At 43.7% G+C, this 285,340-nt stretch overlaps 3 protein-coding genes and 1 long non-coding RNA gene across 10 annotated transcripts; 2 read left to right on the top strand and 2 right to left on the bottom strand.

Moving 5' to 3' along the window:
- Window positions 1-51,752: 51,752 nt before the first annotated feature.
- SMAD5 (SMAD family member 5) lies at window positions 51,753-106,627 on the top strand. 3 transcript variants are annotated; one of them, XM_072728547.1, is made up of 8 exons: window positions 51,769-51,924; window positions 52,297-52,808; window positions 74,039-74,610; window positions 80,053-80,304; window positions 84,120-84,239; window positions 97,492-97,713; window positions 99,754-100,010; window positions 101,593-106,627. In XM_072728547.1, exons 3-8 carry the CDS (start codon window positions 74,208-74,210, stop codon window positions 101,734-101,736), a joined length of 1,398 nt encoding a protein of 465 aa, XP_072584648.1. In that variant the 5' UTR covers window positions 51,769-51,924; window positions 52,297-52,808; window positions 74,039-74,207; the 3' UTR covers window positions 101,737-106,627. The 3 variants fall into 3 exon arrangements, with proteins under 3 accessions (XP_072584647.1, XP_072584648.1, XP_072584646.1); XM_072728545.1 differs by having other exon boundaries at window positions 51,792-51,924; window positions 52,590-52,808; XM_072728546.1 differs by lacking the exon at window positions 52,297-52,808 and having other exon boundaries at window positions 51,753-51,924.
- Window positions 106,628-115,667: 9,040 nt separating this feature from the next.
- Window positions 115,668-116,887, bottom strand: SMIM32 (small integral membrane protein 32). The gene has a single exon (XM_072728544.1). The coding sequence runs from the start codon at window positions 116,511-116,513 to the stop codon at window positions 116,202-116,204; it is 312 nt and encodes a 103-aa protein (XP_072584645.1). The 5' UTR covers window positions 116,514-116,887; the 3' UTR covers window positions 115,668-116,201.
- Window positions 116,888-125,919: 9,032 nt separating this feature from the next.
- On the top strand, window positions 125,920-137,165 carry LOC140594580 (uncharacterized). The gene is made up of 3 exons (XR_011995570.1): window positions 125,920-130,433; window positions 136,492-136,593; window positions 136,979-137,165. It is a non-coding gene; the product is annotated as an uncharacterized lncRNA (long non-coding RNA).
- TRPC7 (transient receptor potential cation channel subfamily C member 7) lies at window positions 137,084-280,670 on the bottom strand. Of its 5 annotated transcripts, none has more exons than XM_072728538.1 (12): window positions 280,240-280,670; window positions 271,690-272,518; window positions 231,772-231,954; window positions 193,001-193,165; window positions 184,677-184,893; window positions 172,690-172,923; window positions 168,434-168,698; window positions 153,690-153,885; window positions 147,795-148,016; window positions 147,045-147,125; window positions 140,157-140,232; window positions 137,084-137,994 (listed from the first exon to the last, which is right to left on the bottom strand). In XM_072728538.1, coding segments are annotated over exons 1-12 (2,640 nt in total). In that variant the 5' UTR covers window positions 280,242-280,670; the 3' UTR covers window positions 137,084-137,824. The 5 variants fall into 5 exon arrangements, with proteins under 5 accessions (XP_072584639.1, XP_072584640.1, XP_072584643.1 ...); XM_072728539.1 differs by having other exon boundaries at window positions 271,741-272,518; window positions 280,240-280,499; XM_072728542.1 differs by lacking the exon at window positions 231,772-231,954 and having other exon boundaries at window positions 147,045-147,122; window positions 271,741-272,518; window positions 280,240-280,384.
- Between the last annotated feature and the right edge of the window lie 4,670 nt (window positions 280,671-285,340).

Below are 285,340 nucleotides of genomic sequence, written 5' to 3'. Positions count from 1 at the left end.
CTGCCTGGTGAAGAGAGAAACACATCCCCTCTGTGGGATCCTGTGGCCAGATCCTGGCCTGAGGTGGTTCTGCACACACAAGTGCTCACATGCTCACATACACACTCTCACAGGGTCACACATGCACACACACACACACAGGTTCACAGATGCACGCATGCACACACACGTACACTCTCACGGGGTCACGTCACACACGCACACACATGCACACACTCTCGCAGGGTCACACATGCACACACATGCACATACTCTCACGGGGTCACACATGCACACACACTCACAGGTTCACAGATGCACGCGCGCACACACACGCACACACTCTCGCAGGGTCACACATGCACACACATACTCTCACAGGGTCACACATGCACACACATGCACACACTCTCACATACTCACTCACATGCCCCATGCCCCTCTGCAGGCCTAAAAGGCCCCAGGCAGAGCCTCGGGCACAGGTGTCTTCTGGTGGGGAGAGAACTCTGGGACCTGGGGGAGCAGGCAGGGCCGTGAGCCCTGTACAGGATCGCGCTGGCTGTGGCCTCGGCTTGCTGGAGGCAGGCCATCCGGGCCACCCACACCGGGCCGCCATCCCCAAGCTCGCCATCGCCATCAGTGGGAGAGGTGGTGGAGGGCCTGAAGAATGCAGGGGTGGGGTCGGGTGCCTGTGGGCGGGCAGAGCAAACGCCCCCCTTCCCCCAGAGAGTTGCTACCGACCGACTGCCTGGAGGCCCCGTGAGATGTTCAGGAGCTCTCCTTGGGACAATGAGAAGCCACTGGAAGGTTTACTTGGGGGAGAGGGCTGAGGAGGGGTGTGCCCTGAGCGGATTTCCACTGTGGTAAAATGCACATAGCATGGAATTTAACTTTTTCATCATTTTTTAAAGATTTATTTATTGGAGAGGGAGAGAGAGAGAGAGAGGAAGTGCAGGTAAGTGAGGAGGAAAGGTAGAGGGAGAGAATCTCAAGCAGACTCCATGCTGAGTGGGGAGCCCGAGGCGGGCTTGATCCCATGGCCTGTGAGATCGAGATCGTGACCTAAGCCTTGAGTGGAGAACCCAGAGCCGGACATCCCGCTGAGTCACCCAGGCACTGCTCTTTCAACCATTTTAAGTGTATAGTTCAGCAGCACTAAGTACCTTCACACTGTTGTGCCACCATATCCAGGATGCTTTTCCTGTCGTTGGGCAAAACTGAAACTGTAGTACCCACTAACCAGAGCTCTGCATCCTCACCCCTGCCCCTCCCCGGCTCTCCTGGCCCTTGGTCACCACTCTTCAACTTCCTAGGCCTATGGATTTGGCCACTCTAGGTTCTTCATATCAATGGAATCATACAGTATTTTTCCTTTTGTGACTGACTTGTTTCCTCTAATATGCCTTCTGGGTTCATCCATGTGATAGCATGTGTCAGAATGTCCTTCTTTCTCAAGGTTGAGGAATATTCTATTGCACAAGTGCCACATTTTGTTTATTGATTTATCCACCAATGGAGGATGGGTTGCTCCCACATTCACACTACTGTGAGTAATGCTGTTAGGAAGTGGGTGTACAAATATTTGAGTCCATTTTCAATTATTTTGGGTATATACCCCAAAATGGGATTTGCTGGATCATATGGTGATCTTTCATTTTTTGAGGAAATGAGGCACCTGGGTGGCTCAGTCAATTGAGTGTCTGAATCTTGATTTGGACTCAGGTCGTGATCTTAGGGTCCTGGCTTGGAGGCCCCGAGTTGGACTCAGCGCTCAGCAGGGAGTCTGCTTATCCCTTTCCCCCTGGCCCTCCACCTGCTCCCATTTTCTTTCTCTCTCAAATAAATAAATAAAATGTTTAAGTTTTTGAGGAACTGCTATACCACTTCTTCAGCGGCTATGCTATTTTACATTCCCATCAACAATGCACAAGTGTCCGGTGTCTCCACGTCTTTGCCTTGTGGTTTTTCTGTGATTTTTAACGTATGTGGTTCTGATTTCATTTCATTTCCTAGTGATGTGCACCGTTGAGGATCTTTTCATGTGCTTATCAGCCATTTGTATGTCTTTGGAAAAATATCTATTCAAGTCTTTGCCCATTTTTGAATTAGGTTGTTGGGCTTCTTGAATGTTATAGGAGTTCTTTGTATATTCTGGATTTTCATCTCTCATTAAATATATGATTTGCAAACATTTTCTCCCTTTCTGTGGGTTGCCTTTTCTACTTTGTTGATAGTGCCCTTTGATGAATTAAAATGTTTAGTTTTTATTAAGTCCAATTTATCTGTTTTTCTTTTGTTCCCTGTACTTCTGATGTCATATGCAAGAGATCACTGCCAAATCCAATGTCGTAAATCTGTTTTCTTCTAAGAGTTTTATAGTCTTCACTTTTATGTTTAGATCTTTGATTCATTTTGAGTTAGTTATTGTGTATGGTTTAAGGTTCTAACTTCAATCATTTCAAGCAGACACCCAGTTTTCTCAGTAACATTTGTTGGAAAGACTGTCCCTTTCCTGTTGAATGGATCCTGCCACTATTGTTGCAAATTATTTAGCCATACATGCAAGGTTTTATGCCTGCACTCTGTTTCTCTTGGTCTATATGTCTGTTTTTATGTCAAAATCACAGTGTTTTCGTTGGGCTCCCTGCATGGAGCCTGCTTATCCCTCTGCCTTTGTCTCTGCCTCTCTCTCTCTCTCTCTCTCTCTCTCTCTGTCTCTCTGTCTCTCTCATGAATAAATAAATAAAATCTTAAAAAAAAAGAATCACGGTGTTTTGATCACTGTAGCATTGTAATGAGTTTTGAAATCAAGAATATGAGTTTTCTGACTGTTCTTTTTCAGGATTTTTTTTGGCTATGCAGAGTCTCTTGAGATTCCATATGAATTTTAGGATGGATTTTTTATTTCTGCAATAAGACATCACTGGGATTTTGGTAGCAATTTCACTGAATCTGTAGATCACTTTGCATAATATTGACATCTTTGCAATATGAAGTCTTCCAACCCACAAACACAGGATGTCTTAGGTTTGTTTTTGTCTTCTTTAATTTCTTTCAATAGTGTTTTGTCCTTTTCCATGTGTAAGTCTTTCATAGAACCTTGGTTAAATTAATTCCTGAGTGTTCAATTTTTTTATGCCACTGTAAATGGCATTATTTTCTTAATTTCCCAGTTTGTGTTTAGAAGATTGTTTTGGCTACAGGGTAGAAGAAAGGAGTGGAAGCTGGGAAACCAGTCAGGAGGCTGTTACACTTGTGCAGGCAAGAGATGATGGAGGACTAGGGTGGTCTCACTAAAGACGGAAGGACATGGATGGATAAGGTCTATCCTGCAAGTGGGACAGATGGAACTTGGAACTGGGTTGGGGGACTAGTGGGAAAGAAAAGGGGAATTCAAGATGCTGACGCTTCCACCTCAAACAGCTGGCTCAAAGATGGTACCCGTTTTTCTAAAATGCAGCACAGTGAGGGAGAAGTTCAGGAGGAGAAAATTAATGGCTCTACTTTGGATATTTGCAGTTAGGGAAGCCAGTTAAATATCCAAAGTGAGATGTCAAAGAGGCTTTTCTCTATCCAAGCCTAGAGCTCAGAGAAGAGACTATGTTGAGGTGTCTGGGAATCATCGCATACAAGGATTATTCACACACAGGGCCTAGGTGAGAGCACCTAGCAAGAGCACACAAAGAAGAGTGCCTTGGGTTTCTCCAGCATCCACAGGCCTGGCAGAGGAAGAGAGAGCTGCAGAAAGACCGAGAATTTGTATGTGGAGCCCTGGATGCAAAGCAGGAGAGCCTTACGAGAGGGATGGAGCATCAGCCATGTTGTTATTGGTATGGCCCCCGGATCTGGCCACACAAATGTCATCAGTAGCCTCGGCAAGAGCATGGTCAATGGAGGCCAGAGGACTGCATCTGGAGTGAGAGGGAACAAAGATAAGTTGGCTGCATTTTGTGGTTTGAGTGTGTGAATAGATGCCATTTTCAGGGAATGAGAACCCTGTAGGTAAAAGAAAAACTGGAAATCGTCTCCTCATTCAGTCACCTCCTTCACACCTGGCTCAGAACCCCGTTACACCATCCCCTGTGGATCCATTATCATAGCCTCAATAACTAAATCGGAGTAATTTTCCACTTCCTTTCTGGCTTCCCCTCCTAAAGTGTGTGCTGCTCCCTGTCCCACCACTCTGTCCCAGGGCCTGGCACAAAGGAAGTGTCCAAAAGGAGTTACCCCAGAGCCTGGTTTCCAGACAGACAATGGCCCATTTGTTCAATAAGTGATCTCTTACCCTGTCGCTCTGTGAAAAGGAAGAGGAGGCTTCCCAGACACTTAGGGCATCTTTCTGGAAGGCAGTTATGCACGCAGATTGGAGGAAGCCCGCATGCGGTGCTCTCCTCGGGGCTCTCCCGGGAAAGCAGAAGGTGGCCTGCTTGGCTCTGCTTCAGTCCACTCTGGCTAAGAGGCCTCCCTGACTGAGGGGGGCACCCGTGGGCCAGCAGGGCCCCGGAGAAGGAGAACGTCTGGTCCAGGGAACAGACAAATGGTGGGTTAATCACACCACAAAGCAGGTGACCTCATCTGGAGCAGGTGATCTGACCCTCTAACTCCCCTGGGGAGGAAATTTCAAGCTTAGGTAGTCTTCCCCGTTTCTCGGATCCTCTACCCTCAGTTGTACTGAAGGAAGGAGGTCTGAGGTGTGGGAGCAGCAGAGACAGAGGGGAAGGACTTTTGATTAAATATCCTCATTTGGGCGGAAATGAGTTTTTGAGTGAACAGATGGAAAAACCACTCTCTCCCCTGTCAGTGGGGCCAGTGAGTCCCTATGGCTTCCTGGCAACAGCCCATAAATAATTCCAGCTCAAGGAAGCCATCTGCATGTGGGGACATTTCCCTGATGACAGCTCTTGCTCTGGCTCCCAGAAGTGGAGGGCGAGGGAGACAGCCCTGGGGGTGGCCTGGTCACGACAGGGTCAGGGCAGGGAGCACCTTGGAGCTAGGGTACGGGTGCACGTGAGCACACACACACACACACACACACACACACACACGTTTCCTCGGTTCTTCCACCATACAGGAACAGCTCCTCAGAACTTGTCTGAGAGCAAAGCAAGACCAGTCTCTGAACAGCCTAGATGCAGCCTCAAATCCCAGCCCTACCCTGACAGGAAACTCCACATTCAGATCCTACTAACTTCCAGCCTCGAGCAGGGGTTCCCGATCTTCCTGGAGCCCAGAGCTCCGGCTACATGCTGGGCCCCTCTCCTGGGACGTGGGTACCTACAGCAGTTTCGATGACCGCTCCTCCTTGGCCCGCTCTGAACACCCTGCCCACCGGCCTGGATTCCCCAGGCTCAGGAGTGTGGGAGGACCTCCGCTCGGACCTCAAAACGCTTCCCACATGAGAGAATCCACGCTGATGGGAACCCCTGGGCCCTGGAGTAACAGGGAAACACTTTTGTCTGTGGTTTATAATTCACACACCTGTGGCAGTTCCACCAGGAAGATCAGCCTGTCCAGAAAGTAAATCTTTGAAGGGGTTTCTCAGTGGCATATACCTTTTTTTTGGAAATCACGGAATTTACACCAGTAAGTGTCTAAAAATAAAAGCCCTTTGGTCATCTTTCCAGCCCTATTTTTAGCTGTAGAAAAGTCTCACATGTGAATTTAGTTTTATTTCTTGACAGACCCTTCATTTTCTGGTTAATGTTTAAATTCGATTTGAATTTGAGTTACTGTTAGACGAGAATTCAGGGTCTTCAGGTATAAGGTCACCTCTCAATTTTTATCCCACCACCAGGAATTCAACAGTCACTTCCTCCCTGGTTATATCGTTTTGCCTTTTCCAAAATGCATTTGATTCTTACTCTTATCAGCTTGTGTCTCAGGGCTGTATTTTCTCATTTTCTGTCCCTTTGATCTACGTTATCTGTGCTGGTGTCTGTACCACATCCCTTAAAATGGTGTTAATTTAATGTCTTTTATCATCTCAAGGCAGATTCCTCTGCTTTTGAAGATAACTTTTTTTCTTTTTGCAAAATTAACACTTTCTCCTTGTAAAAGTTTTAGAAAACAGAAGCAGAAAAGAAAAGATCACCTATAACTCTACCAACCAGGGACAACCTTTGCTAGATTACTGGAGCACATTCTTTCACATTTTGTTTTTGAAGCAAATGTGAGCATAGGTAACATATCACAACCTTCCTTTGCTGTGCTAAAATAAGTTATTAACAAGTTTCAAAATAAAAGCAAAACAGGTTTTGTGGTAGACAGAATTTTGGAGGCGCCTCCATGACCTTGGCTCTCTAGTATGACTGCCTGGTTGGCAAGAGAGATGATCCAGGTGGGTCCAGGCTAATCACACAGCTCTTTAAAAGCGGAATTTTCTGCAGCTGGTGGTAGAAGGGAAAGTCAGGCACAGTGTTTGAGGAGGGCTGGATGCAGGGTTGTTCTTTGAAGTTTGAGCCCATCAGGTGGGATACAAAGCAGGCAGCCTTTAGGAGAGCACATATTCCCCGTGAGACCAGCAAGGAAACGAGGACCTTGCACCTACAACCCCAAAGAACTAAACCCTACCACCCACCTAAAGGACCTGGGAAATGGATTCTTCTCCGGAGCTTCCAGGTAAGAGCCCACCAACGCCCCAGCATCAGCCTAGGAGACTCTGAGCCGAGAACCCAGTCAAGCCCACCCAGAATTTTCATGTGCCTGGGAAGCACTTGGTGGTGTTGTAAGTCACTAAGTTTGTGACAACCTCTTCCATGGCCAAAGAAATTAATTTAGACCTTTAGTGAACAACTAAAAAGAAAAACACATTTATTTTCTAACTATATTTTCAATACTATGGAAATCACTTTGGAGAATGACCCTGTGAATTTAGTTTTATTTTTTCCACTTAGCATCTGTAGTGGCCTCTCAACTGTCCTGGTTCCAAGGAAAGTCTGTGTCAAGAGGGGTCTCTGGGGCTGGGATTCAAGCCAGGCCTCTGTATGAGGCCCACCTGCTCCCGAAAGCAGAGGATCTTCCCTCCTTAAAATTCTGCCAGACTTATAAAAAATGTGCTCTGAGTGGGAGGGTTGCTAGGCACATCCCTGGGGAGCTAGCTCAGCCCAGGGCATGGGCATCCACTGGGCCTCTGTATTTGACAAATGATGATGCGCATCAGCTGAACCAGGGAGCATGCATAGGGTCTTCTGGAAACAGATGCCCACTTCTGTATCTTCACACACTTAAAAGCCTGCGAGTTTCTGTCCAGTAGCAGCTAAGGGTGGCTGTAGGGCCGGCTGGTGAGAGACAAGTTGAATCACAAAGACCCTGGAGCTCCACCCATCCTACCCTCTGGAGCCAGTCATAAAAATCAGAGACCTCTCTTACTGAAGTCCTAACTGTACAAAGCTTTACGCCATGTATGTTAGACTCACGTTCCCTTTTATCATCTTAGTGTTTTAGTTTACAGAGAAAGAAATGGAGGGTCAGAGAGGTTGTGTAATTTACTCAAGGAAGCATCATTGATGATGAAATCAGCGTTCTGACCTGACTCTGACTACACTCTTGTGGCCACTACCTTGGGTACCCAAGGGAAAGGTATGCATACAGCAACAACCCACAGAACAGTGGTTCTTTTTTTTTTTTTTTTTTTAAGATTTTTATTTTATTTATTTATTTATTTATTTATTTATTTATTTATTTATTTATTTTTGTTCTTGTAAGATTTTATTTATTTAGAGAGTGTACAAGTGAGGGTAGGAGCAATGGGAGAGGGAGAGAAGCTTCAGCAGACTCTGCACTGAGCCAGACACAGGGCTTGATCCCAGGACCCTGAGATGCTGACCTGAGCTGAAACCAGGAGGAGTCCAAGGCTGCACGGACTGAGCCATCCAGGAGCCCCAAAAGCAATGGTCTTTAATCCTGCTGCAGGTTAGATTATTGAGCAACTTTCTAAAATCTCTAGGCCTGGACCTCAATAGCTATTTGGACATTAATTGGTTTTAAGGGAATCTACCTCAACAGTTCAAAAGCCCTCCTGGTGATTTTAAAGTGCAGAGCAGAGGTTCTCCACAGCTGTCATGCAAAAGAACTCCCGGATCTTCCTCCCCAGCCTTGTTACACATGCAGATTCTGGAGCCTGCCCTCTGAGGTTGTTTCACTTGGGAAGGGGTAAAGACCAGGACTTAGCATATTTAACTCACAGCCCAGGATGTTTAACACACTATTCAATAAGCCTGAGAACCCCAGATTCTGCATTTCAAACAAGCTTCTAGCTGACAGGAGTGGTACTGGTCCAGAGGCTACATTTTAAATGGCAAATGTCCCAGCTGACTAGTAAGAACTGCCCTAGACCAGTGTTTCTCCAAGTGTAGTGTGGGGACCAGGAGCATCATGTGGGAACTTAGAAGGGGAAATTGGAAAGCCCTACCTCAACTTTACTGGATTAGAAATTATGGGGCTGGAACTAGCATTTTGAATAAGCCTTCCAGGTGATTCTGGTGCAGGGTACAGTTGGAGCACCTCTGTTTGAGAAACTGGCCACATCTGGGTTAGCAGCTCTGGGCTGGCAGAGAAGGGGTGTCAGCTTTCTCTGTTGATTCTGCTTTGGGCTCCAAAGGCAAAGCTTTGTTTCCCCAGGAGGCCGGGTCAGGCACAGCAGGAAGCAGACTAGGCTCCCGGCAGCCAAATGGGAACCCAGCAAGAATTCCCTAGTTCCCGACAAGATCTGGGTCTGCCAGGTAGGTATCATTATGCAAATAGGAAAATTGAACATTCCTGAAGGGAAAGCTATTGACTTGATGATTTTAGTGAGATCTGGCTCAGCCCTCTCTCCAGATGTTTATTGGTTCACCAACAGCTGCCAGGGGATGCAGTATACTGTGTTGCGTTGAGGTTTTTTTCCAATGCATCAGTTTCTGGAGCCTAACATCCTTACCTGGAAAACAATGGGATGTCCCTAGCCTGAGGAGATAGGGAAAGTTAGCAGGGCTCTGAAAGGAGGGGGTGGGATTATCCTTCTTAACATTCATGTGTTCTTCTTTCAGTAAATATGTATTGAATGCCTGTTGTGTACCAAGCACTCTGCTTGGGAGTAGGGGAGAAATGGAAGTACCATTTATTGAGTGGAGAGACCCTTCCTACCAGCCCCATGCCTACCCGAGATAGGTGCCAGGATCCCCTTCCCTGCAGGACACCAGGTAATCTTTACAAGGACACAATCCTGCGTCCCAGGAACTTCTGATTTCAAAACAGGGGTCTTTGCCGGCATTCTAATTGGTCCCCTTTTTCTAAAAGCAGAGTCCAGAATAGGTATGTTGCCCTGAGCTGGAGATCTGGGCCCGGAAAAGAGGGATCAGTTACAGCTGAAAGCAGGAGTGGGAGAGAACTAGGGCCCTGGGCCACTGAGGGCCCTTCTGTCCAGGAGAACAAGTTCACCCTCCAGCTCCCTACTCCCTGAGCTGGGGTGGTCACATGAGGTTCCCCTTTCAAAGCCCTGCTCCTTCTGCCGACCTTGCATGGAAGTTTTTTAAAAACGAGGACACTGACAAGATGGGCCAAACCAGATGGCAGAGTGCAGCCCTACTTGTAGGTTTCCGGAGAGCTGAGGGATGAGAGCTGCTCGCAGAGAAGAGAAGCCGTGTTCCTGTGATGCAATTTCAGGTCTGAGATAAAGGGAGCATGGAGGGCAGAGCAGAGGAGCACGTTGTCTGCACTTGACCCTCGACCAAAGCCATGGATTTTTAACCCTCCTATGTGCCTCCAGCCCCACCCCAGCTTTTGCATTAAGGATGGGAGGGTGTCTCCAGCTATCCTACCAGATTCCGTTTCAGGGATCCCAATGGGGTCATGTCCCATCTCTCTGCCCCTCTGGAGCAGCTAGCTTCTATAGCCTTCTAAAAGGACCCCAGTAGGAACACCTGGGTGGGTCAGTGGTTAAGCAGCTGCCTTTGGCTCAGAGCGTGATCCCGGGGTCCTGGGATCGAGTCCTATATCGGGCTTCCCCATGGGGAGCCTGCTTTTCCCCTGCCTGTGTCTCTGCCTCTCTGTGTGTCTCTCATGAATAAATAAATAAAACCTTTAAAAAAAAAAAAAAGTAAAAGAATCCTGGTGGGGATTTACCCCAAAGATACAGATGCAGTGAAACACCGGGATACCTGCACCCCAACGTTTATAGCAGCAATGTCCACAATAGCAAAACTGTGGAAGGAGCCTCGGTGTCCACTGAAAGATGAATGGATAGAGAAGATGTGGTCTATGTATACAATGGAATATTACTCAGCCATTAGAAACGACAAATACCCACCATTTGCTTCAACGTGGATGGAACTGGAGAGTATTATGCTGAGTGAAGTCAATCGGAGAAGGACAAACATAATATGGTTTCATTCATTTGGGGAATATAAAAAATAGTGAAAGGGAATAAAAGGGGAAAGGAGAGAAAATGAGTGAAAACATCAGTGAGGGAGACAGAACATGAAAGACTCCTACTCTGGGAAACGAATAAGGTGTGGTGGACGGGGAGGCGGGCAGGGAGTTGGGGTGACTGGGTGATGGGCACTGAGGGGGGCACTTGACGAGATAAGCACCGGGTGATATGCTATATGTTGGCAAATTGAACTCCAATTAAAAAATTAATTAAAAAAATAATTATCAACGTATTTAATAGTGAAACACAATTGGCTTTCTTAATAAAATCAGAAATACATGAAGGATTCTTGATCATACCATTGTTACTAAACCATGTTCTTGAAAATGCAAGTGGTATAATAAAGATATATCTTATTATTTAAAAAAAAAGAAGAAGAACCCTGGTAGCTTTGAGCATTTCCTTGATTTTTTTTTTTTCATGATAAATTACCAGGTGAGTCTGCCCCGTGGAGGATCAAATGGAAGGTGCCAAAACAAAGCAGGGAGCCCAGGTGGCTGCTGTCAAGGAGTTGAGGTGGACCATGGTAGAGTCAGGACCCTTGAAGCAGCAGAGATGAGAAGTTAGAGAGTTAAGGATTTTAGAAGTAAAATCACAAGGACTGTTCACGGATTGAACTGGGGGAGAATGAGGAAAATCAAAATAGCATCAAAATTTCTGATTGAAGCAACCAAGTGGATAGAGCTGCCATTTCCTGGTAGGATGGGGTCAGGGAACCTGTTGAGGTGGGAGCAGAGAGGGGATGGAGAGTGTGGGTTCAAGTTTGAAATGGCAGAGGTACATCAGGGAAGCAATTGGATATTAAAATTGGAAGGTCAAAAAGGACCTAGGCTTGAGGGATCTGTGTTGGGAAATCATCCGCATACCGTCAGCTGAATGGCTGGAGGCCGACTGAGGTGACAGGGAGAGGAGAGGGAAAGGAGAGTCACAGAGAAAGTGATGGAGTCCTGGGACCTCTAAGCCTCGGGGTCCACAGAGCAGGAGCCAGCAAAGGAGGCCAGGGAAGGCCAGTGGTCTCTGCACCCCGCCTCCCCGGGGTGGGGGCTGGGGTTGCGGTGCCTTCGTCCCGTCCCTTCCGACCACACCCCCGGCAGGGGGACGGAGAGGAGCCCTGTGTCTGGCGGCTTGGAGGAGGAAGTCACCGAAATTGAGGGAGTGGAACAGGTGAGGAAGGAGAATGGAGGTTGAGTTTGGCCCAAAGACACTCGGATAAAAGCCAGTGCCTGGTGGAGGGAAAGCCCTTGGGGGTGAGTTGGAGAGGACAGAGACGAAGGTGCTTGGCCAAGGAGGGGCAGAAACCGGGAATGTCGTCATCTGACTTTTGTTTTTGGACAGGGTGGACCGGGCCCAGGCCAGCCGGTAGGGGGATCCCGGGCCCACCCCGCTCCTCCCGCGGCGCCGGGGCTTGCCACCCCGCGTGCCACCGCCTGGGGGTGCTCGTCGTGGGCCGTCGGCCTCGCCCGGGCCCCTTCAGGACCCCGCGCGGGTCCGGGCCAGGTGCGGGGAGCAGAGAGGCTGCGCGGAGGCCTGGTCCCGGGGAGCCCCGCCGGGGTGCGGTCGGAGGGCGCCGTGCCCCCCCACCCCCGGAGGCGGCGTGCAGAGGCCGTGGGGGGAGCCTGCGCGGGCCCGCGGTGGAACAGCACCGGGAGAAGGCTCGGAAGCAGGCGCCACCCAGCGCGATCCGCGGGCGGTGTGGGCGGCAAGGGGGGACCCCGGAGGACCAGGCCGACGCCGCCTTCCCGGCCCGGGAAGCCGTGTCGTGTGCGTTACCTCGGTGGCACCTAGATCGGGCTAGGGGCCGGGTGCGGCGGGCCCCACCCTGCCCGCGAGCCGTTTACATTCTAGGGCGAGCCTCCGGTTACACGAAGTGCCCGACCGTGTCGAGGACTTGTGCACGCGCCGCCGGGAGCGAGGCCGGCAAGGGGTGGGGGGAGGCAAAAGGAGAGATTGCCTTGTGATTGGGAGGCAGGCTTGGGGCAGTGCAGCCACAGCCTGCGAGGGAAGGCCTCTGGGGTGTCTCAGGCCTTAAGGAAAAATCCGGGGCGAGCGAGGAGGGGGAGGTCTCACTAGCTGCTTTATCCAGCAGGTCCTTGCAAAGCTTCGTATATGCAAACAAAATAGTCTGTAAGGGTAAAATAACAATAGATGGCGCTGATCCTTACTAAAGTTTGGGAGGCACTCCCTACTGGAAATCCGTAATCCACACCGCAGCGTTCTGATCTTCACCTCCACAGGGATTCCCTTGCGGGGGGCTTCCCGTTCAAGGGCTACCCCTCCCCCAGGTATCCGACTAAGTAGCCGGCGCTAAGGCTAATCAGCCCGTCGTGCAGGGTAAGTCTGACTCTGGGCTCAGGAGCGATGCCCTTCGTATTCTCCCACAAGCCCTTAAAGATACCACAGTGTAGTAGCAACAGATAAATAATGGGGCAGATGAAGAGTGGCAGAGGACGGAAGTTTAAAAATCTCAAAGAGAGAGAATTCTATGCGATCGGAGGACAAAAGGGTCAGAAAGCGCCCGCGGGTCTCGAACCCCCGCAAGGGGGTTGTTAGTCCGAAGACAAGATGCGAAGTAACCGCTCGAGCTAAAGCTGACCCGGGAGCGGCCGGCGGAATTTCAGCTTCTGAGCAGTCGGGCCGTGACGCGGGGGGCGGGGCCGCGCGCTCTCCCCGCCCCCGGGGCGGCCCCCGCCCGGCCCGCGCGCTCCCCGCGCCGCTGAGCCCGCCCCCGGCCTCCGGGCCCTCCTCCCGCAGAGCCGAGGACCCGAGGAGGGCGCCGGGCAGCGGGGAGGGCGGGGAGCCACCCACGGGCTGGAACTAGCCGCCCGGCTTCCGAGAAGTCCTTGCCTAGAAAACTTTCAAGGTGTCCCTGAGCAGACCCAGCAGCCCACGTCTCCGTAAAAATCTCCCACTCCAGCCTGTGATGTCACCCAGGGCTGAGAACCGCTCCTTTCATCCCCGTGCCAGGCCCTGAGCGGCCCCTGGGTGACAAAGTTGGTGATGTGCAGGTGCTTTTGGGATGGGGGGTGGGGCGTGAGTGAATGAATGATGGGTTTTCCCCGTACTGAGCCTCAACATAAAGCCGAGGATTGAACTTGGAAGGCGAAAACTTTAAAGCCTCGGGCCTTATTAAAAAAAAAAAAAAAAAAAGAAAAGAAATCTCTCTGAAGGATAAAGGAGAGTGAATTGTCCTGCCTTTTCCCCCAAAAGCACCCTCTTGTCTATGCGTCTTTCCTCTTGGGTCATTCAAGAGCTGGATAGAGATCTAATGTGGACAATTGCTAACAAAGGTACTGGAACCTCAAGGATCATAATGTCCCCATCAACTGAGCACACATCACCCTGCCAAGCCCAGGGTTCAGCTTCTGTCTCATTTATAAACTTGTTAGTAGTGTTGCCCCATTTTGTAGATGAATCTACAGAGACTCAGACACGAAGTAACTGAAATGGTAAAAATTGAAAAAGTGGTGCCATGATTCAGTGACTCAACCAAAGTTTGAACCCTCAGGGAAGGGGAAGAGTTACCTGTAGGGTCTGTGTGCCTGTCTTGCTTTAAAATGTCTCAGACAACTAGTAAGTTCCACTGGCCAGAGATCCAGCACAGTGCATGCTCCACAGTAGATAGCTAATGATCATGAGTGAGTGGGTGACTAGGAAAAGTGGGCCTGCTTTGTGCCAGCAACTGCACATGCCCCTCCGACCTACGTTGAATGCCAGCTCCCCAACTTCCCAGCTCTGTAACTTCAAGCTCAAATGTTTGTTTTTTTATTTTGTATGAAACAAAAAACACATGACCACTTAAAGCCGGTACACGTAATGAAAGCCACCCTTGACCTAATTTGTGTGGCTCATCCTAACCCTTCCCCAGAGAAAAGAGCTATTTTTTAAAAAGGTTGTTGTGCCTCCCTCCTAGTCCTCTTTCTATAAATTGACATAGTAAAGTAAATAAAAATAACTTTATTTTCCTTATGTCTATGTTTCGTTTGATAGGCTGGGGCTGCTGTGCGCCAGTTTTGTGGGAAACTCCACTGTGTCTGGGAAATGATCCCACAGCAGTGTCTGGAGATCTCTCATTATTTATAATAGCTCCCCAAGAGTACATGAACCATGATTTATGTTGCCATTCCCCTGGTAGGACTGGACCCTGAAGTCATTTCTGGGCAGTTCTGTTTTGTTTCGTTTTTTAACCAGTTTACAAATAGCGCTCCCGTGAATATCTTTGCATAAGCCTCTTCATGGAACTAGACAAGTATTTCTCGAGGATGAATCCCAGCATTGGGATTGCTCAGCAGTAACACACACATTTGAAATTGTAATTGCCAAATGGCCACCCAAAAATGGAGCTATGGGTAGTATTGTGCCTGATAGAGACCTGGGAGGTTGTGTGGGGGACAACGTGCCTCGTTCAGGCCAGGTGTGCAGGACTCCATAAGCGATGAGCCCACTATACTGCCAACAACCTTTTCTCTCCTATCAGTTCCCAGCTCCTGGTCTAAGGAAGCTGGTGCTTTGGGGCCTGGGGCCTAGGTGTAGGAATAAGTAAACGGGCCTAGTGGAAAGGGGTGACTCAGCCCGATCGAACCAGGTGCTCCCCCTGGTGGGCAGCTGTCCCTTGACAGTGAGGAAATCCCCCACCTGGAAACCCTAAAGCAAATCCTATCCCTTCCTACTCAGAACCCTGAGGGAAGGCCTGGTTCTTAGAGTCCAGGTGGAACTCTGATCCCTGGATGATTTGGTGCTTCCCTACCTTTCTGATGGTACTGGATGTCCCTCTCTCCTGCCCTGGTTTGATTGCTACCGCATCGCCATCCCTATCCCTCTAGCATGCCCCTTCTAGCTGCTCCCGCTTCTCAGAAATCTCTCTACCCTCTGATCTCATTGTTTATTGCTCAGCCCCTTTGAGGGCCCCTCCTTGAATACTCTGTCTGAAGGGCCTCGTCTCTACCATCTACCTCACTTCTTTGTCTCAGAAGCCAGTGTTTTTCTTCCCTTAGCAAGCATACGCCTAGATCAACTCAGACATTTCCCAGTGCTTGGGGGTGCAGCGTCAGGAGGGCAGACACTCTGTCTTACGTATGGTCCTGGTCTCTCGGCTGCCAGGGCACCTGGCAACAGCAAGCATCTGTTCCATGAGTGGATGGATGAATACATAAATGGCACGATTAGAAACACAAGCAGGGGGCAGGCAGGACATACCTTCCAAAGTTTTGGCTCCTTTTCCCTCCCTGGGTTAAGAAATTTTTCCCCGAGATATCTTTTGATCAGACGTGTTGTTCTGAGTGCCCTAGGGAACACAGAGGGGGATAGAAGGCAGGGGACATTTCCACACCTCAGCCTCAGTAATCCTCCCCCTTGTCTGTAAGGTTGACCATATTTTTTGCTGGTTGAGCAAACTCAGGTCAAAGAGGTAGAGTACGAGGCACAACTCGCATCAGGCTCAATACCTTCCTCTTGCACAAAAGAACACACAGCCCCAAACGAGGACCACCTCACACTTGGCATGTGGTGGCCTTTCTCAGGGGAGAAATCTACACTGGCCATGACTGGGGAGTGGACTTATCCGGACAGCACACCCTAAAGATCATCTGTGTGCCAGGCCTGTCAAAGATGATGAAGAGGTGAATTCAGCATTTAAAAGCTTTACAGGGGGATCCCCAGGTGGCTCAGTGGTTTGGCGCCTGCCTTCGGCCCAGGGCATGATCCTGGAGGCCTGGGATCGAGCTCACATCAGGCTTCCTGCATGGGGCCTGCTTCTCCCTCTGCCTCTCTCTCTCTCTCTCTCTCTCTCTCTCTGTTTCTCATTAATAAATAAATAAAATCTTTTATAAATAAATAAATAAATACGTACGTACATACATACATACTTTACAACCTAGAGACCATTGCTGTGAAGGGTGTCAAGTGGTATGTTTGGAGTGTGTAGAAGCAGGAAAGTCACAGAATGGCTAGGTTGTACATAACTCAAATCTGGGCTCTGCCCTGCAGAATGAACCCAGTGCAAACAGTGCTGTCTTTAGTCAGCCTGTGCACTATCTGAACAAACGTGTGAAGATGGGGTACGTCACTTGGAATTAGGGCATCAGTCTAAGGAGTAAGAATAGGAGAAAGAAGAGATATCAGGGGAACATCAGTATGTTTGATGTCTGCAGAAGACACAAAGCCAGTGATAGAGAAGAAGGACTGGCTGTTACAGAAGTTAACAGAAGATGAACCAAGGCACAGATACAGCCAGCAGTGCCCGAGGGTGTGAATGGTGAAGCAGAGAAGGGCTCCCAAGTGATTGGCAACAAGGAGTTTGTTGGTGACCTTGGCAAGAGTGGTAAGGATGAGAGTCACATTTCTGTTTGTGGAATGGGATGTGGGGACAGAGTGAGGGTGTTCCGTTCTTCCTGAAAGTTGGGCTGTGAAAGAGAAAGAGCAAGGGTAGTGAGGGTCTTCAGGGCTGGAGATAGCTTTGGTTTTTTTATTGGTTTTAAGAGAAGAGCCTTGACCCTGTCTAAAAGCTGTTGGGAAGGTGGTAGTAGCCAAAGAAGTTAAAAACTCACTAGAGAGTGTTTTCACCAGGATGATTCACACAGCAGGCTTCTAGAAAGGAAAGAGGTTAGCTTCATACTGAGCAAAGACTGCAGACGATGGCTAGGCCTTCCAGAAGGCCGTCTGGTGGTAGTGTGCCTTAGTTCTGGGCACCAGGGGCCCCACCTTATGTCTGGTGTTTTAAAGAGCATTGCCTGCAGTGCTCTCCACAGTACAGTAAGGAAATAGCAGAGGAACCATATGCAGAACTCTTCTAGATCATATTCCAGGTAACACTGAAGTCACCTGCCAGAATGGCCCTGAGGGTCTTCCGGGGTCTCTATAAGCTTTTTCTTTGGGGCATCCTCCCAAGAATAGACCATACCCAGGGGGATGCCAACTCATTTGATGAGGTTAACATTACTCTAATTCCACACCAGAAAAACTCTTTGGAAGAAGACAACAGACTGATACCCCTTGTAAATGTAGATGCAAAAATTCTAAACAAAATTTTAGTGAGTAGAAATCCAACAATCCATAAAAAGGCACTATATCATGACCAAGTAGGGTTTATCACAGAAATGGAAGGTCGGTTTAACATTTGAAAATCAACATAGTTCACTATATTAACAAGCACCAAAACATATCCTAGATGCAGAAAAGATACTTAAGAATCCAGTACCCACTCCTGTTAAAACCAAAAAAAAAAAAAAAAAAAAAACAGCTGTCAGCAACCCAGGAATGTGGAGAACTTCCTCAAGCTGATAGTGGGCATCGATAAGATGTCTACATCTAACATCTTAACTAAGTATAAAAGACTAGTGGACTTTCCCCTATAAGATCAAACAGTGGTGTCTGCTCTTAGAATTTTCATTTAACATTTTGCTGAAGGTTGTCATCAGTGCAATAAATCAAGAAAAAGAAATGAGTTACCCAAACCAGAAAGAGAGAAGTAAAAATGTTGTTACTAGCCAAAGACATAATCATTTATGCAGGAAATCTAATGGGATCTAGGAAAAACTACCTGGGCTAATAAACAACTTTAGCAAGGTTGAGGGATACAAGATCAGCATACAAAAACCAATTGTATTTCCATTTATAGCAATAAAATCTGAAATGAAATTTATTTTTTTAATTTATTCATGAGAGATACAGAGAGAGAAAGGCAGAGACACAGGCAAAGGAAGAAGCAGGCTCCCTGCAGGAAGCCCAATGCAGGACTCGATTCCAGGACCCCGGGATCATGACCTGAGCCTAAAGCAGATTGTGTGGATCACGGCTGAACATCTGCCATCGGCTCAGGTTGTGATCTAGGGGTCCCAGAATCAAGTCCCCCATCGGTTTTCCCTCGAGGTGCCTCCTCCTCCCTCTGCCTGTGTCTCTGCCTCTCTCTGTATGTGTCTCTTGAATAAATAATAAAATCTTTAAAAATCAATCAATCAATCCCTGGTTTCTCACCCTTTAAGAAAAAAATACTGTTTACTATAACACCAGAAATTATCAAATACTTAGGGATGAAAGTGACAAATGATGTGCAAGATCCATAGACTGACAACTATACTTTGCTGAGACACATTTTAAAAACCTAAATAAATAGAGAAAACATAGTGTGTTCACGGGTCAGAAGATTCAGTATTGTTGTCAGTTCTCATCAAATTCTATAATTTATTATACAGCCTATCAAAATCCCATCTGGCTTTCTTTTAAGTTAAATACTGATGAGTCATGCTAAAATTCATATTATTTTTTCTAAAATTCATATTAAAAGTAATAGACCTGTATTAGCCCAAACAACTTTGAAAAAGAAGAATAAAATAGGAAGGCTAATACTACCTGAATGGAAAACTACACTAATCAAGACAGTGATACTGACCTAGAGATAGACAAATAGATCAATGGAACACAATGGAGATTACAAAAATAGACATTGATTCTTGACAAATTTGCAAAGGCAATTTGGTGAAGAAGCCTATTCTTTTCTACAAATTGGGCTGACACAATTGGTAATCCAAATGCAGAAAGAAGTTTAAGCCATACTTCCCACCATATGAAAAATGGAATCATAAAAAATTTTTTTTTAAAGAAACAATAGAAGGGCACCTGGGTGGCTCAGTTGGTTGAGCCTCCAACTCTTGATTTCAGTTCAGGTCATAATCTTCAGGGTCATGGGATCAAGCCCCATGTCAGGCTCAGTGCTGCACATGGAGTCTGCTTGTCCTTCTCTCTCTGCTCCTCCCCCTGCTTGTGCTCTCTCTCTCTCTCCCTCAAATGGATAAATAAAATCTTTAAAAATAAGGAAAAAAAGCTAACAGATCATAGACCTAAATGTGAAACCCAAAACCCATAAAGCTTCTCAGAGAAAATCTTTCTGACCTTGAGCTAGGCAAAAATTTCTTAGGTACCAGATCAAAAAGCATGATTCATAAAAGAAAAAAAATTATTTGAATTTAATTGGGGTTTAAAACTCTGCTCTTTGAAAGATCCTGTTAAGAGAATAAATAGACAAGCCATGGACTGAGAGAAAAATCTTTGCAAATCATACACCTGATAAAGTGTCCAGAATATACAGACTAGAAAAACTCCCAAAACTCCTTATCAAGAAAACAAAGAGCTCATTTTTCATTAAAGGGCCAAAGGTTTGAACAGACATATCACCAAAGCAGATACATGGATGACAAATAAGCACATGATAAAAAGTTCTCAGCATCATTATTCTTGAGGGAAATGCAAATTAAAATCGCAATAAGATTTCCACTGCACATTTGTCAGAATGGCTAGAATGGAAAAGACCATTCCAAGTGTCAGTCACGCCCAAGGGTGGGAAGGAAGTGGAATGCTTTCATGCACTGCTGGTGGGAGTGGAAAGGGTACAGCCCCACATAAGGAAATGTTAGTTCCTTAAAAAGCACATAACATACCCAGCCACTCCACTACTAGGTGTTCCCTCAGGAGAAAAGAAAGCATATACAGAAGCCAAATCTTGTACATGAATATTCCTAGCACCTTATTTGTGATAGCCCCAAATAGTACACAAATAGTCAAAAACTAGTCATTGGATAAATAGTCTGTGATACATCTATGCAATGGAATGCTACCCAGCAATAAAGCAAGTGAAATATTGGTATCTGCATCAACATGGGTGAGTCTCAAAATAATGATGCTGAGATGCAGAAGCCAAATGAAAGGAATACATACTCTACGGATCCAGTCACATAAAATTCTAAAACATGCAGATTGATTCCTTTTGACAGAAAGCAGAACAGTGGTTGCTGGGTGGTGGTAGAGGTGGGGTGGGAGGTAAGGCAGGGTGGAATTACACCAGGGGGAGGGTCTTTGGGGAGTGTTACACATGTTCACTATCTGCTTGCAGTGATTGTTTCCTGGGTGTATACCCATGTTGCACCTGTCGTGTACAGTTTACCATGTGTCAGTCACACCTCAGTAAAGTTGTTGAGCATGTAGTCTCCCAGTAGGTCAGCCTCCCGGTTATTCGGTTCCACAGATGTTAGGAACATGCGCAGTGATGGGACATTAGTAAGAGTCAAACATTAAGAAAAAGCAAACAGACCCTTCTGAGTATATGAATGAATGTGTTGTTTGTGAGATGCAAAAAGAAAAGATCTGCTTGTCAAATTCCCAAATATCTGGAGCTTTCAAAAAGTCACCACGTAGTATGATTAACAGCAAGTATTTATTTACCAACCAAGCTGACCCCCTCCATGAGTCAGATTCTTGATTATATATGTATATGCGCTAATCCTTGTGACCCTTCCAACAGATTCATAGTATTGTGACAGTTTCAAAAAGGAGTCTCAGAGGCATCAGACAATCAGCTATCCAGAAGTGCACAGCGGAGAAGTGGGAGGGCCTGGACGTGCATGGCCTCTGGTAGCTGCACTTGGTCCCTGGTTGTGGACACCTCCCTGCACACGGATCCCAGCTGGGTGTGGGCCTTTGGCTGCACGTGGGCGGGTGTTGAAACAATAGGTCCACCCTGTCCAAGTGTCCAGCCCTCCAAGGTTAGCTGTTGTGCATGGAGCTATATATAGCTGACTTTAGGAAAGAAAGAGAAAATAAGATCGACTCTTTGGAGGCTCAGACGAGCAAAGCAACGTGAAAGGTCCCAAAGGCCTTTGCAGACCAGGACTGAAATGTCATTGGCGAAGCACAGTTGGAGTGTGGTTTCTTGGCAAGGGAGGAGGTGTCCTGGCCCAGGGAGGTGTGACACGTTCCTCTGCTCAAAATAGAGACTGGCCATTTCCTGAGTGGGAGTCAGCTGGGGGTGGGAAGGCCCACCCAGCCCTTGAGTGTCTGACCATTGGAGGGTCTGGCAGCCCTGCTGGAGAGCAGGAAAGGCAGCAAAGGTTCAGGGGGTGGGAAGCAAGGGGACCGTGGGCTGAGGCCGATCCTTGCAAAGTACAGCCTGGGAGGTGTTGAGGCTGCAAGTCTGTGGGCATGGACAGAGGTCACGGTTCCTGTGCAGGAAGTCGCTGAAGAAGAACAGTCCAAAGAGGCAGCTGAGGCCTGACAATGCCCCGTTGGCGTGTGTGAGCTCTGAGGGGTGATTTTCTAACTGGGTGGGAGCCAGCCGTGCCCCTGTGTTCAGATCCTGTGCATGCTCTAGCTCAGCACCTGCTCCTGGCTGACATGACCTGGTGCGGCCACCCCAGGGGTGTGGGGGTCACTGCAGAACCACTTCCATCCTGGCTGGTAAGTAGCCCCTGCCCAGACCCCCAAAATGACTCTTCCCTATCACAGCCATCCCTGCAATCCCTCCTTTCTGGGTCCCATTGTACCCACTCCTCAGCAGAAATCCAACCACCCAAAGGTCAATGACTATCTTCCCTCTAACTGGCTTGTGCCACAGTCAGTAAATATTGGAACATCACCTATGCTGGACCCAAAGAGTAGCACTAGCTCATTGATATTTGCTATGTGCCAGTCAGCCCCATTCTAGATGCTTTGCTTGTATCTATGACAATAGCAATATCAATCAGACAACAGTAGCTAAGAGCAGTAGCTGACAAGGTACCAGGCGTGGTGCTGTGTGCTTTGCATTGATTATACCACCTTCATGCCCACCCGCTCTCTAGAACCCTATGTGGGAGGTTCTGATATTATCCTCCATTTTCAGAAGAAAAAACTCCAGAGCCCAGAGAGGTTAAGCAACTTGCTTTGGATTGCACAGCTAGTAAAGTAGCAGGGCACGATTAAAACCTAGGTCTTGCTAACTCCAAAGCCTTTGCCTGGTGTTGCTCTATACTGTGAGGAATAAGACAGAATAATACAAAAGTGCTCATAAAATTTAAAAATATGATGATATTTCCTCCACAGTCAGGCCTCCTTCTGACTGTGTTCCAGGAACTGTCCAGAGTCTGCAAGGCTGGTCGAGAACATGCACTCACACTCGGCAACTATCTAAGGAGGGCCATCCATGGGTCAGGCACTCTGCACTCTTCTAGATACTGAGGAGGAAGTTGTGGATAAAATGGACCCTGATCCTGCCTTCGTGGGGCTGGTCGTCTAGGGAAAGAAAGATATTTGACACCCAGCTGGAGAAATGACGCAGCCAACTGTGTAATTAAGCTTTATGATAAATGCCAAGAAAGAACAGCAAAGACTAAAGCGAAAGCTGATATCAGATCTTAGATGTGACTGTCAAAGAAGTAGGAAGAAGGATTAAGGATGAGGACACCCAAGCGGCTCAGTCGGTTAAGTGTCTGCATTCAGCTCAGGTCATGATCTCAGGGTCCTTGGATCAAGCCCTGCATCGGCTTCCCAGCTCAGTAGGAATCTGCTTCTCACTCTGTCTGTCATTCCCCCTGCGTGTGTTTTCTGTCTCTCTGACAAATAAGTAAAATCTTAAAAAAAAAAAAAAAAAAAAAAGGAATAAGTACTATCCCTGCTGACTCACGAAGAGGCAGCCAAGTGAAGGAAGGAGAGGGTCTCAGCAGAAAATTGCAGGTGGGAGGGGATGACACGGGGATAGGCCTGGGGTTGGGTGACTGCTTGGCATTTTTGAGGTCATGAAAGAAAGAAAGCACCTTGTCTGGAGTTTAGTGAAAAGAGGGAGGGTGAACGGGGATAAGGCTGGATGGTGGGAGTGGGCCAAATTTTGTAGGAATGAGGGTCTCTATTCAGCAAAGGTAGATAAGGGTCTAGGGCAGAGGGAGGGCTAAGAACCATACTAAAACAATACCCTTTGGAAGAACAGACAGATCACTTGATAATAGCGAGAGAAGGCCCCCAAAGCTCTCTTTATTTGTGAGGCAGTGGCTTTCACAGAAAAATTTATCCTGGGTTAAAATCACGTCCTACTGGTGGAGGAAAGCATTCTTGATGAAAGTAAGCCCAGACAGCCTGTGTTCATAAATGTGTCCTGAACACTTGAGGGCCGAGATTTTGCCTTAGGATTCTCATTGTTATCAGGGACAGAAACCAACTCAAATCAGCTTAGGCGAGGACAAGATGTGTATTGATTCAAACAATAAGGTGTCAACTGGCAGGAAGGAGAGGCTCCGACTTGTCATCTCTTGTCTCTCTCTTTTGGTCTTTCCAGCTCTGTTCTCTGTTTCCTTCTCTGTATTGACTTACTCTGATGTGGCTTCATTCTGGGACAGGCAAAGATGACGCCATGCTATTTTAGATGAAAGGGCTAGATTGTTATCTCAAGTCTGAGTCTCACTTTGTATCCTACACCCACCTGCGAGCAGATAGCCAGGAGGGCAAGCCGTCGGACAGGAGAGCAGGGAATTCCGGAGGGGTCACTCCCCAGAGGGCTACTGACATACCAGAACAGACCCCTAATACCTCTTGGGTATCAAACTTATCCCACTTCCACACGTAGAATTTTATTGCTCCATTGTTTTTATGAATTAAAAAAAGTTATTCATAAGGCTATCATTGTAGTGTTGGTGTTCACTGCATAACCTGTTAATCATACACACACTTATACACACATAGATATGTATTTTGTAGGCTTTTTTTTTTTTTGGTAGTCATTTGGTAGAGGAATTTAACTCCAATAGTATTTTAAATTTTTTCCAAAGAAACAGAAATCTTTATTCCTCTGATCAGTGATGTCCCAAATGAAACATGTGTTAATGCTTCTCTGTTTGAACTTCACTTTGCTCCTTCACCTCTTTCTTAATATGAAACACTGATGTCAGCGTCCCTGGCACATTCTTATCATTGGATTTAGGTCCAGACATAAATGTTAAAACACTCCAAGTGTATCTGGAATGAAGGGACAGGGTTGAGGGGCCCTGATCCATTTCTTGCTTTTTTACTTATAGATGTTGGACTCAAGCTCTATCCTGAAGTCCTACCGTGTATCCCACTGAAATGTCCATTTGGTCAAATGACAGTGCATCCCTACAACATAACACAATGCAGCACTTAGCAGTACTGCTACCCATTTCCATGGACCCACGTGAAAAATGTCCAAAATGTGCTGAAAGTAAAAATCAAATTGCAAAGGAGGGTCATAGTTTCATTTCACAAACCGCTATTTCGGTAACTATTTAGTGAATGTGTACTACCTGCCGGGCTTTCATTGTCCTACTGGGAAATCCAACAGATGACATTTCTACCAATCACGTTTTACTTGAGAAATGACTTCTCTTCCAAAAGTACTCAAAGGAAGTGAGAAAAGTAGGATTCAGAGTGGCTTTTGAAAACTGCTTAGAGATAATAGTTTGAATAACTTACAGATGCACCTTCTCCCATTTATTTTCATAGAAGAACTCATTGGAAGAAGAACATTATACATGAACATGCAAGTGTGCTTGCATGCATGTATGTGGTATTCTGACCCTTAAAAAAAACAGGATCACCTCTTCCCTTCTGCACTGTTTGAATTGTTACTCTGAGGGTGAATTACTTTTAGAACATGAAAAAGTGGTGGCAGCCTTGGTGGCACAGTGGTTCAGCACTGCCTGCATCCTGGGGTGTGATCCTGGGGACCTGGGATCAAGTCCCATGTCAGGCTCCATGCATGGACCCTGCTTCTCTCTCTCTCTCTCTCTCTCTCTCTCTCTCTCTCTCTGTCTCTATGAATAAATAAATGAAAACTTTTAAAAAACATGAAAAAGCACTCATTCATTAAAAATTTCAGACACACATACACGTGCGCAACACACATACATGGTTCTTCTCCCTGGCAAGTGTCTCTCATGAGGGACTTACTACTCTTAGGAAGACTTGCCCCTTGTCACTGCCTGGTGCATCTGTGATCTCCTCTGAACTACCTGCCCTTCTGGGGCAGAGGGCCATATTCAATCGTCCTGTTGTACCTGTTTCCTTTTTCCAGCAACTTAACACTCAGGTCTTTTCTAAAGGTATTCACGGAAGATGAGGAAGAATGCTAGGGAGTGTTTTAGAACCACTCAGAGTTCATAGTTTGAATACCTTAATAAAAGTTTTAAGAAGTCTTTTTTCACAGAAGACTTAGGTGAATAAAAGTAATACTGTGTAATATTTTCCCTGAGCCCCACCCTGTGCATGAGTGGCTTAAAGCATTGCTCATTGTAAAGCAATTGGTTATTCTGACTCCTTCGCAAATTAATTGACCTCAGGAAGCCACATCCCTCCATAAAGGGGAGGGGGAAACAATGGGGTCTTTTACATTCTCAGTAATATGGTGCTCATTAGCTAAATGCCGACTTTGTTGGGCTCTGGAACAGAGTAAGACATCCTAAAGCAAGGTCAAAGCTGTAGCAAACTGGAAAGAAAGGGGACCCTCACACCTGCGCCTGAGCCCTGGGTGGGGAAGGGGCATGCTGCCCAGGTGGCCTCCTCCCCCTCTCCTGGGGTCTGGGCCCAGAGGGAAGGATGAAGGAGGGCCGGAGGGTAGCACTTAAACCTCTTGGGCTAGAGGTGCCAGAGGATTTTCCACCCGCCCCTAGTACCACATGTTCTATATCCATTAAAAGACTTCGAATCACAGAACAGAGGAGGCAGGGAGTTTGGGGGTAGGCAAGAGAAAAATAGATGAAATGGAGTGTTTCAAAGTGCTGAGGACCCAAGGTCAATCCTTGGACAATAAGGAAGAGAGAAGAGGTCTTTATGAATTGCACCTGATGAGGGTTTGTGTTTCTCGTTTATTCCATCAATTCAATGCATCAGATCCTGGGAAGGAGGAGAAAATCCATCTGAGGATGAGGGAGACCTTCGACAGAATAGCAGTGTGGGCCTTTATCCTTTGCTTCAGTCAAGCTTTTTATGATTTGAGAGTTTTTATTTTATTTTTTTTAAACATTTTTTTATTATTTATTTATTTATGATAGTCACACAGAGAGAGAGAGAGGCAGAGACACAGGCAGAGGGAGAAGCAGGCTCCATGCACCGGGAGCCTGACGTGGGACTCAATCCTGGGTCTCCAGGATCGTGCCCTGGGCCAAAGGCAGGCACCAAACCGCTGCGCCACCCAGGGATCCCGATTTGAGAGTTTTTATATTGGAATTCCAAGTGAGGGGATCCCTGGGTGGCGCAGCGGTTTGGTGCCTGCCTTTGGCCCAGGGCGCGATCCTGGAGACCCGGGCTCGAATCCCACGTCGGGCTCCCGGTGCATGGAGCCTGCTTCTCCCTCTGCCTGTGTCTCTGCCTCTCTCTCTCTCTGTGTGACTATCATAAATAAATAAAAATTAAAAAAAAAAAAACAAATCTGGAATTCCAAGTGAGAATTTTTACTGAAAAAGGGTTCTGCTGAAAACCATAGTAATTACTCCTACTGGGCGTTGGGAATTGGGTCATGAGCTGTCACAGCCACCTGCTGTACTTCTGAATTCGGAGAAGTGGAGTTAGGCAAAACACCCACACAACTGCCCTGTAGCTAGTTCCCCCTTTGTGCAGAACCAAGTCAAGAAGAAGGAACCTGACAAGGGACAACTCAAACCCTCATGAAAAATACCAGAGTAGAGATAACATCTCACAAACTTACAGGAAGAATGTAATGATGGAAATAACGTATGGCAGCATCCAGAAGAGTTTAAAAAACTTTTGGGCCTCTTTGGTAAATATAGCTTCCATTAATACAAGTAGAAAATGATGAAGAAAAAAACAAGATGAAAAAAGATATCAAGAAGGCAAGGAAACTCATGTATTAGTGGCAAGATTAAAATTATCAAGATAGGAGGCTCTTAAGAACTAAATGCACAGAAAATTAAATCACTAACACAGAGTTTGAACTTCAGCAGTCTTTACAAGATGCAGAGGAAATGGGAAAAGCAATAAAGATGATGAGAAAGGAAATGATCTACTTGAAGGATAAATAATAGAGATTAATTCTAACAAGAATCAAAATGAGTAGGTGTAGAACCAATAAAACATAACTGAAACAATGCAGGGAATTTAAAAATATCTTGCGAGTATATAAATCAAAAATAAAACCATCAAAAAGGAAGACAATATAGGTGAGTATCTGATGTTGGGGCGGGGCAAGAACTCTTAACAGACAAAGAACACAACAGCAAATATATTTCTCAAAATACTAATGCACCTGCATATATACTTGAAGTTTGAAGATTATCACACAATTGAGATAAATTACAGATTTGGAAAACTGTCTATGATAAATAGTAATATACTTAATATGTAAAGAACCTTTAAAAACAAGTAAGAAAAAAAAAAAAAAAACAAGTAAGAAGGGGCACCCAGGTGGCTCGGTTCATTAAGTGTCTGCCTTCAGCTCAGTCCTGATCCCAGAGTCCTGGGATCAAGCCCCACATCCGGTTCCCTGCTCAGCGGGAGTTTGCTTTTCCCTCTGCTCCCAACCCCTTCCCCCCACCCGCTCCTGCTCTCTCACTCTTTGTCTGAAGTAAATAAATAAAATCTTAAATACAGTTCCCCTTCAATAACAAACTTAGGCAAAGGTCATTAAAAAAAGACTCAAATGACCAATAAATATTTGAAAACATTCAACGTCATTAATAATCAAAGGTAGGCAAATAAAAACACTACTAAAGTATAAATGCTTTTCACGTTTGTAGTCTTTGAAAGTTACCATATACACTGTAGTTGGTTTTGAAAAGCACCATTGGAATAGTCCTGGCTTTATCCCACTTGAAGGATTCCTCCTAGCCTTTAGGTTTCAGTTTCACCTCTTCTCCATCCAAGTTCTTCCTGACTTGTCCCCCCAAGTTAGGTTACGGCGGCCTGTCATTATCATTTCCATTGCACCTTGTGCTTTGGGGCACTCATCTCAACCATGTTGTGACAATTTGTGTAATTTGTTGACTCAGTACTTGGCACCTCGCTGAGACTATAGTGATAACCGAGGTTTCTATGGAGAATTTACTTTGTGCTATGAAATGTTTAAGTGCTTTTACATATTTTATTTCATTTGATCCTCCCAATAACCTTATGAGACAGAGTTTTTAAATTGTGCTTGTTTTCTTTTTTAAAGATTTTATTTGTGTGTGTGTGTTTGTAAGAGAGAGAGAGAGAGGAGAGAGAGCATGAGTGGGGGTGGGGGTGGGGGGGGAGAAGTAGGCTAAAAAAAGCAAAGTAGGCTTTGGGATCCCAGGACCCAGGACCCGAAAGGCAGATGCTTAATGGATGGACCGAGCCACCCAGGCACCCTAATTGTGCTTATTTTATACAGGAAGCCAATGAAGTTGAGAGGTTTAACATCTGGTGCTGCATGTTGGGGCTGGTACCTGCCCGCACTGGCTATATACTGCCCCTGGTCTATGAGTTGCAGGCTTCTCTTCTATGCAGATGGATTATCCAGAGGCCATGCTCCCTCTTTCCCTTCATCTCTTTCTCCCTCTCTCCCTTCCTCCAGGAAGGGACTAGGACTTTGATCTTCTGAGCCTCAGGCAGCACTACAGCACCTCTTCTGAGAGGACACCAGCAGAGCAAGGCTGCATTTCAGATACAAAGCAAGTGTTTTTATTAGAAAATACTAAATATTCACCTTCGTTTTTTTTTCCTCAGTAAGCAAAACTTTTACCCATAACAAACATCTCCATATTTCAAAATGTCACATTTCACCATAAAGATACAAAGCAAAACTGGAGCCCTTGAGGAATTCACAACTCAATTGTCCAAATCCTTTCTTGGATCCAAAGGAAAATATATTTTCACTTTCATATGCTCCTTTGTAAATGTCAAAGAGATAGCAAGATAAACAACCTTTTTTGAGGATACAGGACACATAGGGATTATTAAATCAAGAACAGAGGGTTATGGCCCTTTGTTTGCAAGGATTAGGCCCACGAGTTCTTGGGCAGGGTGAGCTGGTGCTAAGAGCTTCAGGTCTAGGGCAGAGGAGGGGGGCGGGCTGCTGGTGGAGAGAGGAGGTTTGCTAATTAACATCTGTAACCAGCAGGGAGCAGGAAAGAATTGTTGAAGGCATGCTGATTTGTAGAATGGAGACACTTCTATGAACCTCGAATCTGCCACAGCCCCCTTAGTGCAGGATTCACACCAAAAACCAGGCAGCTCAGGGCACTGGCTTCAGAACCTGAACTTGGGTGTTAGACGGGACTGCCTCTGAGTCTGCGCCCTGTAGCTTGCCCGCGTGTAAGTTTCTTAATCTTATGAGCCCAACTCTCCCATAAATTTGGGATAATAGGAGGGTTGTAACAAGAGCTACATGAGATGAGTAAGCAAGATGCTCAGCATAGAACCTGCCATGTTACTGCTTTCAGTGTCTGTTAAGCATTATTCCTTCATAGCGGCAACTCGACCTGCCAGTGAAAATGATCCCGTCCTTTGTATCTTAACTATTTTTCTTTAGACTTTCATTATTTTTTATGGAAGCATTCTACATTGAAGTGCATATTCTCCAGCCTTACTAAATAGAATATTCTAAGAACAGTGAATTTCTTTGCTTTTGCTGGGCTTTTGTTATGCTTTATACACCTCGCTAAACAAACATAAACGGTGAAGGGGTCTATAAAAGTCAAAACTGGAAGTCTGCCCAGTGTGCTCCTATTCTCTAGGTAACCACTCTTAGAGTTCATGGCATGCTCTTCCCGACTTGGAATTTCCCCTAAAGTGTCATTAAATGCTGTGATGCCAGGATGCTGTCATCTAGAGCTACTTGTGGTGCATTTTGGTGCATTTTGTCCTTAGGGTAAATGACCCCAGGCCCCAATGCCTTGGAGCTCCCAGCCTGCTCCTCAGTCTTTCTACCTCTCCCTTGATGTCAGATGCTGGCCTTCCCTCCTGCTTCTTCCCATGTCAGTTGGAGTTTCTAGTCTCCTTTGTTGAAGAAACAAAACACCAAGTTAATTATAAGAGTCAGCTCTTAGGATCTCAGATAGGTCAGAAATATATATTTCATATATTTCTGAGCTTATGGTTATACCATAGAAAGAGGGAAAGGTATCTCAGAAAGAGTCCCAGATAAGAAATCCAAAGATCTGATTTCTCGTGCTGGCCCTACCATTTAATACCTGCATGAACCTGGAAAAGTCACTGAGGCTTGCTAAGCTTCAGTTGCCCCATCTGTAAAATGAGACCCATTAATTAATTCATCAGACTCCTACTTACTGAGTGCTTCTTATGGGCCAGGCATATTTCTAGATGCTCTGCACATAACAGTGAACGAGATAGGTATCCTCAAGCAGGAATATCCCATTTCTAGAAGTGGGAAAAGAGATGAGAAAATACACTCACTAGCTAATATCCTCTATAAGATGATAGTGCTCCCAGAAAGTGCCATGATGACAATCAAGCAGGGTGGTAGTACGATTGAACACGATAGGTTGCCAGGCCTTCAATTAAGTTTCATCAAAGGGTTTTGTAAACTATAAAACATGATGATACAAAATACAATTCTAAGAAAACACCCATAGATTTTAATACCAAACACCCAAGATTCTGTGATTCTCAAAGATGTGTTGGGGGCCCCACAGAGAGAGGCATCCAGATAGCCAAAAGTTGAGAAATACTGCTTGACGGTAAGTTGAAGAGTTGTCTGTATTTATTTCCACCTGTTCCCTAAGTTTTAAAAGTCTCTTAAATATGTGGCAGGGATAAGAGAATAGGAAGGAATCTCTTTTTTATATACAAAGGCCATCCTTGTCTATTACTTAGGCTAGACTCTGCCATTAGCACTGGAACGATACATGGGAGGGTGAAGTGGTGCTGGACCAAAGCTCTGCAGCATCCTTTTGCAGTCCCAAACTCTTAAGTGTGTGTTTCCAGATCATTTAATACTCCCCTGGTGGGAGAAAGTCAAAGCAAGGAAGACCTGTGAGACATCACGATTAAGCTGATCTGGTAATGTGATAAAGACATATTTGTATGTCTCGGTTGAGAATTTTCATCTTTGTCTCAAACACCCATTGAGGCTGGTCTCACTTCCTGTACTTTACAAATGAGAAAACTGAGGTTCCCAGTGAAAATATGCTCCCCATTATGTTGCTGAATCGACTTCTTGGATGAGCAGCTGCCTCTGAAGCTCCCCCAGGAGCTTAGGCCATACTGGGTTTCTTCTCAAGTTCATCAGCCCTTCATGCCCCAGGCCATCTGGGGGCCCTTTTATGCCCTCCCTTTGCCCATCCTCCTCTCCCTCCTGGTCTTCGGCCTCCTTTCCCATCTTAAATACACATCCTCCTGTTCATTTTTCTTTACCATAGTACCTCCTTACCTTCTAGGCACATATGAAGAGATATCCTCATATTTTCAAGCATGTTTTTCTTTTTCTAAAGATTTTATTTATTCATGAGAGACACATCGAGAGAGAGGCAGAGACATAGGCAGAGGGAGAAGCAGGGTTCTCGCAGGGAGCCTGATGTAGGACTGGATCCCAGGACTCCGGGATCACGCCCTGAGCTGAAGGCAGATGCTCAACCACTGAGCCACCCAGGCGCCCCTCAAACATGTTAATTTGTGTATTGTCAATCCTCCCCACGATGAAGTCAAAGTCAGTGCCTGCCCAGTTCTCTGCTATATTCTCAACACTGGCGTGGTACTCATTAAATATCTGTGGAATGATGGAGGAAAGGCAAGCAGGCCAACTCATCACGTTTATTTGAAGGGTCACACATAAAATAAAAACTATTTTCCCTGATACTCTATCACAAAAATGTTGAAACATCTAGAAAGGTGAAAGAGTTGTGTAGTATTGATTCAACAATTGCTAATGTCAATTAAGATCTACCGATGGAAATTCATGTGAAGGAAAACTGAATTTAAAGTTGAGTTGGTTGGTTGTGACATACGAGGCATTGGACCAGTACTCACTGCCAACTGCTCTGGGAGTTCTCAGTTATCAAGAACCCGTTCTACACTCCATGGCCCAGAAGCAGCACCTTGAACAAAAAGCTACAGGTACCCACATGCAGAGCAGAGGTTTCCTCACGGTGCCTCATGACATAGGGTGTTGGGGGGACAAGGACACATCTGGGCCTGAAGGGTCTCATCAAGGCCTCCTGAGACTTTGTGGTGTGGGTCACATTAGCTCTCCTTTCTCATCTGATTTCTTCTTCTATGAAATGGGGATTAATATCCCAGGCCTGACCCCCTCATGGCTCACCAGGATGGGATGATGGGAATCAGATGTAGGCCACTGTCCCTTGTAAAAATACAAAGTACAAAGTGCTGTCTAAATATAAGGGCTGATTGCAGCCAAGGGCATACACAGAGCATCCGGGTATCTGTTTATTCTCCGTCTCATTAATTTGCTCTGTTAATGAAGAATTCCAGGTTGCCTCCCAGCCTCTGTTATCTGGCAGGACTTTGGATCACAGCCGTGCGGCTCTCCGTGCGGCTCTTCCTGAAAACATGTAGCTGAGCCAAAGGCGAACCTGTAAGGGCTTCTTAGATACTGCTCACTCCCCGGAAGCTGGATTGCTTTGAATCTTTTGCCAAATCTCCTTCCCACTCTTGGAAGAAGATCGGAGCGGCAAGAATACAGGATCAGTTGTTTTTGTGTGCCTCTTCCCCCTCCCCCGGCTACGGGATTTCTGTCTCACGTCTACCCTCCTACTCCTTTTCTTCTCCTCCCACCCAGATCCAAACTTGTAAGGGACCTTTTGCCCTGATTTTCAGCAGGAAACACAACCAGCAACCAGATGTCTGACTTTTTCACCCCCTTGGCAAGGATTAGCCATCTTCCCTGTAAACTTCCGGCCTTTCCTCTCCCTTAGATCTTTCAGCTTCTTCACGCTCCATCTCCTCCAGCTCATACACATGAACACCCTCCAGAGGAGAAACAAAAGGTAGCCTGCAAACTGCTGCAGACGTGCGGGGGATTTCTATCCCCTCTCAGTGAGTGGAGCGGGTGGGTGCTGCGGCGGGTGGGGTGGGGAGGGGAGCTGTTCAGCTCTTGGATCCACCGCTCTGTTGCTAAATTCAGATCCCATAACTTCAGAATAGGTGTCCTTAATCAAAGATAGAGATAAACAAGCTCACAACTTAAAAGGACACACAAAGGGGCCCAAATGCAAAGTCTGTTGCCAGTAAAGTAAACTGGGTCTGAAAAAATAATAGGTAAGGCAGCTTTGTCAGCTTTTGGAGTAGTGAGACCCGGATCCTCTCGGAGGGGCAGCAGAGGACTCCAGAACTAGGGATCGCCTCAGAAGGCATGTTATCCTGTTCCTTAGCTTTCCAGGGAGAGAAACTGAGGCTCTGCATTGGTGGGAAGGACTCATCCCGGTTCCCTTGGTTGATAGCACAGTGAGGCTTCCCAGCTCCGGGGCCCACTCTCGGGTGTACTTACAACTTCCCCTGAGATGGTTCTGGAAAAGCAGGGTGGCAGTCCCAGGTGTTCACGTGGCCTGCCTACTTGCTTTGCCTCCCATCTTTCTGCTCTCGGAACGGTAGGCTAGGTCTCCTTACGGGCCACTCTGATCTACAAGTCCTGGATAGCAGGGACTAGTAATCACTGGGGAGGAGAAGCAGAAGCCTTTTTTTAAAAAAAACTTAAGAGGAAACACCCCCAAAAGATCCTGGTCTTCCAGTCACCCCTCTTGGTCTATCTGGAGGGCAATAAGGACCAAGAGATTCCCAAAGAATCGAGTGGAAAGTAGGTGGGTCATCACAGGAAACTTTTTAAAAGAGATTTTAAAGACGCATCACTTATTTGCATAGAGTCCTGTACCCCTCCCATCCCCCACACTCACTTTCTCCACACTTGCCCCTGTTTGCTGGTATAAACCCAGCTCTCCCACTCCTAGATGTATGGCTTTGGTCAGGTCACCATCCCTCTCTGGACCCTAGGTTCTTTACCTATAAAAGGAGGTTACCAGTTCTCATTTGGGGATTACGTGAAATGAAGGCAATCATACTTTGCATGTTGTAGGTGTTTAATCACCTTCTGTTCTCTTCAATGTTCTTCTGCAGTGGAAGATGTGAACGCCTCACAGGGTGGAAGAGTGCATTCCTCAAACTCCATAGCCCTTTGACTCCTCACCCACCTCCATCTTCATCCTGAAGCCTCACCCGCCTCCAAGAAGAAAGACTGATCCTGGGCTTGAAAGATATGTCCAATTTGTCTCATCTAAGTGACCAGGGCACCTCAGCCTGGCAGTGCCACTGTGGGAAATGTGTGCCCCTTGTGTCCCAGACCCACAACCAGGGCCTCTACCGCTGATGTTTCTAATTGTTCACTTCACAAAACCTGAATTTTTCTTCTAAAAAAAAAAAAAAGAAAGAAACCAGGGCCCCAACATTAATGTAAATGAATCCCAAGGGGGGCCGTTAGCTTGGACTCAGAACAATGAGTTAATTGAAAGTGGTAATGAGAAAAAGCAGCTGACACTCATAAACCCATGGGCCAATGAGCAGTTCAATTCCTGGGCAGCAAGTGAGAGCCGGCTCGCGAGCCAACCACGATGTCAATGGCTTCTGAAAATAATTGCCCGAGGAATACCAGGCTACGGGCAGGAACTGAGCTTGTCTGCAGATCCTGTCACCTGGCTGGGAGCCACCTGGGCTGGCTTAGTGCCCAGTGCTTTGAGCCCTGAGAACACCCTGTGCTTTGAAGAAATACCTGGAATCCAAGGACAGACACTCAACTGAGGTGTCACGTGAGACATTGTAACATCAAGGTACTTGGTTCACATTCCAGCATGGGGGTGGGCTCTGAAACAAAGCACATTTCCAGGCCTCAGTTTTCCCACCTGTCAAATGAGTACATTAATACTGCCCTCCCAACCCCAGCCTCTCAGCACTGTTTTTTGAATATCAGATGATACTTGCTTTGGCAGCACATATACTGAACATGAGATGAGATAGGTCTGGAATGCTCTATAAAATAAGACACATACATGTGTGGATAGAAAAGATCTGCATCAAGCTGACGGGTCAGACTGCCTACTGAATTCGGGTTAGACTCCGAAAATAATTACTTGCATCATAAGATTGATGAGAGAAAGATATATATGACATATAATACTAGACACTATTTGGAATGATGGCGGGTATATGGTAAGGCACTGAATAAATGTCAACTATTACTTCTGGTGAGTTGTTTTCAGGGCTGCCTTGTCTTGTAGTGGCTAATCCAAGCTTATGGTCAGAGATTCCATTTGGGCTTGTACTTTGCTTCTTTCTCCAACCATTTCTGGTCACAAAGATCCAATGCCCCTTCTTCCCCCAGCAGCCCTGCATCATACAAAGAGAAGCAGACTGAGTAGACAGCAATGAGAAATTGGAAAGACAAGATGATTCATAACACAGCTGAGATCCAACCAGTTAAAATGCCATTTCTTCCCAGAGCCTCACAATCCCACTGCACTGTGAGCTCATTGCATGCCTGTCCACCTGCCCAGTCAAGCAGGGATGTAATGAAATCTTCAGTGAGCCTTGTACCATTTATGTAGACAATTGATGGAGTCCAGGATACAGGAAACTGGGAAACATGATTGTGTGTGTCTGTGGGTGGGGGGAGCTGCAGAGCATCCTGTAAGAAAAAATGATGGGCTTCTTGGATAAGAATGGAGACATGGGCATCTCCCTAGCTATCTTTGCACCTCCCTTCTGCCTCTTTCTATCTCAGACCTTCTCAGAAGTTTCCTTGCACCTTCTTATTACTCACATGCTGCCTTAAGTGGAATTTTATGGCAGGTTGAGTGGTGCCACCCATACGATACTGAGCGTGAATCCCATGGCAAGTGCAGGAACACAATCCATGTGGCCGTGCCTTAGTATGTTCTTCCTTAAAGAACAGCATTAACACACAACCAAGTGATTCACACATTACCAATAGGAGCAAAAATTGGCACAACCTTTTTAGAGCACAGTTTGACACTCTTTCTCAAAACTACCCTTTCACCCAGCTTTGACTTCGAGAAATCTGTCCCACAAAAACATGCATGCACAGAGGTAGAGGCACAAACCTATTTACTGTGACAGGCCAGTACCCAGGTGCCTGTCTAAATGCACAAAGATGCAAAGATGCTCACTGCACCAAGCCTCTAATCCCAAGGAAAAAAAGAGAGAGACCATAAAAATTCCATTTATATGAAGTGTTTAAAATATTGAGGGGACTACAGTGACATGGAAAGTTTCCAAATATTTAAACAGAAAAGGTAGATTGCAAAATATTAAATGTAGTGAAATCCTTTTCATCAGCGTGTGTGCAGAAAAAAGATCCAGATGAAGAGACAGGACTGTTGACCTAATTGTTACCTTGATTGGGGTCGGGGGTTGGGGTGGGGGTGGGGAGAACACAGGAAATTTGCAATTTCTACATTTTTTATTTCTATAGTGCTGGACTTCTTCACAAGGAAGGTGTATCAAGTTTGTAAAAAAAAAAAAAAAAAAAAAAGGCAAGCAGTAAAGGGGCACCCAGGTGGTTCAGTCGGTTAAGCGTCGGCCTTTGGCTCAGGTCATGATCTCAGGGTCCTGGGATCAAGTCCCACTTTGGACTCCTTGCTCAGTGGGGAGCCTGCTTCTCCTTCCCCCTCTCCCTCTGCCCCGCCCCCCTGCTTAGGTTCACTTGCTCTCTCTTTCTTTCTGTCTCAAATAAACAAATACAATCCTTTTTTTTAAGGCAGTAAAGATGATTAAGAAAATGCACATAAACAAACATGAAGTTAATTTAGCCTAAGGGGCTGAACTACATGCTTGTCCTTCAGGGCATTTCAGTATGTTGGAGAACACTTTCAAGGATCCAGAGAAGTGGTTCGATTTGGGCTCTTTTGTGAGATCTTTGGTAGGCAGCGGTCAAGTTGGACCCGTAGCACAGGCAACTCAAGGATCTGTTTCCCTACTGAGGGCAGCAAATGCCAACTGGCTTCAGAGCAGAGGAGCAGTTGGTCTGGCTGCACAGATGCTCCTGTGGAGCTGGGACACAGAGAAACTATGGTCAGAGCTGGTTCCCTCTTGGGAGCAGATCCAGGTCTGAGTCAGACCCAGAAGAAGGGTTTCCTTAGGCCCTATCCATCCCACAGGCTGGGAACTCCACAGCAGGTCTTCCCTCTCCCTTTCCTCCCAGAGGCCCAGAAAAACCTTCATGTTTTCCCTCGTGACCCTGTCATTCTTAAAATTTTGGTTCCAGGTGAGCTAGACAAGAAAAATCTGACCACACACAGGAGACTGTCCATCCTGGGCACAAGGTGTCTGGGCAGCCTCTCTGTGTAGCTTCTCAAGATCTGCTCATTCTAATCACTGATCTAATCCTCCCCAGCAAGCCACGGTGGACAGCTCTAGAACCACAGCTTCCTGGGTTGGAGGAACAGAACACATGCCTCTCCTGATTTGGCAAAATCAACCAGACCTATTGAAAAGCAGATGTGGAGTGGGGAGTCTTTGGTCCCCTTAATTTTGCCTCATCTGAGAGCTTCTACCCTTTTAATGTTATTCATGCACAAAGGCAGGAACCCCCTTTTGAGCCTTTTTGCCTTTGAGAAGGTTTACAGGGGAATCATGTGAACTCCCTTTTATTAGCAAAGTCACCCCATGGAAAAGACATCTGACCCATTCTATGGGTTTCCAGAGCGCTTACTTCCCTATCAATAGTGGGTGGGAGTTATGGAGGAAGAGAAGTGGGGGGACACCTGCTGTGTATGCTAGTGAGCTTCCAGGGGTAAACATCAACAGACATGTCTAACTTCATAGAGATTACAGCCTAGTGAGAGAGGTGACCTTCAATCAAATAATTACCATCCTAGTATATAATAACAAAGGAAGATGGTGCTCAAAAAATCAAGCAAGTTTCCACAAAAACCTAGAATGAAGGAACCACTCTAGACTGGGAGCTTGAGGAAGGCTGTCTGAGAGAACAATGCTGAGATCTGAGAGGTGAGATGTGGACAGGGGTGGAGGGGGTGGAGAGCGATCACCTTCATGGACCCTCCACACAGAGAATGGCTGTGAACTGGAGGGGCAGCGGAGGACATGGAGAGAGTGGACAGGGATGACAAGGGGCCAGTGAAGGAGACAGGTGCAACGATGGTTTTTATGGAGCTAGAGATAGACATGACCGCAGCCACCACTCCTCCCTCCACATGCACACACACAGCCTTGAACTCTCTTACTGGGAAACAGATGGAGGTTGAACTCACCAAAACCGAAGGATTCCTCACAGGCCTGGATCCCTGTGTTTACTGACCACTCATTCCTTTACTGAGAGTCGCAAAGGACGAAACTGACTCAACTACCTGCTAATCAAGAAATGATGAGGATGGAGAGGATCTGAAATGAGCATGATGAAAGCAAACACTCAACTGTCTAGTTTTATTCCCTGTCTTTCTTTTACTGGACAGGAATCAAAAATGCCAGACCGTCTGGTTCAACACCATGCACTCCTCGTCCGGACTCCTGGGCCTTCTTCCTTCCTCAGGAAACCCAGGCCATCGCCTGCAGGCACGGACTCCCGGTCCACTTCCCTCTCTGGCCCAAAGAGCTCCCAACCCACAGCCTAGACATTTCTTTCTGTGCCAGGGAACCCAGCCCTACTCTCTCCCTGGCAGACTCGGTTCCTTTTCCTCACTCAAGTCCTATCGACCTCCAGCCTCCTCTGTGCTGCACACACTCCTCCTGACACTCTGGTCTTATGAACCCCTACCTCCTCTCCCCTTACCCCTTCCTGGCTCGATGCTTACTCTATTTTATTTTCTCCGTCCCAGATCAAACTTGAAGGTCTGCCTGACCAGACTTCCAAGGCCGGAGGCTGGGAGTAATGGAGGCAAAAGGGAAGGGCCCTCTCAGGACCCCAGGCTCTCCACTACCCACCCACATCTTCCTCCTTTGTCTTCACCTCTTTCTCAGTAGCTAAGCTCCAATTGGAACAAGATCTGAAGGGTCACCTGGGGCAGGCAAGGGTGCTGCTAGGATCTGAAAAACTCTCTGGAACTAGAATCTTGGAGCTGTGTGGCCCAAGGAGAAGCACAAGGCAGAAGGCCTGGTGTGGGGGCTAGAAAGCACCTCACAGTGAGTTCAACTTCAAAGGAACAAACATCCTCTGGGGAGCTTCACTTTCCAGTCCCACAGGAACTACCGCTGTCACCTTTTCTCATGGATGCACTGGGCCACTGTGTGTCACCTGTCCTTGGAGGGCTTCTGAGATTATCAGATGAGAATGAGGCCAGGGTCATCTGGGTTTCTGCAAGAGATACCCAAATCCCACTTCCCCACACCAGAGAGCATGAGGGAAACCTAACCTCATCTGGGGTCCAGTCCCTAGATCCTGACTACAGGGAAAGAGTGAATGAATGACCATCTTTTTTTTTCTCTCTCTCTCTCTCTCTCTTAGGGATAGCCTCAGTACAGTGGGCCCCTCCTCTCTACTGTCATTTAAAGTAGGACTCCTGAGCAAGATTTTTCCAGGTCTGGAGGTAAACATAATACTATTCCTAGTGCTTTCATAAGGGAAAGTCTACCGAATTCACCACATGGCCTTGAAATAATCTGCTGACTCCTGGCTGGTCAGCCAGATGCAGGACCTTCCTTCCTAGGTCACTGCAGAAGAGAGGACCCCTAAGTGCGTGCACACACACACACACATAAACACACATGCACAGGAAGGCCAGGAGACCTGTCTCTAGAGTGAAAATTTGTCTGGGCTCCAACCTTTGCTGGAACACTGACCTGGGCAAAAATAAATGAAGTCTCCACAATTAAACAAAATCAGTGTCTTATAAGATAATGAGAGCAAAGTCTACAGAAGCCCTGGTTTGATTGAAGACTTCTTCACCCATTTAAAACATTTATAACATGCTTATCCACTTCAAAGGACAAGAAATGGGATCGTTTTCCCTATTAATTTGGGGTGTCCTAGATTTTCTCCCTCAAGGTAATAAGGGAAAAAATGAAATTAGCTTTTGTATGTTTTGCACTGGAATTTAGGTAGCAAACATTTACTGTGGATCTGCCATGGACCACTATGTATCATGCATGACAGCCAAGAACTTGACAGACATGTCCCTACCGCTTCCCTACCTCACAGAAATAAGTCTGGGTGTGATGAGTCTTCCCACAGTCACTCCATCCAGGATGTTGTGTCATCTAGGAGTCATGGAAGCATGCCCCCTGCTCTCCCCTAGGAGGAAGGGTCTTTTCCCATCTCCTGGAAGGGTGAAAGTAACATGGGGGCTCAGTCCCCCATGGAGCCTGTTTGCCCCATACATGCCTTCTCAGCTACTCCAACTTTCCAGTTCACTCCTGCTCTTCCCTCCCCAGCAGCAGAAAGGCAGCTGGGTGACCTGGTCCCTATAGTCATAGAGCCATGGTGCAACAAGCAAGTGGTACAAGACCTGGGGTGTGAGATGGATCTGGAGTGGCAAGGTCCTGGGCTGGCCTTGGATATAAATCACAGGGGAGATGAGTGGTAGGCTCCTGAGATGCTGGCAGAGAGCTTGTCCTTTGAGTAACCCCGTCTTCCTCTGTACCCCTCTCTCTTCCCTGCTACCACCAGCCTTCCTCCTTACCAGGAAAGTGACAGTCTGAGGGCCGGCTCTGACATGTGATGCACAGTTAGGATAATGCCAAACACTAGCGGTGGCCTACAAAGCCCTTGGTTGTCCCGTCCTCCTCTCCAGGCCCCTCTGTGCTTGCTTACTCCTTGGTTTCCCCGCCATGGGGTCTTCCCACTTGCCTTGAAGGCTTTCCTCACCCTCCACCCCACCCAAACTTCACCTCCATTGAAGGACTCCTGTGCATCTTCAGGTTGAAGCTCAAACCCCTCTGTCAGGACAGGTCTCCCTACCCCCTGGTTCTGACTCATATTCCTTTTTATACTGTGCAGTCGCTTGATTAATACTTGTCTTTCCTATGAGGTTGTATAATTTGTGTGGGCAAAGGGCTAGGCCTGTTGTGTCAGCTCTCTGTTGTGTCTGGCATCTGTCACAGAGCCTGCAAGGGGGTAAGCTATTAGTAAAAGTATGACAAATTCTTGGATGGATAAACAAATCAATTTATGCCTTGCATGGAGGAAACTATCCGTACTGAGCAGATTCCCAGGCTCTCACTTTGTGGGCTGGGTTGGAGTGCTGGAATCCAGAAAGCACAGGGTATCCACCATGTCCACAGCAAACTTCTCGGGAATGCCACCCAACTGGCCTCATTCCTGGAGAAGTGGTTTTGACCTGTGCCTTGTGGTTTGAGAGGACACAACCCTATAGCTCTGGTCACCATCACCCAAAAGAGGAGACTGAAGTCCAGTAGCATTCATTTTTTTTTTCAGTAGCATTCATTTTGGATGGTGGCAAACTCAAAAGTGTTTCTTGCGAAGTCTATTCGCCACAAATTCTGGAAAAGTGAAAAAAGAGGAGGGTCACTCAAGGGCTGACTGAATCCCTAATTGCACTCAGAGTATTGTTCTGGAAGCCTATTGGACAACCCAGTCTTGGTAGCCCTGGGGCCAACACGACTTCCTAGCCAACGAAACCACGTTCTTTTGCCAGATATGCTTGCCTCCTCACTCGATAGCTCCTGTTCATCTCTTTCTTCCAATTTCAAGGAGTAAGAATAACCCAAGTGTGAGGATGAGGGATGGGTTTGTCACTGTGTTTGTTTTCATGATGTGCTGTACAGAAAAAAAAAATTGACTTTTAAACATTTTCTCTTAAGGCTGCTAAGAGTTTCTAAAGGTAGTCGCTAGAAACCATTCAGTACAAAGACTTATGTCTAGTGTCTGTTTTCCTGATAGGGCCATGTCGCTGTGGGGTATTAACCTACCGACGAAATGGTCCCTGGCACCCTAGCAGCTCTGGAATTGTTCGGTCCTTTACATTCAGTCCGGCAGCCCGGTGAAGACCTGGCCTGTCTGTGAATCAGCGGTAGTTTCTGGCATTGCTAACTCCCTTGGGAGGCAAAGCAGGTGTGACTGCTTGGGTGTCTGTGGGCCTTTGGTTACCTCCAATTTGTTTTTTGGTTCTGTCCATGTTGCAAAAACAACGAAAGCAAGCGAGGCATGAGTATGTCTCTTTCCTCGAGGTTGCTTGTAGACCTCAAATCTAATTTCCAGCCATGTGCAGATGAGATGAATAGAGGAAGGGGGGAAAAGCTGTGGAGTTTAAAAAGTGGAGCTCAGCCAATGCTGATCAAAAGAAAAAAAGCAGGCGTTTGGGGATCACTGTAAGTATGCCGATTCTAGATGGAGAATTTACGTCTGTCTTCCTGACTTGACTGCTCTCCCTGTGAGCAGCATGCCTGCCTGGTTTTGCATTGTTAGGCATTCCCAGCCTGGAGCCCAAGACCTGATACAGAGCAAGCACTCAACAAATGATCGCTGAGTGAATAAATGAATCGGACTTTGGTCAGGAAGCCAGAGATCGGAATTGAGACCCGACTGCAAGAAGAGATGGGGAGAGAGTTTCGAGGAGAGAGGTGGGTGTTCTTTTCCATGGACATCTGTCTCTTTGAGTATCCCTCACCTCCAAGGGTAAATAAGGAATGCAAACTAGAAATGAGTAAATGAAATGTCCTTACCATTGTGGTGCCTGGCTGATAACAGAAACTCAGCCAGCATTCGTAAGCAAGTAAAATAAATACCTTAACCTATGTGAGGTTCTTTCCTGTCGTCCTGAAAACCAGTAGCAGTCCCCGGGTGGTTTTTGCTAAGACCTCAGAGACATCACAGCCAGAACTCATGCTGGAGCTCAGACCTCATCTAAATTCTCATTTCTGACAGCTTGATCTGGCAGGGGGGCTCCTACTACTCCAGCTGGGACACGTTTGGGGCAGGCGACTCTGTTGACCTCTTACTTTGTGTTTGAAATGTTTGAACTCTGGTTTTTGGAGCATCGTGTGATACCGCTCTTATGAAAACAGGCTTCTAGAGGCAATACAGATGAGACCAGCACCCCTGGCTGCCTCTCTCCAATGGAAACAGCACACCGCCTGACCTGGGTAGCCAGAGTTGACTTAGAGGAACTTAACTGATTTGATTCATCAGTTCAAATCACCTTTAATGTGGCACATTAGTAATGCCATCATATTGTAAATGATACATCCACAGAGGCATTAGTCATTACACAAATAGAATGAATAGGTTTCACTACACTTCAAGATAAACATGTTGGAACAGTAACCCCATTCATTCAGGGCCTTTTGAGCTTGCTCAGGGTCCTTACCTGACTGTTAGAATAAATACAAAGTTTTATGGCCTGCTTGCTCTGTGTGACTTCACCATCTTCGAATCACACGCGTCGGCTTTAGAAATGGCACTTGTGTGCCTTGACACGTTCATTCACTTGTTCCTTCCCCTACTCAGTAATCTATTGTTTTTCTAGCTCAGTTCGCTGAATGTTGTGGTTCCCTGACTGTTGTGATGGGATTCATGAGAACCGTTTTGTTGGGATACTGGAGTTGAGAATTGTCTCAGGACAATGTGCAGAGTGGTTAGAGCAGGAGTTTGGGCACTAAACTTACTGGATTTCACTTCTAGTTCCATCACCAATGGTCTGTATATTCTCAGGAACTGATTTCACTTCTCTTGAGCCTCTACTTCCTTATCCCTAAAATGCCTGTGAAACCCATCCTCCTCCCCATCTCTATATTGCATATCTCTTTTTCTCCATCTTCTTTTAAAAAAGATTTTATTTATCTATTTGTCAGAGAGAGAGAGCGAGAGCACTAGCAAGGGGAGTGGCAGACAGAGGGAGAGGGAGAAGGGGATGTGTGGCTTGATCCCAGAACTCTGATCCCAGGACCCCGGGATCATGACCTAAGCTGAAGTGAGACACTTAACCGACCAAGCCACCCAGGCACCCCTCTCTTTTCCTTCTTATGCTCCTTCCACGATGCCATGCGTCCAGGAAAGATCCTTGAAGTCTGGGCAGACTGGGGAAAGAAAGATGGGATAGGCTGCAGGAGGGGACATTCCTACAGAGGTTCTGTGAAAGCAGAGGTGTATTGATGGAGTGGGATGGCAGGTTGGGAAGGAACAGCAAAAAGACCAATTCACTGACAGGGGTAACAAGAGCCATGTAGTGGGTGGTGGGAGAAGACGGAAGAGAGTGGGTTGTAGAGAGCAGAGAATGCAAGATTTTATGGAATGCATGATGTGAGGGATGGGCTGAGTGTACAGGATATTTTAAACATGCCCTGTGATATCCTTCCATGATCAGCAAAGCAATTGTGAACACTGCTTCTTAAATAAAGGCAGTTAGAATGTTAGGAACATTTCTGGGCACTGTGAGCCCAAGCAGTCTGTAGAAATACAAGCACCTACATCCTTAGTTTCTCCATTTATAGAAAAGATGATCATAAAGTTAGCAATGGTAACTCCATTGTGAGGTTACTGTAGTGTTAAATAAATTATGTAAAGCATATTGCTCTGTACCTAGCATAATGTACATACTTGATCTATAATAGCTATTATTATACACATGGAAAGCTGTCTGGCAAGATGTTATATCAACTTATTAACCATGGTTATTTTTCTTTGTGTGATTTCAAGTAATTTTTATTCTTTTTTTGGACTTTTCTCTATAATTTGATTTTTTCCAATAAACATGCTTTATTTTTATAAAACTGTAAGCTATTTTTAATTCATACTTAGAAATGAAACATCTCAGGAAATACAGCCTGAAAGAACATAGCTCTTCCTGTGACAGCCTTTCCAATGAGTATACTGAATAGTTTAAATGTTAGTGCTAAATACTCCTTTTCAGAAAATAATCTTTGTTTGACATTGGCATAATTGGTCTATTACGTGTGGGAGCTTTCTATAAAACGAAGGACTCCTCAAAGGTCTGAAGAGTGTCCTCCCCTGAGAATCCTTGGGCTTACACCTTTGAAGTGACAGATTTTGCTTTTCTAGGTTCTGACTCTCCCATCAAGTGTTCAAGGATCTTTAAAGACAGAAAAGAAGCATCTTTTTTCCCAAACATCTCCCATGGAGACTGTGAACTTCAACAAGGCAGTCATCTTTGTAGCCCAGTACTGAACACACTGTCAGGCACAAAGTAGGTACTACATAAATATTAGTTAAGTGCAGAAGCAAATGGACACATGTTAAATCTAAGAGCTGAGTTTCTGAGACGCCTGGGTGGCCCAGGCGTTGGGGATCTGCTTTCAGCTCAGGTCATGATCCCGGAGTCCTGGGATCGAGTCCCACATCGGGCTCCCTGCTTCTCCTTCTGCCTCTCTCTGTGTGTCTCTCATGAATAAATAAATAAAATCTTTTAAAATATATATATTAGACATGGAGAGAAATGGAGGGTTTTTAGGTACGATTTGAAGGTAGAAATGATAAGACTTTACACTGGATTGGAAGTGGAAGGGCAACCCTATTTAACCCTGACTATGTGATCAACACAGCAGTGATCATCCCTCCTCCTCCTGGAACCTGTTCTGTCCCCCTACTTATGATTTTACTTTTTTACCAGGTAGTTATTACCAGGTGAAATACTCAATTTTCTTTCTTATACTTTAAACAAATACCTGTTTATTCCATTAAAGCTCGGGTTTTCATCTGTTTTGCTTAATGTCTTTTCCCTGATGCCCAAAGTATGCTTGATACATAGTAGGTGCTCCATAAATATTTGTCACACTATTGAGTGAGGAAGAGAATAAGTGAAAAAATAACTGAGGATAAGAGATAAGGGTAAGTGAAGAATGTTTTAGTTGGCCATTGCTGCCTAACAAACAGTCCCAGGTCTCAGTGGAATAAGACAGCAAACAGGTACAGGTAGATCAAGGGATTTGGCGTCTCCTCTGTATCTCCAGCTGTGGTCTACTCTCTTGGCTTCATGGCCAAGCAAACTCCTTCTACATGATGGCTAGATGGGCTGTGGCAGCCTCAGACTCATCCTTAGCTTAGTATCAACAGTAAGGATGAGGATTTCGCTCTCTTTCAACATCCATACATCAGTCTAAGAGATAATACATGTTACTTTCTTTGGGTCATATACCCATCTATGAACAAATCATGGTGGCCCAGCTAGTGGGAAACTATAATAACCTTCCTGGGTGTTGTGCGCATCTCTGGGGTGGGGTGTCTGCTAATACCGAGCAGGAACGGCACCACAAAGGAAGTGGGAGAAAGGCGGTTTAGGGAGTATGGCAGGCAGACAAAATCCACAATTACTACAATCCAGTAGAGACAAGAGAGGGGAGTTCAAGGACTTGGAGTTTGTTAGCCAAGTCCAAGATGGAAATGGAAATTTGGGAGTTGTTTGCAATAGATGGCACTGTAGGCTTGAGGGGGAATGAGCTCACTTATTAAAGTAAGAAGAGAAGAGGGTATATTAGGTAAAATGCATGCACATTTTTTTTTTTTTAGATTTTATTTATTTATTTGAGAGAGGGAGAGTGAGAGAGAAAGAGAGAGAGAAGCAGACTCCTTGCTGAGCAAGGAGCCCAATGTGGGGCTCGATCCCATGAGATCTTGACCTGAGCCGAAGGCAGACACTTAACTGACTGAGCCACTCAGGTGCCCCAATGCATGTACATTTTACATAACAAAAATGAATTTGCTAAGACTGTTTTAGAGGCTGCTGGTGTATTGGGGAAAACACATGCCTTCTACTGTATTTACTGTGTGCCTATCAAGTTTCTATTTAAGCCTTACAGTAATTCCATTAATTGGATACTACTGTTATCCCCATTTTACAGATGAGGGCACTTGTGCAAGGTCACACAGGGAGCAAGGGAGACAGTTGATATTCACAACAGGAAGGCTGGCTTCAGAGTTCTGGTGACCAAGATTTTCTGCACGTAAAAGGCATTCTAGAGAATGTGAACTTCTGTCTCCTTCCCCTTTCTCCAGTTCCATAGCATTCCCAGATTTTCACCTGCTGCTCTGGATTTGTGGCAGAGTGCACATGTGGTTTGGCTCATCTGAGACTATGTCTCGGAGCATGAAAATTGAGAATATAGAACTGTGGAGTTCAGTTGAGTTAACTTGGAGGGTGTTTGCCGTCAGGAGGAACAGATGCTGTTTAAGTCAGGAAGAAATGAGTGTTCACTTCAAGCCCTGCTTTAGAAAGCCTCTTTGTTTTATGACTCTGGGTGCAAGCAACCCTTTTAATTTTGTGTTTTGGATTCCAGCCATAGGAGGCCTTCTTTAATGTAGCAGATGGCTGGAGACAGGCAAGCCAGGTTCCTACACTCTGCATCAAGCAGCCCTCCCTAGAGAGGAATCTCCCAATTACATTGCTCTGAAAAAGAGAAGAGAACTTAAAATGGACACATTAAATTTACACCACCCGTAAGTCACCACTACTTTAAGCATCTGCAAACATTTGGGGGTCAGGCAAGCCTTTGAGCCACTGATGAAAGCTATTGTTTTTTTTTTTTTTCTGCAGAGAATGTGTACAAAGGTATATATACAAAAAAGTGCATATTCATTCAGGTGGGGGCAGGGGAGGCCATCACAGAGTCTCTCATATCTGTCCCTGAAGCTTCAAGGGGTCCATGGCCTGGAGATTCCTGGGCTTCCAGAAGAGGCAGCTGTCATTCTTTTATTTTCCTTTTCTTTTTTTTTTTTTTTTCTCAATACATTAAGATTCTCGACATCTAGAGTTAGGAAAATAAAGGATCTGTGGACTATTAAGAGATCATTTCACACCAGAACACTCAAATTTTACTGGAATAAACCCCTTTCAAATGTTGAATAAAATCACGTTAGTGTATTCTCTGGTTCACACAGAAACATGTGGCTTATTCTGTTCAACAGCAACATGAAGTTTCTTTGGAAAATTTTAGCATGATTTTATTTTCTCTCGGATTTTTAAAAAAAGATTTATTTAATTTATTTGAGAGAGAGAGATAGGGGACTCCACGTTGAGTGCAGAGCCCCATGCGGGGCTCAATCCACAACCCATGAGATCATGACTTGAGCTGAAATCAAGAGTCACATACTTGACTGACTGAGCCACCCAGGCACCTCTTGCATTTTTGTAGACCATTTCTTTGGGATCTCACTCTTGTCACACTTTTCTTTGTTTAGCTTGGCCTCCTGTACTCCAATATTAAGATTGGAGGTGGGGCTAGTCTGTCAACTGAAGAACATACACAGAACGTTTAGAACTTGAAAAAGCAGCTTTATTGTTTCCAGGACCCTGTCCAGAGGAGTCACTCAAGCTCAGACATTTCTTCCTCTTGTGTCCACTTGCCACGACTGTCTGACAAAGTGGGAGTCTGAGGTGGCTACTAGGTAGGACCATTTGCAGATCTCTGTGATCATTTGCCGATCCTGCTACAGTGGGTAGCTCCTCCAGACATCATCATGTTCTTCCAGTTCTACTGGGTGTACAATGGTTCTCAAGAGAGAATATTCTGAGCTATAGCAAAGGATGGAATTGACATATTAAGAATACTGATGCCAAAACCAATTTGCCTTGATTACCCTAAGTTTTCAAATTAAAAAGTAAAAATATAGAAAGACTGAGTTAATTATTCTAGTCTTTCAAGTTCCATATATGGTCCCACCTTTCCTGCAAATTACCTTCTTTTTAGTTCTGGAAAAATTCAAGGTGGGAGTATGTTATGGGCTAAACATTAAGGCTTATTTGTTATTTTTATGTATTTTTTGAAAAGTTCAAAGAAAAGGCCCATTTTTTCCCCCCTAAGCAGAAACTCAATTAAAGAAAACCTATTTGGGACTTTTTTTTTTTTTAAAAAAGATTGTATTTATTTATTCATGAGAGACCCAAAGAGAGAGAGAGAGAGAGAGAGAGAGAGAGGCAGAGACACAGGCAGAGGGAGAAGCAGGCTCCATGCAGGGAGCCCAATGTGGGAGTCCTGCATCACGCCCCAGGCCAAAGGCAGGTACTAAACCACTGAGCCACCCAGGCATCCCCTATTTAGGACTTAAGACAGGGTTTCTCAGCCTTAGCACAATTGACATTTGGGGCTGGATAAATCTTGGTAGAAAGAGGCTGTCCTGTATATTGTGGAGTATTTAGCAGCTTCTCTGGCCTCTGCCCAGTAGATGCTATTAGCAGCACCCTCCTAGATGTGACAGTCATGATTTTTTTTTTCTTTCAAATATTGCCAAATGTTCCCTGGGTGGGGGTGGGAGTGGGGAGGACACAGTCACACTGGTTGAGAAGCACTGACTTAAATTACCCAGAAATAAAGTAAGATTGAATAAAAGCTGGTTTTATCTGAACTCATGGAGGAATGCTAGACTGAAAAATCAGTTTATCTATTTTCAAGCTCCACCAAGACTATATCTACCTGTTCAGATCATCCCATTCTACATTTGTTTTTAGAATCTATTTGTCAAAATCAGGAACTTCCTTACTCCATTCCTATGGCTCTAGCACACCTGTTCATTCGCTGATATAATCTTTTCAACTATCTGCACGTTTAGTGTTCTGATTTTCTATATTCTTGGAGTCTGGGTAATTTCTCCATCCTTTGGGAGGCATTTCTTGTGCTCTTCAAGTTTCTATTCCTCCTTCTATGTTATCATCTCTTCCAACTTCAGACCTAAGCTGAGCCCACATAGCAACTTGGAGAGGTTGGAGTCTCTGGCTGCTTTGATCAGTATGTGAACACATAGTTCAGGAAACAAATCTGTTGGCTTTAAGATTACAAATGTGAGCATTCATAGGATCCTGCAATCACAAATTGTTCCTTGCATAATATGCAGTGACTGCAAGATAGCAAACATTTGGGGGCGGATTTTACTAGCTGCTTGAAGTGAGGAATGGCTCTAGTGTACAAAATATTTAAACCAAATTGTTATGTCTTATAATGCTCAACAAAACACTCTGCAAACATTAGTTCTGGAAAAAAAAAAATAAGGCACCCTCCAAGGCAGGGTTATAGCCACTTCTGGGAGTTGTAAACCCATGCAGGCTCCAGAAATATGTGCCCTCCAAGGACTGGAAACTTCTGAATTACCAACAAATAATCAGTGAGTGTGACAAAGAGTTAAAGTACACAGACTTTACTTTCACAAAATTTATGATGTAGTAAAGAGGTTTAAGATGTAGACCTGAGACTACAAACCAATGGTCAATAGGCTAAATCGGGACCACGGATTTGTTTTGCTTGGCTTGTATAGGATTGGCCTCCTGAATTTCTGAGAAAGGGAGAAGAAGTGAGAAAGAATGAAAGAAGTGGCTAAACATATAAAAGTGAGATTTTTTTTTTTTTTTGCATTAACATCCAGATTTCCAGCTGTTTTTGAACAATCAGAAGATCTGCCAGCACTGGCTCTTATTGCATCTCCCCATGGTGGCAGTTGGCTAGAGTGGAGGAGCAGCTGCCCCTTTGATCAGAATAGGCACTGTCTGGTTCCCTACCCTGGCCCACTGCACTTCCTCACCAGGCCCCGGTCCCATTCAATGGCCACCCCTCATGCAGAGACTTCTGCAATATTTGCTTTGTCTTTTCACTGTAGCAACACACTGCTGGAGCCCTGAGCAACATAGCAGCTGCCCATGTGTGTGAGAGGATGCTGCCCCAGGCCACCGAGGTGATAATAGAAGCGGTGAGAAATCAGATTTGGCATATATTTTGAAGGTAGAGTTCATAAGAGTGCATGATGGATTGGATTAAGCTATGAGGGAGAAGATCTGGAAATGACTCCGATTTTTATTTTCACCTAGATTAATCTACTTAAAAAAGGAAACCTACGGTGGAGTACTGGAAAAAACCAGCATTGAACTTTTAAAATAAGAACATTATTGAAAAGCTTTTCTTCACTCGAACTTTTCAAACTGGTTCCCCAGGTGGTGCCACTATCCTAGTCTGGGAAATTCTGACGCTTTGGGGGAATTTTGAGGGAAAGAGCAAATGAGAAGAGCCCCCCAGTCACTAAGGAAGACGCTTAAAGGGTTCTCTGCCCCAGGAGGCAGAGTGGAGGGATGCCAGAGTGGAGGGATGCCAACCTCCGGGCACCGCAGTGGCCTCACCGGTGCAGAAGGGCGTGCGTATCTTCAACTATTGGGGTTGACGTTGCAATACACGGACAGTCCTAATGTGGGGAACTGCAGACTCCCCAGGGTTTCCACGGAGGGGGGGTTAGGGTTGCATCTAGTAAGCAGCTGCTCACAGGTTTCTTTTGAAGCCAGTTTTCACAGAAAGAGGATTCTCTTCACATAGACTCATAGTTACAAAATGAGTAAGTGGGGATGCCCGGGTGGGGTGGCTCAGCGGTTTAGCGCCTCCTTCGGCCCAGGGCGTGATCCTGGAGACCCGAGATCGAGTCTTGCATCGGGCTCCCTGCGTGGAGCCTGCTTCTCTCTCTCTCTCGTGAATAAATAAAATCTTTAAGAAGAAAATCAGTAAATGCGGCAAACTTGTCTCTAAAGAATTTTCTGCAGTTTTTACATGCCCGAGAAAATGTGCAATAGTCCGAGGGCACTAGTTGTATTCGGGCTGCTGTGGCCAGGGGACCGCTGGCTGCGGCGGCGGGGGCGGCGGGGACTGAGCGACCGACTCCCCCCCCCCGCCCCCTCCCCGGGGCCGCCCCGCTGCAGCTCGAGCCGCGCGCGGATCGCAGCGGAGCCCAGCGCCCGGGCTCCCCCCTCCCGCGCCGCCGCGGTCAGTTGGCGTCTGGCGCGCATGCGCGGACCCCAGCGGCGTCCTCCCGGCTCCTTCCCTCCCTCATCCGGGTCCTGGGCGAGCGGGCGCCGTGCGCGTGTCCCGCGGCCGAGCTGCTAATAAAGTTGCGCGGAGGGGAAGCGCAGCGACGGCGCCGGGGGAGCGCGTCCAGCCGGCGGGTGAGCGGGGCCGGGGGCCGCAGCTCCGTCCGGGGCCCGGCTCGCCCATCAGGCCGCGGTGGCTGGAGTCGGGCCGAGGCGGGGGCGTTGGGCCGCGGGCGGAACGGAAACCGCCGGGGCCTGCGGGGCGGGGAGGTAGGCCGAGCCCCGGCCTGCGGAGGGAGGGGGAGGGGGAGGGGGTGGGGGCGGGGAGCCCCGGGCCGCGGCGGCCTGCGGGGGGCGGGGAGCCCCGGGCCGGCGTGGGGCGTCGGCGGGAGCGGTCGGCCGTCCCCGGGCCGCAGGCCGCCGCGCGCTGGGGCCGTCCGCCCGCCGCCCGCCGCCCGCGGAGCTGTCTCCCCGGGCTCGGTGACTCGCCGTCGCCTTGCGTTTCAGAGAGGAGGATCGCGCTTATCGGTGGGAATCACGCTCCGCGCCCTGGGGACCTGCCGCCGCGCTCAGCCGCTCGCTAGACCTGGTTTCTGCCGCTTGCCGTGCCGGTGTCCCCCCTGCAAACATTTCTTCTTCTCCCTCGCGTGTGAACTTCTGCATCGGTGCAAAAGGAGCAATGCCAAGCGGCGCCCGCTTGCCTTCATCATAGTCGGTCTCCGCCGGGTCTTTCACTTGAGGATCAGTGCTCAAATTCATATTCCCGTCTCCCCCCCCCTCCCCTATCTTCCCCCTTTCAGCTGCTGTTATTACGTGGAGTTTGGAGCCTAAGCGTTGAAAACTCCCATGTGGCGCCTGTCTTAAATCGGAGCATGCTCAGTAGCCAGAAAAGCAGATTTTTGGTTGCAAAAAAGAACTGGGGCGAGGATAGTCCGGGTATCTTGGACGCGTGCCCGATTCCTAACAAAATGTTCCAATTCTGGTTTTGATGGAGCATGGAGCTGTAGGCCATCCTGGAGGTGAGGAATGCCCGAACACCCTGGGCCAGATCACTATCTTGATTGCAGAGACATTGTTTCCTGACCAGCTGGAGGTCTAGAAGGGGGGGGCGGGGGTGGGGGTGGGGGGGCGGAGAAACATTCCTGGCTGCCTGTGCCTTTCAATGGGTGTGGTGCTAAGTATATCTTGTTTACCTTATCTTTCTGTGGAAAAAGTTTTGAAGTCTGGTTGGGTTTGTCACATCGTGCGTGTTGCCTAGCACCTACCAAAAGTGTCCTTATCTAGCAGCCGGGGCTGAATAGGTGGAGGTCGTGGCTTGGCTTCGCCAGCGGACGGGAGAGGGTGCTGGACCTGGCTGTTTTAAGAATTATTTAAGTTCTTAAAAACTAGAGTAGTTCCGTATCCCTCGAGGACCCGAATTGCCCAGAGTGAATTTTCGATTTCAAATTTGAAACCCGATAAGGCTCCAGGACTTTAGGAGATTTAGTGACATTGCAAAGTAGTTCAGAATTCCTGCTAGATGTCAGCGTGGTGGTTGGTGGCTGTTGAAAGGAAAACCAATACCTTGACACAGTGTGACAGTTTCATGTGTATTGAGCAGAGTACTGTTAGGAAATTAGTGTGTTCCACATTCAGTCTGTAAGGGATTATTTACATATGTGTACACATTCTTTTTTTCTTTTACTCTTTTTTTTTGGTAGCTGTTTTTTCCCTCTACTTTCTTTGGTGGCTGTTTTTTTCCTTCTGCGGAGAGCCCCAAGATTATAAGAATGCGAAACATGTATAACATAAGAGACAGTTTAACAAAATTTAACCTTCACAAAGGTGGTACATAATACGTTTTAGATTTTTAAAATTTAGCTTTTGTTTTGATTGCATGATTGCAGTCCTCCTTTCCACCTATATTGTGGATCCCTCAGTAAGTGTGCTTTTTTTTCATGTGGCTGTTTTTATTGCGTGTTACTGTGTATCTTTTTTTTTTTTTTAAGAGATTTTATTCATCTATTTATGAGAGACAGAGAGAGAAGCAGAGGGAGAAGCAGGCTCCATGCAGGGAGCCCGATGCGGGACTCGATCCCGGGACTCCAGGATCACGCCCTGGGCTGAAGGCAGGCGCTAAATCGCTGAGCCACCCAGGGATTCCCCCGTGTACCTTTGTTAAAAAAATTTCCTCCTCATTTACCCTTCCATTCCTTTTATATCTGAAATAGCTAACATAGGCAGCAAAAGTTAGGTGTACCTCTTCAACTTGCTTTCCTCTTAGATTTAAATGCACCCACATGATACGGTCTGGTAAAAGGGAGGAAAGCTGGCAGTGAACTGAGGAAAAGAGAAGAATAAAATATTTTTCATAGATTCTGTGCAAATTTGGTGGTATTATCCACTTGTCTGGTTGTCCTAGGTAGGCGCCACAGAAATGGGTAGATTGGTAAGTGTTGCATTTCTTTCCCCTCTGGCAAAGTCAGCTATTAATTTCAGTGGGAGACTGTGGCAGAATGTTGTTACTAATGAGGTTTGAATCAGATTGTTGTTTACTGTTGGTTATGTAACATGTTGCTGGAAGTATTATTAAAATTTGCCTTCTGCAGCAAGGTAGAGGCAAGTAAATTCTGCTTACTCTTCACTGGGTTTTAATTCTTGGCTGAACCTGAAGGCACATTACACTATAACCGTAATTATACCTGGGCAGCCTGTCTGTTTCCTGTTTTCATCATGAACCCAAACATTATGATTTGCAGTGATGATCTTTTTTGTCCTTTGCGTTAAACAGAGGCAGTATGTTTTCTCTGTCTACTGAAAACAGATTTGTAACTTGGTCAAATCAAAGATACTGGCTTCTTAGTGTTTTAAAGACGAGGCAGTAAAATACCAGTTTTTCATTTCTTAGTAATTTGAATTACTAATACTATCTAAAATCCGTCTCACACCTATTGTTTGATAGTGTTTTGTGTAAATTTTAACGTTACCAGTAGTTTGTAGAGTTTTTGAATTAAGAAAGCCCTTTTTGTTTATGACTTATCAGTGTTTATTATTACCAGATGTATATGTTGGTTTAGGCAATGAGCCACACATTTGGGTGAATTTCAGAGCCTGCTTGAGTATACTTTAGGATATAGCCACCTTTATTCCTTTGGTTTATCATTCTTCCCTGTTTGCTCCTGGAGGGTCTGTGTTCCCTGTCTTCTCTCTTTGTGTGTGTGTGTGTGTGTGTGTGTGTGTGTGTGTGTGTGTGTTTCCTACTAACCTAATCACAAAGAAGAAGACAAAATAGTTTATTTCTTTAGATGTTACCAGCACCTTACATCCAGTGGGTTTGACAGTCTACTCATAAGGTCAAGGACATTGAAGAAAATTGCCTTTTATATAAAAAGGACAGTCATAGCCTGAGGGATGATTCTTACCTCTCCCAGTCGGAATATTTTGAAGAAGAGAGTTAATCTGGAAGAGTAGGACCCAGGAAGGCTGCACAGAGATAGGGTGCTTTCCACCAAAAAAAAAAAAAAAAAAAAAAAAAAAAAAAAAAGAGATACACAACCCCAGGAAGCCTATCCATGTCTTCTCACATCTTGTTTTTATACTTCCAAAGGTAGCAGAATTGAAATTTTTAATGCTAGATTATCTAGTGTATTGCCGTTGTCTAGAACTGTGAGTCTGAGAGAGCTGTTTAGTAGTTGCAATTCTTTTTATTATTTATTTATTTATTTATTTATTTATTTATTTATTATTATTTTTTTAGTTGCAATTCTTTTTAAAGAATTGTTAAGATTTAGATTGTTGTTAGGACATTTCCCATTTTCATATGTCACCTTCATGTTCTAACATTTTAATTGTTTTACAACTTGGAGAAGATGGGATAATGGCAGAGGTTTTTCATAAATAACCATCTAGTTCCTAGCTTTTTAGTTTTGGTGGGTTTTTTGGTTTGTTATGTTTTGTTTTAGTTTGGGCAGCTAGGTGAAGTTTTTGGCCCTGTCATAGCAGAGTGGTGGTTTCAGTGACTTTTCTTCCTGCTTTTCTTGTAATATTCCTAACTTGGTTGTGATAATTATTTTAGGTGAAAGAATTCTGTATTAGAGAATTTTCTATGGACCGTCCTATAATTGTAATTGACTTTTGGAAGCTAGTTGTTAAAGTACATTTTGTAAACAGGTTTTGCTCTTAAATTCTTTGGTATGCTAGTCTTGCCTGTAACATATATACAAATTATAGACTAGTATACTGCATGAAAATTTGAGAGTGGTTAGATGTGCTGTGAGATTCTAACTAGATTTTTCCTTTTGGTTTACTTTGATGTTATTTTGTTATTGCTGAAAATAACAGTAAGAGAAAAACTGGTGTCACCATCCCACCTTTCTCTGAGCATAGCACCTGGAGTCCTGAGAAGTGTCTTACACTTTTCCAATTTAACTATGAGCTCAGAATATGGCTGGTGCTTTAAAGACAAGTTTTGTTTTGTTCAGTTCTGTTTTCATGATGTGTTAGGATCTGCCTTGCATCCTATCTGGAAGGCTGTATAACTTGAGATCTAGTTATTCTGGTTTTATGTTCCCAGGAAAAAGGGGGTATTGCTGAAATATTTCAAAGCTAGTCTTCTGTTTTCTTTCTCTTTATTCACATTTCTGTGCTTTGTTAAGCGAGTGCCTACATAACTCACTGACCAACTCTTTGGGGTTGAAAGTATAAGTTAAATGAATGACGACAGGAGCTCAGAAGGTACCCAGAGTCATATTTGTTCCCTCTTCTATGTGACTTGAACTCTGGGTTGCATATGAGGTATCTGGAGAGCATCTTCCTAAAGCATTGTGGATATAGGTTAGTGCTTTGTGCTTCTGAGACACTTTATAATGTAATGATTTGGTATCTGCCCTTGATGATTTTGTAATTTAAAGGAAAACACTATAATGATTGACCAACTCTGTGTCTATTCCTGTGCCTACATGCCTGGACAAGTATACTTGAACACATCTGGTAGTAATATAGGAAATCTTGTAGGCTCTCTGTGGGGGTGAGTGTACATCTAGATCAGGCTCTGCTTAATTAGAGGACTTAGAGGAGCAGGTGAAGTTTAGAGTGATTAAAAACTGGGAAACAAAACTCTGGATGTGGGAGATAAGGTAGAGACTTGTGTGGGCACAGAGAGAGACTATATAAGATTAATCTGTGAGAAGTGTCAGGGAACATGAGTTCAGCTCATGTGTGGCTTTGAAATCCACTATGAAAACTTTTGATGTCTTTGGAAATTGACAGCTACAATTCAGAAAAGTGGTAATTTAAGTGTTTCTCTAGGAGAGTTATTTTGGTGCTCACGTGATTGTATCCCCTCTTCCTTGTAGATGTTCCCATAAATAATAGGATTTCTGAATCTAGGAAAGCTTGTAGGCAAACTTACTCTTGGTTTGTTTTTCTTCCTTGCTGCTGCCATAGATAATATGGCTGTGTGTTTTAGTAATTGTATATCTGGATCTGGGATTGGCTTGACACTCACTAGTGGTGCTGATACTTGGTGACTACTATTGCTATTAGAACCATAGGGTAAGATATTTTTAAAGCCTTACCCGCATGAACCACAAAAAAGTTACTCTTGCATATACTTTCTTCCATTGCAGGGGATCCTAAGGGCCTTGCTTCTCAAACCTGCTGCAGATCTGGGATTCTTGTTAAAATGGTGGGAAGTAGAGCGCTAATCTCAAACCTAACGAATCTGAATTTTGTTGATGGTTATGATAAATTTGTTTCCCCATCTGTAATTCTTTTCTACAGGTTTGGCTGAGGTTTTAGTGGGTTGTGACCCATGTGGGCATTTGTTTGCATGGGTTGATGTGCTTAGCAGGTTCTGTTTTGGATTGGTTGCTTGCCTTTTATTTTGGATTGAAACAGAGATGTTGGAACAGAAAGTGAGGGAACTGTTTCTGTGAATTGTTTTGTCAAGTCTGGGCATGAGCTGTGTGCATGTGTGCGTGTGTTTGGGGATGAGAGTGAAGGGTGGCTTGTATATGCCTTTCTAGGAGTTGGCCAAGAGATCCTACTTCAAGTAGCTTGAGGCAAGAACAGGATCTTTGGGGTTTTTTGATATTAATATGAATTTATTTGAAATGGAAGCCTGGTGAAGCTTAGTCACATTTCATTCATACATTTATTGTATGTAAAGTATAAGTCCTGATCTTCGTTTAGCTTTGCTATCAGCCTTCCCCCCAAATCAGTTGATGGGAAATCCTGTTCTAGTAGTTGGGACTGACACCTTGGAATCATTGTTGACTCTTTTCTCACAGTCCCCATATCTCTTCCATCAGGAAACTTACTAGTAGTTCCTGATACGTATGTGAAGTTGTCTACTTAACCATCCAACTGCCATCACTCTGGTCCAAGCCATTATCATCTCTTACCTAGCTGACTGCAACTCCGAACTGGGTCTCCCACTTTTACCCTTGCTGTTTATTCTCAACACATCAGCCAGAGTAATTCTTTAATAATGTTGGTCAGAAAATGTCATGTCTCCACTCAGAGCTCTCAAATGTGCCCTCATTGGACTTAGAGTTAAAGCCAGTGTCTTTATTTGCAGGTCTCTTACCTGTTTAACTCCATTTCTTATTTCCCCCTCCTTGTTCACTTTATTCTCAGGTTACACTGGTCTTGCAGTTCCCAGGGTATGCCAGACATGCTCCCACCCTGGGACCTTTACATTGCCTGTTGCCTTTGCCTGCAGTGATTTTCCAGGATATCTACCTGGCTTGCTTCTACCTATTTGCTTAAAGTTTTGACTCAGTTGGTGCCTACTCACTTGAGGCCCAGCTCAGCCACTCTCTTTAAAATCACATCTCTCTTACCTTCCTCTGCTTAATTTTTCTCCATAACACTTTCCACCTGACAAACTATAATGATCACTTAATTACTGTCTTTTGTCTGTCTCCCTCCCCTGGAGTATAATGCTACATGAGGACAAAGGTTTTGGTCCCCTTTATATTCATGTGTATATTCCCACAATACTACCTCAAAAAATACACTTTTGAATGAATTACTAAATAAATTTAACAGTTTTCTTAAAGATTACATTCTAGTGGGAGAGAGAAAAAAATCAAGTCCATTCGTAATTACACATTGGTTCAGAGAGTGAAAGAAATGAACATGGTATTGGATTAGAGATTGGGGGAAACCTACTTTATATAGGATTATGGGGTGATCAGGGAGGGTCTCTGGGATGATAGCTGAAGCCAAAGCCCAAATGCTAAGAGAGCTTGGAAATTAGCGGTTGGGGCTTGAGGAAAGTGATTCAGGCAGAGAATGGCATTTGTAGAATCTCTGAGGTACAAAAGACATTCCAGTATAGGAAGATAAATGCTTTTGAAAGATTAATTCTTAATAATATTTATCGGGAGTAGAAGGTATTTGCCCCTAGTTTCTTACCGATTTTTCTTAAATTTCAAGCCTCCAAATTTGTGTAATACCAGATAGAGTGGAAAGAGTTCTTTTGAAATATGAATGTCTCTTGAAATGTAAATCCTCTCCTTAGTATGGATTTTAATATGGCTGAAGTGCAGTTGCACTTTGGTTTGAAATTTGTTTTTTCCCCTGACCGTATATAAAGTATGTTTGTTTTAAAAGGTACAGAATTGTATGAGGCTGAAAGTGAGACATACCCCAGTCCTTTAGCTAAGGTCCTTTCAGTAGCTTTTTATGCACATTACATTTCACTCATTAAAACAAATATTTCTTGAGCATATGTATCATGGAGCCTACAGTGATGAGTGAAAATAGCTATGGTTCCTCTCATTTTTATTCTTGCAGGTTTACAGTTTTGTGGGTGGACAATTAAATGTAAAAATACAGGTATGTTAAGTGCTACAAAGTAGAGGTATGTGATGCTTGCCATGAGAATGTATAATAGGGAAATTTCTCCTACCCAGCAGGGGCTAGGGAGGCTTCCCTGAAGAAGGGATGCTGGAGCTGAACTAGAGTTAATATGTGTGTGTGTGTTTTGTAACGTGTTAGATTCTTTTGTAATGCATGATGTTTTTAAAATTTACCATGTTTTCATTTATAGCTGAGATACCACTGCTTTTCTTTGTGTTTCTGAAGTACTCTGCATTATTACCTAAGTGTGCAGTTTTATGGAAGAATTTCAGGGAACTTAACACACAGGAATTTCTTAATCTTATCGTTATCCTTGTTTTCTTTCTAGCTCGGAAGTCATTTCTCCGAGAAATGACAAAACAGTTTAATGGAAGGGTTATATAGTCGGATCTTCATAAACCAGAGGTAGATTATAAAAGGCCAAGGTGAGGGATCCCTGGGTGGCGCAGCGGTTTGGCGCCTGCCTTTGGCCCAGGGCGCGATCCTGGAGATCCGGGATCGAATCCCACGTCGGGCTTCCGGTGCATGGAGCCTGCTTCTCCCTCTGCCTGTGTCTCTGCCTCTCTCTCTCTCTCTCTCTCTCTCTCTATCATAAATAAATTAAAAAAAATTAAAAAAAAAAAAGGCCAAGGTGATAGCAGATAATCTGTTTATAGTTACATTCTTAAGTACCTCCAGGTTTTGATATAAGAAGTAACACACATTCCTGCCTGCTCAGATACTGACCTTCTGTGCTTGCTGTACATCTATTTTACTCTTTTATTTTTTTATTATGAGAGAGTGAGGGCACACATGTGAGTAGGGTGGGGGCAGGGCACAGTGTGATGCAGAGGGAGAGAGAATCTGAAGCCCAGCGTGGAGCCCAACACAGAGTTTGAATTCACCACCCTGAGCCAGAATCAAGAGTCAGATGCTTAACTGGCTAAGCCACCCAGGTGCCCCCCTTTTTTGCTTTATTTTAATGCCCTGTCTTTGTTGGTTATCCTATGGAAACAAATCTGGAAGAAAATTTAGTGGTATGCTAACCAGCTTAGGAAGTTCTTCACAGCATCTTCTCTTTTTTCCATTACTCTTTAAGATCTTTGAGATTATGGATAGTGTTTTTTCAGCCTCAGTTCCTGGCTTATTAGACCCAGTAAATTGTGAATAAATGAAACCTCTACTCTCATAGGTACAACTCACTTCTATTCATATGATCTTTCAAATCTACAGAGTCCTTCTCTCTTGAGCTCTAATTTCACATCTGCTTGGAGGTACATCAGTGCTTTCTCCCTTAGAGCCAGCCCTCCACCAATACTTTGTTGCCTCGCCTTGGCTGTAACTAGAATTGCCCTTTTTAGATTTCTTTACTTTATAGCTTTTAAACCATCACCTTTATTGCTTGCCATTGTTTCTCTTATAGGTGGTCACCAAGTCCTCTTGTTTATTTGTAATGCCTGTCACATCTTCCTTTTCTGTCTCTATCTACTGCCATTGCTGTCCTGGTCTGGGTATCCCTGAGCTGGAGTGTCATTGTATCATAGTTGAATTTCTACCATATTTTCTCTCTACCTTCTCTGCCCCCTTAATTCTCTTGGTCATTTTTAACTTTTCGAACATTTCTTTCTGCTTAGAACTCAGCCCTGTGCATAAGGTTCTTTCCAACAACCTGACGCTAGCCTCATATTCATTCTTCCCTGTTTAGTATCCATTCTATGGTGGTGCCTTTCCCTTTTGCTTCACAAACTGGGCAGTTGTCCTCTTCCTGCCTCATTTGGCTTAATGATACTTGATTTTCCTTATTTTTGTCCTTCATTACCAACTATATTAGAATTATAGATTTTCATATTCCTATTTTGATCTTGTGATAATTATTCCCAAAATTTATGCAAATATGTGCATTTATCTACATCTCATCCTTAAGGCTTTTCTTCACTTTGGTGCAGTGTGTGTGATTGGGGGTGAGGGAGGGACCTGGAGATAGGCAGAGCTTTTTGTACACTGGCTAAGCCTTCCACTTTCTCACTAGCCATTTGCAGCCCAGTGATTTTTTTCTTCAGTCTTACTCAGAAGTATATGATCTTTTTACCTTTCACCACTGCCCGCCATTTCCAGTTATATTGAGATAATTCCTCTTCCTATCATTTTTATTTATGATCCTTCTAAAAAGATCTTAGTTTTAAAGTGTTTGATCACTAGATTTAATTATATTCACTCAAACTGTAATATTGATGAGAATTAACTGGCTCAGCTTTGTATCTATTTGTAAATAGATACTAAAATGTTAAATAAATGTTAAATGTTATAAGTGAAATTGCTTCGTAGGGATGTTTATTGCAAAAGAAAATAATGCCAAAATTTAAGTTCCTTGAAGCATCCTTGTTTTCTTAGGAAGTAAATATATCACCTTTAAAAAATAATAAATATGTATTCTTCCCAGTGGTATACTTTAGGGTAGGTTCACTGGGTTAAATAGCCTAGGATGAGGATGGCAGAGGCATGGATAGAATCTGCTCACAAGCCAGGTTTTCATGTAGAGTACCGTCTCACATATCTGGGCTGTCAAATGCATTTTCCTTTCTACTTAGAGGAGAGCACAGAGGTAAGCAGTAAGGAATCTGGGAAGAGCTATGAGGAATGAAGAAAGAAGAGTCAAAGGAATGAGAACAAAAGAGAAAGGAGAGCAACAGATACTGGTGGGAAGTGATGGGAAACATGAGAAGACATTGGGAGGACAAAAAGAAAAAGCTGCATTGTTTCCTTATTTCTTCTAATGTGTAGTTACATTTTTTTTTCACCCAGTATACATCTCTGAAATTGGGATGTGTCTTAACATTTGATGGTATTTGCATGTTGGCTTTGGCCAGGTGATACTTGTGGTGTAGTTGTCATTGTGTGGGCATAATCTTTGCCTTTCTGTTTATGTTGTCATTTCTTCCATTTAACACCCTTTGGGAAGATGAAGCAAACACCAGTTTCAGAACTTGTGCAGATGAGTGTCAGTGGCTTGTATGACAGTACTGGAGTAATACTGGAGTACTCTTCAGACTTACATTCTTGAGGGCAGAAGGATGATAGTGTGAAGAAAAATTTAATTTAATTTCTTACGAAAGCACTGTGTGAGAGTTTAATTTGCATCTTGTTCTTCCCTCAAGGTTAATACAGTAATGGTACCTTTTAAGTAGATGGCTTTGTATATTTGTTGAAATAAAGTAGCTCAGCTATATTTTTAAAATCCTCAGCCTGTTACCAAAGTGTTCATCATTATTACAACAATAGTAAGTACAGTACTGAGTATGCACCATGCCAGGCACTGAATTTTTATCTCATTTAATTCTCAGAACTGGTATTTCTTAAATAAAATAGAAAAAATAGAGGTTTAGTTGTAAATGTTAGATGCAGAATTTGAACCCAAGTTGATTAGAATTCAAATTTGGTTTTTACAACGCATATATATTTTTAAAAACGATTTTATATATTCATGAGAGAGAGAAAGAGAGAGAGGCGCAGAGGCAGAGACACAGGCAGAGGGAGAAGCAGGCTCCATGCAGGGAGCCTGATGTGGGATTCGATCCCAGGCCTCCAGGATCATGCCCTGGGCTGAAGGCAGGTGCTAAACCGCTGAGCCACCGAGGGATCCCCCAACGCATATATTACAGATTAACTTTATTGTATATTCCTAGTCACTTTAATTCTACCAGCTATGTTTTAGCAAACTGTATTTAGTATTTACTCATCATAGTAGATAAAAAAAATCAGATTTTGTAGATTTTTACCCACAATCGCTTTTATGCCTATGATAAAGCTACTTCATGCTTCTTGTCTTTCCACTTCCCCCATTCCAAAAAGGGCCATTCCCTGAATTTCTTTTTATTAAAAAAAATTTTTTTCCCCCTGAATTTCTTTTAGTGCTCTATACACCCTTAGGGCATCTGCCATTCTCCATTGTGTATTGTAGCTAGGTATGGGCATATTTTATTTATTTATTTTTAAGATTTTATTTATTTATTCATGAGATACAGAGAGGCAGAGACATAGGCAGAGGGTGAAGCAGGCTCCCTACAGGGAGCCGGATGCGGGGACTCGATCCCAGAACCCCGGGATCCCCCCTGAGCCAAAGGCAGACACACTCAACCACTGAGCCACCTAGGTGCCCTGATATGGGCATATTTTAATTACCAATTTGTAATTCTTTTAGTTTGGGCCTGGAACTGATTGATCTTTTAGCCTTTTAGCTTCTGGCTTAGTGGTTTGCCCTTTTTTTAGATGCACTCAGTAAATGTGTGTTGTATAAGTAAGACTCTAAGTCTGACATTTAAGTTTAGCACTGGTTATAATTGTACCTCAGTAGTTTCTGAAAGCATTGTAGAAAGGGAGCATAGAGCACCAGATTAAACTGCCCAGCAATATATAACCTCTCAAGACTAAAGTTACAAATATAGCCTTTAGGGACTTTTTTCTATTACTGGGATAAGTTTAGAGATACTATGGGAAAGAATTATGAATGGTTACACAGTCAGCTGACTGAACTGAGAATGGGTGTCTTAGTGTTTCTAAATTCGTTTTATATAGTGAAAGGCAAAAGGGTTATGAAAATTGAACCAACTTTTCGATAAGAGATTCAAAATGAAACCCTTTGGTCCCTTAAAAAACCTAATCATACACTGATTTTCCAGAGGTATTGCATGTTTTCTTAGAGTTCACGTAACATGCTAATACACGCAAACTAGAAAAAGTATAGTATTTTAATCTATCTTTTTGTGGACGTATTGAGAAAAATCTTTCATGACCAAGGACTTAAGTGAATATAGTGAAATGAATCTATTGCTGTGTCCCATGCACTATGATACCCTTACTTCAGTGTGGATCAAGGTGTTATTTTGAATCTGATATATTCTCCAGGAAAGTTTACAGGAGAATATTGATCATATGGGTATAATAAAACAGTTTTAATCCCAGTATAACAATTTTATTTAGAAATCTAAATATTACATATTAGGAAGTGGATGAGTGAAATAGAGTTGAGCGTGTGTAATTGTGTGTGGTGTATACATATATGTGTATACAGACATATACACACATACTGTGTTCTAGTGTTTAGTGTGGCAGAAATGTCCTAATGAATGTTGAAAGGCTTTGGAGTAAGACTACCATAATAAATGTAAATTTTTTTTACGATAGTAGTAAACAATCTTTCATACCTATTGACTTAGCTCAGTTGAGAGAAGAGAGGATTAAAGTAGATGAAGAAGTTGATAAGATAGGTTGAGTAGTATAAAAAATCAGTTTGAAAATCAGCATATTGACAGGATTATTCTTAGTCTCTGAAACTGTATAATCTTTTGATAACAATGATTTGAATGTTTTGTTGAAACAAAAAATATGGAGAACAATAGAAAAGATCTTTAAGAGAAAGATATTCCTTGGTGAGAAGCTTTCTTTCTAGGAGGTACTGTGTACAATGTTTAGGAGTGTGGGTTCTGGAGCTGGACTGCTAGGATTCAATTCCTGCCTCTATTTCTTATCTATAGAAATAAGTCATATTTAATTTCCCCTTGTCTGTTCTCTCATCTGTAAAATGAGAATAATGGAATTTACCTGATATGACTCTTTTGAGATTTTAATGATTTTTGGTCTCTCAGTGTAAGTCCTTAACGGTGCTTGACATAGTGTTCAATAAATGGTAGTAGTTTATTATTATTACTGTCATTATTATTATCATCATCATCAAAGGAGCTGATTTTGAAAGGAAGCTGTTGGAATCCTTGAAATAGCTACAGTCTTTTAAGAAAGCCAAATGTCCAAAATTCTATCTCTATAAGTAACTTTTTAAGATCATTCATGTGCTTTTGTCTGTTTAGTCAGTAGCAACGCAGCCCATGTCCTGTGCTTTTTACAGAGAATTTCCAGCACAGTACAGCAGCAGAGAGGTTCATAAGGATAACTAAGTCATCAGGAAAAGCTCATGTTATGTGTAGGTTTTCCTGAAATAATGATAATTGGTTCTAAAAAGCGCATTTAAAATGAAACTATTTAAAATTGGATCAGGGGGATCCCTGTGTGGTGCAGTGGTTTGGCGCCTGCCTTTGGCCCAGGGCGTGATCCTGGAGACCCAGGATCAAATCCCACGTCGGGCTCCAGGTGCATGGAGCCTGCTTCTCCCTCTGCCTGTGTCTCTGCCTCTCTCTCTCTGTGTGACTATCATAAATAAATAAAGAAAAAAATTTAAAAAAATAAAATTTGATCAGTATCTTAAACTGAACTATGAATAAAAGGTCTGGGACTTTATTTTCAAAGATTAAAATTTTAGAAAAATATTAGGTTATAACTGTAAACATGTATTCTTACAGTGAATAAAGCATGAATCAAGTTTGATGGATAGGTTTATTTAAAAAAATTTTTTTGGTGGGGATTCCTGGGTGGCTCAGTGGTTGAGCATCTGTCTGCCTTCAGCTCAGGTCGTAATCTCGGGGTCCTGGGATTGAGTTTCACACTGCTCCTTGCAGGGAGTCTGCTTCTCCCTCTGCCTGTGTCTCTGCCTCTCTCTGTGTGTCTCTCATGGATGGATAAATAAAATCTTTAAAAAAAAATTTTTTTTTTTTTTTTTTTTAAGAGCATGGTGGGGAGGGGAGTGGCAAGACAGAAGGAGAATACTAAAGCAGGCAGGCTCCATGCACAGTGCAGACCGATGCGGGGCTCTATCTCAGGACCTCAAGATTATGACCTGAGCCAAAATCAAGAGCCAGATGCTCAACCGCCTGAGCCACCCAGGCATCCTATTATGTGTAATTTTTCTCACAATAACTTATTAGTGTGATAGGGCATTCTTTATATTTGTCATTTATGCTACATAAAGAGCATTTACATTTTTTTTTACAAGAATATCCATTAACAAAATACACATTGATTTTATTTACTAAGGACAACTTTTAATCCTTTGATAGTGAAGCTATTCTCTTTCCACAAAGAGAGGCTTGCTTGATGTAACTGTAAAATCGTCAGTTTCCCAGGCTAAATGTTCCTCATCAGTGCAAACTCACCGCAGGAGTACTGTCCTTCTTGGCCATATTACATCACTCCCATGGGTCTCTTGGAGGCAAAGGCAACAGCACATCTGATGCTTATGCTGCTTGTTGTGCGGTGAGTGATAAAAGTCCTTTGTCTCTGGCTCAGGAGTTTCCTGGCCTTTGTCAGCCTTCCTGAAACAGTTAACATTAATTTATTTGGTTGTGGGGCTGGTAGGGTAAAATTAAATCCCATGCCCTACATTGTTAGGCATTATTTTAAAAAACTTTTTGAAATCTCATATTTTGCAAACTTTGCACTTTCACTGGTGGTTTATTAGCCATTATGGTAAGGGAGATGGTAGTGAATGGGAACCAGTTTTCTAAATGATTAGTTCACTAACAAATTTTTTAAATACTTTTTTTGGTAAATCTTATGTGCATAGCTCAGTGAAATTTTACATATGTTTGCATCTGTATCATCATCATCCAAATCAAGTTGTAGAATATTTCTTTATCCCCAGAACTCTCTCTTACCCTCACTTAGTAGCCGCCTTGTCTCTGATGACATAGGTTAGTTTTTCCTGTTTTTGAGAAGAAATGATATAATGTGTGATCTTTCATATCTGACTTCTTCATTATATCTATGTGATATCATGTCTGTGTGATTCATCCATGTTTTTCATATGTTAGTTCTTTGTCATTGCTGTGAAGTATTCTATTTGAATTTGTTGCTATGATTTATTGGCCCACTCCACCGTTGGTGGATATTTGGGGCTAGTAAAAATAAAGTTGCTTTGAACATGTACTTGACTTTTGGCAGCAATAGCATTTGTTTTTGTTGGATATATACCTAGGGATGAAATTGCTGGGTCATAGGGATTTATGTATAATATGGCGTGATATTTCACTGGTTTCTTAAAATTTTTTTTTCTGATAACTAATGTTGAGGCCATTTTACCATCTAATGGCCATTGTGATATTTTCTTATGTGAAATGCTCTATCAATGCTTGTTCATCAGTAAATTTTTGGAATGAATTTCGCTCCCTTTTTTTAACTTTGTAAGGTAAGACTTAGATAACGAGTCCTCAGATTACTTGCACATACAACTTACTTAGTTTGCAAAGTTGTAAAATACTTTTGGAGAGAGTATCATGAGAGGTTTCTAAAATTTCTAATCATTCAATATTTAAAGAGTTGAGTATGTGGTTTGTCCCTACTCCTTTCCCAGTACTAGATTTAACTAATACTTAATATTGACTCTTAGGTTTTTGGAATCTGACACCTAATCTTTTTTCTGAAACCAGTCTCTTGGAGTTGGACTAATGACATCCTCATTAACCAGTCATTGGCCTTTTCTTTGTTCACATTATTTTTAAACTTTATCTTGTGTTTGAAATTCTGCAGTACCATTGCATCTAATCCTAAACTCCTCCTTTTAACAATACTTCACTGGTAACTTCTTCCTTTTCCCTACCAGTGTTCCCTAATGCACAGCTGTTAACATACCAGCCTTCTCTTTCTGCTGAAAACCTATTTTTTTATTACTGTTTCAGCTCTTTGTGCGAAATCTTAAATCTTTCTCATTTTTTCCTTGCTAAACCTGTGTCTCCAGTCATGACCCTTTTCCAGTAGAGTTAACCGTCTTCCCTACTGACTAAACTGCTTTCTGAGTGACCTGAATTCTGCTAATGGAGTTATTATCTTAGTCACCTGGGTTAAAATTTGAAGTTATCTTTAATTTCAAGGTACAGTTGATAGAAAAATCAATGGCTGTTCATTAAACATTCTTTTAGTATGTGGTAGAATGCATGGAGTGGTGCCAGGTGCTGAAGGCTTCCTCCTGGAAGGATTTTGTATTCCTTTTGGGAAGTTAAGATCTGTTCTTATCACTGTCTTATTAATTTTTATGATACTCAATGATCATAGCCTCTTTAGAGTTGGGTGGTGAAGGAATTATTCACCAAATGAATTGGCCTTGAGCTTTTCCTTAAGGATGACTGAGATTTCTCTAGGAAGACCCAGATGGGCAGAAGTATAGGAATTTGGGTTGGACCAGAAAGTGTGTATAAGTGGTATAGTGATGGGTATGTTAGGTTGGTACTAGATCCAGCCTTTTTGTTTTGTTTTGTTTTGTTTTTGTTTTTAAGAGAGCGATTGGTGGGAAGTAGAGGGAGTAGGGGAGAGAATCTTTTTTTTTTTTCAAAGTTTATTTTTAAAGATTTTTTATTTATTTATTCATGAGAGACACACACAGAGAGGCAGAGAGACCCAGGCAGAGGGAGAAGCAGGCTCCATGCAGGGAGCCTGATGTGGGACTCTATCCCGGGTCTCCAGGATCACGCCCTGGGCTGAGGGTGGCGCTAAACTGCTGAGCCACCTGGGCTGCCCCAGGAGAGAGAGAATCTTAAGTAGGTTCCAAGGCCAGCCTAGAGCCCAGTGTAGGGCTTGATGCCACAACCCTGAGATCAGGATGTGAGCCAAAGTCCAGAATTGGACGTTTAACTGACCCACCTAGGTGCTAAATCCAGCCATATTTTGAGTCTTGATTCTTCTTCCCTTCATTTTTTTTTTTTAAATTTTTATTTATTTATGATAGTCACAGAGAGAGAGAGGCAGAGACACAGGCAGAGAGGCAGAGAAGCAGGCTCCATGCACCGGGAGCCCGACGTGGGACTCCATCCGGGGTCTCCAGGATCGCGCCCCGGGCCAAAGGCAGGCGCCAAACCGCTGCGCCACCCAGGGATCCCTTTCCCTTCATTTTTAAAAAAATTTTTTTCTTTTTTTCCTTCTTCCCTTCAATACTAATGATCATAATTAATGTTCAAATAGCACTTTTTAGGGCGGCCCGGGTGGCTCAGCGGTTTAGCACCACCTTCAGTCCAGGGCGTGATCCTGGAGACCCAGGATCCAGTCCGATGTCGGGCTCCCTGCATGGAGCCTGCTTCTCCCTCTGCCTGTGTCTCTGCCTCTCTCTGTTTCTCATTAATAAATAAATAAAAATCTTTAAAAAAAAAAAAAAGCACTTTTTAGTGTATAAAGCATATATTATGTGTGTGTACACATGTGCATGCATATTTTATTGTTTTTAAAGGTTTTATTTATTTTAGAGTGCACACACATGCAAGCAAGCAGTGGGAGAGGTGCAGAGGGAGAGGGAGAGAGAATAAGCAGGCTGCATGCTCAGCGCAGACCCCAACACAGAGATCTGTCCCATGATCCTAAGATTATGACCTGAGCGAAAACCAAGAGTTGATTGCTTAACTGATTGAGCCACCCAGGTGTCCCAAAATATTTTATTACTTCAACATTTCAGTCACTTAGGAACCATCATCCCTTTTTTTTGGAAGAGTTGGTAGACTTAGAAACAGTGATACCTGGTTCATGGTCTTATAAAGGACAGAATCTGATCATATTCTGTTTTCATCATATACTTTTTAAAAATTAAAAATTTTGAATATTTTGGGTTATGAAATATTTTAACAGAGTAGAGTATATCTAATATCTATATCTATATCTATATATCTATATCTATATCTATATAGATATATATATATCTATATAGAGTAATATCTAATGACTTGCTAAATCTTTTTAAAATCTGGTTTTAAAAGAAACACAGCTGAAGCTTTTCCATTCTTCATACTTCTTTCCTTTTAGCAGTGGCAACTAGTATTCATTGTCCTGAGATTGGTGTATCATTTTTATTTATGCTTTTATTCTCTTACCAAATCTGTGCATACCCGTAAGTACAAGATTTTGTTTTAACTTTTATACAGTTGCTCTGATAAAAAGGGATGTATATTTTTCCAGCTTGTTTTTCTTTAGCTCACTACTTGCTTGCTCACTTAATAAATAGGCACTGTTTTCAGTCCAGGGGAATTTGATGAGGGATAAGGAACATGAAGCTACCTGCCTACTAATGTTTCACTGAGAAGACATATAATAAGTAAATAACATTGATGGGTTGATCAGGTTAGGATAAATACCATGAAAGAAAAGTAAATAGGATCAGGCAGTAGAGAATGATGATGGGAGTGTGATGGTGATATGCTATTTTAGATAAAATGGCCAGGGAAGTCCTTTTTCAAGAAGTGACATTTGAGCAGTTGAATTAATTGAAAGAGTAAGCATGTTAAATAAGATCAGAGAGAATCAGGGGAGGAAAACATCAAGTGCAGAGGCCTTGGGGTAGAAATGACCTGGGAGCACTTGAGAAATGGAAGGAAGTCAAGACTGGTTAAGTGCAAAGTTAGGTAGGAGAATGGTCAAAAATGACTTTGGAGGAAAGACCAAAGACCAGATCATATAGGCCCTATAAAGTGACGTTAAGGAATTTGGATACCGAGTATATTGGGAAGCCACTGAATAACTTTTCAGCAGAGGAATGACATAGTTTGACATACTTTTAAGATTACTTTTATACTAGAATTCTGTACAGTAGAAAAGAATCCATGGAAGCACTTTCTATATTGGAATGGGAAGATCTTGAAGATACACTGTTTATATGTTTGTACCTTTTTCTTTTTAGAATACCTTTTTCTTTTTAGAATACCTTTTTCTTTTAGAATACCACTGTTTGTTTCTTATTTTTAAAGATTTTATTTATTTATTCATGAGAGACACAGAGAGAGGCAGAGACACAGGCAGAGGGAGAAGCAGGCTCCATGCAGGGAGCCCGATGTGGGACTCGATCCCGGGACTCCAGGATTACACCGTTGGCCGAAGGCAGGGGCTCAACTGCTGAGTCACCCAGGAGCCCCTAGAATACTACTGTTTATGTAAAAAAAAAAAAAAAAAAGCTTTACTATATATTTGTGTTAAATTTCTCTGTAAGGACATGAAAGACAATTGCAAAGATTACCTGTGAGAAGGGGAATTGATTGATAATGGGGAGAAAAATGGGAAAGGAAACTGAGTACTCTATACTTCTTTATATGTCCAGAAAAATTTTAAAAATCGTACAGAAGTGTGTATACATCTTAGGTTTCCCACCAGCTGAATTTTCACAAACTGGGCTCACCCATATAATCACCCATAGGAGAAGCAGAACTTTGCCAGAATGGCAGAAACTCAGGGTTCCTTCTAGTTGATATCCTTCCTTTCAAAGGGAAATCACCATCCTAACCTCTAACATAGCATGCGTTAGTTTTGCCTCTGTATCATACCAGCACTTGTAAGTGTTTTACTTACCACAATTTTAGATTTACTATTTTTATTTTGTATTATGCAAGTAATGCATTAGTAGATTCCCTTTGTGAAAAGGTTAAAACAATACAGAAATATATAAAAGAAAGCACAAGGACCCCTTTCTCCTGCCATTTCCCTATTCCATGCCTCTTCCCAAAGGTAACTGCAATGGTTAATTTAGGGTATCCTTTCTAGTCCTTGTTTGTTTACTTGCACAAATAATTTTTCCCTTTTTTTGATTAATACATAATATGGTTAGTACTTGATGATGATGGTAGTGAGACTAGTAATTAACATTTATTAAACACTGTCTAGTAGTTAACTACAGTCTAGTGTTTGGTCTTCAAGCTTCTCTCCTCATGATGTTTCCTTCCTCAACTTAATCTCCCTGTTATTCATATATTCTCTCTCCCACATATCTGCACTACCCCCCTCTGGCCTCCGTTCAGTTCCAGTGTTACTAAGTAAGGATTAGCCAGACCTGTCTACTTTCTATTTTAGGAAATGGCTGTGTTCATATCTATCCACACATTTTATTGTTTGTTTGTTTGTGTCCCTATGCCTTTGAAATTTCTCCTCTTAGACAGTGGAGGATATTTTGGTTTACTTTGTTACCTTTACTGGCTGGCCCAGATGGCTTTTATCCTATACCCTTGATGTAGCTACAGCTGAGTTCAGCCCTTCTTAAAGTTTGTTTATAACATTTTATAGTTTGTGACCTGTTACTGACAAGCTTTCAGTCTTTCCTTGAATTTCTTTAGTTTAATGTGGCTAATTTTGCCTACCTGGCAGAAATTATCCCATGTAGGATTGAGGAAGTCCGTCCACACAGGAGGAATATTCCTTTACTTCTGTGCACCTTTGCCCCCATGGTTCTAAGTTCTAGCCATGGTTCATAGTAATCTGGATAGACAGCTGGTTGATCAGCATCTAGAACAATGCTTGGCGCTTACTACAGCTCAGTTAAGTATATATTGAATGAATGAATCAATTGGCTCTTAAGATGAAACATAACTTGGTGTGACTTTTTTTTTAGCACTGTCATGGCAGTTCACAGTGTATGGCACATAACAAGCAATCAGTTATTTATTTTTTTTGCAATCAGTTATTATTTCTTGAATTTAACTCAGTTTTATTTTATGTTTACCTGGGTTTTAACTGAACACATGCATTCTTCTCTGAGAAGATGGTCTTTGATGCTACAGTTTGCTAGAACTTGTCAAAGGCAGAGCTGCAGCATTATTTGCAATAGGCACAAGAAAGGAAACCTCTTTTGTTACTGGCATCCTTTTCCCAAACATTACTCCTGCTAAATATTTCACTAGCTGCTTATTGTCTATCGTTGGCTGTGTAGTGACCACAGGGAATTGTACCCACTCCTATCAGTGCAGTGCCACTGCATATCATTCCCTCTTATCATCTCCAAGAGTTTCGCAAGGGTGCAGAGGGGTGGTCTGCCTAGAGAAGATTCCTTAACTTAACGTGCATAGGCAGTAAGAATTATAAAATTATAAACTCCTTTTCTGGGTTAAACTTTGAATTTATTCTCTTTAAATCTATTCGGCATTCTTAGTTTTAAACATAGATAGTTCCCGTTTTTCTGGCAATTACGTGTGTTACAGTTTATTTGAGGATTTGTTACCTCTTATGAAAAAAATAATATAAAATTTGATAAAATTTGCATCTAATAATGGGATTTCAATAGTACTATGGCTCTTGCCCAAACATTACAAGTCTGTGAAACACTTTACAGAGGATAGTGACCTTAGGGAAGAGTTAGATTTTCTGAAGACTTTTGTTGACATTAGAACACACTGTGTTTAAAATTGACATGGCATGTGACATGGGTTTTAGTGAAGAGAAGTACTTCAGAATCAAACCTTAGAAAGGCGTTTGGGGGCTTTATGATCTAAGGAAAGGAAATGAAAGTCTAGAGGTTTATTTGTTTGGATAGTATATAGGATGTAGAGCAATCTGTTTTTGCTTTTGGTTATTGTTTGGCATTGCCTGTGAGATACTTGTTCCTATTATGAAGAAAAGAAGTGAGTGGTCACAGGACTTTAGGGAAAATTTCTCTTTCTAGACTTAGGTTTTTTTTGTTTTATTTTGTAATGTTTTTCTGCTCTTATTTAAAAATAACATACTTTTCATTTAGATTGACTTTGCTCTATGTTAATTACAATCCTCGACGTAAGGGATCTTACCCTTTTCCCTCTTTCTCTTTCAGGACTTGAACCAATGAAAGAATCTTATGGCACTTATGAAGATAAATGTCACTCCTCCCTTTTTAATTGGAACTTCTGCTTAGAACCTGTATGTGACTTTTCATCCGTGAGCTTTTCTTTGAGTGGCCACTGACTTTGAGTTGCAGGAAGGTCTCTGAAGAGTTATATCAAATGACGTCAATGGCCAGCTTGTTTTCCTTTACTAGTCCAGCAGTAAAGCGATTGTTGGGCTGGAAGCAAGGTGATGAAGAGGAGAAATGGGCGGAAAAGGCAGTTGATGCTTTGGTGAAAAAGCTCAAAAAGAAAAAGGGTGCCATGGAAGAACTGGAGAAAGCCTTGAGCAGTCCAGGACAGCCGAGCAAATGTGTCACTATTCCCAGATCTTTAGATGGACGCCTGCAGGTTTCCCACAGAAAAGGCTTACCCCATGTTATATATTGTCGTGTTTGGCGCTGGCCTGATTTGCAGAGTCATCATGAGCTCAAGCCATTGGATATTTGTGAATTTCCTTTTGGATCTAAGCAGAAAGAAGTTTGTATCAACCCATACCACTATAAGAGAGTGGAGAGTCCAGGTAGGTTTTACCTTGAGAAGAATTACAAAAACTTGTCTCCTTCTGATTTACATTTCAGTGGACTTAGTAATTAAAAGGCTGTATTAGCCTTGGGTTTCCTTCAAGATTTTAATCTTGGAAGAAGTAGTGGATTTTGAGTTTAGCTCTTTATATATAAATACAATAGCTCCCAAGTAGTTAGTTCTAATTCATGTTTGATGTAAACAGTCAGTCATGTGTACATGAGTCAGAGTCCATCATACATGTGCTCTGCCTTCCTGTGGATGATGTGTCTGTCTTTTGTCTGAAACCTAAGCTCCATGTGTGTATTACATCCCACTCCTTTTTGTCTACTCAGGAAGTCTGTTCATACAGGTGTCACCCTTCTCCCCAGTATTACATTTTCCCTCTCTATTTGATTATTTCTGTCAGCACATGAGCATGTCATGCTTCTGCCCATCCTAAAACAGAAGTTAAAAAAGAGTTCTAGTTTCGACTCCATTGTTTTTATCTTCACGTTACTTTCCTCCCGTTCTTTCTGGACACCTTCCACTTGGTCTCTCTCTCCTAGCATTTGACTTGTCAAGGTCACTGATGACTGCCTCCTTCTAGAGGAGGGGTCATTCTCAGCCCTCATCTTACTTGCCTTCTCAATGTCATTTGAGATACTCGCTCTCCTTCCCTCCTACTCACAACTTTTTCTTTATTGGCTTCTGAAACGCAACACTCTTCTGGTTCTCCTTCTTCACTGGCTGTTTTTGTTTAGCCTCTATTGGCTTATTTTCCTGTTTTCACATTACTCCGTCCCTAAACCTTTTCTACATCCATAGTTTTCCTCTATGGGTGCTCATACTGTCACATGTCCTAAAACTGTAAGCTTGTGCTCACATTTTGAACTCCAGAGTGAACTTCCCCTTTGAGTTTTAGACTTCTGTATTCCCAGATTCAGTTGCCCACATGACATCTCTACTTGAATGTCTCATAAACATGTCAGATTTAATATGTCTAAGTAGGACTTTTGATTCCTCCCCCAGTCCTTTTTTCCTCTAGTTTTCCCTGTTGAAGTAAATGGCACCAGCATTCATGTAATTGCTACCTAGAAGTCATCTTTTATTTCTCTCTTTGAAGTCCTGATTTGAGCTATGAGCAAATGCTGCTTGCTCTGCCTTCAAAATGTATCTTGATGTTCCCTTTTACCATCTCTGACACAACTATTCTAGTATAGACCGTCATCATCTTTCATCTTAAATAGTGCCCTGATTGGTCTCTCTGCCTCTTCTCTTTCCTGCCAACCCATTCTGTTTTCTGCACAGCAGCCAGAGTGGTCTTTAGAGAGTATCAAATCATGGGTGCGCCTGGGTGGCTTAGTTGGTTAAACATCTGATGCTTGGTTTCGGCTCAGGTCATGGTCTTAGGGTTGTGAAATTGAGCCCCCATATTGGGCTCCATGCTCAGCAGGGAGTCTGCTTGAGATTCTCTCTGTCCAAAATAAATAAGCCTTTAAAAAAAAAAAAAAAGAACATAGCAAATCACATCTGTGCCTGCTCAAAACATTTGTCACACTTAGATTTCCACAAGACCCTACATAACCTCTCTTCAAACTTCCTCTTTTCCATAGACTTGCCCTACTACTGCATCTAGATTTTTTTCTCTCTCTCTCAATTCTGCTTACTCTCCTGCCTGATCTTGTCATGGCATATTTTCTCACTCCTTTAGTCCTTGCTCAAATACCCCCATCTACTTGATGCTAGATATGATGTGTTAGATATTTATTTATTAATTGGTATAAGCAGAAACTTTGTCTCATTGTACTGCATCACCAGTGCCTAGAATAGTAGTATTACCTGGCTCTTAGTATATGGTGCACAGTATATATATTTTTTAATTTTTATTTTATTTTATTTTTTTAAGATTTATTTATTTATTCATGATAGAGAGAGAGGCAGAGACACAGGCAAAGGGAGAAGCACGCTCCCTGCCGGAGCCCGATGTGGGACTCAACCCCGGGACTCCAGGATCGCGCCCTGGGCCAAAGGCAGGCGCCAAACCGCTGAGCCACCCAGGGATCCCCTAAATATATATATACATATATATATTTAAAGATTTTATTTATTCATGAGAGAGAGAGAGAGAGAGGCAGAGACACAGGCAGAGGGAGAAGCAGGCTTCATGCAGGGAGCCCGACGCGGGACCCGATCCCCGGTCTCCAGGATCAGGTCCCGGGCTGCAGGCGGCGCTAAACTGCTGTGCCACCGGGGCTGCCCCCTAAATATATTTTTTTAATGAATGAATCGTATAAGTGGAGATACTAATTGGATGCATTAGCTATCTTTTGTTGCATAACAGGTTAACTAAGTGGCTTAATACACATTTATTATCTCACAGTTTCTGTGAGCCAGGAGTCCAGACATGGCTTAACTTGAGTCCTTTGCTAGGCTATATTTAAGATGTTGGTCAGGGCTTAGGTCTCATATAAGGCTCAGCTGAGGAAGGATCTGCTTCCCACCTCATGTGATTATTGATGGGGTTCAGTTCCTTGTGGGACTCTTCTTGATGGTTGTTGACTAGTGGCTGCTTTTATTTGTGTGACACCTTTTTCATAGGTAGCTCACATTCATGGCGGGCTTACTTCTTTAAAGACGGTAAGAAGAGAGAGGGTCTTGGCAGAAGGGCATTCATTATATTCTTTTACCATGTCATCACATACATCCTATCAACTTTGCCATATTCTGTCGGTTAGTAGCAAATCAGAGATAATAACATAAAGGATGAGGATTATGCAAGGGTGAATATCAAGAGTTGGGAATCATGGTGGCCACAGAGGATGTCTACCATGCTGGATTTCACATGGAGATAATAAGCCTGGTATGGTTAAAAAAAAAAAAAAAGCTCTGGAAATAACATTAAGTATGGAAACTAGGTAAGGGAACAGCAGTGATGGTGCTGTTAGGGATAAAAGACCTATGCATGAAATTTTAGTATATCACGGTTAAAAAAAGATTCTGAAAGCTCCCAGAGAGAAAAAAAAACAGGACATATACAAAGGACTGGAAGTGAAGAACATTGGCTTTCTCAAAGCAGTTCTGGATTCTAGAAGACAATGAAGCAGTACCCCTAAAATTCAGAAAAAGTTGTTTATGCTGGAATCTGTCTGCAGACCAAAGACAAGATATTTTCATATATGCAAGGACTAAAAATTTATCTTCCTTTTACCCTTCTTAAGAAATAGCACATTAAAAAAAAAAAAGAAAAAATAAATAGCACATTGGGTCAAGGAAATGGGGTCCAACAGGAGAGAAGAGAAAGGAAGTCTAAGGACTTGAGATCCGTAGGAGACTTAAGGAGTACCAGTCTAGATCATAGAAGGATGAAGAGGTCAGAAAATGAGTTAATAGATAATTTGTTTATTTGTGGCATGTGGAAAATAGTATTGATAGAAACTTAACAGATCTTTTAGACTTCTAGAAATATTAGTTGTATGTACTTAAGATTAAGCATATGAAGCAACAAGTCAATAATCAGCCTTATTTAAAGCACTGTTCAAAAAAAATAATCATAGTACATATTTGGCTTAGGAATGAATAATATTTGTACATATAATAAACACCAGCTGTTGATTTAGCCAACATTTTTTATGTAGCTTTATTGAGGGGAATGGGAATGGGAGTGGTAGAATGATATAAGGAAAAAATTACTTCATTTGCCACAATAGCAAATTGGCAAATGATGCCTTGTCAAATTAATAACAACAACATAAGCATATTATTTAGCATTGCGCAAAGTAAATGTTCGAAGAGATGGCTAAGAGTTTAAATTTGTTTCTGGAAGCAGTATGAGAGGAGCCTTAGATTGCTGTATTTGCTCTCTCTTACAGCATGTCTTTTTAAACTGTATTTTGGAGGAAAATATTGTTAAAGTGAATATAAACAATAGAGGAGAGAAGTCAGTGATTTTAGCTCTGCTTCTAAAAAGTAAAGGAATCCTTACTGGATTGAATTCCTCAGTAGTTATTTCACTAAGTCTTTCAGATTGCTAGCCAGCTAAACATAGAAATTCTTGCTGTCTAATGTCCTACTCTCTAATGGCAGCTGTCCCATCATTCTGTAAAGGGAACAGCAGTTAGTAATATACAGTAGAATGAAACAATTGTAATCAAATGTTAACCACATAATTACAACACAGATTCACTACAGAGGAAAGAGGCAAAAACCAGTATGAATACTGACTTTTACAGAGCCTCTCATTACTCAGGTATATCCCTAGTTCTGGGAGGGGAAGTATGACCTAGTTAGCTTAAAAACAGTTTGATTTAGTTGCTGCTGAATGATGTCAAAATGAGATTTTTGGAAGCAAAATTAAATTGACAAATATGGGAAAGTTTTGAAAAAAATGAACTGATACAGTAAGAGTTTAAAGAAATCAGGTTTGTTTGGATTTTATAGGGAAAAGTAGTCCGACATTTCTGTGATGGGTCATTTGGGTCTTCAGAGAACGTGAATAGTTGAATAAGAACCTTTTAAAAAAATATATCTCAAAATATTTAGGCTTTGTTAGATGCATTTCCATTATCATGTTTATAAAACTGATTGTTTTTTAAAGATTTTATTTATTTATTTATTTATTCATGAGAGACACAAGGAGAGAGAGAGGCAGAGACACAGGCAGAGGGAGAAACAGGCTCCATGCAGGGAGCCAGATGTGGGACTCGATCCCTGGTCTCCAGGACCACACCCTGGGCTGAAGGCGGCGCTAAACTGCTAAGCCACCCAGACTGCCCTAAAACTGATTTTGAATGGAAGACTTCTATGTAGGAAATGTTACTACTTTCACTAGGGAAAACTGAACTTGAACAAGAAAACTTGTTCTTCTTTATGAAGAACATAAAATGTGAAATCTCTCAAACTAAGAAAGGTGAAATGTTCAAAATTGGAAACACAGAGGCCTTCAGGAATCTTTATAGCTGACCTCAGTATCACACTTTGATCTTAGCTCCTAGGTCAGTGCTCAGTCCAAGCAACTATGCTTTCTTCTCTTCCTCCTAGAGTCTCCCCAGTTTCTTCTCTACTATCCCTGCACCTGGCACTCCCTGTTCTTTAATGGTAATCGGATGTTACCTTTTCCACAGCATTTTGTGTGATTCTTGCTAGCTGGAAATGCTCACCTTTGTTGAACTCTCACTACATATGATCGTTTTTAAATATGCCTTCTTTCCTATAGAACAGGAATGGTATCTTTTCTGGATTTTCTCTTTTCCTGAGCTCATTATACAGGCCTAAATCCTTAGCTTTTGGTGTAGTTATTATGTAAATACACATTCAGGGTTCTACAAAGCAGTTCTTCCTAAAAGTAAATTGTTTCAGTGGGTTTGCAGTTTTACTGAATCCTTTCCATCTACCCTTTAATTTGCATGAGATATTTGCTTTTGTCTTTGCTGACGGATGACTTTTGGTTTTTCTCTTTCAGTCTTACCTCCAGTATTAGTGCCTCGTCACAATGAATTCAATCCACAACACAGCCTTTTGGTTCAGTTTAGAAACCTGAGCCACAACGAGCCGCACATGCCACAGAATGCAACGTTTCCAGATTCCTTCCACCAGCCCAACAACACTCCTTTTCCCTTATCTCCAAATAGCCCTTATCCCCCTTCCCCTGCTAGCAGCACATATCCCAATTCCCCAGCAAGTTCTGGACCAGGAAGTCCATTTCAGCTCCCAGGTAAGAATTTATTTTATTGATTTAAAAAAAAAAAAAAAAAAGACACCTGAAAATCAGCAGTTGTTCTTATACTGCTGGTCGTTTGGGTGAATTGTTATATGCTAAGAGGTAGCTGTTTTTGACTCTGTGTTCTTTGGTAATTACTTGATTTCTAGAGTTTTGGATTGTATTTTGCCATGTACTGTATGTTTTTTAAAAATGGAAGTAGCTTTATTTTTCCTAGCAATAGAAAAAACAGTCCTAAAATTTTTATACAACCATTAAAAGATCCAAGAATAGCCAAAGCAATCTTGAGAAAGAAGAATCAATCTGGAGGTATCACACTGCCTGATTTCAAACTATATTACAAAGCTATGGTAATTTTTTAAACAAATTTTTAAAAGTTGAAATATAATTAACTTACAATTTTAAAGATAACTATAATTAAAACAGTATAGTATTAACATTAAAATAGACATATAGATCAATAGAGCAGAAGACAGAGCCCAGAAATAAACCCACACTTAGACGGACAGTTAATTTATGACAAAGGAGGTGAGACTATACAATGGAGAAAGGACAGTCTATCTAATAAATGATGTTGGGAAAATGGACAGCCACATGCAAAAGAATGAAACTGGACCACTGTCTGATACTGTATGCAAAAAAAAAAAAAATTAAAAGTTATTTAAATACTTTAACATGTGACTTAAAACCATAAAACTCCTAGAAGAAGACCTACGCAGGCAGTTCTTTGACATTGATCTTGGTGCTGAGTTTTTGAATTGATAAGAAAAGCAAAAAATAACAGAAGCAAAAAATAAACAAATGGGACCACATCAAACAAAAAGCTTATGCACAGCAAAGGAAACCATTAATAAATTGAAAGGGCAACCTACTGAATGGAGAAAATATTTGAAAATCCTGTCTGATGAGAGGATAGTATGTGAAATGTATAAGGAAGTCCTTCAACTCAATAGCACAAAAACAAACATTCCAGTTAAGAAATGGGTAGAGGACCTGAATAGCCCTTCTTCCCATGAAGACATACACATGACCAACAGGTACATGAAAATGTGCTCTACATCATTAGTCACCAGGGAAATACAAATCAAAACCACAATGAGTGGTTTACCTGTTAGAGGGGCTATTATCAGAAAGGCAAGAAATAACAAATGTTGGCAAAGATGTGGAGAAAACAGGCACTATTGGTGGGAATGCAGATTGGTACAGCCACTGTGAAAAACAGTATGGAGTTTCCTCAAAAAATTAAAGATAAAAAAAAATTAAAGATAAAAGTGCCACATAATCCAGTAATATCTTGGTACTTAACCTGAAGAAAACAAAAACACTAATTTCAAAACATTTACACCCTTGGGTTTGTTGCAGTATTATTTATAATAGTCAAGATGTGGAAACAACCTAAGGGTTCATCAATGGATAAATGGATAAAGAAATTGTGGTATATTCAGCCATAAAAAAGAATGAGATCTTGTCGTTTGTGACAACATAGCTGGACCTTGAGGGTATTATGCTAAATGAAGTAAGTCAGGGAAAGACAAATACCATATGATTCTTCTATTATATGTGGAATCTTAAAAAGAAAAAAAAAGGGGGGATCCAAGTTCCTAGGTATTGAGAACAGGATGGTAGTTGCCAGAGACAAGGGGTAGGGGAAATGGGTGAGCTGATTTTACGTTTTTTTTATTGAAATAAATTGTATGTTGTTAAAAAAAAAAAAAAAGAAAATAGAATTTTGGAGAGATGATCCTTTAAGAATAATGAAAAAAGTTTCAGTTTCTCGTTTCATCCTACCTTCTTTCTCTCACTGCTTGGTTTTTCTCCATAGTGTGTGTTACAATCTAACAGACTGTCTATTTATATTCTGCCCTTTTCCCTTCTCCTTGCCTTGACTATAAACTCCATGGAAAGGGGGATTTTAGCCTCTCTTGTTTACTGCTACATCCCCAGTCTCTGTATCAGAGACTGGTGTACAGTAGACCCTCAGTAAATATTTGTTACATGAGTGGATGAACTTCAGAAATACATATATACGTTTATAACTAGCTGTGCAGAGTGACTTGCCACCATGACTGAAGAGGAAAGCCAAATGGTGCTAAAGGTTTCATCGGGAGTCCTATATGCATGAAGGGCAGAGTGTTCTTTTTGTTTTTTTTAGAGTGTTCTAGTAGGTTTTCAAAAATCTAAAGACAGAAAGAGGCTCTGTGTTTGATGACTACCATGTGTAGTAGGTAATCTGGAAAACTGGTAGTGTTATTTACATATCATTGGATCATTTATTTGCCCAAACAACTAAATTACATATTATCAGACATTAAAAATAAAAGTTTTACCAAAAAAAAGGTAGTCCTATTTGACTTACATAGTTTCATATAATTTATATAATATGAAATACCATTTGTTGAGTGCCTTTGTCTAACCAGTACTGTGATGAAAGATATTGCATTAAATTTAATCTTCAGAATAACCATGTGAGATAGATAGTGCTCCTATTATACAGGTGGAGAAAGAAATTGATATTCACTTGAAGATTTTAAGTAACTTGCCTAAGGTTTCTGACCTAGGTTTCTCTGACTCTGAAGTCTGCTTTTTTGACTTTACTACTTGTCACATCATTATAGACTTGGGAAAGTTAAAAGGCAACCCAGTTATCTTTGATTAGGTAACTGATGAACTGGTTTGCCTGGAGAAAAAGTTCATAAGCAGATTTTATAAAGTTCCCAAATTTTATTAATGGCATGTCATGTATGGACGCATCATTATGTCACTCTGTCAAGAAGTATTTGAATGTCTGTGGTTGCATGTGGAGTCATGTGTAAGTATACTATTTCTGGTTTCTTTACTGCATCAGTTGATTGCAGTTTTTAGTTTTTATTTTTTCAAGAGGAATTAAGTATCAACTGTTTAACTTGCTGTTAGGTATCTGTACCAAAACTAATTTTCATACTTTGTCCTAGAGTCTGATTAAAGTTGTGTGTCAAAATACATAAACCTTTGGGTGAAAGATTATATTAAGTATTTATAGTACTGAGACAAAGAAATAATACCTGTAGTTTTTGTTTCTTGTTTTTTTGGGTAAGATTTTATTTATTTATTTGAGACAGAAAGCGCGAATGGGACGGGGAGAGGCAGAGGTATAGGGAGAAGCAGGCTCCCCACTGAGCAAGGAGCTTGATCCTGACCTGAGACAAGGGCAGACACTTAACAGAGCCACCCAGGCGCCCCTAGCTATAGCTTTTGCAACTCAAGAGATTTTCTAGTTAACATTCAGATTTCCTAAGAATTAGCAAGTCATTTAGTAGGGCACGACAGCCATTTTAGGATGTTGAAAAGAATTAGATGTCTAGCTGCTGTTCGTGTTGGTACATTTAGTAAGAGTATGGTTTTCAGTATTTTCAGTATTAATTAACAGCATACATCATGTGATCTTGATAACTTAAAAGTGTCTCTGTAGAGATACCCTCCAATGAGAATAATTTTTGTCCTTTGGATTGGTTTGTAGTTGTTGCAGTTTATCCCACCGTGTAATTCTAATTAACGTAAAGACAGCATTCTTGACCTTGAATTCTGTTTCAGTGAATTTTAGCACTGATCTTCCTGGATTGGACTGGAATACGTGTGGACCTTTAGCAAGGTTTTCAGTGGCTAATGGGTGTGCTGTCTTTTCTCTTGACCTAAGATAGCATCCTACATTGTTTTTGTCTCTAATGGTCATTGGCAAACTGTGCTGATAATCTTAGGAAATTTTTAATGCTTTTTAAAGCAGGATGAAGATACTAACTATTCTTTTGGGACTTGTTTCGTTTTCTTTTTAGCTGATACTCCTCCTCCTGCCTATATGCCACCAGATGATCAAATGGGTCAAGATAATTCCCAGCCAATGGATACAAGCAATAATATGATTCCTCAGATTATGCCCAGTATATCCAGCAGAGGTAAGAGAAATACTAATCATAATTTGTTGTTACTCTTATCTTGCTTACTTTTAACTCCTTACTACTTTTTAAAAACTTTATTAAAAAAAACTTTATTGTAGTATAATTTACAACCATAACATTTATCCATTACAAGTGTATGATTCAGTAATTTTTAGTAAATGTATAGTTTTGCTCTGTCACCACAATCTAGTTTTAGAACATTGTCATCCTTTTAAAAGCTACCTTGTCTGTATTTGCTCCTGTCCTTGATCCAGAGACCTTCTAATCTGTTGTCTGTATATAGATTTACCTTTTCTAAACATTGTCATGTAAGTAGAATTGCATAATGTGTAATCTTTTGCATCTCACTTCTTTCACTTAGCATAATGTTTTCAAGGTTCTTTTAGGTTGAAACATGTATCAGTAGTTTTTTCCTTTTTACTGCTGAACAGTTTCCCATTGTGTAGAGAAGTACCACATTTTTTTATCCATTCACCAGTCGGTGGACATTTGAATTATTATTATTATTATTATTTTTGGCTAGTATGACCAATACTGTTAGGAATATTTGCATATAACTCTTTGTGTGGGCTTTATTTATATTTTTCTTGGATTAATTTCTAAGAATAGAATTTCTGAGTCAATATGAATTTAACTATTTAAGGAAAACCACCAAATTTCTTCAGAGTAGCAGTGCCGTTTTATATTTTTATGAGTAACATATGAGCATTCCAGTTTCTCCATATGCTTTTGATACTTGTTATTGTCTGTCTTTTTGAATGTACCCATTTTAGTGGGTATGAAGGGTCTCATTGTGGTCTTAATTTGCATTTTTGTAATTAGTAATGATGTTGAGCATTTTTATGTACTTATTAGTGCCATTCATGTATCTTTTTTTCATGAAATATTTAAATCTTTTGCCCATTTGTTTAATTGGGCTATTTGTTTTATTGTTGAGCTGTTAAGAGTTCTTTATATATTCTGGATAGAAATCCTTTACTAGATGTATGATTTGCATACAATTTTCGCATTTTGAAGCATAAAGGTTTTTTTTCCACACCTTTATTTTCTTTTCTGTAAATTAAAATCTTTGAGGAGTACAGTAACATGGCTTCTGCGGCAAATGGCTTTAGCAGGAACTTCACTTTGGAATTTGACACAAACCATGCTACTGTTTCCATTCATGAGCACAAGTTACTTTTTCCCAGATTACTCTGGTTTTGTTCAGTTTGCCTCCAGGAGTCACTGTGTTGTTCTTTGCTTTGTACACAGAAGCACATCTCTTGCCTAGATAGGAGTTCAGTTTCATTTCAAGCATAAATATCTTCAGTTTTAAGAAGAGCTGTGTGCTCCTTCTGGTTCTATAGACCTCACTTAGAGCCAGTAAAAATGGCCTTGGACCACAGCCTCCCAGACGCGTTTGTCGTTTTTGTAGTCCTGTTTCCAGCAGGCCTCCATAGGCTGCAAGATGGCAGAAAGAGCTGAAAGTTTTTAATTTTGGCAGAGTCTAGTTACCAGTTTTTCCTTTCCTTGTTCCTGCTTTTGGTGTTGAATCTGGGAAATCTTTGTCTATCCCAAAATCATGAAAATTTTCTATTTTGTCGTCTTCTAGAAATTCTGTAGGCTTAGCTTTTACATTTAGGTCTGTGATTCATTTTGAGTTAAGCGTATTGTATGTTAAAAATGTAAATTCATCTTTGTGCATATAGATACCCATTTGGTCCTGGCACTATTTTGTTGAAAAAAGTATCTACCATTTCTCCATCGAAATGCCTTGGCATGTTTTTCAGAAATCAATTGAACAAATTTAAGAGTTTATTACAGGACTCTTAACTTGTTCATTGATTTGTGGGTGTATACTTCATAGTACTTGAGATACTTACTAAAGCTTCATACTAAGTTTTGAAAACGAGAAGTGTGATTCCTTCAACTTTATTCTTTTTCAGAATTGTTCAGCACTTGAGCATTATTTGTATTTCTGTATCATTTTAGTACCAGTTGTTAATTTCTGCTTCCCCAAATCCCCTCCTTGGATTTTGGTAGAGATCACATTGAATCTCTAAATCACTTGGGGAGGGATCCCTGGGTGGCTTAGCGGTTTAGTGCCTGCCTTTGGCCCAGGGCATGATCCTGGAGCCCTGGGATCAAGTCCCGTGTCGGGCTCCCGGCATGGAGCCTGCTTCTCCCTTTGCCTGTGTTTCTGCCTCTCTCTCTCTCTCTCTATGTCTATCATAAATAAATAAATCTTTAAAAAAAAAATAAATCACTTGGGGAGGTTTCCCATCATCTTCCAGTCCACAGGTGTGGCATGTCATTCCATTTATTTAGATCTTCCATTTCCTAGTATAAATTTTTTACTTTTGCTTCTCTTTATAGATGTATTCCTAAGTGAATAGAATTTGGTTTCTACTTAACTAAATATATTGAAATACAAGTGATTTTCATATATTAATCTTGTAACCTGCAACCTTACTGAACTTCTTTATTAGTTCTAGTAGGGGTTTTTGTGTGTGTGTGTGTATGTATGTGTGTGGGTACCTGAATTCCTTAGGGTTTCCTAAATACAGGAACGTGTCAATAAAAAACAGCATTTAATTGGGACGCCTGGGTAGCTCAGTGGTTAGGCATCTGCCTTCTGCCCAGGACATGATCCTGGGGTTCTGGGATCGGGTCCCGCACCAGGCTCCCTGCATGGAGCCTGCTTCTCCCTCTGCCTGTGTCTCTGCCTCTCTCTCTCTCTGTGCCTCTCATGAATAAATAAATAAAATCTTTTTTTTTTTTTTTAAACAGCTTTAAAAAAATTTTTTTTTTTTTGCTATCCAATCTGGATGCCTTTAATATTTTTCTCTCTCTCTCATTATTAGAGGGCATATACAAAAAGCCTGTAGCTCTCATCATCCTTGATGGTAAAAGACTGAATTACTTTCCCCCCTACAATGGGGAACAAGAGAGCCTGGTCTCACTACTTCTGTTCACCATTTTTCTAGAGCGCTAGCCATAAACTATTAGTTCTCTTCTATTCCTAGTTTGTTAAGAATTTTTACCATGAATGGATGTTGGCTTTTGTCAGAAGCTTTTTCTGTATCTGTTGAGGTGATCAGATGAGTTATTTTCCCTTTTTTCTAGTTAATGTGTGCTACATGAACTTACTTTCTGATGTGAAAGCAGGCTTTTTATTCCTGGGATAATTCCCAAATGGTCATGGTATATAAACCTTTTTAATATATTTCTTTCTTTCTTTTTTTTTTTTTTTTAATGTATAGGGATAGTTCTTTTCTTTATTTATTCATGAGAGACGCAGAGAGAGAAGCAGGCTCCATGCAGGGAGCCTGACTTGGGACTCCATCCCAGGTCTCCAGGATCAGGCCCTGGGCTGAAGGTGGCGCTAAGCAGCTGAGCTACCCAGGCTGCCCTTTAATATATTTCTAGATTAGATTTACTGATATTTTGCTGAATATTTTTGCTTGTATATTCATGAGGGAGGGATAGTGGTAGTTTTATTGTGATGTCTTTATTTAGCATTGGTATCGGGGTAATAATGACCTCATGGAGTAAGTTGGGAAGTGTTCTCTCCTATTTTTGGAAGAGCTTATTTGTATTATTTCTTCTTTAAATATTTGATAAAATTTACCAATGAAGTCATTGGGGCTTAGACTTTTCTTTGTGGGGAAATTTTTAATTACTGATTCAGTTTCCTTAATTGGATCAGTCTGTTCAGAGTCTCTTTTCTTCTTGAGTCAGTTTTGGTAGTGTGTGTCTTACTAGGAATTTGTCCATTTTGTTTAAATTGTCTAATTTGTTGGCATAAAGTTTTTCATAGTATATTTTATAATATTTCTGTAGAGGTTAGTAATAATATTTTCATTCCTGGTTTTGGTAATATGTGTCTTATTCTTTTTTGCTTGGTTGGTTTAGCTAAAGGATTGTTAGTTTTGTTGATCTTTTGAAAGAACTAGCTTTTCTATTTTTCATTGATTTCCAAATCCATTCTCTAGTTTTTTCTTTATTCTGCTTATTCTATGTTTAGTTTGCTTTTTTAATAGTTTCTTAAGGTGAAATCTTAGATTATTAGTTTCAGTTGCTTCTTCTTTAAGACCATTCCTTTAATTGCCTCGTAATTTTGGTATGTTTTGTTCTCATACATATTTAGTTCAAAATACTTTTAAATTTACCTTGTAATTTCTTACTATGACCCTTGGATTATTAAGTAACATAGTAATCAATTTCCACATTTTTTGGCATTTCCCCAGTTTTTTCTGTTGATTCCTAATCTAATTCCACTATGAGATTGCAAAGCATACTTTGTAGGATTCCAATTCTTTTAAAAATTATTTATTGAGAATTGTTTTATGCATATATTTGTACAGCTTGTGATTTAGAAATGGCTTTTAGATTATTAAAGAAGAAGAATCTGTGACAAAAATAACACATGGCTTGCAAAACTTAAAATATTTGCATCCATGGGCAGCCCAGGTGGCTCAGCGGTTTAGTGCCGCCTTCAGCCCAGGATGTGATCCTGGAGACCTGGGATTGAGTCCCGCGTGGGGCTCCCTGCGTGGAGCCTGCCTTTCTCTCTGCCCTTGTGTCTCCCTCTTTTTCTCTCTCTGTGTTTCTCATGAATAAATAAATAATCTTTAAAAATAAAAATAAAATAAAATACTTGCATCCACTGAGTCATGGTATTTAATCCTTTTTATATGTTCCTGGGTTTGGTGGGCAGGAAAAGTTTCTAACCCCTGGCAGAGCATTGGTCTGTTTTAGAGACTAGTCCATGTGCACTTGGAAAAAAAATGTGTATTTTGGTACTGTAAGGTATCATAAGTTCTCTGGATTTTAGTTAGATCAGGTTAGTTGATAGTGTTGTCCAAGTCTATATAGTTGCTTATTTTCTTTCTAATTGTTCTGTCAGTTGTTGAGGGTATGAGATTGCAAGTTGGGGCATCCCCAGCTGTTACTACTAGATCATTTATTTCTACTTTCATTCATGTTGGTTTTCGCTTTGTATACTTTGGGGCTCTGTTGGTAAAGTGAACAACTTAGTATCACTAAGTACATCCACAGTGTCATGCAGTCATCACCACTGTCTATTTCTAGAACTTTTCATTATCTCAGACAGAGCTCTACACATTAAACAGTAACTCTCCCTCTCCTTAGCCCCTTGATAACCATTATTCTACTTTCCGTCTCTAAGAATTTGCCTTATCTAAGTGGAATTATATCATATTTGTTCTTTTGTGACTAGCTTTTTACTTAGCTTAATATTTTTAAGGTTTATCCATGTTACAGCATGTGTCAGAATTTCATTTCTTTCCAAGACTGTATGTGTTCTCCTGTAGGCATATATCACATTTTGTTAATCCATTTATCAGTTGATGGACATTTGGGTTGTTTCTAACTTTTGGTAGAATAGTGAATAATGCCACCATGAATATTGTTGTACAGGTATTTTTTGGGCTCTCAGCTTTTTAATTCATTTGGTATCCTATGCCTATGAGTAGAACTGTTGGATTTTATGGTCATTCTGTTTAACTTTTTGAGGAACTGCCAAACTCTTTTCCATAGCAGCTATACTGTTTACACATTTCCCCTGAGCAGTGTCTTAGTGTTCTGATTTCTTTACATTCTTGCCAACAGTTAATTTCTGTTTGTTTGTTTGTTTGTTTTAATATAATAGCCATCCTATTTATTATATGTTAAGTGGAATCTCATTATTGTTCTAAAGTCACTTTGTTTTGAGACTTTAAAGCTCCTTAGTTTGTAACAAGTTTAGAAGTAATGGTACTGCCATTTTATGGGTTTCTTAAAAGAATGATGTTTTTGCGTGCTTTGTATGAGTTTGTGATGATATTGAAGGAGTATACGTCATGCTGTGCTTTCCCAAGGGCCCCACATTTCTAAGAACAGTTAAATTTCAGGCCTCCCTGGTAGTCTTGTTAATGTGTGAATACTGTCTTTGCTTTTTCAAGGTCTAGAATTTATCTAGGACTTTTGTCATACTGATTTTCTTGTAGCTCATAGAATCGACCTTCGTGTGTAGCTCATAGAATCGACCTTCAAATGATTCAGGATATTACTTTCTGGATGTGAATTCCTGTACCTCTCCTTACTTGCTTTTGCAGCCTCAGGTAGTTTCTTAAATGTCTCTGCTCTGTTTCCCTCTTTGTACATTAAGCAGAATATTTACATAGGAATTACTGGTTATTGATTGGATTAGACACTATGTGTAATGGCCATAGGATACTGCATCAGGTGATAACCAGTAAATGGTATTCTCATTCTGAAACTATGAACTGGATTTACCTCCCCTGTCATCTTCCTTTCCTTCTTTGTCCTGGCTGTCCAGAGATTGGAGTGCAGCTTTGTGGAGTTTTATGTTAGATACTCCTTGCACTATCATTTGTTGCAGCGACTTGGCACTCAAGTCTTCTTGCCCTCATTGGTCTTTTTTCACCAATGTTTCCCCTCGTTTCAATCCTATTTTCTGTTTTTTTTTTTTTTTTTCTGTTTTCTTTGACAGAAGTGACCAAAAGGACATCAGAGTTAAACTGTAGCGCCCTAAATTGCCATTTGACAGTATGTCCTTAGCTTTGAGCAGCAGCAGAGTTCTTCTTTCTCTTCTTTTCTCTGAGCCTTTTTAGTTTTGCTTAGCACTTTTTTCCTACAAGCTTCTGCTCATTCTTGGCTCTAGCTTTTCTGACACTATTATTGCCTCAACTCATTTGTATGTGTCTTTGATTGTGGGCCCCTCCCTGTTCCATCTTTTATATAAACTTTTTAGAATTCCAAGCCCTTAGTACTTCTCTTTCTGGGTCCACATTGGTTTGTTTTTTTCTGTTCCTCCTTATCTGAATTCTTTGCAATTGAATAATCAGAACTGAGTCTTAAAAGTTAACCGATTCCCTTGTACTGCCCACCTAGGCCACATAGCCACTCTTGAGGGTTTTTTTGGACATTTTTTAATCTCTGCCTTTTTTTTGAAAGGAAATTTGAGAGTTGATGACTTTCCTTCCTGGTTTCAGCCACAAGATACTCTACCAGCCCTGGGTGAAAAGTTTATATGTGTCCTTCCATCTATTACATCCATTATGAATTGTTGACTTTCACAGTAATAAAAGTCTGGCTGGTAATTTATTTTGTGTATAATCTTTCCCCATAGGCGCATCTGGCGTTTAACATTAGAATGTATACTAACTTTTACCGAAAGTTCATGCTCACTTAGTTGTGTTTTTTTCCTTTTCCTTTTGTTCCTTTTTTAAACAGACTTCATTTTTTATATGAGTTTTAGATTCACAGCAAACAAGAGAGGAAAGTACAGAGTTCCCACACATTCCCTGCCTCCGCATATACACAGCCTTGCCAGCTACCAAAACCCTTCACTGGAGTGGTACATATATTATATATATTATAGTCATACCTATCTTGACACAGTATTATCACCCCAACTTGATGGTTTACATTAGGGTTCATTTTCGGTCTTGTACATTCTGTGGATTGTGACAAATGAATAATGCATGTATGTACCATTATAGTACTGGTAGCACACAGAGGTAGACCTGCGGTATACCGAATAATCTCACTGCCCTCGAAATCCTCTGTGCACTACCTGTTCACCCCTTGCTTCTTCTAATCTGCAGCCACTGATAATTTTTACTGTCTCCATAGTTTTGCCTTTTCCAGAATGTTATCTAGTTAGAATTATACAGTATTTAGCCTTGTCAGATTGGTTTCTTTCACTTAGTAACCTGCCTTTAAGTTCCCTTATCCCTTTTCCTGCTTTGATAGCTCATTTCTTTGTAGGGCTGAATAATATTCCGTCATCTGGATGCACCACAGTTTATTTATCCACTCACTTACAGAAGGACATCTTGGTTCCTTTCAAGTTTTGGCAGTCATGGATAAAGCTGCTGTAAACATCTGTGTGTAGGTTTTTGTGTGGACATAAGTTTCTCACTCCTTTGGGTAAATACTGAGGTGCATGTTTGTGGATTATATGGTATGAATATATTTAGTTTTTTTTTTTATAAGATTTTATTAATTTATTTATGAGAAACAGAGGCAGAGACATAGGCAGAGGGAGAAGCAGGCTCCCTGTGGGGAGCCCAATGTGGGACTCAATCTCCAGGACCCCAGGATCATGACCTGAGCCAAAGGCAGATGCTCAACCACTGAGCCACCCAGGTACCCCAAGTATGTTTAGTTTTGTAAGAAAGTGCCAAACTGTCTTCCAAAGTGGCTGTACCATTTTACTTTCCCACTAGCAATGAACAAGAATTCCTATTGCTTCACATCCTCACCAGCTTTTGATGATGTCACTCTTACGGATTTTGGCCATTCTTACATGTGTATAGTGGTATTTTATTGCTATTTTAACTTGCATTTACTGATGACACATGATGTGGAGCATGGTTTTATATGCTTGTTATGTGTATATCTTCTTCGATAAGGTTCTTTGACCCATTTTTTAAGTTGGGTTACTTATTTTTTTTGTTGAATTTTAAGAATTCTTTGTATATTTTGGATACTAGTCCTTTCCCAGATATGTCTTTTGTGTATATAAATATTTTCTCCCAGTCTGTAGCTTATCTTCTCATTCTGTTGATAGTGTCTTCTGCAGAGCGGAGGTCTTTAATATTTAGTAAAGTCTGGCTTCTCAGTTCTTTCATGGTTCATGCCTTGGTATTGTATCTAAAAACTCATTACCATATTCATGGATCACCTAGATTTTGTGCTGTTATCTTCTAGAACTCTTACAGTTTCGTGTTTTACATTTAGGTCTGTGATTCACTTTGAGGTAGTTTTTGCGAAGGGTGTCACGTTTGTTGATTAATTTTTTTGCATGTGAATGTCAGTTCTTGTAGAATTGGTTGAGAAGACTATCTTTTCTCCTTTATTGCCTTTGTGCCTTCATCAGAAATCAGTTACCTGTATTTATATGGGTCTTTTCTGGGCTCTCTCTTCTGTACCTTTGATCTGTATATGTATTCTTTTTGCCTGTACCATGCTACCTTGATAACTGTAGCTTTATGGTAAGTTGAATATTGTCATTCTTCTGATTTTATTCTTCTTCAGTATTATGTTGGCTATTCTGAATCTTTTGCTGACCCAAAGAAACTTTAAGGATTCCTTTGTTGATATCCACAAGATGATTTTGCTAGGAATTTGATTAGGATTGCATTGATAACTATATTGATACATGTTGGGAAGAAATGACTTCCTGGCAGAATTGAGGCTTCCTTTCCATGAACATGGACTATCTCTCCATTTATTTAGTTCCTCTTGAATGTCTCTCTTTAGGGCTGTATATCTTTGTATAGACCTTATACCTATTTTGTTTGATTTTTACCTAAGTATTTCTTCTTCAGAATGCTAATATAAGTGGCTAATATAATATAAAATTTTTGATTTTAAATTCCACGTGTTCATTGCTGGTGCATAGCAAAGTGATTGATTTTTGCATGTAACCTTGCATCTTTCAACTTTACTGTAACTAGTTCCAGGAATTTCTTTAATAAATTTTTTCAGGCTTTCTGTATAGACAGTCATGTCATTTATGAACAAAGATGGGTTTATTTCTTCCTTTCCAACATGTGTACCTTTTACTTCCCTTTCTGTTGCTGCATTAGCTAGGACTTCCAGTACAGTATTAAAAAAGAGTGGTGAGAACTTCCTTACCTAATTACTGGCCTTGGCAGAAAATCTTCTAGTTCCTCACCATTAAGTATGAAGTTAGGTATTAGTTCCCTGTAAATGTTCTTTATCAAATTCTAGAATTATCCTCTATTCCTAGCTTGCTGAGAGTCTCACTTGCCTTTTTAGTTCATATTTTTGTTTAGAATAATTTTACAAATACTGGTATAGTTAAATCTTTCAGGTTGCTTATACAGAGGTTTGTCATATACATTTAAACCTTGAATAGATTGTGCTAGGAAAACAACTTAAAATGTAAAACACACCCGTTGAAGATCTTTGGTACATAGCCAAAGCAGTTCTTTCTTTCTTTTTTTTTTTTTTTAATATATTTTTAAAGATTTTATTTTTTATTTATTTATTCATGAGATACACAGAGAGAGCGAGAGAGAGGCAGAGACACAGGCAAAGGGAGAAGCAGGCTCCATGCAGGGAGCCCGATGTGGGATTCGATCCCGGGACTCCAGGATCAGGCCCTGGGCTGAAGGCGGTGCTAAACCGCTAGAGCCACCCGGGCTGCCCAACCAAAGCAGTTCTAAGAGGGAAGTTTATAGTGGTATCGGCCTACCTCAAGAAACAAGAAAAATCTGAAGTAAACAATCTAATCTTACACCTAAAGGATCTAGTAAAAGAACAAACAAAGCTCAAAGCTAGTAGGAAGAAGGAAATAATAAAGATCAGAGTGAAAATAAATGAAATAGAGACTTAAAAAACAATAGAAAAGATCAATGGAACCAAGAGCTGTTTCTTTGAAAAGATAAGCAAAATTGTCAAACCCTTAGACTCCTCAAGAAAAAAAGAGAAAAGGTCCAAATAAAATCAGAAATGAGAGAGGTAACAGCTGAAACCACAGAAATACAAAGGAATATAAGAGACTACTATGAAAAATACTGTCCAACAAATTGGACAACTTAGAAGAAATGGATAAATTCCTAGAAACTTACCATTTTCCAAAACGGAATCAGGAGAAATTAGAAAATCTGAACAAATTGATTACTAGTAATAAAATTTTTATTTAAAAACTCCCAACAAACAAAAGCTCAGATGGGCTTCAGAGGTAAATTCTATCAAACATTTAAAGTAAGGTAATACCTATGTTTTCTCTAACTGTTACAAAAATAGAAGAGGAAAGAGAGTTTCTAGATTAATTCTACAAGGCCAGCCTTTCCCTTATACCAAAACCAGATAAAGACATTACCAAAAAAAAAAAAAAAAAAAAAAAAAAAAAAAGCTATGGGCCAGTATTGCTGATGAACTTATAGATGCACAAATCCTCAACAAAATGTCAACAAACCAAATTCAACAGTACATTAAAAGGATCATTTACCACAATCAAGTGGAATTTATTCCCCGAGTGCAGTGGTGGTTCAGGATCTGTAAATCAACCATTGCGACATATTACATTACTAACATGAAGGATAAAAACCATATAATCATCTCAATAGATACAGAAAAGCATTTGACAAAAATCATTATCTGTTTATGATAAAAATGCTCAACAAAGTGGATTTAAAGGAAACAATATAGGAAAGACCACATATGACAAACCCACAACTAACATCATACTCAGTGGTGAAAAGCTAAAACTATTCCTTTAAGATCAGGAACAAGATAAAGATGTCCACTCTTGCCACTTGTATTCAACATAGTACTGGAGGTCCTAGCTGCAGCAATCAGACAAGAAACAGAAAGAAAAGGCACACAAATTGGAAAGGAAGAAGTAAAACTATCATTATTTGCAGATTACATGGTATATATATAACATAGAAAATCCTGAAGACTCAACAACAACAAAAAACTGTTAGAACTAAGAAATGAAATCAGTAAAATTGCAGGATCAACTTTAGAGTAATTGAACAGGAAAGAGAGCCCAGAAATAAGCTAACACTTATATGATCAGTTAAGCTGTGACAAAAGAGGAAAGAATATACAATGGGGAAAAGACTGTCTCTTCAGTAAATGGTGTTGGGAAAACTGGGCAGCTGCATGTGACAAAATGAAACTGGACCATTTTCTTACACCGTATACCAAAGTAAACTCAAAATAGACAACCTAAACGTGAGGCTTGAAACCATAAAACTTCTCAAAAAACATAGGGCAATGATCACTTAGATATTGGCCTTAGCAACATATTTATGGGATATGTCTCCTCAGGCAAAGGAAACAAAGGCAAAAAATAACTGTTAGGACCACACCAAAATAAAAAGCTGTGTACAGTTAAGAAAACCATCAACAAAAGAAAAGGTGTAGTCTGCTGGATGTGAGAAGATATTTGTAAATGTTATATCTGATAAAGGATAATATCCAAAATAAAAAAGAACTCACATAACTCAACACCAAAAAAAAAAAAAAAAAAAAACCCCAAACCAAACAGTTAAATTAGAAGAATGAGCAGAGAACCTGAATAGACATATTTCCAAAGAAGACATACAGATAGTAAACAGACACATGAAAAAATACTCAACATTACTAATCATCAGGAAAATGCAAATCAAATCACAGTGAGATACCACCTCACATCAGTCTGAATGGCTAGTATTGAAAAGACAAATAACAAGCGTTGACAAGGATATGGAGAAAAGAGAATCCTTGTGTACTGGTTGTGGGAGTGTATATTGGTGCAGCCACTGTAGAAAACAGTGTGCAGATTCCTCAGAAAATTAAAAATAGAAATACCATATTATCCAGTAATTCCATTACTGGGTATTTACCTAAAGAAAGTGAAAACACTATTTTTTTTAAACACTAATTTGAAAAGATACATGTGTGTTTATTGTAGCATTATTTACAGTAGTTGAGATATGGGAGCAATGTCAGTGTCCATCAATAGATAAATGGATAAAGGAGATATATACGCACTATTCCTCAACCATAAAGATGAGATCTTTCCATTTTGCAACAAGATGAATGGGCCAAGAAGATGTTATGCTAAGTGAAATAAATCAGACAGAGAAATACAAATACCATATGATTTCATACCTATGTGGAATCTAAAAAACATAGCAAATAAACAAATAAAAAAACCGGAAACAGACTTATAAATACAGACAACAAACTGGTGGTTGCCAGAGGAGGGTGGTGTATAAAACAGGAAAAGAGGATTAAAGGGTACAGAATTCCAATTATAAAATAAGTTATGGAGATGAGAAGTATAGTATAGGGAAAAAAAGTATAGTATAGGGAATAATAATAATATTGTTACAGTGTTATATGGTGGCAAATGGTTACTAGACTTACCATTGTGAGCAGTGCATAATGTATAGGAGTATCTGGTCACTACCGTTGTATACCTGAAACTATTACGGTATTATATGTCAACTAAAATAATAAAAATTTAAAAGTAAAATAAATGTAATATTGCCTGTCTTTATATTTGCACTTAGAAAAGTTTTAAAATTATATTCATGGCCATTTCTTTTTTTAAGTACAGACTCCAAGCCAGGGAGGACACTGAGACTTAAGTGAAATATCTGAAAATATTTTTCATTGAGTGCTTGGATTGGCTTAAGGGGAAACACATAAAGAAAGAATCAGGGGTTTCTAATTTACTCATTAATCGTTTTTTAATCTGGTTTGTTTACAGACGTTCAGCCTGTTGCCTATGAAGAGCCCAAACATTGGTGTTCAATTGTCTACTATGAATTAAACAATCGTGTTGGGGAGGCTTTTCATGCATCTTCTACTAGTGTGTTAGTAGATGGATTCACAGACCCTTCAAATAATAAAAGTAGATTTTGCTTGGGGTTGTTGTCAAATGTTAATCGTAATTCAACAATTGAGAACACTAGACGACATATTGGAAAAGGTAATTTTGTCATTGCCCTGCGTTCAGTTGAAATCAGTCATTTGCTGTGCTTGCTCTGTACCGTGCGCTGTATAAGGCATAGAGTGTACTGTGAGCCTGAAGCATGGGCTCTGCTTTCAAGGTGCAGATACCATAGAATGTATTAAGTCAAGACCTCATCAGTCCTCTTTTCCTTATCCTGCTTTGTTTTTCTTTGTTTGGGATCTGAAATCATACTATTTCTGTATTTATTTTTTGAGTGCCTTCTTGACTGGAATACAAGCTTTACAGAAATTTGCCTTGTTCATAGCATTATTTTCAGCAGCTAGAATAGTTCCTGGCTCACAGTAAGTACACAACAAATATTTGTGGAATATATGATTGCTGGCGTAGGATTAGAATTTTTTAATTATGGTTTTTTGAGAAGAGGTGCCCTGTAAGAACTTCTATTATGTGGGGAGGAGCTGGGTTATAGGTGGGAAATCCAGTTTGAATGACAAGTCTCTCCACCACTCCTCCTGCCTTTTAAATTCAGGTAACCAGGTTTTATTTATGTTTAATCCAGCAAGACAGTTGCCACAAGTAACTTTTCCCACCTCAGTGAAATATCAGAGTCTCATGCTAGTGGTCAGAAAGGAAACCTTTTCCAGGTAGAGTGTATTGCCTGTCTTGTAAGTTTAGTTTTTGCCACTCACTCTGTTCTACTTCTTTCACTTGAGAAAGTCCACGTTAGAACAAAAGGTCCATAATTATAATTGTCATGTGATTTCTTATAGCAGAGATTCAGCAAAATACTATGGCCAAAAATAAGTTGAAAGGAAGTTTCTGTTCTTTTTTTGACTCTGTTGCCAACTTGGCATTGATTTTTTTTTTTTTTTTTTTTTTTTTTTGGTGAAATGCCTCACTTCTATGTATTGATTTTCCCACTATGTTAGAATGATTTAAGAGAAATCTACCAGGTGAATTCTTAAATTCTAGAATTTGTTTTCCCATTTTTCCCGGTATCTAATTCTAGGATCCCTTCCTCCATGGGTCATTTTATTTGCTTAGAAACAACATACAGTTGTTGGGTTTTTTTAAAGATTTTATTTATTTATGAGAGACACAGAGAGAGGCAGAGACCTAGACAGGGAGAAGCGGGCTCCGTGCTGGGAGCCAATAATAGGACTCAATACCGGAACCCCAGGATCATGCCTTGAACCAAAGGCAGAAACTCAACTGCTGAGCCACCCAGGTGTCCCAAAACAGTTTTTTGTATCATAGCCTAATACAAGTCTGTGATTCACACATGTATGAGGTATGTGTATACAAGGATGGCCTTTTTAATACTCTTTGTGGAAGTAAAAAGTTGGAAATAACTTTAGCTATAGAAGTTGAAGTTTTAATATTGAAACTTCACATATTATTTACATATATATATTTTTAAATACCAAAACCATTCTTTTCAAGGGAAGTAAAATAAATCTGCCGTTTAAAGTCTCTTCTTAAAAAAAATTAAAGTCTCTTCCTGTGACCTGCAATTACATATGTGACTTAGGGCCAAATTTTTAATGCTCCTGTACTCTCCATTAGTTAAAAGAGTGCAGAACACTTTGCCAATTGACTCTGTGATAAATTAACTTAGCACCAAGCGTTCCTTTGAAAGGACTCATCATTTGTGCTTTCTTTGTCTTTTTGCCTTTGCTTTTGCTCCTAGAGATAATAAATGATTGTTGGCAAAGAGAAAAGAACCAAAAGAAAAGAAAAGAACCTAAGAACTGATAAACCTAATAAGCTGCCAACCTTAAGCTTAATTTAAGTCTCAGTTATTTGAGGACCACTGTAGATGGTTAACCTCATTAACCTCTTGATTATCTTCGGCCGTCTAAGGCCCTCTAGTGGTAGCTTCATATCTACAGACTGTTGGGCCTTTGCTATAGGTTAATGGGTATTCTTGGTTGCACCTTCTACAACCTCTTTGGTTTCATTGCATTATGAAACTTATTTTTTTAATTAAAAAATTTATTATTTTTATTATTTCACCTTTATTAAGGTGAGTCTTGTAATGCTTGTTTTTTTAAGGTGTTCATCTGTACTATGTTGGTGGAGAGGTATATGCAGAGTGCCTCAGTGACAGCAGCATATTTGTTCAGAGTAGGAACTGCAACTTTCATCATGGCTTTCATCCTACCACGGTCTGTAAGATTCCCAGCAGTTGCAGCCTCAAAATTTTTAACAACCAAGAGTTTGCTCAGCTTCTGGCTCAGTCTGTCAACCATGGGTTTGAGGCAGTGTATGAGCTCACCAAAATGTGTACCATCCGAATGAGTTTTGTCAAGGTGAGTGGGTTATAACCTGTAGCTTAATTTGAGTCACTGTAAATTTGTATATTTCTATAGGTTATGATTTTAAAATGTCTTCCTGAAATGAAAATCGGTATTTACTTTTGATCTGACTTAATAGGTTTTTAAATGACATTCTTGAATTTATAGCTTCAAAGCCACACAATAGGTTGAAGTTTTAATTTTATAATCCAGATGTTATAAAACACACGATACTGATTTTGATATTGAATAGGAGCTGAGTTTATAAAGAGCTTCAGTTAAAGACTGAATTGCTAGAAAGCATTTAATACTAAAATTGCTTTTGAAGTTCCTTAGCCTCAGCAGTTTCAATTATTATTAGATCCCACTGGAGTGACTTAAAAAATTCTTTAGAAGACTAAAATTATCTTCCTTGCACTTAACCTCTATTATTAAGGATTTGCAAAGTTGAAAGAACTTTTCAAATTTATCATTTGCTCTTGGGCTTATTTTACTGGCCTTCCAAGGGTGATGGCTTATGAGTAAAATTAGGAAAGAATTTTAGTGATGCATAAAAGCATCCTGTACTCTATCCAATTGGTCCTTAAGGATTTAGCCAAAGAAGACCAACTGTGAAATGCGCCAAGCGGGATTTTTTTTTTTTGGTATTCAGACCCACAGTTCAATGTTGCCTTGCTGCTTTGCTGTAAGTCTGTTCTGTGCATCAGTTTATTAGCCCCAAAGGCATTCCTCCTTCATAGAAACATAACTTTTTTTTTTAAAGAGATTTTATTTATTTATTTGACAGAGAGAGTGCATGCATACATGGGTGTGGGAGGGGAGGAGCAGAGGGAGAGGGAGAAGCAGACTCCCTGCTGAGCAGGGAGCCTGACTATGCTGGGATGCAAGGCAGGGACGCAGGGCTCACTCCCAGGACTCTTAACCAACAGTGCCACCCAGGTGCCCCTGAAACAAAACTGATGTATTTAATTTCTACTTCCCCATCTCCTCCCTCCCAAGCCTAATTTTCCTAGACCAGCAGTACTCTAAGCTGTAAAGCAGAGACCTTGGTGAATCTAGGAAAATAAAAGTGAAAAAAATTCTGTTTTAATCTTTAGAGTTTAAGGCTAAAGTGTTCCAGCTTAAATCCCAGCTACTTTAGTTACACTTGTATACATTGATCAGATCTACAGTGTCTTATCTGATAGTTAAAAAAAAAAAAAATGCCAAACCTGAAAACCCAAAACTTTTTCATAACAAAATCTGATGTAAACTTACATGAGGCTGTTGATGTGTTTTACTTATTCCATTTAGTGAGGATGTATCTCACTGCAGAAATAATAGTGTTTTAATTATGAGCTGTTTGTACTGTATTAACTTTCTAAACTTCAAAAAGTAAAAGAATTCTGAAACATTTCTTGCTCCAAGGGTTTCTGTTAAGGGAATCCTATCTCTTTGAATACTGCAACTCTATGTTGCTTTTAATTCCATGGTGAATTCTAAGATTGGTTTTGTGGTCTCCACTGTTAAAGTATCTATTTGTTAGTAAGTTAAAATTGGTTTAGGCTTGTTGACAGTTTCAAGAGGGATTTGCTATGATATCTTTTCATTTTCGTAGGGCTGGGGAGCCGAGTATCACCGGCAGGATGTTACCAGCACCCCCTGTTGGATTGAGATTCATCTTCATGGGCCTCTTCAGTGGCTGGATAAAGTCCTTACTCAGATGGGCTCCCCTCTGAACCCCATATCTTCCGTCTCATAGTGCAGAAGTAGTCTTTTCAATTATATTATTAGCGGACTTGTTTTAATTTTAGGGAAACCTTCAGTACAGATACTGTGAGCTTACGTGGAAAACAGATATTACAGGCTTATTTTTTTTCTACATAATTGTGACCAATACATTTGTATTTTGTGATGAATCTACATTTGTTTGTTATTTGTGTTCATGTGATTAACTATCAAAAGTGTTGTGAGAAATGCAAAGTAAGTATTGTACCCCAGTTCACAAGTTTGACATTGATCTTAAACTGGGACACAATTTTGCTGCCTTGTCCCAACCAACTTGTTATTTGTTCAAGTTTTTTGAAAAAGTAATACATCACATGATGAAAAATTATAATAGTTTAAGAAGGTATACAGTAAAAAGTCTTCCCTTCTACTCTTCATCCTGCAGAAGCTGTACTTTTACCAGTTTCTTTGTCCTACCAATGTTAAGAAAGTGTAATTCATTGTTTCATAAAAGCATATGGTAGGGGCTGAAAAGAAACTATAAAAAACAAAACAAAACTTTTATTTGAAGGAACACTATGCACTGCTCTAACAAGTAGTGTTCAGTAAAAGTAAAGTCATAGTTTTCTAGGCAATGTCATAAAATTTGCATTTAATACAGCTAAATGTTTGTCAGTCAGTCTCCTGTGACTTCACTCGGTATATCTTTTGTAAAACATTTCCTTTTTTTAAAAAAAGAATTATTGTAAACAACAGATCTCCATTATATGTCATTTACTCAGAATCTGTCCTAAGTACTACTTTTATAGCTAGTGACAGTGCACGCCCGGCCTTGTTCAGCTTTGCTGCTTTTGGCCACTGTTGCAAGAACTCTAATTTTGACATGCATTAATCTTTTATTTTGCACTTTGATGGGTGACAGTTTTTAGTGTAACCTTTTGTGAAACACACTCAAGTGACTTAGACTTGGATGCTCATCCTTACTTCCTTGGTACCCCTTTTGTATTAACAGACACTGCGGTTTATAGATGACAGTTGTAGAAGTTACACTTTCTCTAGCTTTTGTTGTATTTTCAACCTAGATGATAAGACTGTTACTCTGTAGCTCCACCTGAAGGTGCCTTTTTAATTCTCTGCTGCCTTATGGGTGTTACTCCTGTTGGAGAGTCCCGTGCTTAATCCCATTGCTTTTACTGCCATCAGTTGCCCTGAGCAAGGAAGGGACCCAGGGACTGTAGCCCAAAGCCTCTTCAGTCTAGCCCCAAGTTGAGGCTGATGGTCTGGTACGTCCTTGAAGAAGCAGTGTTTGTTGAGAATAGTTGACTTTAATATAGTCATATATCAAAGAATGCAGACTATTCTCTCAGTTACCATACATGCTGCTGGTTTTCCATTTTGGGGGAACTCTGTGGACACTAGTCTCTCAGAACACAGTCCTCAGAGAGGAAAGATGTGAAAACTCTAAAATAGCCATTTAGTCAATCATGCTTGAGGGCTTTGGGTCAAGGGCTTTTAACCTCTTTTTCCTGAGAGCAGTCAAATTTGTTATGGCATGAGAACAAAGACATGGTTTCGGAAAAAAAAAAAAAAGACCTAATTTACCTACCAGGGAAAGCTATTTTCCGGTGCCTTTCGAAAGTATATGGAGCCAGTCTTCTATTTAAAATGTTAGTTTGGGTTGACTTTCTGCTTTTAAAATTTTTTTAAATGCCTTTTTTTTTTTTTTTTTTTTAAGGAAAGGAGAATGCACTTCATTTTGTTTTCCGTGACATTATTTATTACTTTTACGAAATGCAGCCACTGGGGGGGTTTAGTTCTTTCAGGTGAAGTGCCATATGTGTTTCAGCTCACGGTCCTTTCTGGGTAAAAAGATACTTTCTGACCATCACCTGAGCTTCAGACAGAAGTTTTACATGACATGCATTCTTAATCTTCCAGAGTTGTGTCAGCCACATGAAAAGAGAATTATTTGCTTGGTGTTAGAACCTCGCTATTTACATTATTCTTTTATTTATCAGGCTTATGGCATAATCTTTGGAACAAATTTGTAGGAAAAAAAGCATCCATGTTGAATGACATACATGTATTCAAAATCAGTGGATTTGAACTGGTGGAACTATTGAATTGTTGTTTTCAATTGAGGTAATTAAAAATTGTTTTTAGTTACATTACAACCTTTAGAACTGGCAGGGTTTTATGTGTTTGGCCTTTTCTGTGTTTTCCTTAAGAAATTTTATCTCATGGAGGACAGTACGAAGCTCCTGTCAAGACTTTCATGGAAAAGTAGAAGCCTGTTGTACTTCCTAAAAGTTACTAACTCCACACCCCTGGATTTTAAATGAAAATTGTATTCAATGTGGCTGCTTCTGTAATTCCTGAGGGTGCCCCAAATCCATGGATGGGAGATAAAAATCACCAGTGAGATTTAAAAAATTAAATAAAATTATGACCAATGAAAAGAAGACACTTCTGAAGGAAACCTTTTCAGAAAATGACAGTTTTAAATTTTTATTTAATCTCTACAATCTATTTTATAGTCAAAGTTGATGGAAAATACCAACACCACTGGAACAATCACCTTTTATAACTTGTACAACATACTAATATATGTGAGCTGAAAAGACTAGTGTCTGGGAATAATAAAATGACAACCGATTTGGTAAATGCAAAAAGAGAAATTGAGTCAACTTTAATCTGAGTAAACACAACAGAAAGATGATCAGAAAAAAAAATAAGCATTGCATTTGATCAGCATCTCTGTCTCATAAAGTATTATGGTCTTTTTGGTATTGCTTGGCTTGAGTTACAGAATGTAAACTAGCAGGCATGTTATTGATCTACTGAAGCTAACATTTTTTTTTTAGAGATTAAAGAAAACATCAATCAAAATGTCAAGTTATATACATCAGAATATAAGTCATTTTTCACATTTTATTGTTATATAAGGAAACTGTGGTCATAGAATTGGCTGGGTTTCTGAGTTGAAATCCACAGTAAGATTACTGGGTAGTTCAGTGAGCTACATACCTCATAGCACTGAAAGAGGATGTAGCTACTTTATACTTTCCGTGACACTGGAGAGTAAGATATGCTTTTAAGATGTAAAATAATAAGTGTTCAGATCTGAAATCTCTTGTCAAGATGAGACCTGGGGCTCACATCGCAAAACCCTTGAGGGTAACCGTGGGAAACAGTGAGGCTTATATGAAAAATGAAACCCTACCAGTAGCACAGAACCTCCAGAAAGTCTGATAGTACCTCCTTAAGCACTGTCTTTCTTACAGTTACAGAAGAGCATCTAATACATCAGCTTCGATCTATTTCTTTATACTCTTCATAGCTGTTTGCTCAGTATTACTTTGGATTATTATCACTTTCCCACTTAAAATATATGAATATCCTCTATGCTTACTGAAAAAAAAGATTCTTTTGATAATTTTGAATTCAACTTCCAGTGATGGCTTCAGTTTTGGATCTGTTAACTTTTTAAAGGGATCAGAGTCCGTCTTTGTCTTCTTAGTTAAATCTTCACTCACTCAGATGGGAATACAAAATGTGTCCTCATTATTCCCAGGAGCTAGATAAGCAAGGATCTTTTAACGTAGTTGATATCATGGTGGTTTCAGGCACGTTTGGTGATTTGAATGGCAGGGAGTCTTCCTAAACATTGGTTTATGGAGGGTCTCTTGAGATACTAACTAGGGCAGCTTTAGGGGGCAGATCTCAGGTTTGGAGCCTGTTTCCTCCAGAGCAGCAGCGATTTTCCTCTATGATACAGGTGGGATTTGGGGAGCTTTTCTTCTCACAGAAGATGCATGTATGGAAACTGACAATTCAAGGCATTTCTTCTGCATAAACAGTTGTGCCTGGTGGATAGTTCTTTGGAATTCACTGGACTACGGTTTAGCATTTCCTAATGAAAAGAGGTAACAGCATTTACCAAGCTTTTGTTATATTGGATTATTCATAGTAGAAACTTATCTTCTAAAAGCCAACTGCTTTATAACTGAAGTGTTAACCTGAAATTGGATGGTTTACAAAAAACAGAGAGATTTTACATAGCAAAAAAAAAAAATTTTTTTTTAAGAGCTTATGATAAAATATTCACTGGTAGCAGTTGCTGTAAAACAAGCGATGGGATGTTTTGGTGAAAAGATAGCATCTTAGAGCAGAATTCTTCTGTTATTCATGGCAGAGTGAAAAAGTTCTGTGTGGTTCTTGTCCAAATAATTCAATTCTTAAAATTCTTGCAGTTACCATAAACCATTGTCCCTTAAGTATTCATTTGACGATACTATTCCTAAAAAGTTCAGAATTTTGTGTACAGATATTTTCTTTTCCCTCACTAATAAGTAGCGCCTTCTTGATACTAGCTGGTATTAATCATAATAAAAGTACAGTGAAGCCAAACAATCCTAAGTTCCTTATAAAAGAAATTTTTTAGAATCAGATTTTCACTTCTAATGTCATTGGAGATGACATTGCTTTGATTTGATTCATGAAGTATTTTATATATAGGGACTCTTAAAGATAATAGTTGGGCAAGTGATTTTCTTCTTAATTGGGTGGGTTAAAATTGCATTTTGAATATCACTTATTTTAAAATTGGATAGGATTGTAATCATGAAAACTGGATGTTTGTATGTATCTACCCATCTTCTCTTAAAAAGATATTTCACATGCAGATGATAAAGACCAAACCAATGGCTGCGCTATAGATCTGCTTATTTTGTACTTGTTCTGCTTCTGTGTATGTTGTAGAAAGTGAAATTCTAGCAACATGCTTCAATTCTGTTGCCTTTTTGATACTTATAAAAATGTATTAGGTTTTACTATATTGTGCTTTTCAAAGCCATAACTCTTAAGAACTTTGTTTTTGCATATTGTTTGCTAATACTTTATTTTAATAAATCTCAAAACCTTAATGTGTGTGGGTTTTTGTTTTTGTTTTGTTTTGTTTTTTGGTATTCTCTTTTGACTTAACATGTTTCACTGAGTGGAGTTCTAAAATGATGAGATGACCAGTTGCTGTGACCGGCTGTTATCTGCGTGTGCACGAGCAGTAGCAAATAGGTATTCCATGCCTTTCCACTCAACAGGAGATTTGCTCAGAATGATCAGTGTTTTTCCATTTTGTTTGTAAGAGAGTTGATGTGTTTTTGTTTGTTTGTTGAGTTTAGTTGTGTTTTGAAAAAGTATTTAGATCTAGTCTGGGCTGTTTTAAACACTGATGTCCCTTCTCTCTTACCCATCTGTAGATGAGAGGTGTTAACCAGACGATTAGGAGATAGAGTAGTTCCTAGCAGAAATGCGTCTGGATTCGGCCTGCCTGCACGGGAGTCCTGCGCCTCGTCGCTCTTCTAGCTCTGTGCCCTTGAGCAAGTTGCTTAACCCCGCTGTACCCCAGTTGGAGTGGAAGTCTGCTTCATAGTATTTTGGGAAAGATTAAATAAAAGTCCTACAAAAAAACTACCTAGAACAGTGCCTGGCATATAACTTGTTTTTATTGTCTATTGGCATTTCTTCTGCTTCTTTGATTGAGAGGAATAATTACTGATACTGCTTGACTTCAGGAGATCCACTCTTAACTTTCTTCATTTTCTCCTTCAAAAAAAAAATTTTTTTTAATCACAGATGGGTTTTATCAGCCCCACAAGTACATACTTTTACCACCGCTGTGTTGTATACAGGAGAAATGCAAACTTATTCTCATTAGGAAGGGATGGTGTAAATCTTTGTGCTCCCCACCTGAAAAGGAAAAAAACCCAAACTAAATATTTTAACCCAAAAGAACAAATATAAAAGCTCTTATTCGTTTTGGAGACAAGGCTTCATCAAAAGAATCCATCCCTGCAAATCAGTTCCTTCTTACACCTTTTTATTTTAAGTGTAAGGTATTTAGTAGTTACTTCGATGGCTGTTTTAAAAGTATATTTTAAAAACATTTGTTCTGGCACTAGATTTCAGTAAACAGAGGTGTTGGCTTCTCTCCGATTTAAGGTGACTAGTTTTCAGATTGCTGTAGTCCAAACAGTTTAGGTGATGAAGGGATCAGCCGTGACATCTGCTTCAGTTTTCCTTCAGACGACAGATTCAGTAGCTAATGCTCTTCCACATTACAGCAGTTTTGATGCAGCTCAGATTTTATACATATTTATAAGAAGGCTGTCAGCAGGCTAGGGCAAGCTTTTAAGAAAGTACTTCTTTGGAGCTCTGTAGTAAATAACGGTTTAAAGAAGGAAGCATTTTTTTTTTAAAGTTCATTTAACATGTTAAATATCACTTTTTTGTTGACTTTGTAAGCCTATTGTTAATAAAGACGATTTTAAAAAAGATTGTTCTCTTGATCTAAATCACTTTGTGGTTGTAGTTTAAAGAAAGGAGGCTGAGACTCTAGGGAAAAGTTGTTGGTCTCCTTAACCTTCCCCCCCCCCCTTTTTTTAAAAGATTTTATTTATTCATGGGATTCACCCAGAAAGAGGCAGAGACATAGGTGGAAGGAGAAGCAGGCTCCCCATGAGCTGGATGTGGGACATGATCTGGAACCCCAGGATCATGACCTGAGCCGGAGGCAGATGCTCATCTGCTGAGCCACCCAGGTGCTCCAGCATTCCCTGTCTTAAAGTATGTGGAATGGATGGGGAAAGAGGCATTTAGACTCTTACTATCCATATCGTATCAAGTGGATATTTGTAAATTTTCTGTGAGAGGCAGTTCCTGGGGGCAGTGTTTTGATGTTCAGGGATGGATTTTGAAAGCATCCTTTTATACTTTGGTTTTAATCTGTTACCCCTTTCCTATCCAATAAAAGCCTCACCTGTTCTTTCATTTTATATACTTTTATCTGAGCTAAATGCTGAAAATTTTAACAGTTCAGAAAAGGATAAACTAAAAACCCCCAACCACTAGCTAACCACTAAACAGTCACGTGTGTAGTGTGTGTACCCTTCTAACCTGTTGAGGCAGTTGCTCTACATTGGTCCTTTCCTTTCTCTGACAAAAATGTAGCTGATTAGTAGGAGTGGAACTATACTATAGCTCCTTTTTTGAAAGTACTCAGAGAAATAAGATTCCAAAGTATTTCTTGGATTTCTATACCCAAGAGAACATTGTCCTCTCTTCAATATCCTTTCTTGTTGAATGTCAGACTTCCTGAAGTGTACAGCATCAAGCCTAGCTTTCCAGATATTTTAATAAGATTGCTGAAGTGGGGGATCCCTGGGTGGCTCAGCGATTTGGCATCTGCCTTCGGCCCGGGGCGTGATCCTGGAGTCCCAGGATCGAGTCCCGCGTTGGGCTCCCTGCATGGAGCCTGCTTCTCCCTCTGCCTGTGTCTCTGCCTCTCTCTCTCTCTCTCCCATGAATAGATGAATAAAATCTATAAAAAAAAAAAAAAAAAAAAGAAAAAAGATTGCTGAAGTGACAAAGCCAATTGGGATTAATCTGAGAAGGCTTTCAGGAACAACAAAATAAGACCTTGGGAATTGAGAAAGTATCCCCATTTCACATACTATAGGTCTTTTTTTTTTTTTTTTTTTTTTTTTTTTTTACGATTATTTATTCATGAGAGACAGAGGCAGAGGGAGAAGCAGGCTCCATGTTGGGATCCCAATGCGGGACTGGATCCCGGGACTCCAGGATCATGCCCTGGGCGGAAGGCAGGTGCCAAACCGCTGAACCACCCAGGGATCCCCTATAGGTGTTATTTCTTTACTGACTGTCTCACGTCATGGGGATGTAAAGTCTCTGAGGCCAGCGTATTCCCACTGCTGGAGCAGTTCTTGGTAAATTATAAGCACTCCAATACTTGTGGAATGAACGGAAAGACAGAAGTCAGAGGTAATTTTTTTTTTTTCAAAGACTTTATTCATAGACACAGAGAGGCAGACGTGGGAGGCAGACACAGAGAGGCAGACGCAGGGAGCCCGACGTGGGACTCGATCCCAGGTCTCCAGGATCACACCCCAGGCCACAGGCGGTGCCAAACCGCTGCGCCACCGGGGCTGCCCTAATTTTTTTATACTAGAATTCATCTTTTGAATTATGTAACATGATGGTTCTTAGCTGAATGCTTCATAGTTCAGCACTCTAAATATTAGATCTCTTTATTGCATGCCTCATCAGAGAAGAAGAGATTCAACTAAGAATTAGAAGAGCAGTATCTATTCTTTCTCCTTGAACTTTTAGATCTTTGCCCCCAAAGTTATCAGGCTCCTGGAATTGTTGGCTAGAGAACCTACAAAATTAACGGTCAATTTGGAGCTTTACCCTGTTGATGTTTAATATTTTCCTGGAGAAAGTCAAAGGGCACAGTTTGATTTATTTAACCTGAGAAAATAAACCAAAAAGTACTTTTTATTTTATAGCTTGCAGTATGAAGAACCCTGTAGTTTCATTTTAGCACCGTGGTTTTAGATATCCTAATATCCCCAGTTGTGCATGAGGGACAAGCCTTTGATTACATTCAGGTAGGGCACCCCAAGTAACACCTTGGAGAGAGAGAGAGCATAGCGACCATGTTTGTCCTTCCCAGTACAAGATTAATTTTGCTGAAGAGTGTGTGGGATTATAGGGGGTAAAGAAAGCACAGAGGAGTTTGAATTGCTATCCCAACATTTAAGATTCATAGTAGACATCCTCTGATTGCTTTCTCTTCAACTACAATTCTTTAAGTTTTACGGAATTGGCTTCAGCCTCCTTAGCGATAGCAGTGAAGGTGAAGATGATGAATTGACAAACTGCTGGAAGTTGACCAAGACCCATTCTTCCCTTCCATAATTATAGGACACTTATGTCCAGCCGCATACCACGCTTCCCAGACTCCGTTTCAGCTAGATAATGGTCATGTGGCGAAGGAGAGGAGCAGAAATATGTGCCATTTGGTGTAATGCTCCAAAGAGGAATGTCCTCCCGGCTGCTTTCGCCTTCCCAATGCTACAATGCAGATACGGCGGCGACAGGAACCTGGGCAGCCACTTTGAAATGGACATGGAAGCCCAGGAATGAGGATGAAAAGCTGTGCTACTCCTGGAAGGTCATGTGAATAAAGGAACTTGGAAGTGGCAAGTGGTGTTTGTTGAGACAGTTCAGGCTAAATACTGCTTGCTCCTTCACTTCCTCTCACATCGCTCTTCCCTGGGTGCTTATTACAGGTCGAGCTTTGTGCGAGGCGGTGTAGTAAAGCTGTAGTAGGGGCATCAGCTGCCCTTGTGGACAGCAAAGCTGTAACAGTGTAGTGTTTCTGGACCCTGTCTAGTTAGGGTTATCTGATCGGTTTGGAAGACGGAGGAGAAGCAGAAATGGAGAATGAAGAAGACTTTAAGGAATAGACTCTGCTCCTATATTTTTGAATATTGTTTTTCTGGTATGGAGCAGTGCCCATGTGGTTTGCTCATTCATTCAACTAATACTAGATCTCAGGCATAGGATAGACTGAACAAAAAGTTCCTTCCTTCAAGGATCTTCATTCTGGTTGATGGAGACGCTAAACAAGAACAATAAAATATATAGGGTAGTGGGAAGTTCTAAGGAGAAAATGTAGGAGAGGGAGCTTCAGAACATCCAGGATTGGGGGAGGAAGATAGTTGAAGTTTTGGATCAAGGATCCAGGGGAGGAGGGCTCATTGAGAAGGAAATCTTGGATCAAAGTTCAGGAAGAAGTGGGGAAGTCAATGTGTGAAGCAGCGATTTAACAGATTCTCAGTCAAGACAATCCACAAAGCATGGATGATACTACAAAGACCTCTGCTCCCCTGCAGGATAAAGAGTGATTCAAGCAGAAATAGCTAAGTGTGCAAAGTTAAATTGCATGTTCTTTAGTCTCCGCAGGAGACACAATAATAACCGAGGCGCTACATCGATGGAGACAGGAAATGTCGGTTGCTAACAACTTTGTGGATCACCACCTCCAGGAAAGTGGCCACTTGAAAGGCCAATCAATAAGGAGAGTTCAACTCAATATTTTATCTGATACAGTTTACTTTAAGGCAGAGAATCAAAGGGAAAGTGTCCAGATGAAGAACCTACAGGCAAATTCACCTTAAACCTCTAGCTCTGTCATTCCGCTATATTTCATCCAACAAAGACTCACTGTCTATTTTGTGTTGAATACTCTGCTAGGCATTGAGAAAGCGGCAGCGAATAGGGCGGCTGTTGGCCCTGACCTCATACGACTTGCATGGTGGTAGGTAGAGTGGCATTCGCCTCCGAATTGCACAGTTATTTAATGATAAGGTTGCTGACGGGGATCTGATAGAAGGGGACCAATCTCTGAGGATGCAGGCAAGTCCTTTTGGAGAAGAGAGCTGTTGGTTACACCTGAAGGAGGAGAAGGCACTAGCGAGCCGAGGGAGGAGAGGGAGACCTCAGGGCTTGAAAGGCCAGAGTGACAGGAGCTGGACATACAAAGGAAGTGTGAGGGGATCCCTGGGTGGTGCAGCGGTTTGACGCCTGCCTTTGGCCCGGGGCACGATCCTGGAGACTCGGGATCGAATCCCACATCAGGCTTCCGGTGCATGAAGCCTGCTTCTCCCTCTGCCTGTGTCTCTGCCTCTCTCTCTCTCTCTCTCTCTCTCTCTCTATGTGACTATTATAAATAAAAAATAAAAAAATAAATAAATTTAAAAAAATATTAAAAAAAAACAAAAACAAAAACAAAGGAAGTGTGAGGAGATGAGGCTGGAGGGGTTAGTGGGCGCCAGATAGTGCTAGGTCTTGAAGGCCAAGATTAGGGCTTGGTTTTAAATTCCAAGGGCAGGGAGAAGCCATTGGAGTATAAGCTGGGGCTGGAGGCAGGCAGGGGGCTCAGATGTTGCCTTGGAGAGAGGCTTTGAATTCGGGTGGCAATGCTGGAGATGAGTGGAGTCGTATCTGAAAGGTGATGGATTGCAGGTAGGAGGATGGAGAGCGTGGGCGCAAGAATGATCTCCGCGGCTTCCACTTTGGGCCACCAGATGCCGGTGCAATTTCCTGAGATGGAGGAGACTGGAGGATGATGTACTGTTTACAGGAGGATGACGAGGCTCAGACGTGTAGAGTCTGGGGTTCCCTATGAGCTGTCCAAATGGAGATGTCAAAAGGGGTGAGGTCTAAAGTGAGTCATTTGAAAAGTGCCCCGGAGCCATGAGAGTGGATAAGCTAGTTCGGTGAGAATGTGCACAGAGAGAAAAGCCCCAGGGCTCTGGGCAGCCTGCTGCAAAGGGGGCAGCTTAAGGGCTGGGGTCACCTCGGGAGAGCGTTACACTGACGCTCGGGCGAGCACCTCTGAACCAGATCATCCGGCGAAGAACAGGGATAGCTCACGTTCGGAGCACTCAGTGCGTGTCAAACAGGAGCTCAGCACATGCCATGCAGTGTCTCACGCAGTGCTGAAAACCCTGCGAGCCAGGTGCCGTTATGATCTCCATTCTCCAGGTGAGCAGAGAGAGGCACCCAGAAATCCAGGAGCACGACCAAGGCCTCGCGTGGGTGGCCCAGGTCAGGTGACCACCTAGCGGCAGGTCTAAGGCCCCTAGCCATACACCGCAGCTTCTCCCCGGTTGCTGGCACCTGCAACCACCTTCCCTTATTTCCACCCTACGGCCCCCACAGCCCCCGCCAGGACCATGCACTCGGCCCTCTTGCCTGCTCCCAGTGGCTGGTTATGGCAGAGCAGCCCCAACGCCTGTGTCATGGGTCCTGTTCTTAGGTTTAGCCTGCCCTGTCCAGCTCTCCAGAGGTGGTTCCAAGGTTTCATGGGATTGTTGGAAGAGCAAAGGGCAGAAGGATGTGTGTGGACCTACCTCCCCGACATCCATCTACGTGTCCATTGCCACATTGTAGTCCACTTACCCGGCCCATCAGTAGATGGTAGACGTGAACTCTGCCCCACCCATCCTTTCCCAGGGAGAATCTGGGGCTAAGTCCCCTCTGAGAAAGGCCCGTTACTCCTCAGCGAGTCCAACACTAGCATAGAGAAGGGAATGCAAGTATTCGGAGTTACAGTGCTGCCAAAAGCAGAGAGCCCCAGTCTAGTTCTGCTCAGGGACCCGGCCTGGTTCCTAGATTCCATCTCTGCATAGGCCTAAGAGTTTATTTCAAAAAGATCTGTGTATTTGAAGTGGCCAGGCCTTTGGCTTAGGTGGCTAAAGCCACCTCAAGCCTGCAGACACACAGGTGCCCTCCACGCTTTCTCCACCTTAGCACTTTTCAGTGTCTACCTCTTGAGGCCTAGGGCCAGTATTGTATCAAAGGATCCCAAGAGCCCCCCCCAGATCGCTCTGGCTTTAGTCGATTCTGGCTCGGGAACTTCGGGTGACCTCTAAGCCAGTCATATATGCCCCTGCAGGGACCAGCTTTTGGTTTGTGGACACAGTAGACCAGTGAGCCCTAGTGACAGCACATTTCTGTTTTAGGGTCAGCTTCACCTTTCAGCACCGCTTCCCCCAGACTAAGGCTCAGGGAGGGTATGAGCTAACAACTGGGTGCTAGATAGCTGGCCTGTTATATTAATTACCGCATTCCACGTTCAACCCCGTAGAGATGGGTGACGGAGCACCCACTTCCCAGATGAGGAAACAGGCTGAAATAGATAAATAACATGCCTAGACTTCCAAAGCCCGTGAGCAGTGGCTCTGAGATTTAAGGCCAGTCAGACTCCAGAGCTTGTGCTCTACTTTGTGTACTGCCCTCAGGTCCACCCACTGAGAGATGTGGACAAGGAAGGAGTACTCTGAGTCCTTAGAGTCTCTTATTCCTCACAGCCCCCAGATCAAGGCCAAAACAGGGTCTCCCTTATCAGCAGCGTGCTGTGTCTTTACACCAGCCGGGGTCCTCATATTTCCTTACACATATTCCATTTAATCTCTTCTGCAGATTAGCTGGGCTACCATTACTATAAGCTGGAAAGATTTGACTGCACTTCCAAAGATCCTATTAAAAGGTTGTGCGAGGTCTTCGTAGAATTAGCACCATTAGCACAGAATTAACACTACTGGCATTAGCTTTCCAAGACCTGGTTGATCAAGCCCAGGGTGGGACCTTACCTCTCGTTCATCTGTGTTGCTTCCTGGCATAGGAGCCAGGAGGGGCTGTTGGGCGCTCACTGGCAGAGGCCGAACAGTGGTGGGGAGCCCTGGCCTCGGATACCAGCCAGCCCTAGCACATCTTTCCCTCCAGCTCAGCTTGGGTCCTTAGCCATCCCTTACAACAGATTTGCAGGACTGTGTGCCTGTCTGCATTTTGCCTGATGCAACATCCTAGCATTCTTGGGATTCTCAAAACCTGACTGACCCCACCAATGGTTTTGCACTACTGAATGAGATAATCTGGCAAAGCTTTTTTTAGTCAAACATTCTCTAAGCTCTAGTGCCCTACTGAGTCACGGAGCTCCTGAAACTATTTTAAGTCCCCACAAAGTAGACTCCTAGAATGAGGTTAACTTTGAGAATGGTCAAGGTTATCACAAATCTTTCTATTTATTCCCTCTCAGGTTCTCTATCATCACCCCCTTGTAGCTGGCTTTATTCACTCACTGCTTCCCCCAGTGCTCTCCAGAGCTGGCCTCTGCCTACTTCGGGAGGAAGTGCTGAGCAGCTGATCCCGTCGCTGGACCCTCAGGCCCTTCCATCACCGGAGGGCTCTGGTGGAGACTGGGCTCTTGGTTCAGGCCCTAGAGTCTCTGAGAGCAAAGGACAAAGCCAGCTGGAAGAGCTGCCGGGTAGGAAGGGCTCCGTGGAGCCTTTCCAGGTTTTTTTTTTTTTTTTTTTTAAGCTGATGAAGGAGCAGATCCTTTTGAGACTGGCTCTGAAAACGCTTCCTAGAACAACTGAGCGAGGCTGGGGAAGAGCTGGAGAGGAGGAAGGGTCATTAAAACTGACCGGGTCATGGCGAAGTAGGAGGCCGACTGCACTTGAGTGTCACCTGCTCGCCCCGCCCTCAGCCCCCTTTGCAAAGTGCCACAACCAATGACCAGAGCGTCCTCGGCGCTGGGTCTAACTCAGCGAGGTTTTATTGTGGAAACGCTGTCTCTGGGGATGCGGGACGCGGGCCCGGGCCGCCGGGTGCTGCCGGGGCGGCCCTGCGCCCCTCGACCCGCTGCGCCCCCGCCCCTGCCCGCTGAGGACCCCGAGCTCTTGGGCCCCCGCGGGACCGGCCCTCGGTCGCACTCGGCATCCCCCCGCCCCACCCCGCGGGGCGCAGCCGCCCGGAGGCCTCGTTGGCAAGTCGGGCTGAGTCCTCGCTGGGTCCGGCGGGCGCGGGGCGCGGGGCGCGGCTGTCCTCGGCGCGGGAGCGGGGAGCGGGCGGCGGCGGCGGGGAGGGCAGAGCGCGGGGCCGGCGCGTCCTTGCGCGGAGCGGGGCGGCGGCGACGGCGGCGGCGGCGGGGAGGGCTCCCGCGTCCGCGGTCGGTGCGCTCCGCCGGGGTCGCGGGCTCCGGGGCGCCGCGGCAGGGCGGAGAGCGCGGGTCGGGGCGCGCGGCGGGCGTCTCCGCGGGGCGCTGCGCCTGCCCCGGGCTCCGGGCCGCTACCCCGGCCGCGACCTCCAGGGCGCGCGGGCGTCGCGCAGCGATCGGTCGTGGGGCAGCGCGGCGAAGGCCGAGTGGCGCAGCTGGCAGCCGATGAAGAGCACGACGAGCGCCACGGACAGCAGCAGCAGGAAGAAGAGCAGCAGGTAGGTGGGCAGGTCGGGCTTGGCGGCCGCGCCGTCCCGCACGCCCCGCGCCGTGGCCAGCTCCAGCGGCAGCGCGCCCCCCGCCTTCACCGTGGCCGCCAGCGCCCGCGCGCCGCCCCCCGCCGCCTCGGGGCCGGCCGTGGCGTTGAGCACGTCGCCGTACATGGCCCGCGGGGCCCCGGCCGGGCCGGGCCGGGCCGCCTCACTCGCCGCCGGGCGCCCCCATGGCCCTGCCCGGGCTCTCCCGGGCCTCCGGGGCCGGCGGCTCGCGGGGTCGGAGCCGGGCTGCGGCGAGCCCCGGCGAGCTCCGGGGGCAGCGCGGCCAGACGTGCGGGTCCGGCGCGTGCGGCCGCGGTCCGGGGACGGGGCGGGCGGGGGGCGGGGGGGCGGGGGGGCCGTCCGGAGCCCCGCGGATCCGGGCGGCGGTCCCGCGGCGGCGAGCCCCGTTCGGACCGGACGGCGCGCGGCGAGCCTGGCGGCGCTCCCCGGGCTGCTGCGCTCCCCGGGCTGCTGCGCTCCCGCCTGCAGCGGCGACTGCGCTCCGAGGCTGCGGGCGCGCTCAGGTCCCGGGCGGGGCGCGGGGCGCGGGGGGCGGGGCGCGGGGCGGGGGGCGGGGCGCGGGCCTGACGGCGCTGCCCCCGGAGGCTGCCGACCAATGGGGCGGCGGGGGACGCGCGGCGACCGCCCCGGCCCGGCCTCACATCACCTAAGGCGGGAGGGACCCGCGGGGAGACGGGGGGCGGCGGGAGGTAAGACAGGGTCACAGGAGCACTGACGGACGCAGAAATGCTCACGGTCCATGACCAGAGACGCCTGCACAGCAGACTGGCTCCGCGGCACCTGCTTCCGTTCTTCCCCCATATACTCCCTCCCGGCGTGACCGGGCCTCCAGGGGCACCTGGCGCAGGGGCAGGGGCCCCCCTGCAAGCCGGGACGGGTTGGCGGGCCCAGGCCCCTGTCTAGCTGGGCCCCGAGGGCGCAGGTGCTGCCCAGCCCCCCTGGCCCGGCCTCCTCCGGAGCAGGGGGAACAAGGGGCGGGGCGCGGGTGGTGACACCTCGTCTGACCTCCGCTGACCTCGCCAGGGCTGGCCACGGCGAGGCGGCCAGAGCAGAGGCGAGCGGCCGTGAGACTGAGGGGCTCTCCTGGCCCAAACCCCTCCCCTCCTTTGAGAAACTGGGAACTGTTGCCCTAGCTGCACTGCTCCGGAAGGACTGACTGCCCCAGCGGGTCACCGGGTAGGGGGGTGGCCTGCGAGAGGCCCAGGGCTGGAGACTACGGAGGCGCCCACCGGCCTTCGCTGTCCTGCAAGTGCAGAGTCAGGGCTGAGGGCGCCTCCTTCCTCACCTTAGCCTCCGCTGTTACCTGGTCACTTGTCAGATACCTGCAGGGTGAGGCAAGTTCTAGCTGCGTCCCTCCTCCTGTCCCGGGCACAGTGTGTGGGGAGAGCGTGGTGAGCACCGGCCGAGTGAACCGGGGAAGATAAGTTAGTCATCCCTCTTGCCCTCCACATGCCTCACAGCCTGGCCTCCAGCACAGCACGCGCAGCCTCGGGATGTGCAAGGCCAGCCCTGGCCAGAGCTCATTCCCACAGATCCCACCCCAGCCGGGGAGAAACACCTTTGCAACCTCTCTGTCTGACATTGAAGTCGTGGTCCAAGGCCTGACTCTCCAGAGTGTTTTTCTCCTTGTTGAGGGAGGCCTCCACTCTGCAGGCTGTCGGCAGGGCTTTCCTCTCAGGCACACAGATGGGCTGAGGGGGGCCTCCCCGGGGGAGATGGATGTCTGTGGATGGAGTGGAGGGCAGGGCCTGGCAGGATGCTGAGCACCACCTCATCTCCCCGCCTTGGTTCTGGGGAGCTGCCCAGCGTGCTCCTAGGGCCTGTAGGATGCTGAGTCTCAATGCCTGGCCAAACCCTCATTTTCCAGGTGGGAAAGCTGGCTCTGAGAGCAGCAAGGCTTGTCCATATGCACACGGACAGCCACCACCAAAGAGCGATGGAGAAGCCAGGGAAGTGGGCCACTCAAATGAGGGGAGGTAGTCCCTTCCCCGGAAGGCCTGACCTATTTTGGACAGCATTGTTCTCAGCCAGCAGGATCCCAGGGGAATTATGTGCTCTCACCACAGGCTTCCTGGCTTTCAGAGGGGAAGGGGCAGCACACAGGCTGGATGGAAGAGATTTGAGCCAGGTGAAGCCCCTGCCCTAGCAATTCCCAGGGTCTTGGTGAGGCTTGAATGGTAGGGCTTGAGTAGATGGGTTTGGGATTTTGCCTCGACTTTCCTCTTTGCCTCTGTGTGTCGGGGAACATGGCCCTGCTCTCTCTACTCCCTCTCTGCCCTAAGCCACGAGATTAGGTAAGACACTAGGTGGTGGCAGGAAGCAGAAACAGCTCAGTTGGGAGGTCCTAAGTGGGGGAGTCTGGGCTTTGGGCTATAAAATGAGGGATTGTGGTAAGAGATTTCTGGTCTTGCTAGGAAGCATGGAGTAAGCATCCAGGAAGTAGGTGTGGAGCAGGGGGGTCTGCAAAGGGACCTGCAGCCCTTGCTCATGAATAGGGGAAGGGAGGTCTCAGGACCTGGGGTCCCTGGTGCTCTCGTTCTGTCCCTGCGGCTCCTGCTCTTCAGCATCAGGTCGCATTCTGCAGGAGTGATGCATGCGAGGGCTTGCAGCCTGTGAGTGGTGAGTGGCGGAGCTGAGGCTGGAACCCAGGCAGCTGGGCTCCAGAGGCCATGCGCTTTACTGCTACCATGACCTCTTCCAAGGGTAGAGCAGTGTTGGTGGCTGCTGCTCAGGGACCTCTTCTCTCAGGCAGGGCTCCAGCCTGCGCTTAGGTGTGATCTTTCTGCTCATGGGGACCTGGGAGGGAGGCACTGCTGTGTCCTCCCTTCCCCAAGGAGGAAGGCAGCCTCCAGAAGTGGTGCCCTCGCCAAGGCCAAGGCCGCCCAGCTGGGGTCAGGATGCGAGGCAGCTGGGATTCCGTAGCCTCTCCTCTTCCGCTCAGCCTCAAGCTGCTTCTTCTAATGAGAAACTCAACAAAGAGCATGTGGTCAAACTGCCTGGCATTTTGGTAAAGTTGGAGAAGGTATCTTGCCCTTTTTTGGGGGTCTTTTGGTCTCCAAGCGGGGAGGGCACTGTTTCTTTTCCGAAAGATGTTTGGAGCCTGGGAGGGCGGTCACGTTCCCCATTCCCTAAGCGTCTGGGCAGGAAGGTAAACAAGGCCGGTGCTGAGTGAGTGCAGAGATGAAGTTTACACAGCTTGTTACACAAGCCAGAGCGACCTTCCATTAAGGGAGCTTTGTGTACTCATACATTTAAGTCTTGGAAAAGATTATAAAGGGGCTCTGAGTTGGCTTTGACAGGCAGAGGTCACAGGGCCAGGCGTGACCTCTATCCCCATTATGTGGTTGCTGAGTGACACATGCTGCCCCTCCTTTGGCCTGTCTGTGGAGGGACGGGAAGATGAGGCAAGGGTGCCTTTCCTGCCACGATGGGGCCATTTGGCAGCTGCTTAATGGAAACTGGGGAGACTAGGAGCATTAGAGCCCCAGGATTCCATAAACTGTGCCGCGGGGCCTGTGGGGCCCGGTGAAGCTATTTCTGTTTCTCCTGCATGCGAGGGGAATTATTATTACACAGCTCCGCGTCACCGAGAGGCTGGGGTGCAGGTCAAGGGAGAAATGTTGCTGCCCGGGGTTTGCTGCCACTGGAGTGGCTTTCTGTGCGTGTCGTGTGCTGTGATTGCCGTGGCGTGCTCCTCCGTGAATGCCGATGATGCCCTTGCTTGCAGACCTTTTCATTTTAGCCATGGTGCCCGGCAGTGCTTTAGAGGGTTTTTTGTTTTTTTGTTTTTATTTTTTTTACAGATGGCGTCGACAACCACAGTGGCTGGTGACTTAAGGTCATATTTTAGAATGACCATTTTAGAACTAAATAGAAAGTAGGCCAAGCCCAGCTTAGAAATGCAGGGCCTTTCCAAGGGGGAAATAGGCAGTAGTGGGCTTGGGGAATGGTCAGGCTGGACTGGGCGAGAGGCTGCGATCTGGTGTTTTGCCTGGGTACCTGGGGAAAGGATGGGGTGTGAGCGTGAGACCAAGTGCAAGAAGAGTGCTCACGGACGCTCTTCTCCCAGAAAGGGTATCTCTGCCCTCGTCCTCTGACACCTGGGCCTGCGGCTTCTCTTGCTGGATCAGACGGTGCGATGTGATGGAGAGAGTCAGTGACACGATGCACAGGGCTGGCTGGGGCTGTGGCCTGAGATGGCTGGAAGCAGGTGCAAACTTGGTCTGCTGGTGGTGGGTGATGGGATGATGCTGGGTGTTACCAGTTTTTGGACAAAGTCTCACTGGTTAGTACCTTGATTACCACATGTGACCTTTCCTGCCTCTCTAGGTCCCTTTAGCTGTGTGGTCTCTAGCTAAGTGGCCACAGAGACACAAAGCTTCTAAGGCTGCTGTGACTGATGGTGACCAGTTGCCACCCCTTGAGCTGAATCATCTAGACTTTTCTGGAAAGGACAGAAGTGGAGCATCTGGGTGGCTCAGTGGTTTAGCGTCTGCCTTTGGCTCAGGGAGTGATCCTGGGGTCCTGGGACCGAGTCCCCTGTTGGATTCCCTGCAACGAGCCTGCTTCTGCCTCTGCCTATGTCTCTGCCTCTCTCTGTGTGTGTCTCTCATGAATAACTAAATAAAATCTTAAAGAAAAAAAAGAAAGGACAGGGGTTTGCATGACAGTGACGCTGTACTGCCCCTGCTGCCTAGACCCAACCAGCGTGGGTGGTGTGGAGGGGTGAGTGAGGTCGCTGCATGTTAAGGAGCAGGTCACCATCCTGGCCAAGAACGGGAAGTAGGCCAAAGCTGGGATAGAGCCAGCATGTACCAAAAGGAGCAGGAGGGCTTGGAACAGGGCTAGTATTTGGAATCAGTAGCCAGCCAGCTTCAGGGGCACCTGGGAGTCTGGCTGAGTCCTCTGGTCCTGCCCCTGTTTTTCCGGGGAAGGGGTACCTAGTTCATGAGGTCACACTTGGAGAGAGATTGGGCACCAGAGGCGGTGTCTCAGGCCCAGAAGTAGAGACAGGCACCACAGTGAGGGAGAACTGTTAAGTTAACTGTTCAGTTAATTAGGAGGCCCACCAACCCATCCCACCTGTGGTGTTGAGGGAGAACTTCTTCATGGAAAGGTCTGGAACTTGGGGGTGACGCCAGGGCAGAAGAACTCGTTCAGGAAGAGGTGGTTCTTTTCTAGGATTGTATTTCCTAAGATTGAGTGTACATCCATCAGGTGAGATGCAGTGTTATTTTAGATAGCCCATTGGTAAAATATTAAACACCACTGAATCACAAGATGCAAGAATCATTGCCTTCTAATCTCCTCTAATTATCCTGGTGATGACAAAAAGAAAAACCTAGTTGGGCCCTGGGTCAATGCAGGTCTGCCGGAAAGCACATGCCGGAGATGAACTGGCAGAAATGCCTGTGGTGGAGAAAAGGTGCAGGAGCTGGAGCAGGCAGGAGGACTTTGTGATCACAGTGCAGCCTGGGGCTCCTGAGAACTGAGGGGGAAGGAAGGACTGGGGGAGGGTGGCGGGGGAGCCTCCAGGTAAAACGGCCTCAGCCAGGCCAGTGGTTGCCTGGTGGGCAGGAGGCATGCAGCTGGGGGCAGCTTGGACTCTGTGGGTGGTCGAGAGTAGAGTCCCTTTCCCCTGCCCCCATCGTCGTTGGCTGGTGGCCCTTTGCAGAGGGCTGTGGCAGGCCTGGAGGCAGGGCAGGTGCGCAGTCCCTGCAAGACTCACTTCTCCTTAGAAGCCTCCCCTCCTAGCCCTGGCCCCTGCTCCCTTTTCCCCTCCCCCGGTGGCTGTGACTGGTCAATCTCCGGCTGTTTACAGCTGTTTGAGACCATAGACCTCAGATTCAGGGTCGGCCAAGGCTAAGAGTCACGTCCTGGGGTTTTGGCCCAGGAGTCTGGGCCACTATCGGAGCCCAGCGTCTGCCTCGCCACAGCCAGGGCCTGGGGTTTGTGGCCAGCAATGTGCCATCCATGAGCACCCCGGCTGTGTGCGTGGCTGTTCTCACCCTCTCCTCACCATTGGCATGTCCATCCAGGCCGCTCCTGCCCGGGGGCAGAGCTCCGCTGACTCTGACGCTGCAGAGCCTCCCGCCCTCCCTGTCTGTACCTCTGCGGCCTGTCCTTGTCCTCGTCCTCAGGGAGGGTGGTGTGGGGAGCGGGGTTTGCTGTGGCTCCTGTGTGCAGTTGGGGCCCTCTCTGAGAATACCGCCACAGAGTTAGGTTTTCAAGTGATATTTAGGTAGAAAGAGAAAGAGAATTAAAAAAAAAAAAAAAAGAAACAGAATCAAAATAAATGACACATTTTAGAAAGCTGACAAAGATCCAAAACATGGGAAAACAATCCAGACTGGCTTCGGGTGCCCTACGCTTCCTCACTTCCCTTCATTCGCCACATCCCCTGCTACCCCGTGTTTAGGAACACCTCAGTGCATGGTCCCCCACCCCTGACCCTGCACCTTCCTGTCCCGGCACCAGGGAGCCCAGAGAGCGGGTGGTGGGCGTGCTCCTAGGAATGACCAGACTCGTAGAGGGGGATGGCAGGGGAAGACACTAGTCTGACCTGGTAAGATGCCTTACCTTTGCAAATTTTACAAAAATGCCTGACCAGGTGGGTGAACGTGAGCTGGGGCTCCCAGGCTCAAGCTTCATTGACCTCACAGTAAACCCACCTCCGTCTTTCCCAGGTCCGCTCCCCTGCCAGCAGGGGCCTGGATCATCCTCAGGTCACTGCCTGAGTCAGCGACTTACAATGGCTCCCAATGACTTTTTTAAAGGAAAAGTTATTTCCTCTTATTTTTATGCTGCTTATAAAAGCAGTATTTGGCCATTATCTGGAAAATATAGACAAGACTAAAGAAGGAAATAAAAATCATCCTAGGGGCAAGCAGTAGCACTTTAGAACTCTACTCTTCTCCCATCCCCTGCTAAGAATTAGACATGACACTGATGGTGGAGAGGTTGGAATGTCTCAGCACATTGGCTCACATTATGTTCCTCCATTTGGTCCGTTTTTTGTTCTAGAACATTCCTGTTTATCAGCCTCCATTATTTTTTCTTCCTGGAGCCCTTGAGAGCTTGGATGAAGGCCTGGCCAGTAGATGCAGTGCATTTGAGGACTTGTGAGCGAGGTGCTAGCTGCAGCATGTTTGAGTGGTGAGAAGGGGTGCTGCCCTGCTTGCAGACCTCGACTGGGGAGCCTGAGCATTCCCAAGAACAGACGAACTGAGGACGGGTTCTGCTTTCAACTGTGTCAAGGATGCCTGATGTCTAGGGTGTGGGAAATGGGAGAGGCAGGGGGTCTGGGCCAGAGGAAGGACTGGGAAGGGCCACTGGCTTCAACCTCCTGAGGGTTCAGATATGGCTGGACCTATACCGGGGAGGTACAGGGAGTGGCCCGTGTGGCCTGCACCGCCACCCATGGCTGGGCGCCGCACCAGCTAGATGCACCTGGTTTGAGCCAGCAAGAAGCTCTGGGATTGGGGGCCTACCTGCAGGAAGGGGTGTTCCCAGCTCCTGTCACCACTACATCCTTCTCCTAGCTGCCTCTATGGCGAGCACCCTGGGTAGGCTTTGGGAAGCTGGGCCAGGTCAGCGAGCGGCAGCAGGGACAGGCTTGAGCTCTGCCTCCAGACCCTACAGCTGAGCTGACTTCTGGGTGAACAGTGAGAGGCCTGACTTGCATCTTAGGGCATTAGTCTTGGCCCTGCAAGGACAGATACCCCTTCCCTACTGGCTTCCTTCCCCAAAGACCGGGCCAACCCTGAAAATCCCGTCTTCCAGACAAGGCTCTTGCTGGAGTCCCTGACAGCTGCTCTGAGCCCCTGGCAGCTGGTCTGGGCCTTCTGCGGACCCTGCCTTCATGGATACAAACCCTCAAGTCACTTTTTAAGTTAATGGGAAAGTGGGATAGGAGAGAGATTTGATTTTCATGCCCCTCCTTCCACCTATACTTAAAATGTAGGGAAGTTTTCCATCCTTGACCAGAAAGAGGGGGGGGGGGGGGGGAATTCCAAATTTACAAAATTTAGGATCATATTCCTTCAGGGTTTTAAATTATGCTTTCTTTTTTCCTAAGGTTGGTTGGTTGGCTTTAAACAACTTTGCTTCTTTCCCATAAAAGTTAGGGATCCCGATGATTTTAATTTGGAGTAAGCTCCTCCCGACAGCCAGTCACCCCTGCTCCTAACCTGCCCCTGGCCGGTGTCTGAGGAACAGCCCTTTTTCTTTCCTGGCACCTTTGCACCTGGGGATGCCATCCACTCCCACAGGGGAACAGCTGGCTCCTGACGGGTCACGAGGCCCTGGACAGAAGGGACCACGGATGTGGGATAGGAGCAGGAAAGTCCTCCCAGTCAAAGAAGCAACAACTGGTTATGAACAAATCTGAGAAAATATCTCTTTTGCTCTGTCAGTTCCTGACAGGGAAGGAAGGACAGATATGCCCACGGCCTGATTCATGAGGAAATGTGATTATTTAAAAAAAGTTTTAAGTGAGAGAACTGAAGCTGTCCTTTAAGTGGCATTTTAAAACCTAAATTGGAAACCACATTAGCATTGCCATTTTGTGCTGCGGCCACAGAAATCCGACCTGTCCTTCTGCTGCGTCGGGTTTTTGAGCCAGGATTTTGGAGGTCTCCATCCTGGAAGGTGTACCCCAGGGTGGTAGGTACGCGTGGGCTCCATGGCCCGACACTGCTGGGGAGGGGGCTGCTCCTGCCACTCCCCCCCACCCCCCAGGAGACTGCCCATGGGCTCATTCTGTGGGGCAAGAGAAGTAAGGTGAATGACTTGGATCATCTGACCCTTTTTTATGGAAGCCTAGAAGATGCCGCTCCCCCAGGAATGGCGTTGTGTGGATTTTCTCAGCCTCTCAGCTGGAACCAAATAGGGGAAAAAAGTAGATGCTTGTGGGTATCAAGGGTATTCTGAGACAGGACCATCCACCAGCCAGCCCAGCAGGGCCCTGAATTCGACCATCTAGGCAAGAAAGGCAATGGCCAGCACCATCCCCTCCCCTGCTTCCACCCCTAAGGGGAGCTGAGGGCTATGAGGCAGGGTGTTCCAGGGACTGGGTCTCAGTTTCTCCTCATGGTACTTCTCCCCCACCCTCTCAGGCCTACCTGGGGGAGACTCTTAAATTTAGGTCCTGGCCCCAAACCCAAAGATTCAAATCCAGCCTTGGAGCTGGGAGTATGTGTGTGGGTGTGCATGTGTGTTGGTGTGTGTGATATTGTCGGGCGTCTCCTGGCACCTGTGAGGCTTCCTAGCAGACCGGCAGCAGGCAGACAGCCCACATGAACTGCCTCGGAGAAGGGACACCAGTGCAGGACTCAATTCACAAGAGTCAAATGACTGGCTTTCAAATTTCTAAAGTCTGAGCATGAGATTCGGAACAAGACATTGTGAGTAGGGACAGGGCTGTGCCTGGAACAAACAAGCACCTTTGGGTGAATCATAGCAAGGTGCCTTTGTCCTTGTCAGGGCAGACATTAGCCCTGACAAGGGCTAATATCTGTTGGTCCCTCCCCACTCAGCAGGGCACCTTTGTGTGGTGCATACACAATCTTATACAGTTGTTGCCCTGTGCAAGGGCATGTTTTCCCACCTCTGACATTACAGGAGACCTTCCTGCTTTCAGGGCAGGGAGCTGTGGGAGGCTGGTTGGGGGACAAGGAGACCTCCCTGCCTTGAGAGGGACGCCAGAGACATGGAGAGTTCTGCGGGTCAGGGTATAGGAGATAGTTAAGGCCTTTCTGGGGTTGAGCCTGGGGAGGCAGAAGCCTTCAGAGGATGGGTGGCTCCCCAGCGGCACCAGGTGTGACAAGGCAGAGAAACTCCTACAAGCCCACCCTGTGTGCCTGGGAGCACCCAGGGCGCAGTTGGCTAAGCCGTTGGAAGACACAAGAAGGGGTTCTGAGCCAGTGCTCCACGGAGGGTATGCAAGCCGAGTGGAGTTGTCTGAGGGGGTCTCTGGGATGGGAGTTAGGATCCAGGTGACCTCACCCTCCAGGACTGACCTTTAGAAAGCAGACAGGACGGCAGGTGCCTGGTGGATGCCAGTGCAGAGAGGGCTGTGGGGGGAAGACAGAACACCCACCGGCAGCCCACAGAGTTGAGCACCATGCCTCGGAGGAAGGTGGGTGTGGGCCTCCGAGCTGGGATTTCAACCCCCTTGGGAGAATGGTCGGGGGCTCCTCCCGGTGACTGGCTACAGGAAAAGTCATGTTAGAGCCCTTGTCCGAGTGAGCTTGCCGATGGACAGGGATATAAATATGCAAAGAAAACCACAAATACTGCGCCCCCCGCCCCCCCCCCCCCCGCCACTGCCGGCCCCGTAAACCATCTCTGTGCAGTGAGATTAAAGACAATTTTAATTGCTTCTGAGTGTGGAGGTTTTTGAAAATTTCTCCAGTGACTACCATTTACTTTTGTGATGAGAATAATAATTTTTAAAAAATACAGTATAAAGTGAAACAGCGAAAGTAATTTGCTTTTTTATCTCTCTGCCCTCTGGGGGCTCCCCTCTCTGGGCTCCTCCTCTGGCAGCTTCCCTGAGCCCCTGGGGAGCCCCCTTCTCCCAGACCCTGCAACCACCGGCTGGAGAGAGGGAGTAGGCCCAGCCGGGAGTCCTGGAACCAGAAGCTCTGATTCACGATGGCACGACAATGATGTCATCAGCGACAGTTTTGCATCTTGCCTGCACCCACTTGAGAGCACAGCCAGGGCAACAGAAACACTCGCCGTTTTTGGCTTCAGGGAGAAGGTCTCTCCTCCTCCACAGGCGGGAGGGTCCTGGCTGGGCTCTGCTGAGCCGGAGAGCGAGTAGGCTGCGCCTTTCCACTGGCCAAGCTCCCCAAATAGCATCCTTTCTGGGAATCTGCGTCTCTGGCCATCCAAGCCCTTGATCCCCACTTGGAATCTCCAGGACAAGGCCCACCCTTGGGGTCTGTTGGGGCCATTTGGAAAGAAAGAGAAAAGATGGCAGAGCAGCTGGGCTCCTTTCAGGAGTCCCCCCCACTGGGGACGCCAGGATGAAAACGGAACCGAGGCGGGAGGGGGCTTGGCGAGCGGAGCTGGACCCACGCTGATCATTAAGGAGCAGATTACGGGCTCCAATTGTGAGCGCGCCGAAGCAGCACGCCTCCTCCCGATACAGACTGGAGGTGACTGCGGTTCCATCACAAAAAGAAGGAAAAGATGCCAGAAATAAACGGTGAGGGGTGCCCAGTGGCTCAGTCGGTTAGGTGTCTGCCTTCGGCTCAGGTGGTGATCTCAGGGTCCTGGGGTCCTGCCCTGCGTCAGGCTCCCTGCTCAGCGGGGAGCCTGCTTCTCCCTCTGCACCTCCCCCTGCTCCTGGCGCTCTCTCTCTTTCTCAAATAAATAAATAAAATCTTTTAAAAAAAGAAATAAAAGATGGGTCTCAAGGATGAGGACCTTAATTGTTATGGCAGAGGAAGAGGACACCTCCACGCCCACCCCATGCACAGCCTGCTGGGCACTTTCCCCACGCATCTCTGTCTCCGTCAGCGGAACCTGGGGGAGGAGCAGCCCCCAGAGGAAGTGTGACGCCCGGGCACCCAGGAAGTGTGTTGTCTCAGCCTGGCAGGTTGTCTACTGGAGGGCTCTGCTCCCTGACCTCTGGTGAGTCCTGAGACTCCAGGAGGGAGTGGGGAGGGACTGTGCCCAAGACCCAGTGCAAGGACGACATGACCTCACGTCCTGGAAGCAGGAGACATGATGCCCCAGAAGGTTATTACCCTAAACACTTGTTAGTGTTTCCTGTCCTTTTCCTAAGAGTTTGCTTCATAATGACGGTGTTTAATAATGGGTTGGCAGCATAGGGTAGAAGAGGATTGAACTTCTTACCCTGACCATCTTTTCTCTTGGTGTCTCCCCAGTACTTCCTGCCCAAATCCTAGAGAGCCTTCCAAAACTCGATTGGTGGCCCTGTCTGGGTGAAGACCTCAGAGTCCGCTAGAGCGCTGGACCCTGAGGCTGCAGCCCATTTCCACTCCTGCCAGTCCAGAAACCTGATGACCATGCCCATGTAGCGAAGGGACCTCTGTGTAGAGCATTAGAATAGGGCTGACCCCTGGAGTCACCTGGGAGCATCTCAGATACAGATTCCTAGGCCCTGCTCCCAGTCTGTAGGTCTGCATTACTAATTAGTGTCCCAGGGCAGGAGGACAGCTGTCTTCCTGAGGCAGGAGGTTCTAGGACCATAGGGAGAAATACTCTGCAAGGAGCATGCCTCCTCCTTCAGGCTGCCCTCCAGGAGGGCACACACACTCCCACACTTGGTGTCCCGCCCGAGGGTTGACCGCCCATTCAGCTGTGTTCACAGGGACCCACCCAGCAGCCAGCCAGGGTCATGGTGCTCAGGGGCCCAGGGGTTGAATTTCCAGTTCACTGGGACTCCTACACTACTTAAATTCTTTCTTTGCAAAAGCAATAATGAGTTCTGTTCAGATCACTTTGCTAGGTTGTTATTTTAATTAAAAAAGGTCAGGACGTGAAGGCGCTGTGACACCTGTGAGGTTGGAAACCCATTGTCTGCCGGGCAGTGATTCACAGGCGGCTTTGTGACATCACCTCCGTGTTGGCCACTGCTCTTATTAAAATCTCACTGATCCACTTCACTGTTGCCAGGCTTGCAGCCTTTGTCTCCAGCGAGCCTGCTGTCTCCCAGCACCCCGGAGGCCACGGGGCTTGACACGTCGTGTGTGAGCAGAGAGGATGGCTGCACCCACTGGCAGCATCCTCCCCCAAAGAGGCCAGAGCGGTTTTGGGGCTGGATGGCTCTCTTTTCTTTTCCCTTCTTTCCTTCCTTCCTTCCTTCCTTCCTTCCTTCCTTCCTTCCTTCCCTCCTTTCTTTCTTTCTTTCTTTCTTTCTTTCTTTCTTTCTTTCTTTCTTTCTTTCTTTCTTTCTTTTATACTTGAGAGAGGGAGAGAGACATAGCATGAGTGAAGGGAGGGGCAGAGGGGGAGGGAAAAGAAGACTGCTGAGCAGGGAGCCTGACATGGGTTTCGATCCCAGGACCTCTGGGTCATGACCTGAGCTGACAGCAGATGTTCACTGACTGGGCTACCCAGGCACCTCTGTTGTGGAGGTTTCTGTTGGTGCCCAGACACAGGGTTTCTTTCTGGGTGAAACCAAGCTGGTCCAGGTCATTGGGAACCCTGCCTGTGGCTTGATTAACACTAGCAGAGGTGCATTCCTAAGGCATTGTGCATCGAGGCACTTGGGGTTCAGTCACCCTCCTGGGGTTGCCCTCCAGGGGTGACTACACGGGCTCCTCTCCTGGGGTTGGGCTGCACATGGTGTGAAAAGTTCCCGGACCACCTACGGTCCCTTTGTTACTCTACAGCTCGGGTAATATGCACCTGCAAACATGACTTCCCATGATTCTGTGGTTGACAGTCCTCAGCTGGGCAGCTCTTCCTCACCCAGCGAGTGTGTTCTGTGGCTGCACTCAGCTGGGAGCTTGGCTAGGCTGGAACAGTCCAGAAGCTTCTCATGCTCCAGGGTTCCTCTCCATGTGGCCTCTCAGCATTCAGTAGCCTGGCTTCTTCAGGACACAGCCTTGGCTTTCTAGAAGCCCCAGGGGGCAAGTACGTATCAAGCCTCCGGAGCAGAGTGCGTGTGCACATCCCATTGGTTCACATGGGTCGCGTGACCAAGCCAGGGTGGGCATGGGCGGGGAGTGAGCAAGGGGTAGAGGACCCTTGGGCAGGTTACGTTGGGGTCACTGTTTTTATCCACGGAAACCTCATTTTCCTTTGTTTCTTAGGAGGTCACCAAACACCTTGTGGAGCAGGACAGTGGCCTGCCCCCGTCTCTGTGACCCCTTGCCCTCTCTGCTACTGGCACCTGTCCTGCGGCCTGGCCAGATCCTGGGCTGGGAGGCCCGCGGTGTGACTCGGGGAGCTCACCCAGACCCATGCTCCTCCACTCCGTGCTGATGGTGGTTTTGGCCCCTGGGTGCTGGAGGAGACTCTGAGGCCTCTCAGGCCTCAGAACAGGTAAGCAGTTCTCTCTTCGTTTTACTGTGAAGTCACACGTCATCACACAGAAGCTGCCTCTTTCACATGGGTTCTGGCCTCTTCTTTCTGGGGGAGGGCCTGCCCAGGGCTCCCAGGGGCTCCATGTCCATGGAGCTGCAGACCTGCTGGCCCTCTTCATCTGCCTGGGCTGCTGCCAGGTGGCCCATGTGGCCACGTGCCTGCCTTTGCCTCCTGTCGCCTCTTGCTGGGGGCGTGGGCCTGGGTCCCTTCTCACCTTCATGGCCCTCTCCTCCTCTCTGTGTGGTGGGTACCAGGGGCGACAGATGGCATCCTCGGGCTTGGGACGCCTTGGGTCTCTTCACGGTTCTACGGGCTCCTGCCCTGTGACCCTGTGGGTGATGCACACCTGGGCTGTGTGTGGACTGACAGGCTTCGTGGGTTCCTCTCACATTTGTGCTCTTGCCTTGGACCACAAGCTGTTTTCCAGAAGAGGTCTCTTATGTTTCAAGTCAGGCTGAATCTTTCATGTCGTGTGTCTGCAGAGAGAGGAGCAGTCTGGGAGGCCTTTAAGAATCAGGAAAATGGTATTTCTGTCCTTTGGGAGAAGAACTGAAGATCTGTCTACAGTGCCCAGAATACTGATCTATACCGTCCTGTCTGTGCAGCCTCAGTGGGCTGGTGCGTGGGGACACGGAAGTTCAGGAGTCCCAGGACTCAGCAGGCACGGCTGAGGGGAAATGTTACGGGAAGCAGCCCGGCCCCAGCCCCAGCCCCCACGGCCTTTGCGGACGCGCACAGTACACATTCTGTTCACGCTGTTGGTGACAGACAGTGATGATGCTCGCAGCGTCTTTATGTTAAGATGTGTCTAAAAAAAAAAAAAAAACAGCTCGGCTCTGAGAAATGTTCACCTTCAGGAGGGCTCAACAGGCTGTGAGGGGCCCTGCTTTAGTTCTGTGGGTCGGGAAAGCACCAGAGGCTCCTTTGGCTGGGTTGTCTGTCCTGTGATTGATTGGAGCCGAGCAGGAAACCCCCCGGGCTCCGTTCTGTTCTGTCACTGAAATGACCCAAAGACTTACTTCCCCTCTCCGTCCGGGACTGCCCCAGCTCGGGGCTGCTCCCCCGGCACCGCCGGCCTAAAGCCCCTAGACTCGGGGATAGCTGCTGGGACGTGGCCTCTCAGCATTCAGTAGCCTGGCTTCTTCGGTGCTCCTGGAAGGCGGAAGAAGCCCCCCCATCTAATACTGTTTGTGTTTATGTAACTCGAATCCTCTGCTTCGTCGCCTGCACCTACAAGATAAGGCTCTGTTTTTTCTGTTTGTAGCAGGAGCCTTGTCAGCAGAATCTGGTCCTCCTCAAAGTGTCTCCTGATCATTTCTAGAATCTCTGAGGGGTGACCCCCGCTCCCCACAAGAATGGTACGGCTAAAAAAAAAAAAAAAAAAAAAAAGAATGGTACGTCTAGTTCCCAACTGGCTGCCGCGTCCCGGCCCTGTGACTCCCCGCCGCTTGCTGCTGGCACAGCTGCTGAGAGGGGCCTTCAGGGCCACAGTCCATCCCGGGGATGCCCAGGGTGCCGGTCCGGGATCCTTCAGAGCCAGGAGCACGCTCTTCTTCCAATGCCGAGGGGCACGTGTCCCCTGAGCCCGTGAGTGGCCCTCGGTCCAGGGTCTTGCAGATTTGCTCTTCGTCAGTTTTGCTGGCCCGAAGCCATCACCTTTAGTCAGAACCTCACTGACTCTCCAGAAAGACAAACCTCCACTTTTTGGCTCTGCTCCTCTAACCACAGAAACAGCAACAGCCCCAGGGGAGAGGGTGGGGCAAGGAAGCCCTGACGTCATTCCTGTATCCCTCAGGGCTCCAGGACTGTGAAGGATGTCAAGAAAGCCCCTGCACACTGGCTTCATCGACAGCGGGGGTTTATGGGCCTGTGGAGCTGAGAAGGCTTCTGGAACAGTACCCCTGCTCCAAGGAAGAGCTGCGAGAAAACGTGCAGGGGGGTGGGTGTGGGGGTGTGCACCTGGGGGCTCAGAGGCTGAGAGACTGCCTTCGGCTCAGGGAGTGACCCTGGGGTCCCAGGATCGAGTCCCACGTCGGGCTCCCTGCATGGAGCCTGCTTCTCCCTCTGCCTGTGTCTCTGCCTCTCTCTCTGTGTGTGTCTCATGAATAAATTCTTAAAAAAGGGGTGGGCACGGGTGAGACTGTGCAGCCTCTTCCCTTCTCCGATCTCTCCTCACTCCTTGCTGTCTCCCTCCTCCTCTCCCCTCCCACCCTCCTTTGCTTCTCCCCACTCCTGCCCACCTCACCTCTGTCTGGCTTCCTTCCCAGACAGGCTCTATCTAAGAGGTAAGGAGGGGGTCTGCTGGTGTCTCAGATTCCTGTTCCCCTGCTCAGCGGCCCCCGGCAGGAAAGAAGGGCTGCTCTTTCCCACCATCCACATGTATATACGTTTCAGGGCAGGAGCGTTAAGGCCCTGCATAGGGCCGTGTTCCTTTCTGGGATGGGTAAGTGGGGGTTGGGTGCTGGCCTGTGCCTGTAGATGGGGTTCATGAGCAGCACAAAGCCTATGCGTCCCAGGACCTGCCCGCTGACCCCCCTCTGCTCCCCCTCTGCCCTCCCTCTGCCCTGCCTTCCCTCAGCTTGATCTGTGCACATGTGCAGCTGGGGTTCGGGTTGAAGGGGCAACGCTGGAAATGTCCACTCTGTGGGGGCCTGTACCTGTGTTCAGACACCAGAAAGTGTCAGGATAGACTTGTTTCTGCCTTGTCCTTATCAGTGCACTGCCGGGGCAGGGGGGGCATTGGCCTGAGTTGTGTGGGGTCAGCTCCACAGGACCCACGAGCCTCTTTGTTCAGTCAGCAGGGCTGCCACTGTGTCCCTGTCCAGACACAGCGGGCTCTTAGTCTGAGGACATGGAATCCACACTTTTTAACAGCACCCTAAGGAGAGTGCACTTTGCCCTTGCCAGGGTTGGGGGTTGGGGGGGTGGCGGTCCTTCTTCCTCCTCCTGCCTCCCTGGATGTGGATGGGGGTGCAGCCCGGGCTGGGCTGGACGAGGAGGAGGCCTCCCAGTTGCGGTCCTCATGTCTGGGCGTGGAATGCTTTTCCTCCACAGGCAGGGCCAGACTGCCTTGACTGTCATGTCTCAGGACCCAGCCTCCTTTCCTGTTCTTCCCCCGTTGCAGGGAGGCCTTTCTGGGCAGGAGAGAGCCCTGTGCCCCTCAAACACCACTTCTTCCCAAATCTGCGATTCTTCCCTCAGCCTTCTCCCTTCCTGAAAGACTCCGGCCTCAGGAAACCCAAGCCCCAGACACTGTTATTCTTTTCCTGTGTCTGTGTCATTGCTTCCCTGAAAGGAGGGGGCTTCCCAGCTGCTTGACTGCGGTGGGGAAGCAGAGGGGAGAAACCCCCGGCAAGGCGTCGGCAGAGACTCCTCCAGGCAGCGCCGGCTCAGGTGGCCTCTGCTTCCAAGGCCCGGGGTGAGGGGGGTCAGCCTGGGCCCCTGCCCGTCCTGGACCAGAGGCAGCAGGGATTTTGCTGCCTGAGCTGATTTACAGCCCTGGTCTCCTGCAGGCCCTTCCCTCCGGCATACTCACTCTCCAAGGGATGAGGGGAAGACGCGGATAAACATAGAACGGGGCGTCACCTCCCTGCCTCAGAGGATCAAACTGTAATTCCTGTCAGCCTCTGCGAGCCTCACACTCACACACTCACACTTGACATAAGGCGTAATGAGCCCTTTGAGGAGTGGCGGCCCCGGGCTGCTTATTTTTAACCAGACTCTGCAGGGCAAGGTGTCTCGGCCTCCTGGGGGTAGGCCGCCCGGAGCTGGCTCCCACTGCCTTCCCCACTTCGAGGAGCTTCTGCACAGTTGCCCTCGCGTTCTGGAATGTCCCCTCACCCTTGTTGGTCGGTCAGTGTTTTGTCTTCCTGGTCTGCGGGAGGGAGAGAGACGCTGTGACTGGCGGACAGCAGGGGAGGCGGGCAGGGCTTGCCGTGTCCTTTAGGAATTGTGCTGGGGCCTAACTTGGGGGGAGGGTGTTCGTCCAAGAAGTGTCTCTAGGATTTGTCGAGTCCTCTTAGGAGCCATCAGAAGGTGACAAGTCGCTGGAGAACTGACTGTTTCAGCAGTGGTTCCCCTGGTGGCTGTGTGCTCCAGGCCTGGTGGGAGGCAGCTCCAGAGCATAGAAGGTGCTGGAACTGGGGTCCTTCCATACTGTGGCCGGGAGGGAAGGGGCCGCAGGGTTCTGCTGGCATGCACAGAGCTGTGGCAGGGGAAGGCTTGTGTTTCCTACAAACTCACTAGATTTTCAGAGCCCAGTGGTGCCATCTGAAGGAATTGTAGAAAACTGGGGCTCGGCCAGGATTTCCTGGGGGGCTACTGTCTGGTTCTGTGCTAGCCAACAGTGGGAACAAAACAGGCTCAGCCGCCCCCACGGTCCTCCTGCTGGCAGGCAGGGCAGGGAGATGCTACACGAATATGTGAAAGTTAGAGTCTTACACAAGGACAGCTGTGCAGCCTGTGCTGGGGGATGAGGGGGTGCTGTGGGAAGCAGGCAAGCCTGAGGACAGAGGTCCCTGGACTCTTCAGGGAGGGCTTGGGCTCTTTCTCCTCCTCTGTTGTGAGCCCCTCTCCTGCTCCACTCTTCACTCACCTGCTTTGTTTCTCCAAGGGCTGCTTCTCTCACCTGGTTAGTGCAACAGGAGCCAGGGAGATGGGGTGAGGGAGGGAGGCCGTCAGTGCCTGGAAAATCACTAGCTCTTGCCTCAGCTCCAGCTGATAGCCCTGCCAGCCCTCGGTTCCATGCCTCTCCAACAGCTTTCCATGAAAGCGAGGCCCCTCTCTGCACCACCTCTCTCTGGCAGCCGTGAGCCCACTCCTGGATCACCTTTACCTCCCAGGCACGGCCTCTGAAGCCTGACGGATGGTGCTAGGTTTCCTTTTCAGTTTTTAATGACTTATTGGGACTTGTTTTCCTTTATCCCCGTAAAGGGAAAATGTGAGGCTTAGGTTTGAGAGGAATAGGGCACCCCAGGATCTGAAAGCGGGGTTGCCACCTGCCTCTGGTTGAAGGCAGATCGGGAAACTGAATAATGCATCTTCGAAGCGTTTATTAGCATTCTGATGGAGATAAGTGAGGGATCTGAAAGGAAATCTTCCAGAAGTGCTGGTAATTTGTCCCCTGGATAAATCAATTGCTCTTCTTACAAAGCACGTCAGCTTTCTTATTCAGAGTCCAAGCTTAAAAAGGAAGTCCCCTCACCCCCACCTCTGGATGCTTATGTGTCTCATCCCCAGTGTTTCGCAAGGGATTCGGTAAATATCTGCTGAATGAATCCTGTCGTCATCCGCAGTCTTGGGGGGCCATGGATGAGTATTTGGGAATAGTCAGAACAGTGTCCCGTCACAAAGACAGGTACACAACCTGATGGGCACTTGAGGATTTGCAGGGTTTTTTTGAAATTCATCTAAGGATTCCAGGTGAAAAGCTCCTAGACTGTGAGCATACAGTATGCCCCTGGCACCTGTGGGGCATTCCTCTTTTTTCTCTTGTTGGAGCACTGGGTGGTGGTGCCAGACCACCCGGGTATGAAGCCACACTTCAGGGCATCTTCCCTAGCCTTCCCTTCCCTGGCTGCTGGGGGCCCAACAAATGTGGGCTTTCCTCTGACCAACCCCCCCGCCAGAAATTGGGAAGATCTAGCAAAGCTGATCCTGTATTCTTTACGGCAACAGTTGACCGGGCCGAGTGTCTGTGGCACTTCGGGTAGGGCTCAGCTCCCCCTCTGTCATGGCTCTCCCCCTGCCTCAGTGGTGCCAACCGACTTCACTTTGGTTTATTTTCCCATCTGATCTGCTCTTTTCTTAGAACGGGGTTAAGCAAAAAAAAAAAAAAAAAAAAAAAAAAAAAAAAAAAAAAAAAAGTTTGCTTTCCGGAGATACACTGGGTATTGTGAAACACAAGCCCCCTCATGCATGTGTGTGCGTAAGACATACACGCACATCCATGTTTTGCCCTCTCTGGGCGTCTGCAGAGCACATGGATTTGTGACTCTGAGCTGCTTTCTCTTCACAGGGTTGCAGTGTGAGGCTTCAGTGGGCAGATGCGGGCAGAGCTTTCAGCACCGGACCTGGTGCCCAGCAAGTACTCATTCCACGAGTGTGGCTAGGGTGACTAGTAAGTGCCTTCTTGGGGCGGGGGCTCTCCCTGAATCCCACAGCAGTGCCTCCAACCTGCTCTGGAACCGGTGTTGTTTGGGACCGGGGCTCCCTCTGGCGGCCGCTCTCGGGCTCACACACGCAAGGTCGCTCCTTGAGAAAGAGATGGGCGTGGGGGGGGGGTGCTTTGCCTGCACCCCTTCCCCTCCCACATAGGGCGAGAGGGCATGAAGTGGGCCGGAGGAGATTTTTGCTTCCCTCACCCTTTTCTGGGCCTCCTTCATAACTTTGATGGGGTTGGGCTCAGTAGGTCTGAGGATAGGAGGAGGGCAGGAGGGGAGGGGTCCCGGTTGCATGATCTTGGGGGTTGGGACCCCCTCACACTTGTCTCATTCCTCTCCCAGAGAAGTGCTGGCCCATGGGCTTCTGAGGACACCTCCAGACGGGCCACCAGACGGGCCACCAGACTGCAGGAGGGCGGCACATTGACATACAATCCCCAGGCTATATTATGAGGTAATTTTATTTTCTTTCCATTTTAGGTAAAAATAGTAAATACAAGATAATCTTAATAAAGGTAAAAATACATCATTTGGATTTTGTTGTTTTTCTCTAAACAGTGCTACCTACAGTACAATTTTTGATTTAGGATTTTTTAAATTTTTTTTATAAACAAATAAAATTATTTTGCTATTAGGCTATCTGTGTTCTCGTCTGGCACTTAAGAATAGATCACAGGTCACCTCCCGGTTCTGTTTGGATGTGTGTGGGCTGCGGGGGTGTGGGGGGGTGTGGTGGTGGTCGGGGAGTGAGGAGGGGGCGGGGCATGGGGTGAGGTGGTTTGTCTTCCTCGGATGCAGAGATGCGGTCCTTGTGCAGCGGGGGTGGGGGTGGGAGTGGGAGTGGGGGGGCACGACTGTGCACCCAAGAAGGCCTCTTCTTGCACTGGCCACAGGGACGTGCATCACAGCTACTGGACCAAAGGTCTCACACGTGTCCGCGGGGCATTCCTTCCCCCCACCCCTTTGCTGGCCTTTCTTCCTTAACAGCCCAGATTCACAGCAGTTCCGGGTCAAAGCAGTCCACGACGCTGCCCCTGTCAGCATGTCCGCTTCGGACGGACGGAGCCAGAGGGTCCTCTTGGTATCCTCGAGGCGTGGGCCCAGGACCGTCCCCTGCCAGGGCTGGCGGCTAGGAGGTCCTCCTGGCCTGGGAATGCTGGTAGAAGTCACAGGTGCCCACGCGGGCTGCTAGATGTCTTTGCCCTTGTTTACCCTCAGGTGGTCTTTGTTTAAATTCTTGCCAAATTTCTCACTGAGCTGTTGGATCAGGTCTGCGAGCTCACCGGTAGCTTGAGATTTCTCTTCCAGAAGCTCGTAGCGCAGGCTGGAGATGTCTTGCTTAATTTCCTTCAGTTCACCTGCAAGGACAGAGGAGCTTTGGGTGAGTGTGAGCAGGCACAGAGGGCTTGCTCCCCGTACGTTGGGGGCGGGCATCTTTCCAGCACAGTCAGGATGCTGCTCCAGCCCAAGGAGGGGAAAGCATTGTGACCTAGGTCCCCCTGGCTCCTACCACTGAAGGACACGTCCATCCATCTAAAACCCTCCTCCTTCCATCCTGGTGGAGCTCTCTGTGAAGGCTCTCAGGCAGACGGAGGAGTCAGGGTCAGGATTGTGAAGTCCTGGCACCTCTCTCCTACCATGACAGCATGCTGGCTTTGGAGCCACTAAAGGCAGATTTCAGGACTCCCAGGAAAGCCCTCAGTAACTGGAACATAATCGTCGCAATGCTCTGTGCTTTGCTCCGTCACTGCTCTCTGCAGAGGAGAAGCTCCAAGTGTGCAGGGCCTGGCTCAGCACAGTGCATGTGGCCACGAGCTAGGCGGCCTGACAGAGCTAGGGTCCGCCCAGACCCCGTGGGCAGCGCTGCCTCACCGAGGCCACTCTCCTTCCACAGCAAGGGGCCACCAGGTGGGAACTTGCACTTGTTTCCACAGTGAGCTACGGGGTACAAATCCACCTGGGCTTGGGCTGTCGAAATCCCTAAATTAACTATAAAGAGGACTCAGAAATGTTCTTTTCTGATATTATAGATATTGGACATGCCTCAAATGGGAGCCTGGTGCCTGGGAACATGCTATTACTGTATATTTTTTTCTTATGTGCCATGTACAGAAAATGCAGAGATCTTAAAGGTACACTTTAGCCAGTTTTGACACGTGCATCCACCCCGTTTCCTTTTCATCAGTGCTTTAGTGAGCTCCAGTTGCATGGCATAATTCTAGTGGCATGAAGCCTGGCAACCCAGCCATCTGTAATCACGGCGACACACTGCTCGAGGTGGCTGGCAGGCCACTGGAATTGTTAAATTCGAGACCCAACCATAGGGGTGGCTGGATGGCTGCTGCTCGGCCCCTGGAACATGTCAGCCCAGGAGTGAGTCCAGCCACTGCTCATCTTCAGGCTGCATGCTGGATGCTCTGGGAGGAAGCAGAGGGTCACTGAGTGACCAGGCTCTTCCAGGAGGCCCCTGGGGCCTGAGCCAGGGGGACACTTGGTGCCTTCATTCATGGAGGAGGCTGTTTTGAGGTAGCAAATATTTGTCCTGTGTGTCTCATGAAGATTAATGACCTGGTATAAGGCAATTTGCTTTTTACTTAAGAGTAACTGCTCAAAATGGACTGGAAAATCACCCAAGCAGTGAAGGCAATGTAGCCTGCAAACCTTGGTATGCATCTGGATGACCTGGCGCTTTAATCAAAATGCACAGCCCCCAGGTGCCACCCCTAGGTGTGGCCTGGGATGTGCATTTTTAACAAGGGATTCTGAGGTGGGGGAAATGCTTAGAGAGGCACTGCTGGCTGTCAGGTTCTGAGAGCCTGGAAGTGAGACAGGGTGGTGGCAGGATCTGAAGGAGTCCTGTCTGCTTACAGCTTTCTGTGTGTGCACCCAGGGAATGAGGACTTCTGGGCTGTCCTGTACCCATGGGTCATGAGGTGGACTCAAGGCCACCATTGTTGCAGTAGGTAGGATTTTTACCACCCCCACCCCTACCCCCGATAATGACCAGGTCCTAATCCCTGGTATCCAGTCTGAGTACAGTCACTTAAGATGGCAAAGGGAACCAGGGTTACCAGTGGAATTAAGGTTGGAATTAAGGTTGCTCATCAGCCAACTTTAAATAGGGAGATTATTTTTGGATTATACAGTCTAATCATGAGTCTTTACAAGTGAAAGAGGAAGGCATGAGAGGGTCAGAGAGACATGAAGACAGAAGAGGAAGGAATGTGGCAGCTAGAGAAGAGATTGGGGACTGAGTGCTGGCTCTGAGATGAGGGGGCTGTCAGCAGCCGATGTGGGGGTGGTGGCCACAGCCAACAGCCATTGTGGGGACAGAAAACTCCATCCCACAGCAGCCTCGTGGAACCTACTTGAGCCTACACCCAAACCAGCAAGGAACACGAGCACCCCCCAACCCTTGGGGCCTACAGACAGGAGCACAGTCCTGCCAATACCACCTCGATTTTAGCTGAGCAAGACTGCACCTCACACTCTACCTGTAGGAAAAGGACCCATCGCTCACCTTCATTGACTTCATCACTTTCTCTATCCACCTGGGCCTTCAGGACGTATCTTTTTATGAGCCGCTTCATGATTTTCTGAAATGGGAACACAAGGAAGGGATCAGACAAGCCTGGCCAAGGACAGAAGCATCTCACATGGGGATGTCTGGTGCCCAGCTCCTGCGGAGCACCCGGTCAGCAGCTGGGAGTGCTCCCATGCCTGGTGCCTCTCTTCTGAGGGTGCCTCGCCTGGTGGGGGGACCTGGGCTTGTCCCTGTTTAACCTCTGCGCCGGGATGATCCTGCCCTGGGGATGCAAGAACAGGACACTCAGTGGGAAGCCAAGGCAGGGGTTGAGAGAGGGAGAGAGAGAGAGAGAGAGAGAGAGAGAGAATCATCTAAGATCCACAGGTGCTGCTTGAGGGTCCTATGCCTGACTCTACCCTGACCTTTTCTGTGACCTTAGCCAGTTCTGTCCTCTCCTTGGGGTTTAGAACAGAGTCTGGACCAGGCTGGGTAAGTCCACTTGACTTGGAAATTTTCTACCAGAGGCAACAAGAGATACAGGCCGGCCTCAGAAGGTTTTGCCAACATACCACTTCCCTGAAAGCCTGACTCTGTGCCACCAGTCACGGTGGAGGGGAAGGACTTCCTGTGGCTCCCATGTATTGTGCAGATAGAGGTTCTTTAAGCAAATGAGCAGGTAGGAGTAAACAAGAGATACCAAGAGCAGAGCCAAGCATGAGAAAGACCGCAGGAGGTGAACTTGGGATTTTGCTGGCAAATTGCTGGAGGGCTGCTGGACAATCACAGGTTGTAGAAATACTCAGAGAGCTGCGATTTCTGAATCTGGCAGTGAGGGAGGGATTCCCTGCTCCGTGCTCATCCCTTCCTGTGACCTGCTCACACCCGGGGAATCGGGGGACAGAGGCAGCACTTTCTAGATGGAAGGGACCTGAATTCTGTCCTTGGTGGTGCTGTGTGTGGTCAAGCAGATTGCTAAGTTCTCTCTGACTACATGGGCTCAAAAAAAGCTTTTGGTAAGCCAAGGGAAGTGGGTGGCTGGGGGCACAGGGAAGGATTTAGCACATTCTTGCACCAGCTGCAGGCTCTGTCAGTGCCTTTAATGGCCAAGAACGACCCTAGCACACCTCTCCCGTGTCTCCAGGCTTTGTGAGTCCAGGGCTCTAACTGAACCTAGCAAAGGCTCTCTGCGGTGAGCCCTACGTCACCTGTAGGCCACTGCTGCCCCCTGCTCCCCTCCTTGGACCTTGGGCAGCTGGTCTCCTTGGCTCTGTGCTTTGAATCATGATCTTATTTCGGCTGAACAGTTAGTGAGCAAGTTGCCTTCATGCTGCTCTGTCAGAGAGGCCTGGATCTTGCCATATTAGCGGTTCAAGTGCATATCTGCTAGATTTAGTGAAGCCTAACCTGAGCTAAGGTTTTCATATCTACTAGATTTCTCCTTGACATCCTTCTGGCCTCTAAGGCAGGTTACCCGAGTTACAAGAATGTATATAAAGCCTTTCCTGGGACTCAGTAATGCTCCTTTCACCTTGAACTGTAAAACCCAAACAAAATCAACTTTATCCTGAGCCAGTTCTCATGGGGAAAAAGCACAAAACCTAAAAAACCCAGATACCTAGCTATCTAAAATTCTCCCTCTTTAAAAAATAAAAAGATTTTATTTATTTGACAGAGAGAGAGCACAAGCAAAGGAAGCTGCAGACAGAGGCAGAGAAAGAAGTAGGCTCCCCGCTGAACAAGAAACCTGATGCAAGGGCTCGATCCCAGGACGCCAGGGTCATGACCTGAGCTGGAGACAGATGCCTAACTGACCAAGCCACCCAGGCCCCCCTAAAATTCTTCTTGAATATAGAATTCAGAAGTATTCTGCAAATTTTTAGGCTGAGACAAGTCAAGGGGATCTAGTTAAAGTTTGTTGCTCTTTAAGGAAAAGTGCAAGAATTAAGGGTTCTTTAGTTTCTTGATTCATCAGTTGAAAAATGTACATATGGGGTCAAAGTATAAACTGGTGATTGGAAGTGGAGAGTTTCCTATGATGGTGCTCAGTGGAGACCCTCTACAGGTATGGCAGCGATCACCGTCTTCCTGGCTTAAGGTGCATCTTGTGTTTTAGCACAACACAACTCAACCTGTTATTTTAAAAGATTCCACATTATTAATACACGTAATTATTAATGCCCTTCAAACTCCATTTGTCTTGAGTAGATGAGACCCCACTCACAAGCCCCCTTCAGTGTGGAGTGGCCCTCTGAGAGCTGGGAAGAAAGGGTGAAAAAGAAACACAGAAACAAATGTATTGAATATTTCCAGACCAGGAGTCATGTTAACCTCCTTAACAAAATGACCTCGTTAAATTCTCCCAGAAACCTGGTGAGCTTGGGGAGGTCATCTGCATTCATAGTTGAGGAAACCGAGGCTCACGGAGTGAGGTGATTTCTCCAAGGTCACACAGATCTGAAATGTAACCAAAATGGAAACCAAAGCTGGGGCTTCTTCTAACCTTCAGGAAAAGGTTATGTGCACGATGCTTTAGGGGATGAGATGCAGGAAGCTGGTTCCCATTGGTCAGAGGGGGGTTGGGCTGCTTATAGGTATCTACTTGTCCTTTAAAAGACAGTTTTCTTTTTTTTTTTTTTAATTAATTTTTATTGGTGTTCAATTTACCAACATACAGAAAAACACCCAGTGCTCATCCCGTCAAGTGTCCACCTCAGTGCCCGTAAAAGACAGTTTTCTATGCAGGAGGAAGTCTCAGCTCGATTTTGGAGGATGGATGGCTTTGTTCAGTTGTTACCCCCTTAGGATATTTCAATTCAAAAATGGTTACCCTTGGGAAAGACAGTCACTGGCATGTCATTGTCATGAGTGCTCACGGCCCATTCTTGAGTGCTGGCAAGCCTAACCTGAGCTAAGATTTGCTTATCTGAGGCTCCAGAGGGAGAGAAGCAAATGTTTGTTATTAAGCCCCTCACCACACATTAGGATTATAGAGGCTTAATATGGAAGCGGAATCTCATGAGCACTGCAGACAAGCAGTGACCCTTTCCCCTTTCTCCCACCCCTACTTCACTCTCAGGAGTGACAGATGCCTTAAAGGAGAATAGTGTGGCCACCTGGCACCCGCTTAGAGACTTCGTGTCCTGATGGCACCTGGTTACCCTGCTAGTGTGTACAGTTAGGTAGCCTGGGGTATGTAGGAGTAAGATGCCAGTCTTGTCCCCAGAAATACTGAAGTGGTTAGAAACTGCCCCAAGTTCTCTTTAGCTCAGATGCTATAGGAGATATCTCTTTTCAAAAAAGATGGGCACGAAAAGTCTCCCCTCATTCACTGTGGGCAGAGTAAAAGAATGTTCCTTTGTGATGGGTGTGAGATGTCTCCTTGCTATCTTCCATGGAGTTCTTTCACTTCCAGAAGATACTAAACTTTCCCCAAGTTAACATATTCTGGTCAGGTGCCGATTCCACCTACCTTGGCCTCCTGCCCTTAGCAGATACTAGAGATGAGTGCATGTAGTGACATAACTCAGGCCAAAGAACTAATACTTGAGGGGATGAGGATGACATGCACAAGGGATCAGAATGATTGTGACACTGAGATCCAGGGAAGGAACCACACAGTTCCCCCTGCCCACATGCTAAGGGATGCTGCTGGTGCTGGGGGAAGATAGAAAGCCTTTCTGTGGAAGACCTGTGTCTCTCTGTGCAGCCAGGGCAGCTAAAAGTGTAAACAAAGAGGGCATATATGGTGCATTGAAGATGGTCAACAAAACAGAGCCTAGAGGGAAACAGTGTTGCCCCCCAGGAAACAGAAATCAGTGGATACGTGAAAGAGAGGGCATAAATGGATCCCAGGGGCACACCATTTGTTAAATGAGAGTTCACCAGACACCAAAAATAGAAGGAATTAGCATTGGTGAGTTGTCTATCCTATTTGCTGTGATCTCTACAGAAAAGACCACCTAGAGCATGAATAGAAGGACTCCCCACTGGGCTTGGGGAAGAGAGTGCACCACAGACAGGGCCTGCATGAGTTATGGACCGTGCCTGGATTCTGTGGTGCATTTGGGATGCAGCTTGTTTGCTCTGCCAGAGAAGGAAATGTAGCTCTCACAGTGGGAGTAGATGAGTCTGCACACGCCCCAGCACACAGGCATTCTGGATTTTGGATCAGGTCACAGAATAGCTTTGATGGGAGGTGTGCTTTGACCCCCTCCCCAGTATCTTGGTTTTGTTTCATTGTTTAGTTTAATATGAGCCCAGATTGAAAAATAAAAAGTTATAAAAGCAAGGGAGCAGTTTTGTGACCCACAGATTCAGACCCCTTGGAAATGCCTAAGTTAAAGCAAAGCACAGAGACCCTCTGGTCTGAGGGAACTGCCTTCTCTTTAGACAGAGAATCCCCAGAAGTCAAAGGATTGACAAGCCTAAAATAAACACCTCAAGCACTAAGTTTGAAAAATCACGTGGATCTACTGAAGAGCCATGAAGGCAGCAAGTTTAAAAACTCCATGTGTATGAACCATGGGGCTTTGGTCCAAGTGGGAATGCTACAGAATTCCTCCCAAGTGTGACAGTGTTGGGTTCTATGGTTCTGTACGTGTCCTCAGGGAGGTGACGGCTCTGGGTGCAGCCAGGATGGTAAGAAGGAGGAAGTGCGCGTGTCAGGCTCCTTCTGATCTCTGCACATTTGGAAGTTGCTTTGGAAAGAAATCAGTGCAATCTGGAAGGCCACCAGTGGGCCCAAGAAAATGAAAGAGGCTTTGTCAGACCCTTACCCCACCCTTCATTCTAAAAGCTCCTCCTGTACCTTGTCCACTCCCCTCATGCTCTGCAGGCTCAGAGGGTTTTCTGGCTCGTAGGACAGGTTCTCGGTGAGGCTTGGGTGCCTAGGAAGTGTGATGTCGTAAAAGAGGGGTACCCTTGTGAGTCAGGTTGTTCAACCAGCTGTGGACCTTCACCACTGAGCCTCAGTTTTCTCCTCTGTTTAATGAGGTATATTAAAGCTACTGCTTCTCTCACCTGCATATGGTGAGATTACACCTGGGCTAGTGTCTAGCTGGCAACCCGCTGTCCATGCCATCTCTTGCTTCACTCCTGTCTGAGCCGATGATGGCTCAGGAAGATGCCCAGACTTCACCTTGCAGGGCTGAGCACAGGGCACAGGTGCAAATGCAAAGTGCTCTCTGTTTTTTGCTCACCTCTCCACCCTTTCCCTCTGATACCTATCTCTTCTTTCCTGTGACAACTGTTTGAATAAATAGCCAGAGGCTTTTCTTGGTGGATTCACAAAATACAGGGTGAGCAAGCTGCCCAAGGTCATCAGTAGCCTGAAGCCGACTACTACCTCAATCTCTGTAATCACAGAGGGAAGCTCTTGGGGATGTTGATGGCGGCAGGGATTCAGCCAGTGATGAGTGAAGACAGAAATGGGATCACCCCGAGGCTGCTTTTGAAAACTGTCTTGCTCATAAAGGATTCATTCTGGGTACAAGACATTCACCACATAATCAGTCTTCCTTTATCTCAGCAGCTGATTCTCCCTGCAACCCATCAGAGATTTGACCCTACCCCATTAGGGTTTTCTCTTTTGTTGACACAGATAATCTATACATTTCTCTGAAAAGCTGAGAAATAAAAACCTTTCAACTGACCAAAGGCTTTGTGCTATAAAATAACTCAAAGCAGATCAAACTGGTCAGACCCAATTTTGCACACGATTAGATACAAGATTTGTCCATTTCTAGTTTTTAGCCTGTGTCATCTCATAAAACTCTAAGTATTTTGAGGGATGAACCATGTCTTAATTGTGCACTTAAATCCTCCTACCTGCATAGCTGGCTTCTGAAATATGAGTGGAGATACATTTAGAGACCTGTGTCAGGAAGATGCTAAGTCTAATTGCTCCCTCTGAGGTGGTGGCACCAGGGACACAGCACCTCTGCCCCATGCATGCTCAGGACAGCTGCAAATTTACACCTGATAAGAACTGATCAGCATGGCTAGAATTGCTGATCGTCAAGAAGGGGAAGGCAGGAAACGAATGTCCTGTACTTTTATAATCAATAACCTGTAGTTACCATTTATCACTGGCTCATGGGCTGACTCAAAGGGATACAGAGATGTGGCATTAATTTCCAAAAGCAAAGGGCTGTAAGCATAAAGTCTCCCAAGGTTTATGTACAAGGCTGGTGATCTTAGGTCAGGTGTTTAGTGAAGACACTCATGTCCACCTGGTTGCTTAAGACAGACGCCTGGAGGTGATGCCGGGTACCCCATCCCTGCAGACAGGCATGATGTGCCGTTGCCTTTATGTCTAGAATGTATATTGACTCTGTCTGCTTTTCTCCATCACCCTACTCTCCCCCCAGTCCAAGTCTTGCTCTCTTGCTCCTAGATGACCGTCCCTTGCCTGTTGAGTTCCCACTGCTCCAGACCTGCCAACCTTCTCCCCTCTGGCATTTATGGATGCCTTTCCTGTGCCTGGGAGGCCCCACGTGGCCACTCCTTCTTTGACATCTCAGTTAACTGTCCTGTGCTTGAAGATGCCTCCTCTGATGATCACACCTAAGTAGGTGCTCCCTCTCTTCCTCCATTTTTGCAGTCTATTGTTTTCCTCTTTCTACTTTTATCAATTTGAGGTTGTGTATTTGTGTGTTTACTTGCTCCTTGTCTGTCTCTCTCACTGGCCTGGAGGTGCCCTAATAGATAGGAACCGTCTGCATCCCTAGTGAGTGGTGCAATGCCTGGCATATAGTTGTTACTTGTTAAGCATTTATTGAATGCAGGAAGAAATGAAGTGTGTGTTCTGTGTTCATGTGCCATGTCACCAAATCCACATCTGGATGAGTCCACTTCAGCCCATACCTGGGAAGGTGTGGTTACCTGGTATCGAGTGGGCTTGCTGAAACTGTTATTTGCTGTCAGGTTTTCAGAATTCCTCATGCCAGCCTGGTAGCGAGTCTTCTGGGGAAACAAAAAAACCCCTAAATACATAATAAACACTACATGCGTACATACACACATGGGTATGTGTTCAAGTAACATATATGACCCCCGTATATGAATGGTACCCGTATAGGACTGTCTTTAAAAAGAGGACCCTCACAAAGCTGATGTACCCACTGCTGCTAGGGTTCCTAGAACACTGTTCTTGGGACCTTAGATCTATAGGATGACAACGAGTTACAGAATATAATTTGGTTAACTTTGGGAAGCACTGAGTTAAAATTACAGGGGGTGTCTTTCTCCCAGGACTCCTCAGAGATTTTAATATGCTAGTAAACCTTGAGAATCTCTAGGAAGGGGAGATAATGGGCAGGGAACTTTTCTCCCAGTGATCATCCTCCAGATACTTTCTGGGAACACCGATTCCTCTTTGGGACTCAAGGAATGCCTCTGTGGGGGCATGGCTCAGCCTGGTGGCCTGCTCTGGCCCCAACCAGGAACTGTGGGGAGAAGGGCAGCTCCCACAGGCAGCCTCTGCTGGGGGGCTGCAGCTTTGCTGACGTGCCCCCAGATTCTGAAAAGCAGGGGCCCCTCACTGACTTCCCTTGTATCATCTTCGGCAAGCACACTTCCCCCCTCCTTCCCTCCTGCTGCCTTTTCTTGCCCCACAAACCCCATGCTACCTACCCTGAACTTGGAATTCAGCATGCCCATTTCAAGGTCATTTTCACAGCTTTTGGCCTTAGATTTACAGAGTTTTATGAGGCACATCTTGATTCTCATTATGAGATAATAAAATGATTTGGGACTGGGCACTAGATTGAAAGGAGCAGGAAGGGTTCTTCCTTCATCAAAATAGGACAGCCAGAGCTTCGCCCGGGCAAATTTCCACTCCACATCTGCATCCTCCTGTGGAGCAAGGGAAACAACACACCATCAACAGCCACAATGTAACATCGGAGTTCAGCGCGAGGAGGGGGGCCGCGGTCTACACCTCACAGCAGGCTTCCAGATCTGACTCTGATCATCTGTGAACGTTGTCTCTGCACATGGGCACAGGGTGGAGGGTTTGCTCTTGCTAAAGCCGTACGGGATTAGCCATTGCTAAGGTCTCTACACAACTTCTCAGGATTCATCACTGAAAACCTCAGCCTGTCACCCTCCCTGACACTCCGCCGGGTATTTTCACAAACATTCTCCACTTGCCACTTCATCCCGTTGTTCATGAACATCGACAGCTCTGCTGATTGAAGGGCCACCGCAGCCTCAAGGCACTCAGGTTTTAGAGCTTCGCTGCCCAGTAGAAATATAAAGTGAGCCACAAAGGCAAACCACAGAACTTACTTCAGATTTTCTAGTGGCCACATTATAAAAAGTAAAATGGGACAGGTGAATTCCTTTTTTCTTCTCAAGTTTTTATTTAAATTCTAGTTTGTTAACTTATCTGGTAAAAACTGGTTTCAGATGTAGAAAATTCATCAAAGTTTAAATTATTTTATTTTTCATCAAAGTTTAAATTATGTATGTATGTATGTATGTAATGTCTCCTCCCAGTATGGGGCTCAGACTCACAACCCTGAGACCAAGAGTCCCAAACCCTCCTGACCGAGCCAGCTGGGTGCCTCCACAGAACAAGTGAAATTAATCTCAGTGATGTCTTTTATTTAATCCAGTAGATTCAAAATAGTTATTCCAGCATGTAATCATCATCAAAATTCTTAATGAGATAACTCACATTTTTTTTTCATGTTGAGTCTTTGAAAACAGTGTGTATTTTATAGTTAAGCACATTTCAATTTGGACCAGTCACATTTCACATATTTAACAGGTACATGTGGTGAGCAGCTGCCACACTCTATTGTATCACTGTGTATTTCTTATTAGAAAGCATGTTCTTATCGGTCGGAGTGCCGCCACAGAGGGTGTCAAGAGATGGTGCATATGTAATTCCAAAGAAGCGAATGCAGCTGTAGTTAGCATGTGGTCCAGCCACACTCTCCTCCCTGGGGGCGGTGGTCGATTTAAACCCCTCATCTATCTTGTTTGACTTGGTGTCAATGCCAGAATGCTAAGTGGGCCCCCTAAGAAGTAGCAGGTGTGTGTTTTTTACAGGCAGGCTCTTCAGGCTTCTGTCCCCGTGGGGTGGTTTGAGAGCAGGAAGGAGGCATGGGACTTGGAGTCAGACAGCCCGGGGCTCACCACCCCGCCTAGCTGCGTGACTGCAGCAAGGCCTTCAGGCTTGGTCATCGGGAGATGGAGATAATGCTGCCTCCCTCATGAAGCCTCAGGACTGGCACTATGTGCTCCATGAAAGGGTGGGTTCCAATCCCCACAGACTCTAGCTACACTTCCAGGGACTGTAAACCTAGCAAGGACCCACATGAGGCTACTGGCAGGTGCCACTTGATACAAAGTTATCACCTGCAGGCTTGTCCATTTTGTTTGCTTTTGTTGAGAGCCGATCAGCACCTGGCCTGGTTTATGGGACCTCATATTGGGGTCTTTAGTGGAAGTTTGGTAAGGGCAGGGCTTGCTCCTGGCCTCTGCTGCATAACAGAGAGAGGTGACAGGGACACCTGACCTGAAAGGAAGGGTGGTCTACTGGTGACAGCATGGGCTCTGGAGCCTGCCTAGGTCCAGACTCTCTTCTTCCCTAGCTGTGTAGCCATGGCAGGTGGCTTAGCTGCTCTGGGCCTCAGTTTCCTCATCTGTAAAATGGCAATAAGAATGCTTACCTCATAGGTCATTATGAGAATTAAATGAGTGCACTTAGTGTCAGACATCAGTAGTCCCTCTGTAAGTATTATTTTAATGTCCGTAGCTTAACACAGTGCCTAGCATTCAACCTTTTAGTGATTTCAGCAAACATGCATTGAGTACCTGCTATGTGAATGGCATGGGCTAGGTGGGCAGTGGGGTCGACAGTCCATGCCCTCATGGAGCACACAGTCTGCCTCATGACATGAATACAGTCTGCTATGCATCAGCTGATCTTTCACTTGGAGTTGTGCTGGGGGATGGGGTTCTCTGGGTATAGAGCTCCTGACCTGGCCTGTGGGGCTGAGGGGGCTGCCTCTGATGGCTGGTGTTTAAGCTGAGCTCCATGGGGTGGGTAGTTCTCTGCCAGGTCGAGTGTGGGTGGGGTGAGAGTGGAGAAGAGTGGGAGTTAATGAGTAGAAGAGGCAGTAAGAAGTGTAAACAGCTTTTCTGAGAAAGTTGGCAGGAAAGAGCAAGAGAGAAAGAGCTGGAAAGTGGGATCAAAGGAAGATTTTTTTAGTTATTTTATTTTATTTTATAAGATCCAGAGTCTCATTTAAATGCTGACAGGAAGGGTGAAGATATGGGTGGAGCAGGGATGACGTGCAATGGCAGCTCCTGAGGAGGCAAGAGAGCAGGGAGCCAGGGCACGTGGGCAGGGCAGCCCAGATGGAGAAGACCTCTCCCACCCCCCGCAGGAGTGAGGGCAGGTGGGGCCATGGTAGGTATAAAAGCAAGGGGGTCTGTGGATTTGGACAGCAGGTGCTCAAGATCTGTTGGCTGAATCATAAGCATTCTCTATATTTCATCAAAGTTCTGTGTGACCCAGGAGACGGGGCACTGTCTAGTTAAAATTACAGGGGGTGTCTTTCTCCCAGGACTCCTCAGAGATTTTAATAGTTAATAGCCCAATTCCACATCTCAGGGTGCTTGCACACACATGGCTAGTGAGATGGGAGGGGACATGTGCTCTCACCTGAGGAGAAGCCCAGAACCCCGAAGGGAGGTGAGGGCTGCAGTGTGCTCCCTCCACCTGGTGGCACAAAACTGTGCTGGGGTAACTTGACATCACAAGCTCACGTGACATCATGACATCCAAACTAGTGGGGATCTCTGCACACTAATCACATGGTTTCCATGCCACATTAATTTGGACCAGAACATGATCTGCAGGTTAGGATGGGGCACTGCACCCAAGGTAAGTGGCACAGAGACCTGCATATTATCCAGGCACCGTCTGGTTTCTCTTACATTTGGGGAAACCCAGATGTAAGAGACCCTGTCGCAGAAGCACAGGGATGGCTGGTTAGCAACAGCTCATCTGCATAGGTGACCAAATATGTACACTGTCAAAAACTACACTTGTCCATGGACAGAGAGCTGCGTTTTGCTGTGGGTGGCAGGGGGAGAGCAGGAAACAGGCTAAGGCTTCATGCTACCTTACCACCTCCTTTCACCTCTTGCTTCTTTTCCGGGCACAGTCTACCGTCTCGCAGGCCCCAAATACTGCATTCTCACCCCTCCTGCCCTGGCACATGTTGTTCCTACAGTTTAGAATACTCTATTTTTGGGGAGGTGTGTGTTATGAACCAAATATGTCCCCTAAAGTGCGTATGTTGAAGTCCTAACCCCTAGTGCCTTGAAACGTGACTGTATTTGAAAATACATCTTTAAAGAGGTAAGTAAGGTTAAACACCAGGGCTAGGGTGGGCCCTAATCTGACCTGGCGAGTACCCTCCTGACGGGTGGAAGAGATGCCGGGGATGCATGCGCAGGGAACAAAGGCCATGCGAGGACACCTCGAGAAGGCAGCCATCCACCAGCCGAGGAGAGAGATGCCTGAGAAGAAACCAGCTCTGCCAACACCCTGATGTGGGATGTCCAGCCTCCAGAAATGCAGGGAAATCCTTTCTGTGTTGCAGCCGCCTCATCTGGGGTGCTTTGTTATGACAGCCCCACAGACTAATACCTGGAGGTCTCTAATTTCCTCTCGGTGAGAAATACATTAATGCTTGTTTCTCATAAAAGATCAGAGTACAAAGGTAACACAGGCACAAGTGACCGTCCCCGTCCAAAGCTCTCTGCTGTACTCCCGTCCCCAGAGGATGCCCTAGGTCAAGGGCGTGGTAACTTTTCTCTACCTTTCTCTGCTTTTTCTTTCTGTAAATGTACATTCATATTGTTACACGTATTGTTATATGAATGTGCATATACATCTACAGCTTATGTAAATAAGACTTTCCTATATGTATTTTCCTACACCCTGCATTTTTCCCCACAGTACCATAGAGATTTTGTGATATGAGCATAAGTTTTTCTCATCACATAGGCAGTGTTCCAAAGGCTCCATCAGAGTTTATTGAAACCCTCTGATGTCCATGGGCTATTTGCATGTTTTTCCTTTAATTAGCACTGATGTAAAACCATACTGCTGCATTGATCTATCCCTACAATTGGAATTGGTGAGTTAATTCAAAATAGGTTAGTGCCTTTTATTAATCCTTGGCTTATTTACTTTACGTTATAGTAAGTAAAACAGTAATAAGATTTATAGAGCATGAAAAGGTATAGAGAGAAAGGCATTCCACTCCCAGTGCGCCCAGTTGCCTCTTGACAGGGAGCCCTGTTGTGTGTTCCTTGTGGACCCTTTCAGAGATTTCTTCCTTTTCAACGTCTTATCTAATTAAAAGTGAGCATGTATGCCCCTTCCTTTCTTTGCTGCACAAGGGAGAGCACTCTATAAACACTGTGCTGCAACTTGATTTTTTGCACTTAGCATTACAATTTGCAGGTCTGTAGTCATCAGTACGGAGAATGTCTTTGTTCTTTCTAAAGCCACACAGCATCCTGCTGTTCAGCTACAACATCATCTATTTCACCAGATTCCTATTAATGCTCATTTATTTTCTTTTTAATTTCTTGCTCTTCCAAACAATCAATACCTGCAATCAATACCTTGTGGTTTGTGCATTTCAGATTTTGGTGAACTGTCCCCTGGTACATTCTCTGGACTCCCTTAGCTATTTGGCAAAATTGTATTAGTCTTTGAATGGCCTTCCATTCCAGCATCACCTCTGGAAGCTTCTCTGCTTTGTACCTTGTGTACCTGATAGGACTTTTCTGGGCGTGCTGGGCCTAGGACAATGAAGTTTGTTCCGTGATGTTTCTGTTTTTTTTCAAGGGACTGAGTTCTTAGAGGGCAGGGGCTGGCTTAGTCACCTCTATGTTACCAGTGCCCAGCATGGGCATTGCATACCATTGGTATTTCATAAATAACATGTGAGAGGCAAAGGGAATGTTGGCTGAAAGATACAGTCATTCTGATTTGCCATTGGCCACCTGCAGGCTGTCCTGAAGGGAGACATGAAAGAGGAAAGATTCATGACCCTGGTTCTTTCAGGCCTCGTCACGCCCCTTCATGTGTGGTGCCCACTCTACCATATGGGAGGTTGACTGAAAGTGCTGGTTGTTTGCTATTCTGGTGTCACTTTTTTTTTTTTTTTTTTTGAGAGAAGAGAGAATCTCAACTCTCTCAACACCTCTCAAGGTGGAAGGGCAGAGGGAGAGGGAGAAGGAGAGAGAGAGAGAATCTTAAGCCGACTCCATGCCCGGTGCAGAGCTCAACATGGGGCTCCATCTTACAACCCTGAGATCATGACCTGAGCCAAGAGTCAGATGCTTAACTATCTGACTGAGCCACCCAGGCATCCCCTGGCTTCACATTTAATAAAGCATGAACTTCTAATGTCATTACTCTCATTGCTTCAAACAGCCGTGTAAATTAAAGCAAGGGAGAGGGAACAATTTCAATGAACTCGGTCTTACCTCAATTTCCTGATACGAGTTGTTGATCATGGCTATTAGCATATTGAGCAGCACTACCACCATGGTGACGTTATAAACGCCATAGAGAACGTAGCCGATGTTCTCGATGAATTTGTGATCATATTTCAGCACCACCGAGATCACTTCAGACAAGCCAAAGATGGACCAAAATAAGGTTTTAAAGCTTTCTTCAACCCTATAAGGAAAGACAATCCCTTCAGCCACTTTGTATCTGCTAACACTGTTCACATCAAAGTTCCCATTACCCAGACTTTGGTGGTTACCCTGGAGTGGGGCTGGGCTGACTGGTGGTGCTTGTCTTCTGAAATAATGGCATATTCAGATCTCTAAGGAGATGTCAAAAATATAAAGGGCAGGTTCTTTATTTTCCACTCAGTCCATTTTTGGGGGATTCCAGGGTGTGGTATCATTTTTATCTTGTAATTAATTAAGCATTTAAAGTTAAGACAGATGTTTGTTTCTTGTACATTATCAGGCTCAGAAAGCACTCTTCCTAAAATAGTCTCTTGAATGTCTCAGACCACCCAGCCCCATGTGCAGGGGGAGAGGATGGTGTCCATCGATGAAGGGAGCATGACTGGTGCCTGGCGCTTGTCACAGGGCAGCTCCTTAAGCCTCATGACCATCTCTGTGTTGGGCGTGCTTATTACCTGCATTTACAGATGCAGGCATGGACACTCAGACCCTTCTCCTTTTTAGGGGCATCTGACTGGAGAGTGAGGTACAGATCCAGGTACATTTGAGGTTTCCAAAAGCATGTACATCTACCTACTATGCTTTTCCAGCCCCTGGCTCTAGGTAGTGAGGCCAGCCTCACACCTCATGTCCTCTCAAATGGAGTTGTGCTATGAAAAGAGTAAGTTTGGTATGTCCGTGTTAGTCAAATTCAGCAGACAGCTGTCTACACCTCAGCCTGCAGCTCACTCAAAGTAGAGATTGCATGTGCTTTGAGGGCAGTGCCGGGAAAATCTGGCTTTTAGAACACTGCTCTTTGACTCTTGAGAGACTGCGAAGTTACCAGAATATCCTAGTTTTAAGACTAGGATCCAGGCATGTTTCACTGTCTACTTTGTGGCTAGGAACCCACATCGGGTTTACAACATAGAATCCAATCAGAAAGCTGGGTTTTAGTTGGGTGGTTTAGAACACCTCCGTGCATCTGATAACTTCTGAATGGTTATATGCAGTTCTTTTGGTTTGCAGTCAGATATGGGGTACATTATGAGAAAGTACTTTCTTTTTTCTCTTTAACATTTCAGATTTTCAGCACTCACCCACAAGTGGCCAGGATTAGCTAGATCTCAAAAAAAAAAATTGGCATTTCTTAAGGATTGGTATTTATTTGACAAGATGTACAAAAATACTAGTACTTGTCACTTTGGCTAAAAATCCAACTCTGACTTACATGAATTTTCGGCTCTCCTGTGTGCGAGTATGTGTGGGTGTATGTGTATGTGTGTGTCTAGCCAGCGGTTTGACTCATTCTCTATGCATCCCAGAGTCTGAAAACTGAAAATTGAAGTGGGTTTTTGTTGTCATTATTTGTTTCTGGTTTCTTTGAAAACTGTGAGTTTAGAATATTTAATTCATTTTATTTTTAATAAGAAGGAATTTAGTTGGGGGTTTGGAGGTGATGACCAGGTATCGAGCATTATTTTAGAGCCCCAGCCCCTAACGCTATTCTGAGAAAGAGGGGAACACACTGCTTCCTTGTGTGAGATCCATTTTGTGTGAAAAAGATGCCATTCAATGCATGGCCAGGATTCTCTGCAGATATTGCCTGCCAATAAGAAGTTATCCTGTGGTCATCACCTTAGTGGAAGGGAACAGTGGCAGAGAGACTCCAGAACCACTGGATGAGCCCCACTTCCCACACTGGAAGGAGACAGCAGGATGTGATGACAGTTCCCTTTCTAGCCAGGTCAGGAAACCAAAGGGCCCGCTCTTTGAGCCAGGGACTGGGCAGGCTGGCACTGGTCCAGGATTAGGCACTTACCACGAACATCCTAAGAAATGGATAATATATGCAACTGAGAGATGCTTTACAGGAATTCATCTTCGTTTGCTTACCTTGTAAAACCCCACAGACCTTTGGCTGACACAAATGAAGCAAGCAATTACAGAATATTCAAGGAAAGTCTTCTGAATTTTGATTAGGGAAAATGGCCTAGATTCAGAGTGTATTTTTTTTCTCATTTGCTTCTTGTTATGAATTTTGCCACTAAGCTCTGGTTTATCCTTGGTGCATAGGCATTCTATGTAATAGAATAATCGAAAGAAGGCAGAGCTAGCCCATTACACAGCGTGTTGTAGTAAGAGAAGAGTTACAGATCCCTAAATTCATGGCTTAGCCCCTCCACCATCAGTCCCCTCCCCCACCCCCACTTGGAACACTGATCCTTTAGGTTTGTTATCTGGTTCCCAGACAATCTTTATACCTGTTTCATTTCTTCTATAGTTCAGGAATTAGCTTCTGGACCTGAATTTGGCTGTGACCTACAAGAGCATCTAATTACGAGAGGCCCAGACTCTCTGGGATTTCCAGAGTGAAAGTGACCCTCCCTCCAGAGCAATAACACAGGCACCTGACTGGGCAGGAAAGGGTCTTAGCCAAAGTATGCATTTTTAACAATCTCTTGTAAGCTCTTTGGGGACTGTCTATAGCCCTGTGTCCTCTTATTATGGGGCAAAATGGGTTGTTGTAGCAAAGACCTCCTTTAAGGTAAAGCTGGGTCCATTAGCTTGAATCATCCACTATAGCTTGATCCACCATTGGTGTCTTTTGGGTCTTTCACGTGCACTTATCCCTCTTGACATGATCTGGACTAACCAAATAGACTAATTTTGTTGTCATTGTTTCTCCCAGAGGAGACATCATGGGCTGAGTTATGCACAATTACCTGGCCTAAATGGTAAGCAGTGCAGTATTTTACCCATAGCTCCACCTATATAACTAATTCTGAATGGAATTGAGGAGTTCAAAGTTTAAAAATTACACAATAAAAAAAACTAGAATAAAATAGCACTATTTTATATAATATTGGTCTGGGAGAGGTTTCAGAAGCTAGAAAGGGAATGATGGAGGGATTTGACCACATAAAACTTTACTTGTATACAACAAAGACATAATAACTAACAATGTAAGGCAAAAGGCTAAGTGAGAAAAGAATTTGTATCTGCAATACAGGTGACAGACTGGGTGTCTTTCTTATATAAAGAGATCTTACAAATCAATATGAAAATGACATCCTAGCAGAAAGAAAAAGGGGAGAAAGAAATTTCTATGAAATCTTGGTGCTTTTTATGGTGACTAGAGCTCCACAGTTTAACTTGAAGTGCCATGCTAGTGACATTTTCTGGTTTAATATGTGGCAGAAAATAAAGGAAAGCTGTTTTCATTGTTCCAAGTGGGAAAAGGCTGTGTTACTTTGACCTTGGAAACCTACCATAATATATTCTCAGAGAGAAGGCTAGCCTTGGAAAGGGGACAAATAGTACATTACTAATGCAAAGAGCTTTGGCACTAGAGCTGGCCTCGATGTTTTGTGAGATTATGATGCTCTCTGAGTCATCACCCACCATGTTTAGGACTATGGGGCAGAAGACCAGTCACTATGGAAGTTGGGGACTGTCTTTTAGGAAGAAAGTATCCAGGAACTGGCTTAGCTGATCATCACAATGAAACCTCTTGTCTCACAGAAAGCCCCTACTGTCAACCAGTTGGTCTCAAGGCTAAATGTGAGGTTCTCTACTCATAGGGATAGTGGTCACCAGCTTCACATCCTCCTCCTAATTGCTCTGCTACCTGAAGAATTTGTCACAGATTCCTTCGACTGTGTCAATCACAGGAAGCTTCATAGACATAGTGGGAGGAGTAAGAAGAGCAAAGGCGTATGTCTGGGTTCAAATCCCAGCACCACCACCCGTTGGCTGTGTGAGTCTGGGTGTGTTACCACACCTCCTGGACTCTCAGTCCACTCATCTATGAACTGGGACAGAAGTGCTTCACTAGGAAGTTGCTATCAAGATTAAATGAGCAACCTAGCTATAGTATATAATGCAAGTCCTGTAAGTGGTAGCTATTATGTTCATTCATTTATTTGCTATTTACCAATAACAAAATAACTCTGTGCCCCAGGCAGAGTACCAGGTACCCATGCGCTGGTGTCCAGACCTTGCTCCTGCCCTTGGGGAGGTCCCGGTCTTAGGCATCCCCAGCGGGGACAGAACGCTGCAGGGCTGTAGTAGGCACGCGTGCTCTGCTGGCCTGGCCTTCCCCAGGGTCACACTCGGCCCCATCGGCACCCTGTCCACCCCGGGCTGCCACACAGGGCCAAACAGAGACCTTGCTGAACAAGCCTATCTTCCTTCCTCCCTGCAAAGATCATCATGAACCCTTGATTTCATGCAAATCCTTCTTCTGGCTTCTCCGGCCCAGGCTGCCTTGTGACCTGTGACTCTCAGCTTGTAGTGCAAGGGACTGCAAAGTATAGTCAATAGGCCCCCACAGCCTAAGAAGTGCTGCTAACGTGGGGAAAAGAGGAAAGGCTCCCCTGAGTGATGCTGAATAGGCCATGATTCAGGCTGCTCCTGCTGCGTGGGGGTGTATGTGGGGGAAGGTTGGGGCTGATCTGTCAGGCGGAAGGAAGGCAGGGGCATCTCATCAGCTCTCTCCTAGGCCTGTCTCGCCTGGATAATGGGGCTTTAATAACACGTTGCCTGAAGGGGCGGTAGTGTATGGGTCTCAGGGAACAAACTGATCAACAAGGGGAGGGTTTGGGGCAATTGTTAGGAGAATTGCTGCTGCTTTGGAATGCCACAATGCCCTCCCCCTGGTGCTGGAACGCTGCCTTCCTGCTTCCCCCCAAAACCATGCAGTTCAGATGCCTACCCCAGGCTGCACATAGCACATAGCAAGCTAAAATTAAGCAGGAGGCTAGCTCCCGAAAGACTGTTTCTCACGTTCGGAGGACAAAAGTGGGTGCCATGCTACAGACCTGCTGAGGTAGAAATGCTTACCTGCCCTCTGGGCTGGGATGATGGAAGACGGTACTCGAGATACACAGGGACCTGCCAGAGCCCTGGGGGGCTCTAACGCCTGGACCTGGAGACCCGGAGCAGCTGGGCCGTGCTTGAAGGACATGCCCCCCAGCTTGTGTCCCCTGAATGACCTCTCAGTTTACCCCAGGTCCTACATGAGGCGCTTGATCTAGAGTGTCCAGAAGTAGAGGAGGCCGGCCCAGAATCAGTGCTGAGGGAGGGGGTGTACAAGGCCTGCATGGCCCAGATTTATTCCTCCTGGGACACGGGGAAGCCTGCTGGCTCCTCCAGGGGCACAGCTGTGTCTTCTTCATCCTCGAAACGCCAGACCCTGGCACAGAACGTGGCACCCTGAAAGTGCCCCATAAATTGTCTGTTGAATGAATGAGTGAGTCCCGATCCCACTCCCAGTGGGGAGCTCTCGGCCCCATCGGCCGAGTGAGACCCTCGGAAAGCAGTTTCCAAGTCAGCAAACCTGGCTTTGCATGTGGGCTTCTGGCCACATTCCAGCCTCTCTGGGCCTCTGTCTTTCTAGCTGTACAACGGGGAAACTACAATTTCTCCTCTGCAGGCTTGCTGTGGGGATTAAGGGAATTAATCGAATGCTTGGGAAGTGTGCAAAATACTGCCTGGCACATAATATGTATTATTATTTTTGGTATTCATTTTTTTCTTTCTTTCTTAATTGCAGTGGGCTCCAGTGTCAGGCTGAAAGTCTCTTGTAGCCTACAGTCACCTCTCAGCATAACCCTATGAAGATAGCAATCAGATCCTCACCCTCTCTGTTAGTAGCTTTCCCAGGGCTGACAATCCATCCTGTCACCTGGGAGGCCTCAAAGCCCCTCCCTGTTGGACTCCTCCCTAAGCTCACAGAGCCTGTGTGGCTGCCAACATCTCTGCTGTGCCCTATTCCCTCACCCTGGAAGGCCTTCCTCCCTTGTCTGGGGGTGGCCGCCCCTCCTCCTCCTCATGCACCAGCTGTAAACTTGATTGTCACCAGCTCAGGGTGGACCTGTCTGACACCCTGACTGAAGGAGGCCTCCTGAATTATTCTTTCTCTCAGTGTTTTTATTTCTTTCCTAGCTCTCAGCACTTAATCTCTAATGACTTTCTTGGTCTCTTTGTTTAGTTTTGTAATTTATTTTTTGCCTTTTGTCTCTCTTTTCATGTTCACGGAGGAGTGTGACCTCCATGAGGGGAGGGCCTGCTGACTTTCACACTGCTCTGTCATCGGTGCCAGACGATGCCTGGCTCATAGTAGGAATTCAGTAAACATTTTTGGTCAATGGATGACTGAATACTGGGAAACTGAGGCATGAGATGACTTGACCTTAGCTGGTTGGCTTCAGACCTACCCAAGAACTACATTCTGATAGTATCTCTAGAGCTAACCCTGGACAGCCCGGTTTCCTGTCACTGACACTTGGAGGAAGGACAGTTTGACCCTGTTTTCATCCTAGAATTGAATGTTAGTGATAAAAAGGGAGGGCTGTCTTCCCATGAACGAGAATAAGATGGAGGATGTGGGGCAGGGCCTGAAAATGTGTGTGAAGACATCATCGAAGAGAGAACATTTTCTGTGTACCATTATGCCTTTCCCTCATGAATCTGTGGACTCTCAGCCTGTTCCAGAAGCTTAAAGGTACCAGGCTTTTAAATTTTCATGTCATGAATAAACATGAGGAGAAGGCATAAATAAATATTATATGATAGTAGAATGCCTGCTGTAACAGGCATAATGATTCTTCTGAACTGGTCCCAGAAAAGATCTATATTTTTATCACTCCTGGAGAATTATACAAAGATGAGAACTTCTATTAGACTCAAACTATTTTTTTTTGACACATAATGATCCTTTTCAGATGCTTGACCTCTTTGAGCCTGACTTGGACCCCCTTCAATAGCCACTGCTGCTTGCTCCCTCAAGTCTGAGGACCTTCCTACTACTGTCTCCATGTGATGGTGGCTGTAATAAGCTCTCTTATTCCCCCCAAATCCTTATACCTAGCTTGAATTTAAAAGATGAAAGGCAAGATTATAACTTTCAAAATACAGTAAAGTATGCCGTGACATTTCTCTATCAGAGATGCCCAGATTTCAACACTGCCCAGAATCCTGGGAGAATCTGTCCCTCTAAATCCCAGTAGGCTGATTCCATGCCCAGTTCCCACCTGCAGACATATTCAGCTTTGTGCTTTGCCCCAAGAACACAGTAGTTGGCCATGGTCCTGCGATGCCACACTGGGACCCTTTCCTTGGTTTCTCTTACCCAGCCCTTGGTAGCAAGACCTCCTCTGCAGCCAGATCCTTCTTGGTGGCATGGCCCTTGGTTGTCAGGAGGCCCCTCTGGCTCACTTACAGATATCTTGGGGCTTGTATGGCTCATCTGTCTCCCTTTTTTCTCTTCTGTGGGCCAGGGAAATTTCAGAGTCTTCTATTTGCAAGGCACATGGCTTTTTTAGCTGAAGAGCCTATTTTGCTCCTTTATCAAGCGAGTGGTTGGCCCCTAGCGCTGAGCATGGGGCCTTCCTTCTCAAGGTCCCCTGGTTCCTCCATCCCTTAGAGCATGGACTTCACCCACAACACTGAGCATTCACCTGTTTCTGAGTGTTTGCCTTCAACTCTGCTGGGTATGGATCCTGAGGAAGGTCGAAGCCCCCATGTCCCCCTGAATCATCCAGGGACTTTGCCTTTCTTCCCATCATATGCTCCTCCAGATTGTCTTCCCCAGATCCTTCTAGGGCCTTCCCAATGTCATAACCCCAAAACATCCTTCCCTCCCAACCCCCACATTCAGTCATTCAGTCATCACATTTCCACTCCAGCCTCCCCAGTTTCCCTTCTCTATCCCCTCTGCCGCTCCTCAGGTCAGAGTCCTGTCCTGCGTGTAGCTCCTTGTCCCAGCCACCTAACAGACCTCGTTCAGCTCTCTTGGGAGCCGCCTTTCTTTCAAGTTCCCTTCTTTCAGAACATCTCAATTTGTAAACATGCCCTCATTCCTGTGGTTTTTTGATTAACATCTGTCTTCCCAACCAGTCTGGAAGTTCCACGAGGGGAGGAGCTGTGACCGTTTTTACTCATGATAAAATCCTGAGCTTGGGCTTACTCTCCTCCCACCCTTTCCAACCCATCCTTCACACAGTTGCCCCAGCACAGTTCCCAAAGGCAGATCTAATCACATCTTCTTTCTGTTAAAAAGGTCCTAGCAGAGACACCCTATTAGGACTCATATTTCCAGAATCTGGATCCTCCTGGGTTATCTTATGTGATCTTCTCTTGTTTTCCCAAACTCTTGTTGACTGGCAGTTCTTCAAAACTCCTTTGCTCCTTTACACCTTGCACAGGCTAGAACGACACCCTAGTCATCCTCTAAGACCCTCCATGGCCTTCCAGGAAGCCATCCCTGACCCTGGCAGGCAGAGTTCAGCACTTCCTCCTGGCTGTGCTGCCCAAGTACCCTTTGATGATGATCAGGTGGTACAATAATTGATGCCATTTCTTCTAAATGCCCCCTTGTCTATGCATTCCACAGAGAGAGGAGGATTGTTTTATTAATCTCTGTGACCTCAGGACAAACACAGAACTTGGTTTGGAGTAGTTGCTCCATAACGGTTGTCGAACAAATGAGTGTACTTTGGAATGAAAACCTACTTTATCCAGGGGGCAAATATAGGCTGTGTATTTAGAGATGAGGTATGCAGAGCCATCAGGTTCTCAGTGATAACCACATTTGAATTCAGTATGTTCTTCTTTAGAATTTAGTGCCACAGGGAAAAAAAAAAAAGAATTTAGTGCCACAAGAAAGTGACTCAACTGTTAAAGAGATTCCCCCTCCACTTTAGAGCAGAGGCTCTGCTGTAGGAGTGGAGATCCTGCTCTTGGGAATCTCAGGTCAAAAAGAGGAGGGAAGGAGTCATGCAGATCCAGGTTCAAATCCTCTTCTTGGCTCTGGGATCTTGGGCAAGTCTAGAGTCTCTCTGAACCTTAGTTTTCTGGTAGTGTCTGTGTCATCCCACTGTTTGGAGGATTAAGTGAGAGAGCAGATTATGTGTTTATTATGAGTTGTTCAACAATAGGGTGATGTAGCATTGGTGGGGCGAGGGGGGCATGTGTGGGCAGGGTCTCCAGAAGCCTCTCTCCTTGCCCCAGGGCCCCTCCAGATTCATAGGAAGGAGGAGCTGGCTTTTCTGTGGCCCTGGAGAGCAGAGTGAGCTGAATCAGCGCCTCCTGCCTCTGGTGGCCATATGAATCTCTCCCTTTATAGAACGTGCAAATTTTCCATAACTGTCATGGAAAACGGAAGCTTCTAATTTTGCTTAGCACTGCTGAAACTTCTTCCATTAAAATGATTCCTGGGGAGACAGAATAACCTTAGGAGAAGTATTATTTTTGATTAGAAAAGTCTCAACCCAGCTGTGCTATGAAGCTGACTCCAGGACAGCCTGGTAGAAACGACTGGCTGGCTCATTTTTGATGGGACAGGCCCCACATTTAATACCCAATCAGAATTAAGTAGAGGAGGCCACATTTACCTTAAGGGGAGACCAGGAGCTCAACGTGGGTCATGAGACCCATGTGGTGTCATGCATCACTTCCCTGCTCTGGGTCACCTCCTTGCCCCCAGTCCCTCCCACTTTTCTCTGTGTGCCTGTCCTGCCATGGTCACAATCAGAGTATAGAGAAGGCTACCCCTTTTGGATGCATTCTTGCCTGGCTGTATTTCATCCATGAGCCAAGTTCTCTCTCTCTCTCTCTCTCTCTCTCTCTCTCTCTCTTTCTCTCGTAAGCTCCATGCCCAGCACAGAGCCCAACAGTGCAGCCTGACCTCACAAGATCAAGACCTGAGCTGAGATCAAGAGTCGGATATTCAACGGACTGAGCCACCCATGTGCCCCTGTCTCTCTTTTTCTAACACTGTAACTAGAGTTCTGGAACCCCACAGTTTCATACAGTTTCTAAGCTGAAAATCTCAAAACAACCCCCTCAAAAGGCAAATCCTCTTTGTCTACTGACTTCCATGGTAAAGTCAAAGATATGTTCCTAATAAGAACAAAATTCCTAACAGAATCAAAAACTTTTCTTAAAGAGTTCTTCAAGAAAGAACACTCTTGGGCAGGTTGCTTAGTTTTCTCTCTGCTTCCTGACCCTCATCTTGGGATACTTGGATTTTGTACTCTGAGAGCATAAAACTTATCTGAGTGATGTCTCTTCCTCCTGTTTGGTCATTCACAGTTTCTAATAGAAGCAACTTGGAGATAATGAGCTGCTGGCAGGTGCACTGTCTGTCATGCCCAGACAGGCCCAGCTCACCAGCCAATGACCCATACACTCACATCCCTTTCCCCCTTTAGCTAGCCCCCCTGACACAGAAGCGTATGAGAAAAATAACCCAGACCTCTGAGAGCACCCTTAGTTCTGAAGTGGATGGAGCCTGCTGACAAGTTGAGAACTGTTCATAGAATCTAATCCCAGAGCTCACTCCTTGCTGGTCTGCCTTCCTATTCTGCGGAGCCTGAGAGTCTACCAATAAGACACTCGGGTTAACAAGCCCTTTGTTTTTGAAATGCACGTGGCAGAAAGTGGCCTCCGTCTCTCCATGTGAATAATGATGAGGTTTGGGTAGTATCAGCGTGTGTCGGCATGTAGTCCTAAGACCACCTTCACAGAGTCCCCCCAGTGACTTGTTAATGCAGATGTCTGGGCCCTACCCTAACTTGCAATTAGACTCTCTCGGGGGTGGGGCCTAGGAAGTCCCCAGAGTAGCTATTTCCCCAGGTGATTCTGGTGTGGTTTGGGAACCACTGATCTCGGTTAAGACTCTTCATACTCTGGGGCATCCCAGGTGGCTCAGCGGTTTAGTGCTGCCCTCAGCCCAGGGCATGATCCTGGAGACCCAGGATGGAGTCCCACGTCAGGCTCCCTGCATGGAGCCTGCTTCTTCCTCTGCCTGTGTCTCTGCCCCCCCCTTTTAATGAATAATAATAATAAAAAAGACTCTTCATATTCTGTGGTTATTTATACTGGGGTAGAATTAGTTCAGTCTATTTCCTTCTAACCCCTTCACAGAAGTCTGCTGGATGGAGGGAAAGGGAATTTGGGGTGGGGAGGGAAGAATTGGGACAGATGGGGGGTTAGAATAGGGATTGGCTGAGGGCTGAGGGTCTGCAGTGGTAGAGAGACTTTTTGCCTCTTTTGTCCCAGAATGTCCCCGCCCCCCATCATTTGGGACAGCACTGTAATTAGGTGGGATTCAGGTGGAATGGCTTTTATGACCTGAACTGGACTGCACCCCTACAGCGAACAGGGCTCTCCTGGGAGCCACAGCCTCTTGGTTCCTCGAAGTTGACTTTCAAAGGGGACTCCTGAACCCAGTTGTCCTTGAACATGGCAGGTATGGGGCTGGGGGGAAGATAACCTGCGGGTGCACCAGCCCAAATTTCCCTTCTGTAGGACTGAGCCTCCTGACTCTGTAGAAGCAGATAAGGGACCCATCTTACCCTATAAGCTCAAAATTCCACAGGAGAGAAGCCCCCCCCCCCCCCCCCGCCGTGGGAGGGCTGGAGGGAAGATGCTGAGCTAGAGCTAGGCAGGGTGGCCTGGGGATGGGCTGTTCTGAAGCAAACATTCACCTGAGAGGGGTCATCTGACTTTATCACCTGCGTAGCTGGCATACAGAATAGTCCTGAGTCCCCTAAAGCACACATCTCATTCATCCTACCGTGGCTTTTTGCTGATCAAAGATCTCTTACGGGGACATGCTCTGGGGAGCAGTCAGAAGGTAAAAGATGACATTTATAAAAATCCATTCTTTCCTCTGCACTTCACTGCTCTATCGACTGTTTCCCTGTTCAATCACACCATCATGCAGCTGCATGTCCCATTTTAGGAACTGCCAAAACCATAAATATCCTGTACTTTCTCCATCATGCTCACTGCCGCCACAGCTTTTCTTCCTTTCCCCATCCTGGGGGCCTGAGTCCTCTTTGGTTGGGTCCCTGGTGCCTAGAAGGTTTTTATTGGGTTCCCAGGACTTGGGACAAGCCAACTGCTTTGCTCCTTTCTTCTGCTTTTGTCTTTTCCAATGGCTTTTCTGATCCCAGAGATTCCCTCTTTCATTTTCTTCTGTGTCCTGGCACTGACCTTCTGAGCACCTGTGCACCGGGTCCCCAGTGAGGAGTAGGATGAGGGATTGCACAGAACACCCAGGATGGAGGAAATGGAGCACAGGTTCACATGGTCAGATTTCCAGTCCAATGTTTACCCTGCTTCCCGGAGTCCAGCTTTGTCTCCCCTGTTCATCCTGTCATTCATGTTCATGAGGAATTTAGTGAGCTGTACAGTGTGCACAAGGCATTGTGGAAGTACAGGAGGGACATCAAGGCCTTTGTTGACTGACAGCTTGACTGTCTTTCAGCAACAATGCATCCTATGCTGAATGGCTTCATCTAGCAGATCCAGAGCAAATTTGCTTCTGGGCGATTCATGCTTACCTCATTCCTGCCACAGCTAATCACTGAGTATTGTAGTAATAGAAAGTAGTCTGACTGATTCAGTGAAATACTTGGCCTGATCTGGACAAAGTTCGTAAGTGAGGCCACTGCTCAGAAAGGGTCCCTTAGAGCCAGATCAGTACGTAGGTGTCTGTGCTTGCACCTTATCCTCTCTCCCCTATTCCTCATTCACCATCTCCATGATCATCACTGCTACTCCCTGAAGCTTTATTGTATGCCAAGCAGTGTGCTCAGTACTGTTTCTTCTTATGGGATCCTTAGAACAATCCTGAGGTTGGCCATCTTAATATTCTTACCTCAGAGCTGGGGGCATTGAGGCCCAGGGGATTTGAGTGCTTATCCAAGGCCACACAGCCAGTGAGAGGAGAGCTCAGACCTGAACTTAGACTGTCTGAGCCATGGGCTGCTGTGGGCTGAGGGCAGAGCCAGGCCCTTCTCAGGTGCACTTCTCTGCTCTGGGCCAGGCACCTGCTCTCTGTAAAAACAAATCACTTCTCTGCCCCACAGAGTAACAGTGTCTGTGGTGTGGCAGCACCAGGGTCCCACTCTTCTAGATAGCTCCTGTGGGCAGGGCAGCATAGCACATGGTTCTGAGCTGAGGGCCTATGGCACTCATTGCCCTTGGTTTGGGTTTTCAGAGGTAAGCACCTTCCCCTGATGGGTGATTTCTCCAGAAGAAGGGTAGAGTAAGGTCATGCTGTAAGCTGGGAGTCGCTCAGGAAAACTGTGTGGCCGGGCTCAGCCATTTTCACCGGCAGGGTAACAGATTCCAGGCCACTCAGGGTTCCTTGGGCCCCCATGTCAGGAGTGCTAGCCCTGTGGGTCCCAGCTGCTGCGCTTGTGCCTGGACACCTGCCTGTCCTTCCTCAAGATTCTGGTGGGAGCTTAAGGAAGGCAGGAAGATGTTCTGAGCCTGGGTGCACTGGGGGAAGGACCTCAACTGGAACTATAACCACCCATTTATTCCTAAGGGTGTTTATGAACAAGGCAGGAAGTCATTTCCATTTTACAGGTGAGGACACAGAGGCATGGATATGTCAAGTGACTTGGCTTAAGGTCAGGAGCCAGGGGGAACTCGGGTCACCTGACCTTCTCCCAGGCCTCCAGGAGACGACCAGCACCCTCTGCAGGGGTGAGCCCTGGGTGCAAGGACACAGGTTCCGTGAGCTCCATCCCCAGCCCCATGTGGAGGCCGTGGCAGCGGCGTGCTCTGCGAGCATCAGCTACTTCTGGCCATTGATGGCAGTGGCCTGCTAGAGCCCCACACACGCGTCTCCAGCCTCCCTGCCTGGCTTTTCCCTGTTGCCGCCGAGGCACGCGATGCTGCGGACCGGCTCCGTGTTCCTGCACGTACCGGTACCGGCTCGGCCGGCAGGTGTGCGCAGCTGCTGGCCTGCACCTGCTTGCACACCGGCCTCTTGCGCTGGGTGGCTGTGGCTTCCCCCGGTGTCCCCGAGGTGTAGGCCAGTCCACATCCTCTGCGGTGAATTTGATTAATGGGAGACGTCAGGTGGGAAGGCTCCAGCTGGTAAACTGTGTCTCATTCTGATGGGCTATGGGGAGATGCGGCATCTCCGTATAATCTCCTGAGAGAGTGTCGCGACTGGGTTGTTCGTTCTGCTAGATGGTGGCCAGGTCAGAAATACCCCCCGCCCCCCGACTTCACTTTCCTTTTTCCTTCAGTCCTCTTGCATTTGGATCACAACTGCCTTTCTCCAGTGAAGCACGGGCATGCAAGATCTGCCCAGGGCTCTAGTTTCTAGGCAGCACAGTGCATGCAATGATAATAGTAATAGTAACTCCTTTCACGTATCGAGAATATGCCGTGGGGCTGCTGCATCATCTCACTGAATCTTCATACTATCCCTATAGAGCAGGTATGATTTTTATCCTCATTCTAAAGGTAAGGAGACTAAAGCTCAGAGAAGTTAAGGAACATGCTCATGGCTGCACAGCATGTAAATGGCAAAAATGAAGATTTAATACAGCTTAAACACTGGGTTCTTTCAACTCCAGAACATGAACTCTGAAGCCACCCCGTAAAGAAAGTTGCCTGCAATTTGTGGATACCAAGGAAACATGAGTCTCTGCAAGGAGCTGCCTGCTAGAGACTCCTAAGCATTCCGGGGAGGGCCTAGAGAGACCCTTCGAGGAGAGCCCTGGGGTACTCACGTTGTAAACGCTGGGTTGTACTTCGCACCTCGGTAGTAGGAGTAGAGATTGAACATCCCAATCATGAAGGCCACAAATACCATGATAAAAATGACCATGAACTTGAAGATATCTTTCACGGTTCTCCCCAGTGAGATCTGCAGAGGCCCAAAACTTTCGTTGGCCGGCAGGATGTACGCAATTCGAGAGAAGCTCAACACAACAGCAATCGCATACAGTCCTTCTGATATGATCTGAGGGTCTGAAGGCCACCACTTGTCCCTGGCTGTAAGAAAACAATCTAGGTTACTTACTGAGGTGAGGAGTGGACAGGGTCTGCTGTGCTGACTGGTCTCTGGCGGAGAAACCAGTTATTCATCTTTAGAGGTGTCAGACCTCATCATTGCCATTCCTGCCCTTAAAGTTCCTCCCAATACACAGAAGGGCCCATCTGCTGGGAACACCCTACCCTCCCTTTAAGGGTGCTTCATTCACACTCATCCCTTCAAATTCTGGTCAGGTGTCATCTCTCTCAGGAAGCCTTGACTCCTACAAACTGGGACAGGCTCCCCACTCCTCTTTTTGCTACTGTAGTATCCTGTACACCCTCTGTCATGGAACTGACCATGCTGCTTACTATTCTGTCCTTAAAAAAAATTATTTATTTATTCATGAAAGAGAGAGAGAGGCAGAGACATATGCAGAGGGAAAAGCAGGCTTCCTCCAGGGAACCCAATGTAGGACTTGATCCTAGGACCCCCAAGATCATGCCCTAAGCCAAAGGCAGATGCTCAACCACTGAGCCACCCAGCTGTCCCCTATTCTGTCCTTCTTATCAGTGTTTGAACTCCACAAGCAGGGGCTATCCCATTCACTGGGAAAGCATCACAGGGAGGTGGTGGGGAAGAGTGTAGGCCTTGGAGACAGACAGACCTGAGGTTGACAGTGGCCTTTCTACTCGGAGGCTGTATGATTGTGAGCGAGTCAATTAACCTTTTGGAACCCAATTTTCTCCAATTCTAAATTGGGGATACTATCATCAACTTCACAGAGCTTTAGTGAGGATGCAATGCAACCAGATATGCAAAGTGCATAGGGTCTGGCATACAGCAGGTATTGCTAAATGTTTGTTAAATGACTGAAAGAAATACCACAAGTTCGGGCTGGCCACAAATCAGAACAAACTAGCCCACTTGAGGGCTGGGAATCTAAAGGATCTTGCCTGAAAAAATGCTCTTGAGTTTTGTTTCTCAGACAGTATATGTTTGGAAGCTCTGTGTTTGATCTAAGGTCTCCAAAGTGGTGACTGGTCATCCAGGTTTGCCATGACGGCCCTGTTCCAGGTGGTGAGAGTCCTGGGATCTGTTCTGGGCTGTAGAGTTTCTGCTTGTGGTCTCTGGTGAGGGTCTGAACTGCCCTGAGTGTATTCCTGCAGCAAAACAAACCTGTGAAGTGTTCCTATGGCACAAGGGATGGCATTCATCGCTCATAAGGACACACTGCTATGTGTCAGGACACACTGTGGTTCTCTGATAAGGGCAACATCTTCATTCTAGGCAACCCATAACTGTACGTGGGTGTCTGCAATTGTCACGATGCCAGGGCAGGAATATTACTGAAATGCTAATGCCCTGCAATACTCCAGACAGACCCGTACCATGAAAATTGCTCTGCTGAAAAAGCCAAGAGTCTCCCCGTTGAGAAATGCTAAGTGAAACTTAAATTGAGAAACATCAGAAACTGAAATTAGCCCTTACGCATACATTAGCTGTAATTTTAGTGACAGCCCTGTAGAGTAGATATTATTATTGCCATTTTAAAGATTGGATTAGGGGTATGGGGTCCTTTTCATAGGCAGGTAAGTGCAGATAGCAAGGAGATTACATAGCAATTCTTGGCACCCCAGGGGACATGGAAGAGGAGGAATTTTAGCCTTTATTTTCAAGGCTGGACTGTGTTAAACAATTACGATAATAAAGAGCAGTAAGAAATCTTTCGTAAGGGAAGCCAGGCTTCTGTTTGCTACAAAGTTTCATGTTGTGTATTCTAAATTGCATTTGGAAATACAATAAAATTATAGACTCTATGTTCTCATCAAGGTCATAACTTAGAAGTCCAGGAAAGAGAAGTAAGGAGAACAAATTATGTTTTTCCAACATACCTGTCAGCCTCCAAGGATAGATAACACATTTGGGTAGCATGAAATAAGATTTGGCTTCTACAAAAAGACACCAAAAAGGAATTTCTTTCCCCCCTCTCCTATAATTTACCATATTAAACCTCAGCTGTAAGAATAAGACACTTCTATTATCTAGTAGGATGGATTGAGTTGTTGTCAGACCCTGGTGATCAGGTCAGGACTTCTAGTGAAAAAGTGTTCTACTTGGACTGGCCTGTAAGAGTTATGATGGGAGTAAGAGCAAAGAGCACTGTGATGATTCAAAGGGGTTTTCTTCTTTTTGGAGCTCTTTCCATCAGAAAAATTGTCCAATCACAGCCTGAAAAACTGGAATCTGCCTTTTTGGAGCTGTAGAGGTTGGAAGGCACCACCGCCTGGCTCACCCACAAGGGGGCTCTCTTGCCCTGCAACTGTAGCACAAGGGAGCACCCTGAACCAAAAGATTTCCAAGGGCAAAGGGTGAACCTCAAAGCAAGGGCAACAACGTACAATATTTAGCAGTTGGGTGAGACCTTAACACAATCTTTAATAAGAACAGAAGGCACAGGTGGACAATACTGCACCCTGAATCAGGGCATTAAGAAAATTATCCAATTTCGTTATCGAGATTCTCTCATCTTTCATTGATGAACGCTGAATGGCACAGAGGGGAAAATATACAAGCCCATGTGGCCTTTAACACATCTGAATTTGCTAAACCAACCAACAAAGAGTGAACGGTTGGTAATACTAGGAGACTCCCCATTTCTCAGGAGGTGTTTCCTTACCATGTTTACATGTAGCATAATTTGTGTAATATAATTTATATCCAGTATGGGTAGCAACTCAACCTCTGTGTTAAATGGCCAGCCCTCTGCAGCTCATTGCGTTACCCGACCATAAACATTCTTTGGTCACAGGAGCCATGTGACTTCATCTAACTTTTGACACTCAAACCCTTCATGATGTAGCAGCTGCCATTAATGAATGCCTATTCAGTGTCCAGCTAATTTACTGGTAACAGTAAATCTGTTTCTTCTCCCCACTTATCTTTCTCTTTTAGGAAAGTACAGTGTTAGAGCAGGAAAATAACCCACTAGGCAATGTTGATCACAAATATTACCATTTAGTGAACATTTACTATTTTCAGAGGACAATGCAAAATTCAGCATATGCACTATCTTACTTAACCTGTAAAACGAACTTTCTGACATGGGTATTATCCTGGTGTTACACATAGGAAAATAAAGGCTCAGAAAAGTTAGGTAAACAAAATCTCAGAGTAAGCTATAGAAGTAGGTTTTGAATTCAGGTGTAACTCCAAAGCCTGGGAATATAATAAGCCCTGGGCCATTTTGCATGGTTTTCAATTCATGGGCCAAGGATCCCTTGCTATCTAAGGCATTGCTGTATTTCTGAGAACACTGTGAGCCCAGCTATGGACACCCATTTCATCATCTGTAAAAAAAAAAAAAAAAAAAAAAAAAAAAAAAAAAAAAAATCAAACAAAAAACAGAAAAGACTCTTTGTAGGCTTTTTGCAAGGATTGGAGTTTACTGTATAATATGTCTATACAGACCTAGGACGTCTGTAATACATGGATGCTACTTCCACTGTTCCTAAAATTTCAATCTACTACCTCACATTGGTGGTTTGAAAGAATTAAGGCATCTCCAAAAAACTGCCCATAAGGAAAAAACTTTTGAATTGGGCATTCAAGGGCCTATCTTTGCACAAAACTTAGGGATCCAGTACAAAACATTTCTTCCATCTCTACATTTCCCCTTAGCGCTTCTGGATCCACATTAGAAATGAGATCTTTCTTAAAAAAAAAAAAGGAAAAAAAAGCAGCAACCTCCCAGAAATGTTCTAAGAGCTTTACCACGACAAATCTATCCTTCTTAACACATAAAAAAATTTATTTCTTGTCGGCACTAATTCCACGTTCTAATCTGCAGGTGGCGCGGCCGGACAGGACAGTTTGGAAGGGGGAGGGGGAAGGGGGAGGGGGAGGGCGAGGGCGAGGGCGAGGGCGAGGGCGAGGGGGACCGCACGTGGGGGCCGTGGCCACGCCCAGGGCGAGGGGCGGGACGCGACGGAGCCCCGCCCCCTGGCTCACCATAGGTGAAGTAGGCCACTTCCGGCGGAAGCGAGACGTTGTGCAGCGTGGCGTCCTGCACGTGCTGGTCCACGTACAGCTGGGCCTCGCTGGCCTTCAGGAAGGCCATGAACCTGGCGGTGAAGGAGGCCACGAAGATGGACAGCATCCCGAAATCCAGCAGGTTCCACAGGTGCAGCACGTACTCCCGCGGCCCCTCCTCCCAGATTTCCTTGCATTCGGACCAGATCATTCCTGCGGGAGAGTGAGAAGTTAAGACTCCTTCTCCAGTTCCCTTGGCATTTGTGACCACCGCAGGCACCGCGGGAACCGGGGTCTGAATGTAAATGTGAGTTCTTGAGAGCTGGGGACCTTCTTAGCCAGCGGCAAACAGAAACTGACTGCAAAGCCAGGTTAGGAAACAGGAAGCCCTCAGACCACGAGAAGACCCGTCAGCTGCCCCTCCCCAGATAGACCATCTCCAGATGAGGAGAGCCTTCTCATCCTCCCATGGATTCTTGGAGGCCGGTAGGAGAAATACAGCGTCCAGCGTTTGTGCAATCTACGAACCGAAATGTCATGATGACATGACATTTCATTTAGAACCGGATGATTCCACATCACCTGCCATCAGGGAAATACAAATCAAAACCACAATGAGATACCACCTCACACCAGTGAGAAAGGGGAAAATTAACAAGACGGGAAACAACAAATGTTGGAGAGGATGCGGAGAAAGAGGAACTCTCTTGCACTGTTGGTGGGAATGTGAACTGGTGCAGCCACTCTGGAGAACTGTGTGGAGGTTCCTCAAAGAGTTAAAAATAGACCTGCCCTACGACCCAGCAATTGCACTGCTGGGGATTTACCCCAAAGATACAGATGCAATGAAACGTCGGGACACCTGCACCCCGATGTTTCTATCAGCAATGGCCACAATAGCCAAACTGTGGAAGGAGCCTCAGTGTCCATCGAAAGATGAATGGATAAAAAAGGTGTGGTCTGGGGATCCCTGGGTGGCGCAGCGGTTTGGCGCCTGCCTTTGGCCCAGGGCGCGATCCTGGAGACCCGGGATCGAATCCCACGTCGGGCTCCCGGTGCATGGAGCCTGCTTCTCCCTCTGCCTGTGTCTCTGCCTCTCTCTCTATCTCTCTGTGACTATCGTAAATAAATAAAAATTAAAAAAAAAAAAAAGGTGTGGTCTATGTATACAATGGAATATTACTCAGCCATTAGAAACGACAAATACCCACCATTTTTTTTCGACGTGGATGGAACTGGAGGGTATTATGTCGAGTGAAGTAAGTCAATCTGAGAAGGACAAACATATGGTCTCATTCATTTGGGGAATATAAAAAATAGTAAAAGGGAATAAAGGGGAAAGGAGAGAAAATGAGTGGGAAATATCAGAGAGGGAGACAGAACGTGAGAGACTCCTAACTCTGGGAAACAAACAAGGGGTAGTGGAAAGGGAGGTGGGCGGGGGGTGGGGGTGACTGGGTGACGGGCACCGAAGGGGGCACTTGACGGGATGAGCACTGGGTGTTATGCTATATGTTGGCAAATGGAACTCCAATTAAAAAAAAACAAAAACAAAAAAACCTAAATGAAATGTCAGGAAATTCAGGTTCAGGATCGGGAAAGGGCTTTCTGCAGGTCCCACAGGTAATTCAGAACCCGATGGTCCTAACTTTCTACATTTCTGTTGGTTATTTCAGGGAGCATTAAATTGGGGTTGTTAGTTTCTTCTTAATTTTGTTAATGACTTGTTGGCTTTTAAAAACATTTGTCTTCATTGGTACGTATTAAGTAATGTAGAGAATATGTCAACAAAATGTTGCTAGTTCCCCACCTCGCCTCTCAGCCAGCTTTGTGAAGTGACCTAGAGTAACGGTTTGGTTTGGTGCTGCCAGTATGGTGGCTATGAATCACATGTGGGTACTGAGCTCTTGAAATGTGGCTGGTTGAACGAGAGGTGCTGTATTAGACCATACCAGATATCAAAGACTCCATAAAAAAGTGAAATATCTCAGTTTTTAAAAAATCAATCCTGTGTTGAAGTGACAGTATTTTAGATAATTTGGGTTAAATAAAATACTAATTTCGCCATTTTTATTATGAGGCTACATTTAAATATGTGGCTTCTGTATGACTTGGAATATTTTTGAATTGAATACTGCTATTATCTGTCTCAATTGATTATTCAGCTAAATTGATTTAGGTTATTAAAACTTAAAGATTTGGGCAGCCAAATCTGGCAGGGCGGTTTAGTGCCACCTGCAGCCCACGGTGTGATCCTGAGACCCGGGATCAAGTCCCACATTGGGCTCACTGCATGGAGCCTGCTTCTCCCTCTGCCTGTGTCTCTGCCTCTCTCTCTCTCTCTCTCTCTCTCTGTATCTCTCATGAATAAATAAATCTTAAAAAAAAAAAACTTAATGATTCGAAAACATTTTTGAGCATTTACTATGTGCTGGACACTGTTTTGTGTATGTGTATATTAACTCCGTTAAATCTTTGCAACAGCCCCATGAAGTACATCCTGTTAATCATTTTTGGAGTTAATGTTTCATTAGGTACAGAGAATTGTACTGTGCCCAGCTAGGAGGCAGGAGATCTGGAATTTGAAAATAGAATGTCTGCCCATGAAGCCTTTGCTCTTGACCACTATGTTATTCTGCTTCTTCAAGACATAAAGTTGGATTCAGAGCCAGTAATGTGCAGAATAGAATGTTTTGTAAATGACATTAAGTCGTCTCTGTAACTACTCACACCTGGGTAAGATTTGATGCAGAACCAGCCCATTCTGTGTGCTAACTTAGCCTGCATACTTAGGAGGTTAATGTAGTAAGACAGTTGCTAAGTGGTCAGTGAGTGAAACAATTTCACTCACCAACTACTCCCTCCCAAAATGTTAACACTGCTTGCCTCTTTTGGCACTCTCCTGGCTCCTGTGCATCAGAAGGAGGGCTTGCTTTCCCATAGGCTCCTGCCTCTCTCACTGCCCCTGCTCAGCCTTCTTTGTTTGCTCCTCATCCCCTTCCCCCATCCCTTAAAGGCAGTTGCTTTCCAAGATTTCAGCCATTTTCATTTTTCCCCCTGATCTTGAGTAAGGGGGTCCACCCTTGCAGCTTTGTCTTTCAATTCCTTGCAGATATCCCACAGGTAAATAATTTCTGATTTTTCTTAAAAGCTTAAAAACTAAATTTTCACTGTGCAGAGAGACTGCTCTAAGTGAATGCCCTGCCAGGACCAGAAATATCACATATTCTAAGTTGGCCTCCTTGTCCTTCCATGCCTCTTAGTCCCACCATTATCCAGTACCCCCTCTCTTACAGCCCCGACTCCTCAGGTGTCATCATGGATCACTACAGTTCTGCAGATCGCCGCTGGTGGACTCCCAGATCCATCCTGCCCTCTCACTTTTCACTTCCTTCTTACCTCCTCAAAAACAGGTCAGATCATGGTCACTTCCCCCTCTCAACCCCAAAATAAAGTTCAGACTGCAGAGCTGGGCTGTCAGACCTTTCTGTGATCTGTGTCCATACATCCTGGATTTCAGCAAAGCAGGTCTTCCCAAGTCCCTCAACAGTTCCACTCCAGCTGTTTGCTTGTGTTCCCTTTTCTGTCTCCTCTGGACCTCAAACTCAAGCACACTGGCAGATGACCACATTATAATTCGGTGGCCTTTGGGGACTTAGCTGCCTACAAAGCCTGGAGTCAGGGATGATACTAGGAGCAGACAAAGGGTCATGGGCACAGAAGCATGGCTGACTTGGTTACAGGCCCACATCTGCCACACTAGATCATTTCTCCTCTGCCCAGGGACAGTTTTAAGCAGAGTTGTCCCTTTTTTGGTTGAAGTGGTTCATTATATAAGAGGAATTGAAACTAAATATTTCTCTAAGGAGAAAAGTAATTTGAGAGAGTCTGTTTAGAGGAGTCATGGCTTTGATGAAGTAGATTCTAAGATTTACATGTCTGTGTCCAATCAGAGGCCACACAATAGGAAATATCCCAAAACATTGTAGGACTGTTAACAAGATACTCCCACTCCCCACCTTGCCTTATTTTTTCTTTGCAGACCACAGTTCTCAAGCTTACCCTTTCAGAATTTGTATGGTAATTTGGCGAAGTAATAATTTTCTTAACGCTGAAATTACTTTCAGTTGTGCCAGTTTAAATAGATATTTTAGAAATGTTTTTAGAAAAACCATTACAGGCTGAAGGAAGTAATGTTTATTGCTTTTGTCTACCCTCAAATTAAAATTCCTAATGTCTTAGTGGAAGTGCTTTTAGTTTGGCACTAGGACAGTTGCAGGCTATCACTTAGGGCTGTCATTGGCCTTAATCCAATGAAGGATTGGAATCCAAGGAAGCCCTGGGTTCAGGTTCTAGCTTTGGCCGCTTCCTTCGTATTTGACCTTAGAAAAGTTCCTTGATACTTTTGGAGTTTTGGGGGTAATTTCAAACACTAAAAGCTCTATGAATCTGAAATGCAAATAAATTGTTTATAGAAAACTGGTTTTTTTGACCAATATAGTAGCTCCTCCCATGGGTATTGCAAATCATTTCCCCCATAGTCAAATACACTCGTCAGTTTTACTAGATCAAATATTAACTCACCCAGGCTAATTTAAATATTCCAAGGCCATGACTAAAAGCAGGGGTTTGAACAGCAGGAATGCTTAATGAAAAAAGAAATGTGTGAAATTGAGTACTTTAGTGAGTGAAATTAGGCCCCTTGCTTCCAGGGGGCTGAGGGTAGTTCAGCATTTTCTATCCAAGTTCTTGCCTCCAGCTTGTCAATCAGAGGAGTGTTTAGAGCCCAGGAGCTCAGGGGTAAGGATGCTGGGCACTGGTGCCTCCTTCAGGCAAAATCCCCTTCACTCGGGGATGCCTGGAGCCCAGAGAACAAGGTCACTGATAATAAGGATGGCTGTTAGTGGAAAGGTCTAGGAAGTGCCGGGAAGCCTTGGGGGAAAGGAGTAGCTCATTTGGGCAGGTTTTGAATAATGGCCTGCAGGCTGGTGAGATGGCGCTCTGGCAGTTCAAAGGGCCTTCACTCCCACCCATGCTTCAGATGCTATTCAGAAGGGATCCCTCTTTCAGAATCCTGTGAGACTTAAATATGCACATTCTTTAAATGGTCCTGACCTCAGGGCATCCTCTACACTGTCCCAGGGTCCTCAGCAAAGCAGACTTACCCCACCCCCTCTGAGGAGGCCTATGGATCCTTTCAGGTCAGCTTCTCGCTGGGCCAAAATGTAGGTGTTCTGTGAACTCTCAGAAGGGCCAATATGCCCTGAGGCCCTGACATCCAAATACTATCTCAGTGGCTGGTCCTTTGCAACAAATCTGGGTCTCAGGCACATTTGGAATTCAGTTGTTTTCCAGCCGGGAAGATGATATTAATAGATTTAAAACTTTCTAACAAAACTCTTCCTCTTTCTTTAATTTTAGTAGCTAACAAATACTGTGAACTGCTAGGTGCCAGGCCCTGTGCTAAACACTTGAGCAACAGTAAACCTTCCTAGTAGCCTTCTAGCTAGTTAAACTGTAATTATCTTCACCTTACAGGTGAAAAAACTTAACATACGAGGATGGTAAGAAAGTTGTACAAAAGTAGACAGGACTCTTGCTCTCCACTAGGCTGCAACTACCATGCCCTGTACTAGGCACAAACTTACTCTTATTGGGTAGGAACTCATCCACCCACTTGATAGACATTGTTGAGTGCTGATTCAGTGCCAGCCACCATTCTGGGGATACCATAACCAGGAAGAAAGCCTTTCCCTAGCAAGCTCAGTCTAGTGCTCAAGACAAATGCATCACAAGCAATAATGAATGTTCTAGGATGACAGATGCTGTAATGAAAATGTCCAGGTATTGTTTGTGGAGATAGAATGATAAGAACAGTCAGTGTTGTAATCATGAGACCCAGCACAGTTCTTGGAACAACTTCTATTTGTTCACTGAGTGGAGTGAATTCATGGAGGAGGTGATATTTGGTGTGAGGAACCAGGAATTGAAGGAGGAGGGGCTGGCAAAATGTTCCAGATGGTGGATGTGGAAGTGCCAGAGAACAGGCTCTTTCTGGGGTATTTGAGGCTGAGTATGGCTCAAAAGTGAGGGAGTGGGGCTGGAGACTGGTAGTGGGGGAGGCTAGTGAAGCCCCAGTAGACCATCATAGCCTACCTTCAGGCCATGAGGGAGAGCCTAGGCTTCACCCTGAGTAGCCAGACCATCTCTAAGTGTGATAAGCAGAGCAGACAACTGATCTAACTTGTTGGGAGAAACTTTGGAAAGTTGACTGGAGCAGTCTTCTTGGAAATTTTACCTGAATAAATGAGGAAACTATCAAAAGAATGAATTAGGGCACCTGGGTGGCTCAGTACGTTAAGCATCTGTCTTCAGGCATGATCCCAGGGTCTTGGGATCGAGTCCCACATCAGGGTCCCTGCTCCATGAGGAGCCTGCTTTTCCCTCTCCCTGCCAATACCTGTGCTTGTGTCCTCTCTCTCTCTTTCTCTGTCAAATAAATAAAATCTTTTTTTTTTTTTTTTTTTTTTAAAGAATGAATTAGGTAAGGAACCCAGCCCATATTTATAATTTCATTCTTGGCCAGACCTTACTGTGTGATTTTGGAGCTAAGACTTAGCACTGTCCTGGAAGATTTTGTAACCCTGGGTGGTGGGTGGGATGAGGGAGAGCTTGAGCCTCACATTTTATATATGTGAAAACTAAAATTCAGACAGGCAGGGCCACCAAGGAGAAAGGGACACAAGACTGGGTTTCCTGACACCCAGTCCCAAGCTCTTTTCTACATCCCTATAAGTGTATTTTCCTACCATACTAGGCATTTACATCTCCACTCATTTTTAACACTGGAACACCTGTTTAAGAAAATAGGAGGAGTCCACAGTGCTGCTATAGCTGGGTCCTCTACTTGCATATTGGATCCCATCCCCTTTGGCTACTCAGGAACTTTGCTTCCACATTCAGTGGTGAGGTCTCAGGCTTCATGTTACTTGATCTGTCAGCATTCCACTGGTTCTTTGGCTTCAACACCACTCTCTAGGCTCTCCTCTTAACTGTTCTCCTTTACTGGAGACTTCTCATCTTTCCATCCTTTAAATATCCTTGTGCCTCAGGGCTTGATCCTCGGTTTGTCTGACCATATTTGCAGTTGGGGTGATTGCACACAATTTACTTTAAATACACTGACATGCTCATATTTATGTTTTCAGTCCCACCCTCTCCTTATGTACTTATGGACTTCAGACATGGATATCCAAGTGCTCCTTGACATTTCCACCTGGATGTCTAATACACATCTCAAACTGAACTCCTGATTTCCGTCTCTACTTCCTCTCCAAACTGCTCTTCCCCTGGTCTTTCCTGTCACAGTGATTGACTCTATTATACCATTACTTGAGCTGAAACACATGGAATTTTCCTTGACTGCTCTCTTTTTCTCACACCCCACACAAAGTCCAATAGTAAATATTACTGATTTTACCTTCAGAATGTAATCACCATCTACCACCTCCTCAAAACAAACCATTTTCTGCCTGAATTACTGTAGTGGCCCCCTGACTTATCTCCTTGCTTCTGCCCTTGTTCCAGAATTCTCTGTCCTGTACTTAGCAACCAGTGAACCATAAGAAAATTAAGACATATTATGTCACTTCTGTGCTTAGAACTTTCCAGTGGTTTCTTGTCAGAATAAAATCAAAACCTGTACCATGGCCCACAAGGCCTTGCATGATCCACTTTTGCTTATCCCTCTGAGTTCATTTCTGTTCTCTCCTCCTTATTCACTATGCTTCAGCCAAACTGGTTTCCTTGCTGTTCCCCCAAATCCAAGGCTTTTCACCCAGATGTCTACAAAGCTTACTTCTTCTTTTGCTTTAGATTTCTGTTCAGATTTCACTGTGTCAGAGTAAGGGAATGGGAGGGCATACTTTTACTGCTCAACTACTCTGAGAAGGTAAAATTTGAACAGAGACCTGAAGGAAGAGAGAAAGCAAGCTATGCAGGTCATTATTCAATTTGTCTCCTCAATCAGAGAAATTTGAGTGCTGACTAGATATTTGAAGATATGAAATACTATTATTAATTTTCTTTTATGTTTGTGGTTCTATTTTAGAAAAGGAGTTCTGGTTTCTATTACCAGCCATTATGGAGTAATAAACTGAAAAAGAAAAAAGAGATAAAGAAAAAAACTCTCCTCAGACATTCAAAACAAATATTCCTTCATTAAAAGGAAACCAGCATGGTAAGCCACTTCACTTGAACATCATGTCTTTCTTTTTGGAGGAACATTCTAGTTTGCAGTGCATGGAGAGGGGTCCCAGAAGAATGAAAGACAGTCCCAGAGTTTAAGCGACAAAGACTAGAGTGTAGGAAGGCAGAGGTGATTAGTTGTTGTGAACTATACCACACAACAACTTCCCTTTGGATTTCATTTTTAAACCACAGGTTAATTTCTAGACTATACCACACAACAGAGAGAAGTATACTATGCAAACCAGAAAACAAAACCACAAATGTCCAGAAAACTACTTGTGGGTCCTTTTGAACATTTCCCAAACACTAAGTTGTAAATGCCCAGAGTAAAGCTCCACAAACAACAGCCAGAGAACTGCAAGCTGAATGGTTCCAGAGCTCACTGAGAGTGGAATGATGTTTGAGCTCAGACCATCCAGAGTTGAGGTTCCTTGTTGATTATCCAGGGCATTTGATAGAGATCCCAGATGTCTGTCTTTATAGTATAAGGATAAATAGTGTTTATGGTTAAATTTTTCCAGATTCATTCTAAGAAAGCTTGAAAAACCCTAAACTCATCTGCAGGTAATTTAACAGCCTGTCAGAATAAAGGCAAACATTCTTTCAAGGAAGATAACAAAATCTAGATGCTCAACAACATAACATAAAGAGTGTCCATCATTCAATTTCTGATTAAATGTCATTTTCTGATCCGTGTCAGGAAAGGATTAGGTATTAGAAGGTAACCCAGAACTGACAGAAGTGATGGAATTTGGTGTTAAGGATACCGTAAGTATGGATGATATGTTCAAGGATTTAAAGGAAAATGTGAACATCATGAAGAAGGAAATGAAAGAGTAAAAGGAGAGCCAAATGGAATTTCAAGAATGAAAAATATGATATCTGAAAGGAGAAATTCACTGATAGGGGATTAAAATCACAGACAATGCAGAAAAATTATCAGTGAATTTCGAGCACAGAGAGAAAAATGATTGAAAAAAAGAAAAAAACTTATCTTTTAGTGATACACACAAAAACATTTATAGATGAAATATAAGCTCTGAAATTTGCTTCAGGATACTATACTGTTGGGAAAGAGAACTCGAGAAGGTATAGATGAAACAAAGATTAGCCACAACTTGCTGATTGTTGAACATAAGAGGTTGGTCCATGGGGTTTATTATACCCTTGTCTTGATTTTTGCATATTCTTAAAATTATTCATAATTAAAGGTTTGAAAAAATTATCTAAATAAGAGAAAGTAGTTAGAATCTGTCTTCCACCTGAAATATAACAGGAAATAGGTCAATAGAAATAAGTCCTCCCCTCCCCAGTACTTTTCATGTAACAGTCTTAAAAACTCAGCTTTGCTTTGATGGGCAAGAATTGGGAGTTGGATCCCCTGTAGCTGCAGATAAATGCCTCCTCCTGGGACAGTGCCCTGACATCCAGGAAGAGAAGTATGAGAACTCAGAAGAAAGTCATGCTTCAGTAGGAGCCATGAACATATAGTGGCTCTACCACTTAAGCGCAAGGGTGGTTGCACTCACCACAGTCTTCTCCCTGGGAGCCAGGTGGGGAAATGTGGTGGGTGAGTGAGTGGGACCATAAATCCCCTTAAGTTTTTATCCATGAACTCAACATGTGAGTTATGGTGTTTTTGTTTTTGTTTTGTTTTTAAATCTGTGTCTTAGTCAGTTTGGTCTGCTATAACAAAATACCACAGGCTGAGTGGCTGGTAAACAAGAGAAATTTATTTCTCACAGTTCTGGAGGTTGGAAGTCTGAAATCAGATGCCAGTGTATGCAGGTTCTGGCAAGAGCCCTCTTCTGGGTTACAGACTGCTTGTTCTGCCCTCACAGGGCAAGGAGAGAGTGAGAGAGCTCCCTGAGGCTCTTTTATAAGGGCCCTAATCCCATTCATGAGCATTCTGTCCTCATGACCCAATCCCTTCCCAGAGGCCCCACCTCCTAACACACTGGGGTTAGGGTTTTCCCATATGGATTTGGAGTCTTACAAACATTCTGTCCACTGCAGTATTAAAGTGTTTAGTTTATCCACAGAGGGCATACTATGGAGAATTGCGGTAGACCCTGCACTGTGAAAGGTCACAGGATTCACTCTGCCACAGGCTTTATTTTTATTTTATTTTTTTTTTATTTTTATTTTTTTAATTTTTATTTATTTATGATAGTCACACAGAGAGAGAGAGAGGCAGAGACACAGGCAGAGGGAGAAGCAGGCTCCATGCACCGGGAGCCCGATGTGGGATTCGATCCCGGGTCTCCAGGATCGCGCCCTGGGCCAAAGGCAGGCGCTAAACCGCTGCGCCACCCAGGGATCCCTCTGCCACAGGCTTTAATGTCTCTTTACAACTTTAGTGCCGGTGACTCCAAGTGAACCCTTGGTCATAGATTGGCTGGTTGATGAAAAGCCTGTGGTGTGCTCTCTTGCCTCTTTCCTTTGGATCAAACCATTCTTCTTATCTCTCTCTTCATATTTAGAGACCCAGCTCAGAGACCTTAGCTCCCATCATTCTCTGCTTGGGCTGAGGACATTATAGGATGTTCTCACATAGTTCAACTGCTGTGGCTCCCTTAGGTTCTCTCACTTAAGCAGGCCATATGCTGGGCTGTTTTCAAGTACTTGTTCGTGACTTTGTTGATTGATGGCACAGACACTTTGACCCTGTGTACATTTTGACTCAATGTTTGTTAACATAAACATAGTGAAAATTATACCATTATTGAATTTTTGTGAAGAAAGCAAAATCTGGGGTGCATACTATTAGGGCAATTTAATTAGTTGGGTACATCTTGATAGTGCAGAGTTAAAATTTTTCAGTTCTGTTTTCAGTTTTGTTTTGCTCAAAACATTCTCATCAAATTCCTGTCTTTTTGATGCATATATTATAATTTATTGATCAGGTTTTAGTTATGTACAGTGTCACTGATGATAACTTTTATAGTTTTTCATTTTTCTCACCATGTCTGATTTTTTTTATCACATAGTTTTACATTTTTCAGTGTAGGAAAAAATCTATATCACATTTTGCCTATACAGTTTTAGCTTTTACCATTTTAGTTTATCTTGTTTGTTCCTCTTAATAATAGTTTTTAAGAAGTGGGCAAAAGAGAGATGGTCTTTCTTGGCTAGTCAGTGGGGCAATTGGGAAAATTTCCTTGGCACTTCTAGTGGTAGACCTTGGCGGAACAAAGTATCACCACAGAAAGGAATGTCGGAACTTCACAATGTTCATTAACACAAAGCATGAGAAAGTGTTACTCCCCTAACTTTTTAGATTTATATTTATCATCTCCATTCTACTATACATTAGTATTCAGTGACAAAAATATCATTTAAGCTATGCAATTTTATACTCTTTTCTAGAAGCAGACCTTGATTTCCTAAAGCTTCTGGTAGACTGTAGTTAAATGATGAAAATATATTTTCCCATGCAAGGCTACTTTACCATCACTTTCTATACATGTATAAGTAAAAGCATGTAGCAAATTTCATCCAAACATCTCCTTCCACAGTTAGGGTTCATATTAAAGGACTGTGTGTCTTACACACCAGCATATATAGAAGTTGACTCTGGCTTCTTTGTTGGTCACCTGCTCACCATTTTGACTGCCAGAGTACACTCAAGAGGAAAGGAGTTTGAGAAGTCAGAATTTAATAATGTCCTATTATTAATAGGGGAGGAGAGAATAAAGGACCAAGTGACTGCTTACCTAAAACCCACTTCATGATGAGCATTTCTGTCCAGGAGAATTGTGTGGTTTTCACTCTGAAGATCTGCTTCGGGTAGTCTGTGAAGGTTTCGTTAGGCAGGTTTTTAACGCCTTCAAAGCGGTCTGATGCATTCACAACTAACAATCCCAAAAAGATTGTAAAAGAAACTGCATGGGCTACAAATTTCATGAAAGGGCTCCTCAGGGTTCTTCCTAGCTGGAAACAAAATATGTACAAGATACATTAAACTGGCAGCTATAGGTGGGTGCAGGTCTCTCTTTAAAATGCTTTTGCCAAAGTTTTAACCAGAGAATCCTTCATCAGGGACAGATGCTACTGACTGAGCCCAGACATTTTCTCTTGAACTTTTCTGTGAGATGATGCTTAACCAAATAGCATTTTCTATTGAATTCATTTCCCCCCCGTATTTAGAAGATTTAGTGGGAATGGTATAAAACAGGAGTAGAACACACTGATGTATCATTGTGCTGTAATATGCACGACTTCTCCCAACCATGTGGATATGCATCTTCTGCCATTCAAATCTGGGGGGAAAAACCCTCTCTATCTTAGTAGAGTTCAGAATTTAAAGAAAATACATGTTGGATATGCCATGTTGCTCTTTGGTCCATTTTCCTGAGTTTTGTTTTTTATGATTTGTTTTCAGTATTTCTTATATGTTGGTAAGTTTTTACTTAAAGCTCTGCATTTTGGAATAGGTACTGCTTTAGCCATATTCCAAGAAATTTGACAGATAGTATTTTCATGATATTCAGTTATCAGTATTTTACAACTTCCCTTTGGATTTCATTTTTAAACCACAGGTTAATTTCTAGACATAGAGGACTCTTTTCTCATTCTTTAAAAAATTCTATTTTTATTGTACATTGTGTATAGATCATAGCGTCTTTGATACTACTCTAAAACTTACTGAGGTTTCACTTGTAGCTCTAGTGCACAGTTGAGTTGTGGAGCTGTTCCATGTGGGCCTGAAATGATCTAGAAGATGCCCTGTTAAGGAGCTAATGTTGGGCACATCTTCTCTGGCCCTGGTGTGTGCCATCCAGAGGATACTTTGGTTTTTGAGGACTAAACTCTGGGCTGCCCAGTTAGTCTGCTAACCCCTGTTAGTGAACTCACATAGGTCCCTTCTAGGTCACTGCCATCACTTGCACTTAAGCACCAAATCTTACCCCTCCCCCTCATATGCTAATCAGACGAGCAAAGAGGGAAACCTTCTCTGAAGACCAATTCCTTCTCTAGTGTAGATGTCTACCTGTAGCCATTGTCTGGTTATTTGACATTCACATTCTGCCTCATTCAGTAGTTCTAGAGTGAAATATCACCCACGAGATGGACTGTTGGTTCAGTAGAAGACCAGTTACAGGGGTTTTTGCAGGTAAAAATTCCCTAATTATGACTATGTTCAGTGTAACATTTATAAGTCAGATGGCTTGGTAATGTTCTTTTAATATGCTTCAGCATGGTAATCATCCACTCTAATTGTTGTGGTTATTAGTGTAACATGATTTATTATGATTCTAGTGCCATAGAACCTATCTATAGAAATTTTAAAAATGGTTGTTTAATTTTTTTTTTTTAAACCCAGGATCTCAAGCCTAGACATTGGGAATCCCTGCTATGCTGGAAAAAACTTGGTTCATTTGCATTGTCAGATGTCATATGGCACTAATCTATCTAGTGCTTGAAAACCTGAAATTCTAGTTACCTGAAAACCATGGAGCCTACAGACATTTTATAAATGGTGCTTCTTTGTAATGTTTAATTTCATTATTAACAAAATCAGACAATAGATTAATTTTGGCTCTAGGTAGATTCATTAAATTCAGAATGCACAGGTTAAATGTAAGGACAAATAAAACATCTCATGTAAATTCATTAAGAAAAGTGAATTAAACTGTGGCTTGTGTTGATTTATATATCGAATAGCTAGTTTGAATTTTTCAGCATTTTAGTTGACTCTGTTCGAATCTTGAAGCTCTATTTCCCAACCAGGATGCTGGTGTACCCAGGAGACTTAAATAGTCACTGCTTTGTTTCTTGTCACTGTGTCCTAGTTGGGGTACTGGTGAGAGTGGAGGGAAGATGGAAGCTGACCATGGGGTGAGGAGTGGGGAGAGCCGAGCAGAGGGAAAGAGATGTCAGATCTTGTGTATCACAGCACGGTCCCAGAAGTGTCAGAAAAAGCTGGGGACCATGGAGATAGACCCAAATCTTAAGGGATTGATGGCCAGGTTTCCAATCCTTTATCAGTGGGCTCTATGTAGCATCTTGTGGTGATGACCTGGATGAGGACACAATGAAGGGCACCTGATGCAGGAAGCTGCACATAGCTGAACCTGAGGTGGCCTTGGGATTCCCCAGAAGACATGGTTTGAGGCATTTAATGTTCTCTCTGTTGCCGCCTTCAAGTTGTTATTGTCTAACAGAAGATGAGTCTATAAAAATTGCTGTTATCTGCTGCAAACATAAGAAAAAACCCTATTAAGGCCCTGTGGGCCTTTGGAAGATTACCCTGGGTTCATTTCCCACTTGATCTGGGCCATAGAGAGGAAAGTGAGGTTAAGTATTAATGTTCCTTTCCTCTTTTTCTTCTGGGCTTGTAGACTTCTTTTTAATTGGTCAAACTTTGATTAAGGTCAGATGAGATCAAATCATTTCAGTAGCTTTTGTTCTTTTTCTCTTTTGTGTGTGACATTTCCTATTTGTCTCACAAAGATAATTTTTGAAACAAATTACACCTGGGGAAAACTTCCTCCTTTCTTAAGGTCACCTGGTGAACTAAAAGAAAGGAGAAAAGTCAGCCAATGTATGCCAGCACCTCTTTTCTGGGGAATCATGAAAGCTGGATCAAGGAATAGTGTTAGGTATGGAAAAAGACTGTAGAGCTTTGGGAGATATAGGCCTTGGCTTGCTCTGCTGTTTGCTCACCAGGGCAAAATTGGTGAGTCTGAGGAGTGGGCCAAAGCAGTTCTGTCTTTACTTGGACCTTATGAGCAGAAAACTGATAGCAGGAAATGCATGCTTATTGTATCTCAATGCCTGGCTCACCCCAGACCTCCTGGGTACTCTTCTTCATCTCTGGGAAATATATGAATATGAGAACAACTGAGTAATGCTCTTAAATTAGCTGCAAACAAATGGTATTGGTGAGCGATCAGAGGTGGACTTTTACTAGTTAGCACAGCTCTGTGTCCCATGCCACTGGGCTCTTAGCCCTAACCACAAGTGTAAGCATCTCAATGGGGACCTGGTAGCCACATGCCTGCAAAGTAGGTCTCCACCTGGAGAATGTTTCTACCATCTCTACCCAGTATTGTGTCACTAAATGCCACCTTCACTCACTGCCAGGTGCCAGTGTCCTCAAGGAAGGGCTTAGTGTGTATAAGTTGGAAAGCTGAATGGATGCAAACTTTGGATCAAGTGCTCCAAAAAGAAACACACACATCTTCAAGGCCAGAGTGGTTAGAGATCCTGGTTAACTTAGGGAAAAATTTCTCTGTATGCTACCTGTAAAATTTTTATTCAAAATGTCTAACCTAGGGCTCAGAAAACTTCCTTTTTGGGGGTGGGGTGGGACAGGAGGATGTTCATTGGGTGTTTCTAATCTGGGCATTCTTACATGACCATGTGAATCCACCCTTTGTCCTGTGGGCTGAAGAGGTGCTGAGTGATAGTGGACTCTTGAAGGTAGGGGTTTCTCAGGAAGGAAAAGGAAAGAATATAGTTTGTCATATCATGGTTTTGACTCCTCTCTTCTAGAAATGTCCTGCTACCTCTGACCTTATGAATCTAGTCCATTGCAAAGTGAAGTAGTCAGCAGTTGAGATGTTTACCTTCAGCACTGAAGGTTGTAATGTGGCTGATGTACTGGAAAGGGTAGATGGCAGGTTGTGTGTGTGTGTGTGTGTGTGTGTGTGCATGTGTGTATGTGTATGTGTATGTGTATGTGGGTGTGCAATGGTTAAGGTCAGGTGTTTTAAGCCAGAGATCTTAGGTTTAAATTACAACTCCGTAGTTTTCGGCATTTACTTAATCCTTTTGTGTCTTAGTTTCTTCCTCTGTAAAGTAGGGATAAAATATATAACTTATCATGTAGGGTTGATAAAAGAAATGAATAATATGTACAAAGCAGAGCAGCTCCTGGCACATAGGAAGCACTTATTGTGTGGCACTGGAGAGCCTCAGGCGATTCTCCTAAGGGCAAACTTAATTCAACTGGCTCTTACAAAGCTTATAAAGCTTCACTTAATGAAGTGGGAGCTATACAGAGTCCTAAAGCATTTATGCCATGAGCCCTTTGGGGGTACCGTCTATGTGCACCATAATCTTGGGCACTGGATAGAATAAATAAACTGGAAGAGTTGGTCCTTCCTTTCAGATCACTAGCTGATTTGTTAGTGGAGAGAGATGCAGGGCTATACCCTGTGCTAGGAAATCGAATAGAGATCTGGGGAGAGAATGTTGCCAGGCTCAGACAGGCCTAAGTATGGAAGTCATCAGCCTTCTGGTACTCTGGACTCCTGTCCTAGCGGGGGGACAGGCAATGGACTCTCCTTTTGGATTTGAGGGCGGATACTTTTGTATATGTGCTGCTGAAGCAAGCACAAGAGTAGACACTTCTGTAATGTAAGAACAAAATATGCTCTATTTCTGGGCACAGATTTTTCCCTCCATGGCAATGCTTCAAAAATTACAGCATGATTTTCTTTAATCTAGTGCTCTTGGGTAGAGGCAGGTAGGGGGACACAGAGGCCTTTGGAGGCATCATCCTCTCCTGGTTGGTTGGCTCTGGACCACGTGGTGTGAAGACCCTTGTTTCAAATTGCTTCACCTTTGACAAGGGAAAGCAGGGATCTTCCAAAGCTGCAGAGTTACTCCACTTAGGTGTTTTTTTTTTTTTTTTTTTTGGCACCCGGCTGAGGGGTTGGGGCATGACAGCTAACACTTTGGTGTTCTTCAGTGGAGAGTTATGTGGCAGTGTATGAATGGATGGCTTGTACCTTGCAAAGACAATAGGTAGGAGGCTGAAGTCCTTTACAGCTCTTACTGCCTGAGTCCTAGGACTGAGTTATAAGGATAATTGAACCATCAAGGTTAACAGGCATGGAGGAAATCATTTTCATCTCTCATACCTTTACAATTAGAACTTGTATTGTTCCTTAACACTTCCAGATTGCTGACTTACTCTTCAATCCACCTGCCATAGAGACCCTGTGGAGGCCCTTGAGAATGACTCTTAACTCTTTCAGCTTTCAGATTTTAACAGGCAAGCAACCTAAATTATGAATCAGAATGAAATAACAAAGGATGCAAACACAGGCTATTGATCCATAAGGGGCATTTGGCATCAAGAACTCCTTGAGAGGATGAAGTGCTCTGTAGGCAAAGACCTACCTGAGAGCAGCCATGAGGTGAGAACTCACCAGCCTCCCAGTGGGCTGCATGACTTCAGCCATGTTGGTGATTAAGATGAGAAATCACAGAAAAATATCACTGTTCTCTTTATTGACCTTGGCAGTCCTGTCACATGATCCACACCTGCTGTTATCACCTTATGTACACATCTGTGATTTGATTACCCTCTCCAGCCACTATATTAGTAAGCTGAACTTGTGTTGACACCCTTGACCTTATAATCTTATTTAGCTGTCTTTCTTAGGGACCCTCAGAAACTTAAAAGTAGAATTGATAGCCATGAGGATTCAAAGGGAAAGAAATGATGAGATCATTTTGGCAGGCCAATCAAGTAATTTTGGTGTCCCTAGTGGTCCCTAAATTAAGACAGCAACTATTAAGTAAATGGACCATTAAGTTGGAAACAGAAACTTCAACAGTTTGTTAGACATTAGCTGGTTGATGGGATTTAGCAGTGACATTTTTATGAATACATTTATGAAAGAATATCAAGTTCTAATTTTTTGAGACAGGTGTCCTAATGTGGTTAGAATATGAAGTTGCTGGGATGACACTGGATTTTTCATAGATTTATTAGGTATAAAGGAAGTGACTCTTCAGGAGGAGGGATACTAGCACATTAACATATTTCTCCACTGTGCCACTTTCCTTGGGAGGACATTGTATTTTGGACATCAGGATCCTTTGGAGAGGGCTGGTTTCTTCACATGGAATAAGAAGTACCTCTGTAATCCCCAGTAATATAGTATCTTTGCCAAACTTGAAAAGATTTCTTTTGTCATGGTGAAAGGAAAGACTAAAGATATCTTGACTGTTTTATCTGCCCTTTGGCTGCCTTAGAGCAACTTTGTCAACTAATTTCCCTCTTTAATGAGGGAACCTTAGAATAAGCAGTGCCACAAAGAGTGATGTCATGCCACAGACTAAGACTTGTCACTCCGACATGGACACACCCTCCAGTGTGTTGAACTCAGACTTGCAGCCCAGAAAGTGCCCAGAAGGCACAAGCAGTGTAATGGCCCGCTCATATTTATCTTTGATATTCTTTTTCTTAGTCTTACTGGAAGCTCCACGATTGACAAGATGTCAATCAAGACAGGTATCTGAGCAGAGGAGAGGAAGCCTTACTGTTGGGCTAAATTTTCCTACCATATTTTCTTCCAGAATGTTCTAGAAGACTGCTATTGGCATGAACCCTCTGTTTCATGATGGCATCAGTCTCCTGGATTTACTGGACCCCAGGAAAGTCCAGAAATTTCTCCCATGTGTACTTTTTTTTTGGCATCACATCTGCCTGATTGATACTGGCCAAGATGATCTTTCTCAGACCTACTGAAAATCTAAAAAATTGAGTCAGCAACTGGAGTATCATTTCTTTCTCAGTATTTCTCCAGGCCACCAGGCAGGCAGAGGCAAACCAGTTTGCTAGTATCATCCCAGTTTTCTAGTAGCTGTCACATATGTCACACTTAGCAAAAGTGACGATTATCAGTGCTTTCTCTACCAATCCAAGTGGCTGTTATTTTAATGACTTAATGTCCTGAAATTAGTTTGGGGCTCCAAGAATATGGAGGTGAGCAACCTTGTCCATCTAGGCTCTGGATAAAGGCAAGGATCTAACCTGTAGGACAGACTAGGTAATTCCATGTGAAAATGTGTGCCTGGAACCAATGACCTACTCTAACCCAGCTTTAAATCTGGCTAGGTGTTTTTTGCTCACTGTCCTTTTTTTTAGCTCATAATGAAAGACGAGAAATCTTGCCTTTATTTTTGTATGTAACTTTGGGGAATTCTGATTTAGAAATCTGTGGCATGGTAGACAAAGAAAATTCTCAGTGAATGTAAGGTTGAATGCCACAAATGTTCAATTTGAGGACTTTGTAGTACCATTTTACAGAAGAAGGAGTCTGAATCCTAACCTCACTCTGTTACCCATCATACTCTAAGGCAGTGAGTGCATTGCCTGCCTGATGAGGAGGCCTCGGCAGCAGCCCTGAAGTCTTGAGCCCATCATCCTGGTCTTAGTTCCCTCTAATTAGAATTGACAAAAGGTTCCATTTTTTGTTAATCACATTAGCTGGTCTGATTCCCTGTGGAATCATTTCTCCATGATTTAGTTCTCTGGTTGCTAACTCTTGCCTGAAGCTGGAGTGAGTGCTGTGGCTTTCTGTGACTCTGGATCAGATGGCTGGGCTGTAGGGATGGTGGGGAGGGAAGTGGGGGAAGTTTCAGTCCCTTGCTTCCCTGTGAGAAGAGAACCCAGCTCTGTACCTTTTCAGCTCTCCTGTTTCCTTTGTCTTTTCCTTCTTGTGACCCAATTAGCTGCCTGTGTGAGCCAGAGCCTAATCAAGGAAGCCAGGGAAACTGGGATATCATGAAGATGGATTTGCAGTGCCCAGCAGGAGCTGCATTTTTACTCGCAGCCTATTATCTCTCTTTTCTGAACCTACTTCATAAAGAATATGCATCCCAATGTAATTGAGGGAGTGAAATGAGATCTTCCATGAAAAGGGCTTAGCCAAAAGAAAGTACTCAGTAAATGTTGCCTATTCCTAGGACCATTGCTATAATTATTACTGTGAATGTAGAGGACATGGCATAATTAGAGGCATGACAGTGCCTGTCTCTCCTTTCTCCTGATATTGATCAGATTATGCCTCGTATATTTGACATTTCCCATATTATCACTCCTTTCTCTTTAGAAAAGTGATGGAAAAAAGAAAGCAGGTCTGTGTGGTTTTCTACTTTTGCTAGATATCACAAGGCTCTCTTCTTTCAACATGGGGGGAAATGCTGAGCTGTTGTTTTGAGTGAATGGCCTTTAGGTCATGCGAAGGAGAAAAGAAATCACTGCAAACGGCATGCGCCTTAAGCAGGTCTGTACCTTGCTGCACGGAGCAATCCAATAGGCTATGGCGAGAAAAGGGAGGCCTAGGGAGACTCCAAACACAGCCAGGAATTTCACAGCGATAGACTGTTGACGTAAGCCTGAGAGATTTTCATACCACATGGTAAGCAATTGCTGCTGACAGTTAGGATGAGCAACGAACTGTAAAAACAAAACAAAAACAAAAACAAAACGCAAACAGGAAAATGGCATTGGTAGCACTTGAAACAGTATACCACCTACGAGTAGCTGGGGGCTGAGAGGGTCTACTTGGGATGTGCCTGGGGTGTTAGGACAGAGCAATGGGCAGCTCCCTGCTAGGCCCTTCCAGCGTGAGGCTGCTGGCTGTTGTGCCACTGCGGCCAGAGACCTCACTGGACTGGCTTCATTGGTGCTCGGCACTTATCTTGGGTGGAATTCATTTGGGAGGCAGCGTGAATAATGAACGGAAAATAAATGGGGTTTTGGAGTCCCACCTGGGTTTGAAGTTTGCTCCTCTGTTTTCTGACCAGGTGACCTAGGGCAGTTTACCTAACTACTGTGAGCTTTAGTATCTCATTTGCAAAACAGCCTATTGTTCTGTAGGATTAAATAAGTTTGTAGAAGTGCTCACACCTCTTTTCCTTTACTGGCTAAGAAAAGTGCTTACAGTGTTTCTAGAGGACATGTTCAAACTGAATGTTTCCCCACTGGGTTTTAGTGATGTTTGCTTGGATGCATAGAACTTTTTGTGGCCTGCCAGAGCACTGACACATGGTGTCCCTCAGGCAGTAGCTTCTCACTGCCACCTCCCTCTCTTGGAATGGCCCAGGTTACTAGACAGACTTATGCCGTTTGGTATTGTGTGACCTCACCACTCTGGATATAACTTACTAGACTAGGTGTGGAACCCTGACTTACTGGCCTACCAGGTTTTCTCACCTGAGTATTTGAGACTGATGGAGAGAGGCAGTTTTTTATTTACCAGGAGTTAACAAGTAATCTTGGGAGATGTGGGCCACCATCTTCTACAGAGTTAAAATGAACCAGTTCAAAAGAAAGAAGAATGAAGATGTGTAGTAAGAGGCTCAGATAATATATACCCCCTCTTGGGGTCTACATGGTACAGGAGACATCCTTTTATTCACATAGAGAGTCTCCTTGTTCTACTCCATCCAATAAGTTGAATTGAATTGCTACAACCAAACAGCCTTTTTCTGCAAATATTTGTTGCCATTTGGCTATTTGTTTTGATTGTTGATTTTGAGTCCTGGTCAGTGGAAATGGTTAATAGGCAATATTTAAGTAAAATTTATGGGAAGGAAGTTTATAAGTAAGAAAATTTTGCTTATTAGTTTATTTCCCCCCTGTGACAAGAGGAAGCTGCTGAATGCTTTTGGTTGCCCTGCACTTAGGCCCTACTCAGGATAGCTACACATCCATGGACTGGAACAGACACACTGGGCATTCTTCAAAGGGTCTGACTTTTCATCTGATTACTCTCGAGCATAATATGCCAATTTTCATCTTATTTGCTTCATTGGGTATTAAGGAGACATGTGCAGTGATTATGAGGAAATGTAAAAACATTTCCTTTTCATTATAAGAGTAATATAAATACAACTCTTTTTAACCATTCTCAATGCAAATGGCAGCATGTTCTTGTTTCCAATTTCTGGGAACTCAAGGTAGCAGCCAAGTGATGTGTGAAGACACTACCTAAGGTTTATTTGACCATGCAGCAGCCCCCGATAATACTGTGATCCAAATGTTGGTGAAAATGTAACTTGTTTGGTAGCATTATTGGATCCAAACCATTGTGGTCTTTCCCTATAAGGATAAGAGCTGTGGATTCTCCTCATCCTAGGGTAGGAATCCCCAGGCCAGCAGGTGATAGGCTTTCCTATGCCCTATCTGGCTCACAGCAAAGTGGAGCAAGCAATAGAAAATCACATAGGTATTTTAGTTAATTGTCAGCTTTCTGAGAGCGAGATCCCACAGAGGGATAGTAGGTGGGCATGGTGGCAGTCCGTTTTTTTTTTTTTTTTTTTTTTTGTATTTTTTTTATTAGAGTTCAATTTGCCAACATATAGCATAACACCCAGTGCTCATCCCATCAAGTTCCCCCCTCAGTGCCTGTCTTGTTTTCAACAGCCAGCCTTCTCTGGGGGCTGAAATGGATCTGCTCTGGAGAAACCCACAGTCAGATTAGAAGGTGGGACATAAGCTTATGAAATAGTAGAAGACCTTAGCTCACCCTGTGGCTCCCTGCACTGCAGCTGCTCTGAAAGGACTCTGGTGCTGACCCCTCCATTGATCTCTCTGTATCCATGCTTTTTCTATTGCTTCCTGCAGCTAAGTCAGCACAAAAGATTGAGCAGCAGAGCTGGAGGGGAAGGAATGCTGAGATCAAACACAGTGGGGACCATTCCCACTCCTCCTTGCCTGCCTCAGAGAAAACAGTGATCACAACTAAAACAAGGGGGCTATCTTGAGACTTCTTCTGATGAGACACGTGCTAAGTTTTATAGCTGCATTTCTTCCCCTATAATAAAGCAAACTTGTTCCAATCATAATATTTATTTGTGGATAGACTTTATAGTATATTCCTCCCAGAAAGCTGACAGCAGCTGATAACTGAAGCCCAGATTGTTTACCTTTCTATGGCTGCTTTTCTGTACTTGTGGTAGGCTTTTGAAATTCAGTGTGTAACAAAGGAATTTTCCCACTGTGCCTTTGAAACACAGAGGAAGATCATCTGTGATCCCAGGAAGAGAAGAGTAACATGAGGCATGCCATCAGTTCACAACAGTCCAACCAAAAGGACACTCAGCTAGGGAACAAGGACAGGAAGAATTCTTGCAGGGAGGTGGGGGTGGGGAGGTCTATGGGGGAAGGATTTTCAGAAGTAGGGTGAGAAATGAATGGGTACGAGGAAAAGTCTGCAGCTAGAATGGAATGGGAACGCAGAAAATCAGTGTTGTCTTGGGTTTGCTTGCTTTGGCATTTAGCTCACAAAAGGATGGGTGACCCCAAGGGTTTTGCCCAGGCCATTCTCACCCCAGACCATTCTGGACTGAGTGTGTGGTTCACTTTTATGGAAGTTCTTCAGAGGAACTGACAAGAACACCTCAGTTTTTCCATTCCACTTTTTATAGCAGGAAGTTCCTGATGGTCTGGAGCTGAGAATCCATTAAGGTGGGCTTAAATGGAGCTGAGCAGTCTTTTCAGAGAAAAGACATCCAGCTATATCCATGATTGGACATGTGCAGAGAGAAGAAATCCAGCCACATGCTGGACTGTGCAGAGAACCAGGGCAGGAGGGGGAAGCTGAGAGAAGTAAAATTGCAGATATAAGTGGGAGCTCTGAGCCAGCATCCCCTACAGTGGGCAAGGAGACTGGCTGGAAAACAGGACCTGAGAGTCCAGAGGGACCAGGAATCATGTGGCTGCTGGTTTTTGAGACCATCTCACGCCAGTTAATCATCATGGCTCGTTTGACCAGCCTTTCTGGTTAATATAACAACAGCTATACCCAGAGCTACTTTTCTGTTAGTATCGAAGCATCTTGTTTCTCCTAGCCCCTGGTGACATAGTAAGAATACAATGCTGCCATATGGGAACTCTTGGACATATTAGCTCAATCTTGGCTGTTACTCTACTCTTATTTGATATGTGGGCTGCTGTTTTCCTTTTATAGCCCAAAGGAGAACCATCCCCTTCACTGTTTGCCCACTTTATATTCATTCACAAGGAAACAACTGATGTTTTAAGAATACATAGTTGTTGAAGAGATACAAACATTTTTCAACTTACTGTTTTTAAGGCTATCTCACAAGATGCTAAAGCTCTCAGGCTAGACACTCTCATCACAACGAGGCCTGAAACTTTCCTGGTGTGTGGTGAATAAGGGCATGGGCTGGTGTGTGGCTTCTTGGGTTCAAGTCCTGGCCCTGCCACTTACTGGCCATATGCTTTCATGTCACTGACTCTGTGCTGAGCTTTCCTCTTCTATAGATGCAACTAATCATGAGGATTAGTATTTGTAAAGTGCTTAGAATAGTACCTGGCTAATTGGAAGCACTATATTAGTATGTAATAAACAGAAGCCCCTAACGCTGCTTTCCTTCCCCTTTTCTCTGTCTCTCTCCCTCTGTTTCTCTCTTCCTCCCTCTTCTCTCTGCAGCTCTACCTTACCCTCCTGTCTTTATTCTTGTGTCAACCTTGTTGGGGCAGACAGATTCTTAAAGTGTTGGTGTCTCAACCATGTAATCTAACCACATGGGTTAGGTCACTCCCTCTATCCAGTCCCTTCTGCTCCACCCTCCACTGAAGGCACAGCTTGATTTATCCGTGCCGTTAGCTCACAGCGGGCTGGCTTCTGTTGGGTGGGAGGAGTCCCTATCAAGGGTCTTCTGCACCCTGATACCCCCTACAGCTGGTGGGGCACTCCACCGTTGAGGAGCAGTGCATGGTCTTGAACCTGCCGAAAGCACTTCTCCTCCTCGGTGTCCCTCCCCTCAGTCCTGCATTTTGCATTTTTCACAGGGAGGAGAAGAGGACTCATTTGAGCTCAGTGGCTTCAAGACTGTGATTTCCAAGCCTTTAAGTACAAGTTTTTCTCTCGCACACTGAGTCTCATTTATAGAATGATGAGATGTGGCAATGCAAGATTTGATCAGCTGAAGAATGACTTAGCTGGAGCAAAATTTGTAAAATCCAGTGTTTATAGATAAAATTACTTTCTTTTATACAGATAAACCACTGAAGGGCCCAGCGGTGTCTGATATGACTGTGGTCAAGGTTTTCCACTTAGCTTATCACCAGGATTTGCTTATAGAAATGTATTTTCCCTGGAAACTGTCTGCATAGGCAAAGGGAGACAGACCCTGTCTCAAACTATGGTCATCAAGTGGCTTTTCTTAGTGTGGACCATCATTCAGAATTAGAATAATTCTGTGGTGCCATTTCATTTTTGGAGCATCTCGTGGAATTGGGTTCAGTGGTGCTGATGTTTTTGCTTCCCATTCTGTCTTGGGAAAGCTCTCAAGTCTTGGAGGTTGAGGAGGAAGGAAAAGAAATGGAAGTATTAGTCACTTACTAGTTTAGTTTGTGGGTGGGTCATTCATTTGTTCGTTCATTCACTTCATAGAATTTTTCTCAGTACTCCCTCTTACCAGGCACTGCGCCCAGCACTGGAAATACAGAAAGAGCTTGCAGTTCTTGTCCACCTGGAGCTCTTGGGCCTGTGACTGTGAAGTGGAATGGGACCTTAGGGTAACACCTCCTGCCAGTTCTGGAGTAGGTCCTCCCAGTGGGTGAACTGGTAACACTGAATGATCGTCCCACCAGTGGGTGCCCTTGGTGTGTTTTCCCCCTTGAGAGACCTGATACTGAGAGCTCCACATCCTTGGTGCAGCTGGTTGCTTTGTCTCCATTGATGACCTTCAAATTATTCTTCTCTGTACCAGTAGTTCACAGAGTGGTTGCACTCACAGTCTCTGAGGCTGGCCTATGCAAGTTCAAATCCCAGATCTGCCATTTCCTAGCTCTGTGACCCTGGGCAAGCCACTTCATGGCTGCTAGTTTTGTGATTGAGGAAAATGTGTATTGGGTGCTCCGAACATGGCCCTGTATTTAATATTAATGGTGGGCAATGGTATTACTGCTGCTGCCATTCTCACTATCACTTCTGCTCCCCTCCCACCCCACCCAGTGATGTCTACATAGGTCTCTTGGCCTTTCACCTTGCTGAGTTTATGCCATCAGCAGAGGACTGAGTTGCCATGGTGTTTTTAGAGTTAAAAATTCCTGAAGAATTTAGTATGCTCAATTACACTAAAAAAGCAGAAATTGCCATTGTCGCATGAAGTTTTAAATCAGTGGAACATTCTGGTATGGAACCAACATTGGTGCTATGCTCATTGAACCTATTTGTGCCACTCCCAAGTGGCCACCACAAGAGGATAAGCCATAATAGTTCTGCGTGGACGGTGGTGGGATAGAGGAAAGAAAGGTGTGGGGCTTGGAGCTCTGGATGGGGAATCTATAAATCATACCTCTTTCAAGGAGCCTTAAGCATGGGCACTAGATAAAGTAAAACGTTTTGAAATCATAGCTTGAGTGTTTTTGCTATTCATTATTGAGGACCTACTACATGAAGGAATTTTAGTTCTGTTGGCTGTCGTCTTCACAGTAACCCTCCAAAAAATGGATGTCTGTACATTGTCACATACAGATGAAGATGTGCTATCCTCCCCCTCTTGCAGGTGAGGGAGCTGAGTCTGTGTCACCTGACATTGCCCATAGTCCCACATCCAGAAAGTGGTTCCCCTGTCTCATTCTGTCTGCCAAGCGGAAGGGCATTTCTGAGCCTCCAGATTCCAGATGTGCCACAGAGATGTGCCTGTGGTTTTCCAGCCCGAGTTCTGTAGCAGTGGGCTCTGTCCTCCTGGAGGTGCGGGGACAGTTGCTCTCTGACTCACTTCTCCAGAGCAGTGGCAGTTCTGTGCTAGTCCTGTATCCACTCTATTCATGCTGTTGGGGAGCCATGAGGGCATAGATGGAGGAGATTTTAACTGGGGAGAAAGGAAGCAAGTGAAAGGGAATGAAAAGAAGAAAAAGGAAGCAGAGAAGAGGAGAGCAAAGGAAAGGAGAGTCAGAGAGTTGGGAGTCTGACTTTTAGCTGCTGTTCCAACTTGACTACTATTCTTTTGCCTCCCATCCTTAGGCTCTGGCCAAACTCTGGCTGCACTCTTCTCAGAGCCTGCCCCAAGCTTGACTGTCACTGAGCCTCTGCTCCCAGTGTCTCTGCTCCCTAGCATGCTTTCCCTCTCATCACCACTGTCCAGGTGTTCAGCGCTCTCTCTCTCTCTCTCTCTCTCTCTCCTGAAAGCTCATGGTGCCCACTCAGGGGAAAATCTGTCTTTCTTTCCTCTTCTCCAATTCTTAGTCTCTCCTTTTATCAGTTTTATGCCTGGATGATCCTCTACCAGAGAGAAAAGTCCTGGATAGTGTCTGTGGACCTTCAGCGTGGTGGTTAGTGAGTGGGTATGCTAGCAGTACCATTTGAATGAGGAAATGACATAACTAGCAGTTGTGTTCAGACTGCAAATCTGGAACCATTTACAGTACCAGAGTGGCCTTCCTTATTTATTATCCCTATGTCTGGCAGATTCCCAGCACTTTTGGCTACACCACCATATCTGGAAGAGGCATGTGGGTGCGAATGGCTGAAAGTTTTCTTGCTCTCCAGGAGGCATAATGAACAGATAAATGCCTGAATTCATGTCTTGGTTGAATTTGTTTTCACTGTGGAAGTGCCAGGGGACAGGAAAACAATGACGATGATAACTTGCTTCATTACCAAAGGCAGTCAAGCTAGGAGTTTAAAGATCTTATCAGGAAAAAATTCCTACCATCATCTGGGGGCGGGGGTACCCAGGAAGTATGAGGGAGACAAGTATGGGAGCTCAGGCCAAGGGAATTTTTGCTTCTTTGTTACATATGCATTGCTTCAGCATGCTGCCTCCCTCTCCTCATCTTTTTGCAGTATCACCTGCAAAAGTCTCCTTTTGCGGACTACTCGAATGTCTTTTGGACATCCCCCTCATTTCTGGGAGAATCTATTTGGAAGCCTGTACAGATGTCTCTCATTCGATTCCAGGCTCCCCTGCCTCATCTTCCACTTGTGTACCCACCAGCTTAGCCAGCCCTGGCACGTGTCTTAGTTATTTGTACAACTGAGTGTCCTGCCAGGCAGGTCCCTACTCACTGAGCCATCCTGAAAGTCTGCTGTGTGCAGTGGGAGGAGGTGTGTACTTCTGACAGCTCTTCACTCCTATGAAGATTTGATATTATCTGTTCAGTTGAATAGCTTGCTCCATTGCTCTCTGTTCCTGTTTCCTAGGGACAGCAGAACACAAACACTTTCTCACCTCAAACAGTTCTGCAATTTTATAGATCAACTGGAATTACACAAATGCCACAAATTGGTGAGTTACTCTGAGCACTGCACCTGTGACTTAGCAGCTTGTCTCTTACCAGACACAGAATGATTTTCTGATGGAGACAATTATTCATGAACAGCCTGTGCTTTAGTCTCTGGAATGCAGAGACCTAAACAAATGGTGCTGGACTTCTCCCAGAGCTGTGGGTAAGCCTTTTCCTGAGTGCAGGTGCAATGGCAAAGGGCCTTAGCCAGCCGTCCTGGAGGCAAATGCTAAATATATGTCAGTGATCACCAGGATTCCTCTCACAGCACTGAGCCGAGAGGGTGCTGACGAGGTAACTGGGTTTCCAATCTGACTTCACTCACACAGCCAGAGTCCCACTGTGGGCTCACAGTGAACCTCTAGCTGGCTCCAGATGACTGTTTCTGCTCTTTCACAGAGGCCACTCTCCATACCTGGGCAATGACTCTGTCCTCCCCACTTAGGGTTATGCCCTAGCCTGAAACCATAGGCAAAATGGAAGCAGTGTCTAGCACACCTTCTTACATTATCTTCTTGGGCTTTCCAGCCAAGTTGCTCTACATACTGTTCCCAGACATGGTCTGTGTAGCCTACCTGCCTGTGTTCATCTTGCTTCTCTATGATTCACTTCCTAATCAGCCTTTGGGATCCAACTTTCTCTCCTCTTTCAAGTCCTACCAAGTTGCTTAGTCCCCTGAGATGTCTTAGACTCCTCTGGGTCTTGTTCTGTGGCACTCACTTAGCAGTCATGGCTTAAGGGTCTAGTAGTGTAGAGCTGTACTATTGTGTTTACATCTTTTGTGCTGTTTTTAAGCTCTTTGAAGGAACCAACTGTCTTTGTATCCCCAAGGGTGTGCAGCCTTATGTTTTACACATAATAGGTGCTCATAATAGTAACATCTGTTGAGTGATAGATTGCATGCTCTTCTGGAGCTGCTAAGATTTGTTCTATGATTTTCTCTCTGACTCAACATTTCAGAATAATTTCTAAATATAACAGATTCTATATTACTCAGGGTCTGATGAACATTTAGCTGTCTTTATATCTTTACTAGAAGCAAACAGGGAGAGGTGATAAAAACTAAGGGTTTTGTTTTTTTGTGCAGGAGAGGATTGAAACATGAGACTAAAGTAGGGTTTGAGGCTTATCTTTGGGATCTGCTGAGGATTCTTTAATATCTATGTCTGCCATTACCACTATAAGCTAACATCAACTGAGAAATATTCACAAAATAATAATTATTATTTTAATAAAGAATTGCTGATGTTTATTGAGCATCTATTCTGTGTCAGGCTTTGTCCTTAACAGTCACTGTATTATTTATCCCCCACATGACTCCCTGCTGTTAATGTTCTTATTATAAATGTGGAAATATGAGGCACAGAAATAAAGTAACTTGGCTATAATCACAAAGGTGATTATGATATGGACTGGACTTGAAGCCAGGCCATTCTGACTTCAAAGACCATGTTTTGAGCTGTTTTCCTGTATTTCCACAAGGTAGATTTTTTTGAACAGGTAAATATGCCAGAGCACAAAGGACCACAGTGATTTCTCCAAGCCCACAGAGGCCAGGGGTTCTCGTGATTTAAAATGCTGTTGGAGCTCTCATTATCCTGTGCTTCTGTCAGTTGGCCTGCCAAGTCCCAGTGGAGATGAAAATCAGGAATACATGAGGGGAAGGACTCGAAGCCAGTTCCCTCAACAACTGTATCTTCCTAAAAGGAATAAGTCATCATCACACTGAAGATAAAATCCTGGGTGCTCTCTCCTGTATACAGGCAGGAACAGCAGCAGCAGATTCAAGCAGTGGCTCAATGCCTGGGTACCACTTTGCCAGGAACCAGATTAATGTGGAGTCCACCTAAGTCCAGATTTACAGCCTTGAGAAGTACGACTCCAGGCAAAAAACTGCTTTGCTGAGGACCTAATTAGTGTCTTGGGTCTCTTGCCAAATCCCACCTGACACTGACATCTTACTGGAAAAACTGTAGTTTCAGATAATTTTCTGTGCCTGAGTTCTGACTGAATAATGTTCCTATATGGAATCTGTAACTGCAGACCTTTCCTGGTGGCTTTTCTGTCCCTTGGGTGCAAAGATTCATGGAGTCATAGAGCATGCACATGCTTTCAGGTCAGCCTTCCTGGTGCCAGTCTTGGCTCTACCACTGACTAATGAAGGGCAGTGTCTTAACTTCTCAGGTCTCAGTTTCTCCATCTATAAAATGACCCATAATCATGCCTAACTCAAAGGAGTTTTCAAGGGTTCAGAAAATGCAGTTCAATTTTTGGTTTATAACTCAATTTTTAAGTCCCCAAATTACTGTTTTTTAAGATTTTTTACTGGTATAATAAAATTCAGAAATATAAATCATTTATATGTTAATCCCTGTACAAAGAATTATATCAAGCATTGATTTTTTAAAAATCAATTAAAGGTATGCTCACTTACAGAATATTTGTCTACAGTTTTCATAGTTTTTAAGAAGAGGAAGTTTTATTTAAGTTTTTCTTGCAAGAATAATTCTTACTCGAGTTCAAAGCCTTTATAAACAAGGAGAACATATATTTTAAAGTACTGATAGAGGAAATCTGCATCTGTATTAAATAAAGGAAGACAGAGACTGGACATACTTTCTTGAAATAGAAAATAAAGCTTTTAACCAAAACAGAAATTTTAGTACTAGGTTGATGGACCTAGTGGTTGGTGGTAGGGTGAAGTGGTCATACATTTTTCAAAAAGCTTTTTTATCTAATTATCTACTAAAATATTAGGTCAGTTACAGATGAATAAATCAGAGGGAGCTATTTGGAGTTGACTTATGACTTTATGATACCAAGTTTTTCAAGTCTGTGTTGCAGAGAGCTGTGCATGCATATTACTCAGCAATGATGTATTTCATATGCTTTATTTTTAAAAATCATAATTTATATTTTACCTTTATGTAATTATTATTACTATCGGGCATATGTGCATGACGGGGCGGGGCGGCGGCTACAGAGGGAGAGAATCTTAAGCAGGCTCAATGCTAGTTGTGGAGCCCAATGCAGGGCTCAGTCTCACAACCCTCAGATCATGACCTGAGCTGAAATCATGAGTTGGATGCCTAACTGCTTGAGTCACCAGGTACCACCCCCCTTAATGTAATTATTTAAAAATCACACTTTAAAGTTAATTTCATCTCTTTTGAATTTATATTATAATGCTCATATATGTGTAAGGCATATTTTGCCCGTATTTTATTTTTACTTGATGCATTTATTTGTATATACAGTTTATATTTATTTTAAAAAATTTATTTATTTATTTGAGAGAGAACAGGAGAGGGATAAGTAGACTCCCCCCTGAGCAGGGAGCCCCATGCGAGGTTTGATCCCAGGACTCCAAGATCATCACCTGAGCCACCAAAATGCCCTACGGTTTTACATTTAAAACGTACTCATACTCTTTTAAAATACAAACTTTTAAAAATTTAAACTTCTGAATTTTCAACATTTATGGAATGTGACTGTTATCAGGGTCTTGATATTATGAGACATGAATGTTGAAATAATAGCAGGTAAGTGACCCAAATGTTACAGGCCTTGTCAGCTGATGAGTACAAACCAGCCCTGTGGGTAGACATGCATCCATCCATCTATCCACCAGACAGATAGTCTCTCTATTCTGTTGTTCTGCTTCCATTGAAGCCTTCTGGGCTGGTCCGTGCCTCTGTGGAGTGTGTCTGGCTCTCTGCTCTCTGCTCTGCTTTTAGGGATTTTCTCCTGCAGTTCAGCTGCTGGCCTCGTGGGCTCCCATGTGGTAGTGGGTGCTGAATTCTTCAGGACTTTGAATGCCTCTTTGGTGTGTGGGCTGTTCACTCTCTCGGCACACATGGCCACTTGCTCACCATCATGCCTATCTCCGCATCTCTATCTGTCTACCCCAGAAATGCCTGTATCTTCTCATGCCCATCTTTTTTGGAGGGCACTCCCCCAGTAGAGTTGCTGGGACTGATGGCCAAGGTGAATTAATGCCTCCCATTGTTCCACAGTTTCTCCTTCTCAGGGTTCAGGCCTGCATTATTCTGTTTTGATGGTCCCAAGTGGAAGATTACTCATCTTATTCATTCTACCTACATTTGACTACATGAGTTAGCTTCCCAAAAACTGGATGGACAGAGGTGTGAGATCCTGAGCCAGTACTCCTAGCTCCCTACAAACACCTAGCTCATCTTGGCTTGTGGGGAGGTTGGGGAAGATCTGAGGACTACCTCATTTATCTGAGGACTGAGGAACTCAGAACTCCTGCTCACCCCTACACTCAGGTTTTGGCCACACTTGTCCTCATTTCTGGGAGTTTGTCTCTCCTTCTTTCCATTGCATTAATCTTATTTCCTGCTCCTCTTCTTCTTAGTACCAACCTGACCAACAAAGTTAAACCTAGCATAGACAGTGTTCAGTTCCTTCTCATGTAGTTCTGGGCTCTGTGGGAATGATAGGGTGTATCTATGATGAATAACTCCTCCCCAACAACTACCATAATTTTCTAGAATTATTCTCAATGTAACACTTCCCATTTCAATCATCTGATACTTTAAGGGACACTGTTACTTGACAGAGAGCCTGGCACATGCCTTAGCCACCTACTTAGTAAAGGTTGCTTTTTTTCCCTCTTAGTGGTATCAATGCCTGCTTTATCACCCAAGCTTTCAACCTGGACATCCTCAGGTGCTCCTTTAATTTAATTTCTCTGGTAAATGTGGGAATTTACTACACCCCAAACGCTGGGAAACATGCAGTATTTATTTCTGGTGAATGCATGTTTTTGTCATGCAGGTGACTGCTGGCTGTCATTCTTACATGTCAAATGTAAGCAACCAATGCAAGGGTCCCTTTGACATTTCTGTTTAGTGTTTGAAGCGGCAGTAGTAGTCCTCTTTGTCTTTCAGGGGTCAACTCCTAAGATACCTGTGTTCTTGATGGGTTGAGTTAATCATGATCTTAATTTGAGTGCTGGTTTTTTATTAGCCCAGGGCAGTTCACATTTTTTTTCTCTCAGAAGATTCATTTTCTTCAGAAGTAGAAACTGAGTCATATAAGTTATTGTGACATGTTTAAAGTTACATTTTGTATACACCAGTTTATATCTGTCCATCCATCCTATCCATTCATCATCTGTCCATCCAGAAAATACCTACTGAGCCAGATACCAGGAATGCAAAAGTTAAAAATAATATTCTGGTTTTCATGGCCCATAGAGTTTGGTCAGGGAGACAGGCCAATGGGCAAATTCATTGTAGCTCAGTCAATTCTATAGCAGGGGTTGGATAAGGATGCCATGAAAGAACAGAGAAGAAGCACCCATCTGGAGAGGGGACATGGAGGGACGGTGAGGGAAGGGTTCTTAGAGAAGGAGGGTTTCTTGAGGTGAGCTATGTAGTCTATTAGAAGGACATCAAACAAGAGAGCACGCTGAAGTGATGGAGCTGCAAAAATTCTGGACTCTGTGGTCAGTTAGATCTTGCTTTAAATATTGACTCTGTCTCTCAGCCAGATCAATTTCATTGGAAAGTGGAGATGACAATATTGAAGGTGTACTGAATGAGTGCATTCAAAGTACCTGATATGGCAAAAGGCACAGATGAAGCACTTAATAGATTTTTGTTATTATCAGTGATGCCTCAGAGCCTGGTGTGTCAGGAGTAATGCATGTAGCTCAGAGTGGATGTCCTTTGTGGAGCAATGGGAGATGGGAGCCACTAAGTCTGGCATCACCTTACGATGGAAACTAAGCATGTTTCAGAGAAACAGGGTCCTGAAGGACCTAGGAGGAGTTGTGACAGTCTTATTTTTAGATATATGGGCCAGATACCCATAATGTAGATTGTATGTGCACACACACTTGGTCCCCACTTCTTCCCCCTTAGCAAAGAGCAGAACAACATCATTTAAATTACAGCATCAGACAGTCTCAAAAGGCTCCAGAGGCACCTGATTCATGGAACCTGCCCAGTAGACAATGGTAATTTATTGCAATATCCAGGATTCTGTTTGCAACTTCTTTAAATGTTAATGATCAATAATGTTATTATGATGGGGAAAGTTTCTGGGCCAGTTGTGAGTTTAATTTAATTTACAAAGCCATCTGGAGCTTTGCAGAATTCTTTTTATATTTTTTCCAGACCAAGTTTGGATAGCTTCTAGTTTCCATAATGTCAAACATATAGCAAAGACACTACCCCAAGCTCTGAGAATCCAGAAGGGAAGCTTAATGACCTGAGCATGAGTCAGAGGGCAGGAAGATGGTGGTGGATTCTGTATCTCCTTTTTCCTCAACTCCCCAAGAACCCAGAAAGGGCCAGTGAGGATGAGTTTCTACTAAGAAATAAGCCACCTTCATCTGGGCAAGAGGCCAGACCAGTGACTTCCCACCATGGGTAGAGAAAAAGGCATTTCTTACTATGTCTCTGAGATTTTTCTGATAATCTAGTTCTTGCCTACCTCACATCCTGACACTCTCCTTTTTCCTCAGTGTGGTGAAGCTCCACTATCCTCCTCACTCTTACTGAAACATACTAAGGCCTCATTTGACCACTCTGACCAAAATAGAGGTCTTCCCTCTTTCTACCAGTCAGTCCCTTGCTCTGTCTCTTACTTACACTGCTTTATTTAGCTTTTTATTACTTAACAACCACCAGAATTTATGTCACACATTTATTGTCTGTCACAGCCCTAGAATGTGAGCTCCATAAGGCAAATAATTTTTTATATTGCGTTGTATCTATAGTATTCAGAACAGTGTCTAGGACATAGTAGGCTCTCAATAAATATTTGTTGAATGAGTGAATGATGAATCTTCCAGCTCATCTCCTTAACTCTATGTTCCCCCACAAATAGGAACTTTCTTTTTTCCACCTGGGATATATATCACTTCTAAAGAGGGTGGTAGCAGTGTCTACCATCTCACATGCTCTGCAGTGTGACAGAAGTGGGGTCTCTGATGCCACTGAGGTTGGGCTAGTTCTTAGCAATCTGTTTGGATCAATAGAATGTGGCAGAAGTGATGCCATAGGACTTTCCAAGACTGGACCTTAGAGAGCTTTAGCATCTCCCCTCACTCCTGGGGATGCTCCCTCTTTAAAGGCAACTGCCTTGTAATAGACCACCTCCCTGAAGTCACTGTGCTGTTAGGAAGTGCAACATAGCCAGGCAGAGGTGGAGAGAGAGAGAAAGAGAAGGAGAGAGGAAGAGAGAGAGAGAGGAGAGAAGAAGAAGAAGGAGAAGGAGAAGAAGAAGAAGAAAGAAGAAGAAAGAAGAAGAAAGAAGAAGAAAGAAAAGAAAGAAGAAGAAAGAGAGAGACCATATGAAAGGCCATTCAATGTGCCAGATATGTAAGCAAAGCCTTCCTGAATCTTCCATTTCAGCATAACCACCAATTGAATACAGCTGAGCAACTGACTCCAGCTAATGCCCTCTGGCCATAAGAATTTCTCCCTTGGGCCATGTCAGATTTCCTAACTCACAGAATTGTAACCAGATACAATGATTTGTTGTGTTTTTGAGCCACTTAGTTTCATGCACCAGAAGATAAATTGAATGCCTGTATTCACTTTACACCCTCAGCACTTTGTCTTGTCTCATTTTCCATAGGGCAGTTGGGCAAGAGCTACCCTCACAGCTTTCACCTCTTCTCTACCGAGATGCTCATCCTCTCTTCCTCTCCCTCCCAGAGGAAGAAGTGTCAATCACAACTGGCTCTCACCTGTGTTCTTGACCTTTCCTAAGCCTTTGGTCTATCTGAAATCTGGCCCCTGAACTCTGCTGCAATTTCTGTCTCGAAATCATGTTAAAATCCTTTGCTCATCAGACCCAAAAGTCCGTTCTGCGTCCTCCTACCCTCAGACAGCTCTGTAGCCCAGTTGCTATCTTCTATCCACTGAGCTTTAGATGCCCCTGCCTTCACCCCCTCTGTATTGCTGGGTATCTGAATATCCTGCCTGGAAGATGAACCCATCATGTTTTCTCAGCTGATGTGTCATTCAGGGAGAATGAGTGGTGTTTTGCCATCTGCCTCCTGAGGAGGTGGCCAGGAGGGTTCTCGGAGGAAGGTAGTCCTGGCTCAGGAGGAATTACATAGTTTCTTGAGGTTTCAGTGATGGTTCCAGAGGCCATATGCTGGTATTTTTAGGGGATCAAGGCCTAGTGAAGGAGAGGGGCTGGAGGAGGGTACCTGTTATTGGAGAGATGCTTCCTGAGACTAGAAAAAGGAAGTGGGCTTTATGAGTTTTCTGTGAGATGTAGACAGTTTACATTTGAACTCTGCCCCAGAGGTAGAAGGATCCCTAGATAGGGGTCATTTTAGAGTACTGGGGTAATTGACCAATGCCAAGGGGCTTCTTTGTGGAAGAGGAGGACCCTAGCATTAGTCTGGCCCACAGATCCTGCTTCATTGGAAGCTCCATGAAGGGAAGGGATCCTTGTCTGTTTTGTTTTATTGTATTCCCAACACCCAATTCCCTATTTGGGACAGAGAAGGTACTCAAACAAAACCAAACCAATATGGTTCAAAAACAAACTGTTGAATGAATTAGATGGAACTCTAGCTTGGGCAGATGGTGATCAGTGAATGCTAGGGGCAGCAAGTGTCTACAAGGAGAAGTGGACAGGCCAAGAGCCCTCCTTTGGGTACACGGATGAGTTTTCAGGGCTGTGGTGTGACAGCGGAGGATGCCCCAGAGTGATTGAGACAGGATTTCCTGGCTACCTGGATAGGTGATACTGGGTCAGATTTCACATGGTTTAGAGAAAGTAATGTTAGGAGCCAACATTTATTGGACATTTATGATGCACCAGATTCTAAGTTATTTTCATGTATTAATTTAATTCTCATAATAATCCCAAGACATAGACACAGTTATGTTTTTTCTTAAACAGTTGAGGCACAGAGAGGCTAAGTAACTTTTCTAAAGTCACACAACCAAGACATCAGCCACCCAGATACTCTCACTCCATAGATGAGACTTCTTACACTAAGAGGCATAAAGCAAATTCATACTGGTTATACCTGTTTTTTCACTAATTACATGTTTAGTATATTTAGTATTTTATATATACATATATTTAGTATATGTATATAAATTCATTGTACACATTTATACATATATATATATGTAAAGTTTTAATAGTGTAATAAACTTATATTTCCAACAGAATAGATTAAGGTTAGAAGTAAAGAATTATTTTTCTAAAAATAGAGCATATTACCTTGGAGTGAGCTGTGCTTTGCTTGTCACTTGCCACCCAGGTAATACACAGCCAGTCCCCTAACCAGTACCTGCTATGGATCAGAATAATTCCTGAAAGGTAGCATTTGTAATGTGCTAGTAGCCCACATTTATCCAGTACTTACTATGTTCTGGGACTTTCTAAGGCAAGTATTATTGCCCCTACTTTAAAGATGAAGGAAAAGCAAGGTTAAGTGATTTGCCTCAAGCCAGTCCAGGCTGTTTCACTCCAGAGTTCATGACTCTAACCACTACTCCATACAGAAAAAGATTCAGCATGATTCACATCATGTTGAAAGATCTGGTTTTCAAAACTGTGGAAGGAGCCTCAGTGTCCATTGAAAGATGAATGGATAAAGAAGATGTGGTCTATGTATACAATGGAATATTACTCAGCCATTAGAAATGACAAATACCCACCATTTGCTTCGATGTGGGTGGAACTGGAGGGTATTATGCTGAGTGAAATAAGTCAATCGGAGAAGGACAAACACTATATGGTCTCATTCATTTGGGGAATATAAATAATAGTGAAAGGGAATAGGGAAGGGAGAAGAAATGGGTAGGAAATATCAGAAAGGGAGACAGAACATGAAGACTCCTAACTCTGGGAAACGAACTAGGGGTGGTGGAAGGGGAGGGGGGCTAGGGGTGGGGATGAATGGGTGGCGGGCACTGAGGTGGGCACTTGACGGGATGAGCACTGGGTGTTATTCTGTATGTTGGCAAATTGAACACCAATAAAAAATAAATTTATTATTAAAAAAAAAAAGAAAAAAAAGAAAGATCTGGTTTTCAGCCAAAACCTGCATTCTTTGATTTTCTGGGAGGGAGTCCTTTATTTTGGGAAGAAGTTTTTAACAACATGTTATATGGTTGTGCATATACGTGCAATGTTTATAAATAGAATAGCCATTTACAATTATAAGAGAACATATATACTTGTGTGTCCCCCACCCTCATAGTACACCATTTTCTCGGAGAAGTGATCTATTATCAGCTAAGGGTCTATAACTGGTGCTACTAGATTTGGTTATTGGAAGTTTGTCGTTCTAAATCCTTGCTGTGGGCTTGCTTTAATGTCACTAAAGGTCAGCCTGATGTTACTGAAAGCAGCTTCCAATTTAGTGAACATTTTAACATCTCCATTTTTCTCATTGAATGAAGGTGGTCCTTATTAGAAAATCAAGTACTGTTTTGCATCCACTGAAAATAAACTGGGAAACTGGATGAGAAGGGGGTCATTGAGGATCTGGTGAGAGGTTGAGTATCTTTGAGGATCTTGGCTGCATTAGTTTGTTTGTTTGTTTCTTCTTTTTTAAAAAGATTTTATTTATTTACTTGACAGAAAGCATAAGCAGGGGGAGCAGCAAGCAGTGGCCAAGGGAGAAGCAGGCTCCCTGCTGAGCAGGGAGCCAAATGTGGGAGTTGATCCCAGACTCTGGGATCATGACTGGAGTCAAAGGCAGATACTTAACCAACTGAGCCAACCAAGCACCCTGGCTGCATTAGTTTCTGTAGCCAACTCCCTCCTCCACTTTCTGGCATTGCTCTGTCTTTGTGCACAGGGCTTGTGGATTGAGCAGGACCACTCAGCTCTGTGGTTTCACTTGTCCCCCACACCTGTTCTCTTTGGGAATTCTTCTGGAAACCTGCTAGGCAGGGGGTACTGGTCTTAACCCCTCTGGTCCCAGCACAGAGTGGTAGTTAAGAACAGAGGCTTTGAGACCAGGGATGTAAGTTGGAGTTCCTCTTCTACTTCTTATCAGTTGCCTAACTTTTGGAGACTTGCTTTGCCTCCCTGGGCCTCCGTTCCTTCATCAGTAATATAGAGACTCATTACTGAGGCTTTGAGGTGTGGTATGCAAATGAAGAGGGGGAAAGGGCTGGCACTCATGAGAGAGAATTGTTCTATGTGTATTCTTTCTGAGCATCTCTCTTGAGTCCTGATCCTTTTCTCCTTGTCCCCTGCCTGGTCCTTCCCTCATCCACGTGGGCCTGGGCATGGCCCCATCCTACCACAAAGTCCTCCAGGCTCCACAATGGCCTCCTGTATCCTCTGTCACCAAAATGAACTCTTCCTTAGGGCAATTTAGGGATTCCACGGTTTGTCCTGTGGTTGGTAGGCTAGACTCTCACAGAATCTTCTAGGTTGGATTTGTGTCCTGGACTACAACATCCTATTTTCTACCTTCAAAAAACCAGTTGTACGGATTTCTTCCTCCTTTTTATGAACACAGCTACCACCCTTATTTTTTTGAATAATAAATTTATTTTTTATTGGTGTTCAATTTGCCAACATACAGAATAACACCCAGTGCTCATCCCGTCAAGTGCCCACCTCAGTGCCCAACAGCCATTCACCCCCATCCCCCGCCCTCCTCCCCTTCCACCACCCCTCGTTCGTTTCCCAGAGTTAGGAGTCTTCATGTTCTGTCTTCCTTTCTGATATTTCCTACCCATGTGTTCTCCCTTCCCTTCTATTCCCTTTCACTATTATTTATATTCCCCAAATGAATGAGACCATATAGTGTTTGTCCTTCTCCGATTGACTTATTTCACTCAGCATAATACCCTCCAGATCCATCCACTACCCTTCTTTAGACCCTCATCACCTTCCACTGGATTCCTTCAGTAGCATCTTAGCTAGTTCCCATTCTCGTATATACTATCAAACCCTACTATTAGAACTGTCTCAGGAAGCATGCCTGGCTACAGTCATGGCATAGCACTGACTTGGCCCCAAATATGCAAAATGTTCCGTATTGCACAAGAGCCATTTATATCATCATGGAACAGGTCAGGCTCCAATATGTACATACTAAAGGATATTGGTGGTGTTTTATAGTGAATGGCTGTGGGTAGGGAGATTTCACAAAGAAAATGCTTATCTGCCTAGTGACCAGAGGAATGCATTTTAAAATATGCATAAGACAATATTTTGCATCTACTAAATTAGAGGAAAAAAATCCTAATAATATCTAATGCTTGCAAAGTACTGATGAAACCAATTTAGTTGTGTAAACCTGTTGATATTGAAAAGTAGTGTAGCCCTTGGGAAAAATAATTTTATAGTGTGTTTCACAAATATTTGTATCCTTTGACCCAGAAGCCTCATTCTCAGAAACTCAATTTTAGGAAATAACAAAAAATAAGGAAAGAAAGTGATATGAGTGGGGATAATAGTAAAATATCAATTTATGAGAAAAGTATTTGTTCATCAGGAGACAAGATATAAATGATACACGAGTCTTGTCCTGACATAAAAATAATAATTATAGAAAAAATGGAAAAATGTTTACCTTTAATGCTAAGTGAATCACATAACAGAATTATTTACCCTATAGCTGTTAAGTATGTAAATACATGTCTCCATATGAGAATAATCGGACAAATGTAAACAAATGTAAACAACAGACATATGGACATAGGATTATAGACTATTCCTTTTTAAGATTTGTCCTACATCCACATGCAGAAGAATGAAACTGGACCACTCTCTTTCACCATACACAAAGATAAACTCAAAATGGATGAGAGATCTAAATGTGAGACAAGAGTCCATCAAAATCATAGAAGAGAACACAGGCAACACCCTTTTTGAACTTGGCCACAGTAACTTCTTGCAAGATACATCCACAAAGGCAAAAGAAACAAAAGCAAAAATGAACTATTGGGACTTCATCAAGATAAGAGGCTTTTGCACAGCAAAGGATACAGTCAACAAAACTAAAAGACAACCTACAGAATGGGAGAAGATATTTGCAAATGACGTATCAGATAAAGGGCTAGTTTCCAAGATCTATAAAGAACTTATTAAACTCAACAGCAAAGAAACAAACAATCCAATCATGAAATGGGCAAAAGACATGAAGAGAAATCTCACAGAGGAAGACATGGACATGGCCAACATGCACATGAGAAAATGCTCTGCATCACTTGCCATCAGGGAAATACAAATCAAAACCACAATGAGATACCACCTCACACCAGTGAGAATGGGGAAAATTAACAAGGCAGGAAACCACAAATGTTGGAGAGGATGCGGAGAAAAGGGAACCCTCTTACACTGTTGGTGGGAATGTGAACTGGTGCAGCCACTCTGGAAAACTGTGTGGAGGTTCCTCAAAGAGTTAAAAATAGACCTGCCCTGCGACCCAGCAATTGCACTGCTGGGGATTTACCCCAAAGATTCAGATGCAGTGAAACGCCGGGACACCTGCACCCCGATGTTTCTAGCAGCAATGTCCACAATAGCCAAACTGCGGAAGGAGCCTCGGTGTCCATCGAAAGATGAATGGATAAAGAAGATGTGGTTTATGTATACAATGGAATATTACTCAGCAATTAGAAACGACAAATACCCACCATTTGCTTCAACGTGGATGGAACTGGAGGGTATTACGCTGAGTGAAATAAGTCAATTGGAGAAGGACAAACAGTGTATGTTCTCATTCATTTGGGGAATATAAAAAATAGTGAAAGGGAATATAAAGGAAGGGAAAAGAAATGTTGGGAAATATCAGGAAGGGAGACAGAACATAAAGACTCCTAACTCTGGGAAAGGAACTAGGGGTGGTGGATGGGGAGGAGGGCGGGGGGTGGAGGGGAATGGGTGACGGGCACCAAGGGGGACACTTGACGGGATGAGCACTGGATGTTTTTCTGTATGTTGGTAAATTGAACACCAATAAAAATTAATTTAAAAAAAATAAATGTATTAAATTAAAATTTGTTTTTATACACCAAAAAAAAAAAGATTTGTCCTATTGTTATGCTGTTTGTGTAATAAATAAGTAAGGTTATAGAGACAAACTATAAATACAATGTCATGGATTCCATTTCCATTATGGAATGAAGGCCATACATTGTAGCGCATCTTCACAACTGAACACATCTGACCCCACATCCCCAGCAAGTCACATTTCCTACAGCCCCAGGCTCCTGGTCCCAATTCCCAACCCCCATTTTGTCCCTTCCTCCTCAGCCTCCTCTCTTCCCATATGTCCCCCCCACCCCCGCTCCAGCCATCTGCAGTTCTCCAAACATTATCACACCTTTGTGCTTTCCCCTCATTTCCTTGTCTGGAACATCTTCATTCCCCTGTTCTTTTGAGCTCTGACCCATCTTTTACTGTCTGACTGAAGCTACCTCCTCTTCTTCCTCAAAGCCTTCTCACATCATTTTTGCCTGAGCTAATCTTTCCTTTCTTAGTTGAATAAAGAGCTGGATTCAGGTCTCTGTAGCCCTTTAGAATGTAAGCTCCTGATGGCAGGGACTGGTTCTTACTTTCTAATGCCCACAGATTTAGGTGATAATAGATGTCACGTGATTATCTCTTCCTTCAAGTTTCTAGGTCTGCCTATTCAGAAAGAGCTAATACCCATTAGGAGGGAAACAAGCAAAGCTGTCAAATGATGATACATTAGATGGGTTTATTATGGGATAATAAGTACAAAAATTGATAATTTCTTTAGGATTCAGTTTTGGTGACCAAAATATTACTAACTTTGTTAATCAAACAGTGGCATTTTGTATTTAAATGAGACTTCTTTTTTTTTCTCAATAAAATAAAGCTGTCAGTAATGATCTGAATTTCCACAGGCTATGTGTCAGTAATTAGAGAGGTTCAAGAATGAGACAAATAGAGATGCCTGGGTTGCTTAGTGGTTGAGCGTCTGCCTTTGGCTCAGGCCATGATCCCAGGATCTGGAATTGAGTCTCACACCGGGCTCCCTGCGTGGAGCCTGCTTCTCCCTCTGCCTATGTTTCTGCCTCTCTGTGTCTCTCATGAATAAATAAATAAAATCTTAAAAAAAAGAATGGGACAAATAATAACTAATATCCAGTAGCCCCTCATAGGCTACTTTTCTCTTTATCTCATTTTGATCCTTAAGAGAACCCTGAGAGTTTCCTCAATAGTTTTTAGGAATGCATCTCATCAAGAACATGAGATTTTATTGTATTTCAGAGAAAGTAAAAGCTGGAAGAAAACTCAGGTATATTGCATTCATTTATTTGGTGACTTCAGTAAATAATTTTGAGAATCTCTTGCTTAGTTGAGTCTGCTGTAGGTTAAGGATTCAGGGGTGAGGCTGCTGGCACAGAGTCTAGTGTGTTGGAGGAAATCAACAGTAAACAAACAGATATTAACTATAAAAGAGAGTACTAGGATGGAGAGTGGCCAGTGAGGGAGGGAGCAACATGGTGACCACTCTCAGATAGGATGATCAAGAGAGTCTCTCTGAGGAGGAGATAATTGTTATAATTACATCTGAGTTTTGAACAGTGAGGAAGATCTAGCCAGTGGAGATCTGAGGGAAAGCGATCACTAACTTCTCTGGATTGGGCACTCATGTGGAGTGTTGAAGGAATATTGAACCAGGCAGTGTTGGAGATCAGTGAGCAGGAGTGAGCCTGGTGCAAGGTGAATTTGGAGAGGTCAGGCCACAGTGAGTAGTTTGGATTTTAAGCACGTGAAGGGTGAGAAGATGGTAGTGGTGGTTTGCCTAGATCCCTTTACCAGTTAGGCATATGCATCCTTAGCTTCTGGGGGTGTTGGCTGCTCAGGGTTCACTGGTACATCCTTCTCCAGAAATGTACCTCTCCCAGTGGATGCTGCTTTGCCCAGAAATGCCTGGGAGGTTATGCCTTCCCCTCGGGGGCAGCCTGCACTGTAATGACTGATACAGATGCCCCCTGCTTTAATATGGGGCACGAATGCAGCACTCCTCACACTACAGAGCTCCCCCACTAGATAAGGCTGAAGCTAGACTTCACTGAAACCACTTCTTAACTTAGCTGCATCTCCAGCTTCTGCCCCTTCCTTGCTGTATTATCCTGAGACCACTCACTTGCACAAGGACCCTTGTCTCAGGCTCTGCTTTTCCCAGTGATGATTATTAGACTGTGAGCTCCCTGAGGGCAGGGGCTGCACCTGTCTTGTTCACTTTTAGGTGGAAGATGTGAAAGGGCATGACAGTATCTGATTACTTAAAAAAATTCTGTAACTCTTGCGTGTGTGTGTGTGTGTGTGTGTGTGTGTAGGAGGAGAGGTAGAGGACAGAGGTAAGGACAGTTGGAGGCTATTCCAGTCTTTTAGGTACAATAGGACTATGGCTTGGATTATATAAGTGAAAGGATTTCTTTTAAGCAAAGATTTTCATCCACGATTAGACTTACAAAACTCCCCTTCCATCAAGGAATTTGCAAGTGACCTTAGGCAGATGAATGTTAATAAAAGAATAATGCATTATGGCACATAATGGGAGGAATATATAAAAGATCAAATGCTCATTAAGACTCTGAATCCATATATGAGCATTACTACAGAAATAATGAGTATTGGTCTTTAGCTTAATTACTGGAGTTATTCACAGGTCCTTGGGGGTACTATAATTTCTAAGATCTGTTTGACCCTGAGATAAAAGTGACAATTTGAAAATGGCTCTTGCTGTTCTTTCCACTTTGGGCTAGTAAATGTATCTGATTTACATTTATTTCTTGGAGGCATTGAGGATTTATGTTTCTTCCTTGAATGATCCTTAAATTCTTCTCTTCTTGTTAACCTCCAAATCAGGATGTAATAATAATCAGACTCTATTTTAATAAATGCAGCACTTGGTGAGTATCAGGATAGTTACAAAAGCAAGGCCATGTAGCCTAGGAAACATGATAACCAAGAAGAAGAAAAATGCTTTAAAGGATTATTCTTTCATGTAAATATTTATATAGTGAAAGAGCTGAACAAAAGGCAGCAAAATAACCAAAAGTCACAGTAGTTTTCTGCCCTGTTGTGACAGCCCATACTTTGAGGATCTGAAATCTCTTTTGCAAAAGCATAGTGACATCTGCTCTTTAGAGGAAGTTGTATTAGATGATTCATAGCAGGCTTGAGGAAAGGCAAAGAGGAGGCATCAGGTGTTCTGCTTGCTTTTCGCTCTTAAATCTGAGCCAGGCAGGGTGTGGGGACAGGCCAGCAACTCAAGCTAATGCATGGAGGGAACAATCCTGAGATCCACTGTTGAACAGTCAGTGATCTGAGCTACCTTTTGGTGGACAAAGGCTTCATGGTCTCTCCCTGATTATGCAGAGGCACCCCGGCAGCCACCCCTCTCTCTGCTCCATCCCTAAGACTGCCAGGGCCAGACCATTGTTAGGGGTTGTTTGTTTGTTTGTTTTTTAAAGAGAGTAATAGGGGTTGTTTGTTTGTTTGTTTTTTAAAGAGAGTAAGAGTTCTTTTGCAGAGTTTCAACCCCAGAGGGACGCAAGTCAGTGGAAAAATGGGGGTGGCGGCCTCATACTTCGAGGCCAGTGTGGAACATCATCTGAATTCTGCTATGAGGACTTTTAATCACAAGGGGGAATTACAGTTAGTTGGAGAAGGATTAAAGCCTATGACTTTGCACTTTACATCCATCTCTTCATTTACTCAGCAGGGAGCCAGCACATTATGTGCAGGCTCAGTACTGTTTTCTGGCTTCAGAGACCAAGATGGATGAGGAGAGGTCCCACCTTCCAGGAGCTCAGTCTTTCTGCAAGTTAGAATTATGAGAGCTTTAATAAATACATTCCCTGGGCTCCCACCCAGAAGAATTAGATTAGAGATGGAGCGTGGGGCACTGACATTGGTGTTTTCTAATAAAGCTCTCAGGTGGTTTCTTTGTGCAGTTAAGTTTGAGAATTTAGTTCTAGAGGAATACAGTGCGTTTGAGTTTGATCCAACTTTGGATTTTCTCTAGAGAGATGCAGTACATCCTTGGAGGACTATAATCCCTGCTCTCAGGGTTTATCGTTAAGGGGGGTTATGGCCTAGATTCTGAAAACTATCCAGAGATTCTCAACAGGGGATGATTTTGTCCCCACCATTCCCCCAGGGACTTTAGAGACTGTATGGAGACATTTCTGGTTGATATAGTATGGGGGGAGAATGCTACTGGCATTTAGTGGGTAGAGGCCAGGGACAGTGCTAACGATTCCTATTATGCACAAGATGGTGTCCCCAGTGAAAAATTGGCTGAGAATGTCAGTAGTACTGAGGTTGAGAAATCCTGCTTTAGTCTTTTTGTTTTTAATTTAAATTCACATTAGTTACCATAGAGTGTAGTATTGGTTTCAGGAGTAGAATTTAGTGATTCATCACTTACATATATCCCCAGTGCTCATTCCAACAAGTGCCCTCCTTAACACCCATCATCCATTTAGCCTATCCCCTCACCCACCTCCCCTCCAGCAACCTTCAGTTTGTTTTCTATATTTTAGAGTCTCCTATGGTTTGCCTTCCTTTCTGTTTTGTCTCATTTTTTTTCTTCCCTTCCTCTATGTTCACCTGTTTTGTTTCTTAAATTCCACATATGAGTGAAATCATATGAAATTTATCTTTTCTCTGACTTACTTTACTTAGCATAAAATCCCTCTAGTTCCATCACATCATTGCAAATGGCAAGATTTCATTCTTTTTTGATTGTTATGGAATAATTCCATTGTGTGTGTTTGTGTATACTGCATCTTCCTTATCCATTCGTCAGTTGATGGACATTTGGGCTCTTTCCATAATTTGGCTATTGTGGACATTGCTGCTATAAACATCAGGGTGCATGTACCCCTTCAAATCAGCATTTTTGTATCCTTTGGATAAATACCTAGCAGTGCAATTGCTGGGTCATAGGGTAGCTCTATTTTTCACTTTTTGAGAAGCCTCCATACTATTTTCCAGAGTGGCTGCACCAGTTTGAGTTCCCACCACAGTGGAAGAGAGTTCCTCCTTTCTTCACATCCTTATCAACATCTGTTGTTTCCTGACTTGTTAATTTTAGCCATTCTGACTGGTGTGAGGTGGTATCATTGTGGTTTTGATTTATATTTCCCTGATGATGAGTGATGTTGAGCATCTTCTCATGTGTCTGTTAGCCATCTGGGTGTCTGGTGTATAGAAATGCAACAGATTTCTGTATGTTAATTTTATATCCTATAGCTTTGCTAAATTCATGAATCAGTTCTAGCAACTTTGATGGAGTCTTTCAGGTTTTCTGCATAGAGTATCATGTCATCTGCAAAGAGTGAAAGTTTGACTTCTTCCTTGTCAGTTTGGATGCCTTTTATTTCTTTCTGTTGTCTGATTGCTGAGGCTAGGACTTCCAGTGCTGTGTTGAACAAGAGAGGTGAGAGTGGACGTCCTTGTCATGTTCCTGACCTTATGGGAAAAGCTCTCAGTTTTTCCCCATTGAGAATGATATAAGCTGTGGGTCTTTTGCTTTTGGCCTTTATGGTGTTGAGGTATGTTCCTTCTATCCCTACTTTCTTGAAGATTATATGTCAAGAAAGAATGCTATATTTTGTCAGGTGCTTTTTCTGCATCTATTGAGAGGTTCATATGGTTCTTATCCTTTCTTTTTTTAATATGATATATCATATTGATTGATTCACAGATACTAAACCACCCTGGCAGCCCAGGAGTAAATTCCACTTGATCATGGCAAATAATCCTTTTAATGTAGTGCTGGATTTGATTAGCTAGTATCTTGTTGGGAATTTTTGCATCCATGTTCGTTTTGCATCCATGTTCATATTAGTCTGTAATTTTCCTTTTTAGCGGGGTCTTTGGTTTTGGAATCAAGGTAATGCTGTCCTCATAGAATAAGTTTGAAAGTTTTCCTTCCATTTTTATTTTTTGGAACAGCTTCAGAAGAATAAGTATTAATTTTGTTTTAAATGTTTGGTAGAATTCTATTGGGAAGCTCTCTAGTCCTGGACTTTTGTTTGTTGGGAAATTTTTGATTACTGATTCAATTTCTTTGCTAGTTGTGGGTCTGTTCAAATTTTCTATTTCCTCCTGTTTCAGTTTTTAGTTTATATGTTTCTAGGAATTTATCCATTTCTTCCAAATTGCCCAATTTGTTGGCATATAATTGCACATAACATTCTCTTATAATTATATTTCTGTACTGTTGATGATCTCTCCTCTTTCATTTGTGATTTTATTTATTTGGGTCCTTTCTCTTTTTGATAAGTCTGGCTAGGGGGTATATCAGTTTTGTTAATTCTCTCAGAGAACCAGCTCCTACTTTCATTGATCTACTGTTTTTATTTTATTTCTATGTCATTTATTTCTGCTCTAATCTTAATGATTTCCCTACTGTTGCTGGCTGTAGGCTTTATCTTTTTCCATCTCCTTTAGATGTAAGGTTTGGTTGTGCATTTGAGACTTTTCTTGCTTCTTGAGGAAGGCTTGTATTGCTCTATACTTCCCTATTATGACTCCCTTTGCTACATCCCAAAGGATTTGGACTGTCGGGTTTTCATTTTCATTTGCTTCCATGTATTTTTAAAATTCCTTATTAATTTCTTGGTTAACCCATTCATTATTTAGTAGAATATTCTTTAACCTCCATGTATTTGTGGTCTTTCCAAATTTTTTCTTGTGATTGACTTCAAGTTTCTGATAGCATTGTGATTTGAAAATATGCATGGTTATGATCTCCATCTTTTTGTACTAGTTGAGGCTTGATTAGTGACCTAGTATATGATCTGTTCTGGAGAATGTTCCATGTATACTTGAAAAGAATGTATATTCTGTTACATTAGGATGAAATGCTCTGAGTATATCAGTTAAGTCCATCTGGTCCATGTGTCATTCAAAGCCATTGTTTCCTTGTTGATCTTCTGCTTAGAAGCTGCCATCTTCCATTGCTGTGATTGAGGTATTAAAGTCCCCTCCTATTATTGTATTATTATCAATGAGTTTCTTTAAGTTTGTTATTAATTGATTTATATATTTGCTTCAAAGTTGGGAGCATAAATATTTACAATGTTAGATCTTGTTGGATAGACCTCCCTTTCCCTTTATTATGATATAGTGCCCTTATTCATATCTTACTAATCTTTGGTTTAAAATCTAGTTTGTCTGATAGAATTATGGCTACTCCAGCTTTTTTTTTTGATTTCCATTAGCATGATAGGTAGTTCTCCACCCCCTCACTTTCAATCTGGGAGTGTCTTGGCTCTAAAATGAGTTTCTTGTAAGCAGCATATTGATGGCTTATTTATTTATTTATTTATTTATTTATTTATTTTTAAAAGATTTTATTTATTTATTCATGAGAGACACACACACAGAGAGAGGCAGAGACACAGGCAGAGGGAGAAGCAGGCTCCATGCAAGGAGCCCCATGTGGGACTCGATCCTGGGTCTCCAGGATCACACCCTGGGCTGCAGGCGGCGCTAAACTGCTGTGCCACCGGGGCTGCCCTGTTTTTTTTTTTTTTAATCCATTTTGATACTCTCTGTCTTTTAATTGGAGCACTGAATCCATTTACATTCGGAGTAATTATTGATAGATACGAATTTAGTGCTATGTGTTACCTGTAAAGTTGCTGTCCTATGGATTGTCTCTGTTCATTTTCAGTCTGTTACTTTTGGTCTCTCTTTCCCATTCAAAGGTCCCCTTTAATATTTATTGAAGAGCTCGTTCAGTGTTCGTGAACTCCTTTAGCTTTTGTTTGTCTTTTGAAACTCTTTTTTTCTCTTTCTATTCTGAATGACAACCTTGCTGGATAAAGTATTCTTGGCTGCATATTTTTCCCATTTAGCATGTTGAATATATCATGCCTTTCTGACCTGCCATGTTTCTGTGGACAGATCTGCTGCTAACCTTATATGTCTACCTTTGTAGGTTAAGAAACTTTTGTCTCTAGCTGCTTTCAGAATTCTCCTTTTATCTTTGTATTGTGCAGGTGTCACTGTGATACGTCTTGATGTTGATCTGTTTTTGTTGAATTTGAAGGGATTTCTCTTTACCTCTTAGACTTGAAACTCTTTCCTTTCCTAGATTAGGGAAGTTCTCAGCTATAATTTGTTCAGATAAACTTTCTGCTGCTTTTCCCCTGCTCTTCTTCTTCTGGGACTCCTAGGTTATGGATATTATTGTACATTGTGGAATTGCTGAGTTTCCTAAGTCTACATTTGTGATCTAATAGTTTTCTTTCCTTCATCTTTTTCAACTTCATTATTTTCCATAATCTTATCTTCTGTATCACCTATTTGTTCATCTGCTTCTTCCATCCTCATAGTGATTATATCCAGTCAGTTTTGCATGTCAATTAAAGCATTTTTTATTTTGCCCTGACTAGTTTTTAGGGCTTTGATCTCTACAGCCAGGGTTTCTTTGCTGTCTCCTATGCTTCTTTTAAGCCCACCTAGTATTCTTAATGACTATTGCTCTAAATTCTTGTTCAGATGTATTCCTCATATCTGTTTTGAGCAAATCCTTGACTGAGAATTCTTCTTGATCTTTCCTTTGGGGAGAATTCCTCCATCTTGTCATTATGTGTAGGTTTCCATCTTTTGTGCATTCAGAAATTCAGAAAGCTTGTTATGTTTCCTGGTCCTGAGAGTAATACTATAATTAAGAAAGGGTCCTCCACTGTCCAGGGCCTAGCACTTCAGGAAGTGTTTCTGGTGTATGCCCTGTGCACTCTGCTGTTGTGTTTTGGCTGCTTTTCCCCATAGGTCAATCCTCTGCAGAGTCCTTCCTTGCTTGTAATATGGAGTGTTTGGATCTTTAACTAGGTGAGCTTTGATTTGTTTGTTAAGATAAGCCTGATAGAAAAAAAAATTTTTAAAGGGCCCAATCCAAGAAAACAGTAAACGGAAAAGGAACAAAAAAGCCAAGAAACAAAAAAATTATAAGCCTGATTTCAGAGACTAAAAAAGAAAGAAGGAGAAAAGAAAAAGAAAAAAAGTTAAAAAGAAGTTTGATCCAGAAAACAAGAAAAGTAAACAAGCAAACAAACCAACAAATGAACATAATGTATAAGCCTGATACCAAAGAAAAAAAAGGAAAAAAACTCCTCATCCTATCCCACCTGACTGAAGCTGATGCCTTGGAGCGCTCTATTATCAGCAGATCTGGTACATGTGGAGGGACTGGGTTAGTGTTCTGGGGGAGAGGCCCGCTGCACTGGCTCACAGTCAGACTTGTCCTTGTAAAGATGCCCCTGCCAGGCAGGGGGGTGGGGTTTGGTGTAAATGAGTCCAGCGTCCCCTGGAGGCACTATGTTTCTCTCGGAAGTTGGACTGTGCTGGTGGGCGGGATTGGAAGATGGCATCACTACACCTGTTCAGGAGGCCCTTACAGAAGAGCAAACAATCTCCTCTCCTGTGTCCCAGGCTTATCGAATCCTTGCCTTCAACCTGTCTGTGCCTGGCGCCCCAGTTCTCTGTTTTATCTCTGGCTGGTAACTGAGATTCAAAACTTCAAATCTTCAAGGGCCTGGCAAGGTGCAAACCCACTCCCCTCCCCCAGGGAAGAGCCTGGCAGCACTGCACTGGGGACACCATTCTGTTCCAGAAAAGCAGCCACATGGCGTGGTGTGGGTACGGTGGCTGTAGTCTGTTGTGATGCACAGCGAAAAGCTGCGACTAGGTTATCTGCCCTCTGAGCACTCCTCTGTCCCCTGTTGCCCAATGGCTGCTCAGTGGCTCTTGGCTGGTCTTTCGTCCTTGAAGAGGCAAAATACCCTCTTCCAATGTACTCCAGGAAGGGGAGTGATCTCTCCCCGTGCGACCCAGGAGATCCCCACACCATGGCATCTTGCATGCACCTACATGCTGCTCTCTCTCCTACTCTCTCCCTCTCTCCCTGACTTCACTCTGAGAAAAGGGTTCGGTTCCCTTACCTCTGTGGCTCTGAGGCTTTTCTCTTCCCCAATTCATGGCTCTGAACCTTACATCTGCCATGTTCTTTCCTCTAATTGTGTAGATTATTTTCTTAATCCTCAGATCGATTTCCTACTTGTTCAAAATGATTCATATTGATCTACCTGTGTTTGATGGATGAGGTAAGCTCAGGGCCCCTCTGCTATGCTGCAATCTTACTCCACTCTTAATTCTGGTTTAGTCTCAAGAATAGTTCTTGTATGAACAACATGGCAAACAGCTTCCATTAGCTCACATTTATTATGCATTTACCATGTTCTAGCTGCATTATGGGTGTTAAGGAATACTGATTATTAGGTATTATTTGCTCTCCTTATAGAGATAAGGAAACAGGGATGAAAGAACTTGCCTGAAGCAACATATTTAGTAGGGAAGAGACTTAGGACTTGAATATGCACAATTAGGCTTCCAGACACAACACTGTATTGCTGCCCATCAGGTTCTATTTTTCCTCTCAGAGTTTTTCCAGGCAGAAAAGGGATATGTGCATACATGGGTTAGTCCTTCTTGGGGATTTGCTGCTTGAGAAGAACAAAAAGGACTTCTTTCCTATGCAAAAGATAGCCCCTCTGAGATGAATGATTGGTGGACAGTGATCATTTTTCTGCTGTGTGGTCAGGTGAGGGCTACAGAAACGCTGAGAGGAATCCACAAAGAGGATGCTGATCGATGCTTTTGATACAAGTGGATTTCGACAGTAGTTTGGCAGCTAGTGGGCATCCTGCAGCACAGTTTGGGGTAGTGCCTGACCAGCCAGACTGTGTTTGTGACAACTCTGATCTTCCTAACTCTGAGCATCTGGTAAAACGATGCCTCAGCAGGAAAACACAGTGGGAGAATGTCTGCTTAGAGCATGTGAGTGTCTCAGTGGCCTCTTAGACGTCCTCTAGAAAGCCCTGGTGTCCCCAGGTCCCCTTTTTTTTTACTGTCCCTGTGCTCTCCGCAGACAGAGGAAATGAAAAAGAACCTCAGCAAAAGTCATCTTCCAGCTCCCTCCTGTCCCTCCCCACAGCCACTGCATTTGGGTGAGGGGTTTCAGCCAACTGTGTATCTATAGCTGGGCCTCATTGTCAGTTTTAACACAGATTTTGGTCAGCAGGCTCTTGAGCATCAGGGTGCACCTTCTCTGGGAGTTTGCTGCAGGCCAGCAGGCTAAGTAACCTAACTAAAGCCACATACTTAGTAAATGGAGGACTTACTATGTTCTGTTTTCTTTTCCTGGGTTTTTTTTCCAGGTAGAAAAGTGGGCCTGTTCCCAACATGGCTGTAAAATGTGTACAAGGTGGTGATTTTTGAAAGAAAAGTGAAGGGACTTCTGCCGGGGTTAGAGGCCCTGGCCCAGCTCTGACAGAGTGGTGATGTGGGTGGAATTACCCTCCCCCCCCCCCAAACTTGCCCCTCCCTCTTTGGCATTATTCTTGGAGTGGAACCTCTGGCCACATTTTGTGCACTTCTGGGACCAATGTCTGTGAAAAAATCTTGAAATGAAATTGACAGCATGGAATTAAGGTTCACGGAGGACACTGACTTGGCGTCTTACCATTTTTTTTTTTTTGTAGAGATTTTCTATTTTTATTAAGAACACAGGCTACTGGCAATGAATTTATAGTTTCCAGTCTTGGCTGGGCTGTTGGCTCTACTGCTCAGCTGTCTTCCATCTCCCAAGGAATTTTTCCCCAACTTTCTCTTTTTTTTTTCACTTTTTTTCAGGCTTCCTTCTACCTCAGAGGGTGATTCTGCTTCCTATTTATAGAGAAGTTGAGGCTATTAATATGGATTCCTCTGACTTTTATCCTTTTGGTAGTCATTAGTGCTATTTGCCAAACAGCTTCATTTTTCTTTCCTTTCAACATATGGCAGGGTTATACTTCCTGGCTTCTCTCATAGTGTGGTGGGTGACGTGACTAATCATTGACAATGAGTTTGTAAGTGGAAATTGCATGCCACTGCTAGGTGGAAGCATTTTCTTGCTGGTGTGGGACTCTCCATCATGGGAGTTCCCTTTGGCAGGGTGGGACCATTGGAGAGGGTAGCTGTCCTATCAGCCTGGGTTCCTGAGAGCGTTCTCTTCTAGGACAGAAATAGGATGAGCAGTTAATAAGCCTTCTTTTGTTAAAAGCCACTATAACTTTGGCTTTGCTTGTCAACACAGCTTAACAACACCTATCTCTATTAATATCATGTCCCTTTTGCCCAACAACAATGTTGCATCCCTACCCACCCGATTGCTTTCCAGCCTTTCTCAGAGGAAAAGCTGTCTGCTTCTTTCCCCATCTTTACAACCACTGCTTAAAGTTTCCAATGGATTCCTATTATTCTTTTAAAAAGAATATGAACAAAATTCTTTAACATGGCCTGTGAGCCCCTGCCTGGTCTGGTCCCTGCCTGCTTCTTTACACTCATCCCACACCTTTCCTAGGGCTTCCATTTCAGCCACAGTCACCTTCTTTCAATTTCTCTTATATGCTATGTTTTCTCTTACCACAGGACCTTTGAATATGCTTTGAACATGTTCTGTCCTTTAGCAATGTCCTCCCTATGTCTGGTTAACTTTTTATTCTTTAGCTCTCAGAGCAAGTATGACTTCCTCAGAGAAGCCATCACTGATCTCCCTTATTAGGTGACATCTAACTTTAGAAGTTGTAATATCATGGTCTTATCTTTTATAACACTTACTTCTAATCCAGCATGGCAATTTATTGGTGTGATGTGTTGATTAATATCTGTCTTTCCCATGATGGCTGACATCATGTCCTTTTTATTCACCACATATCCCCAGTGATTAGCACAGCATAGTTTGTAGGCACTCACTGAAAGCTTATTGAAGGCATGGGTGAGGATTTACAGTCTCACTGTCTCGTGCCATACCCACTGCCCCCATGTGGCTTTAATATTTAAATTAATTAATTAAAAAATAATAAGAATTCAGTTTCATAATTACATTAGCCACATTTCCAGTGCTGGCTGGCCATGCATAAGAAGTTAGCACCTACCATGGTAGACAGCAGAAAATAGAACATTTGCATCATCACAGAAAATTCCCTGGGACAGAACTGCCAGGATAATGTCCAAGTGGCTGTGTAATGAAACGCCCTCAAGGATTTAGTTCCAATAAGCTTTCTGGTCTGCTCCTTTCCCACAGTGATTAGCCATAGAGAAGCACTTGTCCCCCTCTAAACATAGCCCCACATATGCTACTCTCCTTCAGGTACCTGAAGCTTTTCAACTTTCACCTCCCTCTGCCTAAATTGTCCTCCCTTGCTTCTCTGCTAGATTGACATCCCCTCTAGCACCTCCCATCCTTTTAGCCCTGTCTCAAGCATTTCCACTTCTGGGAAACTTTTCCTGGGGTCCAGACTGAGCTGGTCACTGCTTCCTCTGGCTTCCATGCTGCCCCTTCCCATTTCTGTTTGTCCTACTTAGGGTGGTAACTGTGATTCACTCTTCTCTCTCCTTTGCTAGATGAACCCCCCAAAGGTGAGGCCTGGGTCTTGGTCTTCTCAGTCTCCCCAGAGCCCAGCATAGAGTTGGTGGTGTGGTAGACTCTGGGGTCAGGATTAATCTCAGAAGGCACCTTCTGAGCCACTTCCCCAACACTGTCTTCCAAACACAGTGATTAGCATTTCAGATAACGTATCTGCTGGGGTTTTGGGAAGGCTGAGTTTTATCTTAAAGCAAAAATCATGGAGAACAGCAATATCCTCATAAGGCCTTTTGTCTTTACTGGAGGAATTTTAGGCTATAATGATAATGTTCTTACCCAAGGGGCAGTTTCTAGCATTTTTCTAGGGAGAAGGCAAGGGACAAGTTTGGGAATATCTGTGAAAACAGAAAGACCCCTCTAGTTCCAAGGAAGGAGGACATTATTGAATGACAGCAATGGTGCTATCCTGTGGAACTACAGAGAACGTTACAGTTTTATATCCATTCATTTAAAAGTTCACAGAAAACTCTGAAGCAAAAGCTTATATGCCCAGTTTACAGATACGGAATGTGACTCAGAGAGCTTCGAAGACTTGCCGAAGACCATGTAACTAGTAAGTGAAAGAATTATGCTAAAAATCTGGTCTCCTGACACCTTCCTCATGATTCTTTTCTCTTTACCAGGTGGTCCTTTGTGCAGTGGTGGGATAATTGTCTTTATCTAATGAGGCTGACATTATGATTGAGCCAGCCAGAGGACCAGACATTGTTAGTGTGGTGCTTGAAGAGAGGCAGACGTTTAAGTGAAGGACATGATCCAGGGCTCATTACCAGCCACAGGGCGGCACCCACTTCATTTAGAACTGTGTGTTACATGGATAATTTAGGCCGATTCTGCATTAGAGTATCCCAAAGACTATTACATGGAAAACTAGTTTCACCAGATGTTCTATGAGAAATAGAGTTCTGTGGTCAAGTAATGCATATAGTACCTTCTTCTTTTAATAAATATAGTAATACATATTAAAATCTCTGTAATGTCTTAAAGCAAAGAAATCTGTTTGACTCGACTTAACTCAGGATCTTCAAATTTATTTGAATAAGAAACCTTTTTTTTTTTTTTTAAGGTCATATTTGGTAGCATCCCATGAAATTGCCGAGAATAACTAGTTTGTTTTAATTACCAAATTAATGGTTTAACTTGATATCATACGGGCAGAGACTTAGGAAATTTTTATGGTTCTATATTCCAGCTTTAAAAGTATTGTATATATCAGGTGTAAAGGCAGTGTATCTACAAATAAGCTTTGATGCTAGTCATTTCATAACTCAAAGATCCAGGGTTAGATTGTGCCCATGGAAGCATGCTAAAGTTCATAAATTAAAAATGAAATCTCATTATAATATTAATATACCTTTTTAATATTAGGTATTTTCACCATAACTCATGATAGAATAAATGTCAAGGAGAACTCTGAATCTGTCTGATGTTGCATAATGGTATACATGGTTGGAGACAATTTACCCATTGCAGGTACTTAAAATGAGCAAGGCTGACTTTTTATGCAGGTTGTTTATCATCTTCCCTACTATGGATTGCTACAGACACTTGACATACATGATGGATATTTCCTGAGACCTTTATGACTCTCCTAATTGGCTAATATCTCTAAATAATTTCCCTCATAAAACCTTTTTATTGTGCCCCAAACTGTCATGTTCATGGAGTACTGCACTTTTTCTCCTCACTCATCACTGGAGTTGTTTTGCACTTAGTAATTGACAATGAGAGGGGACAGGTAGCTTTGAGGTGGTGGCCAGACTTTCAGACTAGCTGACTGATCTACCCTCAGTGACAGTTTTGCTAAGAGATTTGGATTTACATTTCAGAAAAATGGTAGATGCTTGCATTTTATGGGCCATTGGAATTGCCCAGGAATAGCCAAAACTGTGAATATAAATCTGCAGATGCCAAGCATCTCTGTTCTTTGAGTTTTCAAAGATATCTTCACCTCCACCCTGTGGCTCCTTCTCTGTGCTGGGAGGCAGGAGGATACTCTGGCTTAGGCAAGGAAGGAAATGCTTATGGTTTTGGAAACTTAAGCTCATCTTTACCACTGCTAAACAATCTCCATAGCAGGGTGTGTATGACCTCCAAGGCCATGGATATCTTAGCAGCTTCTGGATTGGATTGTTGTGCTTTGATGAAAAGACTCATTGAGCTCTTCAGGCTGGTAAAAAAATGAGTTTTCCTGAGCTAAAAAAATAGGGTTGTACTTGAACCTATAGCCTTCTTCCTCTGTTTTCATAGCCGTATGCTTTTGAATGGTAACTGAAGGCTAAATTTCCCGTGATTGTCCACTTTGCCTTTGGGACTCAGAGTCTTTGAAAAAAAGCTATTTTTCTTAGTTTTTATTATTATTAAAAGTAAGAGGGCAGGAAGATTTTTTTAATTTGGAAGCTCTCACTAGATAAATCCCGCAGATATATGTGGTTTGTTGAAGGATGATTCCCTCCACACAAATTAGGATAATCAAGCAAGAGGAGAAGTGCCCAGAGGTCAGTTTGGGAGCACTGAAAATACCCCCAGTATTGATCCTGTGGAATAGCTGGAAAGAAAAAAATCCTGATCACGTATTTTGCTTATGTGCAAAACAATGATAATACAACACATGGATCTTTGGAGCTCTGCAGTTTTCATCAGGATGGATGACATCGTCTAATGTAAGAGCAGATTTTAAAGAATCCAGAGTACGTCCAAAGTGGAAACATAATTGACTTTTGCTGCTGAGAACTTCAATCTGACCACTTACTTTGGGTCTGAGGGCTACTAGGTGCCTGTGGGATTAAAGACACTTTGAGGTTAACTGAGGAAATGCAGATGAACTTACTCCTGTGAGTCTCCTTGAGCCTCCTACTAAATACTTTCATAAGCCTTTGGAGTGAAGTTTTTCTAAGACTCCCAGAACCATGGATCCCACAAAACCTCCACACTAGAACATTTTCTACACAGCAAGTTCCCAGGCACACAGAGCTCAATCAATGCTATTGGTAGACCAGAGTAATATGTTTCTTATGAAACTGGGGAATTGGCCTACTAGCTGATGTCATGTCACGTTGTCCCTGCCAGTTGTCTGGAGGCTGAAAATCTCTTTTGTTTTCCAGACTGAAAGCCTGTTCATGGAATTAAGTCGTGCTACCTTTCTCTTGGTGGGGTGGGGAATGAAAGGAAGGGGTTGCTAAGAGGAGCTCTGAGCAGTCCCTGCAAGACTGGCCATTCTTTTTCTAGAGAGAAGTCAGGTGATTGGTGTTTCCGTGGTCACCTTGAGGGAAGGTAAAATATGTATGAGCACAAAGCTAGGCAAGCCACCCTGCAAAACAGGAAGGCCTGGAGAGGTGGGGAAGCTTACCTTCTTGACTTCGTATTTAATGGCGAGTTTGATCCGGCTCAGACTTGGACGGTGGTGGTCGGACCAGACTTGCAAGTTCACATCACCATTTAAAATCGCTTCCACCTCTTCTGTGTCTCGGCATAGGTCCAGCACGCCCACCACAAAATCCTTGCATTGCATAGATAACTTCCTGTAATCGTTCTAACAGAATAAAGAGAAATCAGGGGTGTGTCACACTGAGCACCACAGATCGGCTTGCCCAGCACAGCAGTGTGGATCAATAACTGTCCACCAAGCGTGAGCTCCCAGAGAGCACTGGAAGCAGGGCTGCACTGTGCCCAGAAGGCACAGCAACCTAGAGGGCCTCTTCTCTAAGCTGGGATTCCTCAGAGTGGACGGGCTACCTGCATCTGAGTCACTGTGGGTGCATGCTACAACTGTAGATTCCTGGGGCCTGTTACACCCTGACTGAGTCAGAATTCCTGCAGAGGCAGCCCAGGATCTGCCTTTTTACCTTGTTCTCTAAGTGATTTCTGCCAGCTGCTGATGCCCATCCTGGCTCTCTCAAAGCAGCACTTCTTTGTTCCCAGTTCTGAGAAAGGGGTGATAAAGAAGTGAACTTCGAAGGCTGGCAATAACCCTTCACTTATTTACCACCAACATATAGTGGTAACTGTTCTACACAGGAAGTTTACTGGAAAGATCTGACTGATGGGCTAAAATTGGGGGAAAAATGCTTTCTTTTTAGGTGCTGGAAAATCTGCTTGTAAATTATACATTTAAAAATCAAATGTAATTTAAATCTAATGGGATCCTTTCTTACCACAAATCCTTTTGTAGGGCAAATCATGGCTCCTTAAATTACTTAGTGTTTTTAGGTCTTGACCTTTGTGTTGTGTTGTTTTGTTTTGTTAATGAGTTGCCTCTGGAGTTCTCATTTCCTTCCCTAGGCGTACCTTTCAGAATTATCTTTGAGAGGCTGCAGTTCCTTTCTGAGTGATGTGCCAGCTTATCTCTCCCCCTAAACAGATTGCTTCAGTTCCACATTATGAACCAAAATGTTGGACAAAAAAATGTTTCATGTCACCCTCATACCACTACTCCCCAAAAATATTTTCCTCTAGAGGTTTCCTTGTTTGTTTTTTAGTTGAAACAAGTCTATTCAGAAAAGACACAAGAGCCAGATGTCACTTTTAATATAAATCAATGTCAATAGCTTTCAGACTGGTAAATAGTAGTTGGTAAATAGGAATGGAGGTTTGCTTTTCCAGAATTTGGATTCCTGTGTAAATAGGAGCCTAGCAAACTGTACAAGTGTAACCATTTTTCTGAATTAATGATTCTTGTCTCTATCCAGTACTGTTGTGTCAAAATGTCACTGTGCATTAGAGAAAGAGGGCAATAAGGGTTTGCTTGCTAGGAAGAGGATCAAGAACATGTTTTCTGACAAGAGTGGCCACCTTTCATTTTTATATATAATTTAAGGAGAAGAGAAATTCTGGGTAGGAAAACCACTACTCAGCTCAGCAGGCTGTGATGGAGAAAAATTCAGGGAAGATACTTGGAGTATCTTCTAGGTTTTGGTACCTGGCACAGAGCTGGGTGGCGATAGGAAGAGCTGTGTTCTATGCTCCTCCATCCTAAACATACCTCCCTTCCTCCCTCCCTCCCTCTGTTCCTTCTCTCCCTCATTATTGAGGGCCTGCTATGTACTAGGCAATGGAAAATTGGCAGTGAATGAGGCAGATATGGTCTCTGAGTAGTGTGGGGGAGAAGAGGCTAGGGATCCACTCTCTGGATTGCATCACAGTAATGCCAGGTAAAACTTGCTCAGAGCTTGCTCCAGCTAAGATACTCTGACAGCCCTGATGAACCATAGATGGGAAACTCAGCAGATTGGGGGACTCAGCAAAAGGGACCTCTTCAACTCGGGCAATCCTGGCACCACAACTCAGGTGTCCTAAGCCTCTGGCCCCTACTCTGTCACCTTTCTTGTCTCTGTCTTGAGAAGGAGGAGTCTCTGAATACTGTTGCCTATTCCTGGGTAGACAGACACTTTCCTGTTAGACATGACCTCTTCTCTTGGTAGAAACTCCCACCTAGAGCTGAATCTAGGGATAGATACAGAAAAGAAGTGGAAAGGGCTGGACTCAGCCCATGGCCCAAGCTCCCCATGCTAGGAACGTCAGATTGTACTGTCCTAGAGCCTTTGCACATTTCTGGGCTCAGCACGGTTCAGAACACAAGGTACCATTTTATTTGAGATTTTAACTTCCCTGGGCTCTTTCAGCCAGCTTGGCCATAGAATAGGGAGGCACACCAGACAGAGCAGCCAAAGCATGTAGTTGGCTTTTGCTTTCTGCATTTGACACTGAAGCTGGAAGGCAACAAACCTGGTGTCTGCAGATGGTTAGCTGAGTCAGCGAGAACACCGGGCCTGCTGGGAAGACAGAGTTGGTATGGATGAGGCCAGCTGCAGGTGGTAGGGGGTGGTCATAGCCAGGCCCAAGCTTCCCAGACAGGGCCACAGGGGAACGTCTTTGGGCAGTTAGGATGAGTGTGATTTATTGGGTCAACTCTGAGTTCAGTAAGTCTTCTAGGTCACACTCTCCCAACTTTAGTGGTAGGTGGATGAGGCACATACCCCGGAGTTCACAGTTGCCCTTTTAAAAATAATTTAATTTTCTGCACATTAAAGTCTGCCAGTCCCAATGGGTGACAGATGTTCTGCCTGCAATATCTCACTTAATCCTTATAAAAATCTCATGATGGAAGGACTGGCTGCATTTCCAACTTAAAAATGGGGAAACTGAGACCCACAGAGAGAAACTAATAAGCTGAGTCTGCTTTTCCTTCTATTAGGAACTTATTCATCTCTAGATCACTCTTACTTTCCTTGAAGATTTTAGCTCCTGTCTCACTGCCACTCTCCCAACATTGCTGTTGTTATTTGTGGGGGTTTCAGTATTCAGGAAGATGACACTCCCATTACTCTGCCCTCTCATTTCCTTAATGGTGTTTTCCCAGTGACCTTCTCCTCCACTCTTAACTCAGCCATTCATTCTCTTACATACCCCCCCTCCCCCGCCCCACCATAGCTCCTTTGTGACCCCCATCTTCAACTCTTCCCGCTCTGACTACCACCTCCTATATGTTGAGCTCATTTCCTCTAGGACCTCAATCCTTTGCTTCTACCAGATAGATCTACAAGGCATGGGTTACACTTCCCTTAGTTTTCGTTCCATTTAGGTGCCGGTCTCCTTTCTTACAGTGCTTGTATTTTATGGGCAGTTGTTATAATCATCCCTGTACATGTCATCAACTCTCTGGCCCTCCTCTTATTTCATCTTTCTTTTCATTTTAAACTAATAATTTGTATTTATTTAAAGATTTTATTTATTTATTCATGAGAGACACAGAGAGAGAGGCAGAAACACAGGCAGAGAGAGAAGCAGGCTCCCCACAGGGAGCCCGACGTGGGACTCATCCCCAGATCAGTGCTCAACCGCTAAGCCACCCAGGAATCCCTTATCTCATCTTTCTTGTTGGACAGAAAAAAGCCTGACCTTAGTTGAGTCTGACTCTGCTGCCCTGTTCCTGCCTCTGCATAGTAAAGGTGGGTGCAAAACACACAACTGTGCTGATCAGTCTTACTATCAACTACCTCCAACCTCAAGTAGTCCTGAGTGCCTCTGGGCAGTTTACCCTCCATCTCTCCTAACAAGTGTTGCATATCTTCTCCTCTCCTCCGTCTTCTGACACTTCCTCTTCTTCCTGACTCTCAAACAAGGACCTTAGTTCCCAATTTGCTTGGAAAATAGGAGTCAACAGAAGCAAAGCACCACATGCTGACAAGATCACATAATCTACCTTCATACATCTGTACTCATGGACTGTTCCCTCTTCTTGCTGTGGATGAAGTGCTCTTGCTCCTATCTAAGGTCATGTCCTTCACTTTGGTGCTGGATATGAGTCCCTGGCACCTACTCAGGGACAGGGCTCCTGCTGTCTTCCTTTCTTTCTCCTGCATTGTCAATTTCTCCCTTTCCCTCCTGGCTCAGTATGCAAACATGCTGCTATTTTCTTTGTCTTAAAAAGGATTTTGTCTTGACCACACTTTCCTCTCCAATTACCAGCACAATTTCCTGATCCATTTTATAGCAAAACTCCTCAATAGAGTTGTCTACACTCATTGTTTCCAGTTGCCCTCTAGGCATTCTTTCTTATTCCATTCAATAAGTATTTCACACCCACGTCCACTTTCTCCAGTGAGATCACAGGTCACAGGTGACTTTTATGTTGCCAAACCCAGTAGTTGGTCTCAGTCTTCATATTATGTGACTTATCAAGAGCTTTGACATAGATGATTATTTCCTCCTCTCTGATACACATTTTTCATTTGGCTTCTAGTTTAACATGCTCTTCTGTGTTTTTTCTTCCTGAATGACTTCTTTTTATATTCTTTCTGGATTTATTCTCATCTCTCTGATGTCTTAATTTTGGAATGCCCCAAAGATATGCCCTGTCCTTTGATTTCTCCTTTTATCTATTTATACTCATTGCCTTAGTGATCTTATATAAGAGCATTAGATACCATCCATATGCTGATGACTCCAAAAGTTATATCTTTAGCACATCCTTCTCCTGAACTTGACTCATATATCCAGTTGCCAAGTTGATATTTCCACTTGGAAAATAGTCACTTCAAACTTAACAAAATTAACTCTGAATCTAGTCTTCTCCACCTTATTTAGTTTCTCCCACCCTTTCACTTGTTCAGGACAAAAAAAAAAAAAATCTGTCCTGGTCTGCTATAGTGTATTCTCCATATATCAGATGGAGGAATACTTAAAAAAACTAGTCAGATCATGGCACTGCCCTGTCGAAACCCTCCAACAGCGTCCCATCTGCTCAAAGTAAAAGTGGAGTCATTATATCATCCTATAAGGACATGCAATGCTGGCCCCTCCATTCTCCTCCTGATTTTATTACCTGTGCTTCTCTCCTTTCCTCAATCTACTCCCACTGACTTCCTTGCTGTTCTCCCAACACATCTGGCACGGACCAGATCTTGATTTAATGAACACTGGGTATTGGCTATTTTCTTTACTTGGAATGCTCTTCCCCTAGGTCTCTGAGTAACTTTCACAACTCATTCAAGTCTTTGCTCACGTGTCACTTTCTCAGAAGCCTTCCTTGAGTATCTTTAAAAAAAATTGTAAGCCTTCTCTGTTTGCCATCACCCTATCCTGCTGCTTTTCCTTCATGGTACTCTTATGACCATATGACATACTATGTATCTTATCTGTTTATTGTATTTACTTTCCATGTCCTCTCCTGGAATGTAAGCTTCTTGAGGTTAGGAAATGTTGTCGGTTTTATTCACAAATAGAGTCTAGAATATGTTTTGGAACATGATAGACCTTCCATAAATGTTGACTCAATCAGAGCAGTTTACTTGTCTAAGATAACATAGCTACTAAGTGGTTGAGCCAAGATTCAAAACAGGTAGGTCCGACCCAAATCCCTTTGTCTTTTCTTTCACTGTGTTACCTCTTGGTGAGCAGGATATATGTCCTTCTCCTTAGCACACTATAAAAACTAGAGGCTTAATTGGGGCTGACTCTCAGCTAACTTGGGGAAATAAAGGGTGGGCTGGGATACAGAAATTTGAACACCTAGCAAATTCTCTACTATAGTAAGTGAGTGTACAGGTTTTAAAGTCAGTAAGACCTAGAGGGTATTCTTAGCCAAATAACTAAGACAAAGACAGATACCATATGATTTCACTCATATGTCAAATTTAAGAAACAAAACAGGTGCACATAGGGGAAAGGAAGGAAAAATAAGATAAAAACAGAGAGGGAGGCAAACCCTAAGAAACTCTTAACTCTAGGAAACAAACAGAGGGTTGTTAGAGGGGAAGGGGTTTGGGGGATGGCGTAACTCGGTGATGGGTATTAAGGAGGACACTTGATTTAATGAGCATTGGGTATTATATGCAACTGATGAATCACTGAACTCTACCTCAGAAACTAATAATATACTATGTGTTAAGTAAATTGAATTTAAGAAAAAATTAAAAAGAAAAATAGAGTCAGGAGGACCTGGAATTTGAACTCCTATTTTATTACTTGTTAGTTGTGGGAAATGGAACAAACCATTCACCTCTTCTGCATCTCAGTTTTTAATCTATAATAATACACATGCCATATAATCATTGGGAGAATCAGTACCAAAACAATGTAAAATAGTATAACTAACAATAAATAATACAGAAAATAAATAAAAATCTAAATACATAAAAATTTATATTAAAGCCTATTAATGGCAATTTAAAGCTTTTTATAACTGACATGCAATATTATATTAGTTTCAAGTGTATGGCATAGTGATTCAACATGTCTGTGGTTAGGCAATTTTTTATTATTGTTAGCACTTTATTTTGAACATTGATTTCAAACTTTTGACCTCTTTCTATTTGTGTCTTTTAATTCCTAGAGTGAGAACAAGACTGGCTCATGGGAAAGAAAACATAAAATGCTGGAGAAACCCTTGATTCTTCTTCTTTCTCTCTCCTTCAAGACCTAATTCATATATCAAAAATATATTCTGAATCTGAATTTACTTTTCTTCATCTCTGGTCATCACACCAGTTCTGTCCCAGTTAGCACCCTCAGGCACCATACATAGGTTACTATTGTTGAACTTGATTAAGTCTGTAATCTTGCCAGTCCCCAAATCAATCTGAATGAATTTGTTCCCCTTAATGAGATCAGAGTAGTGGATAGTGTCAGCATCAGGCATCCCCAGACAGATTTCTTGTATGCCTGTGTAGATCTTTCTCATTTTGCACAACTTGCATTTGGTCTCTTCAGGCATAATCTGATGAACAGTAACGTGATTCTTGGTGTCATAGTGAGATAGAACTTGTCTCCAGTCTTGTCAGTGCTGATGACTTCCATTAAACCAGCAGTGTGGTTTGTATCAATATGGACCTTGCCATCCATCTCCGTGGCCTGCTATATGCAAATCTTCTTTACTTTCTATTAGGGCATGCTCAAGTCTGTTCTTAAAGAAAGTGTTAAGAGGGAGCCATTCTTGGCTTGTGGGCACAGATGAATGGACAGAGGGTAAGCCTCCCAGTCAGTTTGTCCACATTCAGTGCTTTGAAGCTGCATTGTGTCATCATGCTGTTGGGGACCGTGAACTGTGGCTGCGTTGGCCATGGAACCAAAAGATCCTAGAGTTGGGCATCCTCCAAATGTCATAATAAGGGAATCATGTATTATGTAACCTTTTGAGACTGGCTTCTTTTACTCAGTATAATTCCTTTGAGATTCATCCATCCATGTTGTTGTGTGTATCAGTAATTCATTTCTTTTAATTTCACATTGGCTGCCTGTGCATGCCACTCTGTTTATACATTCACTTAGTAAAGGACTATTTACCATTACCACCAACAAATTATCAGAGTTCTGGCTCATCCATATTCTTATCAGAACTTGGTATGGTCAATTCATTTTCCGTGTAGTGATATCTCATTGCAATTTTAATTTGTATTCCCTAATGGCTAATGATGTTGAGCATCTTTTTATGCACTTATTTGCCATCTTTGTATCTTTCTGGTGAAGTGTCTGTTCAAATCCCTTATCCATTTTTTAAATTTTCTCATTGAGTTTTGAGAATTCTTATATATATTCTGGATACAATTCTTTTATAAAAGAGTTTGTAAATATTTTCTCACCATCTGCGACTTAGAGTTTTCATTCTCTTACTATCATCTTTCAAAGTGCAGAAGTTTTAAATTTATCATTTTTTTCTTTTATGATTATGCTTCTGGTGTTATAGCTAAGTAGTTTCTCTCCCTCCCTATCTCTCTCTCTCTCTCTCTTTAATAGATTTTATTTTTTTATTTGTGAGAGAAGACAAGTTGAGCAGGAGGGCAGAGGGAGAGGGAGAAGCTGACTTCCCGCTGAGCAGGAAGCCCAGTGCTATCTACTAGATCCTAGGATCCTGACCCAGGCAGAAAGTAGACGCTTAACCAACTAAGCTAGCCAGGCGCTCCAACTAAGCAATCATTCATTCATTCATTCATTCATATGAGAGAGAGAGAGAGAGAGTCAGACAGACAGACAGACAGAACAGGCGGAGGGAGAAGCAGGCTCCATGCAGGGAGCCCGACATGGGCCTCGATCCCTGGTCTCCAGGATCAGGCCCTGGGCTGAAGGTGGTGCTAAAGTGCTGAGCCACCCGGGCTGCCCTAAGCAACCTTAACACAAGGTCACAAATGTGTTCTCCTCTGTCTTGCTCTAGTGGTTTTATAGTTTAGGTTTTGTATTTAGGTCCATGAACCATTCTGTGTTAACTTTAATAGAAAGTGTAAGGTTTAGGTCAAGATTCCTTTTACTGCACATAGGTATTCATTTACCCATTCCAGCTTCATTTGTTGAAATATTCTTTCTCCATTGAGTTGCTTTTGTATAGCTGTCAAAAATCATTGATCATATTTGTGAGGGTTTATTTCTGTGCTCTCTATTCTGTTTTTTTGACTTTATATCTATTATTTTACTAGTATTTAGTATTTCTATTTTTGTGACTTTATATTGTCTGAAAATGAGGTATGTTGTGTTCTTCAGGTTTGTCATTCTTTTTCACATTGTTTTGGCTTTATCTCCTTCCTTTCCTTTTCATAAACGTGTTTGAATACACTTCTTCATGTCTGTCAGAAGTTCTGCTGAAGTTTCACTGGAATTGTGTAAAGTGTATAGATCAGTTTTGAGAAAACTGACAACTATATTGAGTCCTTTGAACTATGAACATGTTCTGTCTCTCCTTTAGGACTTCCTTCCCTTCTTTCCTTAGTGTTTTATAGCTTTCAACATATTTATTCTACATTTGTTTTTTAAGACTTTTATATCTCTTTTTCTAGCTATTGGAAATGCTTTTTAAATGTTTAATTTCTAATTGTTCATTATTTGTATAAATATATGATAGATTTTTCTGTGTTGACCTTATATCCTATGCCCTGGCTAAACTTACTTGTGCTTTGTAGATTTCTCTGTAATTTTCTATATAAACAAACATGTTCACATATATTTATAAATTTGGATTGTTTACTCTTGAATGAACACTTACCTTAGATCCATTTGTTAATATGACCAGTAAAATGGTCAGTTATGTGCTTTTATATTGGTTTAAAGATTTATAAAGTATTACATCTTAGAACAAAATGTTGATAAGAAAGTTTTGTTGGCTTTCAACCCCAGATTACTTGGTTAATGTATTTAACAGTTTTTACAATAGTCATCCATCATTTATGTCTTGCATTCTCTTCAGTGCAGATATTAATACAGATTTTTTTATTTTCAGCTGGTCCAGAATTTCTTTCCTTTTTTTTGGTCCATAAGTTTTACAGACTCACTTATTATTGAGATGAATCTCAGTCTCTAACACAGAATACAAACCAAAGTCATTTAACATGGTATGTTCATACCTTGAATTTTTAGCGCTGAAGTTACTGTTTTGACAACACCACAATTTCCACTACATAACAACACAGATTACTACTTTGCTTGACTTTGGTTAAAAACCTCAGTTCTAAAACTTTTCAAAGCTACTGACAAACTTAAATGACAAGAGACAGAAGCTCATTACTCTGATCGGTCAAAAGTTAAATGAATTTCTCAGACTGATGTTGTGGAGATGCCCACACAGTACAGGATAATTAACACTCATTCCTCAACGGAGACCTTAGAAATTAGATTTAAAAAGGGTGTGAGCATCAAATCTACTTGCCCTTCTCCTCCCTTCAGGAATGCAGTTATAGGGCAAGAATGTTCATTGAAAGGTCCAACTGAAACATAGTTGGAGATAAATCAACATTCATGTGTGTGCTGGGAGACTTTCTGCCTTTTATATTTAGGCAAAATTTGTTTAAGAAATGATTAAAATAGGGATCCCTGGGTGGTGCAGCGGTTTAGCGCCTGCCTTTGGCCCAGGGCGCGATCCTGGAGACCCGGGATCGAATCCCATGTCGGGCTCCCGGTGCTTGGAGCCTGCTTCTCCCTCTGCCTGTGTCTCTGCCTCTCTCTCTCTCTCACTGTGTGCCTATCATAAATAAAAAAAAAAAAATAAGAAAAGTTGTTTAAAAAAAAAGAAATGATTAAAATAGCAGTTTATAATAAAAGGGTTCTAAACATTCTAGTATTTCATTAGCCTGTAAGACCCTATAAAGCTGGTGGTAATATTATTCCCAAATAAGAGGAGGACTGAAAATTGAGCATTGGATAAAACAACTTAGAGGTCACTGGTCACCTTGATGGGAGCAATTTGGGGAGAGTAGAGGGTGTGACTGGTGAAGATTAAAGAGTGAGAAGAGAGAGAATTTGGGCCAGTAATATAGACAGGTCTTTTGAGGAGTTTCATTGCAAAGGAGGGCAAAGAAATGGCAGAGTAACTCATGTGAGAAGTAGAATCCAGAGAAGCTTTCTTTTTGCCCCCTCCTGCTTCCCATCCATCCTCCCTCTCCCTCTTCCTTCCTTTTCCTGATAGGACAAACCATATTATTTTGTATATTGTTGGGAATTTTTCAGTAGATAATTATATGGATCATTGTATTTGATATCACTAGATAGTTGTATTAATCCCATAGTTCAATAGCATATATGACAGAAGATTAGATATTCATATATAAGTGAAGGAATAGGTTTAGATAGAATCACATATGGTTTATCTGAAGTAGGAGGGAAGGTCAAGTATGTGGAGGAGGATGCTAGTAGGTACACACACTGGTGGTGAGAATCTATAGACATTTTCTTTCTGTTATTTCACCCTCCTGCCCAGTGAAATAGGAAGAAAATATTATCAGCTGAGAGTAAGAATGAGGGGGAAAGGTGATGGAAGTTTGAGGAGAGGAGGTCTGAAATAGTTATTTATTTATTATTGATTGATTGATTGAAATGTTTTTTAGCAAAATTTCAGAGTGAATGGATTCAAGAGACAGGATATAATTGCTGGAGGATAATAAGAGTCCATTTGAGGTTCATAGTCAGAGATTTAGAATGAGGCCAGCTAATGTGGTTGATTTTTTTCTAACCACATCCACCTCACTGGGTGCTGGCATGGAGTAGGTAGAGAATTAGATTTTACAAGGATTGTCTTTTTGCCAAAGAATACAGCAGATCAGAAGAGGGGCAAAGGAATGGAGGCATGTATGTGAGAGTGATTATAATGATTGTTCATGGATCTGAGACTGGTATGAAGACAGACTGGGCTTTCAGGGGAGAAGAAAAGTGGAAAGGTTAGGAAAATAAGACACAGCTACATGTCATCTACAAGAGACCTTAAATATGAAGTTGCCAGTGTCTTATGAAGCTAAACATAATCTTCCTGTATAATTCACCAGTTGTGCTCCTTGGTATTACCCAAGGGAGTTGAAAACTATGTCTACACAAAAAACTACACATGGATGTTTATAGAGGCTTTATTCATAATTGTCAAAATTTAGAAGTAACCATGCTGCCCTTCAGTGGGTAAGTAGATAAATAAACAGTGTTACATTCAGACAATGGAATATTATTGAACACTTAAAAGAAATGAGATATAAAGCCGTAAAAAGACATGAAGGAAACTTGATTGCTTGTTGCTAAGTGAAAAAAGCCAATCTGAAGAAGGTACACACATTAACTATATGATGTCTTGGAAAAGGCAAAACTATGGAGACAGCAAAAAGATCAGTGGTTGTCAGGGCTTGGGGTCGGGATGGTGGGGAGGGATGGATAGCACAGAGGGCTTTTAAGGCAGTGAAGCTTCTTTACTTTGTATGATACTGTAATGGTAGAAACATGTCATTATACATTGGCCCAAACTCTTAGGACATACAACAAGAATGATCCCTAATATAAGATATGGACTTGGAGTGATAATGATATGTCATTGTAGGTTCATCATTTGTAACAAATGTCTCAGTGAGGATGTTGGTAATGGGAGACACTATGCATGTGGGAGGGTGGGGATGTATGGTGACTCTATACTGTCTGCTAAATATTGCTGGGAACCTAAAACTGCTATAAATATAAAGTTATGAAAAAAAAGAAGAAGGCTAGATTACTGAGTTAGAGGTCACAGGGACAGCAAAAGATTGATAAGAGTTGAGATATTGGAGGCAGATGGAAAAGTTTGAGTAGTCAGAGTATGATGCTGAGACTATGGAGAATTTGCATTTATGGTCATGACAAGTGTAGGCTCAGGTGGGCTCATGGTGACTACAGTAAGACTGCTGGAGTTCATGCAACTGAGCCAGGATGTGGAAAGGATCATCTACGTATATATCAAAGTACCAGGAATTTAAGTCCAGGCACTAAAAGCCTGGAGAAATGACAGAGTGATCCATTGTTGCAGGCAGCAGTGGTGAGGGATAACGGGTGACCTGATCTGATGAAGTATGATTCAAAGGTGAATGTTTGTAGGGAGGAGAGAAGGAGGAAGGTCTGGAAGTGGTAAGGAGTAGCAAGAGAGATATGCCCACCCCCCTTTTCCAGGCCCAGGGCTATGAGGACCATGGGAGCTATTTTGCTCCATGGGAGCAAAAGCTTGTGAGGGCTGCAGGGGAAGTGTGTCCTTAGGGAGCGTGTCTTCTAAGAGTGAGATGACGATGCATCTGATTGCAGGGGAGGGCAGTGACATGGGGTTTTGTTGTGGAGAAGCTGTTATTTCCAGAGAGTGAAGTAGGGGCTGTCTGGAGATGAAGGTTATGAGGAGTCTGAGGATGGGATGGAAGGGAGCCTTGTGGAGAATGGAGTACATTCACCTCTCAGAAGAGGTGACCTGAGGACAGTGGTAACATAAGGAAGGATTTTAACACTTAAACTGAGGATTCAGTGAGGTAAGCTCATGCGCTCGGCACAGTGCCAGGCACACAGGTCACACACCTTTTAGCTAAGAAGGACTTCAAAGCCACCTCCTGCCTCTGGCACTCCATTCTGCACATCCCCCCACTCAGCTGATGGATGAGAAAACTGAACGTTAAGATTTAACACACATGGCTGAATCCTTATTAATTGTAGCTGGAATCACTGAAATAATTAATGGATGTGGAATGCAGGGTAAGAACCTGAGCCTGGTGCTCATTATCACAGATGAAAATTGAAAAGCTTCAATCCATGTTTTAGCTTTCATGCATACACTTAATTGTTTCATTAACCTTCACCATATCTATAAGCCCATGCTCCAAAGGATCATAAAAGACACATATTCTTGAGCATTTAATCTCCATTTAGGAATGCAGATCCAAGGAAGTTGGTTTAAGTCTAGAACATGAATCAGATAGCCAACATTTCTTGCCTTGACTGTCCCAGGGGCATTTGCACACCCCCCAGATCCTCAATTCCATGGTTGTTCCCTGAGGGTAGGGTGGGGCTGCCTTCCAGCTCCAGTGACCTCCTCAAAAGCCCCATTCTCACTGTGCCTCTGCAGGAGGCCATTCTTTATCTATTCCAGACTTCCTGCGTTTCCCAGTGGGGTCTCCGTGCCCTAAGTTGCAGCCTTTGGGAAAGATGGTTGTATGTGAGCCATTGGTGATCTCAGAATTTTTCAGCACAGGCCTGATCAGTCTTGGCATGAGAAGATTGGGTGGTTAGCGCTTGTGTTCCTGAATCAGAGAGTCTGGGTTCTGATCTTCTTTCTGCTGGGCCCTGACTGCATGATTTTGAGTATATTCTCAATCTCTCTGTGTGTTGTAGTGCATTTGGTATAATAGAGATGGTAATGCTATTTACTTTGTAGGGTTGCTGCAAGGTGTAAGTTAAATATGGTAATTTATATACATTGCTTGCCACAGTGTGTGCCTTGTAGGTTAGGAGAGAACACAGAACATTTGTCTCCTTTGGGGTGTTGCCCTTCCAGTGCCTTTTCTAGTAAAGCTGAGACACCTGTCATTGGATTCAGTCCCCCAGCTTCACCCTGTGTCAGTCGTAAGGTAGAATGTGCAGGTAGTGGGACAGAAGCTTGGAGTGCCGGGTTGGAACAGCATCCTTGATAATTCACAGTGGGTCTGAGCCTGAATCCTCCTGTGACTACACCACCTTTCTTAGGCATTGTTGACAGGCTGGTACTTTGGTGTCCAACCTGATTTTTGGTTTGCTTAATTGGCAGGTACTGACATTTGTAAGGGGCTCCCTAAGCCATCACCATGACATTGTAAAGTCCCAGAAGTAATGGATAGCTCCACTTGTTGATTTTATAACAAGTTCCCTCTGATGGAGTCAGAGCCTTGCCTAAGAAGAGTAGTGGCTGATGAGCAACTCTAGTATTTTATTCAGTATTTCAGCAAGTATATTTGAGCACCCACTATGTGCCAGGTACTGGGAATACAGACCTAAATAAAACATAGTCCTTGCCCTTGAGGAATGACACGTAAGCAGGTATGGGATCACAAGGTGATGTGAGACCCTTGCTACAGACATGGAAGACTTTTACGAAGAGGCAGAGCATCACCTGAGACCTGAGGATGAGTGAGGCCAGGAATAGCAAGGCGGATGTGGGGAGGAGAGGTAATAGGGAATGAACACTCTGGGAAGAGCGACTGGCAAATGCACGGGTGCAGAGGGGAGAGAATGTTCATGGACGTGTGGACTGTGATGGGTGTTAGCTACTCTAACCATCACATGGCCATGTGTAGGTTATGTGCATTATCTACTATTTTCTAGAACTTTTCATAATTAATTAAACATATACATGCTTAGATTTCCAAAGACAAATTCATGTACGCCCTCTGCACATCCTTCTTCAGATTAAAAATGCTACTTGGTTCTCTTGGTGAACTACCAGAAGAGCCTCTTTTCAGTTTTCTGGTTTTTATTCCAGAACTACAGAGACCTGAGACTGGAAGTCACATCTCCATGTGTGAGCCTTGCTCCATCCTCCCACCTCACAGCCCCCTGGCCTCCTTCCTCTCCCCCTCCCTCCCTCCCTGTCCCTCTCCCTCTCCCTCTCTCTCTCTTTCCCTCCCCCTCCCCACCCCCCAACACTCTACTAACCATCCAATCAGTGCTTCCTGGTAGGTTGGTTGCTCCAAGCTATGAATCAGGACAGTAGTCAGGATGTGTGAGTTGAAAAAGGAACAGGGACCCTGATGGTTCATTTATACAGAAGGAGCTCCATTTCCCCTGCCTTCCTGTCCTTCCCACATGGGGTTGGCTGAGGCATGATTGGTTGCACTTTGTATGTAGTAGGATGGGAGACAATATTAAAACATAATGACAGTTACAGTTATTACTATTAGTTATCATTTATTGGGTGCTTACTGTGTACCAGGTCACAGGGCGAATGCTTTATATATTTAGCTCATGAATTCTCATGACAAACCTAGGAAGTAGACACTATTATCATTCCTCTTTTATAGATGGGGAACTGAGGCCCAGAGACTTCACTGGTACTTGGGATTTGGACCTGGATGTGGCTGACTCCAGATTCCAGAATACTAATCCTGGGCAGTACTTAAGCTGATAAAAATACTAACTTCCCTGGCATGTGTTCTAAAACCCTGAGCATCACCCTGACGGGGTGGGTTCAGAGAAAGAGAGAGATGAGGATCTGCTGGATAAGAAGAAGAGGTGCTGAAATGGAGTAAGGCATTACCCTACATGTGCACCTCTGGGGAAGGTCAGGGAACTGAGTTTGACCTGCAGTCTAAGTTACCAGAAGGTGTGTTGGCAATCAGAAAGTCAGGGTGGAAGTCCTCACTGATTCCTATTGCTCCCCAGGCCCTCAGCCTCTTATCAGAGTGCCAGTCTATCTACACCCCTGTGATCTTTCTGGTGTTAGGACTCTCAGCAGGATGTCATCTACCCTGTTTGTGTCCCCCCACCCTCACCCCTGGTCCCTTGTCCCATCCAGAACTACTGTCTACATGGTAAGAAGGTCTGGGAATGGATGGGAAGCAGAGGGTTTGCAGAGCTCCCCCCTGCAGTGGCTGGGGACATCATTGTTCATTCCTCAGATATGCAGAGAAGCAGAGCGGTGGGATAAGGCAGCATTGTGGGGGGCTAGGGGAATTCCAAAGGGAGCAGCACCATGACTGTGGTTCAAGGTGTGCTGGCTCTTAGCAAGCATGGTTTTGTGATCTGTTTGCCTTGTTGGAGCTGATGCTTACAGTATAGCTGTGGAGTGGTGCTGAATTAACAACTCCCTGTTCCTGGGTCCTTGCAAACCTTTCATCCAAAAACACCCGTGAGTCACTGTTGTCTTTGGATTGGCTCCTGGAAGAACTCGCATGGTCATTCATTTTTTCATTTACTCCACAAAAATGAATAGAGATCTCCTACGTGTTGACCGCTGTACTAGGGCCTTGGAAATACAATGGAGAGCGAGCAGGTATGGTTGCTGCCTTCATGGAGCTGAGAGATCAGAGGAAAAGGGAGACACTGAAAGTCTGGCAGTGAAGTGTGATGAAGAACTTACCTTTTTATGCAAACTAGACCTGAGTGTCTGTACATCTGATCTTACAGTAATTCTTGGGAAAATGTTTCCTTACCAATAAACCCAGCTGGTAAGCAGTAGAAACAGTATGAGTCTGTTAGCTTGTAAACTTGAGTGCTTTCTAGGGATTCATCCTTATAGAGATGTTCCACCTAGTTCAACATGGGCTTACTGAGCCTTCTCTGTTCTAGAAGCTGGGCCCGGCCCTGGAGATGCAAGAAGGAGGGAGGTGCAGAGGCTGTCCACCCATGGGAGAGACAACATATAACCCAGTAGTTTTCAGTATTAGGCTGTAGTGCTAGTCATTCAGTCCACAACTGTTCACTGAGTACCTTCTCTGTGCCAGGCACTGGTCTAGATCATTGAGATACAGCTATAAGCAAAGCAGAGGCCTTGCCCTTGAGGAGCTTATGTTTTACTGGGGGTACGGGGACTGTAGATTGCTATTTTATACAGGTGGTGTATCCAAAATGGCTTCCTCAGAGAATCCTGAGGAGGTGATTTTTGGATAGATAGTTGAAGGTGGTGAGTGAAGGAGCTATGTAGATACACAAGGAAAATGTTCTCGATAGGGAGTCACCAGTGCAAAGAAGAAAAAGAGTGAAAAGCTGGAAGAGGGGGTCATCTGGTATTTTTGAGGAATAACCAATTGATGCCAGTTCCTGGGGCAAAGTGGGTGAGTAGGACAACAGGAAGAGATGAGGTCAGAGGAATAGCAGGGAACATATGGCCAGAGGCCTACTAGCATTTGTCAGGGACTGTGGCTTTTACTCTGCTGAGGTAGGGACTCATTGGAGGGTGTCAGTAAGCAGTTTACATGATCTGATGAATGACTGAAGAGGATCATTTCAGCTGCTGGCATGGGATACATTTTAAGGGGCAAGAGCAGAAGCATGAAGACCTATTAAAAGGCTGTTACAGTTACCCAGGGAAGAGATGAAGGTGGCCTGGCCCAGAAAGGTAAAAAATGGTCAAGCAGGTGAGAAATGTAGATAGAATTCTGGATATTTTTGAAAGATAGAGTCTTCTCTATCAGTAGGAGTCAGTAGGATTTATTGAGGAGTTGCATATGAAGAAAGAAAAACAGAGTAGAGATAGGGTGATGGAGGTGTTTGGCCTGTGCAACTAGAAAGACAGTCACCATCTTTGAGATGAGTAGTGCATTAGATAAGCTTGTTGTTTAACAGATATTTCTGCCTCCTCCCTCCACCTCCATGAGACTAGTATACTTCCTCCTGTGTGGATGTCCGCTTGGTCATGGGACTTGGTTTAGCCCATGGCCTGACAATGTATGACGTCCAAACCTAGATCTTAGGAGGCATCACGTATTTTCCCTTGGCCCTATGGGAAGTGTGACTTCTGCCAAGAGAAGAATGTATCACTACCTATCTACCCTGGGCCCCAGAATGAGATATATGAAGCAGCCTCATCCCCTTACCCTCAGACTTGTGAACATGACCATAAACATGGACATGTAGAGCATTGGGATTTGGGGTGGTTTGTTGCACAACAGTCTTGAGCAGTAACAGGCTGATAAAGGGACAGGCACAGGCTCACTGCTTTGGGACATCAGAATCAAAGACTGGCTGTGAGCCCTGCTGGGTATTCAAGGAGGTTGCCCACAGGAGGTCAGTCATAGCTGAATCTTGAAGGATAAATCAGAGTTACTCAGTTCAACATGTGGAGCAATGGCATTCCTTGTTAGGAAATAAAGGCAAGGAGACACAAAATCCTGCTCTACAAGCATACAGGGAGCTATTTAAATAGAGGACAGTGGCAGAAGATGATGAATCTGGAGAAGTAGACAGGAGCTGGGGCATGGAGGATTTTGTATTCCCTGATAAGGAGCTTGGACTCTCTTCCATAGGCAATGGGAAGCCATGGATGCTTTTTTAAGGGGGAGAATGGCATGGTCTGGTTTGTACCTCGGTGGGACCTCCTGGCCCCATGTGAAGGACAGCCTCAGTGTTGGGGAGTATTATGGCCTGGAGATAGGATCACAGTTGGAGCTAGTCAAGTGCAAGAAGTAAAGATAGGATGTAGGGATGGAAGTGGATTTGGGAAACATTTAAGTTTTATTTTATTTTTTTTTTAAAGATTTATTTATTCATTCATGATAGACATAGAGAGAGAGAGGCAGAGACACAGGCAGAGGGAGAAGCAGGCTTCATGCCAGGAGCCCGACGTGGGACTCGATCCCGGGACTCTAGGATCATGCCCTGGGCCAAAGGCAGGCGCCAAACCGCTGAGCCACCCAGGGATCCCTAACATTTAAGTTTTAATACCAATGGGACTTTAGGGACAGAGAGAAAATGAGGCTTCCATATGTGGCATGCTTGGGGCATCAAACACTGGAAGGAAATTGTCTAACATGTTAATATCTGGTGGGATTATAGATGATTCTCTTCTTTTTATACACAAATTCATTTTCTGTGTTAATTGCTATTACCAGTATAATCAGAAAAAAATTTGGAGGGGTGCCTGGGTGGCTCACTTGGTTAAGCATCTGACTCTTAGTTTTGGCTTGGGTCATGATCTCAGGGTTGAGTTGAGCTCTGTGCTCAGCATGGAGTTTGCTTGGGATTCTCCCTCTCCTATTCCTCCCCCAGCTTATGTGTGTTCTCTGTTTCTATCTCTCTCTTTCTTGGAAATAAATAAAATCTTAAAAAAAATAATTTTGAGTGTGTCATGGTGTTTAAACCTGTATGATTTCCTTTGGACCAAGTTTCCTGAGCTCCTAAACCTCAGTGTTGGAGAGAGGTATAGGGTATCCAGGCTTGGTGCTATTTTGGCCAGGGTTGCAGTCGTCTTTGATGGCTAATGGCTTTGTTTTTTTATTTAATAACAAATTAAAAGAAGATCCAAAAAGAAGTTCAAAGTAAATATGACCTATGCATCTTATTTGTACTAACTATATATTGTGGAAACATTTCAGAGAAACACGAATTTCGAATTGGCATCACTAGATGACATACCCTTCCAGGGGATTATGTCACGACTCCCCTGATTATGGATTCAGAATAGTAAATGTTCATGAGACTTGTTTTGAAGAGTAATTATAGCTCTGTGTATGTATAGAAGTAACTTAAAAAAATTTGCTTGTGATTGCTGAAAATGCTATTGATTAAGAGGGCCTAATAACTAGATGGCAAAGTAGCAATTAAAACAACTGCAGAGCCCTGCTAATTATAACACAAAAACTAAAAATTAAGTTAGGCAAATAAGTACTAATGACTTCTCCATGTGGAGGATCATACTTCATTCTTTTCACTTTGGTGCCTCTATCCCTTTTGTTCCCAAGCCTGGACTATACTCCTCTTCACTTCCTCTAAGATTCCCTACCCTTCTCTCAAGACCAGCTCTAAGGTAATTTCAGAGTGACTTTCCTGATATCCCTGGGGAGATCCACGGTCTCATGCTCACACCCCCACTGTATTTTCTTCTTGGGGTCCAATAGCCCTGACAAAGTGCTTTCTGTATTTTTGACATTTTCATACTTAACAAATCAACTTTGGTCATTTGTATATTCCAGCTCAGGGCATGTCACATTATAGAAATTAATAAGCGCTGTGTAAAATGGCTTACTACATGTAGAACAATTTGAAAATTTTATTTATGGGAATTTGAGGAGCAAGAAAGGGCTGGTGTGTAGCTACCAGGGAATTGATCTAGGAGCAGTGAGAGGTGGGGGGATACTTGGCTCTTGAGATGGTCTTGGAGCCAAAGCTGTTATAGGCTCATTATCTTGTGCACAGACATCTGCAGTGACTTTCTAAAAGTCCCAGAAGACATGGGAAAAAGATGAGTAAGTGATTGCATTTAAATAAGTTAAAATCTAATCAGGAAAATCAGATTCCAGTTTTTTTTTGCTTTAAACTGATTTATCTAGTGAATGACTGAACAACACTCGGAAGTAGGACCTATATCTATTTTGTAAATATGAAAGAAAGAGACCAACTGAGGCTTTGATGTGATTCCATTTATCTCCACAGATGCTGCTGTCACCTCTGATGATTCCCAGGTTTTTTACCTCCAGCCCCAACCTATATTTGAAGGAGCTGATTTAAATATTCAACTGCCAGGTGTCATCTACTCTGGTAAGTTTCACAGACGCTTCAAACTCTGTATGCCCCAAACTGAACATATGGGTCTTCCATGTAACCAGCAAAATTGATGTTGTGCTTTCTGTTTCAGGAAGTAGAATCCCCATCCACTCAGCTTCCTAAGCTAGAAACCCTGGGTTCATCTTTGTCTTTGCCAATTAGTTACCAAGATCTATGGATTATGATCCAAAGTATCTTTATATCAGAACCCTATATTCATATCCCCATATTTATCATCATGATCATCATTTAAGTCCTTGTAATTTAGTGTCTGGACTTTTGAACTAGCTTCCTGATTCATCTGTTTATGGTACTTCCTTCTTCTACCCAAATGCCAGCCCATCATCCTCTTGGCTAAAACCTACATAATAAAATACCAGCATTTTGATTATTATACCTCAACATACTTCACTAACATTAGCCCCATTCTATAAGCCTGCTCTCCTCTAGCTACACCTATCTACCAAGTAGTACACTAGGCCTTCCATGCCTTTGCACATACTCATTCCTCTGCCTTTATGCTTTTCTTTCTCATCTCCATGTGCCAAACTCCTCATCCTCCAAGAACCACTTCAAAATACTATCTCTTCTGGGAAGACTTATCTCACATTACTAGGCCATTTTTTGCACTCTCTCTGTGTGTTCTCACAACATTCTGCTCCTACTATACTGTAATTATCCCTTAACTGCTCCAGTCTCTCCTTTGGCATTGAGGACAGAGTCTGGGTCTCATCCACACCTATAGTCCTAGAATCTATTATAGTGTCTGGCACACAAAAGGAAGAATACCTTTTGTTGATAAATCACTTAACCACTCTCAGTTGTTTACTCATCTGTAAAATGGGAATAATTATTTCTTGTTAAATCTCAATTTAGATGTTATTTATGAAAATGCTCTGTAGAAAAATACAGATATGAAGTGATACATGCACCCTGATGCTTATATAGCAGCATTATTGACAATAGCTAAACTGTGGAGAGAGCCCAAATGTCCATCAAGTGATGAATGGATGAAGAAGAATGGTGTGTGTATATATATATATATATATATATATATATATATATAATAGAATATTGCTCAGCCATCAAAAAAAATGAAATCTTGCCATTTTCAATGACCTGGATGGAGCTAGAGTGTGTAATGCTAAGTGAAATAGGTCAGTCAGGGAAAGACAGATACCATATGATCTCATGTGTGGAGGCTTTTAAAAAATATTTTATTTATTTATGCATGAGAGACACAGAGAGAGGCAGAGACATAGGCAGAGGGAGAAGCAGGCTCTCCATGGGGAGCCTGTGCAGGACTCAATCCCAGGACCCTAGGATCACGCCCTGAGCCAAAGGCAGATGCTCAACCACTGGGCCACCCAGGTGCCCCTCTTATGTGGAATTTAAGAAAGAAAGCAGATGAACATATGAAAAGGGGGAAAAGAATAAAGGAGACAGGGAAACAAGCCATAAAGGACTCAAAGATAGAGAACAAAATGAGGGTTGATGGAAGGAGGTGAGTGGGGGATGGGGATTAAGAAGGGCACTTGTGATGAGCACTGGTGTTATATGTAAGTGATGAATCACTGATTTCTGTTTAGGAAACCAATATTGCACTGCATGTTCACTACCAAAAATTTAAATAAAAAAAGCTAAAGAAAATGTTCTGTGGAAAGGAGAAGCAGAAAGGGCTTCATTAAGGGGTTATAGGCACTTAGCTTTGTAAATGAGGAAGATGAGCAGCAGAGCAGTGAAATGACTAAGCCAGAGTCACACAGCAGTTTGTGTTAGAGCGCTGGGTCTCTTCATTCAATGCCTTTCCTTTCCAACTTTCTGCTCTGGAGTCTTACTGTTAAGGCCCCATCCTAGCATCGCCCCTAAGGATCTTCTTTTAGGGTGTCATATTACCTGTTTACATATACCATGTCCTGGGGAGAATGTGACCACAGGTCTCCCAAGCTATTTGGCTCACTTGATTAATGCCCAAAAATCTGTCATGAGAATACACCTCAAATTTGCTTTAGGTGAAGAAAAGACCCATGTCTGTGTTTAAAATCTGGTTTCTGAATTTGTAATTTTAGAGGAGTTATCACTTAGGGATATAAACTCTTGCTCCGTATTTTGTCAGCCAAATTACAACATTTTTCCTTTTCCTGCACACTTCCTGGAGCTTATCTCCATGTTTATGTTAAAATATCCATTTTAAGCATATGAAACATCAAGTTTCTGATGTGTTGTGGAAGAATTTTGGGTGAATTCTTTGGAGTATGAACTTTTAGCAAAATTAATAATCACCAGAGAAGAGACATTGTCATCAGATAGATTCTTGAGCCACTGTTTTCAAAGACGGTGGAGGAGAAGCTGCAGAGACCTATTAAGTCAGCAGACAAAGCCCTGGTCTTCCTCATGAAAAAAAGCCAGCAGCTTCATGCTACTGTTCTCAAGAATGCAAACAGAGGCTCTGAACTCCTGTTTCAAGCACTTGTATTATTAGTAAATGTGGAGTATGTTGTATTTCTAGGGGTGTGTGTGTGTGAAAGAGAGTTGAGAGAGAGAGAGAGAGAGAGAGAGCAGTGTTTGGCATTTCACTGTGGCCCTTCTTAATTTTCAGGTTGTTTACCTGTCAATAATAACAAGCCTGCTCTGGAGCCCAGAGAACCAGGCCATCATTATTAATTCATACTGCAAGTATGAAGGACAAAGTGATCATAATTATAAGAAAGATAATTCTGCTGCCAAGCATTTGGAAATCCTTTTCTGTTTGAGAGTTGATAGTATTTAGAACATTTTAGCCTCAGTCATTCTTAAATCCCTGTAATTTTAGGACTAGGTATACAACTTTAGCTTTCTTAGATTTCCTGAGTCCAATGGCATTTTGCTCCTACTGTGACCAGAGCTTGTATTCCCCAACTCCTCCAGACCTGTTGGGGACAGCAGAAGAGTGCAGGTGCTAGAATACCACTTGGTCTGTTTTACTGACAGCTGATGGAAAAGTGCAGTTCCTCCATTTGCTCAGGTGGTACCTGTTTTGAAGGAAAGCCTGTGCAAGGATTGCAGAGTTTCCTATTCCTACACTGTGTTTGAGTACATAACATAGTGGCTACTGATCACGTAGTTCATAAATGAGAAAGAAGGAGAGACACGTAGTTATCAATGCCAATGAGATTTCTGAATGATAGAGATTTTTTTTTTTCACTTTGCAATCAAATGCAGTTCTCTCAATTTTCTTGATTGGTATTAAATGGAACTCTTCCGTGAATTCGGGAGCTGCAGTGGCATTTGCCTACTTCTTGTAATTCATGGGCTTGAAGGGCAGTAGAATGTGCAACCTCAAAATGTGCAACTTTGGCATAAAGATTATTTTGAGCTGAAGACAATTAAGAAGCAGATAGCAGAAAACCCTCCGTCCTCCCTCTATTTGACCAGAAGTAGGACATAAATTTGTAAAGGGTTTCCCCTCACTTCTTTGTAACAAGAAGGGCAGGAATAATTCATTACAGGAGTCATCTCTAGACCCTCATCAGTCCACAGATAGTACCAGAGGAATTTACGTAACAAACTTTGCTGAAACTAGTCTCATCTGCCATTCATGCCCCCCATCCATGTATTTACCTTCCTGTGATTTAATGCCCCTAGAAGCTCAAAGTCCTTTTCCTTTGCCTTGCCATTTGTCTAAAAATGTCTTCTTTTGTTAAGATCCTGTCGAAGTGCAGCTCCTACCCAACCCTTTGAATTACTCATCTCTGATTTCTCTCATTTGTTTGTGGGATGCCTATGTTAGTAAAACTTGTGTTTGTTTTTCTCTTGTCAATCTGACTTTTGTCAGTGTCATTTTCAGGGTTTCCAGCTGGGCAACCCTCTACCCTCCGTAGAGGCAGTTTAATGGAAAAAGAAAAGAACCATGATTTCTTACCATTATATAGCTTACAAAACACTCAAATAATCCAAATGCTGAAAACAAAAGTCTTTAAAAAATTAAAAACGACCAGAATGTGACTTTTGGCTGTTTCTTTTTACAATTTATGGCTTAAATATCTATATCTGGGGTTTGATGAGCAAATGGATAGTCATGTGCACTGGCAGCCACCTTCTTTCTGCTTAATTATGTTAAGTTCTCTTGGTTGATATTTTCAGATAGAGGTTTTGGACTATGCAAGTGGAATCGAATCTTGGTGACTGATGAAGGAGCAGAGGAATATTGCTGTCAAGAAGGTAAGAGAATTTCTTCTTATGCCAAAAGGAATTCCAGATGGATAAAATACACAAAAGGGAAATTGTAGTAATATTAGGAGAAAACATGGATGCATTTTTTAATCTGAGTAGGGAGAGATTTCTGAGCTTGACAGGAGACTGAGAAACCCCCAACCAAAAGACTGATAAATCAGAGCATGTAAAATTTGAACAACATTGCGATTCAGAAAAGAATACCCTCAGAGATGTAAAGAGACAGTCAGCTGAAAAATATTTGCAACACACAACCTGGAGAAAAGACTGCTGATTTCTTCCTCATAAAAATAATTTTTACAAACTAAAAATTAAATGAGGAATGAACCAAGAAAAGACAATGACAGGAACAAATAATTCATGGTAAAAGAAACACAAATGAACAAGAAACAAAGTTTGTTTGTTGTTGTTTAATTTTACTAAAAAAATTCAAAGTAAAAGAGTACTTAGGGACCATTTCTCACCTGTAAATCCCACAATTAAGAAGTGTGAAAATACTCCCTCTGGGCGAGGGAATGTGGAAAAGACACCCTCATAGCCTGTTGGTGACATTTATAATTTTGGACTGCTCTCTGGGAAGGTATTTGTCAGTCTGTAGCACAATTTAAAAAACCTTTTTTTAAAAGATTTTATTTATTCATGAGAGACATAGAGAGAGGCAGAGACACAGAAAGAGGGAGAAGCAGGCTCCATGCAGGGAGCCTGACGTGAGGCTTGATCCCAGAACTCTGGGATCATACCCTGAGCCAAAGGTAGATGCTCAACCACTGAGCCACCCAGGTATCCCTTGTAGCACAATTTTAAATGTCTGTGTTTTCTTGGACCTAGCAATTCCTTTTTTTAAAGATTATTTTATTTATTGACTTGACAGAGAGAGAGAGAGAGCACAAGCAGGGAGAGGGGGAAGCAGACTCCCCACTGAGCAGAGAGCCTGATGCAAGGGTTCCATCCCAGGACCCCGAGATCAGGATCAGAGCTGAAGGCACACAATGGACTGAGCCACCCAGGCGCCCCCCAGCAATTCCATTTTAAGGAGTGCTGCTTGCAGGTATCCATACAGAAGTGCACAAAGCTGTAAGGATGTTCAGTGTAGCATTGTTTATTAAAAGCTTGAAGTAACCTAAAGGTCCATACATAAGAGAACGTTACACATATTACTGTGCATCTATTCTGTGGAGCACTTCTGTAGCTCTTGGGGAGAAAGGGGTGGACTTGGAGTTGCTGATATGGAGACTTCTCTGCGGATTTTATTATTAAGTGAAAAAAGCAAGTTGGGGACTGAATGTGGAGTTGGGCTTAATACATTTAAGGCAAAAAGCAAATGAATACGTCTATATTTACATATACATATAAACATATGCCTATGTATGTACAGAAGATTTATACCCAGTTGTAAAAGAAATTTTTATAAGGCTGAGTCTGGGAGTCGAGATTGGGGCAAGGGAGAGAGTTAAGGAAAGGGAGACTTACTTCCTATTGTATACGGTTGGGTGCTATCTGAAAAAAAAATTTAAAGATGTACTTATTTATTTTAGAGAGAGAGAGCATGCATGTGAGCAGGGGGAGGGACAAAAGCAGGGGGAGAGAGTCCCAAGCAGCCTCCCCACTGAGCAGGGTGCCTGATATGGTATTCAATTCCAGGACCCTATGATCATGACCTGAGCCTAAACCAAGAGTGGAAAACTCAATTGGTTGAGCCACTCAAGTGCCTCTGAATTATTTTTTATATCATACATCCCTTTGATAAAAATTTGAGAAGAAAATGGGTGATTTCTTTATTTTTATCTTAGTCCTGCATGCCACTCACTCTAAAGGGAATCTCAAAGAGAAATCAAACTCTTTTGACTGTTCCAGGCCAAGCTACTACATCTGACAAGGAACTTTTTCTTCCTTTTTTTTGTTTCAAATTTTAATTTAAATTTTAGGTAGTTAACATATAGTATAGTATTGGTTTCAGGAGTAGAATTTAGTGATTCATCATTTACAGAGAACCCCCAGTGCTCATCATAGCACGTGCCTTCTGACTAGGAACTTTTCAACCAGTTTGGGATACAGCAGCGAGGCAGGATGGTGTAACCATGGTTTGGTTCTGATCCTCATTGTGGCTTAATTCAGTGGAAATAGATTAAACCTACCTAGGGCATGTTGCTGAATCCATTTGGAAAATAAATCTGAGATCTTTGTCCTCTTATCATTGATTTTTAACATAAGCTCCTTCTTGTGATCCTTAGCAAATGACAGAAACTGGGCCTCACCTTCCTTTCCTGATAGCCCTGCAGGCTATTCACTCACATTCTGGAGGCTCCCCCCACTTCTGCTCCACCAGTTAGTCCTTTAACCCTAATGTGCAACTTCCAGGGGCCTGCTAAATGTCTTTTTTGAATAGCTTCAACAAAAAATGGTGAAAGCTCCACTGGCAGCTGGCTATGAAGCTGTCTGGGTCCTTACTGCCTGGTTCACCCACTGTCTAGGCTGGGCTGGTTGGCGGATGGATGTGAGCTCACAAACCTCCTCACCAAGCCAATCCTACAGGACCATCTGCAGAGTATCAAGGATTTCAGTGATTTGTCTTCTGATACTGCTCGGGGCTGCCAACTTATGGGTGTTCATAAGAAGGAGTCTCTCAAAAAATAAGAATTCCCCCTTCTCCCTTGTAAATGGATTGTCACCAGCCCCTGGGAACAGTGGGTTCTCTTTTGAAGAGAGTGACTGAAGGTGACACTGTGTAAATCAAGTCTGGGCACAGACATTACCAAGAAGCCAGTGAAGAATAGCAGAATATACCACCCCAAAATGACTACAGGACTTCAGAACATGCTACCCCAAAATATGCCCTTTTGATATATTATTTTGAGCTTTAGGTACTTGAAAAACAGCAGATGAAGGGAGAAGGTTTCTCTGTATGCCCCTCTATGCCTGACAATAGATCCTCCAAAAGGAACTTGATTGCCTTAGATCCTCTCCGTGGGAGCCTTATCTGCTGGAAAGATGGACTCATCACAGGAGAAGAGGCCCCCACACCCAGACAAACTCTGTCACAAACTATCATACCTCCTGTCTCTTCTAAGAACACATTCATCTTTCCGAAAAATCATTTACTCTCCTCTGAGACGTGTACTTCCTCCTACCCTTTTCCTGTCAGGATGATGTTTAATTCTGCATTCTAAGCTTCCTCTGAGAGTTACTTATTTTTCCCTGGGCGTTTCCCTTGTATACATGAGATTTACATGCTTCTAAACTTTTGTTTTCCCCTAGTTAATCTGTCTTTTATTACAAGCTTCTCAGCTATGAAGTCAGAAGAGTGGGGGGGAAATTATTCTTCCTCCCCTACAAAGGTCTGTCTCCTTGGCCAGGGCTGGAGCACCTTCCTCAGTCCCTGGGGCACAGCCTCACCTTGTACTGGGCCACAGGATTTGTTCTGTGGTAGGGACTCAATGAGCTGACAGAGATTGAGTTTTATCAATCAGAATGTCATAAAGATTATTTTAAGTGAAAGAAATCTGAACAAACAGCAGTTAAACTTCTTTTACTTCTTTTAAAATGTTTTAGCAGCATGTTCCCAAAATATAGCTGCCATAAATCATGTGGCCACTGGGCATAGGGGGAGGGTAGCTACTAGAAAGGAGACTGTCTGCTTGCACCCAGTTGAGAACAAACACCACAAACTCTCATGCTTTCTATTTTTCTCCGAAAGCTCATGTGTTTCCTGAAAGTCTTCTTTTTCCTTAGAAACCCTTTTCTCCCCTCCTTTTCCTTACTAAATTGGTATATAAATCCCTATCTTAACTGTTCAGGGAGCCACTTCTTTCCTGCACTTCTATATGCGTATGAATAAATTTTCTCCTAGTAGTCTGTCTTTTGTTAGTTAATTCACAGGCCCCAACCAGTATAACCTAAGACAGTAGAGGAAAAGTTTTATTCCTAACACAGGACACTAAAAATTTCTGGGAAAAGTTATTTATAAAGTGTTGACATTACATGGGGCAATGCCAAAGTTACAATATTCAGTAAGAAAACCAGGATTTCAAATTATTTTTACACTCTTGTCCGCATTGCACAAAACAAAGCTATGCAGAGAAAAACATCATATGAGTGGCTCTCATATCAGGTAATGAGTTACAAAACAAAGTCTCAGGTATGAAACTGGAGGAATCGGTAGAGGAATGGGTAGATAGGATGCTGGGATGGGACAGAGGTCCAGAAACAGAAACACATGTGTTTGGGAATTGGCGTGTGATTGAGGTGGCATCATGGGGGCGGCGGGGTGGAGGGGGAAGGTAAGTCGGATTCCAGAGTAGATCATGATGGGAAACTAGCTCACCATGTGGAGAAAGGCAAAAATGTGATGGAAACTCCCTCTACACGTAAAAGCAAACACCAGTTGTACTCAAGACCTACATGTGAATGGTGGATCCATAAAGGTAATAGAAGAAAAAAGAGATGTAATGTCCAAGAATGTCCTTGTGATCTTGGGCGGGGAAGGGAGTTTTAATAAGACTACATCCACAAATCATCAAAAATAAGTGTTTCTCTTCAAAACAGGGTGCCATAGACAAATGTAACAGATGGGTGACAGCCTGGAAAAGATTTCTGCAGTGTCTGATATTGACAAGTGGTTAGTATTTAGAACAGACAAGGAGCTCCTGAAAGAAAATTTAAAAATATTCCAAACAGAAATCCTGTTAAAAAGTGAGTGAAGGAGTAACAGGAAGAGGTAGTTCAGGGAAGGGAGAAACCCACGTGGTTGCACAACATAGGAAGAGAGGCTGAGCTTATCATTAGTAATTAGAGAAATGCTAACTAAAGTAACTCTCTTTCTCCTACTGGCAGACGTGAGAAAGCAGGATGATATCTGGAGGTGGCAGTATGTGGCACAGCACAGCTCCCGGGGACAAGCCTTCTAGGGGGCAGGCAGCTGGGCTGCATGAACTTAACTGTGGGCATTTCTTCCCAGGCCTGTAATACCAGTGCTCAAGAGGGGCTGCAAACAGGTACAGGGACATGTTTTGTGGCAGCCTTTGTGGTGACAAAAAGAACCGTGTAGGTGCCCCCGCTCTGTTGGAGTGAGAGGGAAAAAGGTTGCAAGAGGCACAGAATGCAGTAGTGAGTAGCACACAGAAGCAATGAGTGAGGCTTCCATGGAGTGACATGGAGACAGCATAAAAAAACGTGGTGTCCAGTCTTTCACTGGATGAAAGGTCATAATCTTGTACCACAGCCTTTTTTATGTAACTTAGGCTCAGTAGTATATTTTTCCATAGTCCCCATTGGAATGTAAGCTCCAAGAGGGCAGAGATGATAGGGTTTTGATAGTGTCGAAGTGTCCCCAACCTCTAGAACTTTGCACGTGGTAGTTGCAAAGGAGGTAGTTCTTGAACGAATACAACATATATACCTCTCTATATTCATAATTAATATAAATATATGAAATACATTATATATAAATACATTAAATATGCTGAAGTGGGGGCTTTTTGTGGAGTAAGGGAGCATGGGAATGAGGATAAAGTATGAGGGGAAACAAAAATATTATGATAATGTTTGATTATCTGAGTCATAGTTTTATTCACATTTTTTTACCTGGCTATAGGAGGAGCACTTGAAGAAAACATACCAAAATATGAATTGCTCTTAGATGGTAGGAATTAAGGCTGACCTTTTTGTTCCCACTACTTTTCTGTATTTTCAAAAGATTCTATAATTGGTGTGTTTTATTTTCGTTATTCCCAAACCCAAGCTTTAAAAATGTATTTGAAAGGGGTAGTGCCTCAATACTGAGTTTTCCCCGTTGCTTCTGTTAGCAACCTCCCACTCCCCACAAACCCCATACACACACACACTTCCAGAATTGCAGTGTCACTGTCTCAGCTTATGCTTGGGTAAGTACAATCTCTTCTGTTCCTTCCAGACTAACCCCCTAGTTTTAGGGCTATGCTTGGCTTCCTATAATAACTGACATCTGGCTTTCTGTCTGGCCCTGCTCTGAGGGTTTATCTAGATTCCTGGTCTCAGTCTTCCCCAGTTCATCTCAACCTGGTCCTCTACCTCACCATATTGAGATGAATGGTGTCTTCTCCAAATCAGCATCCTTCCTGGGACTTCAGAATGGCGCCTTATTTGGAAATAGGGTGTTGCAGGTGTGATTAGTTAAGATGAGGCCATGTTGGAGTAAAAAGGAACCTTAAGCCAAAATGACTGGTGTTTAGAAGAATGTCCTCATAAGAATAGGGTAAGGGACAAAAACACCCAGAAGATCACTATATGATAACAGAGACAGAGATTCGAGTGATGGGTCAACAAGCCAAGGATCTCCAAGGAAACCTCAAAGAAGTAAGGAAGGATCTTACCCTAGAGCCTTCAGAGAAAGCAGAGCCCTGCTAACATCTTGATTTTGGATTTCTGGCCTCCAGCACTGTGAGACAATGAGTTCTGTGTTTTAAGTCATCACATTTGTGGTACTTTGTTACGGCAGTGCCAAGGCTAATATATCCCCCATACTTACCTGGGTGCTCACCAGGGAGGACTTTCAGTGCCCAGAAAAGCTTTGCCTGCCCCTTGTATCATCCTCCTCTGATATTCTCAACATCCCAAACCTTGGAGGAAGAAGAGGGAGAGGTCTACTTTATGCCTTTATTTATGCTAAAACTAGCTCCAGTTGAAAAAAAATATATGAGATAAGATGTAGTCCTTTTCCTGTAATGACATGTTTGTTTACTTGGTAGCTGCAGCCCACAGTGAATGATAGCCTCAGAATCTGGAAGATGCACGGGAGAGTTCCTCCCCCCCCCGGAGTTCTTTCTGTTCTAGGGATATCACTTCTGAACTCACTTTCTGGGACCTCTGCACTGGGCCCAACCTTTCTCTCCCTCTAGATGCCAGTGTGGAGAATTTGGAGTCCTCTGGACTCTCCTGCTGTGCTGCTGCTCCACAGAGCTTCCACCGTGAAGGAGAAGATAAGGAGTGGGCCCTTTCCTTCTCCTCCTCTAAGGGAAGCCCTGAGAGGGCCCAGGGGGCAGAAGAAGCAGGGTCCCTGCAGCTCACAGACCAGCAGACTGTACTGGAAACAGCCAGAAGCCTGTCACCTTTCCTGACTGTGTTGTTCTCCAACTGTGCTGAGCCACCTGTAGGCTTAGATGTGCTGCTGCATCTGCACTCAGATGCCACTCACCCCCTTCCTAGGAGGACTCCGTCTTCCTACAGCTGTTGTCCAGCTCCTTCAAGTCTCGTATCCTGCAGGCCACTTTCTGCCTCAGGTGCAGGGGATATTTCCAAACTGCTCACACCAGTCCCTCACTCATCTGCTGAGACCTTCCTATGGCTCTTCATTTACCTGAATATGAAGTCCAACTTCTCACTTGGTAAGGCCAAGGCTGAGGTGGTGCTTCAGTGCCTTCATCATCTACTACCTCTCCCTGTTACTCCGTCTCATGTAGAGCTGCTTACAGTTCTCTCACAGGTCTCTCTCTCCCTTATCTGTGCTGGATATTTCATGTGCAGTCTTTATGCCTAGCACAGTCTTTCCCATTCCCTGCTAGCTGTTTATCTCTCCCATACTCTCAGGTTTCATTTAAACATTATCTTCTTAGAGAAACCTTTTTTTCCCCTAAAGATTTTATTTATTAGAGAGAGAGAGAGAGAGAGAGAGAGAGCACATGAGCGCAAGCATGGGCGAGGGAAGGGCAGATGGAGAGGGAGAAGCGGACTTCCCGCTGAACAGAGATCCTGGTGTGGGTTTCCATCACGGGACCCTGATCATGACCTGAGCTGAAGGTGGAAGCTTAACCAACTGAGCCACCCAGGCACCTCTTCTGAGAGAAATCTTTAAACACACATGCATACACATACACATACACTCACAGGGTCAGCTGTCCCACTAAGTCAGCTTTTAAAACTGCCCTTTTACTGTTTAGCACTCAGCACGATTTGTAAAGCCATATTTATTTGTGCGATTATATGAATAATGTCCCTTCCCCTGGACTGTCAGGTCCTGAGGGTAGGAATCTTGTTTATCTTGTTCATCATTTCATCCCAGCATCCAGTCTAGGGCCCTGCTCATGCTAGAGGCTTAATGAATATTTGCTGCAGGGATGCCAGATTTTCAGATAGCTCTGTAACTAGGGTCTACCCAGTTGTGATATTCTCTGTGTCTACAGACCATCCCGCCCTCCTGACATATATTTTCCACATTTAATCTATGAATTTGCTGCTAGTAAAATACGTGCCTGCATGTTGACAGGTGTGCAGCATACTTGATTAATGATATCCTATGATGATTAATTTATGTAGCATTGTAACTTTTTCAGAGAAAATGCCTTCATTTCCATCATTTCCATTTGAGGTAATTTGTGCTGCTACTCATCTACTAATATTCTCTAGAACTGCCTCCAATTTCTTCATATCTCTGATACTTCACGCTGATAGTTGCACTTGTAGAGGAAATGATTTTTCCCCCATTTTTTTGTGAATAGTGATGAATCTTTTCCATGGAGATATTTTTCAAAAAATAATCTCTGTCTGAATTTGTCAGGAGCTCTGCCTGCCCAGTTCCTTTCTCCTTCTCTGCTCCTCTGTCTTTGCTGCCCATGCCATTTCTTTTAACAGGAATATTTTATTAGCACTCCAGACTTAGGCACTCTTGGTGGTCTGCGTTTGTCCCACTGGAACTATTCCATTGGCCTGTTTTTAACCATGGAGCTCACACATACAGCCTATAGTTTTTCTAGTTCTACAAAGATCTATGGAGGTGGGGGTAAGGGGTAGGGAAGCTTAGCAGCAATCAGGAAGACCCTCTGAGTAGAGGAGGTGCTGAAACTTAAGTTGCATTCATTGGAGGGAAAGTTGTGTTGAAAATCCAGTGGGCTCATCCCCACTGAGCTCTCCGGGGGAAAATTATGTACTTATTCCAGGTCAAGTTCTCTGCAAAGAGTTTTATATTCTTCATCTAATCAGGGTGCTGGTGAGGATTAAATTAGATGAAGAATATAAAATTAGATGCAGATTATAATTGTCACCAGCATCCTGGGAGGACATTGTCCTTAATTCACTCACCAACTCATTTATTTCTTCACTGAGCTAATATGTACTGAGGGCCTGATACATGCCAGGACTTCCCAGAGGTTCAGTGGGATGAGGCATCTTAACAAGTGGGTGAATTGTATTGTCATTTACAGAGATTAGGGGAAGAGCCAGTGTTTGGGTGGAGAAAACAGGCATTCTATTTTGGACATGTTACAATTCTAATACCTTGGTTTTCCAAATAAGAAAACTAACTTCCAGTAGATGGCCAAGATTATACGGTTGTCAGGATATGGCACTGGGATTGGAAGCTAGGTCAGTCTGATTGCAGAGCCAAGCCTTTGGCTCTCCATTCCACAACCTTGAGGAAATGAAGCATGGTTGCACTGGGTGCTCACCAGATCCTGCCCTCTGCCCTTGTCCTGGTCCAGTAAATGGCCTCCTTTGGCCCACCTGACTTCCTGTTACCCAACATACACTGCCTCCCTATATTTTAGAAGCTCATACTCTTGGCATAAACCCTAGAAAAAGATAATCACATAATTTTAGGCATTAGTTATGACCCAATGAAAAATTGTCATTAAAGGATACGTTAATTAGCTCACTTCCTATGATAAGTCATTAATGAATGCCCTGGTGAAAGTGCTTCTCCAGCTGCTTAGGTAAGAAAATAGAAAAAGAGCTAGCATGTGCAGAAGTCACATCTGTCCCTTCTCCTGAGATAAGCCAGTCCCTGGATCTTGCTCTCAAGCATGGGAGTCGATGATTCAGGCCCTGGTGTGGACCTGTTGACTGGCATTTGTGCTCTGACCACACCATACCTGCACATGCTCAGGTGAGGGGCCTCCCAAGATAGCTCATCACCTGACCTCTGTGATCTCTCTCTTTTCTGCTTACATTCTGTATCATCAGATGCTCAAGTAGAGGGCTTGGGTCACACAGTCGGATCTCTGAAGGTACTGGGGATTGATATATAGATGAGTGCTCTGAGGAGTTTTCTCCCAGGTTCTCTTAAAAAACCCCAACAACTTGCTTTTAAGACTTGCAGCCTTCACAGCTTAAAAAAATATTTTCCTGATGGAGAGGGAAACAATTTTCAAGTCATTTCCTGTGTGTTAAATAGGCATGTGTTTATACTACCAGCTAGGCTCAAACTTCAAGGAAATGTATTTTCGCAGGGTATTGATCTATAAAGTTTAAAAATCCTAAAAATATTCAAAGCATGAGGAACAGGTGCAAAACACAGATTCCACTGGATGTTGGGGACAACATGCTTATTCAGCCTTCTAATACTGCTTCAGGCCCAAGGTGGGCCTTTACTCAGGCTTTCCTAGTTCCCTGGCCCCATATGGCCTGAGTTCCTATGCACTTCGAGCTTTCCCTACCACAATACAGAGATACTCTTCCTCCTTCTCCCTCCTCTTTCCTCTTCCATTTTGATAAGTTTGCAAGCAGATTACAAACTGTCATCTCAACATCTTTACCTTCCACAATGGGATCTCACTAGAGATCATAGCAGGTGGCAAATTGGTCTGATTTATCATTATTTGCATTTTTAATTTGTGGTATTTTAGGCCCAGAGAGTTTTTTTTTTTATGGATCTTAAAATGGCAACACAAACATTGATACATAATTCATTATCTATTTTTTTCATGATACCTGTGGTTAACCCATTGACAAACAGTAGAGTCATCAACACTTTAAGCAGGATGGAGCTACAGCTTTAGCTTTCTTACCCCCTACTCTTATCCTCTCTGGTTATTAGAATAAATTATATAATCAGCAGCTTCCATGCTGGTGTTATGTCAATGCGAAAAGCCTTCTTAGTTGTAGCTTTGTTATTATTCTGAATGACCAAGTCTTAAGTAACTAAGGTAAAGTGTTTGTTGGGCTTCCACAGTTCCCTGATTTGGGAACATGGAGTCTTTAAATTTAAGCAAAAGGTGAGAGCACAAGAGGGATACCTCCAGTCCCTGCCCTGTTTTCTCTTTTCTTCCAAATCCCTAAACCTCACTCCACAATTTTCTGTTGTTCTTTGCTTCCCCACCCCTTCCTGCTCCCACCAGGCATTGCTGCAGGCAGAACTTCAAGTTGGAAGAAAGATTAACACCTGTAATCCTTTTGAAATAAGAGCTCTGGAGATAAGCAACACTCATAGACAGGATGCCCTGGAGTTTAGGAAGCTACCAGCAAAATAAAAGGGATCCTCAGCACTTTTTTCAGAAGGATGATCAGTGAAGAAAAGCAGACTAATTCAAGAGAAATGTAGAGACCTTATTGTGTATTTTTTAAATTATTTTTTCGTGCTATTTTAGGTTCCTCTAATATATAGAGAGAACCTCCATCAGGATGAAACACCTCTGGATAGCCCATCCTATGCTGATCTCCCCTTTCCCTGTTTCCTCCTCTAGATAACTCAGTTAACCAAAATGTCACTTGGGGTGGTGCCCTCCAGGAGTTTAATGGCCACTGGCACCATACAGTGCAGCATATGATTGGTCTTCTGTTATTTACTGTGTGTTGGTTTGATCCCGTTAGTTACCTTGTAACTTTCTGTAGAGCTTTCCCATCTCACCGTGTCTATCAAATAGCTCTGTCAGATTCATACATGTAGGAAGAGTTTAAATCATACGTAAAAGTAATCACTTGCTTCATCAGTTGAAATGATTATACTTTCAGGATTTCCTTCATTCCCTTCATCAAGGATTTATGGAATGCTTCCTAGATGACTGAGCACCAGTCAAAGCATTAAGAAGGTCTCACTGACCACACTGAGTTTTCATCTTTTTAGACCCAAAAAGATGAGAGAGGCATAAGAAAATCTTTGTAGAGATGCATAATTTCCAAACCCAAAATACTGACTTGCTAGCAGGCATCTGACTTCAGCCATGATTTACTGGAGATTTGGACATTGGCTGTACATCTTGCTAATGACTAAACTCTATTCTAGTGATAAATTACAATGACTCAAGAACAGTAGACTGGGCCACTGAATATAAGTTTCCCTGCGTGAGCTTTTCTAGTCGAGAGCAGCCGTTCCCAGAGTGAGTGTCTTAGAGGATCTGGAGGATGAGATATGAAACCTTCTGTCAGGACCAGATATCTTTTTTATATAGCTGACATTGTTGGGTCATCCACGTACATGTGGCTACAGTCAGCTGTGCATAGTCTCTTTAAAGCAGGACAAACTCCTAAACAGTGCATTTTAGAATACACACTTGCTCTTTTTCTTTTATTACAAATTGACTTGTCTTTTGCTAAGCTGCTCTCTTCTCTGAGAAGATTTATGTCAGGAATGCACATACAAGGATAGTTGAATAAGTAATAAAGTTCGAAAGGAACACTTGTGTTAATTTATAACGCGCCATTTGTCGACAATGTGAAAGACATTATTTCAAACAAAGGTAACTCGAGGGATGTTAATAGCCAGCAAATGTATTTATGCTAGATCTTATTCTGAGTAAGTCGTTGCATTATAGAACCCGTCTGTCATCATGTTAGTAGTGTTCTTAATTGTCTCTAATTTTCATAATTTACTTTTTAAATCAAAATATCATGGTTTCCACAGACTTCCAGTTTTATACATACTAAAGCACGCCAGACTTTTGGTTTTAGTGAAGGAAACAAATGGCTCAGATATAATTCCAAATGTTAGTCTAGCATCGTTTTATTTAGTAAGGCTGGCCTGCTCCCAGATTCCAGATAAGTAGAGAATTGTGCAATTATCCAGAAAACCTAATCCTCAACTTTTTTTTTCTGGAATCATTTTTTTTTCTTGGCCAGAAAGATCTAAAATTAATTGTATTAGCCATTTCTTTTACATGGCCTGTGAAGATTCATTGTGAAGCTGAGGGAAGAAGCAAAATTCCACCAATCTTCCTTGGAATGTCATTGACCTTATTGCTGGTAGATGGGGTTTACTGTACAAAACAAGAAAAAAAATGGGCAATAGCTACATTCCTTGGGAGTCTCTTTAGGTCATCTCCTCATCTGCATCCACTAACTTTTTGTTAGATGAGGCTATGAACAATGCAGGATTAGGGAGGTTGTTCCATTTCAGTAAATGGGTCCAAGATAGGGGGAACAGATGGAGTAAAATTAGTTAATTACAGGATTCTTCATCTAGTCACAGTTTGCAGTGCCTTGCAGCCTTTTGTGAGCCTGGCTCTTCTGTCTGTGGCTGCGGGCCATTCATTCCTTCAGAGAGGCTTTGGTGGCCTCATGCATGCAGACCTAAATTATCCTCCTTTTTAGTCCCAGTGCCTCACACCAAATCCTCAGATTCAGCTAATCTACCAATGAAGTAAATTTCCCAAACTCTAGCTTTGTGGTCTCTTAATCACAGTTTTCTTTCTTTCTTTTCTTTTTTTTTTTTTAAGATTTTATTTATTTATTCATGAGAGACACTGGGAGGCAGACACATAAGCAGAGGGAGAAGCAGGCTCCCCATGGGGAGCCCGATGTGGGACTTGATCCCAGACCCCAGGATCACAACTTGAGCTGAAGGCAGGTGCTTAACCACTGAGCCACCCAGGTGTCCCGCACCCCCAATCACAAATTTCATTGGCTCTTCATGTCCTATAGGAGAGCAGCCAAAGTGTTCAGCCTGACAGACACAGGGCTCAGCCCTCTGAGGAGTGTCCCCGACTCATCTCTGCAGCATTGCTCCTGCATGCCCCTACAGGAACCCTTTATTCTAGTCACATGCAGCATCTCAGCAGTCCCCTGCCTGCTCTGGGCCATTGTGGACCTCACCTTCACTTGCCTTCTCCAAATACACACCTCTCCCCACCAATCCAGTTCCTCCTGCTCAGTGAGGCCCAGCCCCATTCTGTTTCCTTCCCTGAGATCTCCTGGAACACTATAGTCCAGGGGACCTCCATTGCTATGAATTGGTACCCATTCTTGGCCACATAATTGTGTCCCTTGCAGGGGCAATTCTTGCAGTGACATCTTTTTGGACAATGAACTTTTCTCTGGCAGTTAACACCTTTTCCCAGCTCCATTATCTGCCTTGCATGTGACACCTTTTTGCATGCTCCAAAGCATCATAGGCTCTGATTGAATAACAGGATGAGAAATGATGAGCCTGGTTGTAGTTTCTACTCTTCCAGTCACACCTTCCTTCATCATTCAGATAAAGATACATGAACTCTGAGAAGCCCAATGCATGAACAGTTTCCCAGAATGACTAAAAAGCTGGCTCTGGGCTCTGCGTGCCTAGATTAGAACAGTGGTTTCGCTCCTTACTAACTATGTGATATGTCTCTACCTTTGTGCCCTCATCTAAGATGAGGATAATAATGGTACTCTTAGTAATGGTTGTTGAGGGGATTAAACAACATCATATATGTAAGGCAGTTAGTGCTTGGCATACAGTAAGTGCCCACTAAATGTTCTCTCAATTATTATTAAATACTATAAAAAAATGAGGTTCCAGCCTTCTCTTTAAAGAGGAGTGTCAGTTGACAGTCAAAGCATGGGATCACTCCCACTGTTAATAGTGGACTTTAGAGATGGGTCTCCATTCCCTGGGCTAGCCTGGTCATCTAGGTGTTTGCAGGGGACTGAATTATAGGGTTTTGCTCTGACCCCATCTACTGAGGCAAGAAGCTCAACCACACAGAAAGAGTTTTATTTTCATTTTCAGGTACCTTTCCCTCAGCCCCTTCACAGAACAATAGTAATAGCTTGCTAAATTGAGAAAGGCTTCAGGCAGGCCTTTCTAGCATCAGATGTGAGACCAAATCTAGGATGACACAGTACAGGCTGGGATGGTGGTCTGGACGAGACAAATCAAAGTCGTTTAACTGAGACAATCAGGAAATCCCAGACCTGGTCTAGGAAACATCCACAGGTCTCCTAGATAGTCCTCAGCCCTCTGGGGCAGAGCTCAGTGAGATATTTACACCCGAACCACTCTGTGCTGCTTGTCTTTTACTGTACAGATTTGGGCATAAGTCACTTCTTCAAATATTTCAAATATTCCACCTAATGGACTGCTTCTCCTTCAGGCCTACATCTGACAAGGTTGAGGAAATCCCCTTCCTCCCTGTGGGATGGTCAGACCCCGAGGCCCTCACCCTGGGTTAGACAGGAAGACAACCCGTTTGACTACTGGACACACCTGGAAGAGCTCTGTGGGCAATGTCTGCAGAGTGGTGATTGGGAGAGTTACCTTGAATTCAGTCTCAATGTTGGCTAGCCTGGCCAATTCGTTGCTTAGCTCCAGCGCGGTGAGGACAGGGTCTTCACTGGACAGAGACAAGTAGGCAGCGCTCGCCAGTCCCTTGTAGGCGTTCATGCGGGAACGCGAGTGGCTGAAGGAGTCCCTCCGCTGCTTCTCCGTGCACTCGTTGCACTTGCAGAAGTAGTCGTGCGGCCGCTCAATGCGTGCGCCCTTGAGCAGGAGGATGTGCACGATCTCATACTCCTGGCAGTGCGCCGCCAGGATGATGGGCGTGATGTCGTGGGAGAAGCGTGTGCCGTCCTCGTCGTAGGCGTAGAAGTCGTCGTCGCGCAGCTCCTGCTCCAGCGGGCTGAGCGTCAGGCGCTGGCCCTGCGCGAAGGCCGGGTGGTTGAGAATGGCCTCCACGATGCGCACGTAGCCCTTGCTGATGGCCAGCAGCAGCGCGTCCCCCACCCGCGCCAGGTTCTCCTTCTTGAGCAGCAGCTCTGTGACCTCCAGGTGCTCGTTACCCACGGCCAGCTGCAGCGCGTTCTGCCCCATATAGTCCACGCAGTTGAAGTTGAGGGTCTTGGACTCCTCCAACATTTTCCTGACCACAGGGATGTTGCCATACTCAGCTGAGTCCAGGAAGCGCTCCTCTTCCGGCGTCAGGCTGGTGCCCTTCTCATTGAACATGTAGGCAGGGCCACGGATGGCCTGGCGGCGGCCCTTCTCCCTCAGGGTCGTGTGCCGGCGCTGCATGTTTTTGAAGGTGTTGCTCCCCAACCTGTGGGGGTACAAGGCAGAGATGCTCGGTTACTCTCCCAGGGGCCTGTGAGGTGCCCAGCGGCAGAGCAAGCACAAATTGTTGAGAGGAGAAAGAATCTCATGATTGGGATCTTAATGTGAAACTATGAAATTTTATTAGAAATCGTTTTTCTCTCCCTGAGATGCAGACAGGTTGGCTAACCTGAATTATTCGTATTCATATAGAAGAATACTGATTCAGTTATCCAGCATCCAGGATTAAGTGAGGTGACATATACTAGAAAATAATGTTGATTTTATTCTGTACTCTCCTGCCTCTTGGCATGCCCAGTTCCCCCAGGGCTCTGCTATGGACATGGCCACCATAGATACTGCTGCATTTGCTTCGGGTGCATCCCTCACTGTGACAAAACTGCTGCAACATGCAAGCATGGCCACATGCCTCTGCTTTCACAGTCAGTGCTGTACTTGGCACTTTCCTTCGTGGGGACTGTGCTTGCTTTCTGGTGCCTGCACAGCCTAAGCATGTACAAAAGGGCAAGATGTGGCAGGGAGCAGGCCTAGACACATTGCCACTTACTAATGGTCACTGAAGTGGCTCCTCTGAGGAAATTTGGTTGTAGCTTCTTAGCTCAAACCTGGATTTTTGTATGGATGGAAGAACAGGTTATTTAATTTAATTAATTAATTAATTAATTAATTTATTTATTGGAGTTCAATTTGCCAACATATAGCATAACACCCAGTGCTCATCCCATCAAGTGCCCCCTCAGTGCCTGTCACCCAGTCACCCCCACCCCCGCCCACCTCCCTTTCCACCACTCCTTGTTTGTTTCCCAGAGTTAGGAGTCTCTCATAGAACAGGTCATTTTAGATGCTGGGTTTATTTCTCACTTGCTCTTTGCTATTGTGGCAGAGTGTGGAGGTTAATACTGATGCTACTGGTAATAATGGTTAAACATTTATTAAGCACCTATTATATGCCAGGAACTATACTGAGAAATTAATAATTTCACATATATTGCTTGTGTAAATCTTGTATTGATCCTATTCCAGGTGATAATGCTGACACAAGTAGGATTGAGAAATGGGCTTTGCAGTCAGAGAACTTAGAGTATGAGTCTTGCCTTCACTTTTGGCCAACCTGGTAGCTTTGGGCAAGTTACCTAGACTAGTTTGCCAGGGTTTTTAAAAGGTAAGACTAGAGAAAATAAAAGCTTTTGTGTCATTTGAGCCTGAATCAGACACCCTATCTTCAGCTGGTAGTGAAACTTTGAATGGATCCCTGGTCCAGGATGCTTTAACTGTAACATAGTCTGGACCACACGTTTTCTAACTTTCTACAAACTTGAACATCTGATTCTCCAGTTAGCCCTACCCAAATTTTTTTCTTTTTTTTTCTCTAGTTCGCCCCTCCTCACATTATTCAAATAATATTAGAATAGCATACATTTCAATAAGACAGTACGTGTTTGGGACACCTGGGTGGCTCAGTGGTTTAGCGTCTCTCTTTGGCCCAGGGTGTGATCCTGGAGTCCCGGGATCGAGTCCCACATCGGGCTCCCTGCATGGAGCCTGCTTCTCCCTCTGCCTGTGTCTCTGCCTCTCTCTCTCTGTGTCTCTCATAAATGGATAAAAAATATTAAAAAAAAAAGACAGTACATGTTCTGAAGAGTAAGTGCGATTTATTTTGAACTGTTTTCCATGTTTCCAATAGTCTTTTTGTTACTGGTCATATCCATGCATTAAGAATAATCAGTATTTCACTTAAGCCATTTATAAAAAAAAAATAAAAGTAATCACAGAGGAAGTCCTTTAAATTAAATCTAGTGTTTTGAGATTTAAAAAAAAAGTCAATCTTGTGATTTTTAAGATTTTGGGCTCCATTTGGTTTTCTGCTTGTTTTACCTTTTGACCTGCTCAAACCCTTTTGGTTTTAGCTCTATTAGGGGGCCCTATCTGGCATAAGGCAAAGACTTGGAGGTCAGAGCTTATGCTCTAATCTTGCCTGGGTCTGAGTAACACAGTTTTTGGAAGAATCTGCTAAACTATTCAATGGAGTAGCTTCTTCATCTGCAGAAATTTAAAAGAATAATTATGGGTAACCCTGTCAAAAGGTAACTGTGGGTGATAAATCCTAATAGCTCCTCTGCGCTCCTTTAGAAAGAGATCTGAACTGCCATCCACTTTTTAAAAGAGCATTTTGATAAAAGATTGCTGGGGAAAAGGTTCTCAGGATTCAAGTTCATGAGCTCCTCTGAGCCCATTTCTCTCAATAATGCCATCATTCCAGGGAGAGAGGCTGCTTATTGATGCCAAAGCTGACTCTAGATTGGGAGTCCAGTAGAAACCTTTTATAGGAGAGAGGTACTTACAAATAGGGTACAGGTATTTATCATTATAGGTTTTTCAGCAGAAGAGGAAGAGGTTGAGTTGAAATCTAAGCAGTCACCTCATTTGTATCATCAAAGAACCTTGTTTCAGAGAATGTTATGAAGTTAGTTTCAAGGTCTGTCATCTGGGTACATACACTCAGGTGGGAATTGAGCCCATAGAAGACTAATAGTCTTTCTGATGGAATTACTTAATCTGTCATATGATGAGGCTTATACTCCTCTCAGGAGCACCTCTCTGGTTTTAGCCATTACATCTCAACCTGAGAAAAGGTACTTTCCACTCAGGAGTATCTGAGTGGTGTGTCAGATGAGAGAGACAGCAGCCGTCCTAGGAGCCAGGGCTTGAGCTTGATTCCATGTCACTTTTCCATTAGAGGACTGCTCAAGAGGGAGAATAGGTCAGATTCCAAGGTCAAGGGTGTACACTAATACACAGCAACAAGCCATGGAGAGATTAATTCAAAGGAAATATAATAACTACTGAACCAAGTCAGAGCAGAAAAACATTTCACAAGGAACATGTAAGTACCCAATCTAAATTCAGAGTCCATATGAATATCATAGGCACTGCAGCTTAAAAACTTAAAGGGTGTTAAGACATTTATAATTTCCCTCATTAGACAAACAAACATAAAAGCAAGGTGTTAGCATTCTCATTTTTTAAGTGAAGCAGAAAGACTAAACGTTAGGGTGAATAATTTTTGCACAAGAGTAGAGTGTCATGTAAATTTTGTGTTTCTTTAATAATTATGTTATATCAAGGAAAAAATATATGTGCGTGCCTAGTATTTATCAGATGTCAAATGTCCTCCCCATTTGACATGAATTATTCTGAATGACCTTGAAAGCAGACACACAGATATACTAAGACATAAACAAGCCTCTCTCCTAGCATTTAAAATCTCAGCTTTGAGATACATTCAGATGCTCATAGAACTGTCAGTTCTGCTATTTTCCTAAGAGAGTTGGCCTTGATGAAACCTATGGGCCCTCGAGTCATGCATGCATTACAAGGATATACTGGGTCATCCTATGCTATGAAGTTGCTTCCAGTGTAAGGGGTTTTACAGCAGACCCTGGAGCCACGTGAATTTGTTCAGATATTGATGGGGGCCTCTTTACCTCACTTGGGGCTGCTTGTTAGCTCTACCTCTTACTCTGATAGCCCTCTAATCATGCTTTTTAAACACTTATTTTATTTTTTCAGCTTTATTAAGGTTTGATTGCCAAAATTATAAAATATTTAAAGTATGTATTGTGGTGATTTCATGTAAGTATGTATCATGGAAGGAATCCCATCATTTAGTTAATTAATACATTATCACCTCACATATATATATTTGGTGAGAACATTATGTTCTTTCTTAGAGCACCACAGTGTTATCAACCATTATAGTCACTATGTTGTACACTAGAACTTCATCTTATAGCTGAAAGTTTGTACTCTTTTACCAGCCTTTTCCTGTTTGCTCAATTTCAGCAGTTTTATACCTGTGAGTATATTTAGCCTTACCATTTAATCTTGACATTATCGATAGTCAGGCTTTAGCCATACATTTCACATGGGTTGGAAAGAATCCACAAAAGATGATATGTCAAAAAGATAAAGTCATTTGGCTCACAATAGCTGGTGGCCAAAACTCACACTCATGAATCAGCTGTGTTGCTTTGCTGGAGTATGGGGATACTGTCACAGTTTCAGGACCAATAATGAGCAAAATGATTCTCCTTAAAATCAATTAGCATTTGATTGCCCTTACTCTAATATTTTTCTTCAAAATGAACTTTGAATGCAAATGCCTTTTTATTTGCATGTATTATTGAGATAATGAGTGATCAAACATCTCAATTAAGGTACTGTGTTTTTCATCTTTCATAAATGCATACATTGACATTTGATGTCATTGAGAAGAAGTGTTTCAGTGGAAACAAAACCATATTTGAGAGGAGAACTGATTATTAAACTCCCTCTTGATCCCTTGGTTGCTATTTTTATCAAACTGCTTTTACAGATGCATCAGCCAGTCTAAAGACAGCCAGATGTCAGTGATCCATGAAAAGTATAAATTCTGCACCCTAAATCCAGCTGCAAATAAGCACGACCACTAAGCATTTTAGAGACAGGGGTTGTGATTAGTTACTGATGAAGAAAAGGACACTTAATCAGAATGTCTTTTGGAGATATTTGTTGTCTTTCTGTAAAATTGCCACATGCACCATAGGTCTCTGTGGAAATCACCCAAGCCTGAAACTAATTCAGTCTGTAACATTCCACAACTGAACATAGAACCAAACAAAATCCAGGAGTTAGACCAGTTACTGAGGACAACCCAGCTGTGGTCTGCACATTCTCTCCCAGTGTACATAGTCTGAATTTTAGTCCATAGCAACAATGATAAAATATTCAAGTGATGTGGAATCTTCTTCTAAATTTCAGTTCTCTTACCAAAGTAAGGGAATAGTAAAATCCATCCTCCATGCACCTCAGCCACAGTGAAGATGCAATAATATGTATCAAATGGATACTGTGAAGCCTTATACAAATGTCCATGACAGTAATGATCACAACCTTACATTATCAGTACACTTACGTAAATATAGTTATAGTAAATAACTGTAAATTGGCTTACATTTTACTCTACGGTGATATAGTCAGATTAGCTGTTTTTTTTTAATGGCTGTATAATGGTGATAGTTAACATATATTACACATTTGCCATGTGCCAGATATTCTGTTAAGTGCTTTATATGAATTATTATTTTAATTCACACAAATCGTGTGATAAGCCTTTTTCCTCAGTGACTAATCATAATGATTAACATTTATTACACATTAACTGCGTTGCAGGGACTATGCTGCGTACTTTACACGTATTATCATTTTAAATTCTCATAAACTACTACATGATACAGGTGCTATTGTCATTCCCATTTAACAGATGGTGAAATGGGGCTCAGATAAATTAACCACTTTTGTTAAGGCTACATAAACTTGTGAGTGATAGATCCACTATTAGGACTCTGATCTGTTTGGTTTCAAAGCCACTGCTTTGGGCTGGTATGCCACTGCCATCCCTCTTCCTCCTCCATTTTTCTGAATTTCTTAAGATGGTAAATTTTTTCATTAGAGTGCAAGATCCTTGAGGGCAGGGGAATTACTTGTTTATAAGGCATATGTACCTGGTGCCCAGTATCCCTGATGCCTGGCATATGGTGCATGGTCAAATAATGTAATCAATTCTTAAATACTTGAATTTGGGTTGGTCATTAAAGAAGACCAATAAAATAGATGTGTTAATGTTTACTGTGTCTTCCTTCTTACAGATATAGGAGTCATATGATCCTGTAATTATTATTTCCTCTTTGTTCTAACAACTTTTAAAATAAGGTATGAGTTCCAAAGCCAAATTAGTTTCCAGCTCCACTATAAGTAAGTAATGGTCTACAAGTTGCTAGATGAGACCATTAATATCAGAGGGTATATTAAGTCCTTGAATGACTGGGGCATTCCCACTTGTTCAAGATACTTCTGAAAAATTATATGTATTTTCAGAGGCATCCACATGCATTTTAAATAAAAGGAAAGATATCCACGTAGTTACCCCATGAATCTACATGAGTTGATATACCCTACCATTCAGGTCCTATAGGAATAGCAAAATAATCCTTCTGCTACTCATTATAACATGTTATATTGAGATATACTTTCCAGACAATTCTGCTAATGTGTTACATTTTTTCCATTGCATCTTGAATTAAAAATATTATCTAGATTCCCGAATGCTAATAAACAATTTTATCAGCAACTTAATTTTCAATGAATCATCATCATTTAGAGGTTATTCTCTGTATTTTCAGGCTACCTTATTTATTAGCCATTCACATATAACTAATGCTTTGTGTATGCTTCTTTTATTTCTTTCTTTTTAAATCCTTATTTGTCTGTTTGAAACTGAGGAATTATGAAACTGGATGTCTGTATCTCTGTGTATATCTCCAGATAGAACTGAAACAGTAAGTTCTTACAGTTACATGTTTTTCCTCCAAAGATTTGTCTTGGTATAAAATATATATGTGTAACCTCTTAACTGTTACAGTAACCTTTGTGACAGAAGAGCCTGAAATGATCATCTACTCCTAAGAAAGTAAGAAAGGCCCTAAAATCATGAAATGAGAATGGTGAAAAAGGTAACATGCTGAATATTTATCTAGGAAATGTTCATTGCCTTTCCTGGCAGCTCTCATCCAGGATACTGCATGTGTCTGAAATTAGCCTCAGAGAGGCTTCACATAGTTCTCATTTTTTTCTGGGTTAATTACTGCCTGAAGGAGTTAGCTAATCTATATGCCCCTAAGCTTAGGAGCAAGTGTTTTGGAAATAAATTTTTATGAAATTATAATTGTGGCATAGAACCTTGGTAAGTTGTTAAATAATTAAACCAATGCCACTGTTTAAAAGATCTTAGAGAGTGAGTTTGTATCATATTCATAATGAATATTCTGGATTTAATGTGTATTCATTCATAAATCTGATGTGTGTCCAGTGGTTCAGAAACAGGACCCACCAGTAGATGGCATTCTGAGGCAAAAATTCACTGAGTGCCAGTAGACAGGGTCAATCATTATTGCCTCTTACAAATCTACCCTTGATTTCATTAAGCCTTTAAATTACAATTAATGACAATAGCATCCTGGTTAACTCTATTCAATCACACTTAAGTGAATTTACAACTTCACATGTAAAGGAGATTCTCTGTTACAGAGTTTCAAAGCTTGTGTTAAAGCCCTGCCCAGATTACATCTCTTTTAAGAGCATATTTGTTATGTTGAAATGGACATCTAAAGGACATATTTTCCACAAATAAAAGGAAAAAAAGTAACAGCTTCTTTATTCCCACCTGTAGTTCTTTAATGGTGGCTACTTATTAGAAGATAGCCGTCTTCCTTTTCCTATTCCCATATTTATGTTAAGATAAATACAGTTACAAAAAAATGTTAAATTAAAAAGCTGTCAGTACTGAAGTAAGAGGAGAACAGACAACACAGATACTCTCTTCCAGGAAGAAAAAAAAAATACTGCACTTTAGCACGACAAGACTGGGTTACCACTATGAATTGTCTATTTTAAATGGATTTTTAAACTTAGACTTCCAAGGAAAAGTAAAAAAAAAAATTCCTCTACCAACCCAATCAATAAGAAAGATTTCAGATCCAGATTTACATCTAAAAATCCAAGCTACACAGGAAAGAGAGGGCTAATAAATAAAAGTTTAATGCCGTATTTCAGCAAGAAAACAACCTCTGTTGGAATATTTGATATGAAAGAATCATCATAGTTGCTTACATTGAGGGAGAAATTAGCAGGCTGGTCCCTCCTCTCTAGATGACCGGAATCCGGTGTTGGGTCGCGGGAATGTGGCTCCCCATGGGTGGTAGCGGAGGGGATGCCGCTCTCCGTGGTGCTGAAGTGTAGAGCTGGTCCAGTGAGTGGAGTTGCGAAGATGGGAAAGCGCGCCTCGCTGTCCTTTGTGCTGCAATGGTAACAACTCTCCTTCCGCGAGGCAGAGTCGCCTTACCGTTCTTTTCCTAATCTGGGGGAAATTTCCCAGGGAACATGACGAGGAAAGAATCGTATGTGAGACAGGCATGTGGTGTGGTGATGGGTTGGTATAATTCCCACCCCTTCTCCCAGACAGTTAGCTTTAAAAGGGAGGTATCAACTCTGCCTTCCTACCGTGGATCCTCACGATTTCTACCTGCCCCCTCTCAAATCCCAGAACAGTGCATAACACACACACACACACACACACGTACACACACACACCTCAATTATGTAAGACATCAGGTTCTGGTTTCTGAGGCAGAATATTCATCTGTTTAAATAAAAAATGAGGAATGAGTTGGTTTCCTACCTGTTGTCTTTATGGGTGTTTACACAGGGAGGGAAGCTGAAAAGAAAACTAAAACCAGGAGAACCTGAAGAATGACAGAAGTAGTTTGTTTGTTTGTTTTAATAAGCTTTAAGGTCACACCCCACTGTGTCTTCTGTGAGTCATGCATCTGCTAACTTTACCCTTTTGTTTCATGACCTTTTAACATTGTCTAGGATCAGGAAGTGGCCCCTGGTATAGATCAAGTCTGATGTTAATGATGGGACTTTAAAAGGATTAGCTTTCATTTGTGACTTTCCATTTTTTGAAAGGAAATTCCTAATGTAGAAATCTATTTCCCCCATAGACCCCATTCTCACCATTTGCCTTGTTTACAAATAGTCTATGATTCTTACACACTAAAGTATTTTGATGGCCTCATGGGAGAGAAACTTCCTTAACTGAAATATTACCTGTATGTGAAAAACTGGGATTACTTCCAGGGTGTACCTCTGTGACTGAACAATAAACCAGAATGCTAATTCTTTGAAACCAACTCAGGGATTAACAACTCACAGTCTGTAAGGAATGTTTCTGTGTGTAAACATAATACTTAGGGTTAAAGAATTGGCGTATAATGTATTTTGTACAATGCCATTCTATGTTTATATGCAAATCAGATTGCATCAGTTCATTCATATGCCACTAGCATTTTCTCTGGAAGCAACGTAGTGAGTGGGGGAAGACCCTGGAATTTTGATTCACTTATTAACTGTGTGACTTTGGGCGTAATGCTTAACCTTATTGAACCTCTGTCTCCTTATATGTAAATGGTGGGTGATAATGGGGGCTGTATGCCTTTTTCCAAATTCATGGTGATAATTAATTGAAATAACATTATAAAAATCAACCAGAAGAGTTAGTCACAAGAGTTCACATTTAAGAGGTGCATAATAAGTCTGAGTATTCTCTTTCCCTTCTTACTCAGAGAAGTTATCTAGTTCCAACTTTCTAAAAAGCTTGACAACAAACTAATTTTATTCCTGTAAGCCTCTACACAAGCTTTCCTATGATTGTGCTTTGTCAGTAAAATATCTTTTTAGAAAGAAATTGTCTTAAGACTTTTTCTTTTCTTTTCTTATTTTTTAAAAAAGATTTTATTTATTCATGAGAGACACACACAAGGAGAGAGAGAGAGAGGCAGAGACATAGGCAGAGGGAAAAGCAGGCTCCATGCAGGGAGCCGGACATGGGACTTGATCCCAGGTCTCCAGGATCACACCCTGGGCCAGAGGTGGCACTAAACCGCTGAGCCACCCAGGCTGCCCAAGACTTTTTCTTTTAAAAGCTTAAGTCTTGAAGGACAAGGGAATTTTATCTTTAATAAGAGTCAGGAGTGCATACATTGAACTCATTTGAATAAAATCCTAATGAATTAAGAGCTATTTAATACCACATTGAAGTATAGAGCGGAATATGGGAAACCAACAAAAGTGTCTTACACAGCCACAAAATTAGAAGATTAGCTATGACACTGGAAATATTCTTTTGATTGGAATCCTCATCATCAAGATTAGTGAAGCAGTATAGAGTAAGACATTCCTAATGATAAAGTACTTTCTTAAGAATACTGGGTTTTGGCTTTTATTTGATAATGCTGGAGATGAAGTCTTATTATATTCTGTTTTTAATAAATAACCAAAAGAATATTTTCATGAAATTCTGACATGAACTGTGTTCTTATTTCTACTCATGATGAGCTCATTAAAAAACAAGTCATATTTTAAAATGTGTGATAATGATAGTACAACAGTAATATATATAGAGGAAATGAGCTAATTATTTTATAGATATGTTAACTAAAGACAGGTCACAATCAGGCCAGATAGCTTTTCAAAAGTGATAGGTTAAGATGACATTTGTGAAGGATCCAACCTTCAGTTCCACATTTTTAGAGAGCTGTATCACTTCTAGAGGATCTTGTATATAACATTTTGTTCAGTGGGTTAACACTTATCATATGAAAAAATGTTACATACCTGTCAAAATATTTTCAGTATGTAAAATACAGAAGTAATTAGGTCCTTTCTATCAATGGTGAAAGTTCAGAAGACTATAGATGTCTCAAGTTCCTGTGTAAGGTCTTGAGCTTTGCTTTCTCCTAGGTTCATAGTAGAATTCACAGCATTCTAGTCAAACTTCTTTTATTTTAATTCCAAATCTTCCATTCTCCAAGCATGTCCCTCAGTTTTATCATCTGTAAAATGAAAATAATAACAGTCTCTCATTTGTGTAGTTATAGTGAGGAGAAAATGAGACAACTCACATAAAGTGCTTACGGCAATGCCAGGTACATAGAGCTCAGTATACATCAGTTTTCATTACTGCTTACAGCTTACTCTGTGACTGAATAGTGAACATACTATTGATCTGTGGTTTTTAGACTTTGTGTGCTCTATTGTCACCTAGCCAGCCTGTTGAAAATATAAAAATACAATTTTCTGGTGCTCCTTTTCTAGGGAATTTGCATTTTTTTCTTCAAGAACTTTTGGTCATTTTTCTGCAGGAAGTTCATAAATCACACTGTGAGGAAACACTGCTCTTGTCTATTGGAGGAGTAATTTAGTTTAGAAACTGCAGCCATGAGTATGAAAGTCTAATTCAAATGACTGAATACTTTGGGACACTTTCTCTCTTTTCTCTCATGCTACTTTGTTTGGTTACTGGACAGACATGGTTCTTTCTCTTAGATAGAAGCAGAGTACAGTAATCAGACTTCTTACACTTTTGATTTAAGGAAGTGATGCAAAAAAAGAGAGAGTGATATAAATCAGTCCCAGAGGGAAAAAATTCTGGTTGAAATTACCAGAAGCCACTATGTTAAACTTGTATTAAAAAAGAATGGGAGATCTCTCTCATCCTGGTTGATGGAAGTATCACAGCAAAAATTCTCCCAAGTAAGCACAGATTTGATAAAAACCTTGTGCTCTAGACTGTTCTCAAGTCATGAAATATTGTGTCTTAATTCCAGAACAGGTGGGTAGTGACTAGAAATGGCATTGTGTCTCAAAGTGATGATAATAATAATGCTAATTTAACCCTATTTAATGCATTTTATGGAAAATTACTGATCTTCTAGTTTGGACTGTAAACTTGTGAATTTCAGTGGCTGTGCTCTTACAGGATTTATATCACTTATAATTGTCTTTATATAAACTCTAAAGCTTCTTTAAAAAGTGAACAAAGTAATATGAAATAAATAATTATTTATACATGGTGATCCCCTTTCAAGGAAGGTCTTGCACAGAAGTGACAGCTGACAGATGATAGCTTTCATATCCTTTAGATTCTGCCTCAGCAACAGAGAGCCATCTTACATGAAATCATACCATTTCTTGGGCAACTTTTATCTGGCGACTGAGTAAGATGAAGTATATAAGCCATTTTGGGGACACTTTATAAGGAACACTTATTCCAGAGCTCACTGCCATATTGGCCCAATTATCAAGATTTGATTTCTTCCTATGCCTGATTCTACTTCCTTTTTTCTTCCTTTCATAAATGTTGATCCCTGATAAGCATCTTTCACCTCAAACTCTGTCTTGGTTTCTGCTTCCATGAAATCCAACCTGCATTAATTGGTAGTAGGTGTGATTTGAGAAAATAGATAATAAGATGGGATTTGAAGCTGGATTGCCATCTTGCTGGCAATGCAGATCCCATCACTGGTCATATGTGGAGCATAGGCAGCTCCTGGAACAAGGTTATGGTCAAGTTCCTAAACTTTTACCTATACTGAATTGGGAGCTTGTACAGGTGGAAGAGAAATCATTAGCAGGTGTGATATTTCATGCATTTGAAACTTTAAGGAGAAATAATAATGTTAAGCACAATGGTATTGGGTTGCTATTGTTAAATGCCACTGATCCCAAAGAAAGATAATGAGTAGCTGAGGTTATGTAATAGGCAATTGAAATCCAGGTGTAAAAGCCAGAGGACCTCTTGGTTGCATATAAAGAAGCTCTCCTATCAACTCTAGGGGAAAGATAGAGAAGTTCAAGGTCTAAGCATTAATCTTGGGAGGGGTGAATTCAGAAATGACTAAATGCCCAACCAAAATAAGCCTATCATGCCACACACTTTGGGAAAATCCAAGATTTGGATTGGATGAGGACATCTACATGGATGTCTCTCAAGATTTTGACCTCCTCTATACCTCTGAACCTGAACCTACAGACATGGTCCATTCATCTCTATTAAGAGTTAGTACCTCCCATCTCATACTGGAAGTCTTTATATATAGACCTCTCATCCATGTAGTGTCGTGTGTGTGTCCCAGGACCCATACCACCTTCCCTGATGCTCATAAGGCCTATAACTAGTTAGGTTGTACACAGGCTGTGGAATGACATTAATATTTAGAGACTCATAATATAGCAGAGGATGTTCTGAGTCTGCTAAGGCAGTAAAGGGACAGTGTTCCGAAGGAGCTACAAGAACCAGCCATTGTGTACTAGAAGGAGTCGGGGGAGTAAGTGTGAGCCTGGATTCTAAGGATGCTTGATTAAGGGGACC

Source organism: Vulpes vulpes, chromosome 12 (assembly GCF_048418805.1).
Source record: "Vulpes vulpes isolate BD-2025 chromosome 12, VulVul3, whole genome shotgun sequence".
Classification (NCBI taxonomy): Eukaryota; Metazoa; Chordata; class Mammalia; order Carnivora; family Canidae; genus Vulpes; species Vulpes vulpes.
Note: the sequence above shows the minus strand (reverse complement) of the source record. Positions and strands in the feature narration are given on the sequence as shown.

What these genes read in the sequence shown, in the direction of transcription:
- SMAD5 (XM_072728546.1), top strand. Translation starts at nt 74,208, where the DNA reads ATGACGTCAATGGCCAGCTTGTTTTCCTTTACTAGTCCAGCAGTAAAG. An exon ending in TAGACGACATATTGGAAAAG is followed by an intron (nt 97,714 to 99,753) that starts GTAATTTTGTCA and finishes TGTTTTTTTAAG; the next exon opens with GTGTTCATCTGTACTATGTT. An exon ending in TCCGAATGAGTTTTGTCAAG is followed by an intron (nt 100,011 to 101,592) that starts GTGAGTGGGTTA and finishes TCATTTTCGTAG; the next exon opens with GGCTGGGGAGCCGAGTATCA.
- SMIM32 (XM_072728544.1), bottom strand. Translation starts at nt 116,513, where the DNA reads ATGTACGGCGACGTGCTCAACGCCACGGCCGGCCCCGAGGCGGCGGGG.
- TRPC7 (XM_072728538.1), bottom strand. An exon ending in ACTCGTATCAGGAAATTGAG is followed by an intron (nt 148,017 to 153,689) that starts GTAAGACCGAGT and finishes CTTGCTCCACAG; the next exon opens with GAGGATGCAGATGTGGAGTG. An exon ending in TGCTGAATTCCAAGTTCAGG is followed by an intron (nt 147,126 to 147,794) that starts GTAGGTAGCATG and finishes TTGTTTCCCCAG; the next exon opens with AAGACTCGCTACCAGGCTGG.